The sequence below is a fragment of the Schistocerca cancellata genome, chromosome 10 (assembly GCF_023864275.1).
Source record: "Schistocerca cancellata isolate TAMUIC-IGC-003103 chromosome 10, iqSchCanc2.1, whole genome shotgun sequence".
In the NCBI taxonomy this organism is placed as follows: Eukaryota; Metazoa; Arthropoda; class Insecta; order Orthoptera; family Acrididae; genus Schistocerca; species Schistocerca cancellata.
This window is the reverse complement of record NC_064635.1, coordinates 11,677,693-11,966,050: the sequence shown is the minus strand read 5'-3', so window position 1 is coordinate 11,966,050 and position 288,358 is coordinate 11,677,693.

Sequence of the window (288,358 nt, the reverse complement as noted above, 5' to 3'; positions counted from 1 at the left end):
GTGAGTCATGGTTGCAAAGTAATGACACGAATTCCTTACAGAGGAATGGGAAAAATATGTAGAAGCCGACAGCGGGAAATGCAAGAACAACCAAGGCAATACTTACCTTAGAGGACAGGTTAAGGAAAGCTAAACCCACGTTTATAGCATTTGCAGGCTTAGCGAAAGCTTTTGAAAATGTTGATTGGAATATTGTCTGTGAAATTCTGAAGGTAACGGGGGTAAAATACAGACAGGAAAAGGCTATTTACAACTTGTACAGAAAACGTACGGCAGTAATGAAAGTCTTGGGACATGAAAGGTGTAATATCTCTTTATATTCGATGAATTATTCTGATACAATTCTACCCTTGAATGACGTTTACAAATTTTCTATCTTCATACTCGCAGAATCCATGCGAAAAGTAGTTCATCCAATAGCTATGCCATGAGCGCATAAGTATTCTTTGTAGTACTCTCTCTGGTGGTTGTTGGAAACAAAAGGAAGAGGGCTTCCGAGATTGTCTTCGTGCCGATTAGTCTGAGCTTGGTTTGGAAGAACTGTAATCTGATTATTGAGATTTATAACAGAAGATAACTGATACGAACTGCACGATTAAAAAGGAAATATATATATATATATATATATATATATATATATATAGATTGCTCCTTCATACAAAGGTGTGTATTTGACAATTGAGAATTAATGATATTTATTGATATATTGCGTAGTTGTTAATCAGAAGGGACTTCCGAAAGACTGGATACGAATCTGCATTTAATAATCCAAGAGCTCCATTACTTCTTCGGAAGTTTAAACTTCATCAAAGCCAAATATCCACTTGATCTGAGGTTTCCCGACTGATTATACAACGCTCCCAAAAATACGGCGCATGTTATTTGTACAGATTAGCAGACTGCCGCAAAGCACGAGCCTGCAGAGAAGAAGAATCACCGCCTGATTTCATTCTAACAAGTAAAGTTTCTGAATCATTTTGAGTGACTGAGCTATGACTGTTTTTCCTATCATGAAAAATTGATTGCTCGAACGACTTGAGAACTACAGAATTACGTAGATATTAGGAAAAATTACAAAGGGAAGCAATGGTTGAGATGCGAGTCGCATGGTATAGTGTTGCAGCTTATCCCCGATATTTTTCAAAAATGGTTCAAATGGCTCTGAGCACTATGGGACTTAACATCTGAGGTCATCAGTCCCCTTGAACTCAGAACTACTTAAACCTAAGTAACCTAAGGACATCACACACATCCATGCCCGAAGCAGGATTCGAACCTGCGACCGTAGCAGCAGCGCAGTTCAGGACTGAAGCGCCTAGAACCGCTCGGCCACCCAGGCCGGCAAATGTTTTTCAATCTGTATATTGAGCAAGTAGTAAAGAACACCAGAGACAAATGTGCTCCAGGTTTTAAAGTTCAGTGAGAAGGAACAAAAACATTGAAATATGTTGGTGACATTGTAAGTATGTCAGAGACAGCGAAGGACTTGGATGAGCAGTTGAATGGAACGGACAGCGTCTTGTAAAGAGGATATAAGATAGACATTGACCAGTGATTCCAACCGTTTTACACATCATTTTTAAGCGACTTTAGTGCCCAATTAAAGTTTCGTTTACTATAGGCATAAACAATGCTCGAGTTCATTTTTAAGCATCTTTAGTTCCCAACTGACGTTTCGTTTACAATAAGAATAAACAATGCTCCAGATCAGAGAGAGGTGGGAAGGAAGAGATTGATAGAGAGGGTGAGGGAGGAGGAGGAGAGAGAGAGAGAGAGAGAGAGAGAGAGAGAGAGAGAGAGACAGAGAGAGAGAGAGAATGGAGAAGAGGAAATAGACAAGGAGAGAGGGAAGATAAGAACATGGACAATGAGAGAAGGGAGGCGTAGATGGTCAGAGAGAGATGGGAGAAGGTGATAGCATGTGTATCCAGTTCACATTGATACACTATGTAATCAAAAATATTCGGACACCTGCCTGAAAATGACTTACAAGCTCGTGGCGCCCTCCATTGGTAAGGCTGGAATTCAGTATGGTGTTGGCCCACCCTTAGCCTTGATGACAGCTTCCACTCTCGCCGGCATACGTTCAATTAGGTGCTGGAAAGTTTCTCGGGGAATGGCATCCCTTTCCTTCACTGAGTGCTGCACTGGGGAGAAGCATCGATGTTGGCCGGTGAGGCCTGGCACGAAGTTCCAAAACTTCCCAGAGATGTACTATAGGCTTCAGGCCAGGTCTCTGTGCAGGCCAGTCCATTACAGGGATGTTATTGACGTGTAACCACTCCGCCACTGAACAGGTGCTCGATCGAGTTGAAAGATGCAATCGCCATCCCCGAATTCCTCTTCAACAGTGGAAAGCAAGAAGGTGCTTAAAACATCAATTTGGGCCTGTGCTGTGATACCGCCACGCAAAACAACAAGGGGTGCAAGCCCCCTCCATGAGAAACAGGACCACACCATAACACCACCGCCTCCGAATTTTACTGTTGGCATTACACACGCTCTCAGATGACGTTCACCGGGCATCCGCCATACCCACACCCTGCCATCGGATCGCCGCATTGTGTAACGTGATTCGCCACTCCACACAACGGTTTTCAATGTTCCATCGTCCAATGTTTACGCTCCTTACACCAAGCGAGGAGTCGTTTGGCATTTACCGGCATGATATGTGCATTACGATCAGCCGCTCGACCATGAAATCCACGTTTTCTCACCTCCCGCCTAAGTGTCGTAGTACTTGGAGTGGATTCTGATGCAGTTTGGATTTCTTGTGTGATGGTCTGGATAGTACACATTCCGACACGCTTCAACTGTCGGCTGTCTCTGTCACTTAACAGACGAGGTCACCCTGTATGCTTTTGTGCTGTACGTCTCCCTCCACGTTTCCACTTCACTATCACATCGGAAACAGTGGACCTTGGGATTTTTAGGAGTGTGGAAATCTCTCGTACTGACGCAAGTGACACGCAATCACCCGACCACGTTCGAAGTCGGTGAGATCCACGGAGCGCCCCATTCTGCTCCCTCACGACGTCTAACGACTATTGAGGTCACTGATTCGGAGTACCTGGCAGTAGGTAGCAGCACAATGCACCTAATATGAAAAACATATGTTTTTGGCGGGTTGCGGATTCTTTCGATCACATAGTGTATCTAGCACCTGTGAAGCATTGCCAGGTTCGCGAGTCAGTGCACGTTACTAACTGGAAACAGGAATCAAGATGTGAAGATAACTTGTAACACTACTTCTTTTGACTTCCCAACGTTGCAGAAACGTTTCACATAAAATGTCATAAGGTTAATTTCATTAATTACGAAGAATTTTGTAACTTCCGGTACGTATGAGAACACGAGGAGCTACGTTGTACAAAAAGTGATCATTATGGGTCCCTAAGTTTGCTGTCTATGAAATGTGAGGTCCAGATAGCAGCAAACTGCCGGCCGGGGTGGCCGAGGGGTTCTAGGCGCTACAGTCTGGAACCGCGCGACCGCTACGGTCGCAGGTTCGAATCCTGCCTCGGGCATGGATGTGTTTGATGTCCTTAGGTTAGTTAGGTTTAAGTAGTTCTAAGTTCTAGAGGACTGATCACCTCAGCAGTTAAGTCCGATAGCGCTCAGAGCCATTTCAACCATTTTGCAGCAAACTAAAATTCTGGCCAGGGGCCAGTCCCGGCCGTCAGAGCTCCGTCGTGCGGAATGCGTTAAAGTGGACTAGAAAATTTTAATGTGCGCGGGTGAAAATAACAGACTTGTGAATGCAGATCTCTTTTCTCTTATCCACACAGATGTGTATCCTTGAGGCACGGGAAGTATGGGGGCGGTATGTTGATATGAGGACTGTTCGAAAAGTAAGGTCCCATCGGTCTCGAAATGTAAACCACTGTCAAAATAAAAAATCTTTTGTTTGCAATAGCTAGACCATCCAGATGCTCCTCCACCTAGTCGCAGCTCCGACTTAGACATTTATCGTAGTATTGTACTAGCTTTCCAATGACCTCGTCATATAAGGCAGCCGCATGTGCATTCCGACAGTTCTGTAAGCGGGTCTGCAGTTCGTTGTCTGTGCCCCAGTACTGTCAGCGATCCTTGTGAACAGAGATGAACATCAGAGAGAGCCAAGTCCAGGCTCTATGGTGGGCGATCAAACACTTGTCATCGAAAACGCTGCAGAACCGTCCCATTCTCCCTGCAGACTGCAGTCAAGAACTGTCACGAAGAAGGAAATGCATGACAGTTATGTTGTGCGGGCTGCATGAAATCAGGCGAAAGCTCTCACAGGCAGTCCTTCATCGTAGGAAACACTGTTTTCTAGGCATCTTAACGCGCTCGTAGCTGAAAAGTGCGACTTAACACGGTCGATGTGCATACTACAGACACTGCCCAACACGACTATGCAAAGCTTCATCGAACTTTCACTGTGGTTTCCATTTCACAATTGATCGGACTTCATTTTCCGAATACCTCTTGTAAATAACTGCTCAACGGCGTTGCATACCAACATGTGGTGCCGTTGTTGCTCAAACTTCGCAAATATTTTAAGAACAGTCTTATTTCAGAACCTGCTGCCAAAGAAATAAATCTTGATGTGCTGCCAGATTTTTGATCATCTCCTCATATTGCGTATCACAAAATTGTTTAACAACAGCCTAAGTGGCCTCAAATGAAATGGAATCCATCCTGCATCACTCATTCAGTAGTGAAATGTATTACAAGAGGTGTTCCATAAAGAATGCCACATACGAAGTTACGGATGCAATGGAGTAATTTGTATATTATTGCAGAGTATGCTACCTGTGTCCAAGTATGCAAGATGATATTACTCAAGTAAGAGCTCTGGAAATGACTGGGGTTTGTTGGTGCGTACACTATTTTTCTAACACCCCCAAAGAACTAAACCACACGGTATTAAACAAAAGTATCTGGGTGGCTTCTTCACGTCGCTTTCGCGTGAAATAGCCCTACCAGGGGAACCTCTCTCCCACCAAGTCCATTGATGCATCGCACGCGTGACAGGTTGCCCCACCTTGTTGAAAGTAAACCTCTTCAGCTTTGCACTATCCATTTCCGATGTGAAAACTGTCTTATCGTATTGAGATAGCGTTCGCCATTCACTGTTAATGCGTTTCCTACGCCATCCTCGAAGAAGTACGCCCCAGTTAGGTCGTCAACCCAAACGACGCGTGGCCGAGTGGTTCTAGGCGCTACAGTCTGGAACCGCGCGACCGCGACGGTCGCAGGTTCGAATCCGGCCTCGGGCATTGATGTGTGTGATGTCTTTAAGTTATTTAGGTTTAAGTAGTTCTAGGCTCTAGGGGACTGATGACCTCAGACGTTAAGTCCCATGGTGCTCAGAGTCATTTCAACCAAATGACTCACCACACAGGGAGTTGTTGTGAACATAATGCCTTCTCCACAATTACTCGAAGCCTTTCCATGTCCCAAATTCTGCAGTTCTGCTTGGTCACGAAGCCATTTGACAGAAAGTGTACCTCACTAGCGAACACCATTTTCTTGATGAAATGACTTTTTGTCTTGTTCCACAAGCAGCCAACGGGCAAATACACTGTGCTTTTCGTGATCGTTTAGCGTCAGTTCTCATCCCGGCTGGATTCTGTAGGCCCAAAGGTCCAGATTTTATTTTAGAATTCATTGCATGTTGGCTCTGGGAATACTCAACTGTTGCGAACGTCAGCCAATATATTTCGCCGTACTCACAGCAGCATCGTCGCTGTCAAAGTTAAAATTTTCCCCGCTAATTAAATGTTCGAAGAGATTTCGTGATCGCAGCCGGTCGTCTTAAACTTCACTCCACGATATTTCAAATGGACACCTGCCAGTCAACTTCAGGTGAGCCTCAAAGACTTCTACGGCTCACCTGAAGATAACTGGCAGGTGTCCATTTGAAATATCGTGGAGTGAAGTTTAAGACGACCGGCTGCAATCACTAAATCTGTTCGAACAACATTGTCACTCATGACGGCTATTAGCACGAGGACTCCCCAGGGGTTTAATGCCCACAGTCGAACCGGTTATCTTTAGCAGCCAGTCTCATCACAGACGACTTATTCTGTGCATTACGTTGACCAAACATACCACAGAGTTTGGCAACAGGCTCTCCGCAAGATTCAAAACATTTGAAATATGACTGTGACAAAACACTGATCCATACGCGAGCCCTCCATTACTAACCACAAAGAAAACAGATGAAAATCGTGCAATATTCAGTGCCGTAAACTTACTAGAACAGAAATGGTTGGAATTTCAAAAGCTACATTCCTTATGGGATGCCCTTTATAATCGACGGTAACATCGTGTTGCTTGAGACTTTTCCGATGGAGTAGTTGTAAGTATGGTTTTCGGGCGAGGCCTCATATGTCGTTGTGAAAACTCCACAATATTTCGTTGGTGCAACTGACCGACATCTTAAGTGGAGTTTCCACAACGCCATGCGACGTCTCGCCCGAGAACCATATTTACGACAGTCGTATTAATTGATATATTTAACTTATGTTCGTAGACTGGCATTATAAGGTGTGGCCCTTCTATGTGAAGTGCATTCGTACACAGTAATTAACTAACTGCCAGGTTTGGAGGGCAAAGAAGTTACTAGAAAGACTCAAGAACACGATCATAGCCCAAATACATAAAGAGGAGGAGTAGAGAGGTGCAAAAACTGTAGAAGAACATCGCTACTAGACGGCTACAAGGTAACGTCGAAACTCTTCGTGAAGAGCGTGAAGAGCGAAGAAGAACAGGTAGGAAGTACAGTTGGAGACTATGAAAGGGGATTTAGTAAGGGAAGATAATTTTCCTATAACAATTTTCATGCTGAAACAACTGGTAAAATACGGAGTCTTAAAGGACAGAGGAACGGCCGTAGTCTTTGTTGAGGTTGCAAAGACGTAAGATTCCGTCGACAGATGCACTCTTGGAAGGATCCTAGAGGACTAGATGGCGCTACACTGGAACTCTCAGTCAAAATTCTGACAGACACAAAGGCGAGAGTAAGATTCAGAGGGGCACTGTAAGAAGTGATCAGACGGTGGAGAGCAATGAAGGAGAAAATGGGAACAACAAAGAGGCACTGGAGAGACAAAAAGAACAAAAGAACAACAGGTCCTAAATGGACTGCCTAGCGAAAATGACACGGAAGGAGAGGTCCGACAATCGAAGCAACGTAGCCAGAAGGGTCGGGCTGACGTTCGCCTACAAAAGCACAAAAATGCTGGATACCACTGGGCACTGGGAAACAGTAGAAGCCAGCGTGCAAGAGGTGGACTAATTTAAATGCCTGGGGAAATATATATAAAGAAGGAGCAGGAGCAGTGGCGGAGTAGTACAAAGAATGAAAAAGGTGTCGGCCTTCCGTATGACCTGACATTCAGTAATCGAAGATACCTGTGGATGCAAAGGTCAGACACTAAAAGACAATGATGCGTAATACGACATTATATGCTGATGAGATGATAATACTAGGAAGACATGGTGCTGCAGGTCAACTACCAAAAGAAGAGAACCACGCCGAGGAAAATACTGCAACCTGAAATAGGTGGAGACAGATGGATGCGAAGACGTATGGGAGGACATAGCAGAGCATGATGGAAATATCTGGAGAAATCACACTGAAAAGGACAAGATTTATGGTGCATATGATCCGGATGAATATGTACAGAACGAGAAAAGGAATATGGGGAACAATAGGCAGGACGAGGGGGAAGACAGGAACCAAGTGGGTTGTACACCTTAGGAAGAATGATGATCAAGATGGAAAGGACGGAAAATTGGTGAAGGAAGTACATACCTACAAATAAGCCAGAGAACAACCATTTCTAAGGATGAGGAAAAGGACGGAGTGTCACCAGTGGAGCAGAAACTAGAAGAGGATACTTAAAATCTCACAAGAAGAGTGTGAGAGAAGAGAGACAAAGGCTGAAGTAGTACTGAGAGGAGAAGATGAAAACGAAACTATAGGAGGGGCCACCTCTGGTTGTACAGTTGCTTTAGCGAAAGAAGAAGAAGAAGAACAGGAATTTCTCTGATGACGTGCAACACCTGTCGTTTTGGGAGTGCATTTTAGAGTAGGTTAGGAGAGATCGCAATCCGGTCTCTTTGCGGAATTTTCTGGCAGAAATTTCTTGACTACGGTGTCTGTCGTGTGTGGTACAGTCAGCTGCATGAAATCAGCCTCGTTTACGGCTTCGGGCGCCTATGCCTCGCTGCAGTACGAGAGCAGGGTCCGCTGCTGGAGGTAAGATGGCCTCCTAAATATTAACACACCGCCGCCCCTCCGGGGGCTATAAATAGCCTGATAGCCTCTCGCGCCCTACCCCGTTCTACCTGCTACTCCGGCAGAGTTGTGTGGGGGCTCAACTACACGTAGAGGGGGAAGCCGGCACAAGTGGACAGATGTACCAGGGAGTACCGTAAAGCTCTAATTATCATCTGGAATTTATTATGCTGTACTGATGACATTTTATCACAGCTATCGTGTCCCCCAGCACATGATGTTCAAAATTTTAGTTAAGTATGTCCTCTGGAGAGAATTGAGGGCTCGTAGTCTGGCACAGATCGTACATTTTAAGCGTACAAGTAGCCGGAAAATCCACAACGAGATGTCAGTTGTGTAAGGAAATGATTCCCCAGTGATGAGACTATTTGAATTGGAAAAGGAATTCCCAAAGTGGTCGCTTGTCCCTGAGAGACGAGTCAAGGTCTGGCAGACAGTCAATGACAGACCATGTCGTCACATAGAAGAGACTGGAGTGTTTAATCCTTGAAGAGAGACGAGCATCCGTAAAAATGACCGTGAATGACACTCATCTCAGTTATGGTACTGTGTGGAAAGCTATTCATGACAACTGCAGATTGAAAGGTCTCTGTTGGATTCCTTTCATGTTAATTTCTTAAATCTGTTGTCATTTACGGCATAAATTCCTCTTCTAATTTTACTGTGGTGTTTGACTATCTGGGAGGAGACTGAGCAGTGAAACGTGTTACTTTTACACATAAACAAGAACTATCTGTCACACTACTACACTTTAAAACACAGTTTATATGTAATTCATGTCACACAGTCTCATACGGAACCTACATCCGCTTTCTTTTATATACTGCATATGATAAGATACTGTCATCCCCCTTCTCTTCTGTGTGAGAGGATGAATTAGCAAATGTATTTGTAGTTGCATGCTGGATGGTAGCAGACAAGCCTGTCTGCCAGAGGACAGTAGGACCAATGTCGGAACAGGTAGCTACGCTTTCTAAAAGCAGAGAGGTTTCTATGCTTAGTATAATCCTGTCTGTCCCTTTTCATGTTGGTATAGGAAGCTGCCCCTCTGGCCACTTCCGTTTGTATTTGTGAGCCACCCTCAAGGAGGGACCAGGTCAGTCTGTCCGTGGCGAGCGTCTGAAGTGGTAAGATCTCCGGCTAAGCGCGTGCCTGCTAAGTCCGTAGGACAATGGATTTCTCAAGATCAGCCTAACTGAAAATTTAATCACCTTTATTTCAGGTTTAGCTCTAAAATATCTAATGTTATCTTAAATTGCAACGCAGTGTAATTCGAGTGTGAAGTTCAGAATATCTTCCAGTAGTTGCTTTGTCACTACTTTATGAGTAAAGTGGAACCGCATGTTGATCAGTAACTCTAACTAGCATCATCAATCTTCAGTGCGAATGTGCGTGAGATTATAACGTCTCGTCTTGACAATATTTTTCAATATAGCAACTTTTCTTTATGTTCAACCCACGTGGCGTGTACTTTCTGAGACCAGTACCACGTGCTTACACAATTGTTTGACCCATCAGGTTAATAGTAAGACGATAGCAACCAGTTCGAGGTTTTTCTTTTGTAAATTGCTTTTCGATCTAATTTATTTTAATTATCAAAATTGTTGTGGAGTTACACTGTTTGTGTAACCCAAGTTGACCACGTGAAGCATGTGGTGTAATCATCAAAGTAGCCCTCAGCTATTCTTTTCGGGAAGATTTCACAGAGAGTTAGTATGAATTTAGTATACCAGTGTGTGGTAATTACATGACGGACAGGATTGTGCTACGAACATAACTTCTTTGGGTGAAAATTGAATCGGTTGGTTGTGGTTAATTTCCTCTTGCATATGTTTCAACGTTCTTCGTGTGTTATTTCATGAATGCAGTGTTGTATGCAGTCTCCCAATCTTGGCTCCATATTTGATGTGTTCCGTAAGATTACAAACTCACATTATCACAGTCCTAAATAAGGCACCAGCTTAGTTATGACTCACGTTTAATATGCTGAAATTTCAATGATCAATGTTAAAATAAATTTCGAAATATAAACTGATTTATTTCTTGTTATTTAAATTCTCTTTTATATGTATATATCATCGGTTGTCATATGACTATTAGAAGATTATAATTAATGTTAGTCTGGTTGGGAATTTGGTAAGCTAGACTGGATACCTGGTGAAAGAGTTGCGCGGTAATGCAAGGTTAACTTCCCCAGACAGCTCACAGCTTTTAAACCGCTTTTATTGCCTATCTGCACAGCTTACACCATAAATTAATGCAACAACGTTACAAGATGTCTAAAGTGTCTGTAGAGTGGGTTGCAAGTTTGTTGACGTCCTTGCAAAAGCAAACACAGAGTGACCTTTCGAAAACGGCGTCGATGCTGTTGGAACAGGATGAGTTTTTTGATCCTCTGGCAACTACGGATGAATCATTGCTATGCCAGTATGATCCAGAGACAAAAATCATGGGGTGGATGGAAGCGTGCAAGTTCACTCCCCTCTAAAAGGCAAAAGTGCAAAAGCGAGCTAGGAAAGTTATTTAATTATTTATTTATTTATTTATTTTTTTGAGACTGTCACGGAGCAATCCTCACATATTAACTTGCCGAGGGTAAAAATCATCACTTGCAGCTATTACAGTAGCCTTATGGACAAGTTACGACAAGTTCAGATTCAGAAACTGCACTGTGTGATCTTCGCAGGCGTTCGTCTTCTGGCTGAGGATACACCAGCCCAGTCGTCTCAAGTTGCAGTTAACAAATCAAGGGCATATTTGTGTCCCGTTTTTTAATGTCACTGCCGATGAGTGATAAAACTTCATTGAACTGCTCTTCATTAACCCTAAAATAAGTTTTAAATTTTTCATCGTGAAGCCGTAAATCTTGCATTAATTGGTTGTATTCACTCTGTATATTGAGCAAGCAGCAAAGAAAACAAATGAAAAACTAGGAGTAGGAATTAAAGTCCAACGATAAGAAATAAAAATTTGGAGCTTTGCCAATGACATTGAAATTTTGGTAGAGGCAGCAAAGGACTTGGAAAAACAGTTCAACGGAGTAGACAATATCTTGAAAGGAGGATATAAGACGAACATCAACGAATGCAAAACGAAGATAATGGAATGTAGCCCAAATAAATGAGGTGATGCTGAGGGAATTAGATTAGGAAACGAGACACTTAAAGTAGCAGATGAGTTTTGCTATCTGTGAAGCACAATAACTGGTAATATACGTATATGAATATGGCGTCTGTTTTTTGGGACATGTCCGAAAGAACAGACACCATTGATGACCTGCAGCCGTCTAGAACGAAATTAGAATTATATTAATACCTCCAGCTGCCAACGGGCGCTGATACACATCAACGGGGACAGGTGAAAATGTGTGCCCCGACTGGGGCTCGAACCCGGGATCTCCTGCCTTCATGGCAGACGCTCTATCCATGTGAGCCATCGAGGGCACAGAGGATAGTTCTTCACATGACCACCTGTCTCAGTTCCACTGAGTGTTTGACTATCTGGGAGGAGACTGAGCAGTGAAACGTGTTACTTTTACACATAAACAAGAACGATCTGTCACACTACTACACTTCAAAGCACACTTTACATGTAATTCATATATATTATTCATGTCACACAGTCTCATACTAGTCTAGTCTCATACAGTCTAGTTAGTTCAGTATTCAGTTGTTCGTTTCGTTCACTGCTATCGCCCATTTTACATGTGTTCCAGACTGTTCTTCCACTTGGGTCTGGCTATTCAGCGTCCACGACCGGTAATCAAAAAGTATTTTATAGTTACGTAAATTACATAAAATTCACGTTGTATGTAGTAGGTACGTCTTTTCAGGTAACAAAAGGGCATGTCAGCTCACTTCCTTATATCGATGAACAGCAGAAGACATACTGAAACGTCCCCTTAGAACAATTATACATGACTGAGCTTAAACTGACAGACAATATTTTTAGCGCAACGCAATCTGACTTTCAAAAAAAAACCTACAAAAGAATGGCCCTGACTAACATTAACCTATACGTTTCACAAATCACTTACCTCACCAAAAATCTTCGTTACTCGAACTACTGCAATACAGCGAGCGCCACTACTGCCAGCTAAATAAAAGATTCAAACTGCGGAAGGCACTAACTACTGATAGGCATAGTTAGCAAATGAAAGATTTTAATAGAGAACAAACAATGTATTTACCTCAATAGTGTTCAAAAGTCATAATGTACACTCCTGGAAATTGAAATAAGAACACCGTGAATTCATTGTCCTAGGAAGGGGAAACTTTATTGACACATTCCTGGGGTCAGATACATCACATGATCACACTGACAGAACCACAGGCACATAGACACAGGCAACAGAGCATGCACAATGTCGGCACTAGTACAGTGTATATCCACCTTTCGCAGCAATGCAGGCTGCTATTCTCCCATGGAGACGATCGTAGAGATGCTGGATGTAGTCCTGTGGAACGGCTTGCCATGCCATTTCCACCTGGCGCCTAAGTTGGACCAGCGTTCGTGCTGGACGTGCAGACCGCGTGAGACGACGCTTCATCCAGTCCCAAACATGCTCAATGGGGGACAGATCCGGAGTTCTTGCTGGCCAGGGTAGTTGACTTACACCTTCTAGAGCACGTTGGGTGGCACGGGATACACGCGGACGTGCATTGTCCTGTTGGAACAGCAAGTTCCCTGGCCGGTCTAGGAATGGTAGAACGATGGGTTCGATGACGGTTTGGATGTACCGTGCACTATTCAGTGTCCCCTCGACGATCACCAGTGGTGTACGGCCAGTGTAGGAGATCGCTCTCCACACCATGATGCCGGGTGTTGGCCCTGTGTGCCTCGGTCGTATGCAGTCCTGATTGTGGCGCTCACCTGCACGGCGCCAAACACGCATACGACCCTTATTGGCACCAAGGCAGAAGCGACTCTCATCGCTGAAGACGACACGTCTCCATTCGTCCCTCCATTCACGCCTGTCGCGACACCACTGGAGGCGGGCTGCACGATGTTGGGGCGTGAGCGGAAGACGGCCTAACGGTGTGCGGGACAGTAGCCCAGCTTCATGGAGACGGTTGCGAATGGTCCTCGCCGATACCCCAGGAGCAACAGTGTCCCTAATTTGCTGGGAAGTGGCGGTGCGGTCCCCTACGGCACTGCGTAGGATCCTACGGTCTTGGCGTGCATCCGTGCGTCGCTGCGGTCCGGTCCCAGGTCGACGGGCACGCGCACCTTCCGCCGACCACTGGCGACAACATCGATGTACTGTGGAGACCTCACGCCCCACGTGTTGAGCAATTCGGCGTTACGTCCACCCGGCCTCCCGCATGCCCACTATACGCCCTCGCTCAAAGTCCGTCAACTGCACATACGGTTCGCGTCCACGCTGTCGCGGCATGCTACCAGTGTTAAAGACTGCGATGGAGCTCCATATGCCACGGCAAACTGGCTGACACTGACGGCGGCGGTGCACAAATGCTGCGCAGCTAGCGCCATTCGACGGCCAACACCGCGGTTCCTGGTGTGTCCGCTGTGCCGTGCGTGTGATCATTGCTTGTACAGCCCTCTCGCAGTGTCCGGAGCAAGTATGGTGGGTCTGACACACCGGTGTCAATGTGTTCTTTTTTCCATTTCCAGGAGTGTATATAGCAGTTCATGATATCCAGTATTACAAATTTCAAAACTCCGCCATCTCTCTCCTCACATCCACCACTGCTGGCGGCTCACCTTCAACTGCGCAACGCTACGCGCTGTTAACATCCAGCTGCCAAACACTACAATAGCCAACAACAATGTAAACCAGCCACAGACTGCACACAGCACAGCCAGTGATTTTCATAGAGAGCGCTACGTGGCGGTGGCGTTACCAATATAAGAACCTAAACAGCCTACTTACAATACTTATAACAAAGCAAGTTTTTTTTTTGTTATTCATATATTTTTTTGTTTCATCGACTTGATTTAGCAGCTAAATTTGAATAATTTGCTTAATTTTTAATGTAAGAAAATTCATATAAAACGATTTTCGTGTATCTTTCATATACAAAACATTACATTTAGGAAGGCAGTAATTATTTTTAAGTTTCGTTGTTTCCGGTTTGCATTACCTGCTAGTTTCGTTTCTTTGGAAAAAAAAGAGAGAGTGGGTTGTGGGTCATTTTGGCTCAGTAGCAAAAGCGGTGCCTCTCCATTTGAAAAGACATAGATTGCCATAAAATCGTATTTACTTGTTATCTCAAAAAGATTTGTTCAGAAGGAGCTTTCAAACCAAAAACCTTAATACTGCGAACTTAATTATTATTATTATTGCTGCAGTAATTTTTGATAATGGAACATAAAAACCTAATTTTTACTAAGCGTGTGACGCAAGTATGATGAGAGAACCACATTTTATTTTATGCTTCCATAAAGTCTACTTCGCCTACGAAATCAGAGACAACGTGAAGTATATATAGAGTGTAAACTATTATTGTTTACAACGTAACATAGCTATGTAGTGGTAGTCGAAACGAAGAATTTTATACAACACACTTGTGGTCTATTAACTTGGGAAACAGCCACCAACAGGTTTACAAGACTACATGTGCTATAGCCCATGCGCGTCGGGTGAGATTTTCATGTTCTCCAGCTCTCTACACATCGTCATAGACTGTTTCGCCATTGTTGCTTGCATTAGCTTGTTACTTCTTCACTGCCTAATTAGTACATGTTCGTCTGTTTGTTATATCTGCTCGTAACGGGCAACACATGGTCCATAATTGGCGAGCAGTCTGTACTCGGGGCCGGTTTTCCGTGCGCCACCCTATATTATTTCCCTGCGATCAGCCACACAAGGCTACGGTTGACTAAACGAGAGGTTCTGCAGAATCACATAAATTACTTCCAAAAGTGTGTAAGAATTCCGTAATGAATAAAAACTCTGTACTCCAGGAGGGAGGCAAGTGCCCCCTCTTGGTGCCCCCCATCCTTCAGTCACCTACACTACTAGTTTTCAGTTTTTCATAAGAACCATATACCAAGCACAAATGAACGGTGAACGAGTGAAAATGAACGGTCCCCAAAAAAGAATGATCAGCAGTGAACTAGATCCTAAGGATGAACGAGTTTGCCCATCTCAACTCGAGATACGCTAGGCCGGTGTGAAACGGTCCTCACGCAGGACGCGTGCGCTGCCCGGCTAGGGATGTGCGTTGCGCTGGACGCACTGGAAGAGCAGGCGGGGGCAAGCCCTGGGTGGCGCCGAGGCGCGGCCGGTGTTTCGACACTGCGAGAAGCCGGCGGAGCGACGCGGCGACGAAAGCGAAAAGCGGCGGACTCTCGCTGCGGCCAGGTTGCGAAGTCCGCCGCCACGTGGCAGCACCGGCAGGCAGGCAGACTGGAGGCTGGGCCCCGCTCTGTGCGGACTTTCCCCGGCCCGGCTGGCCGAAGTCCACCAGACCAGACCAGACCAGACAAGACAAGACAAGGCAGGGCAGGGCATGGCAGGGCAGGCCGCCCCAGGTTTCCACTCCAGGCTCCCCACGTCCGCCACTGACACAAAGCCCGTTTCGCACAAGCGAATTTTTGGCCAAAATCGACCGCTAGAAATCCCTGCGCCTCTCGTATCTGCGTCTAAATCAGCAGCCAGACACGTCGCGTGGCTGTCTGTGATGTCAACGATTTATGCATAGTGAAGAGCCAAAGAAACTGGTTCACACCTGCCTAATATTGTGTATTGTGTAGGGGCCCACGCAGAAGTGCCGCAAAACGACGTGGCATGGACTCGACTAATGTCTGAAGTAGTGCTGGACGGAACTGACACCATGAATCCTGCAGGGCCGTCCATAAATCCCCAAGAGTAGAAGGGGGCAGAGATCTCTTCTGAACAGCACGTTGCAAGGCATCCCCCCCCCCCCCCAAAAAAAAAAAAAAGGTTCAAATGGCTCTGAGCACTATGGCACTTACCTTCTGAGGTCATCAGTCCCCTATAACAGAGAACTACTACTTAAATCCAGCTAACCTAAGGACATCACACACATCCATGCCCGAGGCAGGATTCGAACCTGCAACCGTAGCTGTCACGCAGTTCCAGAGTGAACATCCTACAACCGCTCGGCCACTCCGGCCGGCTAAGGTATCCCATATATGCTTAATAATGATCATGTCTGGGGAGTTTGGTGCCCAGCGGAAGTGTTTAAACCCAGAAGAGTGTTCCTGTAGCAAATTCTGGACGCGTAGGGTGTCTCATTGTCCTACTGGACTCCATCAGGATGCACAGTGGACATGAATGGATGCAGGTGATCAGACAGAATGATTACCTACGTGGCACCTATCAGAGTCGTATCTTGACGTATCAGAGGTCATATATCACACCAACTGCACACGCCCCACACCATTACAGAGCGTCCACCAGCTTGAACAGTCCCCTGCTGACATGCAGGGTCCATGCATTCATGAGGTTGTCTCCATATCCGCACACGTCCATCCGCTCGATACAATTTCAAACCAGACTCGTCCGACCAGGCAACATGATTCCAGTCATCAACAGTCCAGTGTCGGTGTTGACAGGCCCAGGCTAGGGGCAAAGCTTTGGTCAAATGTTCAAATGTGTCGCCGGCCGGAGTGGCCGTTTGGTTCTAGGCGCTTCAGTCTACGGTCGCAGGTTCGAATCCTGCCTCGGGCATGGATGTGTGTGATGTCCTTAGGTTAGTTAGGTTTAAGTAGTTCCAAGTTCTAGGCGACTGATGACCTCAGAAGTTAAGTCCCATAGCGCTCAGAGCCATTTGGACCATTTTTTTTTCAAATGTGTCCGAATTCCTAAGGGACCAAACTGCTGAGGTCATCGGTCACTAGACTTACACACTGCTTAAACTAACGCTAAGGACGACACATGCACCCATGCCTGAGGGAGGACTCGAACCTCCGGCGGGAGGGGCCGCACGAGGTAAAGCTTTTTGTCGTGCGGTCATCAAGGGTACACGAGTGGGCCTTCGGCTCCGAAAGCCCATACGATGATGTTTCGTTCAATGGTTCGCACGCTGACACTTGGTGATGGCCCAGTGTTAAAATGTGCAGCACTCTAAGGAAGGGCCGCGCGGGATTAGCCGAGCGGTCTAGGGCGCTGCAGTTTGGACTGCGGAAGTGTTGCATTTCTGTCACGTTGAACAATTCTCTTCAGTCATCGTTGGTGCTGTTCTTGCAGGATCTTTTTCCGCCCACGGCGATGTCGAAGATTTGATGTTTTACCGGATTCCTGATATTCACGTTACACTCGTGAAATGTTTATACGGGAAAATCGGCACTTCATCGCCACCTCTGAGATGCTGTGTACCAGCGCTCGTGCGCCGACTATAACACCAGTTGAAACTCACTTAAATCTTGATAACCTGCCATTGTAGCAGCAGAAACCGATCTAACAACTCCGCCAGACACTTGTTGTCTTATGCAGGCGTTGCCCACCGCAGCGCCGCATTCTGCCTGTTTACGTATCTCTCTATTTGAATACGCACGTCTATACCAGTTTCTTTGCCGCTTCAGTGTTGATTGTGGAGTATACTAGACACTGCGCAAGCGTAGAAACAAGGAAGTGTGGCGGTGTCTTCTAACATGAGAAGTTAAACTATTCTGGCTATCGTTGTTCCCACTGCAGACATGGGTTTTGTGCTTTCCTGCCTTCATAATTTTCTTTGTGTTCTTTGCTTTGTTTTCCTGGCACACTGAAACGGTTGCACAAGGTCCTGGTAATTTTCCTACTAGTGTTCTCTCCTACAGCGGACACGAAATAACATAAGCAAAAAAATTTACGACCATTTATCTTTGACACAGAAAAAGCGTACACTACACATGGATAAGAACGTAAATAGATAAATGTCTTTCAATGAAAATTATTTGACGAGAAAAATAATTTTCGATGTTATTTTACACTTAAAAAGAAAACTAGATACAAATAAACTAAGAAGGCATTATATACTGCGATCCAGATATTCTTTGACGTGTTTGCAACTTGAATAGAAGTCATCATGTAAGTAGGCTGTTTAGGTTTTTATGTTGGCAACGCCATGTAGCGCTCCATATGAAAATCACTGACTGTGCTGTGTGCAGCCTGTTGCTGGTCTGCATTGTTGGAATTTGCTATTGTAGTGTTGGGCAGTTGGCTGTTAACAGCGCGTAGCGTTGCGCAGTTGGTTCAAATGGCTCTGAGCACTATGGGACTCAACATCTGAGGTCGTAAGTCCCCTAGAACTTCAAACTACTTAAACCTAACTAACCTAAGGATATCACACACATCCATGCCCCAGGCAGGATTCGAACCTGCGACCGTAGCGGTCACGCGGTTCCAGACTGAAGCGCCTAGAACCGCACGGCCACACCGGCCGGCTTGCGCAGTTGGAGGTGAGCCGCCAGCAGTGGTGGATGTGGGGAGAGAGATGGCAGAGTTTTGAGAACGGACGATCTGGACGTGTGTGTGCCAGAAAGAGTAAATTTGTAATACTGGATATAATGAACTGATATATGATAAATAAATTGTTTGTTCTTTATCAAAATCTTTCATTTGCTAACTATGCCTATCAGTAGTTAGTGCCTTCAGTAGTTTGAATCTTTTATTTAGCTGGCAGTATTGGCGCTCGCTGTATTGCAGTAGTTCGAGTAACGAAGATTTTTGTAAGTGATTCATGAAAGGTATAGGTTATTGTTAGTCAGGGCCATTCTTTTGTAGGGATTATTGAAAGTCAGACTGCGTTGCGCTAAAAATATTGTATGTCAGTTTAGTGTTGATCAGAATAAGTAAAGAGAGAAATGTGTGAGTACCTTCAGTTTTGCTCAGCTGTCTGAAAATCAAATAACGTAAGGGGCTTACCAGCACAGTAATTCACTAATTTTTCTAAGGGAACGTTTCAGTCTTTCAAATTTACAAACGCGCCTAACAACTTTCTGTTATCTCGCATAAGTCCTTCTTGGTGTTGAGATTATTCTTCCGTCAGTGTAGTATTCAGGATATCAATAACCAGTTACAAGAGTTGTGGGACAGTTGTGGGTCTTAGGAGAGAATGCAATACCCCTATGACGTCTTCCCCAACCGGACCACTGCATGCATTCAGGCCCAACAGGATGCAACTTCACAGTGATAAGTGGGCACACACCGCTAATTTCTTTTTAAATGTCACTCGATTTAGTAGTGACTGAAAGAGCATCACATAAGTCTCACGCCGTGAAGTTTCATTTGGCTTCCTCCTCACCTTCTGTGCGTCTCACTTTTTCTTCCAGGCAGAAATAATTTTCCGATAACCTCGTTTCGTTCCGCTGAACCGTTCACGAAATAATAATTGTGCAAGTTTAATGGTTCAAATGGCTCTGAGTACTATGGGACGTAACATCTGAGGTCATCAGTCCCCTAGAACTTAGAACTACTTAAACCTGACTAACCTAAGGACATCACACACACATCGATGCCCGAGGCAATATTCGAACCTGCGACCGTAGCGGTCGCGCGGTTCCACACTGAAGTGCCTAGAACCGCTCGGCTTGTAAGTTTAATGTGCGTCTGCCTGTGCAGCTTATCTAAACTCCGGGTTATATCTTTCAGTATTGACCATTGTTCTATAGCTCCATATTTCGAGCCATTGCGACGTCATTCTACCACCTCGCTTCACCTACGGCGCACACCTCACACTTTTTGAACGCCAGTGTGCTGTTCGCGACGGCGCATTAGCCTTGTCTGAGTTCTTCCTAGTTGTTACAAAACAGTTTTTTAGACGATGAAGACACACGCACACGCGAAACTTGTGTCACGATTGCTGTCAGAAACGACGGAACATCCTTGAACGAAAGCCCGACGAAATTTTCGTTCCTCGTTGCGCAACGCACGCCACGTAACGGGTAGTTAAAGCGTTGGCGCACGTTCGCCCGAGAACGCAGACCGCCGAAAGGTCTCCTATAAATCTTTCACGGCCGCACACTTTCGTTACTGGTAATCGGTGCGCTCGGACTGCGCTCTCGCAATGCCGCTAACGAGTCTGTACTTCTGCACTGAGAGGGGGGCGCCACCACTGTAGCATATTTAATCATCTTCGTAACAAAGAGTTGTTATCGTCCAGCGGAGAACGCCACGAAGAGCGCCGATAGGCAGACACGGCAAACCACCTAATGAAGCAAACTCGTGCAGGGGAATAATGCTCGTGAGCTGTGCATACAAAGTACTGGAACGGATGTTCAGACACAGACTTCAGTCGTGGTACGAGCGGCACAATCTATTCCCAAGAACGATTTTTGGTTTTTGGAGCAGACGTATGACGAATAAAACACTAATGAAATTAGTAACCGACATCCAGATACGCCTCAACTGCAACGGGTATGTCATTAGTGTTTCTACTGGTCTAAATGCTCGTACGGTAATATCACCTGCTGTGAAAATGCCCTGTGGCTTCACGAGCAAACTTACGCACTTACTTCTGATAGTAACAAGTCGAAATGACTATGAGGAGCCGAGGGTGGCGAACGAAGAGCTACGTCAGGGATCGATTATCTCTCCCCTACTTTTCAATTTTTTTTTCCTTTACTGAATTCCGATTCCCCCCGAAGGGAGACAGCTGGCAGCAGCTTAGTACGCTGCTCTTCAGCCTACAGAATTTTTAAAACATAAGAAGATAAGAAACAATAAAAGCAGGCGATAAAACGGTGACGTGAATTGTAATATGGTGGAAAATTGTGGAGAGTTAAAACATAAAACAAAGGGTTGGCGATGCTAGTAAAATACACAGGAAGCAGGCAGGTAAAATAGTAGACAGACAATTATAAACACGGTGACAGTCTGGTTTCTATTCGCAAGAGATATAAAATCACACCCAGCGACAGTATGATGTCCGTTCGCAACACTTCGGGAAAGACGCACAACACTTAACAATCACTGGAAACACTGCACTAAAAAGTCAGCACGAAGATGACACACCACAGCCAAGAGCAGATTGTGGGGGGCGGGGGAGGGGGGGACCTGGACAGATCAGAGGGATATAAGGGGGGAGGAGAGGAAAAACGAAAATGGGGGGACCAACGGAGGGAGAGGACTCATAGGGGGGGGGGGGGGGCAGGGCAGAAGCGAGAGGGAATGGGGAAAGACAGAGGAGGGAAATGCAAAAGGACTCGGGGGAGAGAAGGGGAGCAGGGAGAGGGTAGGCAGGGAAAAAACAGGATGGAAGGGGGGCAGAGGGAGCTCAGGAAAAGGACAGAGGAAGGCAGGCGGAGGTGAGGATCAGAGTTGATAGGAAGGATAAATGGAGGGAGAGAGGGCATCATCTGGCAGGGGGAGTTGATGTAAGCCACCTTGGGAAAGGAGATGAAGGGTGTAGAGATGGAGGGTATGGGGGACACAACAGTGAAGGCACGGCTGAGGGCGGGGGTTACAAAGGAGAGGAGCAACCAAGGGGGTGAGGGGGATCAAGGTGGCGGGAGGTGTAGAGTATGCGGATATGTTCGATGAATAGGAGCAGATGGGGGAAAAGGAATCAGGTCGTAGAGGATCTGCTTGGGGGATGGGAGGCGTATACGGAAGGCGGGGTGGAGTTCATCGCGCTTTATCTGGATGGACTCGTAGAATTTGGGGGAGGGGCGGGGCCGATATCCTGGCAGGACCGACATAACAGGGGATGGGAAGGATTAAGGATTTCTAGGTGTGGATGATGGTAGAGGGGTTCAACCCCCATGTCCGGCCAGAGAGTAGTTTGACTACTTTTCAATATACATTGACGCAAAAAAAAAGTCACAAGCAAGAATCGTACGATATAAAGGGAAGTTGTTAGACGTGTTTCTACATCTGAGGTATGATGTCTAATGAAATTTCGCATCTGTCGCATAGAACTGGCGCCAGTAGCGCCACTATGGGGATGCAAACTAGGTTTGCTTTAAATACACGCTGTTGCGGTCGCTACCTTTGAGACTGGACATGTCAAGGTGATATTAGGGGTTGCAGATAGGTGGAGTTCGATGGGAGTGTCGGTCGGCCGTGACGCGTGCTGGGTCAGTGGCGATAACGCTGTGCCCGGGTGGCGCAGTGGTTACAGTACGTGCCTGTTAAGGAGGAGATCACGGGTTCGAATCCCAGTTTGGCACACATTTTCACTCGTCGCCGCTGATTCCGCGTAATGTCCCGGGGCAGCTGACAGCAGCGATCCCCCTATAATTTACATATAACTCTCTCTCTCCCCCCACTCTCCCCCTCCCCCTCTCCCTCTCCCCCTCCCTCTCCCTCTCTCTCTCCCTCTTTCCTTTCTTCTCGCTTGTCCGCCTTCCTTTTCAGCTCGTAGTGTGAAGAACGATTAATTTCCTCCATTATTTGTTCAATGTACTCCAGTCCGAGTCTTGTCTGGAACTTCTACCCTCTACTGCTTCCTCACCTATTATGACCATCATGTCGGAGTATATGGCCCGTCAGCTCTCCTCCATTTTAGGTGCTTCATGAAGCATGTTGTTGTTCTCGCTCCAATGAAAACTTCCTCGTTCGTGCTCTCATTTCTCTCCAGCTGATTTTCATCATTCTTCTGTAGCACCGTGGTTCCGATTCAGTGAGTCTTCTCTCCTCTCTCACTACTCTCGTCCAAGCTTCACAACATTATGTTGCAGTGCTCGACACGTAGGTCTTCCAACATTTGTTTCCTCACTTCCAGGCTTACAGTGTTTGTAGTGAATAATTTTTTATGCCTTCTTATTAAAAGCGTTCTTGGCCTGTGTAATCCTGCATACTATCTCCTTGTAGCTTCTTCCATCTCTAGTCGTTTTACTTTCTAGATACTTCACTTTCACCTCCTCAGTTGATTCATCTCTCAACTTTACAGCTGCCTTCCTTTATTTGTTTCTACTACAGACTCTTGTTTTATGAGTGTTTATTGTCATATGGAATTCCTCCTCCACTATTCTGTCCATTGCGTTCAGGATTTTTTGCAGATCTCTTTCACTTTCTGCAATTACTGCTATAACATCGGCTTATCTCAGCATATCTACCTTATCTCCATGGATCCTCCGTTTACTTCTTCTTTCACCCTGTCGTTTGTGTGCTGTATGTACAGATCAAATAAGTACTTGGATAGAGAGAAACCTTGCCATAGACGCTTTTGAATGCTAGCTGATTCTTCTTTATCATTACAGCGAACTACTCTGAGTTCACGCGTGTAGCTGTTACATATATGTCTTCCCTCTCTAAAGCTGAATACTGATTGGAGAAGGATACTGAATAATACATTTCAGTTGACATTATCAAATGTCTTCTCCAGATGTCGTAACAGCACCAATATAAGACAACAAGTGTCTGGCGCAGTCGTTAGATCGGTTACTGCTGCTACAACGGCAGGTTATCGAGAATTAAGTTAGTTTGAACATTGTTGGTGCACGAGCGATGGGACACAGCATCTCAGAGGCAGCTGTGAACTGGGGATTTTCCCGTACGACCCTTTCTCGAGTGTACCGTGAATATCAGGAATGCAAGTCTCCGACATCCCTGTCGCTGGAGAAAGATCCTGCAAGAACGGGTCCAACGTCGGCTGAAGAGAAGCGTTCAACGTGACGGAAGTGTACCTTCCGCAAATTCCTGCAGGTTTCAATGCCGGGCCATCAGCAAGTGTCAGCGTGCGAACCTTTCAACGAAACATCATCGCTGGCCGCTGTCGCCGAGCGGTTCTAGGCGCTTCAGACCAGAACCGCGCTGCTGATACGGTCGCAAGTTCGAATCCTGCCTCAGGCATGGATGTGTGTGATGTCCGTACGTTAAGTTCCGTTTAAGTAGTTCTAAGTCTAGGGGACTGATGACCTCAGATGTTAAGTCCCATAGTGCTTAGAGCGATCTAAACCATTTTTTTTTTTTTTCGAAACATTATCCATATGGGCTTTCGGAGCTGAAGGCACACTCGTGTACCCTTGATGACTGCACGACAGAAAGCTTTACGCCTCGCCTGGGGCCGTGAATGACAATACTGGTCTGTAGGTGACTGGGAACATGTTGCCTGGTCGGACGAGTCTGGTTCTCAAATTGTGTCGCGCCGATGGGCGTGTACCGTCTAGAAATAGCCCCATGAATCCATGGACACTGCATGTGAATTGCTCAGGCTGGTGGAGCCGCTGTAATTGCGTTGGGAGAGGGCAGTTAGAGTTCTATGGGACACCTGATACGTCTATATATGACTCTGACAGGTGTCATGTACGTAACCATCCTCCCCTATCACCTGCATCCATTCACGTTCATTACGCATTCCGACTGACTTGGGCAACTTCAGCAGAACAATGCGACACCTCACACGTCCAGAATTGCTATAGACTGGCTGCAGGAACTCTCTTCCGAGATATAACACTTCCACTGGACACCAAACTCCCCGGACATGGTCATTATTGACCATATCTGAGATGCCTTGCAACATGCTGTTCTGAAGAGATCTGCACCCGCTCGTTCTCTTACGGATTTATGGACGGAACTGCTTCAGACATTAGTCGACTCCCTGCCACGTCGTGGTCCGGCACTTATGCGTGGTCGCGGGGGCCTTACACGATATTAGGCAGTCGTACCAGTTTCTTTGCCTCTTCACTATATATACTACTAGCCATTAAAATTGTTACGCCACGAAGATGACGTGCTACAGACGCGAAATTTAACTGACAGGAAGAAGATGCTGTGCTATGCAAATGATTAGCTTTTCGGAGCATTCACACGAGGTTGGCACCGGTGGCGACACCTGCAACGTGCTGACATGAGGAAAGTTTCCAACCGATTTCTCATACACAAACAGCAGTTGACCGGCGTTGCCTGGTGAAACGTTGTTGTGATGTCTCCTGTAAGAGGAGAAATGCATACTATCACGTTTCCGAGGTCGGACTGTAGCTCATCGCGATTGCGGTTTATCCTATCGCAACATTGCTGATCGCGTTGGTCGAGATCCATTGACTGTTAGCAGAACATAGAGGGTAATACGGAAGGCCGTTCAGGAGGGTAATACGGAACGCCGTGCTGGATCCCAACTGCCTCGTATCACTAGCAGTCGAGATGCCAGGCATCTTATCCGCATGGCTGTAACGGATCGTGCAGCCACGTCTCGATACCTGAGTCAATAGATGGGGACGTTTGCAAGACAACAACCATCTGCACGAACAGTTTGACGACCTTTGCAGCAGCATGGGCTATCAGCTCGAAGACAATGGCTGCGGTTACCCTTGACGCTGCATCACAGACAGGAGCGCCTGCGATGGTGTACTCGGCGACGAACATGGGTACACGAAAAGCAAAACGTCATTTTTTCGGATGAATCCAGGTTCTGATTACAGCATCATGATGGTCGCATCCGTGTTTGGTGACTTAGCGGTGAACGCACGTTGGATGCGTGTATTCGACATCGCCATACTGGCGTATCACCCAGTGTGATGGTAAGGGGTGCCGTTTGCTACACGTCTCGGTCACCTCTTGTTCGCATTGACGGCACTTTGAACAGTGGACGTTACATTTCAGATGTGTTACGACCCGTGGCTCTACCCTTCATTCGATCCCTGCGAAACCCTACATTTCAGCAGGATAATGCACGACCGCATGTTGCAGGTCCTGTACGGGGCCTTTCTGGATACAGAAAATGTTCGACTGCTGCCCTGGCCAGCACATTCTCCAGATCTCTCACCAACTGAAAACGTCTGGTCAATGGTGGCCGAGCAACTGGCTCGTCACAATACGCCATTCACTATTCTTGATGAACTGTGGTATCTTGTTGAAGCTCCATGGGCAGCTGTACACGTCATCCAAGTGATTGTTTGACTCGATGCCCAGGCGTATGAAGGCCGTTATTACGGCCAGAGGTGGTTGTTCTGGGTGCTGATTTCTCCGGATCTATGCACCCAAATTCCGTGAAAATGTAATTACATGTGAGTTCTAGTGTAATATATTTGTCCAATGAATACCCGATTATAATCTGCATTTCTTTTTGGTATAGCAGTTTTAATGGCCAGTAGTATATATTTCATCTTGATGTAGGAATAGACCAGCAGTGTAGTGTGCCTGACCGTCACATCGTCTTTCGTCTTTGGCCAACATGGAGTGTTGGTCGCGGTGCGCAGCGACCAGCAGGTAGCGGTGTGGCGAGGGTCCGCTCCCAGAGCCCTGCGGAGCGCCGGCCGCGGCAGGTGGACGGCTGGCAGTGGCCCACTTGGGATCCGGGTCGGGTCGGCTTGCGTCAGCCGCGGCGAGTCTCCGGGTCAAGCGCGGGTCCCGACTCGGGTGCCACAGTGGCGCAGAGCGCGCCGGAACAGCGGCCAGCCCGCGGGCAAGGACTCAGCGGCCACTGCCGGGAGGCCGCCTCTCCCTCCCTCCCTCGATCCCTCCCTCCCAACTTCCCTCCCCCCTCTGTGTCGCACCTCCTGCCAAGTCGCACGTTGCAGCCGCCGGTGTCGGCGTCGTAGGGTGACACTCACTTCACAACGCCTGAGGCGAACGTGACGTCGTTCTGACGTCACGCGCTGCATCGAACACGCCAAGAGCTGACTATCGGCTTTCGTGGTCGTTCTGTGCCCTCAGAGCACTGGCTGAATAACCTGACAGATTCCATATTGGATTTAGTCCTTTTCAGTTGAAACTCATATTTGCTTGCTCACATATACCAGTCTCTGACAGAATTACAATGTCATCGACGAACCTCAAAGTTTACATTTCTTTTCCATGGATTTTAATACCTACTCCGAAATTTTCTTTTGTTTCCTTTACTGCCTGCTCAATATACAGATTGAATAACATCTGGGAGAGGCTACAACCCTGTCTCACTCCCTTCCCAACCACTGCTTCCCTTTCATGTCCCCTCCACTCTTGTAACTGTCATCTGGTTTTTGTACAAATTGCAAATAGCCTTTCGCTCCCTGTATTTTACTCCTGCCACCTTCAGAATTTGAAAGAGAGTATTCCAGTCAACATTGTCAAAAGCTTTCTCCAAGTCTACAAATGCTAGAAACGTAGGTTTGCCTTTTCTTAATCTAGCTTCTAAGATAAGTGGTAGGGTCAGTATTGCCTCACGTGTTCCAATACTTCTACGGAATCCAAACTGATCTTCCCCAAGTTGGACTTCTACCAGTTTTTCCATTTGTCTGTAAAGAATTCGAGTTAGTATATTGCAACTGTGACTTATTGAAGTGATAGTTCGGTAATTTTCACATCTGTCAACCCCTGCTTTCTTTGGGATTGGAATTATTATATTCCTCTTTAAGTCTGAGGGTATTTCGCCTGTCTCATACATCTTGCTCACCAGATGGTTGAGTTTTGTCACGACTGGCTCTCCCAAGGCTGTCAGTAGTTCTAATGGAATGTTGTCTACTCCTGGGGCCTTGTTTCGACTCAGGTCTTTCAGTGCTCTGTCAAACTCTTCACGCAGTATTGTATCTCCCATTTCATCTTCATCTACATTCTCTTCTCTTTCTATAACATTGCCCTCAAGTACGTCGCCCTTGTATAGTCCCTCTATATACTCCTTCCACCTTTCTGCTTTCGCTTCTTTGCTTAGAACTATGTTTCCATCTGAGCTCTTGATATTCATACAAGTGGTTCTCTTTCCTCCAAAGGTCTCTTTAATTTTCCTGTAGGCAGTAGGACTTGCCAGAGCAGTTCAACGGAATGGACAGTGTCTTGAAAGGAGGATATAAGATGAACATTAAAAAAAACGAGGATAATGGAATGTAGTCGAATTAAGTCGGGTGATGCTGAGGGAATTAGATTAGGAAATGTGTCACTTATAGTAGTAAAGGAGTTTTGCTATTTGGGGAGCAAAATAACTGACGATGGTCGAAGTAGAGAGCATATCAAATGTAGACTGCCAATGGCAAGGAAAGCGTTTCTGAAAAGGAAAATTTGTCAACATCGAGTAAAGATTTAAGTGTCCGGAAGTCGTTTCTGAAAGTATTTCTATGGAGTATAGCCATGTATGGAAATGAAACGTGGACGATAAATAGTTTAGACAAGAAGAGAACAGAAGCTTTCAATATGTGGTGTTACAGAAGAATGCTGAAGATTAGATGGGTAGATCACATAACTAATGAGGAGGTATTGAATAGAATTGGAGAGAAGAGTAGTTTGTGGCACAACTTGACCAGAAGAAGGGATCGATTGGTAGGACATGTTCTGAGACATCAAGGGGTCACCAATTTAGTATTGGAGGGCAGCGTGGAGGGTAAAAAACGTAGAGGGAGACCAAGAGGTGAATACACTAAGCAGATTCAGAAGGATGTAGGCTGCAGTAGGTACTGGGAGATGAAGAAGCTTGCACTGGATAGAGGAGCATGGAGAGCTGCATCAAACCAGTCTCAGGACTGAAGACCACAACAACAACAACAACAACAACAACAACAGACCTCAGTTTGATATGCGTCCGCAACCTATAAAAGCCATCCAACAAAAGGTAAAAACAAAGGAAGACAAATGCAGATCATAAAAGGAATTTACAATTATCATTGTCTTTCAATGATACACATCGATATGTCAAATTACATCATAAAATGTGATATAAATAATTAATATTTATCTTCTTTTCACTGTTTTTTTTATATGTCGAATAGATAATGTTTATAACTGTTAGAGGCATAATTTCGTCTCGTCACACTGTAGCTAAAATTTATCTCGTGGATGTTACATTCGCCGCGCAGCTCTAAAAAGATGGTTACACAGATCAGTGCATTATTAAGATGTGCTTAATTTCAATTTGGGTCGGTGAATTCGGCCGTGAGCTAAATAAAGTTGGCCACTTCCCGCAGGGGCAGAGGTGTAAGTAGCGCCGCCACAGCCGGGTTACAGGCGGAATGTTTTCTCGTCTGTCTCTCAGTGCTGACAGCTCAGCCACTCGTATCTATAGGGCCGGTGTAGCAATCCCAGATCCGCTTCACGACAGGGTCGAGCAGGTACTGCAAAACACACACAGAATTACAGAAGTCATGTGATAGCGATATAAACACATACAGGTAGTGGTAGTGTCGCTTGCACGAGGTACAAAAGGGCAGTTCATTGGCGAAGCAGTCATTTGTCATCTGGTGATTATGACAGAGTACACACAGTACGCAAAAGAACTTGCCCCCCCCCCCCCCCCCCCTTCTAACAGCCGTGTATCGAAAGTCCCTAGAGCAACGGAAGGTTCCAAATGATTCGAAAAGAGCACAAGTAGTTGCAGTTTTCGAGAAGGGTCGTCGAGCAGATGCGCAAAACTATAGGCCAGGCTGTTCCAACCGAGCTCCAGGGAGCCGGAGCGCTCCGGAGCGCTCACTGCGGCAGCTCGGAGCCCGCGTGGAGGGGGAAAGCGAACTCACTGCCCCCTGGCCGCATGCAGCCGCAACTGACGCAATAATCCGTGTTCAATGACAGCTATGATTAGCCGCAGGAGCCCTGTACCTCTATTGGAGGATACCTTTCTATTCATTGAGAGAGATGGTCGTCCGCAGTGTCTTGTATGTCATAAAGTAATTAATTCTGCGAAGAGGTACAATATACAACGACATTATACCCGTCTTCACGCAGCGCACTACGATCAGGTAGAAGGCGTTGCACGCAGAGAACTGGTGGCCAGGCCTAAGAACGACATACCAGGAGACGTTAAGTTTAAAAACGGTTTCGTAATACGGAGGGTATCAAAACATGCAACATAGTTCGTGATCTGTAATGCGTTTATAATTTTCAGGTGAATGAGAGCGGAAAAAACACTACTGAGTCTGCAAATCGAGCAAGCTGCAGGGTGGCTCACATCATTGCGACGAGTGGCAAGCCGTTTTCGGTGGGACCACTCGTAAAATCGTGCATGGTAGCCGTTGCAGAATGTTTGTTTCCAAGGGAGGTGCAGGCAACTGAAGGGGTTTGCCTGTCGAAGCAAACAACGTCTCGTCGAATCCTAGACATGGCAGCGGATTTAGAGACACAGCTCAGGAAAAAGGCGGAGAGCTTTGTTGCATTTTCGCTAGTGCTTGACGAAAGCACCGACATATCGGACTATGCTCAGCTTGCAGTTTTTGTGCGTGGAGCTGCAAGTAACTGAAGAACTCTTGGATGTGGTACCACTCGATTACACCGCAACAGGACGTGACATTTTTGAAGCTGTTTGTGAATCAGTGGACAATATGAATTTGCCGTGGGATAAGCTCCATTCTGTAGCGACAGACGGTGCACCACAAACGATCGGGTGTCACCAAGGCTATGCTTCTCGTTTGAAAAATAAACTCAGGGACGAATTCGGGAAAGACATTTTGACTCTTCATTGTTTTATTCACCAAGAGGCACTGTGCGCTGAAACAATAGAGCTAGGTGGCGTAATGAAAGATGTCGTGAAGTGTGTGAATTTTGTGCGGCGTCACGGTATGAATCATCGCCAATTCAAAGGATTCCTGAAAGATATGGAAGCGGAGTATGGGGATATACCTTACCACAGTACAGTTCGTTGGCTGAGTCGGGGAAAATTTCTTGATGTTTTCTTTGCCATTCGTGAGGAAATAACCCTTTTTCTCGAAATGAAAGGGGAAGAAATGCGTTTTCTGAAAGATGTAAAATGGATATCAGAGCTGGCGTTCCTAGCTGACATAACTATCCATCTAAATAATGTAAATCTGTCATTGCAGGGCAAAGGGCAGCTAATAGTTGACATGCACGACCAGATCAAAGCGTTCATGCAAAAGTTACGTTTATTTGAGAGGCATATGAATAATGGACATTTAACGTTCTTCAATCGTCTTGCTTCTTTAAAACTACCTGGAGGTACTACTTTCGGCGATTACCAAGCAAAGTTAAAGCAGCTCATCACGTCGTTTGAAACACGATTCCGAGACCTCACTAGTTTGGAAATGGAACTTAAGGTGATCAGCATTCCTTTTTCAGTTTCCCTCGATGACTTGTCATCATCACTTCATTTGGAGATTATTGATTAGCAAAATTCAACTTTGTTGAAAGATAGGTGCTACAACACGTTGTATTTGTCATATGGTATCGTTCATTACAGCAAAAAACATTTCCCAAGCTTCACAACAATGCTGCTCAGATCATGGGCATGTTTGGATCTACGTATTGTTGTGAGCAGCTTTTCTCAGCAATGAAAAGAGTAAAAAGTAAGGAACGATCGTTTCTTCAGGATGCAACAATGAAGGCCATCCTCCGCATTACCGCTGTGAACACTTTGACGCCTGATATTTTCGATCTTGTAATGAAAAGTCAAGCTACAGAGGCCCAATAAATTTAGTATGCAATTTCTTATAAAACAGTTGTTTCTTATTTATTTCCTGAACATCGTATTTCCTGGTGTAGCATGTCACCACGTCTTAGGAGCTAAAAGTATGAGGTTGTCAATCTTGTAAGACGCAACTGGCACATCAAAACGCTTGCCTTGCCGCCTGCCTCAGCCTGCCGTGCCACCTGCCGGCGTGCGGGCCCACTTGAATGGTCACAGCGAGCGACACGGCTCCCTGGAGCAGGGAGCGCTCCGCGGCTCACAACGGAGCCGACGAGCTGGAACAGCCTGCTATAGGCCTATATCTCTGACGTCGATCTGTTGTATAATTTTAGAACATGTTTTATGCTCGCGTATCATGTCATTTCTAGAAAGCCAGAATCTGCTCTGTAGGAATCAAATTGGATTCCGGAAACAGCGATCGTGTGAGACCCACCTCGCTTTATTTGTTCATGAGACCCAGAAAATATTAGATACAGCATCCCAGGTAGATGCCATTTTCCTTTACCTCCGCAAGGCATTCGATACAGTTCCGCACTGCCGCCTGATAAACAAAGTAAGAGGCTACGGAATATCAGACCAGCTGTGTGGCTGGATTGAAGAGTTTTTAGCAAACAGAACACAGCATGTTGTTCTCAATGGAGAGACGTCTACAGACGTTAAAGTAACCTCTGGCGTGCCAGGGTGTTATAGGCCCATTGTTTTTCACAATATATATATATATATATATATATATATATATATATATATATATATATATGATCTAGTAGACAGTGTCGGAAGTTCCATGCGGCTTTTCGCGGATGATGCTGTAGTATACAGAGAAGTTGCAGCATTAGAAAATTGCAGCGAAATGCAGGAAGATCTGCAGCGGATAGGCACTTGGTGCAGGGAGTGGCAACTGACCCTTAACATAGACAAATGTGATGTATTCCGAATACATAGAAAGAAGGATCCTTTATTGTATGATTATATGATAGCGGAACAAACACTGGTAGCAGTTACTTCTGGGAGTATGCGTGCGGAACGATGTGAAGTGGAATGATCATATAAAATTAATTGTTGGTAAGGCGGGAGCCAGGTTCAGATTCATTGGGAGAGTCCATAGAATATGTAGTCCATCAACAAAGGAGGCGGCTTACAAATCACTCGTTCGACCTATACTTGAGTATTGCCCATCAGTGTGGGATCCGTACCAGGTCGGGTTGACAGAGGAGATAGAGAAGATCCAAAGAAGAGCGGCGCGTTTCGTCACAGGGTTATTTGGTAAGCGTCATAGTGTTGCAGAGTTGTTTATCAAACTCAAGTGCAAGAGAGGCGCTCTGCATGGCGGTGTAGCTTGCTGTCCAGGTTTCGAGAGCGTGCGTTTCTGAATGAGGTATCGAATATATTGCTTCCCCCTACTTATACCTCCCGACGAGATCACGAATGTAAAATTAGAGAGATTAGAGCGCGCACAGAGGCTTTCCGGCAGTCGTTCTTCGCGCGAACCATACGCGACTGGGACAGGAAAGGGAGGTAATGACAGTGGCACGTAAAGTGCCCACCGCCACACACACCGTTGGGTGGCTTGCGGAGTATAAATGTAGATCTAGATTGCCGCGCGATAGCAACAAGAAGACTCTGAACGCGAACTGTTACTTGGAGCTAGACGCATTCGATAGTCCATTTCGGAAATCGTTAGGCAATTCAATATTCCGAGATCAACATTGTCAACAGCGTGGCGAGAAACGGCAAATGTCAGTCATTACCTCTCACCAGGGGACAGTGGAGTGCCCGGCGGCCTTCAATTAACGACCGACAGCTGCAGCGGCGTTTGCGTTGAGTTGTCAGTGCTAACAGACACGCAATACTGAGTGAAATGAACGCAGAAATCTGTGTGGGACGTACGACGAACGTATCCTTTAGGACAATGTGGCGAAAGAACACGACATCGCCTGCAGCGCCTCTCCTGGGCTCGTGACCAAATCGGTTAGATGATGCACGGCTGGAAAACCGTCACCTGGTCGGATATGTTCCGATTTCGATTGGTAAGAGCTGATGGTAGGGTTCGTGTGTGGCGCAGACCCCTGCGGAGCCGTGGGCCCAAGTTGTCAACAACTACTGTGCACGCTGGTGGTGACTCCATAATGACGTGTGCTTTGTTTACACGGAACTGACTGGCTTCTCTGGTCCAATGGACCGATCATTGAATGGAAATGGTTATGTTCGGCTAGTTGTAGACCATTTGCGGCCATTCATGGGCGTCATCTTCCAAACAATTTCGTTATGTTTATTGATCACAATCCGCTATGTCACCTGCCCACAATGGTTCGCGATTGTTTTGGAGAACATTCTGGTCAATTCGGACCAATGATTTGACCACCCAGACCACCCGACATGAATCGCATCGAAAATTTATGAGACGCAACCGAGAGGTCAGTGGCAACAGTTTCGCAATTGTGGGCAGCTATAGGGACAGGATGGCCCAGTATTTCTGCAGGGGACTTGCAACGACTTCTTGAGTCCATGGCAAGTCCAGCTGGTGCACCACACCGGAAGAAAGGATGTCCGACGCGATATTGCGAGGTATCCATAACTTTTGTCACCTCAGTATAATACACTACTGGCCATTAAAATTGCTACACCACGAAGATGACGTACTACAGACACGAAATTTAACCGACAGGAAGAAGATGCTGTGATATGCAAATGATTAGCTTTGAGAGGATTCCACAACGTTGGCGCCGGTGGCGACACCTACAACGTGCTGACATGAGGAAAGTTTCCAACCGATTTCTCATACACAAACAGCAGTTGTCCGGCGTTGCCTGGTGAAAAGTTGTTGTGATGCCCCGTGTAAGGAGAAGAAATGCGTACCATCACGTTTCCGACTTTGATAAAGTTCAGATTGTAGCCTACCGCGATTGCGGTTTACCGTATCGCGACATTGCTGCTCGCGTTGGTCGAGGTCCAATGACTGTTAGCAAAATATGGAATCGGTGTGTTCAGGAGGGTAATACGGAACGCCGTGCTGTATCCCAACGACCTCGTATCACTAACAGTCGAGACGACAGGCATGTTATCCGCATGGCTGTAACGGATCGTGCAGCCACGTCTCGATCCCTGAGTCAACAAATGGGGACGTTTGCAAGACAACCACCATCTGCACGAACAGTTCGACGACGTTTGCAGCAGCATGGACTATCAGCTTGGAGACCATAACTGCGGTTACCCTTGACGCCGCATCACAGACAGGAGCACCTGCGATGGTGTACTCGACAGCGAACCTGGGTGCAAGAATGGCAAAACGTCATTATTTCGGATGAATCCAGGTTCTGTTTATAGCATTATGACGGTCGCATCCGTGTTTCGCGACACCGCGGTGAAAGCACATTGGAATCGTGTATTCGTCATCGCCATAGCGACGTATCACCCGGCGTGATGGTACGGGGTGCCATTGGTTACACGTCTCGGTCACCTCTTGTTCGCACTGACGACACTTTGAACAAAATGGTTCAAATGGCTCTGAGCACTATGGGACTTAACATCTGTGGTCATCAGTCCCCTAGAACTTAGAACTACTTAAACCTAACTAACCTAAGGACATCACACACAACACCCAGTCATCACAAGGCAGAGAAAATCCCTGACCCCGCCGGGATTCGAACACGGGAACCCGGGCGCGGATAGCGAGAACGCTACCGCACGACCACGAGCTGCGGACACACACTTTGAACAGTGGACGTTACATTTCAGATGTGTTACGACCCGTGGCTCTACCCTTCATTCGATCCCTGCGAAACCCTACATTTCAGCAAGATAATCCACGAGCGCAGATCCTGTACGGGCCTTTATGGATACAGAAAATGTTCGACTGCTGCCCTGGCCATCATATTCTCCAGATCTCTCACCAATTGAAAACTTCTGGTCAATGGTGACCGAGCAACTGGCTTGTCACAATACGCCAGTGACTACTCTTGATGAACTGTGGTATCGTGTTGAAGCTGCATGGGCAGCTGTACCTATACACGCCATCCGAGCTCTGTTTGACTCAAAGCCCAGGCGTATCAAGGCCGTTATTACGGCCAGAGGTGGTTGTTCTGGGTAATGATTTCTGAGGATCTATGCACCCAAATTGTGTGAAAATGTAATCACATGTCAGTTCCAGTATGATATATCTGTCCAATGAATACTTGTTTATCATCTGCATTTTTCCTTGGTGTAGCAATTTTAATGGCCAGTACTGTATTTGTTAAGGTCGCTGTCACTTAACAGTTAGCACTTTACTCTGTACAGAATGATGCTGTTGCATTAGCACGCAATCGACTATAACGTTGGTACCCTGTTCTGACTTCTGGCACAACTCACGCAGCCGACTCTGACGTCAGACTATGCCGTCGTCGTAGGCGGTCGTCAGAGACTGGGCAAGGCGGCGCCGCGCTGTGACGTAACTAGCCTTCCGACAGCGGCGGTGGACGGAACCCCTTGATGCCGTGTCTACGCCGATGTCTCTCATTCCTTACCTGTGGGTCTGTCGTGGAGTACCAACTTGGCCATGGGACATTGTTCTTCTAATGAAACCATAGTATCGATCAGATGCTGTAGTGTACATTTTGACACAACAGTAGTGCAGATTTATCAACGCGCATTTCAGAGACAGTCATCTTCAAATACTGTACATATATGCAGCAAGGAATTCGAACTTAAATTGACGCTTTTGTAATGCAACGCAATGATTTTCAGAAAAATGACATACAAAATATTTACTAAACGTTTGTGATAGTCTCTCATATTACATAATGCATTTAAATATAAGTACAATTAATGTGATTGATCACTTAATCGTTCACTCACACAGACAACACGACAACACTTCGTCCGGTAATTACCGTGCCGCTAGTTTGGGGTCGCTCTGAAGTTGGTCGCAGTATGAAGCAGAGAACAATCGAAGTGTTCCAAATGCTGCCGACTTTTAACGATCTGTACCCGGGTGCAAGCTGCCAACTTACCGCCCGTATTGTATCTAGTCTATAGGAAGCTCGTAACACACTAACTTACTTTGGTTAACAATCAATAATAAGCTCCTTGCTACACTTTCCGTGTCCAAGTTGGAACATCTAAACTCTCTTCCTCCAAAACTCTGCAGGTTTAGTAGCCTTGTCATTGCAGAGAAATAGGGCTTCCGTTGTGCGAACAAACTCAGTCCGCGCACACGTGAGCAAATGTTCGGTCTTTCTTGATGATTGGGCCTCCAGTGAAATACACTCCAGGAAATTGAAATAAGAACACCGTGAATTCATTGTCCCAGGAAGTGGAAACTTTATTGACACATTCCTGGGGTCAGATACATCACATGATCACACTGACAGAACCACAGGCACGTAGACACAGGCAACAGAGCATGCACAATGTCGGCACTAGTACAGTGTATATCCACCTTTCGCAGCAATGCAGGCTGCTATTCTCCCATGGAGACGATCGTAGAGATGCTGGATGTAGTCCTGTGGAACGGCTTGCCATGCCATTTCCACCTGGCGCCTCAGTTGGACCAGCATTCGTGCCTGACGTGCAGACCGCGTGAGACGACGCTTCATCCAGTCCCAAACATGCTCAATGGGGGACAGATCCGGAGATCTTGCTGGCCAGGGTAGTTGACTTACACCTTCTAGAGCACGTTGGGTGGCACGCGATACATGCGGACGTGCATTGTCCTGTTGGAACAGCAAGTTCCCTTGCCGGTCTAGGAATGGTAGAACGATGGGTTCGATGACGGTTTGGATGTACCGTGCACTATTCAGTGTCCCCTCGACGATCACCAGTGGTGTACGGCCAGTGTAGGAGATCGCTCCCCACACCATGATGCCGGGTGTTGGCCCTGTGTGCCTCGGTCGTATGCAGTCCTGATTGTGGCGCTCACCTGCACGGCGCCAAACACGCATACGACCATCATCGGCACCAAGGCAGAAGCGACTCTCATCGCTGAAGACGACACGTCTCCATTCGTCCCTCCATTCACGCCTGTCGCGACACCACTGGAGGCGGGCTGCACGATGTTGGGGCGTGAGCGGAAGACGGCCTAACGGTGTGCGGGACCGTAGCCCAGCTTCATGGAGACGGTTGCGAATGGTCCTCGCCGATACCCCAGGAGCAACAGTGTCCCTAATTTGCTGGGAAGTGGCGGTGCGGTCCCCTACGGCACTGCGTAGGATCCTACGGTCTTGGCGTGCATCCGTGCGTCGCTGCGGTCCGGTCCCAGGTCGACGGGCACGTGCACCTTCCGCCGACCACTGGCGACAACATCGATGTACTGTGGAGACCTCACGCCCCACGTGTTGAGCAATTCGGCGGTACGTCCACCCGGCCTCCCGCATGCCCACTATACGCCGTCGCTCAAAGTCCGTCAACTGCACATACGGTTCACGTCCACGCTGTCGCGGCATGCTACCAGTGTTAAAGACTGCGATGCAGCTCCGTATGCCACGGCAAACTGGCTGACACTGACGGCGGCGGTGCACAAATGCTGCGCAGCTAGCGCCATTCGACGGCCAACACCGCGGTTCCTGGTGTGTCCGCTGTGCCGTGCGTGTGATCATTGCTTGTACAGCCCTCTCGCAGTGTCCGGAGCAAGTATGGTGGGTCTGACACACCGGTGTCAATGTGTTCTTTTTTCCATTTCCAGGAGTGTATATGTATTTTGAGGAAATTATAAGTAAGGTTCCAGTATTACTGCTCAAAACATTTCTTCATTATTACGACAGCTGTTTCGGAAGATTTCCACTTTCAAGTAGGTCTGCGTTGCCCTGACGTATATATAAGATCTGACATAACTGAATCTGATGAGTGTTCTCGTTATAGTTCACGTGAAATTCTAAAATGTCGATTTTGTGCCATTTTATACAGCGTAGCGTATTATTTTTGTATAATATTGTAAATATTTCCTGTAATTTTTTGACAGTTCAAACCATAGATGTTTTATGTTTACGTAGTAACATGGATGTATAAAATATCACAAAATCGACTTGAAATCAGTATTTTAGAATATCACGTGAAATATAACTAGAAAAGTCACCGAAACAGTTGTAGTAATAACCAGTAAACCTCTTAAGCAGTGATATTGCAACTTCTGTCATAAATGTTCAGTCGTCTCTGCGTGTTCACATTGACGCTGATCCTTTGAGAGTAACCCCACTGAACCATCTTCAGCTTTTGTAGTACTGTCTTCCTCAATTACGTGTAATATTACGGTATATCGATAATTTTTACTTTTGGACCGTCTAACTACAACTGAGTAAAAGACAATTTTCGTGTCATACGCGTTTCACCTTTATTCTCTGCAAGGCATTTCCACTGGCCTGGAACATGTACATAATTCTCTTATTTAGTTTACATTTTGGGGCAATGTACACGAAAACTGTTTCATTCAGTTGTATTTAGACGTTCCAAAAGTAAAAACTATCAATATACTACTGAACCATGTTTACTTTGTATTTTGCGACTCCCGTTTTTAATCTTTCGCAGGCCTCCACGTACAATACCGTTATCGTTTGTTTTGTGTGACTCCCTGTTTGGGGTGGAGCTTTGTATCTTGCAGAGTGTCCAACCATAAAGAGAGCGGGGTCGGGTCTCATGTTGGCCTTCCAGCTGTAGACTATTGGACGAAGCTCTTCCTTGACTTAAGACGAGCTGGAAGTGTTTGGCGGTTATACATTAAAGGGGGGGGGGGGGGGGGTAGGACGTCAAACGGGTCGACTTGGAGCAGGAGAGACACCACAGGACATTTTAATTTCCACTGTCTATACTTTTACGAATAAGTTCATAAAACTTTGTCAGAATGAGCAGGAAGGATTCAGGTTTCACAATGATAGCAGCGGAAGTTCAAAAACATGACAAAATATTTTTTTTTACGTGTGGAAGTTCATAATTTTTTCACTTCTATTGGCTGCGTTTGTTGCTATAGGAACACATTTCTTCATAAGAGAGATTCTTCGATTAATTTTGCACAGCATATAAACCATACTTACAGGTGTGTGAAACTCTAGAAATTATTTAATGTATGAAAAAAACTTCATGTTTAGAAAAAAACTCAAATTTTATAGTTAATTATTTCAATTTTTATCACAGTTTTTAATACATTTGGAAAATTCTAGAGTTTCATACACCTGTAAGTATGGTGTGTATGCTGTGCAAAATTCAACGAAGAATCTCCCTTACTTATGAAGAAAAGTGTACCTATAGCAACAAATGCAGCGAATGATGAGTGAAAAAAAACGTGAAATGCAAATGTAAAAAAATAAATTATTTTCTTATATTTTTGAACTTCCACTACTATAAGTGTAAATATTTAATCCTTTCTGGTCATCCTGACAAAGTTTTATGAATTTATTTTTAAAAGTATAGACAGTGGAAATTAAAAATTCCTGTGCTGTCTCTCCTGCTCCAAGTCGTCCCGTTTGACGTCCTACCCCCCTTAAGCGCCATGCGTCGATTTGCTGATTTTTCCTCTGTGTTTCACTGGCACCAGAGAAAAATGACAATAACAAGCAAGATCGGTACATGCGCGGTGCGGGGTGCGGCCGAACAATATCAGTACTGGCTCTTGAGCGAGGAAGTTTGAGGACCACAGCGTTACACAATCCCCAGATATTTTTCCCATTTGTTTCTTAGCGCTGGCTCAAAAAGAGTTACCGAACTAGGTGGTGCAGTGGTTAGCACACTGGAATCGCATTCGGGAGGACGACGGTTCAAACCCCGATTCCGGCCATCCTGACACAGGTTTTCCGTGATTTCCCCAAATCAGCTCAGACGAATGCTGGGATGGTTCCTTTGAAAGGACACGGCTGACTTCCTTCCCCATCCTCCCCTAATCCGACGGGACCGATGATCCCGCTGTTTGTTCCCCTCCCCAAAGTCAGCTAGCCAACCAACCAACCAACCAACCATCTTAAGAGTCTCGCAACGAATCCCAAGTCTGAAAGAGTTACCGAACGAGGTGGTGCAGTGCTTAGCACACTGGCATCGTATTCGGAAGGACGACGGTTCAAACCCCGATTCCGGCCATCCTGACACAGGTTTTCCGTAATTTCCCCAAATCAACTCAGACGAATGCTGGGATGGTTCCTTTGAAAGGACACGGCTGACTTCCTTCCCCATCCTCCCCTAATCCGACGGGACCGATGATCCCGCTGTTTGTTCCCCTCCCCAAAGTCAGACAACCAACCAAACAACCATCTTAAGAGTCTCGCAACGAATCCCAAGTCTGAAAGAGTTACCGAACGAGGTGGTGCAGTGGTTAGCACACTGGAATCGCATTCGGGAGGACGACGGTTCAAACCCCGAATCCGGCCCTCCTGACACAGGTTGTCCGTGATTTCCCCAAATCAACTCAGACGAATGCTGGGATGGTTCCTTTCAAAGGACACGGCTGACTTCCTTCCCCATCCTCCCCTAATCCGACGGGACCGATGATCCCGCTGTTTGTTCTCCTCCCCAAAGTCAGCCAACCAACCAACCAGCCAACCAACCAACCATCTTAAGAGTCTCACAACGAATCCCAAGTCTGCTTCCGGACAGTGCGCCGGAGGACAGTTGCGGACACACTGGACGCAGCCAGGGACTCAGCGGCACATGCGCAGAAGGCCCGCCCGAGGCCGCCTGCTAATGACCCCGATGCCGCGGCTCGTCGTCAGCAAGGTTGGCAGCCGTGCGGCCGCTAATTCGGGCCGCCTCGCCGTGAAAGTGTTCAGCGGTACCGGCTGCGCCAGACCACAGCACAGCACAGCACACCGCCGCTCCACCGCGGCCCGTTACACGGCAGGCCAGACTCTCCCGTGACGTTACGCAAGGTGGCTCCGACTCGGAAGCCCGGGACTAGCTGCTCGTCAGCCGCGCTGCAGCTCCCCAGCCGGGTGTCACGTGACCGCCACTGCACAGCACTTAAGATGACACTGCACCTATGTCTAACATACATATTACCAGAATAACCGCGGCGAAGTACATGTCACAGGGTAGCAGTTTACCTCCATCTTCCATTTCGCGTATGGAGACTGGCTAAGTTTCACGGAAGCTCGAAATTTGGTGCGGACGTCAATGCGAGACGCTTTTAATAGTTTGCGAGGTGCCGGGGCTAGCAGTGTATTTAACACTAAATTCTTCTAGAATCTTCATATGGAAATGATGCTCTAAGCCCCCCTTTTTTAACTCCGACTTTTGCTGTTGCACATGGATTAAGAAGAAACGCGAACTGACTGTAATCGACCCTGAAAGTGGAGTAGAAAAGAGTTTGGGACCTGCAATAATTTAATTTGATAGAAATTAACTTGTTAAAGGAAAGTTTCATTATCGTAGTGAGAAATGAAAGGGTTGCTCTACCGATCCACAGACTGAAAGTTCTGTCCAAAATAACAATTTGCTTTATTATGACTCAACTGAAAATAATAAACAAAACACATGAAACATTTACAATACGTCAAATTGGATACTCAAATAAATGTTGTGAAGGTGAAGTTATCCGTAAACTAGCTTTTGACATTTATGACCAAGTGGTATGTGGACCCAATTCCTTGCAACTCAAATCTTAAGAGAAACACACAGCGAACCCAACATTAATTGCTGCTACAGTAGTGTGAAATCAGACAATGAACACCCAAGACAGAACCACGTTAGAAAAGACAGGAACAGGCGCGCTCTGCTGAGCTCTGATTATCACCCAGCAAAATTCCCTAATCTGCCGGTGCTGCGGACATATATTACCAAGCTGTCTTCTTAACTGCAAGGACACGATCTGGCGTACCGGAGGCGATGGCTGGTTGCTTCGACGTCCTATCGTGGTGGTGATGATGTCGCGAGTATAGCTCGAAACAAATTATCGTGGTCTGGTTGTTCCAGACTAAAGACTTCCTAGCAATGCAAATACGCCTCTGAGGGAGACAAAGAAGGCTCCCTACACAATCACTAACGGTACAGTTATTGATTTTAACAAGCGAAGTCACACAGTAACTCCGATACAGACAACTTTAGCCAAAACTACTCAAGACATACAACATAGGCCGCTTGTACGCAGAACGCTCAATTGCCAACTGTACACGGAAAGTTACGCTGAAGTCGAAACTTCAGCAACTTCGTCAAACAGTTACAATTAAATGAAAGTATATTAGATAGCCAACGGAAGGCAGGCTGTTCAGAGCAGCGAGAGCTCAGTCTTGTAATCTACTCCGACCAAAAGGTGAGAGCCGACTCTCTCAAGAGCACCCATACAAGCAGAACACAGAACATTCCCGCCCCCACGACACTGGCCGTGGTTAAACGTTCCAATCAGCAACTCGAAAACCGGCGGAAAATTCCACTCTCCTGCTGAAGCACTACTATTCCACCAATGGAGTTACTTGGTGCCAATTTCTGCGCCGATTTTGCTACTTCAGGGAGCTATCCCCTCAGAAAGCCAATCACAGTTAGGATTATGCAGAAAACGCGGGAATTTGCCCGCCAAGACTGCCTGGGAACACAAGTCATTCCCACGCCTCGCTGGTAGCCCGCCAGAAAGTGTTTTCACTAAGTTTTTGCGAAGTAACGGAATCTCTAGCCCAGCCGCTCCTTCAGGCCCCTGTGGGCGTCTCGTCGCCGCTCTTATGACAATGTCGGCGTCTGGAAAGCACCCACTCGACTCCCTCATACTTGTTGGCTTAAACCCTTTCAAGATCAGCAGAGCCCGCCTGTCACCGGACCACTCAGGTGACGAGAGACGCTGTGTGGGAAGTCCGCATCTGAAGAAATAGCAACTTTTCACCGCATATAATGAGAGAGGAAAATCGAATTACTCAGAGTAAGATAGAAATATGAGAGGGGACTCATGCCACCTCTCAACTTTCCACAATGAAACATTGTCTCAAAGTATGGTAGAAAACCCAAAGAGTTTCTGGTCATATGTAAAGTACACCAGTGGCAAAAAACATTCAATACCATCACTGCGTGTTAGCAATGGAAATGTTACCGATGATGGTGCCACTAAAGCGGACTTACTAAATACAGATTTCCGTAATTCCTTCACGAAAGAAGACGGAGTAAATATTCCAAAATTCGAAACCAGAACAGCTGTTAGCATGAGTGACATAAAAGTAGATATCTTAGGTGTTGCAAAACAATTCAAATCACTCAAGAAAGGCAAGTCTTCCGGTGCAGATGGTATAACAATCAGGTAGTGTCATAGGCCCTCTGCTGTTCCTGATTTACATAAATGATCTAGGTGATAATCTGAGGAGCCCCCTTAGATGGTTTGCAGATGACGCTGTAATTTACTGTCTAGTAAAATCATCAGACGATCAATTCCAATTAAAAAATGATCTGAAGAGAATTTCTGTATGGTGCGAAAAGTGGCAATTGGCACTAAACAAAGAAAAGTGCGTGGTCATCCACATGGGTACCAAATGAAATCCGATAAATTTTGGGTATACGATAAATCGCACCCAAAATTTATCGGATTGGGTATACGATAAATTGCACAACTGTGAATGACCTCTATAGATGTGGCAGTCAGGGCGAACAGGCTTAGATGGTGGGGTCATGTTACACGCATGGGACAAGCAAGGTTACTCAAGAGACTCATGGGTTCAGCAGTAGAGGGTAGGAGGAGTCGGGGTAGACCAAGAAGGAGGTACCTGGATTCGGTTAAGAATGATTTTGAAGTAACAGGCTTAACATCAGAAGAGGTACCAATGTTAGCACTGAATAGGGGATCATGGAGGAATTTTACAAGGAGGACTATGATCCAGACTGAACGCTGAAAGGCATAATCAGTCTTAAATGATGATGATGATGATGATAAATCGCACAAATCTAAGGGTTGTCAATTCGACTAAATACCTAGGAATTACGAGTAACTTAAATTAGAAAGACCTCATAGATAATATTGTGGGGAAGGCGAAACAAAGAGTGCGCTTTGTTGTCAGAACACTACATTACACTCTTCCATCCTCCCCTGAAATATTGCTGCCCTGTATGGGTTCCTTACCAGGTAAGATTGACGGAGGACATCGAAAAAGTGCAGAGAAGGGCAGCCCGTTTCGTGTTATGGCGCAATAGGGCTGAGAGTGTGATTGATATGATACGCGAGTTGAGGTGGCAGTCACTGAAACAAAGGCGGTCTTCTTTGCGGCGAAATCGTATCCCAGACCATAATTCCAGGTGTCAGTCCAGTGTGTGTAGCACGCAGACAGGTTGGTTGCAAGACTTCAGCTCGCCTCCTCCTAACCAACAAGTGACCATCGCTGACACCGAGGCAGAATCAGCTTTCATTGGCCGTTGCCAGCAATAATGTACAGTGACTACATTCCTGCCAAGCCGCTCTGCAATATCACAGAAGGAGCATGCAGTTTCTCGTAGCCGCATTATACGACCTCGTTCGAACTTGATTTATCATACATAGCATACCATACATACATATATATTGCGAGGTGCCGGGGCAAGCAGTGTATTTAACACTAAATTCTTCTAGAATCTACATATGTAAATGATGCTCTAAGCCCCCCCCCCCCCCTATTCTAACTCCGACTTTTGCTGTTGCACAAGGATTAAGAAGAAACGCGAACTGACTGTAAACAACCCTGCAAGTGGAGTAGAAAAGAGTTTGGCACCTGCAATAATTTAATTTGATAAATAAGTTAAATAAACAAAGGTTTCATTAACATAGTGAGGAATGATAGGGTTGCTCTACCGATTAACAGAATGAAAGTTCTGTCCAAAATAACAATATGATTTATTAAGACTAAACACAAAATAATACACAAAAACACATGAAACATTTACAATACATCAAATTGGCTCAAATTGGATACTCAAACAAACGCTGTGAATGTGAAGTTGTCCCTAAACTAGATTGTGAGGATTATGATGAAGTGGTATGTGCAGCCAATTCCTTGCAACTCAAATCTTAGAGAAAACACATAGCCAACGCAACATTAATTGCTGCTACCCAAGACAGAACAAAGTTAGAAAAAGACGAACAGGCGCACTCTGCTGAGCTCTGATTATCACCTAGGAAAATCCCTGTCTGCCGGTGCTGCGGACATACCTTACCAAACTGTCTTCTTAACTGCCAGAACACGATCTGGCGTACCGGAGGCGATGGCTGGTTGCTTCGACGTCCTCGACCGAAAGGCGAGAGCCGACTACCCCCAAGAGCACCCGTACAAAACCGAACACAGAACATTCCCGCCCCCACGACAGTGGCCGTGGTTAACCGTTCCAATCAGCAACTCGAAAACCGGCGGAAAATTCCACTCCATTGCCGGAACACTACCATTCCACCAATGGAGATTCTTGGCGCCAATTTCTGCGCCGATTTTGCTACGTCACGGAGCTATGCCCTGAGTAAGCCAATCACAGTTATGATTTTGCAGAAAGCGTGGGAATTTGCCCGCCACAACTGCCTGGGTACACAAGTCATTCCCACGCCTCGCTGGTAGCCCGCCAGAAAGTGTTTTCGCTAAGTTTCTGCGAAGTAACGGAACCTCTAGCCCAGCCGCTACTTCAGGCCACTGCGGGTGTGCCTCTTGACAATGTCGGCGTCTGGAAAGCATTCACTCGACTCTCTCACACCCGTCGGCTTACCCTTTCAAAGTCAGCAGTGCCCGCCTGTCACCGGACCACCCGGGTGACGAGAGACGCTGCGTGGGAAGTCCGCGTGTGAAGGAATAGCAACTTTCCACAGCATGCAATTAGAGAGGAGACTCGTAAGGTAGAAACATGAGAGGGGGCTCATGCCACCTCTCAATATTACAAGTATTACAGAGAGTATGTACATATTTATATTCCAGTGCTGCCCAGAATTCCGCTGCACGGACTGCCTTATCAGTGGCGATAATCAGATCGTCCATGGACACAGGTTCCGACAGTATCTGCAGTTGAGTAGATGCTGATGGTCTCTAGGTTCACCACACTCACATAGTTCGTCCCCTGAGATGTATCCCCATTTCTTCATGTTCTCCTTACACCGAGATACTCCAGTTCTCAGTCTACTGAGTACCTTCCATGTCGTGTATGGGAGATGATGACCTGTAGCAAGTTCTTCCTTCCGGTTGTCCCAATATTTCTCTGATGATAAGCTACGCCTGTGGTCTGCAAATGATGTCTGGATTGGTTGCGTTGTCCGGAGAAATCTTTGTCTCCACTCGAGTCTTGGTGTCTGATGTTCGCATCCAAACAGGGGGTGTCTCTGATCGGTCTCCTGCTTCTTTCTTTAAACTTCAGCCGCTGTTCTCCTTCGGATGTCTGGAGGTGCTACGCCCATGAGATGGTAGATTTTGTCAACAGGGGTTGCCCGCAAGCAGCCGTTTACAATTCGTCCTGTTTCATTTAGGGCAATGTTTACCTGTTTGGCATGGCTGGAGTTCTGCCATACAGGTGCTGCACATTCAGCAGCGGAGAAGCACAAAGCGAGGGCAGATGTGCGGAGGACATTACACCAGATTTTACTGCCGCCACTAGCGCCACAGTCACCCAATTGGCGCGGACTCTGAGTAGATTTCATCCTTCCGTTGTAGATACACGCCTGCCAACTTTGGTTCATGTCGCACAACTCCCTCGTGGTACTACCATTTTTTTCTGTCACTATATACGTGTTCGAAATTATTATTATTTCTTTCCAGAGAATGTGTACTAATTACGCTGATGTACACCCTCATTCGAGATATTACCAAGACTCCGACGACAGTACAAGAAAACATGACAAGAGGATGTTGTGCATACTCTAAATGGTGATTAATTATTAAGATAAATTTAAAACTGTCATCCAGAACGTTATAGAAATTACTCACAGACTACAATCTCGCTGTCAGCTTATAAATGTATGGTGCCATGAACAAAAGAGTTCAGAAATAGCGCCCTTTTTGGTCATGCGGACCAACAGTTGATTACTCTGTTCGCGTGATGCATCAGATGTTTTCTCAAGGTGGAGGTCCAACAAACACGAATACTATCATTTTGTTTGCAGTGGACTAAATCTGGATGTTGGAAATTTATGGTAAAGTCTTATGGGACCAAACTGCTGTGGTCATCGCTCCCTAAGCTTACACACTACTTAATCTAACTGAAACTAAATTACGCTAAAGACAACTCACACACACCCATGCCCGAGGGAGGACTCGAACTTCAAACGGGGGGCGAAATCTGTATGTTTCTCTTGTGAAGCATGGACTATAGTATCGATCTTTTTCGACTCTTCCTCTTATGGAGCACATTTGGTACTGTGCGGAGTGCATCACTCTTTTTTTTTTTTTTGTCTTTCAGCCTACACACTCTAACAAAACACAGCTTCATTAAGGGGAGCCGGAGGTGGTCAAATCCAAAAAATTACGATTTTTATTTTTTGATACCGAAAATTAATTGGAACATTCCTCTTTAATCTAAACTTTGAATTATTGTTCTACTCGCCCTAGAAGTGGAGTTATTACCATTTTCCCCCACGCCTGCAGAGGAAATGGGCGGCCGCTGAATGCATCTAACACCCACTCGTGACTTCCTGGCGAACTGCTTGGGATTTTCTCGGCCTGTTACGGATACAGCGCCCTATGTTACGCATACAGCGAGTGTGCAAGTGTTGGCTACACTGTTTTCTGTGACAAATGAAGCGCTAAGAGCGCGGAACATCGTCTCTTTGCTGTTTACCGTTTCGAATTAGTTCAGTGTTGCGCCTGTTGTTGGTAGTATTATACTTCTTGTGTAAAGCGTTGTTCTGGTTACGATGCCACGTTTTAGTAACCGTGTATATAAGAAGAGGAAGAACGTAGGGAAAAGAAAATTAACGCTAATACCAAGTTGCGATACTACAATTACTGAAACAGTGCGTTCTTCTGCTAAGCAACACATGGCCGGCCATAGCCCTGTGACATCTTCTAGCAAATACTACCTTGGGGATGGTGACTTCAAAGGTTTCAAGACTATAGAGGAACTGGAACCATATGGAAATGAATTTGTAGTTGAAAAGTTGTAATGCATTGGGCATGTGCAAAAGCGTATGGGTGCACGGCTTCGAAGGCTCAAACAAACTTTTGGTTCAAGTAAGCTCAGTAATGGAAAGACAATAGGAGGGAGAGGCAGGCTTAGTGATGAGGTGACTGAACGTCTACAGAGATACTATGGGTATGCTATAAGGCAAAATACTAGTAATGTTATTGACATGCGAAAAGCAGTGTGGGCATTGTTCCTTCATACTGCCTCTTCCAATGAATACCCTCAACACAGCCTGTGCCCAAAAAATTCCTGGTGCTAATATAATGCAAAAAAAGACTATGATCACAAACATGGTTTGCCAGCAGCTGTGATAAATGCAATAAAACCAATTTTTCATGACTTAGCACAGCCAGAATTGTTACACAAATGTCTACACGGAAAGACGTTGAATCCTAATGAGAGCGTAAACAATTTCATTTGGAAAGTGATTCCCAAAAGGGTGTTTCTAAGCATAAAAACACTGCACTTTGGCATTTATGATGCAATAGCAACCTACAACCAAGGGAACAGTGTGAAGTATGAAGTTCTGAGGGCATTTTGATTTACAGTTTGGGTGAACACTGTACGAGCACTAAGAAATATTGTCAGAGAAAGGATAAGAGGAGCAGAAAGAAGAGAAAGGCATATGAAGTATGATGGAACAACAGGCCAGAAAAGAAGACAGAAGAGGAAGCTTTTGGAGGATGAAGAAGAAGACCCTGATAATCCATCCCATAGTGCAGGAATGTATTGAGAAACTTTGATAGCCATTTCCCGTAAATTAGAATTTTTCGAATATAAGGAACATTCTCTCAAAATCCACTCAAGCTAGAGAGATGAAATTTTCATACATCACTCCTAGTGGTCAAACTTACATTGTTACACAGCCATTTGGTAATATGTTCAGTAGTTTCATTTCAGTTTAATTATAAAGCAATTATTTGTAAAAAAATTGGGTCATTAATAAAAAAAATAATTGGAAGGAAACTATAAAAGATACTCCAAAATCCCTCTGTGATAACTGCCATACTAAATTCAAATTTTTCTATTTGGTAGTTTATTCATAAATGTTCCTCAAACTTAGTGACTTTAACATGGGCAGCATAGGCACCTCCGGCTCCCCTTAAAGGTCATCTAATACGACGGTCAATCATTTCGCCTCGTCATCGCTGCTCTACAAAAGCGAGATCGTGTGCTCAACTTCCTCCCTGGGTCACGACTAGTTTTAGACTCCTGCACGCTTTTGTAGGAGGAACTGCGTCAGCGACAATGAAGCGAGAATAAAGCGACCGCAGCGCCACATTTCCCAGACACGTCAACGTCATACTCGCGGTACTACTGCGGGAACGGAGCGAGGTGGGGTAGAACGCTCACCTTTTAACAGCGGCGGTCGTGATTCATAAAGTATGCAACCCGCAACACTAGACTCGCGCTCCCTCCCTTTCGCATCTGCGAGGTGGTCGGAAACAGCTTGAAAAAGTTGTATGCCTGCTGCAGCGTGGGTTGCCCTCACAAATGATTGCTTAGAAAACAACTCGATACATTGCGACGTTTTCGAGTTAATCAACGTTGAAGGTGAAACTTCCTGGCAGATTAAAACTCTGTGCCGGACCGAGACTCGAACTCGGGACCTTTGCCTTTCGCGAGCAAGAGCTCTACCAACTGAGCTACCCAAGCACGACTCACGCCCAGTCCTCAAAGCTTCACTTCTGCCAGTATCTCGTCTCCTACCGTCCCAACTTTACAGAAGCTCTCCTGCGAACCTTGCAGAACTTGCACTCCTGGAAGAAAGGATACTGCGGAGACATGGCTTAGCCTCAGCCTGGTGGAGCACTTGTCCCCGAAAGGCAAAGGTGCCGAGTTCGAGTCTCGGTCCGGCACACAGTTTTAATCTGCCAGGAAGTTTCATATCAGCGCACACTCCGCTGCAGAGTGAAAATCCCATTCTGGAAACATTGAAGTTAGCCAATCAGGGTTACCATGCACGCAAATTCAAGCAGCCTTGCCTGCCAGAGACGTTGCAGCCAAACGTTTTCTTCGTTTCGTTTCGTCAAACCGAGCAAGAGTGCTATACAAATACCACTACTGCTGTGAAAATTGTGTGTGCAAGCCTGCGTCCGTCATTGCCCTAACGCACATCCTTCTATGCAAACTCGCAGAGTGTACGTCTGGTCGCGGCGGAAGTTCGAGTCCTCCCTCGGGCATGGGTGTGTGTGTATTGTTCTTAGGATAATTTAGGTTAAGTAGTGGTTAGGCTTAGGGACTGATGACCTTAGTAGTTAAGTTCCAGAAGATTTTACACACATTTGAACATTTTTTTAAACTCGCAGCAGAAGGAACACTTCTGACAAACAAACTGCCTGTTGGCATCTGTCTCGGGTTCCTCGTCCGACGATCGTCTGATGATTTTGCTGGCGTTTCGCCAGCACGAGTGGCTGGCATTGTCAACGATTTGCGCTCCACTGCTGGTGGTGAACTGGTTCCGAGGTGGCGGCCGCACTAGAGATGGGTAGTTCACGAACGAACGGGTGCAAAGGAACGGTTCACGAAGATGAACGAAAGGACTGAGGAACGAATTCTAAGGAACGATCGGTTCATAGTTCACTTCGGTCGCGGCGGTCACTTCGGCAGTCCTCGTTCCAGCCTCGGTCGCGTGCTCGTCACAGTCTCGGTCTCCCTCGGCCGCACTCGTCGTTCTTCGCATGACCACCTGTCTCAGTTCCACTGCCGACTGTCCTCGATAGTTCAGTATCCAGTTGTTCGTTTCGATTACTGCGCTCGCCTATTTTACATGTGTTCCGAACTGTTCTTGCACTTGGTTCTGGCTATTCAGCGTTCACGACCGGTAATCAAAAAGTATTTTATAGTTACGTAAATTACATAAAAATTACGTTGTATGTAATAGGTACGTCTTTTCAGGTAACAAAAGGTCATATCAGCTCATTCATTGTATTGATGAACAGCAGAAGACATACTTAAAACAAGGCAAGTTTTTTTGTTATTTATATATTTTTTGGTTTCATCGACTTGATTTAGCAGCTAACTATCAATAATGTGCTTAATTTTTAGTGTAAGAAAATTCATATAAAACGATTTTCGTGTATCTTTCATATACCAAACATTAAATTTAGAAAGGCTCTAATTATTCTTAAGTTTGGTTGTTTCCAATTTCCATCACCTGCTACTTTGGTTTCTTTGAAAAAAAAAGTGGGTTGTGGGTCATTTTGGCTCAGTAGGAAAAGCCGTGCCTCTCCATTTGAAAAGACATAGATTGCCATAAAATCGTGTTTACTTATTGTCTCCAAAACATTTGTTCAGAAGGAGCTTTCAAACCAAAAACTTTATTACTGCGAACTTAATTATTATTATTATTATTGCTGCATTAACTTTAATAGTGCAACATAAAAACTTAATTTTTACTAAGGTGTTTGACGCAAGTATGAGAAAACCACATTTTATTTTATTCTTCCATAAAGTCTCTACTTCGCCTACAAACTCAGAGACAACGTGAAGTATATATAGGGTGTAAACGATTATAGTTTACAACGTAGCATAGCTATGTAGTGGAAGTCGAAACGAAGAATTTTATACAAGAGACTTGTGGTCTATTATGTTGGGAAAGAGCCACTAACAGGTTTACAAGACTACTTGAGCTATATCCCATTCGCGTCGCGTGAGGTTTTCATGTTCTCTTCTCGAGCTCTCTACACATCGTTATCGTTTGTTTCGCAATTGTTGCTTGCATTATCTTGTTATTTCTTCACTGCCTAATTAGTACATGTTTGTCTGTTCGTTGTATCTGCTCGTAACGGGCAACACATCGTCCGTAATTGGCGAGCAGTCTGTACTCGGGGCCGGTTTTCGGTGCGCCACCCTATATTATTTCCCTGCGATCAGCCACACAGGGCTACGGTTGGCTAAACGAGGGGTTCTGCAGAATCACAGAAATTACTTCTAAAAGTGTGTAAGAATTCTGTAATGAATAAAAACTCTGTACTCCAGGGGGGAGGCAAGTGCCCCCTCTTGATGCCCTCCATCCTTCAGTCACCTACACTACTAGTTTTCAGTTTTTCATAAGAACCATACACCAAGCACAAATGAACGGTGAACGAGTAAAAATGAACAGTTCCCAAAGAAGAACGATCAGCAGTGAACTAGTTCCCAAGGATGCACGAGTTTGCCCATCTCTAGGCCGCACACTCCATATATCGTACCTGGCGCCGCGCCCCAACGTCCGAGGGCCTCCTAGCGGTCATTTGCGGTGCGGTCCTCCTCTGGTTACCTGCGGCGGCCGTTCGCTGCAGCCAGCCAGCCAGGATCTGTTCACACGGAGGCTTTATTCTTTCTTGTTGAGGCTATTCCCGTGTTTTTGTATTTCTATAGCTTTTCCGAACAGGCGAGCGTGTTAGTTCTTGGTGTACAGAAAGTAGTTCTGGCTGTAGAGAAGCACTATCACACCCGCTTGTTCAGAGAAGCTGCGAAAATACAAAAACATGGGAATAGCTTCAACAAGAAAGAAGAAAGTCTCTGGTTAGCCGGTCGGTGTGGCTGAGCGGTACTAGGTGCTTCAGACTGGAACCGCGCTGCTGCTACGGTCGCAGGTTCGAATCCTGCCTCGGGTATGGATGTGTGTGATGTCCTTAGGTTAGTTAGGTTTAAGTAGTTCCGAATCTAGTGGACTGATGACCTCAGATGTTAAGTCCCATAGCGCTTAGAGGCATTTCAACATCTGGTTAAACGGATCCTGCCTGGCTGGGAGCAGCCCCGAATCCTCCCACCGTCAGGAAAATGGTACCAAATCGTCCCAAGCCCGCAAGGGTCTGAAAGACGATGGGACCGAATCCTCCCGTTCGAAGCAGGTAGCGGTTCTAAACGTTATGAATACTCCAAGCAGGCAAAGGAAAGCAAGTTGCAGTAGAAGGCGTGAAAATTTTTCGCGTGTATTGTACGTGGGTGAGTCAAATGAAAACCTTAAATATATTTTTAAATGTTATTTATTGCGCAGAAGTGGTACAAAGCTGTATCACTTTTTAACATAATCTCCCCCACACTCAATGCAAGTCCTCCAGCGCTTACAAAGTGCATAAATGTCTTTAGAAAAAAATTCTTTTGGTACTCCGCGCAACCACTCATGCACCGCGTGGCGTACCTCTTCGTCAGAACGGAACGTCTTTCCTCCCATTTTGTCTTTGAGTTGTCCAAACATATGGAAATCACTTGGGGCAAAGTCTGGTGAGTATGGTGGATGAGGAAGACACTCAGAATGCAGGTCTGTGATTGTTGAAACTGTTGTACGGGCAGTGTGGGGCCTTGCATTGTCATGTTGCAAAAGGACACCTGCTGACAGCAATCCACGTCGCTTTGATTTGATTGCAGGCCGCACATGATTTTTAGGAGATCTGTGCATGATGCACTGGTGACAGTGGTCCCTCTAGGCATGTAATTTCGTCCCAAAAGAGAGTCAGCATAACCTTCCCTGCCGATGGTTCTGTTCGAAACTTCTTTGGTTTTGGTGATGAGGAATGACTCCATTCCTTGCTCGCTCTCGTCGTTTCCGGCTGGTGGAAGTTGTAAGTAGGTTGTTTACGCTTTCTTATTGGCAACGTTACGTAGCGCTCTGTATGAAAATCACTGGCTGTGCTGTGTGCAGTCTGTGACTAGTTTGCATTGTTGTCTGCCATTGTAGTGTTGGGCAGCGGCAGCTGGATGTGAACAGCGCGTAGCGTTGCGCAGTTGGAGGTGAGCCGCCAGCAGTGCTGGATGTGGGGAGAGAGATGGCGGAGTTTTGAAATTTGTAAGACTGGATGTCATAAACTGCTATGTATATTATGCTTTTTCAACACTATTAAGGTAAATACATTGTTTGTTCTCTATTAAAATCTTTCATTTGCTAATTATGCCTATCAGTAGTTAGTGCCTTCCGTAGTTTGAATCTTTTATTTAGCTGGCAGTAGTGGCGCTCGCTGTATTGCAGTAGCTTGAGTAACGAAGATTTTTGTGAGGTAAGTGATTTGTGAAAGGTACAGGTTAATGTTAGTCAGGACCAATCCTTTGTAGGGATTTCTGAAAGTCAGATTGCGTTGCGGTTGCGCTAAAAAAATATTGTGTCAGTTTAAGCACAGTCATGTACAATTTTTCTAAGGGGACGTTTCAAAGTGAACCCAGGTTTTGTCCCCAGTAACGATTCTTGCAAGGGAGCCATCACTTCCTCGCTCAAAGCGCCGAATTAGTTCCCCACAAGCGTCAACACGTCGTTCTCTCATTTCAGGAGTCAGCTGCTGTGGCACCAATCTTGCAGACACTTTGTGAAACTGGAGCACATCATGCACAATGTGGTGTGCTGACCCACGACTAATCTGTAAACATGCTGCAATGTCATTCAGTGTCACTCGGCGGTTTTCCTTCACTATGGCTTCAACTGCTGCAATGTTCTGTGGAGTCACAACTCGTTGTGCCTGACCTGGGCGAGGAGCATCTTCCATCGAAGTCACACCATTTGCGAACTTCCTACTCCATTCTTAGACTTGGTGCTGTGACAGACATGCATCACTGTACTGAACCTTCATTCGTCGATGACTTTCAATAGGTTTCACATCTTTACTACGCAAAAACCGAATAACAGAACGCTGTTCTTCCCTGGTGCAAGTCGCAAGTTAGCTGGCCGTCTTTATACTGATACTGCGACGATATGTGTGCATCTGCACTATGCTGCCATCTACAGGCCATTCTGCATGCTGTTTGGAGCAGGCTTGCCAACTTACAGGATAACGGCTCGAAATGTCGATTTGTTATTACAAAATTAAGGTTTTCATTTGACTCGCCGTTGTATGTTTAAATGTTTTATATTTTATCTTATTTAGATAATTATTTTTAGAAACTGTAATCATTTATAGCCTTGATTTCTTCATAATTAATTTATTAAAGTAGCAGATCATGATTTCGCAACACATATTCTATCTCAGTGTTCATTTTATGAATTATGGTTACACTTCCAGCAAATTTATACATACAATAAATTGATAAGTGTCCGATGTCTGAATATAGGGGATGGTTAATAAAACTTAATTTGAATGGTCTATAGAAGCGCAATAGATGGCAAAAAATATTGCGTCAATGTTTTAAGATTTGCAGAGTCACAAAATACGATGACTTTTTTCTCGGTGTTATTTTCTAATATCCACTTTGTCCCGTCTGTGGTTTCCACATTCAGCGTGTTGATAACATCATGAACATCTGCAGCATTCGTGGGCAGTTTTGGCATAATTTTGCGCCTAGCTTTGTAAATAGATTTACGAAAATTGTTGACGTCTGTCGTAGTTACATCTTGCGTATCTTCTCCTTTTAACTTCTGGTAAATTGTTTTTGACGGTCTCTCACAAATATCTTCTATGGCTTTTCTCTTTAGGTCAGAAATGATTTATTGCCTCTGAATTTTGTTATGAGGTATTTGTTCATGACTGTGCTCTTCTTGACACTCCACGACATCCAGCTCCTCAATAGAAAATGAAGTTTTAACAAAACTTCAGCGGCCATTAATGTCGCACGTCCATCACGCTAGACCACCTTTCAGCAGTTTTTGAAAAGAGAAGGTGTCACCTTTCAAAACCAACATTTTCCTTCCCCTTCCTATTTACTGAAACTGTAAGTTCGCCTGAGGGCATGTTCACTCTACAACGATCTGCCGCTGACTGCGACGTGTCCGCAGGCAGCTGTGGTCATTAGCGCACACTATGCTCCGTCGCATTGTGTTGTCTGTTTGGGAGGGTTCGGTCCTGTTACCTGTTTACCTACCTGGTTTCGGGAGGATTCGGGGCTGCGCCCGGCTGGCTTCCCGTGCTGCAAGGAACGACCGTCGCAGTTGGCAAGACTAGAATCGCACCGGAAATCACCGCCGAGAAGCCCTCACACGTCGGCGTGCCAGGTATACACTGTGCGATCAAAAGTATCCGGACACCCAGCTGAAAATGACTTAGCCTACAAGTTCGTGGCGCCCTCCATGGGTAATTCTGGAATTCACTATGGTGTTGGCCCACCCTTAGCCTTGATGACAGCCTCCACTCTCGCAGGCATACGTTCAAACAGGTGCTGGAAGATTTCTTGGGGAATGGCAGCCCATTCTCCACGGAGTGCCGTACTGAGGAGAGATATCGACGTCCGTCGGTGAGGCTTGGCACTAAGTCGGCGTTCCAAAACATCCCAAAGGTGTTCTATAGGATTCAGGTCAGAACACAGTGCAGGTCAATCCTTTACAGACATGTTACTGTGGTGTAAGCACTCCGCCACAGGCCGTGCGTTATGATCAGGTGCTGGTATCGTGTTGAAAGATGCAGTCGCCATCCCGAAAGGCTGTTCGACAGTGGGAAGCTAGAAGGTGCTTAGAACATAAATTTAGGCCTGTGCTGTGATAGTGGCATGCAAAACAACGAAGGGTGCAATCCCCTCCATGAAAAACACGACCACACCATAACACCACCACCTCCGAATTTTACTGTTGCCACTACACACGCTAGCCGAGCGGTCTGCGCTGTAGTCATGGACTGTGCGGCTGGTCCCAGCGAAGGTTCGAGTCCTCCCTCGGGCATGGGTATTTGTGTTTGTCCTTAGGATAATCTAAGTTAAGTAGTGTGCAAGCTTAGGAACTGATGACCTTAGCAGTTATGTTCCATAAGATTTCACACACATTTGAACACACACACACACACACACACACACACACACACACACACACACACACACACTACACACGCTGCCAGATGACGTTCATCGGGCATTCGCCATACCCACACCCTGCCATCGGATCGCCACATTGTGTACCGTGATTCGTCACTCCACACAACGCTTTTCCGTTATTTAACCACCCAATGTTTACGCTCCTTACACCAAGCCAGGCGTCGTTTGGCATTTACTGGCGTGATGTGTGGCTTATGAGCACCACGAAATCCAACTTTTCTTATCACCCGCCTAACTGTCATAGTACTTGCAGTGGATGCTGAAGCAGTTTGGAATTACTGTGTGATGGTCTGGATAGATGTCTGCCTATTACACGTTACGAACCTCTTCAATTGTCGGCGGTCTCTGTCAGCCAACAGGCGAGGTCGGCCTGTGTGCTTTTGTGCTGTACGTGTCCCTTCACGTTTCCATTTCACTATCACATTGGAAACAGTGGACCTAGGGATGTTTTGGAGTGTGGAAATCTCGCATACAGACGTATGACACAAGTGACACCCACTCAGCTGACCACGTTTCGAAGTCCGTGAGTTCCGCGGAGCGCCCCATTCTGCTCTCCCACGATGTCTGATGACTACTGAGGTCGCTGATACGGAGTACCTGGCAGCAGGTTGGTTGGTTGGTTTGGGGAAGGAGACCAGACATCGTGGTCATCGGTCTCATCAGATTAGGGAAGGATGGGGAAGGAAGTCGGCCGTGCCCTTTCAGAGGAACCATCCCGGCATTTGCCTAGAGTGATTTAGGGAAATCACGGAAAACCTAAATCTGGATAGCCGGACGCGGGATTGAACCGTCGTCCTCCCGAATGCGAGTCCAGTGTCTAACCACTGCGCCACCTCGCTCGGTCTGGCAGCAGGTGGCGGCACAATGTACCCAATAATAAAAACTTATGTTTTTCGGGGTGTCCGGATATTTTTGATCGCATAGTGTAGTCTGCGACCGCGAGATCGGCTCCAGTCCACCACCAGCAATGGAGAGTGAAGCTGTGACAATGCCAGTCACTCGTGCTGCCGGAACGTGATAAACACCTTCAGACGAACGTCGGCCGAAGAACGCGAGACACAAACCAAAAGGCAGTTCGTCAAATTGTGGCCACCAAAGCGTTAACTATTTTGTATTTGTGACAAAGACCGACAGCATAAATAAGATCTCTGAAGATGATCGAAAGATTAGCAGATGTAATTCTGCTACACAAGCTGATACAGTTAGTGTCAGCTGCTCTCATAGCGTAGAGGATGGCGCACAAGGTTGCTCAGCCTTTAGTCTGGGTTCGATCCTTACTACCGCCCCACGTCCAGTGCTCTCTTGTAAATCTGAGGTCGAAGAACGACATACTTTATTCGTCGGGCGTGCCGTTTTCTGCCGCGCGGCCTTTATCTTGTCCAGCCCCAGCCTCACTGTCGTACGAATACAAACCCTCGAACAACACTTTATTACATTGCAAAGAAACGGAACTATTAAGACCTAGAAGCCCGGAAAAGTTTTACAACATGCAGAATCTTCCGTGAGAAAGAAAACAGCCACGGATCCACTGTCAAGGAAATTGTCGATAAGCAGGAATTCTCTGGATGTTTGGCGTCTCTCTTCAAATGTCTGCCAGTTCAGTTTCTTCAGCATCTCTGTAACACTCTACCACGCGTCAGACAATTCTGTGGCGATTCGCGCTGTCTTTCTCTGTTTACGTTCAGTACCTCCCACCCCTGTGTCCTTTCAGTATTATTTGGTATGGGTCCCAGACTATGCGGGGATCATAATTAGACTGGTTTCCATATACACTACTGGCCATTAAAATTGCTACACCAAGAAGAAATGCAGATGATAAGCGGGTATTCATTGGACAAATATATTATACTAGAACTGACATGTGATTTCATTTTCACGCAATTTGGGTGCGTAGATCCTGGAAATCAGTACCCAGAAGAACCATATCTGGCCGTAATAACGGCCTTGATACGCCTGGGCATTGAGTCAAACAGATCTTGGATGGCGTGTACAGGTACAGCTGCAGCTTCAACACGATACCACAGTTCATCAAGAGTAGTGACTGGCGTATTGTGACGAGCCAGTTGCTCGGCCACCATTGACCAGACGTTTTCAATTGGTGAGAGATCTGCAGAATGTGCAGGCCAGGGCTGCAGTTGAACATTTTCTGTATCCAGAAAGGCCCGTACTGGACCTGCAACATGCGATCGTGCGTTACCGTGATGAATTGTAGGGTTTCGCAGGGATCGAATGAAGGGTAGATCCACGGGTCGTAAAACATCTTAAATGTAACGTGCACTGTTCAAAGTGCCGTCAATGCGAACAAGAGGTGACCGAGACGTGTAACCGTATTACCCTCCTGAACCCACCGATTCCATATTCTGCTAACAGTCATTGGATCTCGACCAATGCGAGCAGCAATGTCGCGGTACGATAAACCGCAATCACGATAGGCTACAATCCGAGCTTTACCAAAGTCGGAAACGTGATGGTACGCATTTCCCCTCCTTACACGAGGCATCACAACAACGTTTCACCAGGCAACGCCGGTCACCTGCTGTTTGTGTATGAGAAATTGGTTGGAAACTTTCCTCATGTCAGCACGTTGTAGGTATCGCCACCGGCGCCAACATTGTGTGAATGCTCTTTTAAAGCTAACCATTTGCATATCACAGCATCTTCTTCCTGTCGGTTAAATTTCGCGACTGTAGCACGTCATCTTCGTGGTGTAGCAATTTTAATTGCCAGTAGTGTAAGAACGTTTTTTGGCGAACACGCCAAGTGAATTCTTTACTACAGCAAATAAAATGGTCATAGACCTGGTTGCCGATTCTCCATCGAGTGTCATAAAGTTTTCCGGGTATACGTTTCTTAAGATTTTTCCCTGTAAGGCTTTGCGTTAAAGCGTTTCCAACCGCCGTTAACCTTAGGTTACGTGTGACTGTCGACATCAGTCTCTGGTTTCTGTCGCCACTGACCCCGGCAGTAATCTACGTACTTTTTATCGCGCGGCCAGAGCTTAAAAGCCAGCCGTCAACGCGGAGGCAAATGTCCGCGACAAGGAGAACCGCTTAATCAGGCGGCGGCATATCTGGCGCGTGAAATGGGCCCGCGTCACAGATACCGCACTGCCGCGGAAACGGAGCCGTTGCAGTCGCATAGCGCCGCTATACAGTACTGGTAGAAGGTAGCCACTAGCTGGTGGAACGGCTTAGAAGCGCTCTCTCTCTCTCTCTCTCTCTCTCTCTCTCTCTCTCTCTCTCTCAGTGTGTGTGTGTGTGTGTAATGGTGGTCGTCATTATTTTATTCATTTTGTGTAAGAAATACGTAGGAACAGGGAAACATCATTTTATTTTATAGTCAATTTGTGTTATTTTTTATCGATTTTGGTGTTATTTCTTCTCGAAATCGGTGCTATTTTCTGTCACATGCAGCGCTTCTGCCTTCTATTTCGGTGTCACTTTTTCCTTTGTCATGTTTTTTTTTTTTCAATTTCGGTGCTATTTTTCTCCTATCTTGGTGCTATTTTCTTCATTTTTGGTGCAATTTTTTTCCATTTTCGATGTTTTTTTTGGCAATTTCCCTGCTAACTTTTTGACGATTTTCATGTTTGTTCCTTTTTGCGAAATTTGCTGTTCCTTTTTGCCAAATTCGCTGTACCTTTTTGCCAAATTTGCTGTACCTTTTTGCCAAATTCACTGTACCTTTTTGCCAAATTCGCTGTACCTTTTTGCCAAATTCGCTTTTCCTTTTTGCCAAATTCGCTGTACCTTTTTGCCAAATTCGCTGTACCTTTTTGCCAAATTCGCTGTACCTTTTTGCCAAATTCGCTGTACCTTTGTGCCAAATTGGCTGTACCCTTTTGCCAAATTCGCTGTACCCTTTTGCCAAATTCGCTGTACCCTTTTGCCAAGTTCGCTGTACCCTTTCGCCAAATTCGCTGTACCTTTCTGCCAAATTCAGTATTACTTATTGCTAACTTCGTTGTTAGTTTTTACCGAAATTGGTGTTACTTTTATCCGAATTCGGCGTTCTTTTTTCGCCGAGTTCGGCATTACTTGTTTCCGAATTTCGTGTTATTTTGGACAAAATTTGGTGTTATTTTGGACAAAATTTGGTGTTATTTGGCACAAAATTTGGTTTTATCCTGGTCAAAATTTGGTGTATTTTTCCCCAAATTTGCTGTGTTCATTGCCAAATTCAGTTTCCGTGTAATTTTTTTTTGTTAGTTTAGTAGTTATTTTCTTTCCAGTTTCGTTGTCTTCTTTTTTTGCCATCTTCAATGATACTTTTTAACGTCACATCATAGTTTGTTATGCCGGAAATAACTATCATTTTAAGATTATACACGAAACTCAACCTTGAAAAGGAAAAGAAGGCAAAACGCAATTTCAGTGTTCAATAAATATCAGCTACGACTGAGTGTTGGTAGACTGTCACCCTCAAATTTATACTCGTAACATTTTTGTCCAGGAACATGACAAATTCCTCGATATGTCGTAAGAATCTCCGATTTCGTGTTACTTCTCCAAAAATCGTCAGTTTCGCATTAGTTTTCGCGTTATCGTTTTTGTGAAACATTCTTATCGCTAGGAATATGACGTAGAACATTCCTGCAAGGTAACGCACAGGGGTTGGAGAAACTTCTGTTTAGTTTTCATGTACTAGCCTATGACTTGTGTTTATACGTTAGTTTTAAGTTACTGCTGACAAACTGCACTTTGCGGCGCCAGACCTTGCGCTGAAATAGGTAGTCGGTAATAAAAGTTATGGTCCGGACGGTGTTTGTTTCTGGATTTACTGAGTAGCTGAAAACATGAGGACAAACGAGACCAAAGGTCCCCCACTGCTCGCTGCGAGGAGTGGTGCCGGACGCCTTTCGCTCTGCTATCGGCCGTCCGCGTCGTGAAAATTACACTTTTTCCCCTCACACTGCACTTCTTGAGAGCTTCGCATGCCGCGCTCGTAAAGACCTTAACGGTAATCGGTTTCTGCGTGGAGCCCGCGGTCGATCTGGAGACGTCGTAAAAGTGAAATTAAGTGGTGCTATAGGCGATGGTAAAGATGAGGGCAGGAGACGAGGTGCAGAGCAAAGGGGGGGGGGCTTAAGGGGGAGGGGTGGGGGTGAGGCTGAGAGGGAAACATAGTCGACGAGGTATCAGGAGCGGGGAGGCCGTAAAGTCTGCGGCAGCCGAGGTGATTTCAGACACGCGGAGGCTCTGCTGTAGTCAGGTATTGAGACGCTGTAGCGGACAAGCTGCGGCCCTGGGCGAAATTATCAAGGGGAAAAGAAATCACGTCATCTCCAAGTACAGAGGCGTTTCATTGTGCTCGCAGCAAGCTTCCAAACATGAAATACGACCCCGAATTATGAAACCTCGTAAGTTTTTATAGAAGAGTGGAAAGTTTTGTACACTGCACTTACTGTTGGTAAGCAAGATTCTTGCAGCGAGTCATTGACCCACTTGTACAGAGGAAAGAGAAATTAATTTTCAGCGTCTGCCGTATGTTGTACGTACGAGGTGTGTGAGGAAAGTAATGAGGCTGGCAACACTGCAAGCGATCTGGCAATGCTGTGTTGTTCTACCTGCGTAGTCCGGTGTTTTCATCCAGTCCAGATGCTCGGTGCGAATAACAGCTCCATAAAGCCATCAAGTGATTTCTGAAGGCGCCATGATTACAGTTATGGTTTTGGTGTATGTTAAGAAAATGGAACTCTGGAATTTAGAGGAAAGCTATACCCTCAAGTTTTGTGTTAAACTTGGGGAATCCGAAGGTGTAACCTTTGAAACGTTTAGACAGTTCAATGGGGAACATTCCTTATGAAGATCACGTGTTTTTCGCTGACACAGATCAGTTTTGGATGCCTGAGAACACGTTCAAGATGAACCTCGCCCAGGGAACCTACAACTTCAAAAGCCTACGAAAACGTGGAACACGTGGGGTGCTCTTGTTAGATTGTTCCTCGAGAACAAATTGCCAAACAAGTGTTTCACAAAGATGTCCTTGAAACGCTCAGGAAAAGAGTGAATCGCGTGAGACTATACACTGCAGACAAGTGCATGCCAAGCAAGTTTTTCACAAAGATGTCCTTGAAACGCTCAGGAAAAGGGTGAATCGAGTGAAACTATACACTGCAGACAAGTGCATGCCAAGCAATTTTTTCACAAAGATGTCCTTGAAAGGCTCAGGAAAAGAGTGAATTGCGTGAGACCGGACACTGCTGACAAGTGGATGACAAACAAGCTTTTCACAAAGATGTCCTTGAAAGTCTCAGGAAAAGAGTGAATCACATGAGATTGGACACTGCTGACAACTGGATGCCAAGCAAGTGTTTCACAAAGATGTCTGTGAAAGGCTCAGAAAAAGGGTGAATCGAGTGAGACCGGGCACTGCTGACAAGTGGATGCCAAGCAAGTGTTTCACGAAGATTTCCTTAAAAGGCTCAGGAAAAGGGTGAATCGAGTTGGACCGGGCACTGCTGACAAACAGATGCCAAGCAAGTTGTAACGGAACTGAAATGATGGTGGGCTGACAGTAATTTGGACCCCCGCGCGTCGGAAACGGGCGCGCTTGTGTGAGACTGCCAGGGAGTGCACCCTGATGCCATCTATTGGTGAAACTGGGAATTAGCGTGGCCTGTCAGACAACGCACTAAGCTCTCGGAGTCAAATGTATTCTTTTTCTTGGTAATTATAAGTTATTACTGTATAATTTAATGTTGTAAAGCGCTAGTAGTAAATTATTATGACTGGTATGGACTCCAGGGTAGTAAATATAAATATTCTTAAATACTAAATGATTTCGGTAAAAAGGTGGTAGGGGAACGCCCCCACTCTTGGTGATACAAGCGTAGCTAGGGGTAGCTGGAGACACAGGGACTGAACAATGAAATGGCCTGGGGAGTGTTGACGTGATCGGACGTGCGTAACTGTGCTCACGCAAAAGTGATTGTGCAACAGCGAAGAGGCGAATATCGTCGCCGTTTGTGGAGTAGAACGCGACGAATGGTTGTCGAAGCCACCTCTATGCCACTGGGGCTGATTGTAAGAGTTCCTGCGCCCAGAATTTATGGCGGACGTGCAGTAGCTTATACGAGTGCTACAGCTCGTAGTTCCAGCCGCCATTAAGGGCATGAGGCGTGAAGAGCTGCGTTAGCCACGTGCATCTCACCACCAGCACCGACACGTCTACCCAAGGCAAGACTGCTTGCAATTGTTAAGTCGAACTTTGTATACATGTAAAAGGAGAATACCAGTTTTCTTTTATGCAAGTGCAGAGGACAGAATATAGTAATGAGTAAAATTACGATGCATGTTGTTCATTGTAAAGTGTAGTAACCTCAAACATAGTATAGTGAAATCAGACTGAGGCCACCATCGCCTCTTTCATTTACAATTCTTTTGGTTGTAGAATACTTTAGCGTATAAGAATGTTGAAAAGAGCAATGGTCACACCAGAATGAGTCGCCTATTTACAGTTACTTAAATTTTTCTGAGCAACGTTTCAAGTAAAGTCACTTAACTGATTCTGTATCAATGGTCCAAAGAGTAATATCCAAAATCATTAAATAAGTTGAAGGATAGAATTTTGTTAACCGAAGTTGCATAACCTGTCTTGGTAGTAATTACCAAGCCACCTCACAGAAATTGAGAGAGTATTTGCTTTGTAGAATCATCTAGAATGATCAGAAATAGTAATATTCAGAATTAAGTTTAAATTCAACTCAAGCCATTTCACTTTGAAACGAGCCCAAAAAATTGATTTATTCTTTTGCTCCTTCAGAGCTGGCGACCGTAGTTATAAGTATTTTCAGGAGGATTCGACGGTAAGTCTGCTGCTCTCGTCGTGCTGATAGGATTATCCACTGCTGCTAGCAGTGGTGATTGGATACATAAGCTCACTACCAAGTTAAGTGGGTCAGGTAGGCAGTGTTACCGTGTGAACTGTAGGGCACTGTAGGCCCTGGATCGAACCCGTTCAATCATCACAGCTCTTAGGGAAATAGTCCAGTTAGGAGTGTACTATTCATTAGGTAAATACTGGCGAGTAACGGTCAAAAATGTATACGCAAGCGAATTTAGCAAGGTCCACGTAGCACCTAGTTAATGTGGTGCAATGGCAAGGGTAGGAGTGGAGTAAAAGTGAGCTGAGCTTGTGGCAGCTGTGCTGGATTCAAATATTAACTACGTGAATTCACTACTGCCTCTTACCATTGGGACTGAGCTATTTACAGTTAAAATACGTAGCAGTAAGCGCAAAGGCGTGACAGCTACAAGTCCGTATTGGTTTTATACATACGGAATTGGGAAGTGGGTCATTCCGTCAGTGGAGGGGGTTAAAACAACCGAGTCAGTGGAGAACATACCCCATTTACTGATGGAAAGATTCAGCGGTTCGGTCGCATGTGGCGACCGTGACAGGACTAACCAAGTTTGTAGAATAATGGCTGCAATAAAAGTGTTTTATATAAACTTGTAGTTTCAAGAAAATTTTAAATTTAAAATTCTGTTGTAGACAAATATACCACAATTGGTATGTTCAAGACGACAATCTGCAAAGCAGCAAAAGAAAGTCCAATAGTAGGAGTTAAACAAGTAATACTTGGTTTAATAAACATTTCTATTAGGCACGAAATACAGCAGCATAAGATGGAGTCGAATAGTAACAAGCAAGACGAAAACATTACAAGTTCAGACCCAGAATTAGGGACCATAGATACTGTTGTAGGGTTGGAAAATCTTATAGATGAATCCACACCCATAAGACAGGAGGAATGGGAAGTGAAACCAAAGGTAGTGAAAAGTGAACCCAATGTATCTGTGGATGCAAGTCACAAGGGAGAGGATATGGAATTAACAAGTTTGTTAAATAGGATGATGGCGCAAATTCAAGAAGGGAATGCTAGTTTGAAAGCAGAAATGGCTAGTCATATATCCCAATTGGATGAAAACCTATCTGGTAAAATAAAAGCCAATTTAGATATTTTGAATACGCAAAGCCAACGTATCACAGAGGTAAACAAATCCGTAAATAGCATTAGGGCTGAAATAACAAATGTTCAGAGAAAAGTCACAGAAATAGAGAAAAGATTTGATACCGAAATTCAGAGAATAGAGAAATCAGTGGAACCTTTGGTTAGTGAAAAATTAGAACCGATAATTGAAAGTAAATTACAGGTGATAGTACCAGTTCTAAAGAAAGAGATTGTTAAAGAAACGGCAGCTGATATTGAAACACTGCGCAATACCATGTTGAGTTTTGATGCATGTGTGCAGGAGCAGGAAAATACACTGCGTAATGAGATAAAATTATTAAGTCAGCAAGTTCAGAATCAGACGTTTCTTAACTGTAGTGGTATCCCATTGGTAATGCAAAAATCGGAAATACTGAGTAGGGAGGAAAAATACGATCCTCAAAAGAAACAAGGTGGATGGCATCCAATGGATTTTATAAAAAATTGTGAACGTGTCTTACCAACAGACATGTCGGATAAAGAAAAAATTAATTTAGTAAGAGACGCTTTAGCAGGTCATGCTAAACGTTGGGGATTGAATTTGGATATCGACAATTTGAAGTTTACAGACTTCAAAGAAAAGTTCCTTGAGGAATTCTGGAGCACACAACAGAGAGATAGGTTGTGGAGAGAATTCGTTGTCGCCAGAATGCCAGAACATGGGCGTGGGCTCATGAAAGAATACTGTGAAGGATGGTTCAAGCGTTTGGAGTATCTTAAAGATCGTAGATCAGAATCGGAGATAGTGTGGGAGTTGTGGAAAAAGCTACCTGACGATTCAAAGCGTTATGTAGGAGGCACTCATCGAACATTCGATGAATTTTTAGAAAAAATCGAGAATGAAGATAGGTGGCGTGAAACTAGAGAGTTTCGAGGTTTCAGAAATCAGAATGGAATAGTAAAAGGTGGTAGGAATGAACCGCAAATTAACATGATGAGAGGAAGAAGTCAAGAAGGTAACTCTCAGCGAGGGAGAGGACACTATCAGGGAAACAGGATGCATTATCAAAATCAGGAAAACTAAATACCGCGCAGGTCAAGGGCCTAACGCGCGCGGAAAGAAAGAAATGGCCCAAATACAGGGAAGATCGGAGTAGGCAGTACTATAGTAGGATAGTGCGTCGTTCGCCTGAAGAGCAGTTACATAAACGAAACTTTGCGAAGTATAATGCAGGGATACAAACAGAGGAGAGAGAGCAGGGAGGAGTTATTAAGGGAAATGAAGTAGGAAAAGAATATCGGTCGGATGTGAAGGCTCACGTGAATGAAATAAGTACAATTCGCGGTCAGAGTGACGAATTGATGAAGGAAGAGTCAGAGAAGGCGTTGTTTGTCGGTAGGGATGGCAACTGTGCAGAGAGGCAGGGGCAAGGGAGGAGTGATGTGACTTATGGTAAAAGGTTCGTACGAATAGTCGACGAATCGCATCGAGAAGTAATTAAAGAGGAAAGGGTGGATAAGAAAAAGGGGCATAGTGCAGAGACGCATGCCGATTCAGAAATTACCTCGTATGCAGAATATATACATCAGCTCAAAAGCCAGCCAGCACAATTAGAAAGATCTTCCACTCAAGTGATTAATTTGGACCCGAATATGACAGTGTTAGAGAGCCATACCGATTATGATGTGTACCTAGTGACAGCAAGAGTACATGACTGTGATGAAGATTCTTTTAAAGAAATTAGAGAAAGTGTATCTAACCAAGAGAAAGAGTGTTGTGATCCCTGTAGTACTGAAGCAAATGAGTTGAGTGAGACTGGAATTCCATTAGTAGGGGAAAATAATGAAAGTAAGAGTGGCGAATCCAACAAAGGGAAAGTATTGAAATGGATTATAATTTGCGAGAATTATTTGAACCCGAAGAAGGTCATATTTCTAAGGAGGAGGAATTATTGTCAGAATCATCAGAAAGCATCCAGGGAGAAAAAGAAATAGAGGAAGTTTCCGATTCCGCAACCGAGAGTTCAGGCATGACAGATTCGAATGAGAACGCGATGGCATTAAAGAGCCTAGACAAAGGACTATTGGAAAAAGTGGTGAAAGAATTTAGGATGAAAAGGAGAAAGAAACCTCCGGATGGAATGGTCAGTATAAAAACCGGAAAAATAATAGGGCAAGACTTGGCGGTGGAAAAGGATTTATTATGGGAAGATAAAGAAAGTATGAAAGAGGACAATAGGATGCAAACAATCCTACCTATTAATGTATGTGGGTACAATTTATATGTATTGTTGGATACGGGTGCTCAAATAAGTGCTATTTCGCACGCATTTTTTGAGATGATCAAAGAGCAACGAGGAGTAGTCATGATGCCAGTAACAGGTGTTAAAGTGATAGGGGCGACAGGGAAATGTAGCAAACCTGTTAAACATCAAGTGATGATGGAATTTAAGATAAAAAACAAGCTATTTTCTAATGCATTTTTAGTAGTTCCAGAGCTCAGTGCCGAGATCATTTTAGGCATTGACTGGTTAATAAAACAGAAAGTAATTATAGATTGTGACAAAGGGATAATAGTTTGTAAAGTTGATAGTGCGGTATTAGAAATACCATTTGAATCATCTAGAGTAATGGAAGAGAACCAGCTGAGATGGGTAGAATTTAGAGATGATCATGATTCAGGAATAGGTCAAAAATTCGATTGGTTTCTGGTGAGGCAGATAGTTGAAGATGGAAATAAGGAGACACTCCTTCGAAATGTAGTGGATAAAACGGAAGGACTATCTGATGCCCAAAGGGAGGATCTATGGCAAATTCTGAAAGAAAATCAGGAGGTAATGATAGATGGGGAAAAAACTCATAGACAAATAGCATTTGCGAGTAGAACCATGTCTAAGTACGAAAGAAACTATACAGTTTCAGAGAAGGAGGCTTTAGCTATAGTATGGGGTTTTAGGAAATTTCAACTTTTCTCATGGGGACATAAGACTGTGGTCCATACAGACCACAGAGCTTTAATAATTTTGAAGGACTGCAGATTGTTACATAACAGGTTGACCAGATGGGCGCTGTTTTTACAACAATTTGACATAGAGATCAAGTATGTTAAAGGGAAAGAACATGCAGTACCGGATGCTTTGTCGAGATTACCGGAAGGATGTGAGACACCAGAAAGTGTAAAGAATAGGGAAGATGTTTTTGAGGTGAATTACTTCAAAAAAGCGGAAGGAAGAGAAAAAATTAGGGAAATATGTCGGAATATGCGAAGATATCAAAGTGATGATGATGCACTCAAGTCGGTAAAGGTCAAGTTTGACAATCCGGACGCAACTAACATAAGGGCTTCATATAAAATACATAAAGGTGTACTGTATCTTCAAAGATTAAATAATCCAGGGAAGTGGAGAGTATGTTGGCCGGAACAACACACTGAAGTGCTGATAGATTATGTTCACTTGGCATATGGCCATTGTGGTGCACGGAAGTGTACCGATAAGTTAGATGAATGCATTACCTTTAACAACATGGCACGAAGGGTAGCACAGAGGATAAGATCTTGTGATCTATGCCAAAAGGCGAAAGTAACAAATGCAACTAATCAAGGGCCCATGCAATCAATAAAACCTGATGAAGTATTAGAAATAGTAGCAGTAGATATCTTTGGACCATTACCGAAAACCATGGGGGGTTTTGTGTACATATTTGTAGCAGTTGAACTTTTCTCAAAGTATATAAAGCTATATCCCTTGAGAAAAGCTACTGCCAGAGCTGTGTATGATAAAATGGTGTGCGATTATTTTGTGAAAGTAGGGAAGCCAAAGAGAATACTATCAGATAATGGTGTTCAGTTTTGCTCAAAAATGTGGAAGGATGGGATAACTGAGAAACAGGTAGAAGTGGTACATATCTCAGCTTATCACCCATCAAGCAATCCAGCAGAAAGATATATGCGTGAGATAGGTCGGTTATTTAGGACGTACTGCCATAGTAACCACAAGAAGTGGGGCATGTATGTGAGTGAATTCGAAGAAATCATGAATTCATTAACAAACGAGAGCACTGGATTTACTCCAGAAGAAATCCTGAAAAAGACAAGAAGTAAAAGTCTAGTAGAAGACCTACTAGAATTTCCAAATAGAGTTGAATTAGATTATGATAGTAAAAAGAACTTAGTAAAAGACAAGATGAGAAAACAAGCAGATGCGAGAATTCGTCGTCACGACGAAAAAGTAAGGAATCCCAAATTCAAAATAGGTGATTTAGTTCTTGTAAAAACACATGAAAAGTCAAGTGAAATTAATAACGAGATCAGCAAATTTAAATATATATATAATGGACCATTTAAAATAGTGTCCATACCCAATGTGAATGCTTATTATTTAGAATACCCATTAACAGGCAAACGCCTGGGAGTAAGAAACATAGTGGATCTCAAAAGGTATGAACCACGAATTCTACCAGATTGAAAATAAATATATAAATAAATATTAAAGTAAACCAATATGTAAATAGTTGTGTTTCTTATGTTCTATGTGAAAGGTAAATGCTCACTAAAATATATTGCAGTATTCTAATGAAACTTCTAGTTTAAGTAGAGACTAAACGGACTGGGAAAGACTGAGCTTCTAAGAAAGCCTTAATAGATGTGTAAATAAGTGTTGTGGAAGAGGTAGAAAAGTGAGGAGGTAAAGTGAAAAGGACGGGCTACAAAGTAATAGGCGCATAACGTGTGTTTTACTTGCCTGAAATAAAAGAAGTGTATTTAAAACTTTGTAAAAAAAAAAAAAGATGTTTAAAGTGTACTGTGTTTAGAAGTAAGAAAATTGGAAAGAATATATGTAAATCATTTATGTAATGTTTAGCAGGAAAGAGAGAAAGAATTGGTGTTTAATTTTAAATATGTAATATAAGTATCGAGGTGTATCAGTGAGAAAGGGAAAACCCTTGGTAAAAAGCTTATCGAACATTTCAGATTCATTATAGGAAAGACTTCTTATTGAATTATCACTGTAAGATACTTCAATAAGAAGTGGGGCATGTGTAACGGAACTGAAATGATGGTGGGCTGACAGTAATTTGGAGCCCGCGCGTCGGAAACAGGCGCGCTTGTGTGAGACTGCCAGGGAGTGCACCCTGATGCCATCTATTGGCGAAACTGGGAATTAGCGCGGCCTGTCAGACAACGCACTAAGCTCTCGGAGTCAAATGTAATCTTTTTCTTGGTAATTATAAGTTATTACTGTATAATTTAATGTTGTAAAGCGCTAGTAGTAAATTATTATGACTGGTATGAACTCCAGGGTAGTAAATATAAATATTCTTAAATACTAAATGATTTCGGTAAAAAGGTGGTAGGGGAACGCCCCCACTCTTGGTGATACGAGCGTAGCTAGGGGTAGCTGGAGACACAGGGACTGAACAATGAAATGGTCTGGGGAGTGTTGACGTGATCGGACGTGCGTAACTGTGCTCACGCAAAAGTGATTGTGCAACAGCGAAGAGGCGAATATCGTCGCCGTTTGTGGAGTAGAACGCGACGAATGGTTGTCGAAGCCGCCTCTATGCCACTGGGGCTGATTGTAAGAGTTCCTGCGCCCAGAATTTATGGCGGACGTGCAGTAGCTTATACGAGTGCTACAGCTCGTAGTTCCAGCCGCCATTAAGGGCATGAGGCGTGAAGAGCTGCGTTAGCCACGTGCATCTCACCACCAGCACCGACACGTCTACCCAAGGCAAGACTGCTTGCAATTGTTAAGTCGAACTTTGTATACATGTAAAAGGAGAATACCAGTTTTCTTTTATGCAAGTGCAGAGGACAGAATATAGTAATGAGTAAAATTACGACGCATGTTGTTCATTGTAAAGTGTAGTAACCTCAAACATAGTATAGTGAAATCAGACTGAGGCCACCATCGCCTCTTTCATTTACAATTCTTTTGGTTGTAGAATACTTTAGCGTATAAGAATGTTGAAAAGAGCAATGGTCACACCAGAATGAGTCGCCTATTTACAGTTACTTAAATTTTTCTGAGCAACCTTTCAAGTAAAGTCACTTAACTGATTCTGTATCAATGGTCCAAAGAGTAATATCCAAAATCATTAAATAAGTTGAAGGATAGAATTTTGTTAACCGAAGTTGCATAACCTGTCTTGGTAGTAATTACCAAGCCACCTCACAGAAATTGAGAGAGTATTTGCTTTGTAGAATCATCTAGAATGATCAGAAATAGTAATATTCAGAATTAAGTTTAAATTCAACTCAAGCCATTTCACTTTGAAACGAGCCCAAAAAATTGATTTATTCTTTTGCTCCTTCAGAGCTGGCGACCGTAGTTATAAGTATTTTCAGGAGGATTCGACGGTAAGTCTGCTGCTCTCGTCGTGCTGATAGGATTATCCACTGCTGCTAGCAGTGGTGATTGGATACATAAGCTCACTACCAAGTTAAGTGGGTCAGGTAGGCAGTGTTACCGTGTGAACTGTAGGGCACTGTAGGCCGTGGATCGAACCCGTTCAATCATCACAGCTCTTAGGGAAATAGTCCGGTTAGGAGTGTACTATTCATTAGGTAAATACTGGCGAGTAACGGTCAAAAATGTATACGCAAGTGAATTTAGCAAGGTCCACGTAGCACCTAGTTAATGTGGTGCAATGGCGAGGGTAGGAGTGGAGTAAAAGTGAGCTGAGCTTGTGGCAGCTGTGCTGGATTCAAATATTAACTACGTGAATTCACTACTGCCTCTTACCATTGGGACTGGGCTATTTACAGTTAAAATACGTAGCAGTAAGCGCAAAGGCGTGACAGCTACAAGTCCGTATTGGTTTTATACATACGGAATTGGGAAGTGGGTCATTCCGTCAGTGGAGGGGGTTAAAACAACCGAGTCAGTGGAGAACATACCCCATTTACTGATGGAAAGATTCAGCGGTTCGGTCGCAAAGTGTTTCACAAAGATGTCCTTAAATGGCTCAGGAAAAGGGTGAATCGAGTGAGACCGGACACTGCAGACAAGTGGATGCTGCATCATGACAATGACCCAAGTTCACACTGCCACTTCCACCAAGGAACTTTTGACCTGAAAAGCCATTCCTGTTCTTCCACAGCTCTCCTTATTCACATGGACAGAATCCTTGTGAGTTTTTTTCTGTTCACGAAATTGAAAAATATCTTAAAAGTATATTACTTTGAGACTCTGGACAATATTAAAAAGAATGTGACCGGAATGCTAAAGGCCCTGCTAGTTGAAGTCTCTCAGCGCTGTTACCAGGACTGAGAACGACGACTGCAGCACTGTATAATTTCTGAAGGATACCACTTTGAAGGAACCCATATTGCTGTGTGAAAAAAAGTAAAAATAAAAATTTTGGTAGATAAAAGATTAGTCGCATTACTTTCCTCACGCACCTTGTACTTTCCATACTGTTCCTGAATTTATCATACATCGTCTGACAAAAAAGAAGTGAAGAGCCCCAAAGGAAATGAGGAAATGAAATGCAATTCTTGCGTTGTGGGGGGGGGTCATGTGTTGTTATTTCAGTAATTCAAAAATCTAGTCAAATTTACAAAGAACAATTTCGAAACCATTTAGGGAAAACAGCGACTAGTTTTACAATTGTACTGAGAAAAACAGTACACATTGTACAGATCACATTTATTGGTGACCAGTTTCAGTCCGAAGGCAGACCATCTTCAGACAGGTCGCAGGTTCGAATCCTGCCTCGGGCATGGATGTGTGTAATGTCCTTAGGTTAGTTAGGTTTAAGTAGTTCTAAATTCTAGGGGACTGATGACCTCAGAATTCAAGTCCCATAGTGCTCAGAGCCATTTGCACCATTTTTTCTTCAGATGCTGACTGACGGCGTCTGGGGACTGCTGCAGTTACTGCTCTGTGGATCCTTCTCCACACATCAACTTTGGCGTGTTGTCTGAAGATGGTCGGCCTTCAGACTCTCACCGGTCAGCAGTAAATACGATTTGTGCCTTCTGGACCGTGTTTCTAATTTCAAAATTTACAGAGAACTTGGCACAGGCAGCTCACTTGTCAGTACCACGTTGCACCCCATTGGGCCTGTATGCACGCCCTGATTTGTTTTAGAAATGGTGTGATAAAGCCGTTGCGTCCTCTCCTGATGCAAACTGGCCCACAACTGTCGTAAGTACTTCTTGATAGCCTGCATACTGCTACTGGCACAGAGTTGACATCCCAGCTGGTAACACACATCTTCTTTTGTGGGCAAATCTGGAGACATTCCTGGCAATGGGAGCATATCAGCGCCACGCGGTCATACGGACCCGTGCCTTTTGTGGCCGACTGTTTCCCTGTCCAAACATAACATCACGATACTGCCGTGTGAGATGTCACAGAAGACGACTCAGGATGTCCGAGGGCTACTGTCGGACCGTGAGAGCTCCCCCAGGCACTACCGGCCGTCACCTGAAGTCATAACCGGTGACTCCAGGAACAACACCGCTGTCCCTCTCCATAGGTCTGGAAGAATTGTATGTCTCTCCAGGTCGCCAACATGCTTGCTGACGATGGTAGTCCGGGCTAGTGGAGAACCACGATTCATCGATGAACACCATCTGCAGTTCACTGTTCTCTGTCACTTCACCACTCCAAACACAGCCGTTTGCGTGTTGATGTTAACGAGAGCCATGAGTGTGGGACGGCAATTCCACAGTGTGACTGCTTCTAGTCTATAGCCAATGGTACAGGGTGACACAGAACGTTGGAGGGAGTCGATTACTGGTTGTTGGATGGCAGGCTCATACCATAGAGTCCGTTATACTGATTCTGGTATGGCAGGCACGGATGTGGAGGGGTAACGACGAAGTTGGTGCAGAATACAGCGATCCTCCCGTGTGGTCGTCAGACTTGATCGACTGGATCCTCGACGACGGGTATGCGTCCCTTCACGTCCCCCATGCAGTCCAAAATCGGTCCACAGTCACATGCGAATGCTCCACAAATCTAGACGTCGCTCGATTCTACCAGCGGGCCGAATAAAGACCGAAACCGAGACCACTTTCAAACTCTGTCAGGTGCTGATAATGCTGTCTCACACGATTACGCTGTACCTTCCTGTTCTTCACAGTGGTCACTCACTATCTGATACTGCATACATGCCTTATATACACCATGCCAGGCCTAAACACGAACAACACTAACGCACTCTGGTGGTCGTTCTGCCAATCACAGAGAATTGCAACTCAAAATTTTTTGGATAACCGCCTATGATGTGTACCTTTTTACCTACGCTGATGTTGATGGAAAATCCTACGCCATGAAGCAGCATTGCAATACACATCAATTTTTGTGGAGATATCATCAGTTACTAGTATTAAAAGACAAAATTTTTCGTTCCTTTTGGACCTGGTATCCATATCCTCATCATCGATATCAGCATGAGTATCCTAGGAAGACCAGGGCACATTTACAAGCATGGGGCACGTTTACGCAGAGCACTTACATGTTGAACCATTCTTGGTGGAGTGTTACAAACAATGGAAGATTGGTTCTACCATTTCCTGAGGACACTTACGAACTTCACAGCACCAGTTGAGTGAACGTCTTAGCGCGGAGAACGTATTTGTATTTTTGTGCAAAGTGAGTTAATTTTGTTCTTCAAATGTCGGAGCTTGAAGGCAGCAGCAGCCGACCGAGACAGACGCAGCAACAGGGAAGTAACCGATTTTGTGACTTTTACGAGTTCGTAACTAGGAGCGAATTTTATAATATCATCTGTGTGCTTTAATAGTTTAGTTTCTTTAGTTTCTGCGTGTAAATTCAATATCTAATAGCCACAGTTCTAGCGTTTTCGTTTGCTTTGGAAAGTAAACCGATTTTATGACAAAATTACATGTTCCTAATCTGGAGTGAGTTATTTGGTTTCATCTGAGTGCTTCAATAGTTAGGTTTTTCAATCTCTGCATATTAATCTAATGTATTACACACAGTTCCTGCGTTTTCCTCAGGGTCTACAGTAGATTTCCGTAGCGCGAGTCGATAGTTCATTTATGTGCATAGTTTACCACCATCTTTAGTATGAACAACGACCGCCATTGCTGTGTGCAGATGGGAGCCGAGTTGGTGACACTTCGCTCTCTGCTCCAGGCTGTGATGGCTTCGGTTACACAGCTTGAGGTTGCAGTGGATGGGCACCACTGTTGTGGGCCGGTTGTGAGGACCCAACAGACGCCCAGCACGTCCAAGTTCTCCAATCGGTCCTCGATGGTGGCCAGCCCACTGCTCGCACTGAGGTTGACCTCTCACATGTGGTCGAGTGGGAGGTCGCCCTGGGGCGAAGCAGGAGGCGAAAGACTTCCCAGGCGGCAGCACATAAGGCCTCCCCGGTTTGTCTGAACGCCTGGAACGGCGCTGTCTGTGGCTGAGACTGTCGCTGAGCCAGACGCTGTTGCCTGTACTGCTTCAGAGGAAACCTCTCAGTCTGCAAGATCCTGACAGTCACAGGGGGTGGGATTATTGGAAGTTGAGAACTCCAACTTCAGGCGCGAAATCTACATCTACATCTACATTTATACTCCGCAAGCAACCCAACGGTGTGTGGCGGAGGGCACTTTACGTGCCACTGTCATTACCTCCCTTTCCTGTTCCAGTCGCGTATGGTTCGCGGGAAGAACGACTGTCTGAAAGCCTCCGTGTGCGCTCTAATGTCTCTAATTTTACATTCATGATCTGCTCGGGAGGTATAAGTAGGGGGAAGCAATATATTCGATACCTCATCCAGAAACGCACCCTCTCGAAACCTAGCGAGCAAGCTACACCGCGATGCAGAGCACCTCTCTTGCAGAGTCTGCCACTTGAGTTTGTTAAACATCTCCGTAACGCTATCACGGTTACCAAATAACCCTGTGACGAAACGCGCCGCTCTTCTTTGGATCTTCTCTATCTCCTCCGTCAACCCGATCTGGTGCGGATCCCACACTGATGAGCAATACTCAAGTATAGGTCGAACGAGTGTTTTGTAAGCCACCTCCTTTGTTGATGGACTACATTTTCTAAGGGCTCTCCCAATGAATCTTAACCTGGCACCCGCCTTGCCAGCAATTAATTTTATATGATCATTCCACTTCAAATCGTTCCGTACGCATACTCCCAGATGTTATACAGAAGTAACTGCTACCAGTGTTTGCTCCGCTATCATATAATCATACAATAAAGGATCCTTCTTTCTATGTATTCGCAATGCATTACATTTGTCTATGGTAAAGGTCAGTTGCCACTCCCTGCACCAAGTGCCTATCCGGTGCAGATCTTCGCTGCAATTTTCTAGTGCTGTAACTTCTCTGTATACTACAGCATCATCCGCGAAAAGCCGCATGGAACTTCCGATCCAATCTACTAGGTCATTTATATATATTGTGAAAAGCAATGGTCCCATAACACTCCCCTGTGGCACGCCAGAGGTTACTTTAACGTCTGTAGACGTCTCTCCGTTGATAACAACATGCTGTGTTCTGTTTGCTAAAAACGCTTCAATCCAGCCACACAGCTGGTCTGATATTCCGTAGGCTCTTACTTTGTTTATCAGGCGACTGTGCGGAACTGTATCGAACGCCTTCCGGAAATCAAGAAAAATAGCATCTACCTGGGAGCCTGTATCTAATATTTTCTGGGTCTCATGAACAAATAAAGCGAGTTGGGTCTCACACGATCGCTGTTTCCGGAATCCATGTTGATTCCTACATAGTAGATTCTGGGTTTCCAAAAACGACATGATACTCGAGCAAAAAACATGTTCTAAAATTCTACAACAGATCGACGTCAGAGATATAGATCTATAGTTTAGCGCATCTGCTCGACGACTCTTCTTGAAGACTGGGACTACCTGTGCTCTTTTCCAATCATTTGGAACCTTCCGTTCCTCTAGAGACTTGCGGTACACGGCTGTTAGAAGGGGGGCAAGTTCTTTCGCGTACTGTGTGTGGGACCCCTTAGGAAAATGCCTGGTAAGAAGGGAAAGAAAACCAATGTGCACTCCTTGCGTTTACTGCGTGGAGTCATTCCAGACGTGCAACGCGTCCTCCTGGATGCCATAAAAGCACAGGGTGCAGCCAAGTGCAAGTGGTGGCTCACGTCGGTACCAATCATGTGTGTCACTTTAGATCAGAAGAGATTCTCTCTGGTTTCGAGCGGCTAACAGAAGCGGTAAAGGCTGCCAGTCTTGCTTTCAAGATGAAAGCAAAGCTGACCATTTGCAGCATAGTCGACAGGACCGATTGCGGACCTCCGGTACAGAGCCGAGTCGAGGGTCTGAATCAGAGGCTCAGACGGTGCTGCGATCGCGTAGGCTGCAGATTCCTCGACTTGCGCCATAGGGTGGTTGGGTTTCGGGTTCTGCTGAATATGTTCGGTGTTCACTATACGCAGGAGGTGACTAGATGGGTGGCAGGGAATATGTGGCTTCCAGTGGGCGGTTTTTTATGTTGGAGGATCTCCGGAAAACACAAAAAGGGTTTCAGTCAGAAATGGTACATTCCAAATACAGGAAAAACGCAGAAACAGGAACCATCGATATAACAATTGTAAATTGTCGTAGCTGTGCTGGGAAAGTACCAGAGCTCCAAGCGCTAATAGAAATCACTGATGCTCAAATCGTTATAGGCACTGAAGGCTGGCTATAGCCGGATATAAGCTCAGCCAAAATTTTTCCGAAGAAACTAACGGTATTCCGAAAGGATAGGCTAAACACAGTTGACAGTGACGTGTTTGTCGCTGTTGGAGGTAGTTTAAACTGTCGCGAAATTGAAGCAGATACTTACTGTGAGTTAGTATGGGCAGAGGTCATTGTTGGCAACCGGAATAAAATCATAATTGGATCCTTTTACCAGCTTCCCAATTCAAATGATACAGTTGCTGAAAGGCTTAAAGAAAACTTGAGTTTGATTTTAAACACGTAAACTACACATACGATTATAGTTGGTGGTGCTTTAATTTACCCTCGACATGTTGGCGAAAATAAATGTTTAATTCCGGAGGTACGCATAAAATCGTCCGAAAGTGTGCTAAACGCATTCTCTGGAAATTATTTCGAGCAGTTAGTTCAATGAGCCCACGCGAATAGTAAACGGTTGTGAAAACACACTTTACCTCTTAGCAACAAATAATCCTGAGATAATAACGAGCATTAAAACGGATACAGGGATTAGTGAACACGAGGTTGTTGTAGCGCGATTGAATATTGTAACCCTAAAATCCTTCAAAAATTAACGAAAAATATATCTATTCAAAAAAGCAGATAAAAATTCACTTCACGCCTTCCTGAGTGACAATCTCCACTCCTTCCAATAAATAATGTAAGCGTAGCCCAGATGTGGCTTGAATACAGAGAAATAGTATCGGCAGCAATTTAGAGATTCATACCAAAGACATTAACGAACGACGGAGATGATCCTCCTTGGTACACAAAACAGGTGAGAACACTGCTGCAGAAACAACGAAACAAACATGCCAAATTTAAGCAGACGCAAAATCCCCACGATTGGCGATCTTTTACAGAAGCTCGAAATTTAGCGCGGACTTCAATGCGAGATGCTTATAACAATTTCCACAACGAAACTTTGTCTCGAAACCTAGCAGAAAATCCAAAGAGATTCTGATCGTATGTGAAGTATGTGAGCGGCAAGAAACGATAAATGCCTTCTCTGCGTGATAGCAATGGAGATGCAATCGAAGACAGTGCTGCCAAAGCAGAGTTACTAAGCACAGCCTTCCGAAATGCCTTCACAGAAGAAGACGAAGTAAATAATCTAAAATTCGAATCAAGAACAGCTACCAACACGAGTAACGTAGAAGTAAATATCCTTGGGGTAGTAAAGCAACTTAATCACTTACTAAAAGCAAATCTTTTGATCCAGACTGTATACCAATTAGGCTCCTTTTTGGAGTATGCTGATGCATTAGCTCCATACTTAACAATCATATACAATCAATCAGTCGACGAAAGATCCGTACCCAAAGACTGGAAAGTTCCGCAGGTCACACCAATATTCAAGAAAGGTAGTAGGATTTATCCACTAAGTTACAGGCCCATATCGTTAACGTCGAAATGCAGCAGGATTTTGGAATATATATTGAGTTCGAACATCATGAAATACCTCGAAGAAAACGATATATTGAGACACAGTTTAGAAAACATCGTTCCTGTGAAACACAACTAGCTCTTTTTTCACATGAAGTGCTGAGTGCTATTGACAAGGGATTTCAGATCGATTCCGTATTCCTGGATTTCCGGAAGGCTGTTGACACTGTATCACACAAGGTGCTTGTGGAATACCGTCTCACTTATGTGACTGGTTTCGTGATTTCCTGTCAGAGAGGTTACAGTTCGTAGCAACTGACGTAAAGTCATCGAGTGCAACAGAAGTGATATCTGGCGTTCCCCAAGGAAGTGTTATAGGCCCTTTGCTGTTCCTTATCTATATAAACGATTTGGGAGACAATCTGAGCAGCCGTCTTAGGTTGTTTGCAGATGACGCTGTCGTTTATCGACTAATAAAGCCATCAGAAGATCAAAACAAACTGCAAAACCATTTACAAAAGATATCTGAATGGTGCGAAAATTGGCAGTTGACCCTAAATAACGAAAAGTGTGAGGTCATGCACATGAGTGCTAAAAGGAACTCGTTAAACTTCGGTTACACGATAAATCAGTCTAATCTAAAAGCCGTAAATTCAACTAAATACCTAGGTATTACAATTACGAACAACTTTAATTGGAAGGAACACACAGAAAATGGTGTGGGGGAGGCTAACAAAGACTGCGTTTTATTGGCAGGACACTTAGAAAATATAACAGACCTACTAAGGAGACCGCCTACACTACGCTTGTCCGTCCTCTTTTAGAATACTGCTGCGCTGTGTGGGATCCTTACCACATAGGACTGACAGAGTACATCGAAAAAGTTAAAAGGCAGCACGTTTTGTAGTATCGCGAAACAGAGGACAGAGTAGCACTGGAATCATACAGGATTTGGGCTGGACATCATTAAAAGAAAGTCGTTTTTCGTTGCGACTAACCTTCTCGCGAAATTCCAGTCACCAACTTTCTCCTCCGAATGCGAAAACATTTTGTTGACACCGACCTACATAGGGAGGAACGATCACCACGATAAAATACCGGAAATCAGAACTCGTACGGAAAGATATAGGTGCTCATTCTTTCTGCGGGCTGTACTAGATTGGAATAATAGAGAATAGTGAAGGTGTTTCGATGAACCAGGCACTTAAATGTGATTTGCAAAGTATCCATGCAGATGTAGATACCTTTCAGAGTTGAGAATAAATAAGTATATGCTCGTTGACAGGAGGTTATTCTGTTTTGCAAACTACATTTGTCTGATTTTAGAGACAGAAATTTATTACAGTAGTTTCGAAACTGAATCAAACATGGCGATGGATCATTTTACGCAGTTCTGATGGAGCACGTTTGCGCACTACTTTGCGTTGCCATCGCAACTGATACCCCAATCAAGGAAACAATTGGAAACTCGATCTACAAAAAATGGAGGCACAGGAGAATGAAAGGTACAGATTGCTAAAAAAACTATGTGAACCTAGTAAATCTCACGCAGAAGAATTAATTCTGAGAGAGCAAGGACTGATAATGGCAAAAACTTGCTAAAATCTGTAACAAGGATAAATGCGGTTAGGCCTACTTGTGATGTCATCATCACTGTTCTGCCCGAGGGCAGGCTTTCACGTGGTAACTCTCCTGAATTCAGGTACGCGTAATTTCCGCTTCCCTTTATGTTGCCTGTCAGGCACGGCCTTGCCGCATTGGATACACCGGCTCCAGTTAGATCACCGAAGTTAAGCGCTGTCGGCCGTGGCCGGCACCTGGATGGGTGACCATCCGGGCCACCATGCGCTGTTGCCATTTTTCGGGGTGCACTCAGCCTCGTGATGCCAACTGAGGAGCTACTCGACCGAATAGTAGCGGCTCCGGTCAAAGAAAACCATCATAACGACCGGGAGAGCGGTGTGCTGATCACACGCCCCTCCTATTCGCATCGTCATCTGAGGATGACACGGCGGTCGGATGGTCCCGATGGGCCAATTGTGGCCTGACGACAGAGTGCTATATTTATGTTGCCTATCATCCTGTACCTCAATCTCCTCTCACAAAGTAGTGCTTCCAAAGTGTCTCTTACCAAACACTCCCGACTGAAACGAATGTCCCAGCCAGTTCATCTACATCTACATACATATTCCACAAACCACTTCATGTTGCATGGTGGAGGGTATCTTGTACCACTATCAGTCATTCCGTCTCATCTTCCACTCTCAAACACAGCTAGGGAAAAACGATAGTCTAACCCTTAATGCGCCAATGGTATCGTTCTGCAGTCCCCACAAATGCCGGTACCCTAAATTTGTGCAATGGTGGCTTACGTAAAAAGCATCGTTTTCCCTCCAGGGATTCCCGTATCAGATGACGAAGTATCTCCGTAATAGTTGCGCGCTGATCGAATCTAGCGGTAGCAAAACTAGCAGCCCGCCTTTCTCTCACAACCAACACCTATCTAATGATGAGGATGAAAATTGTCATTGTATTTATTGCTTGAAACGATGGGTCCAGTGCCTTAGATGTAAAAGGTGGTCCCAGGACGATTTTGCCAGAGGTAACACATTATTTTCTATGGGCATAGATTGAAATATGGGTACTGGTAATGCATATGCCTTTAATTTACATTCAAACATGTGCATTATGTGATCAAAAGTATCCGGACACCTGGCTGAAAATTACTTAAAAATTCGTGGCGCCCTTCATCGGTAATGCTGGAATTCAGTATGGTGTTGGCCCACCCTTAGGCTTGATGACAGCTTCCAATCTCGAAGGCATACGTTCAATCAGGCAATGGCAGCCCATTCTTCACGGAGTGCTGCAGTGAGCAGTGGTATCGATGTCGGTCGCTGAGGCCTGGCACGAAGTCGGCGTTCCAAAACATACCAAAGGTGTTCTGTAGGATTCAGGTCAGGACTCTGTGCAGGTCAGTCCGTTACAGATCGTATGTAACCTTGGTGTAAGCACTCTGTCACAGGCCGTGTGTCATGAACAGGTGGTGGATCGTGTTGAAAGATGCAATCGCCATCCCCGAATTGCTCTTCAGCGCGCAGCATCAATATAGGCGTCTGCTGTGATAGTGCCACGCAAAACAACAAGGGGAGGAAGCCCCCTCTATGAAAAACACGACCGCACCATAACACCACCGCCTCCGAATTTTACTGTTGACACTATACACGCTACCAGATGGCGTTCACCGGCATTCGTCATACCCACATCCTACCATCGGATCGCCACATTCTGTACCGTGATTCGTCACTCCACACAACGTTTTCCCGTTATTTAACCACCCAATGTTTACGCTCCTTACACCAAGCGAGGCGTCGTTTGGCATTTACCTGCTTGATGTGTGGCTAATAAGCAGCCACTCCACCATGAAATCGAAGTTTCCTCACCTCCAGCCTAACTGTCAGAGTACTTGCAGTGGATCCTGATGAGTTTGGAATTCCTGTGTGATGGTCTGGATAGATGTCTGCCTATTACACATTACGACCCTCTTCAACTGTCGGCGGTCTCTGTTAGTCAACAGACGAGGTCGGCCTGTACCCTTTTGTGCTGTACGTGTCCCTTCGTGTTTCCACTTCACTATCACATCGGAAACAGTGGACATAGAGATGTTTTGTTGGAGTGCGGAAATCTCGCGTACAGACATATGACACAAGTGACACCCAATCACCTGACCACGTTCGAAGTCCGTGAGTTCCGCGGACCGCCCCATTCTGCTCTCTCACGATGTCTAATGACTACTGTGGTCTCTGATATGGAGTACCTGGCAGCAGGTGGCAGCACAATGCACGTAATATGAAAAACATATGTTTTTGGGGGTGTCCGGATACTTATGATCACATTGTGTATGTAGCGCATATTATACTAACAGATGGAATATCGCCAAAAGAAAAAAGTGTGTACAAGCAGTCACATTGCTGTGTTTTGCAATCTTAATTGGTGTAAACAAGTTTGTAATTTTGTTTAATGTCAACAAAATATATTTTTAAACGTTTGGTAGCGTGTTTTGTTTACTCATTATTCTGTGCTATGATGTGTGTAAACGTCTCCACATACATGCACAAACCTGCTGCAATCCCGCGGCACGTTTGTGAACTCGATTTGAGCATATATAAAATTAATTTTCACTCTCAAATGTAATGTTGAGTTAGAACTATACATACCAAGTTAGACTTCAGTAACGACGTTGTAAGACTAAACAATTTACACACTATAAATTTTAAAAATTCCGAAAATAAATCTGCATAAATATACCCCAGTCCCCACTACGCACACCCGTGTTAGTCTCTCCTCACTGTTGTATTCGTTGGACAGGGAAAGAAACAGCGTCCTTATGTCATCCTGATGAATTCCTCGCCATGCCATGTCAGTTCATGAAAACTGCTGCTTGGAGGCTTGTATACGTCTCCCCGTCTCATTCCAGACACACTCTGTGGATGTCAAATCAGGAAACTGGTGACAGAGATCACGTCCTGTTACACTGTAGAATGTATCCTTACACCGCCGTATACAAGGCACGTCGGAAGCGGCGTATCTAGGAAGCTTGCCTCTGCGAGGGACCAGCAGTCTTACGTCTCACCAGCAGGACGCTCAGAAGACGCTCATGACAGCAGCCACTCGTTTGAACATCTTAATACAATGAACAGTCCTCTAACACAACATCCATCTTAACACAACCAATTGTTTAATACACTACTGGCCGTTAAAATTGCTACACCACGAACATGACGTGCTACAGACCCGAAATTTAACCGACAGGAAGAAGATGCTGTGATATGCAAATGATCAGCTTTTCAGAGCATCTACACATGGTTGGCGCAGTTGGCGACACCTACAACATGCTGACATGAGGAAAGTTTCCAACCGATGTCTCATACACAAACAGCAGTTGACCGCCGTTGCCTGGTGAAACGAGGTTGTGATCGCTCGTCTAAGGAGGAGAAATGCGCACCATTACGTTTCCGACTTTGATAAGGGTCGGATTGTAGCCAATCGCGATTGCGGTTTATCGTATCGCGACATTGCTGCTCGCGTTGGTCGAGATCCAATGACTGTAAGCAGAATATGGAATTGGTGGCTTCAGGAGGGTAATACGGAAGGCCGTGCTGGATCCGAACGGCCTCGTATCACTAGCAGTCGAGATGACGAGCATCTTATCCGCATGGCTGTAACGGGTCGTGCAGCCACGTCTCGATCCCTGAGTCAACAGATGGGGACGTTTGCAAGACAACAACCATCTGTACGAACAGTTCGACGACGTTTGCAGCAGCATGGACTATCAGCTCGGAGACCGTGGCTGCGGTTACCCTTGACGCTGCATCACAGACTGGAGCGCCTGCGATGGTGTACTCAACGACGGACCTGGGTGCACGAATGGCAAAATGACATTTTTTTCGGATGAATCCAGGTTCTGTTTACAGCATCACGATGGTCGCATCCGTGTTTGGCGACACCTCGGTGAACGCCCATTGGAAGCGTGTATTCGTCATCGCCATACTGGAGTATCACCCCGCGTGATGGTATGGGGTGCCATTGGTTACACGTCTCGGTCACCTCTTGTTCGCACTGACGGCACTTTGAACAGTGGACGTTACATTTCAGATGTGTTACTACCCGTGGTTCTACCCTTCATTGGATCCCTGCCAAACCCTACATTTCAGCAGGGTAATGCACGACCGCATGTTGCAGGTCCTGTACGGGCCTTTCTGGATACAGAAAATGTTCGACTGCTGCCCTGGCCAGCACATTCTCCAGATCTCTCACCAATTGAAAACGTCTGGTCAATGGTGGCCGAGCAACTGGCTCGTCACAATACGCGAGTCACTACTCTTGATGAACTGTGGTATCGTGTGGAAGCTGCATGGGCAGCTGTACCTGTACACGCCATCCAACCTCTTTTTGACTCAATGCCCAGTCATATGAAGGCCGTTATTACGGACAGAGGTGGTTGTACTGGGTACTGATTTCTCAGGATCTATGCACCCAAATTGCGTGAAAATGTAATCACAAGTCAAGTCTAGTATATTTGTCCAATGAATACCCGTTTATCATCTGCATTTGTTCTTGGTGTAGCAATTTTAATGGCCAGTAGTGTACTTTATCCATGCTTCGCGAATGTAAGAGCAGTTGTTGAAAAAAATCAGCTACCGTTTGCACAAAAGAAATTTTATTTCTTTACCAGTTTCTGCCATCTAGCGCCTTTCTTCAGAAGATCAGATTTACCGCTTTGTTAGAGACCGCTAAAAACAAAGAGATATATACAGAATATTGGCGTAGTCTGCCGTTAAAGCTTCCTGCCCCATGACATGCTTTAGGCTTTGTTTTCGCCGACAGATTCCGTGCGACCACGCTACTGACGTCACTCACTGACGCTCGCTAACAATGCGATAATTCTAATATACTGAAGAGGGGCACTAGGCGCCTGAAACCATTCAAGAAAAAAAGTTTCTTTTGTGCAACGGGTTGCCGATTTTTTCAACAACAACCAATTATGTGAGCACGTTGCAGCCGTTCGTAAAACTTGGAACACTTCTTGATTAACTGATTTGAGCTGATTCACTAATCCGAGGATATTTACTTCTACGTTACTCATGTTGACAGCTGTTCTCGATTCGAATTCTGGAATATTTACTTCGTCTTCTTTTGTGAAGGCATTTCGGAAGGCTGTGTTTAGGAATTCTGCTTTGCCACACTGTCTTCCATAGTACCTCCATTGTTATCGCGCAGAAAAGGCATTGATTGTTTCTTGCAGCTAACATACTTCACGTAAGACCAGAATCTCTTTGGATTTTCTGCCAGATTTCGAGACAATGTTTCGTTGTAGAAACTGTTATAGGCATCTCGCATTGAAGTCCGCGCTAAATTTCGAGCTTCTGTAAAAGATCGCCAATCTTGGGGATTTAGCTTCTGCTTAAATTTGGCATGTTTGTTTCGTTGTCTCTAACTCGTTCAGTGTACCAAGGAGGATCAGTTCCGTCGTTTGTTAGTTCAATTGGTATAAACCTCTCAATTACTGTCGATACTATTTCTTTGAATGTAAGCCATATATGGTCTACACCTATATTATTGATTTGGAATGAATGGAAATTGTCCCTCAGGAAGGCGTCAAGTGAATTTTTATCCGCTTTTTTGAATAGGTATATTTTTCGCTTATTTTTCGAGGATTTGCGGATTACAATATTCAGTGTCGCTACGACAACCCTGTGTTCACTAATCCCTGAATCGGTTTTGATGCTTGTTATTAACTCAGGATTATTTGTTGCTAAGAGGTTAAGTGTGTTTTCACAACCGTTTACTCTTCGAGTGGCTCATGAGCTAATTGCTCGAAATAATTTTGAGAGAATGCGTTAGCAAATTTCGGATGGTATTTTATTGCGTACCTTCGAAATTAAACACTTTTTTTCGCCACCATATCGAGAGTACATTAAAGTCACCACCCGCTATTATCGTATAAGTCGGGTACGTGTCTGAAATCAAACTCAAGTTTTCTTTGAACTTCTCAGCAACTGTATCATCTGAACTGGGAGGTCGGTAAAAGGATCCAATTATTTTTTATTCCGGTTGCCAACAATGACGAAAGATCCGCACCCAAAGACTAGAAAGTTGCACAGGTCACACCAATATTCAAGAAAGGTAGTAGGAGTAATCCACTAAATTACAGGCCCATATCGTTAACGTCGATATGCAGCAGGATTTTATAACATATATTGTGTTCGAACATTATGTATTACCACGAAGGAAACTGTCTATTGACACACAGTCAACATGGGTGTAGAAAACATCGTTCCTGTGAAACATAACTAGCTCTTTCCTCACATGAAGTGTTGAGTGCTATTGACAAGGGATTTCAGATCGATTCCGTATTTCTGGATTTCCGGAAGGATTTTGACACTGTACCACACAAGCGGCTCGTAGTGAAACTGCGTGCTTATGGAATATCGTCTCAGTTATGTGACTGGATTTGCGATGTCCTGTCAGAGAGGTCACAGTTCGTAGTAACTGACAGAAAGTCATCGAGTAAAACAGAAGTGATTTGAGGCGTTCCCCAAGGTAAAGTTACAGGCCCTATGCTGTTCCTTATCTATATAAACGATTTGGGAGACAATCTGTGCAGCCGTCTTCGGTTGTTGGCAGATGACGCTGTCATTTATCGACTAATAAAGTCATCAGAAGATCAAAACAAACTGCAAAACGATTTACAAAAGGTATCTGAATGGTGCGAAAAGTGGCAGTTGACCCTAAGTAACGAAAAGTGTGAGGTCATCCACATGAGTGCTAAAAGGAACTCGTTAAACTTCGGTTACACGATAAATGGGTCTAATTTAGAAGCCGTAAATTCAACTAAATACCTAGCAATTACAATTACGAACAACTTAAATTGCAAAGAATACAAAGAAAATGTTGTGGGGAAGGCTAACCAAAGTCTGCATTTTATTGGCAGGACACTTAGAAAATGTAACAGACCTACTAAGGAAACTGCCTGCACTACGCTTGTACGTCCTCTCTTAGAATACTGCTGCGCGGTGTGGGATCCTTACCAGATAGGACTGACGGAGTACATCGAAAAAGTTCAAATAAAGGCAGCACGTTCGGATTATCGCGAAATATGGGAGAGAGTGTCACAGAAACGATACAGGATTTGGGCTGGAAATCATTGAAAGAAAGGCGTTTTTCGTTGCGACGGAATCTTCTCACGAAATTCCCATCACCAACTTTCTCCTCTGAATGCGAAAATATTTTGTTGACACCGACCTACATAGGGCAGAACGATCACCCCGATAAAATAATGGAAATCAGAGCTCGTACCGAGAGATATAGGTGTTCATTCTTTCCGCAGCTATACGAGATTGGAATAATAGAGAATTGTGAAGGTGGTTCGATGAACCCTCTGCCAGGCACATAAATGTGATTTGCAAAGTATCCATGTAGATGTAGATGTAACTACCTAACTAAAATCGATAGAAACGTGATTGAAATTGGTTTGCACATGGCTGATTTTAATACATGAGCTACATGACTGAAAAATTATGCTATATTTAAAAAAATTCCCCCGTTGCTCCAATTCTCTAAGCAGATAAATAACTACTCGTATGTTCATAACTCCGCAGACACAGTAACATTTCTTACGTTTACCTATGTAAAGAAATATTCAATTCACTTACAATTTTGTTTATTACAGAGAAAAACACTATAATTGTAACTGCCTGTGTAATGTGACAGACAGAGGCCACAGAAATTCTTGAGCACTGTGCGGTAACTCAAGACTGTTCTACTGCTACACAAATGTTCTGATAGAACGATAATGAGAAGCACTGCCCGACGATGTTATCCCGTGGTAAGGCGGCGGAGTGCCAGCGGAGGAGAAAGCCACTTTCCACTCGTCCGTGGCGTCGCAACCTCCTCTTCCCGTCTGGTTCCGTTTTATAGCCGTCGCGAGGATGGATTTCGTCATCCAGAAACGCTCACTGTCCTAGCTCAGACACAAGATTAAGGAATAAAATCAGAAAACTACTGAACTAGGCAGGATATTAAGAAGGCAAAAATAGAAATCAGTGGCGCATCAGTTTTGAAATTCATATGCGCCGGAGTAGAGTTTATTAGATTCCAGTACCAGAATTTAAAGCAGTTAGACTTGGTGTAATACATAGTTCTATTTTGGGTCCTCTTGTGTTTTTTATGCACATAAATGAACATCCACTTGCTGCCTCACAAGCAGTAAATTTAATACTTTTTTGAATACGATACAAGAATGTGAATAAAAAGTTGTACCATTTCCTTTACTGTAAATGCAGCTAACGAAATATGTGTCAGTATCAACAGGTGCTTCAGTGCAAATGGATTATTATCAGTGAATCCAGACGAGATGCACTATATACAATTCAGTACTTCTGCAGACCTCCACAATTTAAGAAATTAGTTTTCTCAAACAACGAAACACAAGAAGTAGCAAGTGTTCAGTTACTGGAGCTGCAGGCAGATGACAACCGTACTTGAAAAACCCTGTGCCCAGAGCCAATGAAGTAGCTTCATGGAGCTATGTTCAAAATGCACATGATTGCTGTTTTAGATAATTCAGAATTGAAGAAATAGTTCGTCATGCACATTTCTATTCGGTAATGCGTTACGAAATTATTTTCTGGGGAAATTGAAATCACAGTGGCAGTATTTTCAAAATACAGAAGCGTATTATAGGAAATATACGTCTGGTGTTCAATCTAGAACATCTCGCAGAAACCTCTGCAAAAAATTTGGTATGTAATGTATCGGAATACTACCCACGTAATTTCGCCTAAATCCTACTCTGGGCTGCGGACACCATTTTACGTACTAGATACAGGGTGTTTCAAAAATGACCGGTATATTTGAAACGGCAATAAAAACTAAACGAGCAGCGATAGAAATATACCGTTTGTTGCAATATGCTTGGGACAACAGTACATTTTCAGGCAGACAAACTTTCGAAATTACAGTAGTTACAATTTTCAACAACAGATGGCGCTGCGGTCTGGGAAACTCTATAGTACGATATTTTCCACATATCCACCATGCGTAGCAATAATATGGCGTAGTCTCTGAATGAAATTACCCGAAACCTTTGACAACGTGTCTGGCGGAATGGCTTCACATGCAGATGAGATGTACTGCTTCAGCTGTTCAATTGTTTCTGGATTCTGGCGGTACACCTGGTCTTTCAAGTGTCCCCACAGAAAGAAGTCACAGGGGTTCATGTCTGGCGAATAGGGAGGCCAATCCACGCCGCCTCCTGTATGTTTCGGATAGCCCAAAGCAATCACACGATCATCGAAATATTCATTCAGGAAATTAAAGACGTCGGCCGTGCGATGTGGCCGGGCACCATCTTGCATAAACCACGAGGAGTTCGCAGTGTCGTCTAAGACAGTTTGTACCGCCACAAATTCACGAAGAATGTCCAGATAGCGTGATGCAGTAGTCGTTTCGGATCTGAAAAATGGGCCAATGATTCCTTTGGAAGAAATGGCGGCCCAGACCAGTACTTTTTGAGGATGCAGGGACGATGGGACTGCAACATGGGGCTTTTCGGTTCCCCATATGCGCCAGTTCTGTTTATTGATGAAGCCGTCCAGGTAAAAATAAGCTTCGTCAGTAAACCAAATGCTGCCCACATGCATATCGCCGTCATCAATCCTGTGCACTATATCGTTAGCGAATGTCTCTCGTGCAGCAATGGTATCGGGGCTGAGGGGTTGCCGCGTTTGAATTTTGTATGGATAGAGGTGTAAACTCTGGCGCATGAGACGATACGTGGACGTTGGCGTCATTTGGACCACAGCTGCAACACGGCGAACGGAAACCCGAGGCCGCTGTCGGATCACCTGCTGCACTAGCTGCGCGTTGCCCTCTGTGGTTGCCGCACGCGGTCGCCCTACCTTTCCAGCACGTTCATCCATCACGTTCCCAGTCCGTTGAAATTTTTCAAACAGATCCTTTATTGTATCGCTTTTCGGTCCTTTGGTTACATTAAACCTCCGTTGAAAACTTCGTCTTGTTGCAACAACACTGTGTTCTAGGCGGTGGAATTCCAACACCAGAAAAATCCTCTGTTCTAAGGAATAAACCATGTTGTCTACAGCACACTTGCACGTTGTGAACAGCTCACGCTTACAGCAGAAAGACGACGTACAGAATGGCGCACCCACAGACTGCGTTGTCTTCTACATCTTTCACATCACTTGCAGCGCCATCTGTTGTTGAAAATTGTAACTACTGTAATTTCGAAAGTTTGTCCGCCTGAAAATGTACTGTTGTCCCAAGCGTATTGCAACAAACGGTGTATTTCTATCGCTGCTCGTTTAGTTTTTATTGCCGTTTCAAATCTACCGGTCATTTTTGAAACACCCTGTACATAGGTAAACTTCCATTCAGACCTGAGTTGATTTATTAGGCTGTCAGTGCTTCAGTGTAATTGTGCTGTAGTTTAGAGATATTCTCGCTTTGAAATATTACCTGTGAAGTGTCATTCAACGTGTTACCAATATTAGCAAAAAACGATAAATTCATTTTTGGAAGTATGTTCCAACAATTGGCAAGTTAATAAAATGTCACCAGCAGACAGTTGTAATGGTACCCTTGGGCATTTAAGCTAATACCTCGTATATTAGTCAATGCAAAAGACTGTATGGTGAATAAGGGAACCGTTTCAATAGCTTAGACCCTGTACAATGGATATTTTGCTTCAACAAGTATATAATTCATTTTTTAGTAATGGTAGCCTAACCTTTGTAACATGTGCATCCTTCTTAATCAGGTGTTTCACATGTATTTTAATAAAGATTTAATTAAGATCATGTACTTTCACACTTGGTTTTCACTCTAAATTATTTTATCTTTTTAACAATTGCCTATTTGCTTTATTTCCCAGAGTATTTCATGCCAGGACCTCTCTGTGTCAGTTTTTCTTGAACAACCTGTTTGATTTTACTTTTGAAGTACATAAGCCTACACCAAGCATTGTGAGAAACAAATAATAATACTAGAATGCCACTATTGCTGTTATCTATTCATTCATCCACCGTGCAAGAGATTAAACTTTGTACAATGTATTTGTCAGATACAATCATGAAAACAAGTGTGCATAATAAGAAATATTATGTGTATATGATCAGCACACGGGAATTATGATCAAGGTCCATCAAAATTTAAAATTTAGTTCATGATGTCATCTTTTAGAGGAATGAAAATACCGTAATTTGGTAAAGTTTATTTTTTTGTGAAAACGATCAAGGTGCTCAGAAAGTCTTGTGTACTTGAGAAAAAGACCAAATTCCACTCACTGCTGAGGAATAACGGTCAAGATCCATTTTCTACTTAGACCTTTTTTTCTCCTTTTATGTTTCATCTGTAACTTCGTGTTACTAGTTTTCCAACAATACTTACCAGTCACTCACAAGTTGTAAACGAAGTCTGTCACATTGTTTATTAATAAAGATAAGACCGATATAAAACTGCACCTCATTGTGCATTAGAAACCAATTCTGGACGTGTGGGGTGTCGCAATGTCCTGCTGGAATTGCCCAAGTCGGTCGGAATGCACAGTGGACATGAATGGATGCAGGTGATCAGAAAGGATGCTTACGTACGTGGCCCCTTGTCAGAGTCGTATCTAGACGTATCAGGTGTCTCATATCACTCCAACTGCACACACCCCACACTATTACAGAGCCTCCACCAGCTTGAACAATCCCATGCTGACATGCAGGGTACATGGATTCATGAGGTTGCTCCATACCGTATACGTCCATCCACTCGATACAGTTTAAACTGAGACTCGTCCGACCAGACGACATGTTTCGAGTCGTCAGTAGTCCAGTGACGGTGTTGATGGACGCAGGCGAGGCGTAAAGCCTTGTGGCGTGCAATCATCAAGGGTACACGAGTGGGCCTTCGGCTCCGAAAGCCGATATCGATGATGTTTCGTTGATGGTTCGCACGCTGACACTTCTTGATGGTCCAGCATTGAACTCTTCAGCAATTTCCGGAAGGTTTGCACTTCTGTTACGTTGAACGATTTTCTTCACTCGTCGTTTGTCCCGTTCTTGCAGTATCTTTTTCCGGCCCCAGCGATGTCAGAGATTTGACCTTGTATCAGGTTCCTGATATTCACGGTACACTGATGAAATGGTCGTGCGGGAAAATTCCCACTTCATTGCTACCTCGGAGATTCTGCGTGCAATCGCTCGCGTGGCGACTACACCACTTTCAAACCCAGTTAAACCTTGATAACTTGCCATTGTAGCAGCAGTAAGCAATCTAACAACTGCGCCAGACACTTGTTGTCTTATTTAGGCGTTTCCGACCGCAGCGCCTTATTCTGCCTGTTGACATATCTTTGTATTTGAATACGCATGCCTATACCAGTTTTTTTGGCAGTTTAGTGTAGTTCCAGCGTGCTTCTTAATTCTAAATATCACGAGCAACTCGCGGATGATTAAGACAAGGCTGCTCCCGAGGTAATGGAAGACAGCAGTTACTACGAAACGTTGGTAAATGCTGCAAGATGAACATCGCGATTCCGACACCTTCAGCAACTGCATCGGAATGATTGAAGAGTTTCTCTCCGGACTAAATAAACACTCGGTCGACGAACTGCAGTGCACCTCCCTGGTATACGGTAATGTCCTTGTAGCGAGTGTAAGAGAAGTTGGAGGTGTGGCCGTTCCAGCTGTTCTTTCCGACTGGAGAGGCCGAGTTCTTGCCTTCGAGATGTGTGGCCCGAACTGATGCGGATTCCGAGAAGGATGGAGAACCGTGTACGCGTCCGCTACCACGTGGCTTCAAGGACGATTTGAAATAATTGGCAGGGAATCAAGCTAGATTTTGCCATTTGGGCGTTTTCTATATTAAATAAACAGGGAACGCCGAAGTTATGCTCATCCCCCCCCCCAGTCGATGATCCTTTGTGTAAACATTACTTCGGTATCGTCTGCAGACCTAGAGAAATTAATTTAGTAGTACTAAGCAAGTAATTAAGGCTGACCACTTCCTGATTAATTAACTGACAGGTCAGAGTTTGGCATGAGTTTACTTGGAAATTTATTTGGAGTTCGAATCTATTGTTAGAGTTGAAGGATCAATTACTTTACTCACTCTTCCTTTATGGTTGGGACTGCACTGGACGGACGCTGTGTACGCTTCAGAAAGTCACTGCGTTAAAAACTGCTAATTATTATTTTTAATTTCCGCTATAAACACATTTATATGTTTATAGAGTGAAATTTGCACTCTACAGTGCAGTGTGCGCTGATATGAAACTTCCTGGCAGATTAAAACTGTGTGCCGGACCGAGACTCGAACTCGGGACCTTTGCGTTTCGCGGGCAAGTGCTCTACCAACTGAGCTACCCAAGCACGTCTCACGCCCCGACCTCACAGCTTTACTTCTGCCAGTACCTCGTCTCCTACCTTCCAAAGCACTTGCCCGCGAAATGCAAAGGTCCCGAGTTCGAGTCTCGGTCCGGCACCCAGTTTTAATCTGCGAGGAAGTTTCATATCAGCGCACAATCCGCTGTAGAGTGAAAATTTCATTCTAGAAACACCCCCCAGGCTGTGGCTAAGCCATGTCTCCGCAATATCCTTTCTTTCAGGAATGCTAGTTCTGCAGGTTCGCAGGAGAGCTTCTGTAAAGTTTGGAAGGTAGGAGACGAGGTACTGGCAGAAGTGGAGCTTTGAGGACTGGGCGTGAGTCGTGATTGGGTAGCTCAGTCGGTAGAGCACTTGCCCGCGAAAGACAAAGGTCCCGAGTTCGAGTCTCGGTCTGGCACACAGTTTTAATCTGCCAGGAAGTTTAAGTTCTATGTTTGTTTTTCCAAAATTAGACCTATTGCTGATCAGTTCGATACCCTATTTGTGTATTCTCCACTCCTCGTTTGGCTATGAAGATTCAGGAGAAAACCCACTGGTTTTCGCTCTGTTCAGACATTCGACAAGTGCACTGACGTGACGAAAGTCATAGCACACGTCCTAATGTCGTGTCGGACTACCTCCTGCCAAGTGTAGTCCAACAACTCGACGTGGCATGGACTTAACAAATCTTTGGAAATCTCTGCAGAAAAACTAAGCCATGATAACTCTATGGTCGTTCATAATTGTGAATGCGTTGCCGCTGCAGGATTTTGTGGACGGTATGAGCACTCGATTACGTCCCATAACTGCCCGATGGGATCCGTGTCTTGCGATCTAGGTGACCAGTCCATTCGCTCCACATGTTCTGAATTTTCTTCAACCCAAGCGCGAACAATTCTGGCCCTCTGACTTGGCCCATTGTCATCCATAAAAATTCCACCGTCGTTCGGGGACATGAAGTCCACGAATAGCTGCAATTGGTCTCAGAGTAGCCGAATACGACCACGACCCAGTCTATGGTATGTAAACACAGCCCACACCATTGTGGAGCCACCAACAGCTCGTACAGTGCCTTGTTGCCAACTTGGGTCCACAGTTTTGTGGGGTCTGATCCGCACTCGAAGCCTATCACCAGCTCTTACCAAATGAAACTGGCACTCATCTGACCAGGCAGCGATTTTCCAGTCTGGGGTCCAACCGATACGGTCATGAGCCCAGAAGAGACGCTGAAGGCGATGTCGGGCTGTTGGAAAAAGCAGTCGCGTCGGTCGTTTCCTGCCATAGCCTACCGGCGCCAAATTTCACCGCACTGTCCTGACTAATACGTTCATTGAACGTCCCACATTGATCTCTGCGTTTATTTCATGTAGTATTGATTGTCTGTCAGTGTAATATTTCTGGCTTTAAAACCACCATATACGTCTACAAGAAGCTCTTCTTCCAGCAGTTGAGAAGGCAGCAGTGGCAAGATGACGTAATGTGGTGTGAGCTAGCGATGACAGGTGGTAGTGTGTCAGGTACGGATACCGTGAGGAAGACCGCCGGAGTTGTGTTCCTTCTCTGTGATTGGCTGCTGCGTACGGGAACTTGCGCGCCAGAATGACAATCTTCTGTTATTAATAATAGACATACTAAACACCTTACGTACTTGAATTTCAAAACAAAGCATCTCTCAACATTCCATTATTTTACAAGTATTAATTAGCGGTGGAAAGATAAACAACTGCTAAACGAAAAGGTAGACGAAGCATGTCGGTGCTCTTCGGATAACACCTAACTTGGATGGCGAGCGATGTGGTTCGGCAGTGTCGAAGGCCGGACACGTTTTCTGCCACGGTATCAGTTGAGACTTAATTAGAAATGTCTAGTTTGTAAATCAGCGCTGGTTGGGCAGTCTCGGAGGACAGACATGTTCTTTGACGCGGTCGGTGTCCGTAAAGACATTTATTAGCAATGTATGGTTATTTGGACATGTAATTGAGAACAATGTGATAGTAATTACCGATATGCGCAGTTCATTATTTTGTTGAAGAAAGGAAATTTTTGTGACTCTTCGAATGTACAGGGTGACACACGGGAGACGGACGGTTTTTAATGAAATAATCCTCAGCCAACTTTAAAATTAATGCATGTTTATTTACACAAAATCAAAGCTCATTATTTGCCATTTTAGTTAACAAAGTTATTTGTGAAAAATAATGTCCTCAAGGTGATGTCCATCATTTCGAATGCAGGACTCAAGTCTCTTCTCAAAATCCTCCATCACACGGAATAAAATCTCTGCAGGGATGGCAGCAATTTCTTGAATGATTGCATTCTTCAACTAGTCCAAATTTCGTGGTTAGTGGATATGGACACAGTTCTTAAGGTACCCCCACAGAAAAGAGTCACATACTGGCAAGTCGGGAGACCTGGGATGCCAAGGAGCATTGCCAACACGTGAGATAATCCGGCCGGGAAACATGCGTCCAAGAACTGTCATAGAAGTGTTTGCAGTGTGCGATGTTGCCCCATCCTGCTGGAACCAAACGCATTTTAAAGGGATTCGTCGTCTTCTTAGTTATGGTTTCAAGAATGTTTCAAGCATGCGAACGTAACGAACCGAATTAACAGGTACTGTGGCCCCGTTCTCCTAAAAAAAAAAAAAAGAAAAGGAAAATAAGGTCCAATAATGCCAACAGAGCCAAGAGCACACCAGACTGTTACTTTTTGCCGGCCGGAGTGGCCGTGTGGTTCTAGGCGCAACAGTCTGGAACCGAGCGACCGCTACGGTCGCAGGTTCGAATCCTGCCTCGGGCACGGATGGGTGTGATGTTAGGTTTAATTAGTTCTAAGTCCTAGGCGACTGATGACCTCACAAGTTAAGTCGCATAGTGCTCAGAGCCATTTGAACCATTTTTTGTTACTTTTTCTGAGTGTAGAGGACGCTGTTGGATGAGGTGTGGATGCTCTGGAGCCCAGTAACGTAGGTTTTGCTTATTCACCGTCACGTTTAAATGAAAATGAGATTCATCGCTCATCAATAAAATTCCATTTTCATTCGATCCCAAAATCACTTGCATTCTGTAAGCGAAGTCTGCTCGTACAGCAAAATCAGTTTCCTGAAGTTGTTGGACAATGAGCATTTTGTAGGGATGGGATTTTTAATTCTTTATGCAGAATTCGTCTAACCGATTCGCGATTGATTCGCAACTCAGTAGCATGACGTCTAGCTGACTGTCCTGGGCTTCTGACTGCCGCTTGCCTTAACCTTTCAACATTTTCTGGTGTCGTTACTCTGCGTCTCGGGCCAGGATGCTTCTTATCCAGTATGTTTCCAGTTGATCTGAAGTTTTCCACCCATCTGAGGATTGTGTTACGGTTCGGAACAGCTCCATGTCGACCGACATTAAACCGCGCACGAAACAATCGCTGTGTAGAAATAGTAGACTCACCACTCTTCACGAAACTGTCATAGACAAACACTCGACGTTGCAAGTCCCACTGCTCCACAGTGACTGAGTAAATGAAATGGCGTCTTTTGTGGATCAGAACTATCCCCACCAGGGCCACCTCCCACCACCGCGCTCTCAGTACTACGCAGTTCAAAACCCTCCGTGTCCCGTGTGTCACCCTGTAATTGTGCAGCTTCTCGTGTTCTGCCAATAAAAAAGCTAGTGCCATCCCATATAAACAAATTAATTGGATATTAAATTATTCACACAATATCGATTCCTCGCTAGCAGTTCGTTTTAGCCTCAAAATAACAGATTCACGAACTACGTGCTGTTTTCTCCGCAGGGGACAACTACTACAGAAGACTACAAGTTGACGGGCATATATTAGAAGTTCTGCATTTCAGTCAGGGCAAGTGGATGCAAATAGGCACTTCGCGTGTACTGCACTCTTAGTACAAGTGAAATCAGTGACACATCATTTGTGGTAACACAGAGGAGGTACGAAGGAGAGAAGCTTTCGAGGGAAAGAGTTTGTCAGATGCACGTAAATATCATTCCCTCTCTCCCCCACTCGCCTTTTCAACTTGCCGTATTAGCACTGACAGCTGTAAATAAACGCCGCTGCTCTCGCTCGCTCAGTGAAAGCTATCATTGTCCATTATGAGAGGTAATTCCTGAAATTTGTTACTCTGGGCACACTATTGACGCTTTGGATGTCGTAATACTGAATTCCTTAACGATTTCCGGATGGTAGGGGCTATGCCTCTAGCTCCAACTAATATTCCGCTTTCAAAGTCTGTTAATTCCCGCCGTGCGGCCGTAATCATGTCGGAAACATTTTCACATGAGGGATGTGAGTACAAATGGTAACTCCACCAGCGCACTGCCCTTTTACACCTCGTGCACAAGAGAGTACCGCCATCTGAATAAGTGCACAGTGGTACACTATGACTTTTGTCTCCTCGGTGTAGTGTTTTAGTAGCACTGATTATTATTATTACTGCTGTTGTTGTGGTCTTCAGTCCTGAGACTGGTTTGGTGTAGTTCTCCATGCTACTCTATCCTGTGCAAGCTTCTTCATCTCCCAGTACCTACTGCAGCCTACATCCTTCTGAATCTGCTTAGTGTATTCATCTCTTGGTCTCCCTCTACGATTGTTACCCTCCACGCTGCCCTCCAATACTAAATTGGTGATCCCTTGATGTCTCAGAACATGTCTCACCAACCGATGCCTACTTCTAGTCAAGTTGTGCCACAAACTCCTCCCCAATTCTATTCAATACATCCTCATTAACTATGTAATCTACCCATTTAAATTTCAGCATTCTTCTGTAGCACCACATTTCGAAAGTTTCTATTCTCTTCTTGTCCAAACTATTTATCGTCCATGTTTCACTTCCATACATGGCTACACTCCATACAAATACTATCAGAAACGACTTCCTGCCACTTAAATCTATACTCGATGTTAACAATTTTCTCTTCTTCAGAAACGCTCCCCAAATACACTCCTGGAAATTGAAATAAGAACACCGTGAATTCATTGTCCCAGGAAGGGGAAACTTTATTGACACATTCCTGGGGTCAGATACATCACATGATCACACTGACAGAACCACAGGCACATAGACACAGGCAACAGAGCATGCACAATGTCGGCACTAGTACAGTGTATATCCACCTTTCGCAGCAATGCAGGCTGCTATTCTCCCATGGAGACGATCGTAGAGATGCTGGATGTAGTCCTGTGGAACGGCTTGCCATGCCATTTCCACCTGGCGCCTCAGTTGGACCAGCGTTCGTGCTGGACGTGCAGACAACGTGAGACGACGCTTCATCCAGTCCCAAACATGCTCAATGGCGGACAGATCCGGAGATCTTGCTGGCCAGGGTAGTTGACTTACACCTTCTAGAGCACGTTGGGTGGCACAGGATACATGCGGACGTGCATTGTCCTGTTGGAAAAGCAAGTTCCCTTGCCGGTCTAGGAATGGTAGAACGATGGGTTCGATGACGGTTTGGATGTACCGTGCACTATTCAGTGTCCCCTCGGCCAGTGCAGGAGATCGCTCCCCACACCATGATGCCGGGTGTTGGCCCTGTGTGCCTCGGTCGTATGCAGTCCTGATTGTGGCGCTCACCTGCACGGCGCCAAACACGCATACGACCATCATTGGCACCAAGACAGAAGCGACTCTCATCGCTGAAGACGACACGTCTCCATTCGTCCCTCCATTCACGCCTGTCGCGACACCACTGGAGGCGGGCTGCACGATGTTGGGGCGTGAGCGGAAGACGGCCTAACGGTGTGCGGGACCGTAGCCCAGCTTCATGGAGACGGTTGCGAATGGTCCTCGCCGATACCCCAGGATCAACAGTGTCCCTAATTTGCTGGGAAGTGGCGGTGCGGTCCCCTACGGCACTGCGTAGGATCCTACGGTCTTGGCGTGCATTCGTGCGTCGCTGCGGTCCGGTCCCAGGTCGACGGGCACGTGCACCTTCCGCCGACCACTGGCGACAACATCGATGTACTGTGGAGACCTCACGCCCCACGTGTTGAACAATTCGGCGGTACGTCCACCCGGCCTCCCGCATGCCCACTATACGCCCTCGCTCAAAGTCCGTCAACTGCACATACGGTTCACGTCCACGCTGTCGCGGCATGCTACCAGTGTTAAAGACTGCGATGGAGCTCGGTATGCCACGGCAAACTGGCTGACACTGACGGCGGCGGTGCACAAATGCTGCGCAGCTAGCGCCATTCGACGGCCAACACCGCGGTTCCTGGTGTGTCCGCTGTGCCGTGCGTGTGATCATTGCTTGTACAGCCCTCTCGCAGTGTCCGGAGCAAGTATGGTGGGTCTGACACACCGGTGTCAATGTGTTCTTTTTTCCATTTCCAGGAGTGTAGCAAAACTCCTTTACTACTTTAAGTTCAAAAATAGTTCAAATGGCTCTAAGCACTATGGGACTTAACTTCTGAGGTTCCAAAATGGTTCAAATGGCTCTGAGCACTATGGGACTTAACTTCTGAGGTCATCAGTCCCTTAGAACTTAAAACTACTTAAATCTACCTAACCTAAGGACATCACGCACATCGATGCCAGAGGCGGGATTCGAACCAGCGCCTAGAACCGCTCGGCCACCTCGGCCAGCCTACTTTAAATGTCTCATTTCTTAATCTAATTCCCTCAGAATCACCCGACTTAATTCGACTACATCCCATTATCCTTGTTTTGCTTCTGTTGATGTTCATCTTATATCTTCCTTTCAAGACACTGTCCATTCCGTTCAACTGCTGTTCCAAGACCCTTGCACACAGAATTACAATGTCATCGGCAAACCTCAAAGTTTTTATTTCTTCTCCATGGATTTTAAGACCTACTCCGAATTTTTCTTTTGTTTACTTTACTGCTTGCTCAATATGGAGATTGAATAACGTTGGGGAGAGGCTACAACCCTGTATCACTCCCTTCCCAACCACTGCTTTCCTTTCACGCCCCTCGTCTCTTATAACTGCCATCTGGTTTCTGTACAACCGTGCAGTTCCAGGCGATTCAGTCTGGAACCGCGCGACCGCTACAGTCGCAGGTTCGTATCCTGCCTTGGGCATGGATGTGTGTGATGTCGTTAGGTTAGTTAGGTTTAAGTAGTTCCAAGTTCTAGGGGACTGATGACCTCAGACGTTAAGTCCCACAGTGCTGAGAGTTATTTGAACGTTTTCTAACTCTACAAATGCTAGAAACATAGGTTCGCCTTTACTTAATCTATCTTCTAGGATAAGTCGTAGGGTCATTCTACCAGTTTTTCCATTCGTCTGTAAAGAATCCGCCTTAGTATTTTGCAGCTGTGACTTATTAAACTGATAGTTCGGTAATTTTCACATCTGTCAACACCTGCTTTCTTTGGGATAGGAATTATTATATTCTTCTTGAAGTCTGAGGGTATTTCGCCTGCCTCATACATCTTGCTCACCAGATGGTAGAGTTTTGTCAGGACTGGCTCTCCCAAGGCCGTCAGTAGTTCTAATGGAATGTTGTCTACTCCCGGGGCCTTGTTTCGACTCAGGTCTTTCAGTGCTCAGTCAAACTCTTCACGTAGTATCATATCTCCCATTTCATCTTCATCTACATCTTCTCCCATTTCCATAATATTGCCCTCAAGTACATGGCCCTTATATAGACCCTCTATATACTCCTTCCACCTTTCTGCTTTCCCTTCCTTGCTTAGAACTGGGTTTCCATCGGAGCTCTTGATATTCATACAAGTGGTTCTCTTTTCTCCAAAGGTCTCTCTAATATTCCTGTAGGCAGTAGCTATCTTAGCCCTAGTGAGATAAGCCTCTACATCCTTACATTTGTCCTCTAGCCATCCCTGCTTAGCAATTTTGCACTTCCTGACGATCTCATTCTTGAGACGTCTGTATTCCTTTGTGCCTGCTTCATTTACTGCATTTTTGTCTTTTCCCCTTTCATCAATTAAATTCAATATTTCTTCTGTTACACAAGGTTTTCTACTTGCCCTCGTCCTTTTAGCTACTTGATCCTCTGCTGCCTTCACTACTTCATCCGTCAAAGCTACCCATTCTTCTTCTACTGTATTTCTTCCCCCCATTCCTGTCAATTGGTCCCTTATGCTCTCCCTGGAACTCTGTACAACCTCTGGTTTAGTCAGTTTTTACAGGTCCCATCTCCTTAAATTCCCACTGATTGTTGTATAGCCTAAAAAAAGGAACGGCAGAGTGGAAGTGAACGGCTGCGAGAAAGAACCGGTCAACAGTGAGCTAGTTCGCAAACATTAGCGCGCCTGCCCGTATCTCGAGTTTGCGCCGTGGTTCCGCCGCTGTAGCCGGCACGTGCGTCAAATGGCCAGAGAGAGAGAGAGAGAGAGAGAGAGCAGCCTGTCTGAGAGACACGTGGCCCATCCGCTCCGCTGGGCGAGCGTCCAAGGAATGTCGGGCGGCGGTCAGCGGCCGGTGAGCACAGCTGCACTTCCTCGCAGCTCGGCGCAGTCGAACCCGTCTCATAACAGGCGACGCGACGCGCCGACGTCATCAAGCGTGGCCCCACTGACACAGACACCGACGCCTGTCTCAACCTCGCCTGGCACGAGTGCTACCCTCCCCCCCCTCTCTCTCTCTCTCTCTCTCTCTCTCTCTCTCTCCCTCTCTCCCCCCCCCCCCCTCTATGTCGCACACACACAGCGGCCAAGCCGAGGGCGTAGCGGAAACACGACAGCGAACACTTTAGTCACTTTAGTCGTCGACATTCGTCGCTCCTCTCCTCCCAGCACAGTCATACAAAAAGAAACTTATGCGTGTGGGTTTTATTTTGTCAAGTTGCACAATGGATTGAACCCAACAAGTACGCTTTGGCTCCTGAAAGAAACCATTTCCACCTCACACTACTACAGAAGTCAGATAGACGCTCCTAAAGTACCAACAATAACTGCTTGAAAAACATTCAGCAACGAATATCTTCTGGAGTCGTCCACTGTAAGGAAATGACACAAACATATTCTATATTCTTACATAACTAGTGGAATACTTGGGTACTGGAGTATTGCTAGTTGGTGTAAGAAAAACATGAAACGAACGAAAAATATTCCTTATTCCAAAAAAATTCTTAGAAATCAAGTGAAACTTTTTCTTATAAAATAACAAATTTCCGGGTTCTTTTCGGAACAGTAGATTGCCTCTTATGATAGGAATGGTATTATTTTACAAAGTATGGAAAGATTCTCCTCACCCTTTTCTTTAAGAATATTACTTACTCGGCAGAATGGCTGAGAGCCGCGCCTACACAACTTGAATAACTTTTCTAGGTACGGTCAAGGCTATCGAGTGAGAAAGGTAATGGAGTGTACTGTGATGGAGGACAGATGGGGCTCGCATATGCTGTAGCGCACAATACCGTAAGCTGCGACGACTGCTGCCTGCATCGCTCACTGCTGACAAATAACACAACTATCTCTTTCTATCTAGATTGACCTTCGCCAACCAAACTCTCCCTATGCCTTGATGAAGTCAAGGACTCCTATCCGCCCCTAGGCTAACTATTGGCGTGGTACACTGGTCAGATAACCAGTCCACCACAATGACAATATTCGCTCGCAGGCATTTAACTAGTACTCTGTCCGTGTTCATACCAGACAATAAGTGCGGCAGCCAACACAGTGTGTGGTGTCCTTAGGTTAGTTAGGTTTAAGTAGTTCTGAGTTCTAGGGGACTGATGACCTCAGAAGTTAAGTCCCTTAGTGCTCCGAGCCATTTGAACCAACACAGTGAACAACGCTTAATCATGACTGACTCAATATAGAGTGTCACTGCGATTTGCTCACGACAGAGGTGGTCTCCCAGTGAAGTACTGAGGAGAGGCTTTGTTCCTCGCTCTTTGCGTACATGTACGAGCGCACTCGCTCTCGTTACATGTTCCTGCTCCGAGAGCAACAACGAAACGGATCCTTTTTCTGGAAAAGTTGCAAGGGTATATCCTTCACTGTCTTCCCTCACTCCTCTGGCTCTTTGTGTCAGAAATATTCCGCCAATCAGCGTTGCTCTTTTAAACAGGAGAATGACGTTTCGTTTAAGTTGACCAATCCGGAAATATGTAGCATCTCTGTTAGTCGTATACTGTCCTCCTGTGAGAACTCCGTAACTAAGTCGGTCGGTGAAAAAATGTGTCTTCTGGGTGCTCCCACACAATGTATGGGAGTATGGTCGTTATCCTTTCGCTCTGGCAAAAGCTATCCTCTCTCTGGGTGGTCGCTCCAGCCAAAGTAGGTATGTTCATTAACCCCTCTGAAGAGATGGGCCTCCCAACAGACTGGTTGCCTCTTTAGAACGAAAATTCCTGTGGCCGTCATGTGTATGCCAGCAGTAGCGATGTGTAGCTCCATCCCTGCTACTACACAATTCTCCACCAGCTATTCTGAAAAGAAATGGTTACCAGTAAAGAACAGTGTTACGCCCCAGGAAAGTATCTCCAGTGGAAACTAAATATCAGTCCAAGTTCTAACTTGGCAGCTCCCGGACGCTGAATCGCCCGTGTCAGTGACCAGGTGTCTGACAGCTACAGAGAAATGCTGAGCGAGTTACTGGATGGTCGTCTGTGTACTGTTTCGCCCCAGGGTAGTATTCCCGGCGGACACAAAAAATTCGTCCAATTTCCCAGAATCCGGACCAGTAGACTGCCGGCTGTGGAGAAATCGTGAGCAAGTTGCATCAGACACACAGTCTGTCGCAGTATGGAGAACCACCTAGCGGCCATGAATGCATGCGAAGCATGGAATCCAAGAGATACCGTCATACTTGCGACAAAGCAGGGAGTCGTAAGGAGGCCTAGGTACAACCAACAATATGTATGTAGGTGCGGAGACAGCAGGAAAGAGCTTGTGAAAGGTGAATTTGCGAAAGGCTGAAGGCAGTAGGAGGGCGACAGCAAAGTGAAACCAGCATATATGACGTCATAACCATCCGCAACACCGCATACAGCCCTGGAAGCGCCAACATAAATACCCTCCCCCCTTCTTAACAAACCGCTGTGTGTCCATCTTTTCAGAGATTTTTGCGGGAATCGGCTGTTCGCTACAGGATGTCAAATCAAATACCTTTCAGCTGTCTACTTTCCAAACTTATCTCATTTAGCTACCAGTGTCGGCGATGTACTATGCCATCTTCCGGCCTCTGACCAATGTAGAATATTCCTACCCTTTGGTCAGGGGCCTGAAGATGGCATAGTAAAGAGCAGCAACTGGTAGCCAAATGAGATAAGTTTGGAAATTAGACGGCTGAAAGGTGTTTGATTTGAAATCCTTCATAACAAATGTCACACTGCTGATTGCCGACTGCCCAGTGCGTAATCTCAGACCTTGTGTCAGTTGGAGCTATCCAGTGTGAGGGGAGGCTATGGAGGTGGACACCCAGCTGTCTTTGGTCATCCATGGAACCATGAGTCTGGCTGGAAGGACGCAGCTGCTGCCAGCTGCACTGCCAACTTCCGAGGCCTCTCCGATGGGGTGCAGAGACCGCCTACTCACTCCAAGCCTTCTGGAGGCTTGACCTGCGTGTCCTGGACATTGCCCACCATCCGGCTTCGAGAGGGAGGGCTACAGCAGCTGCTCACCTGGTTCCTGAGGCTGACACCAGTGCTGCCTGCTCCTGTCTCCTAGACAGGCGCTGAGTCAGCGAATACTATTGGTGGGTCTGGGGACATGACTCGTGAGTGCAAATCTTCCTCGTCAGGGAGGAAACTTTGGAGATTAATACCTAGAACTGGAGGTAGCAAGCGTCCAGGGATCGACAAATGCCCCTTAATGTAACCACTGCCACCCGACACTTCCCTGTACTGCCAGAACTGTAAGTCAACCGCAATCCTGTGTTACTACCCAATGAATGTGTTATTGCCAATGGCGATGTCCTAGCTCTCTGGAGCGTAGCTAGGTCTTTACCACCACATCCTGCACAGCTCTCTCCTGACGATTGTACGTGTCTGGTCCCAGACTCCTATAAAATGTTCTGTCTGAACCTACTCTGATCTAGCCCAGTGTGATGGCCAACACACTATCTTATTTTCGGATGCATACACTACCTCATCAAAACCATCCAGATACCTATTAGTGGACATTAATACGGAGTGTCCTCACACTTCGTCTTTATGAGGGCTTGGGCTCCACTCTGAACACTTTGAGTGATGTGTCTGAATTCTTTGGAGGAATGGCCCCCTACTCCTTCTCGTGACCTGAAACATCTGACGGACAGGGAAAATCGAGCACTGTGGAGGCTAGTTGTAAACAATCGCATGACGTAACCGGGGAAGTCACACATTTATTGTGCGGTTGTTCCTTCGCGTTTCCACTTCACAATCACACCGCCATCATTCGACTTGGGCTGCTTCATAAATATTGAAATATTTCTGACGGACTTGTTGCTCAGGTTATTTATTTATTTATTTATCGTATGGCAACAACAGCAAACACTGACAAGTACATAAACTTTAATTTTACATGTATGTCTAGTTAAGTATTTACATATACTTTAGTTTTACTTTTTGGCACTAATTTCATACACATTTTTAAATTGTGAAAATTACTAACTTAATATTACCTACTACTTTGACTGATATAATTGAAAGTTAAAAAATGTAGATAGATTTAAATGGTTCAAGTGGCTCTGAGCACTATGGGACGTAACATCTGAGGTCATCAGTCCCCTAGAACTTAGAACTACTTACACCTAACTAACCTAAGGACATCGCACACATCCATACCCGAGGCAGGATTCGAACCTGCGACCGCAGCAGCAGCGCGGTTCCAGACTGAAGCACCTAGAACCGCTCTGCCACCGGGGCCGGCCGTAGATACATTTAATCATAGTTCAATCTCTAATGATTGACACCAACTAACAGCAGAGAGAGTGACATTAATAAAGTCTCTATATGGTCCAGGATACTTCCTCTGAGGACAGTCTCTAACAATATGGTGAACAGTTTTGCCAGCCCGTGTAGCCGAGCGGTTCTAGGCGCTTCAGTCATGAACCGCGCTGCTGCTACTGTCGCAGGTTCGAATCCTGCTTCGGGCATGGATGTGTGCGATTTCCTTAGGTTAGTTAGGTTTAAGTATTTCTAAGTCTATGGGACTGATGACCTCAGATGTTAAGTCCCATACTGCTCAGAGCCATTTGAACCATTTTTGTTGTTGAACAGTTTGTTCTTGACACCCACAATCACAGACTGGACAGTCTCGGAGTCCACACTTGTGCATCGTGTCGTGGCACCTGGCGTGGCCAGTTCTTATTCTGTCCAGCCTTGCCCACTCACTTCTCTGCAGGTGAAATCCTGGTAGGCTGGCAGTCTGTTCTTGGATACCTCGATGTGCTGTTCTTGCAGCGTTCCACCTCTTTCGCCACTCTTCTTTAATGTCGAACTTCTTATCATTCCTTCCATTGCGCCACAGTAGTTTGCGAGATTTTAAGCGGACTGGGGGAGGGTTGCTTAGGGCTGTATGAATTGGGAGGTCTTGTGGGTTGTCGGGGTGGTGTAGTTTTCTCCATTCTCGTTTGATTGCTCTTGGTGTCGTAATTCAGGTGGTGGGATGTGGTGTGCAGCCAGGGGATTGGGGTGGATTTTAATGTGCCCTTAATAATCCTCATTCACTCGTTCAGGAGTACGTCCAGCTTCCTCGTGCGGGCACTATGTTGCCACATTTGAGCACAGTATTTGGCAACTGAGTACACCAGCGTTAATACTGTGGTACATAGTCATTTCGTCCGCATCCCATGTTATACCAGCTAGTTTCTTTACGATGTTGTTTTGGGTCTTTAGTTTTTGGCTTGTTTTTTTTTCCAAATGTTTTTTGTACGTAAGAGACCGATCTAGTGTTGCTCAGGTGATGTCCAATAACTACTCCACAGCTCTCCTGACCAACCTATTCTGTTGTCAACTGCTTCTTTACCGACAACACAATATTGCCCGCCTCCTATTACACTAGCGGACAACACAGTACTGTCCGCCTCCTATTACACTAGCTACTACGTCTCTCTTGACATCTAGAAGTCTATACCGCATTACCTAGGGGTGGTTGGGGGAAGGGGATAGTTTTCATCAGATAATGTAGTCCTCAGAAACAAGCGATTGCAGAGGAATTGGAATCATTGTTAATGATATACCTTCTTAGCTATGTCCGAAAGGTGGTCACCATATCTGAGCGTTCTCTCTAATGTCACACCAACGTATCTTGGCTCATCATCGTATTTGACTGTGCCAAGACAATAAAACTGTGGCTGATCTTTACTGTTGCTAGACGATTAGAGAGATGCAAAAGACGTACTTCTGCTTTAGAAACGTTGAGTCTAAGTCGCCTCGTCTTAAAATTTTCGTAGAGTTTAGTAAAGCTGTCCGCTAACTATCCTTCACATTCAGAAAAATCCTCACTCTGAAATGAAATTGCGAGATCGTCTGCATTTTGCATCTTCCGGCAGGTCAAGTTTGCTTTGTAGAGACTGAATAACACCGGAGCAAGAACAGACCCTTGAGGCAACTCATCATTTAGTACATGTCATGTGTTCTGCTTTTCACTGTCCTGTACTTTAGACCGCCGATTTGCTAAACATGTTACTTAATAGGTTACCAGGAGTTTTACTAGGTATTGTTTTCAGAAATTTCTCGACGTCTTCTTGTCATATTTAATAGAAACTGGTTCAGCGGTATAGCTGAGAAAACTTAAAAAAATTACCATCACATTTATAATATTAGTATGGATTACATTCATTACGACAAGCATGCTGTAAGAAGTTTTACAACTAATGTCGAATCCAACACTTAGAAGTAAATATGACGTAATCAAAGGACTGTTGAATGGATTTGTGGAATCTGTGCGTCTAGCCAGCCGGTGTGGCCGTGCGGTTGTAGGCGCTTCAGTCTGGAGCCGCGTGACCGCTACGGTCACAGGTTCGAATCCTGCCTCGGGCATGGATGAGTGTGATGTCATTAGGTTAGTTTGGTTCAAGTAGTTCTAAATTCTAGGCGACTGATGACCACAGATGTTAAGTCCCATAGTGCTCAGAGCCATTTGAACCATTTTTGAGTCTGTGCGTCTGGAGACGTCCCATCAGACTTCCGGAAAAATATACTTAATACCATTCCGATGACAGGAAGGACAGCTACGTGCGTGCACTACCTCACCATCAGCTCAACAGTTGACTTACACAAAAAATGCTGGCAACAGCAATGGACAGAAGAATGGAAGAGAAAAATGAACACCTGTTAAACTGCGACCAGTTCGGCTTTACGAAGGGTAAAGGCGCCACAGAGGCAGTTCTGACGTAGCAGGAGATAATGAAAGAAAGACCTAGGAAAAAATCAAGACAGTTCACAGGATTGGTCGATCTAGGAAAAGCGTTCGACTACGTCAAACTGCGCAAGTCGTTCTTATCGTCAGTAAATAGGTGTAAGCTATACGGAAAGACGGGTGGTAAATAACAGATACAAGAATCAAGAGGTAAAAATAAGAATGGGCGACGAAACACGAAGTGCTGGGGTTACGCGGGCTGTAAGACAGGGATGCCGTCTCTCACCCCTTTTGTACAGGCTCTACATCGAAGAAGCAGTGATGTAAACAAAAAAAAAAAAAAAGATTATGAAGTGCAAGTAAAAGTTGGAGTGAAATAACAGCAATAAGGCTTGCCGATGATAAGGGAATTTGCAGTAAAATGAGGGACATTTTCAGTACCTCTTGAATGGAATGAACAGTCGAGTGAGTACAGAATATGGAGTGAGAATAAACCGTATAACCACGAAAGTAATAAGGAGTAGGAGAAATGAGATTAGTGATACATTCTACATCAAAACTGGTGATCACGAAATAGTCCAGGTAAAGAAAAGCCTTCTGCCTAGAAAGCAAAGTCACACAAGATGGACGAGACAAGACATAAGAAGTAGACCAGCACAGGGAAAGACGTCATTCTTGGACAAAACAAGTGTACTAGTGTGAAAGCTAGGTCTTGAAACTTCCCCTTTGAAAATGAAGAATGACAGTGCTGGAAAAACTCTTACGTTATTTAATACAGAAACAGCTGAGCAGAACTGAACGTACTCAGACATTACTCTCTTTACTTCTTCTGATCAACACTGAACTGACACACAATATTTTTAGCGCAACGCAATCTGACTTTCAATAATCCCTACAAAAGAATAGGCCTGACTAACAATAACCTATACCTTCCATGAATCACTTACCTCCCAAAAATCGTCGTTACTCGAACTACTGCAATACAGTGAGCGCCAGTACTGCCAGCTGAATAAAAGATTCTAACTACTGAAGGCACTAACTACTGATAGGCATAGTTAGCAAATGAAAGATTTTGATGGAGAACAAACAATATATATTCGACAGGCGTTTGATAGGACGTGGAGGACGCATAAATTGGCCAGCCCGTTCTCCTGATCTTACACCTCTGGACTTCTTTCTGTGGGGTACGTTAAAGGAGAATGTGTACCGTGATGTGCCTACAACCCCAGAGGATATGAAACAACGTATTGTGGCAGCCTGCGGCGACATTGCACCAGATGTACTGCGGCGTGTACGACATTCATTACGCCAGAGATTGCAATTGTGTGCAGCAAATGATGGCCACCACATTGAACATCTATTGGCCTGACATGTCTGGATACACTCTATTCCACTCCGTAATTGAAAACAAAAACCACGTGTGTACGTGTACCTCACCCCTCATGGTAATGTACATGTGCGTCAGTGAAAAAGATCAATAAAAAGGTGTTAGCATGTGGACGTAATGTGCTGTTCCAGTCTCTTCTGTACCTAAGGTCCATCACCGTTCCCTTTGGATCCCTACGTAATTCGGTGCTCTCCGATACACACGATCGAACAGCGTCAACTTTAGGTTACAATATCTCCGGATGTAATTAACATTTTACAATGCAACAAACGGCACTGATTACGTATTTGTTTATATGTTCAGATGTGCTAACAAAACTAACGGGGTTCCATTTAAACAAACGTAGGTTTGTGTTAAAAACATACTTCCGTGCATTTTTTTTTTGTTTGTATTAACCAATTACACTAGCCCCTCTCCTCACGTTCGGTCTGTGGAATCGATTCGTCAGTATTTGATATGGTTTACGAAATATATCCAGCGGTAATGTTAGGTGACTCACCCTATATATATATATATATATATATATATATATATATATATATATATGACATCCAGTTAAACAAATTTCCTTTTTCTGATGGACACACGTCCAGATGATCCGCTCAAAACTCTTGCGTCTCTCTCCCCACATCCACCACTGCTGGCGGCTCACCTCCAACTGCCCAACGCTTCGCGCTGTTCACATCCAGCGGCCCAACACTACACAAACGAATAATCCAACAATGAGTTCGACCAGCCACAGAGTGCACACAGCGCAGTCAGCGATTTTCATACACAGCACTATGTGGCGTCACGAACATAAAAATCTAAACAGCCTACTTACAGTCTTTGTTTGAGGAATAAATGATGACCATGTACGTAGGAGCACAGCATTGTATGTTAGTGAATCACGGACTATGGAAGAACCAGAATAGAGGAGAATCGATGCATTTGAGGTGTAGTGCTACAGGAGAACGTTGAAAATGTGTGGGGGGGCACATAAGATAAGGAACGAGGAGACTATCCGCAGAATCCCCTAGAAAATGAACATAAGGAAAACACTGACAAGAAGAAGAGGCAAGATTATACGGCAGATGTTCAGACATCAGAGAATAAGTTGAGTAGTACTAGAGGGAAGCTTCAGGGGAAGACAGGCAGAGACTGGAATAGATTCAACAAATAACTGAGAACCCCCCAGGGGGTCCACAACTCTTTTGTGGATACATGCGTAGCGAGCACGGGACCCCGAGCTAATGTGGCCCTCCTTCCTTTCTGGGCTTCATACCTTCCTTTTCCGCATCCTTCCCTATCCCCCCCCCCCTCGCCCCCCCCTCCCCTCACCTCTGGCTCTTTCCTTCCCTTTCTCCCCCTCTGGGAGTATGGTTTGTGCCTACGTCCGGAGACGGACGCTCGTAAATGTAACACATTCTTCGCCTTCTCTGCTTGTGTGTCTTCATCTTTCCTTTGTCCTTCTCTTTTCCGTACCTCTTCTTCTTACCCTTTTCTTCGCTGTGGCGTTTGAGACCTCTCTTCTTTCCTTTCCCTTTCTTTGTTTTTCCCTTTCTCTTTCTTCCTCCCTGTGCGTGTCTGAAGGCCGACCCACGCATATTCGTGCGTAGCCGGTGACGGGCTAACGCGTAATTCCCCGCCCTGGGTAGACAGGTAGGACACGTACGTACCCCCTGGTAATGGCCAGGCCCAGGGAGGGGTGATTACCCGAGCTGATACCTTCCGACAGTGCCGACTGGTCCCTCCGTCCGTTTGTCGGGAGGTGTGACCTGAGGTGTGAACAATCACCTAAGGCGGGAGTGCCCTCAGAGAGGGCGCCCACAAGGGAGGAGCGCGCCATCGGAGACGCCGGTAATCGTGGGGGATACTTCCGCAATGGTTTCCTCACCTTCCACTATGTCTGCTCACTAAGTTCACTGAGTCTCAGCCACAGACAGTTCTTCCATCATTGCCACAGTTCCTTGTTGTTTCTCGGTCTGATGAAGGTCACGACTTCTCCACGGTCAACCCTTTCATTATTCAGAAAGGTGTCGACGCAATTGCAGGTCCTGTAAAGTCTTGTTCCAGATTACGGAATGGCACCCTGTTGTTAGAAACAGTCAGTGCCCTCCAGGCACAAAAATTGCTGCATACTTCACTTCTCCACACCTTCCCTGTCCGGGTAGAACCGCACAGTACTTTATATTCCTCGCGTGGAGTCGTCTATACACGCTACCTGGATGGATTGTCTGACGACGAAATTCAACACTACCTGTCTGACCAGGGCGTAACGGCTGTTCATAGAGTTATGAAAAGGGTTGACACAAACATCATTCCAACCCGCACTGTCTTCTTGACATTTGACAAAGTTCAACTGCCATCCAAAATCAAAGCAGGCTATGAGATAATTTCCGTTCGCCCTTACGTCCCAAACCCTACGCGTTGCTATCGGTGTCAGCGGTTCAATCACACCAGCCAGTCCTGTTCCAACCCGGCCAAATGTGTTACGTGTGGCAAGGATGCCCATGAGGGTGCTTGTCCACCCCCATCCCCTCGCTGCATCAACTGTACGGGTGAGACTGCCCCATTTTTGAAGACGAAAATCTCATCCAGGAAATCAGAGTGAAGGAAAAGGTGTCGACCTTTTCTGCTCGAAAATTATTCGCCAGTCGACAGCCCACCGTGCCTCAGACAGGAAAATACAGCACTGTCCTTGCTTCTCCTCGGCCAACAAAGGAGGCGGCCACGCAGACTTGCGACCTCACCTTTAGTGCCACAGTCGTCAGATCGGCTAGCGCAAAGATCGCCCGTTCAACCTCACCACTTTCGCCTGCCCACTCTACGGCTCACCCTTCATCGGGTTCTGCTAAGTCTCGAGCATACTCGTGAAGATTTTTTACATACCCCAACTTCACAACCATCGGTTCCTCCTTCATCTAAACATCATATTTCCAAGAAGGCTAATAAGAAACTCAGTTCATCTCCTTCTCCGCCAAGGCGTGTCTCATCTACAGCACCACCTGGCGGAAATCGCCCTCGGCCGTCTTCTGTGTCGCCGAGGCGCACTGCTGGCGGCCGATCAACCGGCCGATCGCTGGTGGCAGGAGCTGCTCCTGAACAACCTATGGATCAGGATCTTCTGCCTTCAGCTGAATGCCATTCCATGCTGTCGGTCGCAAGCTCTGAGCAGTCGTTGAGTTGACGGCAACCTTGGTCACATTCCTCCATTTTCTGTTCACCCTATGTCCATTATCCACTGGAATATCCGCGGCATTCGAGCCAATCGGGAGAATTGTCGATCCTCTTACGATCCTACTCGCCGGTCATCTTCTGTCTTCAGGAAACAAAGCTGCATGCCCATGACCGCTTTGTTCTCCCCCATTTTCAGTCAGTCCGATTTGATCTCCCCTCTGTTGAAGGCACTCCAGCCCATGGAGGACTCATGATTCTTCTCCATTATACTCTACATTATCACCCAATCCACTTAAACACTTCCTTCCAAGCTGTCGCTGTCCGTCTTTCCCTTTCTGGATATACCTTTTCTCTTTGTACTGCATACATTCCATCGTCCACACCAATGGCACGAGCTGATCTCCTTCATCTTCTTGGTCAGCTTCCACCCCCCTATTTGCTGGTTAGGGATTTCAATGCCCACCACCCGCTTTGGGGATCTCCACATCCTTGTCTACGTGGCTCACTATTGCTAGACGTCTTCCACCAAGCGGATCTAGTTTGCCTCAACACTGGGGTCCCTACATTTTTGTCTGCCTCTACGACAAATTTCTCTCATTTGGACCTTTCGGTCGGTACTGTTCCGCTAGCTCGGCGTTTCGAATGGTTCACCCTTGATGATACGCACTCGAGTGATCACTTTCCATGTGTCCTTAGACTGCAGCCTCAACTGCCCTATATGCGCCCGCGACGCTGGAAGTTTGCCCAAGCCGATTGGACACTTTTTTCGTCTCTAGCGACATTCGATGACCGTCACTTTCCTAGCGTCGACGATGAGGTCACACATATTACCGACGTTATTCTTACAGCTGCGGAACGTTCAATACCACGCACCTCCGAATTGCCCCGGCGCCCCCCAGTTCCTTGGTGGAACGAGGCATGCCGTGACGCATTACGTGAGCGGCGACGTGCTCTTCGCGTTTTCCGCCACCATCCTACTTTGGCCAACTGTATCCGCTATAAGCAGTTCCGTGCGCGATGCCGTCGCGTCATCCGCGATAGCAAGAAGGCAAGCTGGAAATTCTTTATTAGCTCATTTCACACCTTCACTCCCTCCTCGGAAGTTTGGAGTCGGATTCGACGGTTATCAGGCGCGCCTAGTTTCTCCCCGGTCTCTGGGCTCACTGTCGCGCATGATACATTAGTGGACCCCGTCGCAATTTCTAACTCATTGGGTCAACACTTTGCTGAGATTTCGAGCTCTTCAAATTACCCGCCAGCGTTTCTCCCGAAGAAACGTGCAGCGGAAATGCGACCTCTTGCTTTCTCCTCTCAAAATCGCGAAAGCTACAATACTGTTTTCTCCATGTGGGAACTCCAACATGCACTCTCTTCTTCTCGCTCCTCCGCCCCAGGACCGGATGGTATCCACATCCAAATGTTGCTGCATTTATCATACCATAGTCTGCTTTACCTCCTTCGCCTCTATAATCGAATTTGGACCGACAGTACTTTTCCCAGACGATGGTGGTAAACTATCGTCGTTCCTGTTCCGAAACCTGGAAAGCACAAACATCTCCCCTCTAGCTATCGCCCCATTTCTCTCACGAGTAGTGTATGTAAGGTTTTGGAGCGTAATGGTGAATTGCCGTTTAGCTTGGTGGCTGGAGTCCCGCAGTCTTTTAACACATGCCCAATGCGGTTTCCGAAAGCATCGTTCTGCAGTTGACCATCTTGTTTCTCTCTCCACTTATTTCATGAACAATTTCCTCCGGAAACGCCAAACAGTAGCAATATGTTTTGATCTGGAGAGAGCATACGATACCTGTTGGAGGACAGGCATCCTCCGCACACTGTTCTCTTGGGGATTTCGAGGTCGGCTGCCCCTTTTTCTTCGCGAATTTATGGCAGAGCGCACATTTAGAGAGCGGGTGAACACTACTCTCTCCCGTACTTTCTACCAAGAAAACGGGGTACCCCAGGGCTCCGTGCTAAGTGTTGTACTGTTTGCTATTGCCATAAATCCAATTTTGGATTGTCTCCTTCCTGATGTCTCGGGCTCCCTCTTTGTGGACGATTTTGCGATCTACTACAGCTCTCAACGGACCAGCCTTCTTGAACGACGTCTTCAAGGATGTCTCGATCGTCTCTACTCTTGGAGCACCGAAACCGGCTTCCGTTTTTCTTCCAGTAAGACCGTTTGTGTTAATTTTTGGCGACGTAAGGAGTTTCTTCCACCCTCCTTACATCTAGGATCTGTCAACCTTCCGTTTTCGGACGTCGCTAAATTCTTAGGTTTTATGTTTGACAGACAACTGTGCTGGTATGCAGGCCGCCCCTCCTCCCTACTACCACCGGGAGTCCGCTTCCGTCAACTGCTCCATTCTCTTTCCTTCCGCTTTCCTAAAACCTTCTTGACAACTTGGGGTACAGCACCGCCTTGGCTCCGTCCCCGGATCTGCCTGCTCCGTGACCTTTGTCAATTTCCCAAGGATGGTACCCCTTCACTTGTTTATCGTCGGGCATTTGCTGCTCTTATGTGCACAAATGAAGGAAGCCACATTTATTTACACTGATGGCTCGAAAACATCGTTAGGTGTAGGGAGTGCCTATATTGTTGGCGACACCCCAAATCAATTTCGGCTTCCCGACCAGTGTTCGGTTTATACTGCGGAGCTTTACGCTGTTCTCCAGGCTGTCCACTACATCCGCCGCCACCAGCGGATGCAGTATGTTATCTGCTCAGATTCTCTCAGCTCTCTCCTCAGTCTCCAAGCTCTTTACCCTGTGCACCCTCTGGTCCACCGGATTCAGGACTGTCTGCGCTTGCTCCACCTGGGGGGCGTCTCGGTGGCGGCCAAGGCTGCAGTCTCTCTTCTTCGGCCAGCTATTCAATCAATTCCCTTCGCCGATCTACGGAGCGTTTTATGTCGTCGTGTCGTTCTTTTATGGCACGCACATTGGTCGACACTTCCCCATAATAAATTGCGGGACGTGAAAGCTCTTCCCTGTGCTTGGACCTCTTCCTCCCGAACGCGTCGTCAGGAGGAGGTAATTTTAACTAGACTCCGGATAGGGCACTGTCTTTTTAGCCATCGACATCTTTTAAGCGGCGATCCTCCCCCACTCTGTCCCCACTGTTCTCAGCTGTGGACGGTAAGACACCTTTTACTCGAGTGCCCCTATTTTACTCCGTTACGCGCCCGTCTACAGATGTCGCCTGATATATCGTCGATTTTAGCAGGTGACACGCGCTCGGCCGATCGCGTTCTCGAGTTTATTAGTGGCAGTGAAATGACGTCAGTGATTTGAAGCTTTTGTTTGGGGGACAACCAACCCCTTTCTGTAGTGGATTTTTAAGCCTTCCTTCGGCTTTTAGTTTCTCCAATTTTTTGAGTTTCGTTCCCATTGCTGCTGGTTTCCATTTTCGGTTTTTACTGTTTCCTAAGTCAGTGACCGGGCGCTAATGACCATAGCAGTTTTGCGCCCTAAAACCAAAACAAAACAAAACAAAAAAATAACTCAGAAGACTAAGGAGGGAAGAAGAACTTGAAGCCAAAATTTAGAAGTAGCTAAAGCAAAAATTTGTTCATGAAAAGTAGATGGGTCAAGTATGTTCCATTAATACAAATTCCTTGATTTTCTTTCCAGTTCAACAATATGAAAACTTCTTCCAGATATGGTATAAATCTGTTGATTTTTCAAGCTCCTTACGTGAACCCTATTTCAGTTGTATGCCTTTGACTGACCAGATGAACCCTAGCAGAAGCCCTTGTACATATTCTTCAGCTTAATCACCTAACATGAATCAGTACCCTACAGATATAATGCACTTAATACGTGCAAGCAGATGATGCAATTTGAGTCCCTTAGTGTTACGCCACGGTTTTTATTCTTCTTCAGCTTTGCATTAGCAAGTATCTAGTTTTTGTAGTTCCTTGGCGTACGTAAAAGTCAGTAAACAGACCTGTTCTTATCGAGGGACATTTGAATCAGGAGTGCATTCGTCCGTGTACGAAAGCTGCAGCGGTCGTGGGCGGTCGAGATGACACCTGTCTCCCGTAGCGTGGAGGAATGTTCCGGGATTACGCTGTCGATGCATCACGCGATTTCTTCTACGTTTATGCAGTGAGCTGCTTCGAGCGCTTTGCTGGAGGGAAGCAGCGTGTTGCAAAAAAAATATCCGTGCGGTTCGTGCTTCCACTGAGGGGACTCGGCAAGGCGTGTTACGCGCCGCCATGACCCACTGGCCTCATTCCACACTTGCAGGCGTACCGGAGGCCGCTTGGGGCAATCCAGTGCGACGTAATCGCAGAGTCTGACATCCCACGAAAACACACACACACAGTTTTCCAACTGCGTGGTTTTTTATTCTTAGCTCGTCATTCGTTGGACTAGTTTGAAGGTAGCCTCCAACTCATTCCACATTTTGCCAATCTTTTCACGCCTGTACGTCTACAGGTGTCCCAGGAGAGATGGTCAGTATTCAGAGATGTGGCAGGAACATTCATTCGAAGCAGGATATTCTAGTAAACATGAGCTTTAAAATGCATACCTTAACAGCTATGAGCACTTGTTATACTTTGCTACTGTGAATTACATCACTTCTACAGAACGAGTACTCACAGCACTTACGGTATGCATTTTAGTGCTTATATTCAGTAGACTTCTTTTTCTTAGAATTATCGTTCCTGTCATGCCGCTGAATGTTCACCATTTCTACTGGGACATCCGATGTATCCACATATCGTGAATTATTTACAGAAGAGTACAGAAACTGGTAGAAAGCGATCTAGGGGACGATCAGCTTGTGTTCTGGAGTAATTTAGGAACACGCGAAACAATAGTAACGCTAGTCGTCTTACAACATAGGCTAAGGAAAGGCAAATCAATGTTTACTGCAATTTTAGACTTAGAGAAAGCTTTTGACTAGAGTACACTCTTTGAAATTCTGATGGTATCAGGAATAAAATGTAGCGAGCGAAGCGTTAGAACAGGTTCTACAGAAACCAAACTACAGTTAAAACAGTTGCGGGCATGAAAGGGAAATCGTAGTTGAGAAGGAAGTTAGACTGGGCTGTAACCTACCCCCGATGCTATTCAATTTGTAAACCGAGCAAAGCAGTAAAGAAAAGGAAGGATACATTTCGAAAGGGAATTAATGTTTAGCGAGAAGAGTTTCGGGTTTGAGATTTGCCGACGACGTTGTCATTCTGCCAGAGGTTACAAAGGACTTGGAGGACCAGTTCAACGGAAAGTGTCCTGCAAAAACATTATAACTATCAACAAAAGTAAAACAAGGATAGTGGAATGTAGTCAAATTAAACCATGTGATGTTGAGGGAATTAGATTAGGAAATGAGACACTTACAGTAGTAAATCAGTTTTGATATTTGGGCACCAAAATAACTGATGATGGTGGAAATAGAGGGAATATAAAACGGAGACTGGCTACGGCAACGACATCAGTACACTTGTTCGCCCTCTGCTTGAATATTGTTCACCAATGTGGGATCCGTACCAGATAGGGTTGATAGAAGAGATAGAGAAGATCCAATGGAGAGCAGCGCGCTTCGATACAGGATCGTTTAGTAATCGCGAAAGCGTTACGGAGATGATAGGTAAACTCCAGTGGAAGACTCTGCAGGAGAGACGCTCAGTAGCTCGGTACAGGCTTTTGGTGAAGTTTCGAGAACATACCTTATTTGAGAAGTCAAACAGTGTATTGCTCCCTCCTACGTATATCTCGCGAAGAGACCATGAGGATAAAATCAGAGAGATTAGAGCCCACACAGCGGGCGTCACTTTTGCATACCGACAATCTTTCTTTCCACGAACAATACGAGACTGGAATAGAAGGGAGAACCGATAGAGGTACTCAAAGTACCCTCCGCCACACACCGTCAGGTGGCTTGCGGAGTATGAATGTAGATATAGATTTCTCAAAAAGAGGAAGTTCTTGCGATGGAATGTAAAAGTAAGTGTTAGGATGTATTATTCGAAGATTATTGTGGTGTGTGTAGCCTTGGACGGAAGTGAAACGTGGACGATAGGTAGTTGAGACAAGAAGACAATAGAAGCTTTTGGAATGTGGTGCTACAGAAGGTTGATGAAGGTTAGATGGGTAGATCACATAACTAATGAGAAGGTACTGAATAGAACTGAGAAGATAAGAAATATGTGGTACAAGTTGACTAAAAGAAAGGACCGTTGATAGGACACAGTCTGAGGCATCAAGGAATTGTTAATATGGCAATGGAGGGAAGTGTATGGGTAGAAATTGTAGAGGGAAACCCAGGGATAGATAGAGTAAGGAAGGAACTTCAAATGGATGTAGGTTGCAGTAGTTATGAGGCTTGCACAGAATGGAGTAGCCTGGGGAGCCACATCAAACCAGTATGTGGACTGAAGATTACTTGAACAGGGTATAAAAAAAACTAGTTATACTAAATTCTACAGCTTTTGCAGGAGATAAATAAAATTTCCTGCATGTGACAAAAATGTCACCGCTAGTGGTCGTTGAAGGGTTTGATGCTCGACTTCCCTTAGGCCAAAGTCCGGACAAAATTGCTATGTTTGGCAGTAGGAATATTCTAAGGCAATTCGTGTGTTCCACCATCAACAGAGATTTATCATAGAAGTGTGTCATGGTATTGTTCACGACCAACTGATTGGGCCGTTTCTCCCGTCTAACATGATCGCTGGTGGAAATTATCTTATCATTCTCTGTGAAGTACTGCCGGAAATGTTGCAGAATGTCCCACTCGCAGTCGGGCTAAGATTGCGGTTTTAGCATAACACTTTGTCCTGGATACCAGGGAATGTTTAGATACTGTTTTCCCTAATATTTATGGTATTGGAAGGGGTAGGGTCGGTACTGTGACCACGACGTCATCCCGACCTCAGTCCTACAGACCTCTTTTTGTCGCGGTAAATGGACAGTTTGGTATACGAGACAACCGTTCACACTCCAGAAGGGCTGGTTTCCCTCTTGGCTGGTTGCTACAGCCATTGCTTGGTGAAACACTTCATTGTTTTGTGAGAGTTAACGAATATCAAAATATGTGACATAAATAGTCTATCTTCCGATTACATTGATTCGTTGTTGTTGTTGTTGTTGTTGTTGTTAGGGTCTTCAGTCCAGAGACTGGTTTGATGCAGCTCTCCATGCTACTCTATCCTGTGCAAGCTTCTTCATCTCCCAGTTCATACTGCAACATACATTCTTCTGAATCTGCTTAGTGTATTCATCTCTTGGTCTCCCTCTACGATTTTTACTCTCCACGGTGCCCTCCAATACTAAATTGGTGATCCCTTGATGCCTCAGAACATGTCCTACCAATCGATCCCTTCTTCTAGTCAAGTTGTGCCACAAGCTCCTCTTCTCCCCAATCCTATTCAATACCTCCTCATTAGTTATATGATTTACCCATCTAATCTTCTGCATTCTTCTGTAGCACCACATTTAGAAAGCTTCTATTCTCTTCTTGTCCAAACTATTTATCGTCCACATTTCACTTCCATACATGACTACACTCCATACAAATACTTTCAGATGATGATGATGATGATGATGATGTTTGGTTTGTGGGGCGCTCAACTGCGTGGTTATCAGCGCCCGTACAATTTCCCAACCTTTGCACAGTCCAATTTCGCCACTTTCCTAGATGATGATGAAATGATGAGGACAACACAAACACCCAGTCATCTCGAGGCAGGTGAAAATCCCTGACCCCGCCGGGATTCGAACCCGAATACTTTCAGAAACGACTTCCTGACACTTATATCCATACTCGATGTTAACAAATTTCTCGTCTTCAGAAACGCTTTCCTTGCCATTTTACATTTTGTATCCTCTCTACTTCGACCATCATCAGTCATTTTGCTCCCCAAATAGCAAAACTCGTTTACTACTTTAAGCGTCTCATTTCCTAATCTAATTCCCTCAGCATCACCCGATTTATTTCGCCTACATTCCACTGTCCTCGTTTTGCTTTTGTTGATGTTCATCTTATATCCGCCTTTCAAGACACTGTCCAATCCGTTCAGCTGCTCTTCCAAGTCCTTTGCTGTCTCTGACAGAATTACAAAGTCATCGGCGAACTTCAAAGTTTTTATTTCTTTCCATGGATTTTAATACCTACTCCGAGTTTTTCTTTTGTTTCCTTTACTGCTTGCTCAATATACAGATTGAATAACATCGGGGATAGGCAACAACCCTCTCTCACTCCCTCCCCAACCACTGGTTCCCTTTCATGCCCCTCGACTCTATATAACAGCAGTCTGGTTTCTGTACAAATTGTAAATAGCCTCTAGCTACCTGTATTTTACCCCTGCCACCTTCACAATTTGAAAGAGAGTATTCCAGTCAACATTGTCAAAAGCTTTCTCTAAGTCTACAAATGATAGAAACGTAGGTTTGCCATTCTTGATTTTTTACACCGTCAAGGAAACACAGAACTTGCTATTTGACATAAATTTCAAGTAGATACCCTTAGTCATTCCTCAGAAAAAGAGGCCATAACAGACAGGCGGACAACAAAGTGAAGCTTTAAGTGTTCGGTTTCCACCGCCCAAGGTACGGAATCTTAAAAGAAGGTGTAAAATGGAGAGGAGGAATGGTGTGCCTGGACAAAACCCCGAGCCCCATTTCTGCGCTGAACATTTCCTCCTCCAAGTCAGCTTCCAACAGTCGTCGTAGAGTTTCGTTCGTCATTCGCCTTGTTGAGAATTGCAGGTTTCACTTTGAGTGGTCGGTAATTGGCACTGCTTCGGCGGAGGAGTCTGCAGCGTAGGTCGCTTCTTGAGGCTCGTCCTCTATGACGTGCTATAACTAAGCCGATCACGTCTCTGCGCGCCAGACGGGGATTACAAGTCCCAGACGCAGTCACCACTGCAAGCGTCTGCCTCAGGCCTTTCACACTGACAAAGGAACTGAGCGAGGGGTCAGACGCTGCGGTGGGGCGGTACGGCTGTTACACGTTTCACGAACGGCGACCCCACATCCTTTTGAGAACACCGTTAATACTTGAAACACCAGTTGCCAGCGAGACCTTCCTCCCAGTTGTGAAGTAACCTTCTCCATAAGAAGTTTTTCATAGTAAACTGTGGAGTCCACGTTAAGGAATGTGATTTTGTAAGGGGCAGTCAATTGGGGAACGAGACAAATGGGAAAAATGCGCTCCCAGGGTTACGTACAAGCTTAATTACGTATATAGACTGTTCATGCAGCCCGGGAGCAGAGAATCTCGGACATTTTTACCTGTTACTGGTACTAATTCTGGCAAGATACCGATCCAGGGATATTCAAGACTTTCGAGAATCTTTTAAATTTGAAAGTCTGATAAAAATAAAAGAAGAAAAATTTTTTCGTGTGACATATTATTTATTTATTTTCGTTACAGCCACCTATGGGCTACGTTTACACAACTTCCCTCACTTTCTAAACTTCTCTTCCTTCCTCTTTCGCCAATACTCCTTCATCCGTTGGCTCACTCGTGCATGTTCTTCTGCCGAGAATACACTGTTCTTCCTCGTGTTCTCCTCGAACAAATCCTTCACCTATGCAACCTTTTTCCTAAAGACCTGCCTGTTCAGAAGTTCTTCTGCCTTGGTCCCGCATGTTTCTAGAAACCAGTGCACTTCTTTCACCCATGGATGTCGTGTCTTCCTGTTATGGAAGAGAAGATCTAAACATTCTGCGTGGTGTCTGTTTGTTCTATATCGTGTCTCCCTACCACTTTCGCGCAACGACGCTCTGAGCGTGTTTTTTAGGGAATTGACTAGTTTGAACCTGGAACCTGTTGCTGGTAAGGAGACGCCAGATCACACATGACATGTAGAGTTCAGAAGAGCTCAGTGAGACTAGCGATGATATAATCAAATACTTAATGCTTTCAGCGTCAGCTCCACAGCACACCCTGTAAAAGAATCTTAATACTAACTAAATTTAGTGGAAAAGGTTCAAGGATTTCCTATTTTTTGGTAGCTGGTAAAATAACGTCGAAAAAGCAATTAAGTTTACCATTGGAATTTTTATTCTACTCACAAAACATTGTTTATAAATTGCACTATTGATAAAAGGAAATGTTTTAATACAGGATGGTAGAAAACCAACTGCGTTCAACAAAAATGTGAATGAATATTCCCTGAATGGGTTGCCAAGTTCTACAATGGATCGAAGGATGACCTATGCCATATCACATCTATAATCTAGGTTTAAATTAAGTTTCAGAAAAGAGAAAACTATCAAAATGGTCTACAGTGACCCTCAATTATCTTTAATTACTTATCTAACTTGTCGTAAATTACAGTGGCTGATGTGGCTTCTCAATAACTATATAACAGAAAAATCATCGCGTTTCAGATTTTTACTTCAAGTGGCAAATGTGAACACCATGAGCTTTAATTGACGATCGACACTAGTATTACGTTAAAAGAGGATGTAACAGATGAGACTTCTGGAGTTCTGAGTGAAGCCTTATGCACTGAAAAATGCGGCATCGCATGCGTTCATTACCTTGTCGGTGTTCGTCAGTGGGCGGCGGGCAGCACAGCTCTGTCCAGCTCGCCCTCTCGGAAGCAACTCCCTCCTAACTTCTCCTTGCTACAATTTACCGAAGTTGGTTTAAAAAAAACAATCTGGCTGTGTTTTCATCTGACCAATCAGGGTCTCAATGTTAACCTTAAGCTCCGCCTACAAAAATTCTGTCTATCCAATGAGAAACGTTACACTTTTCGTGGTGGGTCAATGTTTTTAAAGTTTGCAACGTAACAGAGACGCGAAAAATTCTCACGCTAAAACTTGCAGCTCGTGTGGTCCTTTTAGCGTTATCGTAAAATCTACACTGTTCTTCTGGAGGGCTCTATCTTTTAACATGGGTTGGGGGGTGGTCCTAACGTAAGAGAGACGCGAAAAAGGTCTCACGCTAAAACTTGCGGGTGGTGTAGCCCTAGCGGTTAGCTGGCGGCGTGGGTGTCCGTCCCTTATCGTAGGGCCTTCCAGCTGAACACGGTTCTGCTCTCGGCTTCTGTTCTCGTTTCTCCCCTCGGAACTGCGTCTGTCTCACGGTGGGAAGGTATGACATGCATTTAGGAATTCTTGTGTTAGTCTGTGGTATTCCATTTGCTCACTCGTTACTCGTATTACTTTGGTTAATTTAATGTCACGATTTATTCGGAGCTATGTGACATACTACTGGATTTGCTTATCATGTCAGGGTTTTCATGGAAGGTGTTGGATTTGCCTGACACCTTACAAAGAATCTTGTTGGTTAGCCTCCTGATTCCATTCTTTCAATATGTCAATAGAAAGACAGTCATCGTTTCTTCATCGTGGTGGTGGTATTTTCAAATCGTTGATAAAGTTCTTGATTTGATCATAGGCGGAACGTAACTTAATTTGATATTTTCCTGGGCCCAAGAATCTTTCTAAGGAATTTCCTTTCTTTCTTTTCCAAGTCTGAAAGTCCCTTCCTGGCTATTGTCTCAGATGCATATAAACATTCAGGTTTGACGACTGTACTGTAGTGTCGGAATTTGGCCCGGTATGAGAGTGATTTAGATTTGTATGTGTTCTGACACAATCTGAATGCTATTTCCATTTTTCTTGCCCGTTCTTCAGTTGCTGCCCTTCGATTGTTGTTTGGAGTCAAAATCTCTCCTAGGTACTTGAATTTCTGTACTCTTCTGATGTCGCCATACTTGGTCCTCATTGTCCAGACTGGACCAGTGGCATTTATGTTCATATATTGTGTCTTCTCAAAAGACATTTGCAATCCTGCTTTCACTGCTGTTTCCTCGAGGACGTAATTAAAAATTAAAAATTTTGTGGTATTTTTTCTTTTACTTGCAGTGTGAAACCTTACTCTTGCCAAATATCGTGAATCTAGGTCAACAGGAAGCACCATATTGGTTTTGACGGGTGAGTCTACGAGTATCAAAATATGTGACATAAAAGGCCGTATCTTTTGATTGCATTGACGTAGAAGCTCAACTTCTTTGCACCGCGTGGATATCGTAGACCTTAGCACACGACACTAATTTCACCTTGATACGTCCACCCGTTCCTGAGGAAAAGGCATCTTAACAGACAGACAGACAACAAATCACAAAAAAAAAAAATCCTGTGATGTTGAAACTGTTCCGTTATTATTTAAGTCACATACGGAAATATCAGACGTTGCTTCTCTACATTAGTAGTACTCTGGTTCAGAACAAAAGAAACAGAAATTAATTACACTTCCTACAAACCATAAAGAAATCAGTACTGAATTATCAGACTGCGAGTTTCCAAATATTCTCTAAGAACTCCCAACAAGTATTGTGCAATGCTGCTGTAAGCAACGAACAACTTACCTCGTAATCAAAATATCCACGGGTGTGCTGCCGGTCTATAGTGTCCAACGGGCACAATATTTCGGCGATCATACATGTCGCCATCATCAGGTGAACTGACGGACTGAGCTCCTGTGAACGTGCCGGCACGGACATCCGTACGCTATGGCTGCTCAGAGGGAACTGGGTTCGGTCGCGGCGGCGGCCGATTTAAATACCCTCCGCCCGCGGCGCGCTCCCACCGCTTTTTCTCTGCAACGGGAAGACGTATCAACTTGAAATTTGTGTCACATACTAACGGGTATGGTACCGTGTATGTATTATAAACATTAGCTTCTGAGACAATGCAGTAGAAAGATGTCACGCATTTTGATACACACCAAAACCTATAGGGTATTGAATTTTATGTTAACCGGGGACCTAGAAACGACGGAGAGGCTCCGTCCCCGCCGCAGCCACAGTGGTCCGCAACCCCACGACGACTACCCCAGTCCACTTCACCCCTCCGCCGCCCCACACCGAACCCAGGGTTATTGTGCGGTTCGGCCCCCGGTGGACCCTCCAAGGTACGTCTCACACCAGACGAGTGTGACCCTTATGTTTGCGTGGTAGAGTAATGGTGGTGTACGCGTACGTGGAGAACTTGTTTGCTCAGCAATCGCCGACATAGTGTAGCTGAGGCGGAATAAGGGGGACCAGCCCGCATTTGCCCGCAACTGCCTAAAAACCATCCACAGACTGGCCGGTTCAGCGGACCTCGTACTGGGAACCAGGCGCTCCTTCCCATTCAGGAAGTCTGTGCGTTAGACCGCACGACTAACCGGGCAGGCCACATATAGGGTACTTCCCGTTGCTCTAGAACAGGGCTTCGCAACATACTTGAGCAGCAAGGCGCGAGCACGGAGCAGCGCGAGCACGCTACCCCCACTACCGGACCAGAGTGGAGAGTGGGGAAAGTCACGTGGGGCACACAACAGCTGCCGCCAGTCAATGTAAATCCGCGGCCACCTGCAGGGATATCACTCACGAATTATTACTGCGACAAATGAAACAAATAAAGGAGAATGTACACATGCCACATAATTTTATTAGCTTAGTGTATGCCTCTACATTCGCATTAATTTGTGAACTGTTACACAATAAAAGGTGTCACTGAAGTGTGGGATTCTCTGTTATCTTGTACTTTTTGCCCTTTACAATTGCGTCTATGTTCGGAGTAATTGTTCTTGTGCATTTTAGGCGTAGCGTGCAGTTTAAATTTCGATCAGACAATGCGTTTATCAGGCGCGGCTTGTTACATTTCATTGCAGAGAACAGTTGTTCACAAACATACGTGGAACCGAACATTGATATTATTGCAGCCGCCAGTTTGTGCAAACGAAGAAATCTATCCTGACGGAAGTGTCTGTAGAATTCCAAAATGTTTTTCTTGTTCTGAAATTTGTCTCTGTATTCTCTGTCAAACTGCAGGTCAATAATTTCTTGCTGCAGCTCAGGGCGAATCTCTTAAATGTTCGCTGAATATGGAGAGAACAGATCAAAATCACTGTCTAGTGCTGTCTTGAAAGCGCTGATCAGCTAAACTATGTGAATAACGTTCACAGTCTTTGTGAACATCTTGCATGGATGATAATTTAGGAAAATGAGCTAGGTTTCCTGTTTCCAGCTGACTCACCCAAAGTGTCAATTTCATTTTAAAAGCTCGTATTCGATCTATGAAATGAGTAATTAGCAGATCTTTACCTTGTAGTAAAATGTTCAAAGCATTCAAATGGCTAGTTAAATCTGCTAAGAACGCGAGATCACATTCAAACGGGCGCGCGCATTTCCCCTCCCTCCCTACTCCGCGACCTTGCACCTGCTCGCGAGCACGTGCCTGAGCAGACGAGAGTACTCGCGCTCAAAACCGGCCAGTTGTCAAGCCCTGGTCTAGAACCATGAAATTTAGGAAGGAGTAAGGTTTCACACTGCACCCAAAGGAAAAAAAATTCCGAAAATTGTTAACTTCTAATTATATGAGACGAAAAATGTTTCTTTTCTCATTTGTTCTCCGACTTCAGACTTGAAATTAAAACGTTCTGGAAAGTCTTGGAATCCCTGAAACCCATATGATCTCTTCCGAATATCACTGTGGATCAGGTTTGATTCGCAGGTTGGATGAACTGTCTATATACTTAGATAAGGTTGTACCGAAACGTCTGTGCGTGAGTCCTACTTTTTTCTGGCTAATTTTTTTTTCTTTTTATCTGTCTCGTTTTGATTTGAGTGCCCGTAATATACCCTGTGTACTCGTTAGCTGAGACTATTTAATTACACCCTATTGTATGACAGTTTGATACTTATCTCTTATTTACGTTCGGAATGAGTTTTCACTCTGCAGTGATGTGTACTGTGATTTGAAGCGTCCTCGCAGGTTACAGCTGCGTACCGGATCAAGACTCGAACTTTGGACCTTTGCGTTTCGCAGGCAAGTGGTCTACCAGCTGCGCTACCCGAGTACGAAGGGTGATCTGCCCTCGTAGACTTACTTCCGCCTGTACGTCACCTGTTTCTTCCTGACTCTGCAAGTCTCAGAGGTATGTTGCGGGACTAGCACTCCTGGAACAACATACATTGCGGAGACGTGGCCTAATCCAAGGCCTGGGGAAACGTTTACAGAATGAATTTTTACTCTGTAGAAGAATCTGCGCTGTTATGAAACTTTCTGGAGGGTTTAAACTGTGTGTCGGACGTGGGCTCGAACCTGAAACGTTTGCCTAGACGAGGAGATTTGAACACACGAGGACGGCTGGCGAGTCGTCATCGGATAGCTGAGTCTCGGGGCACTGGCCCGCGAAAGACAGAGGTCCCAGCTTCGAGTCCTGCGGCATCCAGTTTTACTCTGCCTTGACGTTTCACCGTGGATATTACTCTCTGACGCGTTAACACACGTCCTAACATCCACTCACTTCTTCCTGTCACTATTCTGCACATTTTCCTTTCCTCTCCGATTCTGCAACACACCTCATCATTTGCTATTTGTCAATCCATCTGTTTTTTGACATTCTTACGTATCTCCGTATCATAAATGCTTCGATTCTCATCCTTTCCGGTGTTACACAGGGCATGTAAATTAATTAATTCATGCTGGTTGGCATCGAGGAACTCATTCTGTTCGAGAAACCTGATTGTGTTTGAGCTCGTAATAGGCTGTAAGATTGTACAGTCCGTCAAGAGACTTCCGATTAATCTCTGGTCAAGTCTGGTGGTTAGCAATTGTACGCCACCACTCGCTTGTCGTTCAACAGCAAAGTACCACCAGTGAATATTTCTTTCACCACCAAAATCTTAACCGGCCACCTCCTAAACTGATTGTTGTTGTTGTGGTCTTCAGTTCTGATACTGGTTTGATGCAGCTTTCCATGCTACTCTATCCTGTGCAAGCTGCTTCATCTCCCAGTACCTACTGCAGCCTACATCCTTCTGAATCTGCTTAGTGTATTCATCTCTTGGTCTCCCTCTACGATTTTTACCCTCCACGCTTCCCTCCAATACTAAACTGCTGGTCCCTTGATGCCTGAGAACATGTCCTACCAACCTATCCCTTCTTCTAGTCAAGTTGCGCCACAAACTCCTCTTCTACCCAATCCTATTCAATACCTCCTCGTTAGTTATGTGATCTACCCATCTAAACTTCAGCATTCTTCTGTAGCACCACATTTCGAAAGCTTCTATTCCCTTCTTGTCCAAACTATTTATCGTCCATCTTTCACTTCCATACATGGCTGCACTCCATACAAATACTTTCAGAAACGACTTCCTGACAATTAAATCTATACTCGATGTTAACAAATTTCTCTTCTTCGGAAACGCTTTCCTTGCCATTGCCAGACTACATTTTATATCCTCTCTACTTGGACCATCATCAGTTATTTTGCTCCCCAAATAGCAAAAGTCCTTTACTACTTTAAGTGTCTCATTTCCTAATCTAATACCTTCAACATCACCCAACTTAATTCGACTACATTCCATTATACTCGTTTTGCTTTTGTTGATGTTCATCTTATATCCTCCCTTCAAGACACCATCCATTCCGTTCAACTGCTCTTCCAAGTCCTTTGCTGTCTCTGACAGAATTACAATGTCATCGGCGAACCTCAAAGCTTTTATTTCTTCTCCATGGATTTTAATACCTACTCCGATTTTTTCTTTTGTTTCCTTTATTGCTTGCTCAATATACAGATTGAATAACATCGGGGAGAGGCTACAATCCTATCTCACTCACTTCCCAACCGCTCCTTCCCTTTCATGCTCCTCGACTCTTATAACTGCCATCTGGTTTCTGTACAAATTGTAAATAGCCTTTCTCTCCCTGTATTTTACCCCTGCCACCTTCAGAATTTCGAAGAGAGTATTCCAGTCAACATTGTCAAAAGCTTTCTCTAAGTCTACAAATGCTAGAAACGTAGGTTTGCCTTTTCTTAATCTAGCTTCTAAGATAAGTCCTAAAGTGATTAATTAAAAATTGAAGCTAAATCAAAAAACCGGTGGATGAATTTTTAGAGGAAATTGCGTTGTCTGTCAAATCTATTCCCCCTTGTTACGACTGCAACGCTGGTGTTCCTCGACTCAGCAGGTGATGGCAGTTCGTCTTCCTTTTCTCCCTTGGCGAGCCTCCCCGCCTAACTGTCCGCTAATCGCGGAGCGTAACAGCTCCGGCCAGGAGCGCACAGTGGGCGGCGAAGAAAGTGGAACACCAGACAGCCGCAGCGGGGCTCAGGCAGGACACACAGCCAGGTTTTCAGCAAGGCTACGCTGGGCTGGGGAAGGCTAGCCTAGGCTAGGCTAGGCTAGGCTAGGCTAGGCTAGGCTAGGCTAGGCTAGGCTAGGCTAGGCTAGGCTAGGCTAGGCTAGGCTAGGCTAGGCTAGGCTAGGCTAGGCTAGGCTAGGCTAGGCTAGGCTAGGCTAGGCTAGGCTAGGCTAGCCTAGGCTAGCCTAGGCTAGGCTAGGCTAGGCTAGGCTAGGCTAGGCTAGGCTAGGCTAGGCTAGGCTAGGCTAGGCTAGGCTAGGCTACAAGCTCCAGCAGTGCTGCGTGTTGGGCAACAGTTAGACGTGGAGCGGTCACCACACCTCGCTCTTCACTCACTCACTCAATCTGCCAACTGTCATGGGTTCCTGTCCAACGTCCACATCTACGTACTCTGCGAGGCACAGTACACTGCATGGCGCACTGATGTTGTTCTGGTCTTCAGTACAAAGATTGGTTTGATGCCACTGTCCATGCTACTCTGTCTCGCGCAATCCTCTTTATCTCCGAGTTACTACTGTAACCTACATCCTACTGAAGCTGCTTACTGTATTCACCTCTTGGCATTCCTCCACGATTTTTACCCTCCACGCTGCCCTCCAGTACTAGATTGGTGATCCCTTGATGTCTCAGAACGTGCCCCATCAACCGATCATTCCTTCTAGTCAGGTTGTGGCACAAGTTTCTTTCCTCCCCAGTTCTATTCAGTACCTCCTCATTAGTCTTCAGCTTTCTTGTGTTGCATCACGTTCGAGAAACGTGTCTCAGATGTTTATCGTCCATGTTTCACTTCCGTACATGGCAACACCTCAGACAGATCCTTCAGAAAAGACATCCTGACACACAAATCTATATTCTATGTCATTAAATTTCTCTTCTTCAGAAGCACTTTCCTTAAATTGTCAGTCTTCGTTTTATATCCTCTCGACTTCGGCCATCATTAGTTACTTTGCTCCGCAAATAGCAGATCTCATCTACTGATTTAAGTTTGTTGTTTCTTAATCTAACAGTCTCAACATCATGTTATTTTATTCGACTACATTCTATTGTCTTGTTTCTGATGATGTTCATCTGATATCCTTGCTTCAAGACACTGTCCATTCCGTTCAACGCCCTTCCAAGTCCTTTGCTGTCTCTGAGATCAGAAAACCTCAAAGTTTTCATTTCTTGTCGCGGAACTTTAATTCCTTCTCCAATTTTTTCTTTGATTTCCTTTACTGCTTGCTCAATGCACAGATTGGATAACATGGGGGATAGGCCACAACCGTGTAAAATCCCTTCTCGACCACTACTTCCCTTTCATGCCCCTTGACTCCTTTAACTGCCGTCTGGTTTCTGTAAAAGTTGTATACAGGGTGTTACAAAAAGGTACGGCCAAACTTTCAGGAAACATTCCTCACACACAAAGAAAGAAAATATGTTGTGTGGAAATCTTTCCGGAAACGCTTACTTTCCGTGTTAGAGCTCATTTTATTACTTCTCTTCAAATCACATTAATCATGGGCTGGAAACACACAGCAACAGAACGTACCAGCGTGACTTCAAACACTTCGTTAAAGGAAATGTTCCAAATGTCCTCCGTTAACGAGGATACATGCATCCTCCCTCCGTCGCATGGAATCCCTGATGCGCTGATGCAGCCCTGGAGAATGGCGTATTATATCACAGCCATCCACAATTCGAGCACGAAGAGTCTGGGGTTGCGTAGGCAAGAGCTTTCAAATGCCCCCGTAAATGAATGTCAAGAGGGTTGAAGTCAGGAGAGCGTGGAGACCATGGAATTGGTCCGCCTCTACCAATCCATCGGTCACCGAATCTGTTGTTGAGAACCGTACGAACACTTCGACTGAAATGTGCAGGAGCTCCATCGTGCATGAAACACATGTTGTGTCGTACTTGAAAGGCACATATTCTAGCAGCACAGGTAGAGTATCCCGTATGAAATCATGATTACGTGTTCCATTGAGCGTAGGTGGAAGAACATGGGGCCCAATCAAGACATCACCAACAATGCCTGCCCAACCGTTCATAGAAAATCTGTGTTGATGACGTGATTGCACAACTGCGTGCGGATTCTCGTCAGCCCACACATGTTGATTGTGAAAATTTACAATTTGATCACGTTGGAATGAAGCCTCATCCGTAAAGAGAACATTTGCACTGAAATGAGGATTGATACATTGTTGGATGAACCATTCGCAGAAGTGTACCCGTGGAGGCAAATCAGCTGCTGATAGTGTCTGCACACGCTGTACATGGTAACGGAAACAACTGGTTCTCCCGTAGCACTCTCCATACAGTGACGTGGTCAACGTTACCTTGTACAGGGGCAACTTCTCTGACGCTGACGTTAGGGTTATCGTCAACTGCACGAAGAATTGCCTCGTCCATTGCAGGTGTCCTCGTCGTTCTAGGTCTTCCCCAGTCGCGAGACATAGGCTGGAATGTTCCGTGCTCCGTAAGACGCCGATCAATTGCTTCGAACGTCTTCCTGCCGGGACACCTTCGTTCTGCAAATCTGTCTCGATACAAACGTACCGCGCCACGGCTATTGCCCCTTGCTAATCCATACATCAAACTCCGCATTTGTAAACATTGCACTGACTGCAAAACCACGTTCGTGATGAAAACTAACCTGTTGATGCTACGTACTGATGTGCTTGATGCTAGTACTGTAGAGCAATGAGTCGCATGTCAACACAAGCACCGAAGTCAACATTACCTTCCTTCAATTGGGCCAGCTGGCGCTCAATCGAGGAAGTATAGTACATATTGACGAAACTAAAATGAGCTCTAACATGGAAATTAAGCGTTTCCGGACACATGTCCACATAACATCTTTTCTTTATTTGTGTGTGAGGATATGTTTCCTGAAAGTTTGGCCGTACCTTTTTGTAACACCCTGTATAAACTCTCGGTCCCTGTGATGTATCCCTGACAGCTTCAAAATTTCAAAAAGACTATTCCAATTAACACTGTCAAAAGCCTCTTCTAAGTCTACAAATGCAATAATTGTAGGTTGGGCTTCCCTTAACCTGAAGTCAAAAAAATTCTGCATGACTGTGGACTCCGACCATGAGAAATTTCTCTCCTAAGAAAGGTTGTAGGGTCAAAAGTGCCTCGCGTGTTCCTACATTTCTTCGCAAACCAAACTGATCTTCCGCGAGGTCGGACTTCTACTAGTTTTTCCATTCTTCTGTAAAGAATTCGTGTTAATATTCTGCAACCATGACTTATTACACTGAAAGTTCGGTAACGTAATATACACACCTGTCAGCATCTGATTTCTTTGTAACTGGAATCGTTATATTCTTCTTGAAGTCTGAGGGTGTTTCGCAGGTCTCATACACCTTACATACCAAATGGAAGAGTTTTCTCACAGCTGTTTCTCCGAAGGTTATCAGTAGTTCTGACGGAATGTCGTCTAATCCCGGCATCTCGTTACGACTTATGTCTTTCAGTGCTGTGTGAAATTCTTGCCGCAGTATCATACCTCCCATCTCATCTTCGTCTAGGCAGCTGAGAATAAAATTGGTAAAAAGACAAAGCCTAGTAGAAATCCTTGGACAACAGACGAGATATCGAGTTTAGTTAATGAAAGGAGAAAATATAAAAACTGAATAACTGAAGCACGCGAAAGGGAATAAAGTCTTCTAGGAAATCCGATTGACAAGAAGTACAGAACGGCTGGTCAGGTTCGGCTAGAGAATAAATGTATATACTCTCACTTATCGAAATTGTCCCGAACCCTAAAAGTGGAAATAGTTATGGGATATGTCCACGCTTCCCCTTTATGATGGTTTGATCTCTCAAAAAAAAAAAAAAAAAAAATGGCTCTGAGCACTATGGGACTCAACATCTTAGGTCATAAGTCCCCTAGAACTTAGAACTACTTAAACCTAACTAACCTAAGGACATCACACACACCCATGCCCGAGGCAGGATTCGAACCTGCGACCGCAGCCGTCTCGCGGTTCCGGACTGCAGCGCCAGTACCGCTAGACCACCGCGGCCGGCTGATCTCTCCTAAGGACAATTTCAGTGAGGCGTCTGAATGTTTGTGGAGTAATGGAGGGCCATTCTTCCTGAAGATCCGAAACCAGGCAAGGGTGTCAGCTGGACGTTGCGGTGTGGAACAGAGTCTACGTTCTGACTCACCCCAAAAGTTTGCCGTAGTCTGAGCTGGGGACTCTGAGCAGGCCAGTTCATTTCAGAAATGTTACAACATTGGTTCAAATTTGGCCCTATGTCTATTCAACGTAGGCCATACTGCATTAATGCATGTGGTAAATGCCCATCACATCAAAATCGACGAGGAAATGCGCCGATTCTGTGACGGTACAGACGGCAGCGGCGATGCGCTCAGCGAAGAAAAGCGCTTTGAGAACGAAAACGAGGGTTTATCGGGTCAAAGTAGCAGGAAGCGGCCAAGCGGCCATCCACTAGCTGGGGTGATAGTTACTGTGGACCAGGCATCGATGACGTACCGAAAGTTTCAATCTCCATCACTGTTTTTTTATATGATGAATACTTGTCAAACTTTAAACGAGTTTTTCCCCAAATAACGTTTTTCGGCATGGTTGTCGTCGCCCACGCTACAATTTTCATCCCTTGAAGCAAACTGAATTCTCTTCAGCTCATGGGAGCCGATTTTTTTATATTGACGTTTACTATTTTATCGGCCAAAAAACAGGAGTCCCAAAATGGGAATTCTTTCAAATATCTATAATTTCGCAATTTTTTTGCAAATCCCTACCAAGAAATAAAATTATATTTGTAAGTATCAGGATGATATGTGAACTTCATTTTTCAGATAATCACTAACCGGAACCGGAGTTACAGCGACAACAATCGATCTACCTCCTTTCAGAGATGGAAAAAATCTCAATTATTTTCAATAAAAAAAATGTCAATAAAAACTTCAATGTATGCTTTATTCTTTGCAGCAAACCTCATTTGTCTACTACATTCCACTTGCGGAGAAAAAAATCGTGAATTTGAGCAATACTTTCGTCCGTCACTCTCTCGTTTCCCCTTAAGTACAATAAGGGTACCAGAGGTTAACGAGTAAAAACACCCCTGTTCTATAGATACCACACCACGAAGTCTTCCGAGCTAGACCTTCGCCACTACGTATGATGGCAGGTAACGTTCTCCAGGCATTCGCCAAACCCAAACCCTTACATCGGTTAGCAACAGAGTATAGCGTCGTTCATCACTAAAAGTCACTCATTTCCAGTCATCGACCGTCCAGCGGCGTCACTTTTTACACTATCGCTCAGCACCTGCTACAGAAATGTGTGGTGAATGAATAGATGCTCGACAGTTGTTCCCAAGGCACAGTGATTGCACTAACTGGACTGCCAGTGCCACTTTGCAGCTCAGGACTATTCCTTTCATGCGTCTGTTTTGCAGACTGTCTCCGCAATGCTCCATGGTGCCTGTCCATCAGTACTTTAGGACTGTCAGATCTTGGCTTCACTGTGACTGTTCCTTCTCATTTCCAATTCATAGTCACATCACCAATGCACTTGGGCAGCTTTGTAAGGTTTCGAATGTCCGTGACGGATTTGTTACTCAAGTTACGTCCAATGACTGCTGCATGGTTCAAATCACTATGGGACTTAACATGTGAGGTCATTAGTCCCCTAGACGTAGAACTACTTAAACCTAACTAACCTAAGGACATCACACACATCCGTGCCCGAGGCAGCATTCGAACCTGCTACCGTAGCAGCAGCGCGGTTCCGGACTGAACTCCACGAAGCCATACACTCAAGCTGTCTACAAGGCACTGTGCAAGCTGGTGTTGCCTCCATAAAGGTGTGGGCTGTGTTTACATGGGACTGGTCCAAGTGAACCGATGATTGGTTCAAGTGGCTCTGAGCACTATGGCACTCAACATCTTAGGTCATAAGTCTCCTAGAACTTAGAACTACTTAAACCTAACTAACCTAAGGACATCACACACACATCCATGCCTGAGGCAGCATTCGAACCTGCGACCGTAGCAGCAGCGCGGTTCCGGACTGTAGCGCCTAGAACCGCTCGGCCACTCCGGCCGGCGAACCGATGATTGACTGGAAATGGTCGTGTTCAGGTAGTTCGAGACGATTTGCAGCCATTCTTGTTCCCAAATAACGAAGAAATTGTCTGCGCACCACCGTTGTTCGCAGTTGCTTTGAGGAGCATTGAGCACAATTCGAGCGAATTATCTGGTCACCCGTCCAACATTTATGGGACATAATCGACAGGTCAGTTCATGTACAAATCCTGCACTGACAACACTTTCGCAATTATAGACGACTAGAGAGGCGCATGGTTCCATATTTCTGCACAGGACTCCCAACGACTTGTTGACACCTTGCCACGTCGAGGTGCTGGACTATGCCGGGCAAAGGGAAGACCGACTAGGTATCCCATGACTTTTGTCACCTCGTTGTATGAAGAGATGCTCGACCACTGTAGCCTCTTGCTTTTAACTGCCTCCGCACAGTCATTGTGCTACCTGGCTGGACTCCTGATCCCACTTTGGTACTGAAGAGTAACTGCTTCCGCTGGTTGCAAGTTATTTTCTTTTTTAACGAATACTCGACTGTCCCTGTCCATCAGATCATGCGGTTTGGCTGTTCTCAGGCTAGCTGTGGCCGTTCCTTCGCATTTCGACTTCACAGTCGTATCGCCAACAGTCTATTTTGGCAGCCTGACAAGACTTGGAATGTCCGTGACGGAGTTGTCACTCTGTTGATATCCAACGACCAGTCCACGTTCAAACTCCCCTGACCGACCCGTTGTGCTGTTCCTGCTCCTCCACTGGGAACACAACAACCCCACCCGGCTTCTCTTATGCTGGCGGGTCCGCATCTCGTGACATCTACCGGTCCATTCCGCTTAACATAGAGGTGTCCTGTACTGCTGAGCAGATACTGTACGTCTGAACAGCCGACCTCCCTAATGTGAGTGGAGTGGGCGGCTGTATAGAGAGATGTCTGCAGATGAGCTCGGGAACTCCGGGAGCTCTGGTCACTGCGAGGAGGAGGTGGAGGAGTCGGTCGGTGGGGGGGGGGGGGGAGAGGAGAAAGAGGAGGGGGGTGAGGCTAGGAAGAGAGGGGGGTCAGGGGGGACTTCCGCGTGCCTCGTTCCGCACCACCTCGCCGTCTCTGCGCTGCGGCCCACATACTCGGTGGCGACCCGCTACCGCCACCTGCTGTCAGACACTCACATGCACTCCCGAGGACCTTTGCCTGCGTCGCGCTGACCTCCGCCTCCGCCTCCCCCTCCCGCCTCCTGGACCAGGCCCACACACACACATACTGCACTCGCCTTCTGCTGCCTCGAGGGTCGAACCCCGTCCCGGCATCCACGTTTTCGACTTCTGCCTTCTCTCCAAACGTCTTCTACACTACTGGCCATTAAAATTGCTACACCACGAAGATGACGTGCTACAGACGTGAAATTTGACCGACAGGAAGAAGATGCTGTAATATGCAAATGATTAGCTTTTCAGAGCATTCACACAACATTGGCGCCAGTGGCGACGCCTACAACGTGCTGACATGAGGGAAGTTTCCAAGCGATTTCTCGTACACAAACAGTTAATGGGCGCTGCCTCATGAAACGTTGTTGTGATGCCTCCTATAAAGAGGATAAATGCGTACTATCACTTTTCCGACTATGGTAAAGGTCAGATTGTAGCCTATCGCGATTGCGGTTTATCGTATCGCGACATTGCTGATCGCGTTGGTCGAGATCCAATGACTATTGGCAGAATATGGAGTCGGTGGGTTCGGGAGGGTAATACGGAACGCCGTGCTGGATCCCAACGGCCTCGTATCACTAGCAGTCGAGATGACAGGCATCTTATCCGCATGGCTTTAACGGATCGTGCAGCCACGTCTCGATCCCTGAGTCAACAGATGGAACGTTTGCAAGACAACAACCATCTGCACGAACAGTTCGACGACGTTTGCAGCAGCACGGACTATCAGCTCGGAGACCGTGGCTGCGGTTACACTTGACGCTGCATCACAGACAGGAGCGCCTGCGATGGTCTACTCAACGACGAACCTGGGTGCACGAATGGCAAAACGTAATTTTTTCGGATGAATCCAGGTTCTGTTTACAGCACCATGATGGTCGCATCCGGGTTTGGCGACGTCGGGGTGAACTCACATTGGAAGCGTGTATTCGTCATCGCCATACTGGTGTACCACCCGGCGTGGTGGTATGGGCTGGCATTGGTTACACGTCTCGGTCACCTCTTGTTCGCATTGACGGCACTTTGAACAGTGGATGTTACATTTCATATGTGTTACGACCCGTAGCTCTACCCTACGTTCGATCCCTACGAAACCCTACATTTCAGCAGGATAATGCACGACCGCATGTTGCAGGTCCTGTACGGGCATTTCTGGATACAGAAAATGTTCGACTGCTGCCCTGGTCAGCACATTCTCCAGATCAGTCACCAATTGAACGTCTGGTCAATGGTGTCCGAGCAACTGGGTCGTCACAATACGCCAGTCACTACTCTTGATGAACTGTGGTTTGAAGCTGCATGGGCAGCTGTATCTGTACACGCCATCCAAGCTCTGTTTGACTCAATGCCCAGACGTATCAAGGCTGTTACTACTGCCAGAGGTGTTTTGTCCTGGGTGCTGATTTCTCAGGATCTATGCACCCAAATTGCGTGAAAATGTAATCGCATGTCAGTTCTAGTATAATACATTTGTCCTATGAATACCCGTTTATCATCTGCATTTGTTTTTGGTGTAGCAATTTTAATGGCCAGTAGTGTATATTTAAACCCAAGTCTTCAAATATCAAGGAACCTGTTCAATATGTTCGGACATTCGTTAAGAGTTTGCAGTGGGGCGCCGTGTCAAACGCTTTTCTGAGATATATGAATACAGCCTCTTCCTGTCGTCCATCATTCATGGTTCGCAGCATATCGTCTGAGGAAAGGACAAGGTGAGTTTCGCACTAGCGATGCTCTCCGAATCCCTGCTGATTTGTGAACAAAAGCATCTCCGACTCAAGCAATTTTTTTTTTTTTTTTTTTTGCTTTCTAAGCAATAGACCGATGTTAACGATATTGGTTCAAATGGCTCTAAGCACTATGGGACTGAACATCTGAGGTCATCAGTCCCCTAGAACTTAGAACTACTTAAACCTAACTAACCTAAGGACATCACAGACATCCATGCCGGAGGCAGGATTCGAACCTGAGACCGTAGTAGCATTGTGGTTCCAGACTGAAGTGCCTAGAACCGCTCGGCCTCAGCGACCGGCTAAGGACATTGGCCTGTAATTTTGCGGGTTCGTCCTTTCAACAATCTTATATACAGGAGTCACCTGCACGTTTTTAATGTCTCTTGGGAGTTTGCGGTGGGAGAGAGATTCGCGTAAAATACAAGGCAGCTAAGCGGCCAGTACCGTAGAGTACTCTTCGTAAAACTGTATTTGGTTTTCATCCGGAGCTGGCGACGAATTTCTTTTCAGGTCTTTCATTTGCTTCTTAAATGCGGAATTTAGAAGTTCAGCTTACCTTTTGGTGTCTTCTGCTGCCACACCAGACTCATCAGCGAATGACTCGATAGAAGCCTTAGCTGCGTGGAGTAGCCGCGTGGTTCGAGGAGTCTTGCCACGGTTCGCGCGGCTCCGCTCGCAGGAGGTTGGAGGTCTTCCTCGCGCAGGGGTGTGTGTGTTGTCCTTAGCGTAAGTTAGTTTAAGTAGTGAGTAAGTCTAGAGGCCGATGACCTCAGTATTTTGGTCCCTCAGGAATTGACATACATTCGAACATTTGATAGAAGCCTTCGGCCGCCTAGCGACTTTACGTAGAACCAGAGTTTTCCCGGTTTCCGGGAATGATGTTTAGCAAATATATTAAGCTGATAGTTGTATGCTTCGCGCATCGATCTTTTTACAGTAGCGCCTTACGTCCCGACAAGTACTTATCTTTACAGGCGAGAAGGTACCACTTCCGTTGCGTCGACACAGGGCCATGTGTAGCAGTTAGCACTGCTTGGTTGTTGTTACTTGTTACTAATCACAGTGTGAGAGATAACAGTGGGAATGTCCTACATTTTCCTGGATACAGGTTCCGCATTTTCTGCAAAGCACTGTTTTTTCTTATTCAAAAATGGCCCTGAGCACTATGCGACTTAACTTCTGAGGTCATCAGTCGCCTAGAACTTCGAACTAATTAAACCTAACTAACCTAAGGACATCACACACATCCATGCCCGATGCAGGATTCGAACCTGCGACCGTAGCGGTCGCTCGGTTCCAGACTGAAGCGCCTAGAACCGCACGGCCACTCCGGCCGGCTTTTTTCTTGTTACCCAAATATGTTCTGGTACCTCTGTGCCGTCATCAGTGGAGTTTGTGTATTGAAAACGTGGTTTTACGTTATATGGTTTTGCAGGACCATGTGTATGGTGTTCTGCACTGACAGCTTGCCATGTTTAGTTGCGACTGATTCTTCTTTTGCGTTCTCAGGGCACTGCGCAAAGATATTAAATGTACTTTGTGTAATTTCATTTTTACAAGCATCTTTTCATCTCACAAACCTCACAACAGCAACATAGTGATCACTGCGTTTTGCGAAGTGAAAAGGTGCTTGTAAAAACGAAATTACACAAAGTACATTTCATATGTGTGCGCAGTGCCCTGAGAACGCAAAAGAAGAAGGATCAGTCACAACAAAAGATGACAAGCTATCAGTGCAGGACACCACGAAGTTAGTCCCGCGAAGCCATATAATGTAAAATCACGTTTCCATTAAATAAGATCCACCAATGATATCACAGACATGTCGAAACATGTTTGGGTAACAGGGAAAAACAGTATTTTGTATAAAAAGGCGGATCATAAAGCGAATAAATTAAATTACGAACAGGGAAAGAAAGACAGGAGCTGCAGATCAAAAATATGAACAATTTAACGTTGGTGGAGTGCAGAGGGATACTGGTTTAACGTTTGTAATAAGTTACTTAAGACTGTGACAAATCACAATAAAAAATTCCAGTTACTGAAAACTAGCCGGCCGGAGTGGCCGAGCGGTTCTAGGTGCTACAGTCTGGAACCGTGCGACCGCTACGTCGCAGGTTCGAATCCTGCTTCGGGCATGGATGTGTGTGATGTCCTTAGGTTAGTTAGGTTTAAGTAGTTCTAAGTTCTAGGGGACTGATGACCTCAGAAGTTAAGTCCCATAGTGCTCAGAGCAATTTGAACCATTTTGAACTGAAAACTAAAGTTGACAGCGATAACTGTTAGCGCATCGGAATGTGTGTGTCCGCCCAGAAGAGGCGCCGACACACATACCTGCCGCAGTTCCACCACGTCCCCCCCTCCTCCTCATCCTCCTCCCACCCCCATCGCTTACTGAGCCTATCCGCTGCTTTACTTAACATAGAACCAGAATCTCTCTGGATTTTCCGCCACATGTCTAGAGGCAGTTCCGTTGTGGAAACGATTAAATGCATCTCGTATTGAAATCCGCACCAACTTTCGAGCCTCAGTAAAACTTCCCCAATCTTGGAGATTTTGTGTTCGTCTAAATTATACGTGCCTTTTTCGGTGCTCCTGCAGCAGCTTTGTGTCATGTTTTGTGTACCGTGGGGGATCAGTTCCGTCTCTTATTAATTTATTTGGTATGAATCTCTCGAGTGCTGTTGATACTATTTCTTTGAACTTAAGCCACATATGGTCTTCACTTACATAGTTTGCCAGGATTGGAGACTGTCTCTTAGAAAGGCGTCAGCCGAATTTTGAGTTGCTTTTATAAATAGATATATTTCACGTTTAGTTTTGGTGAATTTCTTTGTTACGGAATTGAGCCTCGCTACGACTGTGTGTTCACTAATCCCTGGATCCGTCGTGATGCTCAGGATTATTTGTGACTAAGAGGTCAAGTGTGTTTTCGTAACCATTTACATTTTGTATGGCCTCGTGAACTAATTCTTCAAAATAATTTTAAAAAAAGCATTTAGAACAATTACGGAAGTTGTTTTCTATCTACAACGTGGTCTGAAAATGTATTTTTGTCAAAATACGGAAGGTAGATTGAAGTCACTGCCAACTATAATTGTATGAGTAGGGTACCTATTTGCGATGAGACTCGAGTTTTCTTTGAAATGTTCAGCAACTGTTTCATCTGAGACCGGGGGGTCGGTAAATGGAGCCAGTTATTAATTTATTCCGGTTGTCGAATATAACCTCTGCCCATACTGAGTCACAGGAACTATTTGCTTCCATGTCGGTTGTGAGCTGGAACACACATCACATTATTTTTACTTAAGTTGCGCTTCTTGTTTCTGTTATAGTGCAGATCATTACAATTACGGCTTTTCCCTCCAAAACCTAGGATGCTTTCTCTGTGATCCTGTAAATACCAGAGCTAAACAATCTTGAACAGCTACTTATGTTACATGTATAGCATTCTGTATTACTTCATTTCCCTATTTCTAAAATTTTAAAATTGTACGTCGACTTTAGATGACATGTCAATCATAGATGTTCTTATTTGTATTTAGTGACCGTATTTTCAGTCATGTTTTGAACATTGTCCCGCTACACTTTATTAACTAATGTTTCGCCGCAAGGGATATCGCATTTTAGACAGTAAATTAATATGGAGTATATCGTTCATCTTTTCAAACATTCACATACCCATTTCTTCTTTCCTTGTTGTCTTTTGGGTATGCAGTTGTAGTAATTAAAGTAGGCACAAATGCAGTGATCAAAAAGAAATGATTAGCGTACATTCGCATTCTCCTTACATCGTTCCTTTCTTGTTGCTGCCATGGCGGTGGACTGTTTCCATCGCAATCAGTAAGCGTGAAAGGAAGCTGCCGTACAGACAGAGGGATCTATATTTATACTTCGCAAAACTGATTAAATACTGACGTAATCGTCGGTATTGCTTTCGTTTCCCAAAAGTTGTAAATATTTCGATTTCGGAAAAGAAGCTCTGTATTTGGCCAAGATGTCGAAGAAGAAGGTCCCTTACGTACTGGTTGTATCGAGTAAGATGTGGAGACGGTGGTTTGAAAGCGGACAGAAGAAGTACGAGGAAGGGCGTCCCTTAGCTGAGGGATCGCTACTCAAGCTACCTGGCGAAGGGGCAAGTGTGGCAAATGTCCGGCATCCCTCGACGCCTGCTTCGTCCAGTGTCAGCGGAGTACACACTGAGTGACGGGCTTGGTCACACACCTCACAGAACGACTCCCCCACACCGGCAGTCAGCCGTTACAAAACCCAGCGTGCCGTAACGAACACCTCTCTCTCTCTCTCTCTCTCTCTCTCTCTCTCTCTCTCTGCTCTGACCGGGACGCTTTTTTCCAAAGTGTGTGCCGGAAGAAATGTGGCAGACCCGTGACTGGGCGCCAGTCGAACGTTACGTCAGCGTCCCATTCAGTCGTTGGTTGGTAACTTTTCGTACGAGTTAGGGTTCTGCACCCAGCAGCACAGTAGATACATCGGTGTGTGGCCACTACGAGCGGAACGAACTTCACCCGACCGCAATGCAATAGCCACTGTCGTATGGTCCCGGCACTTAGAGGGATAGTATGGTGTTGCATTGCATACACAACACGATAACGTCTGGTTCGCATAGCTGGTAATCTGTACTGCAGTAGTTACATTTGTGACGTGTTAAGGCCGGTGGCTGTAACCTATCACCGAAGTCCAAAATCGTTCAAATGGCCCTGAGCACTATGGGACTTAACATGTGAAGTCATCAGGCCCCTAGAACTTAGAGCTAATTAAACCTAACTAACCTAAGGACATCACATACATCCATGTCCGAGGCAGGATTCGAACCTGCGACCGTAGCGGTCGCGCGGTGCCAGACTGTAGCGCCTAGAGCGCTCTGCCACAGCGGCCGGCTATCACCGAGGTCTACGTGATGTTATAGATGATTGATAAGTCATACAGTAAACAGTTTTTTTAATACGTGTGTTAAAATTATTAGTTATAAAACTGAAAGAAAAGTTCACTAGTTCGCTGCAGCCGTATTACCTCCGTGAAGTCATGTTTCAGCAAGACAACGCCCACACAGCGATGTATCTGACGTGCCACCGCTCACCAGCTTCTTCCATTTGAGGTGCCATCTCTCGTGTTTACCCACTTCTCCACGGTTAACCTGAAGCCATCACTGTAACAGTGCAGTTTTTCGCTCTCGCCTCAAAGTCTGCATCTCCGTCTACACTTTGGCAAGACACCTTCCAGTGTCTGGAGGAGGGTACTTCAGCCATCAATACCTTTACCCCGTTCCTTCTTACAGTCACAAATCAAGTGTTGTAAGAACGACTGTCTATAAACTTCCACGTGAGCCTTATTTCCTCTGACTTTCTGACCGCGGTCATTTCGCAAGACGTATGTAGGGGAAAATAATGCGTTATGTGCTTCATTTTGAGACTTATCTTCTCCGTGATACACACCGCCTGTCTTTTAGCGTCTACCACTGGAGTTCCTTTGAGCGTCTTTGTAACGTATCTAACGCACAGTTAATGAACCCGTCACGAAACGCTCTACTCCTCTGCCAACCTTGCAGGTAGACCGAGTATTTTGTAAGACACCCCTTTGGTGGGGGACATACCCATCACTAAGACTGTTCCGGTAAGTCTCCCAAAGCCCTGCAAACTGCGTCCAGTGAAATTTGAGCCCAGAAAAGGAGCACTGATCCTCCTGTCCGAATTCCGCAACTTTCGCGTCAGGCAGAAGGGCTCTTGGGTGGTGTGCTGACGAAGAGGACTGTAGTGGAAACGCTCGAACGAGAATTGTGATGTCAGAATTGTTACATTTCAATTTCATCCATATTTTTCAGCTGCAAACGTGACTGAATTCAATACAGTGGAAGTACGAATCAAAAAACGCCTTCAGTCACGAATCTTCGTCTTCTTTTAAACACGTGATGCGTTTCGGACCCTGCGGGTCCATCATCAGGTGTAAATTGTCTTAACACATGAGTTATTTTTGCTGTCCAGTGAGGTGAAATGCATATTCCTGTCATGGAAGGGTTTGATGTTTCCTTATGAATTGCGTAAGTCAAATGCGAAAAATACGTGCTAAACAGTGGGGAAAAATTAACATTGTAAACTTACCACATAATCGAAGAGAAGCGTTTTTAAGTTGCCGGAAAAGGTAACGCCTTTGTTACGGGGGAGCCAGCCCAGCATTCGTACACCAGTTCGGAGAGTGACCGCGGTCCGTGGAGGGCGCTCTGATCGCGCATCAGCCACGCGTGTGCTGGGGCAGTCGACTCGTGGCAGTTGGCCGCAGTGGATGACCGACCGACCTCTCGGGAAATACCTAGGAGTATATACAGTGCGTGTGATCATGTTTTTTGGGATCTGTCTCTCTCAGCGGTGTAAATAAGTATGCCTCGTGGTCAACAGCTATGTGCAGCATGCAGAGGTGGTGATTTTGTATGGTGCAGGATACGAATTGTGCGTTTACTGCATCGATATGGTGTGTGGTGACGTAGCCCGATTGGAGTCGGTTTCACGCTGGAAAATTCCTCGATAGTAGTAGAGCAGAGTAATTGAGGAAGTGTCCTTGTCGATAGTTTCCATATTTCATGATCTGTAGACCAGTTTTGCACATGAAACTTCCTGACAGATTAAAACTGTATGCCCGACCGAGACTCGAACTCGGGACTTTGCCTTTCGCGGGCAAGTGCCCTACCATCTGAGCTACCGAAGCACGACTCACGCCCGGTTCGCAGGAGAGCTTCTGTAAAGTTTGGAAGGTAGGAGATGGGTACTGGCAGAAGTAAAGCTGTGAGTACCGGGCGTGAGTCGTGCTTCGGTAGCTCAGATGGTAGAGCACTTGCCCGCGAAAGGCAAAGGTCCCGAGTTCGAGTCTCGGTCGGGCACACAGTTTTAATCTGCCAGGAAGTTTCATATCAGCGCACACTCCGCCGCAGAGTGAAAATCTCATTCTGCAGTTTTGCACAGTTTAACTGTCGGTGCCATATTACTGCTGTACGTTTCTTTTCGATCTGTGCAAACCAGTTTTGCCGCTGAAAGTATCGTATTTTGTCCGTCTGCAGAAAATGCCGGACAGTGCTCCCACACCGGAGGCAGCAACAGCAGTTTGGCGGGTAAATTCAGTAAGACCTAATCAGAATACTCCACTCACACGAAGTCCCATAACGCCAGAGTGTCACAGGACATCCATTGTGCTTGGCATAGCAGTCTCAACAGACTCGTTCGAACGAGACAGGGCAAGGTATCTACGTAAAGTTCTCTGACGTCTCAGAGTCACGTGACGTCTTCTTTGTTCAAACGTGGCAGTATACATCGCAAAATTGAAGCACTCCACTTTGCAGCGGACTTCCTGAAAGTGTATTTAGAGATATATTCAATTGGGACTGGAGACCTGGAAACGACAGAGGCTTCGTCGCCGCCGTAGTCCTCAGTGCTTCACAACCCCACAATAGGCTACAGCAGTCCACTCACCCCACCGCCGCCACACACTGAACCGAGGGTTATTGTACGGTTCGGCCGCCAGTGGACCCACCGGGAACGTCTCACACCAGACGAGTGTAGCCCCAATGTTTGCGTAGTAGAGTAATTATGGTGTACGCGTACGTGGAGAATGTTTTGGGCAACAATCACACACATAGCGTAACTGAGGCAGAATAAGGAGAGCCAGCCCGCATTCGCCGAGGCAAATGGAAAACCGCCTTAAAAACCATCCACAGGCTGGCCGGTTAACCGGACCTCGACCCCAATCCGCCGGCGGCCGGCACGCCTTCCAGCCCGGAAACCAGTTCGTTAGACCGCACGGCTAACCGGGCCGGGCAGTTGGGTTTTACTAACTCCGGAAGCAGCCCATGCTCAAAGACAAGGAAAAGCTGCGGTACACTACTGGCCATTAAAATTGCTACACCACGAAGATGACGTGCTACAGACGCGAAATTCAGCCGACAGGAAGAAGATGCTGTGATATGCAAATGATTAGCCTTTCAGAGCATTCACACAAGGTTGGCGCCGGTGGCGACATCTACAACGAGCTGACATGAGGAAAGTTGCCAACCGATTTCTCATACACAAACAGCAGTTGACCGACGTCGCCTGGTGAAATGTTGTTGTGATGCCTCGTGTAAGGAGAAGAAATGCGTACCATCACGTTTCCGACTTTGATAAAGGTCGGATTGTAGCCTATCGCGACATCCAATAACTGTTAGCATAATATGGAATCGGTGGGTTCAGGAGGGTAATACGGAACGCCGTGCTGGATCCCAACGGTCTCGAATCACTAGCAGTAGAGATGACAGGCATCTTATCCACATGGCTGTAACGGATCGTGCAGACACGTCTCGATCCCTGAGTCAAGAGATGGGGACGTTTGCAAGGGAAAAACCATCTGCACGAAAAGTTCGACGACGTTTGCAGCAGCACGGACTATCAGCTCGGAGACCGTGGCTGCTGTTACCCTTGACACTGCATCACAGACAGGAGCGCCTGCGATGGTGTACTCAACGACGAACCTAGGTGCACGAATGGCAAAACGTCATTTTTTCGGATGAATGCAGGTTCTGTTTACAGTGTCATGATGGTCGCATCCGTGTTTGGCGACATCGCGGTGAACGCACATTGGAAGCGTGTATTCGTCATCGCCATACTGGCGTATCACCTGGCGTGATGGTATGGAGTGCCATTGGTTACACGTCACGGTCACCTCTTGTTCGCATGGACTGTACTTTGAACAGTGAACGTTACGTTTCAGATGTGTTACGAACCGTGGCTCTACCCTTCATTCGATCCCTGCGAAACGCTACGTTTCAGCAGGGTAATGCACGACCGCATGTTGCAGATCCTGTACGTGCCTACAGAAAATGTTCGACTGCTGCTCTGGCCAGCACATTCTCCAGATCTCTCACCAATTGAAAACGACTGCTCAATGGTGGCCGAGCAACTGACCCGTTACAATACGCCAATCACTACTCTTGGTGAACTGTGGTATCTTGTTGAAGCTGCATGGGCAGCTGTACCTGTACACGCCATCCAAGCTCTGTTTGATTCAGTGCCCAGGCGTATCGAGGTTGTTATGACGGCCAGAGGTGGTTGTTCTGGATACTGATTTCTCAGGATCTATGCATCCAAATTGCGTGAAAATGTAACCACATGTCAGATCTAGTATAATATATTTGTCCAATGAATACCCGTTTATCATCTGCATTTCTTCTTGGTGTTGCAATTTTAATGGTAAGTTGTGCATTTCGCATAAAGCCCCGTGTAGTGTCTCTGGGAGGCTTCACATGTATTCCACGATGTGGCGATATACACCACAAAATTGAGGCAAACTCCACTGCACGTCGCTTTTTTACAGAGTATGTTTAGAGACATAGTCAATTGTATTTAATGAATCTTGAAGCAGCTTGTGCTCAAATACGAGGAAAGGATGTGGTATTTCCTACAAAAGCGTGCGAAGTATCTCGGGCATGGTTCCGCAAGTGTGCCGAGATCTTTTTTTAGAGTCCGTGCTCCAGTGTCTTAGTGGTATTCCTCTCGGAATAAAACATGTAGTTACGTAGCAAATTGTTTCAATATCCTTGCATCACTTGCACTCTCTCTCTCTCTCTCTCTCTCTCTCTCTCTCTCTCTTTCTCTCTCTCTCTCTCTCTCTCTCTCTGACCGAGCGAGGTGGCGCAGTGGCTAGCACACTGGACTCGCATTCGGCAGGGCGACGGATCAATCCCGCGTTCGGCCATCCTGATTTAGGTTTTCCATGATTTCCCTAAATCGTTCCAGGCAAATGCCGGGGTGGTTCCTTTGAGAGGGCACGACTGACTTCCTTCCCCGTCCTTCCCTAACCACATGAGACCGATGACCTCGCTGTTTGGTCTCCGCCCCAAAAACAACCCATCTCTCTCTCTCTCTCTCTCTCTCTCTCTCTCTCTCTCTCTGTTTTTGCAGTGGTACATTTGTACATTTGGTTCCTGTGACATCTTCAAGTTACGTATGTGACAATATTGCGCACATTGCTTGAATACCAGATGTAATAACTCTAGGAGCAGTTCATGTTCAACGACAAAGGCTATCCGTGCGCTCGAGGAGGGGTAAGAGGTAGGCAGCGGGTATTTTCAACGCGGCAGGAGTTGCTTATCGCGGTCACCGTTTTCCGGCGCTGTGAGCCCGGCACGTGGCCTCCTCCACAGCAGGCGCGGAGATTCTGGGGCAGGGAGCGCGCGCGCGCGCGCCTGAGTGGGTGGACATCTTTCTTGCCTCTCGCATTTTGGAAGACCGACTGGACTTTTCCCGAATGATCTACAGTCACAGCACACGCATTTGTCAGCATGAGTTGCGAAAGTGTAATTTAGCCCCATCCTGCTGCATCGTCATTATTTGATGAAGTGTATTCATCTTCTTCACACATTCGCAAAATATCGTTGCTTTTCAAGAATCGCGCAGGTGGCTATGAACACAGCCCTCAGCTGCATGATTACAGCTAATATGCCCGTTAAAATACTCTTTCTCCAGCACATGACATCTCATCCATTGAGTACATAGTGCACAGTAAACGATTAAGCTAAGCACAGACTGAGCTGATTACACCCCCCCCCCCACCTATTTTTTCCTCGCGCTGACATCTTGGATCACGTGATTGGAGGGGACGGGGGAGGCACAGCAGTGCCCTCTGGTGGTGGTGCTGTGAACTACACTCATGCTCATAAATTGAGGATAATTGCAGAATGGGGTGCTCCACAACGTAGCACTACACAAAACTGGCGCTAATAGCATAGGCACATAGGGAACACACATGACACAGATCTGTAACTCCACGGTATTGGTGATAAGTTGAGAAAACCATCCCGAAACACATGTGCTACAAAACGCCACTGTTTCCTGCGCATGTACCCCGACATCAGTATGGGATATGATCACCATGCACACGTACACAGGCCGCACAACACGTTGGCATACTCTGGATCAGGTGGTCGAGCAGCTCCTGGGGTATAGCCTCCCATTCTTGCACCAGTGCCTGTCAGAGCTCCTGAAGTGTCCTAGCGATTTGAAGACGTGCAGCGATATGTCGACTGGGAGCATCCCAGACGTGCTCGATGCGGTAGGTCTGGAGAACGGGCAGGCCACTCCATTCGCCTGATATCTTCTGTTTCAAGGTACTCCTCCACGATAGCAGCTGGGTGGGGCCATGCATTATCATCCATCAGGAGGAAGGTGGGACCCATTGCATCCCTGAAAAGGCGGACATACTGGTGCAAAATGACGTCCCGATACACCTGACCTGTAACGCTTCCACTTTCAAAGACATGCAGGGGTGTACGTGCACCAATCATAATCCCACCCCATACCATCAAACCACGACCTCCATACAGATCCCTTTCAAGGACATTAAGGGATTGGAATCTGGTTCCTTGCTGATGCCAGATGAAAACCCGGCAAGAATCACTGTTCAGACCATACATGGACTCGTCCAGTATGGTCCCGAGAAGGCTACCTGCAGTACTTCGTGGCCGTGTGCGGGCACTGATGGTGAGATATCGGTCTTCTAGCGGTGTTGTACACTGTGTACGTCCCGTACTGTAGCGCCTGGACACGATTCCTGTCTTCTGGAATCGTTGCCCTAATTTTGAGATCACACTGTGTGGGGCGTGGAGGGCCCGTGCTCCGACCTGCTGTGTTTCACCAGCCTCCAGTCGCCCTCATAACGTCATCAATACGTGGTCTTTGAGCCATTTTCAACACACAGTCACAATTAGCACGTCTCAAAACGTCTCCACACTTACTCGCTGCACCGTACTCTGACATGCACCAACACACCTCTGGACTGCTGCCAGCGCCACCGTGCGGCGACCGCAGTTCAAATGCACCGCATGGTTATACCCCGCGGTGATTTAAACCCGAAAACAGCCCACCAGAGCGTTGTTTCACCATGTATCAGCATTATCCTTAATTTATGAGCACGAGTGTAGGTCAGTTGCACTCCAGACCTCACGGTGGGGACACTGGGTGGAGCTACGGTGGGGAGGGGAATTACGTTAGTGCAGGTAGCCCATTGACCCATTTTCCCGCCAAAATCTGAGCTTCCCGCCATGACGTCAGTGCGAAATTGCCACGTCTATGACCGCCATATTGGATCCGCCATGCATGTATGTGCATTGGAACTTAACATCGTAATCAGAATAACACGGGCACTGCAATATCGTAAACGAGAGATGTGCGTTCGACCAGTGAGTCGTGAGCAGGAAGTGTTAAATAGCGGACGCGCAGGCGTCTTGTGTCAAGTTCTTGTGTGACGCACTGTAGCAGTGCAACACCTGTAAATCAAGTGTTCAGGATGTTCTCCAGAAAGTTTTGAAGAACAGAGAAGTGTGTGCAATGCTTCCCCCGCACCCTTTGACTCCCGAACAGGAGCAACGACGGATATACGCCTGCCTCGATTTGACTGAAATGTACATCGGAACCAGTACTTTTCTATATAAAAAAAAATCATCACCGGAAACGAGACTTACCGATACGAACGTACTATAGCGACAAAGTTCAGAAATTCGCATGTAGGGTCAACGCTTTGCCGACGCAAGTGACATTGTAGCCAGCGTGACGCGCAAGTAAAAGAATATACCAAAGAAGCATCTTTCTGACTTTTTCACGTGGTTCTACGAACGTTCTGTGCGGTATACGCGAGCATGGAAGACCATGTAGAACCCCTGAACCGTGAAAGCCACAATCTTAGCTTTCCTCTAATTTTAGCCAGTCTCGAAACTTTTTGGACTAGCGGTGAGGGTAAACGACTGTAGCCACGAAAAATTCAATCTAAAGCATGTTACGTGTTATTCTGTGAAAAAAAAAACATCGTGTCTATCAGATTCAGCATCAACCGGACACGATGATATCACCTACAGCCGTCCTTATGGCCTTATTTATTGTGTAGCTACCAGTTTCGGCGCCTCATTGCGGCATATTCAGGCCTCAGTTGATGCTAAAGGGGTTATCAGGTCATCATGAACCATATATATACGCTGCATCAGTGGCCAACATAACTGGTTTACGCAGGCTATCCACCGTGAAGCGAGCACACAAGCCATCAACTGCCAATGACTCGGTTGGCTGTAGGCGTTTCATTTCCTTACAGCAGTGAACGGCCGTGGTCCCCAAGACCTCAAGCCAAAAGGATGGACTTACAAAAATAGTCGAAATGATGAAGCGTATTGCTGACCCACTACTGCCCAATGTTACACCATCAAACACATTTAACCACAAGTGTTTTCCCCCAGGCCTGGAAATAAGTGTTCACAAAGGATAGATTAAATACAGTTGGTGGTGGTGTATTTATTTCTGTCAGAAGTAGTTTATCTACTAGTGAAATTGAAGTAGCGCAGGGTAGCCGCGCGGTCTTAGCGCCTTGTCACGGTCCGGGCGGCTCCCCCCGTCGGAGTTTCGAGTCCTCAGTCGGGCATGAGTGGTCCTTAGCGTAAGTTAGATTAAGTAGTGCGTAAGCTTAGGGACCGATGAGCTCAGCAGTTTGGTCCCATAAGGCCTTAGCAAAAATTTCCAATTTTCCGAATTGAAGTAGATAGTCCCTGTGAAATACTATGGGCAGAGGTTATACTTGACAATCGGACTGAACTATTAATTGGATCGTTTTACCGACCCCCAGACTCAGAAGTTATAGTTGCTGAAAAGTTCAAAGAAAACGTGAGTCTCATTTCAAACAGGTACCCCACTCACACAATTATAGTCGGTGGTGACTTTAATCTACCCTCGATATGCTGGAAAATTTATACGTTTAAAGCCGGCGGCTGGCATAAAACGTCATTCGAAATTGTACTGAATGCTTTCTCAGAAAATTATTTTGTACAATTAGTCCATGAGCCCACTCGAAGCGTAAATGGTTGCGAAAGCGTACTAGATCTCTTAGCAACAAATAACCCTGGACAAATAGGGAGTATCATGACGAATACAGTGATTAGCGACCACAAGGCAGTTGCTGCTAGGCTGAATACCGTAACACCCACCACCATCGAAAAGAAATGCAAAGTAAATTTATTTAAAAAAAGCTAATAAAAATGCTCTTAACGCCTTTTTAAGAGACAGTCCCACCCCTACCGATCCGATCATGGAAACGTAGAAAAGATGTCGAATCATTTCAAAGAGATAGTATCGACGGCAGTTGAGTGATATATACTACATAAATTAATAAGTGATGGTACTGATCCCCAGTTGCACACAAAACGGGTCAGATCGCTGTTACAGAAGCAACGAAACAAGCATACCAAATTTAAAAGAACGCTAAATCCCCAATATTGGCAAATCAGGTTCGAAAGATAGCGCTTACTTCAGTATGAGATGCTTTTCATAGTTTCTACAACGAAACTCTTGGTTTTCTGACAGATTTCGAGACAAAGAGATTCTGGTCATACATAAAGCACACCAGTGGCAAGATGCAATCAATACCTTTACTGCGCGATAACAACGGTGAAGTCACTGATGACAGTGCTACTAACGCAGAGTTATTAAACACGGTTTTCCGAAAATCCTTCACGAAGAAAATATTCCTGTATTCCAATCAAGAACAACTGCGAAGATCAGAAACCTAGAAGTAGATATCCTCAGTGTATCAAAGCAGCTTAAATCACTTAATAAAATCAAGGCCTCCGGTCCAGATCGTATACCTGTCAATTTCCTCTCAGAGTATGCTGATACAATAGCTCCATATTTAGCTATTATATACAACCGTCCGCTTGCATAAAGATCCGTACCTAAAGACTGGAAACTTGGTCAAGTCACACCAATACCCAAAAATAGAAATAGGAGTAATCGGCTGAATTACACGCCCATATCACTGACGTCGATTTGCGGCAGGGTTTTGGAACATATACTGTGATCGATCGTTATGAATTACCTCGAAGAAAACGATTTATTGGCACATAGTCAACACGGACTCAGAAAATATCGTTCATATGAAACACAACTAGCTCTTTACACTCATCAAGTAATGAGTGCTTTCGACTGGGGATGTCAAATTGATTCCATATTTTTAGATTTACAGAAGGTTTTCGACACCGTTCCTCACAAGCGTCTTCTAACGAAACTACGTGCCTATGGAATATCGCCTCAGCTGTGCGATTCGATTCGTGATTTCCTGTCAGGAAGGTCACAGTTCGTAGTAATAGACGGAAAGTCATCGAGTAAAACAGAAGTAATATCCGTCGTCCCCCAAGGAAGTGTTACAGGCTTTGCGGTGGTCTAGTGGTTCTAGGCGCGCAGTCCGGAACCGCGGGACTGCTACGGTCGCAGATTCGAATCCTGCCTCGGGCATGGATGTGTGTGATGTCCTTAAGTTAGTTAGGTTTAATTAGTTCTAAGTTCTAGGCGACTGATGACCTCAGAAGTTAAGTCGCATAGTGCTCAGAGCCATTTGAAAGCCATTTGTTATAGGCTTTCTATTGTTCCAGATCTATAGATCTACACTCCTGGAAATTGAAATAAGAACACCGTGAATTCATTGTCCCAGGAAGGGGAAACTTTATTGACACATTCCTGGGGTCAGATACATCACATGATCACACTGACAGAACCACAGGCACATAGACACAGGCAACAGAGCATGCACAATGTCGGCACTAGTACAGTGTATATCCACCTTTCGCAGCAATGCAGGCTGCTATTCTCCCATGGAGACGATCGTAGAGATGCTGGATGTAGTCCTGTGGAACGGCTTGCCATGCCATTTCCACCTGGCGCCTCAGTTGGACCAGCGTTCGTGCTGGACGTGCAGACCGCGTGAGACGACGCTTCATCCAGTCCCAAATATGCTCAATGGGGGACGGATCCGGAGATCTTGCTGGCCAGGGTAGTTGACTTACACCTTCTAGAGCACGTTGGGTGGCACGGGATACATGCGGACGTGCATTGTCTTGTTGGAACAGTCTCCATTCACGCCTGTCGCGACACCACTGGAGGCGGGCTGCACGATGTTGGGGCGTGAGCGGAAGACGGTCTAACGGTGTGCGGGACCGTAGCCCAGCTTCATGGAGACGGTTGCGAATGGTCCTCGCCGATACCCCAGGAGCAACAGTGTCCCTAATTTGCTGGGAAGTGGCGGTGCGGTCCCCTACGGCCCTGCGTAGGATCCTACGGTCTTGGCGTGCATCCGTGCGTCGCTGCGGTCCGGTCCCAGGTCGACGGGCACGTGCACCTTCCGCCGACCACTGGCGACAACATCGATGTACTGTGGAGACCTCACGCCCCACGTGTTGAGCAATTCGGCGGTACGTCCACCCGGCCTCCCGCATGCCCACTATACGCCCTCGCTCAAAGTCCGTCAACTGCACATACGGTTCACGTCCACGCTGTCGCGGCATGCTACCAGTGTTAAAGACTGCGATGGAGCTTCGTATGCCACGGCAAACTGGCTGACACTGACGGCGGCGGTGCACAAATGCTGCTCAGCTAGCGCCATTCGACGGCCAACACCGCGGTTCCTGGTGTGTCCGCTGTGCCGTGCGTGTGATCATTGCTTGTACAGCCCTCTCGCAGTGTCCCGAGCAAGTATGGTGGGTCTGACACACCGGTGTCAATGTGTTCTTTTTTCCATTTCCAGGAGTGTATATTAATGACATAGGAGTCACCCTATCCTGTGCAAGTTTCTTCATCTCCCAGTACTTACTGCAACCTACATACTTCTGAATCTTGTAAAGTAATCAGATGACCAAAATTAATTTCAAAATGATTTAGATAAGATATCTGTGTGGTGCTAAAAGTGGCAATTAACCCTGAATGGAGAAAAGTGAGAAGTTATTTACATGAGTACTAAAGGAAATTTGCCAAATTTCGATTACGCGGTAAGCCACACAGATCAGAAGGCTGTAAATTTAACTAAATATTTAGGGATTACAATTACAAATAACAAAAATTGGATCGATCACATAGATAAAATTGTGGGTAGAGCAAACCAAAGACTGCGATTCATTGGCAGAACACTTAGGAGGTGCGACAGGTCTATTAAAGAGACAACTTACACCACGCTTGTCCGCCCTATTCTGGAATATTGCTGTGCGGTATGGGATCCGCATCAGGTAGGAGTGACGGATGACATCGAAAAAGTTCAAGGAACGGCAGCTCGTTTTGTATTACAGCGAAAAATAGGAGATAGTGCCACAGACATGATATGTGAATTGGAGTGGCAATCATTAAAACAAAGGCGTTTTCCGTTGCTACGGGATCTTCTCATGAAATTTGAATCGCCGGTTTTCTGCTCCGAATGCGAAAATATTCTGTTGGCACCCACCTACATAGAAAGAAATGTTCATGACGATAAAATAAGAGAAATCAGGGCTCGCACAGAAAAATTTAAGCGCTCGTTTTTCCCGCGCGCCGTTCAAGGGTAGAACGATAGACAGACAGCACCAAGGTGGTTCATTGAACCCTCTGCCAGACACTTCATTGTGAATAGCAGAGTAATCACGTAGATGTAGATGCACATGGACTAGTTAAGTCACTACCTATTACGGACACTGCCACAGCCCCCTCTGGTTACGGATCTATTAGCATTCTTTCTCCACTGTCCAGGACCTCAGAATGTACAGACTGTTTCAGAAGTGATGGTCAATAATTCACACATGGAAAGTGCAAGTAAAAAGTAGGTAAAAAGCTAAAATAAACGTGAGTCCGCTAATCGACCATTGCCGAGGTATCACATTAATTGGAGTTGGGAAGTTACTTTAAACACCCCTGGACACCGCGGTATTTACGTTGGTATCTACATCTACATCTACATCTACATCCATACTCTGCAAGCCACCTGACGGTGTGTGGCGGAGGGTACCTTCAGTACCTCTATCGGTTCTCCCTTCTATTCCAGTTTCGTATTGTTCGTGGAAAGAAGGATTGTCGGTATGCCTCTGTGTGGGCTCTAATCTCTCTGATTTTATCCTCATGGTCTCTTCGCGAGATATACGTAGGAGGGAGCAATATACTGCTTGACTCTTCGGTGAAGGTATGTTCTCGAAACTTTGACAAAAGCCCGTACCGAGCTACTGAGCGTCTCTCCTGCAGAGTCTTCCACTGGAGTTTATCTATCATCTCCGTAACGCTTTCGCGATTACTAAATGATCCTGTAACGAAGCGCGCTGCTCTCCGTTGGATCTTTTCTATGTCTTGTATCAACCCTATCTGGTACGGATCCCACACTGCTGAGCAGTATTCAAGCAGTGGGCGAACAAGCGTACTGTAACCTACTTCCTTTGTTTTCGGATTGCATTTCCTTAGGATTCTTCCAATGAATCTCAGTCTGGCATCTGCTTTACCGACGATCAACATTATATGATCATTCCATTTTAAATCACTCCTAATGCGTACTCCAAGATAATTTATGATATTAACTGCTTCCAGTTGCTGACCTGCTATTTTGTAGCTAAATGATAAAGGCTCTATCTTTCTGTGTATTCGCAGCACATTACACTTGTCTACATTGAGATTCAATTGCCATTCCCTGCACCATGCGTCAATTCGCTGCAGATCCTCCTGCATTTCACTACAACTTTCCATTGTTACAACCTCTCGATACACCACAGCATCATCTGCAAAAAGCCTCAGTGAACTTCCGATGTCATCCACCATGTCATTTATGTATATTGTGAATAGCAACGGTTCTATGACACTCCCCTGCGGCACACCTGAAATCACTCTTACTTCGGAAGACTTCTCTCCATTGAGAATAACATGCTGCGTCCTGTTATCTAGAAACTCCTCAATCCAATCACACAATTGGTCTGATAGTCCATATGCTCTTACTTTGTTCATTAAACGACTGTGGGGAACTGTATCGAACGCCTTGCGGAAGTCAAGAAACACGGCATCTACCTGTGAACCCGTGTCTATGGCCCTCTGAGTCTCGTGGACGAATAGCGCGAGCTGGGTTTCACATGACCGTCTTTTTCGAAACCCATGCTGATTCCTACAGAGTAGATTTCTAGTCTCCAGAAAAGTCATTATACTCGAACATAATACGTGTTCCAAAATTCTGCAACTGATCGACGTTAGAGATATAGGTCTATAGTTCTGCACATCTGTTCGACGTCCCTTCTTGAAAACACGAAATCTATGGAACACTATTAATAGCACCCGACAATTAAAGCTTCCTAAAAGCAAATACACACGGAAGAAGAAGTGACAAGTAAGAAAAATACAGTTAATACTTAAATTGAGGTAGCTCACTGCACAGCAGACGTGAAGCAGACGGCAGTTACGACGACAGTTTTTGGAAAGTTTGGATCGGCCATCCCTTAGGCATGCTCAAGTGCTTCCCCTTACCCCTCCGTGCACTGTGCCGTACCGGTATCACCATCAGTTACGAACGTGAAGGCGCCGTGGACAGAGGTTACGCCAATGAAGAGTGCGCCGACATGCACTTCATATATGGCGAAGCGAATGACAGTTCGCTTGAGTCTGCGAGACTGTATGAAGAAGCTTTTCGTCTCCGCAGGCAGCCCGACAGCAGTACATTTAGCCGGTTACATCAGCGCCTTAGAGAAACCGGGAGTTTGGCACACCACGTACTAGAAGGCCGACCCAGATACATGACACGCGATGTTGAGGAAAGAGTATTACGCATTTTACACAAACGTCCGAGTACTTCAACAAAGTGAATTGCTGCCCAAGAGCGTGTCCTGGGTCACAGCAGTGTGCGGCGGATTTTACATCGGCAAGTACTCTACCCATATCTCCTCCAGCGAGTGCAAGCCCACAACAATGCAGACTTCCCTTGAAAGGTCTCTGTTGCATTCCTTTCATGTTTAATTTCTTAAATCTGTTGCCATTTATGGAATAAATTCCTCTTCTAAATGTACTGTGGCGTTTCTGACTATCTGGGAGGAGACTGAGCAGTGGAACGTGTTACTTTTACACATAAACAAGAACGATCTGTCACACTACTACACTTTAAAGCACAGTTTATATGTAATTCTTATATGTAATTCATGTCACACAGTCTCATACGGAACCTACATCCGCTTTCTTTTATATACTGTATATGATAAGATACTGTCATCCCCCTTCCCTTTTGTGTGAGAGGATGAATGAGCATATGTATTTCTAGTTGCATGCTTGAGGGTAACAGACAAGGCTGTCTGCTAGAGAACAGTAGGACCAACGTCGGAACAGGTAGCTATGCTTCCTAAAAGCAAAGAGGTTTCTATCCTTAGTATGGTCCTGTCCGTCTGTTGTCATGTTGGTATAGGAAGCTGCCCCTCTGGCCACTTCCGTTGGTCTTTGTGAGCCTCCCTGAGGAAGCACGCTCGGCAGTAGGGAGTTGCTGTGTGGCCGTGGCGAGCGTCTGAAGTGGTAAGATCTCCGGCTAAGCGCGTGTCTGTTAAGTCCGTAGGACAATGGATTTCTTAAGTTCAGCCTAACTGAAAATTTAATCACCTTGATTTCAGGTTTAGCTCTAAAATATCTAATGCTATCTTAAAGTGCAGCGGAGTGTAATTCTCGTGTTAAATTCAGATTATTTTGCGGTAGTTGCTTTGTTACTACTTTGTGAGTAAAGTGGAACCACGTGTTGATCAGTAACTCTAACTAAGTTCATCAATCTTAAATGCGAATGTTTGTGTGATTATAACGTCTCGTCTTGACAATATTTTGCAATATAGCAACTTTTCTTTATGTTCAACCCACGTGGAGTGTACTTTGTGAGACCAGTACCACGTGCTTACATAACTGTTTGACCCATCAGGTTAATAGTAAGACGTTAGTAACCAGTTCAAGGTTTTTCTTTTGTCAATTGCTTTTCGATCTAATTTATTTTAATTATCAAAATTATTGTGGAGTTGTACGCTTTGTGTAAACCAAGTTGACCACGTGAAGCATGTGGTGTAATCATCAAAGTAGCCCTCAGCTATTCTTTTTGCGAAGTCTTCACAAAGAGTTAATATGAATTTAGTATACCAGTGTGTGGTAATTACATGACGGACAGGATTGTGGTATGAACGTAATTTCTTTGGGTAAAAACTGAATCTGTTGGTTGTGGTTAATTTCTTCTTGCTTATGTTTCAATGTTCTTCGTGTGTTATTTTATGAATGGAGTGTTGTATGCAGTTTTCCAAATCTTGGCTCCATATTTTATGTGTTCCGTAAGATTACAATCTCACATTCTTTTCAATCGTAAATAAGGCACCAGCTCAGTTATAACTCACGTATAATATGCTGAAATTTCAATGAACAATCTTAAAATAAATTTCCTAATATAAACTAATTTCTTTCTTTTTATTTAAATTCTCCTTTTTATATATATATTTTACCGGTTTTGTATGACTATTAAAAGATTATCATTAATGTTAGTCGGCTTGGTAAACCTAGACTAAATATCTGATGAAACAGTTGCCCAGTAATCCACGGTTAACGTCCCCAGACAGATCACGGCTTTTAACCCACTTTCATTGTCTATTAGCACCGATTTCAGCTAAGAAAATTAAAGTAACAATATTACACTTCAGCATACCAAATTAGAGTTACAACATTACACCCTCCTAGAGAGAATTTCTGCCAATGGGTGCAACAACAGTGTACCCTGAATCCGCTGTTGGAAAGCAGTATTCTGTTCACGGATGAGGTTGGATTTTTCCGTGACTGTATTTTTAACTGCCACAACTGTCGTATTTGGGCTGATGTCAATCCTAATGCAACACTCGTGTCAAAACATCAGCAGCGTTATTCGCTGAACGCCTTGCATTTTTGTAAGGCTTGAAGAACCAGTGGAAGTCTCTCAGTTTAAAAGGAATTTCTAGGGAGAAATGGCTGGATCCTGTGTGAACATCTCAGTACACAGATTATTTGATGACGAATGAAGATCTGTAGCTATGGCATACTTATTGTAGTGTCACTATCTGACTTGGGCAAAACTTGAATAATGTGTAAGGAGCTGCAGTGTACCCTTATGTCAAACAATTGCTGGGCAGTAAGCGTAGCGTAATTTACTTGGGCATTCTGCCCCTTGCACCGAATCTGCCTTATTTTGTTTGGCTATGCATACGACGTAGTGGTCTAGGGCGCCGGCACGGTAGCTCAGCGTGTTCGGTCAGAGGGTTAAACTGCCCTCTGTAATAAAAAAACTGAGTTAGTATATCAACGATGAACTTCAATAAGTGTCACAGGACGTCCGCCCCGAACAAATAGAACGATCAATATCGAACAAATAGAACGATCAATATCGAACAAAATGAGATTTTAAAAAAAAGGGTAGCGTCTTTGATTCATAATCAAAACGTCTTCGATCCCGGGTTCGAGCCCCGCCACTGCCTAAATTTTGATAAATAATCAGCATTGGCGGCCGAAGACTTCCGGCATAAGAAGTCAGCCTCATTCTGCCAACGGCCTTGTCAAAGAGGGCGGAGGAGCGGATAGAGGTTCAGGACACTCTCTTGTCCTAGGGGTGGGAAATTGCCCCTAAAGGCGGAAGAATCAGCAATGATCAACGACATGAGGATGCAGAAGGCAATGGAAACCACTGCATTAAAGACACGTAACGTGTATCCACAGGACATGTGGCCTGTATTTGAAGAAGTGTCAATATGATCTCTCCATTGGCAATAGATTCCGGAATAGTCCCCCATTCGGATCTCTGGGAGGGGACTGCCAAGGGGGAGGTTACCATGAGAAAAAGATTGAATAATCTACGAAAGGATAATGTTCTACGATGTTCTACGAGTCGGGGCGTGGAATGTCAGAAGCTTGAACGTGGTAGGGAAACTAGAAAATCTGAAAATGGAAATGCAAAGGCTCAATCTAGATATAGTAGGGGTCAGTGAAGTGAAGTGGAAGGAAGACAAGGATTTCTGGTCAGATGAGAATCGGGTAATATCAACAGCAGCAGAAAATGGTATCACAGGAGTAGGATTCGTTATGAATAGGAAGGTAGGGCAGAGGGTGTGTTACTGTGAACAGTTCAGTGACCGGGTTGTTCTAATCAGAATCGACAGCAGACCAACACCGACAACGATAGTTCAGGTATACATGCCGACGTCGCAAGCTGAAGATGAACAGATAGAGAAAGTGTATGAGGATATTGAAAGGGTAATGCAGTATGTAAAGGGGGACGAAAATCTGATAGTCATGGGCGACTGGAATGCAGTTGTAGGGGAAGGAGTAGAAGAAAAGGTTACAGGAGAATATGGGCTTGGGACAAGGAATGAAAGAGGAGAAAGACTAATTGAGTTCTGTAACAAGTTTCAGCTAGTAATAGCGAATACCCTGTTCAAGAATCACAAGAGGACGAGGTATCCTTGGAAAAGGCCGGGAGATACGGGAAGAGATTCCGAAATCAGATACTGGATTGTAAGGCGTACCCAGGAGCAGATATAGACTCAGATCACAATATAGTAGTGATGAAGAGTAGGCTGAAGGTCAAGACATTAGTCAGGAAGAATCAATACGCAAAGAAGTGGGATACGGAAGTACTAAGGAATGACGAGATACGTTTGAAGTTCTCTAACGCTATAGACACAGCAATAAGGAATAGCGCAGTAGGCAGTACAGTTGAAGAGGAATGGACATCTCTAAAAAGGGCCATCACAGAAGTTGGGAAGGAAAACATAGGTACAAAGAAGGTAGCTGCGAAGAAACCATGGGTAACAGAAGAAATACTTCAGTTGATTGATGAAAGGAGGAAGTACAAACATGTTCCGGAGGAATGAAATAAATAGGAAGTGCAGGGAAGCTAAGACGAAATGGCTGCAGGAAAAATGTGGAGACATCGAAAAAGAAATGATTGTCGGAAGGACAGACTCAGCATACAGGAAAGTCAAAACAACCTTTGGTGACATTAAAAGCAACGGTGGTAACATTAAGAGTGCAACGGGAATTCCACTGTTAAATGCAGAGGAGAGAACAGATAGGTGGAAAGAGTACATTGAAAGCCTCTATGAGGGTGAAGATTTGTCTGATGTGATATAAGAAGAAACAGGAGTCGATTTGGAAGAGATAGGGGATCCAGTATTAGAATCGGAATTTAAAAGAGCTTTGGAGGACTTACGGTCAAATAAGGCAGAAGGGATAGATAACATTCCATCAGAATTTCTAAAATCATTGGAGGAAGTGGCAACAAAACGACTATTCCCGTTGATGTGTGGAATACATGAGTCTGGCGACATACCACCTGACTTTCGGAAAAGCATCATCCACACAATTCCGAAGACGGCAAGAGCTGACAAGTGCGAGAATTATCGCACAATCAGCTTAACAGCTCATGCATCGAAGCTGCTTCCAAGAATAATATACAGAAGAATGAAAAAGAAAATTGAGAATGCGCTAGGTGAAGATCAGTTTGGCTTCAGGAAAAGTAAAGGAACGAGAGAGGCAATTCTGACGTTACGGCTAATAATGAAAGCAAGGCTAAAGAAAAATCAAGACACTTTCATACGATTTGTCGACCAGGAAAAAGCGTTCGACAATATAAAATGGTGCAAACTGTTCGAGATTCTGAAAAATGTAGGGGTAAGCTATAGGGAGAGACGGGTCATATACAATATGTACAACAACCAAGAGGGAATAATAAGAGTGGACGATCAAGAACGAAGTGCTCGTATTAAGAAGGGTGTAAGACAAGGCTGTAGCCTTTCGCCCCTACTCTTCAATCTGTACATCGAGGAAGCAATGATGGAAATAAAAGAAAGGTTCAGGAGTGGAATTAAAATACGAGGTGAAAGGATATCAATGATACGATTCGCTGATGACATTGCTATCCTGAGTGAAAGTGAAGAAGAATTAAATGATCTGCTGAACGGAATGAATAGTCTAATGAGTACACAGTACGGTTTGAGAGTAAATCGGAGAAAGACGAAGGTAATGAGAAGTAGTAGAAATGAGAACAGCGAGAAACTTAAAACATCAGGATTGATGGTCACGAAGTCAATGAAGTTAAGGAATTCTGCTACCTAGGCAGTAAAATAACCAATGACGGACGGAGCAAGGAGGACATCAAAAGCAGACTCGCTATGGCAAAAAAGGCATTTCTGGCCAAGAGAAGTCTACTAATATCAAATACCGGCCTTAATTTGAGGAAGAAATTTCTGAGGATGTACGTCTGGAGTGCAGCATTGTATGGTAGTGAACCATGGACTGTGGGAAAACCGGAACACAAGAGAATCGAAGCATTCTAGATGTGGTGCTATAGACGAATGTTGAAAATTAGGTAGACTGATAAGGTAACGAATGAGGAGGTTCTACGCAGAATCGGAGAGGAAAGGAATATGTGGAAAACACTGATAAGAAGAAGGGACAGGATGATAGGACATCTGCTAAGACATGAGGGAATGACTTCCATGATACTAGAGGGAGCTGTAGATGGCAAAAACTGTAGAGGAAGACAGAGATTGGAATACGTCAAGCAAATAATTGAGGACATAGGTTGCAAGTGCTACCCTGAGATGAAGAGGTTAACACAGGAAAGGAATTCGTGGCGGGCCCCATCAAACCAGAAAAAAAAACGACGTAACAGTTGCGGAACCCTAAGCAATGTAGGGAGTTCAAGTGACTCACGATTAATCACAAGAAATAAGTGTGGTAAAGTGAATAGCTATGGTGCACTCTGTCTGTTTTATTGTAATGTTCTTATGGCTCAGTCGTAAAAATGACTGGACCACACTTTCTACCACGGAGACTTACCGGACATGCGGTACGTGATGTCCCAGTAAACCAACGCCTGGACATGTGCCTCATGCATGACGTTGTTCCAGCACATTTTCATGTGCGAGTGCGCCGGCTACGAATTCGGACGCATGGTCAACAGTGGATAGGTAAAAGAGGAACTGTGCCATGGCCTCCAAGGTCCCCGTATTCAAATCCCATGTATTTCTGTTTGTGGGATCGTGTCAAAAGCCTGGTCTACTCTACCGAGGTCAACTCTCTCCAGGAATTACGCTTGCGGATCGAAGCAGGCCTCCAGCATTTACAGAATTCCCCAGCACTGCCAGAGAGAATTCGCAACTCATTTCAGAGACGTGTTCAATGTTGCATTCAGACGCACGGACAACGTTTCGAACACCTACTTTAACGTTCAGAGACGTCGTGTGTTAATAGACACTGATGAACCGCAATAGAAAATGTGTTGTATCTCGACAACAGTTGATTTGTGGACCCAGGTTCAAATGTGTGTGGAATCTTATGGGACTTAAGTGCCAAGGTAATCAGTCCCTAAGCTTACACACTACTTAACCTAAATTATCTTAAGGACAAACACACACACCCATGTCCGAGGGAGGACTCGAACCTCCGCCGGAACCAGCCGCACAGTGAACCCATGTTTACTCGCCCCTCTAAGCTACGTTTGGCCTGTACTGTCGATGTGTGAATTATTGACTATCACTTCTGAAACACTCTGTGTAGTCCTCGACCTACTAACAAACTACCCAACTACAAAAAGAAACTTACTGGACAAACACGCTACAGTCTGGAACCGCGCGACTGCTACGGTCGCAGGTTCGATCCTGCCTGGGACATGGATGTGTGTGATGTCCTTAGGTTAGTTAGGTTTAAGTAGTTCTAAGTTCTAGGCGACCGATGATCTCCAAAGTTAAGTCCCATAGTGCTGAGAGCCGTTTGAACCATTTGAATACTAATCAAGTTTCCGTAAACATCACAACACAGCATTTGCCTTAATAAAGGTAACAGATCTACATCTCTGCATCTACATCCATACTCCGCAAGCCACCTGACGGTGTGTGGCGGAGGGTACCTCGAGTACCTCTATCGGTTCTTCCTTCTATTCCGGTCTCGTATTGTTCGTGGAAAGAAAGATTGTCGGTATGCCTCTGTGTGGGCTCTAATCTCTCTGATTTTATCCTCGTGGTCTGTTTGCGAGATATACGTAGGAGGGAGCAATATACTGCTTGACTCCTCGGTGAAGGTATGTTCTCGGAACTTCAACAAAAGCCCATCCTAAGCTTCTGAGCGTATCTCTTGCAGAGTCTTCCACTGGAGTTTATCTATCATCTCCGTCACTTTTTCTCGATTACTAAATGATCCTGTAACGAAGCGCGCTGCTCTCCGTTGGATCTCCTCTATCTCTTCTATCAACCCTATCTGGTACGGATCCCACACCGGTGAGCAGTATTCAAGCAGTGGGCGAACAAGTGTACTGTAACCTACTTCCTTTGTTTTCGGACTGCATTTCCTTAGGATTCTTCCAATGAATCTCAGTCAGGCATCTGCTTTACCGGCGATTAATTTTATATGGTCATTCCATTTTAAATCACTCCTGATGCCTACTCCAAGATAATTTATGGAATTACCAGCTTGCAGTTGCTGACCTGCTATATTGTAGCTAAATGATAAAGGATCTTTCTTTCTATGTATTCGTAGCACATTACACTTGTCTACATTGAGATTCATTTGCCATTCCCTGCACCACGCGTCAATTCGTTGCAGATCCTCCTGCATTTCACTACAGTTTTCCATTGTTACAACCTGTCAATGTACTACAGTATCATCCACAAAACACCTCAGTGAAGTTCCGATGTTATCCACAAGGTCATTTATATATATTGTGAATAGCAACGGTCCTACGACACTCCCCTGCGGCACACCTGAAATCACTCTTACTTCGGAAGACTCCTCTCCACTGAGAATGGCATGCTGCGTTCTGTTATCTAGGAACGCTTCAATCCAATCACACAATTGGTCTGATAGTCCATATGCTCTTACTTTGTTCATTAAACGACTGTGGGGAACTGTATCGAAGGTCTTGCGGAAGTCAATAAATGCGTCATCTACCTGTGAACCCGTGTCTATGACCCTTTGAGTCTCGTGGACGAATAGCGCGAGCTGGGTCTCACACGATCGTCTTTTTCGAAACCCATGCTGATTCCTACAGAGTAGGTTTCTAGTTTCCAGAAAAGTCTTTATACTCGAACATAATACGTGTTCCAAAATGACCTGGAGGTTGCCATGGATGCACAAGACACAACTGTAAACTTCAGCAAAGTTTTTGACACTGTCGACTTCGACATTTTGCTTACAAAACTTAGCAGAGTACACGGACGGGCCCCACTCTCGCGTCCCCTAATTTCCAGTTCTGCAGTCTGTACAGTTTTTATCAGATGGTTTGTCGGCCGGAGACACGTACACATATCTTGGCGCGGCGAGACTTGTTTACAGTGCGAACGACTTCACGCAGACACGGCCTTCCCCCGCGTTCGGCCTGTGGGGAGCGCTGGCTCGCCAACCGCATCCGCCTCGGAGGCCTGTTTGGGATCCCACCTGCTGGGCGTTGGCCGCCGTGGTTTCCCCCCGCGATACAGTATACGGCTGGATTCTCCAGGCCGCTGGAGAAGTGCCTGTCGGCGCTTGTCTCCAGCAGGGACACTGCGCCAAGGCCGTCCACTGCCGCTTGATTCTCCCACCTCACACATCACACATATCACGCGCCACGCATCACCTCAGCTGCCTCTGGGCAGTATCGCTTCTGGAATAGCTGTCGCAGCACTCAGCATACAGTCTGACGACAGAATAATAAACGTAGGTTAATTCTTACAAAGAAGAAGACAGCAACCAGCCACTATTAAGGGGCTCCGGAACGCCCTATACTTGCAATGTTAAAATAACGCTTATAAATTACATCTTTCCTCACAAAGTATTTGAGGTAGGAAGTTTAACTTTTTACAGATTATTCATTGGAATATGGGCTACAACTTAACACAGGGATTTTACAAAATTTTAGTTCAGTTATTAAAGATGATTTTTTTTCAATTGTAATGAAAATTCACAACATTTTTTTGCAATTTTTTATTTATATATTCAAAAATATACAGTTTTTTGGAAAAAGGCTGTGTTAAATTATGCAGAAGGTACTGTGTAACATTTACTGAAAGTTTGAAACAAATATGTTTGGAACATCCTTAGAAAACATGTAATTAGTATGAGAAAATAAAAGTTGTGGGAATCGAGCGACAAAGATTGGATTAACTTTTTAGTGCATTCCAGGTCCATAGGATTGATTATCTTCATCCTCTGCAAACTCCTCCTTCAGCTTCCTCTTGTTCCTTCTCCTGTTTACTCTTGCTTGTATTTCTAGACTCTTTACAGCCCTGTCTGCAGCCCGAAGGCGTTCCTTGTCTAAAGCAAGCATCGCTCGTACCATGTTAGAACCTATCTTCATTCCCATATTTCTAAATACCTTGCACCTTACAATGTTGCCATCATTGAAAGTCGCAACAGCATCATACACACCAAAGTGAAGTGTTTCTATTCCAACAAATACAGTCTTGGGGATTCTCGACCATATAATACTATTTACACTTTCATTGGGGTTTTGAATTTTTCCGTGAATACACTTTTTCAACAGTTCAGTTATTGTTATTATTATTATTATTATTAATTATTATTAATAATTGGTTAATAATAACACCATATGACAGCAGTTTAACAGCGCCATAGTGGGTCACGCCCATGTAGAACACATTTCAAAAAAAATTTAAAAATAGTTGTAGTCTTCGAAATTGAATAATTATATATCTATTAAAAGGTAATAGTCTGCAGATTCAGAAAACGCAAAAAAGTAAAAATTGAACTTTTCATGATTTTGAGCCTTTCCGGAGCCCCTTAATACTGCTATTTATTGAGCTAAATATCGCCGTAACCGGTTTCGAACTGGCAAGGCAATCTTTGTGATAATTTCACATGTGGCAATTTTTTTTTTGGTGTGTGTGTGTGTGTGTGTGTGTGTGTGTGTGTGTGTGTGTGTGTGTGTGTGGTGCTTTGCACAATATGGTGATGTACAAATTACTTAAGTGCTCGATATATTTTGGAATATTTGAAAAATACAATCCTGCAACTTCGCAACAAAATCTCGCGGAATTTTCGACGGCACCAACACACCAAGAATATTTCGCCACAGTGGGAGAATAATAATCGAAAACTGACGATTATCTGAAGTGTATCCTGTAGATCGTGAGAACAGTCGCCTCATGATGAGCTCATAGGATAGCCTTACGCACACATACAGATGGCGACAGTGTCGCGTACACAAGGTACAGAAGGACAGTGCGTTGACGGAGCTGTCTTGTGTACTTAGAAGATCCTTGTGAAAAAGTTTCTGACGTGATTTTTAGCTGCACGACGGGAATTAAGAGATTCTGAAAGCGAAATAGCCGTTCTGAGGCATCAAGGGATCACAAATTTAGTAAATGGATCAATATAAAAAAATTATACAGGGTTATTACAAATGATTGAAGCGATTTCACAGCTCTACAATAACTTCATTATTTGAGACATTTTCACAATGATTTGCACACACATACAAAAACTCAAAAAGCTTTTTTAGGCATTCACAAATGTTCGATATGTGCCCCTTTAGTGATTCGGCAGACATAAAGCTGATAATTAAGTTCCTCCCACACTCGGCGCAGCATGTCCCCATCAATGAGTTCGAAAGCATCGTTGATGCGAGCTCGCAGTTCTGGCACATTTCTTGGTAGAGGAGGTTTAAACGCAAAATCTTTCATATAACCGCACAGAAAGAAATCGCATGGGGTTAAGTCGGGAGAGCGTGGAGGCCATGACATGAATTGCTGATCATGATCTCCACCACGACCGATCCATCGGTTTTCCAATCTCCTGTTTAAAAAATGCCGAACATCATGATGGAAGTGCGGTGGAGCACCATCCTGTTGAAAGATGAAGTCGGCGCAATCGGTCTCCAGTTGTGGCATGAGCCAGTTTTCCAGCATGTCCAGATACACGTGTCCTGTAACGTTTTTTTCGCAGAAGAAAAAGGGGCCGTAAACTTTAAACCCTGAGATTACACAAAACACATTAACTTTTGGTGAATTGCGAATTTGCTGCACGAATGCGTGAGGATTTTCTACCGCCCAGTTTCGCACATTGTGTCTGTTCACTTCACCATTAAGGAAAAATGTTGCTTCATCACTGAAAACAAGTTTCGCACTGAACGCATCCTCTTCCATGAGCTGTTGCAACCGCGCCGAAAATTCAAAGCATTTGACTTTTTCATCGGGTGTCAGGGCTTGTAGCAATTGTAAACGGTAAGGCTTCTGCTTTAGCCTTTTCCGTAAGATTTTCCAAACCGTCGGCTGTGGTACGTTTAGCTCATGCTTGCTTTATTCGTCGACTTCCGCGGGCTACGCGTGAAACTTGCCCGCACGCCTTCAACCGTTTCTTCGCTCACTGCAGGCCGACCCGTTGATTTCCCCTTACAGAGGCATCCAGAAGCTTTAAACTGCGCATACCGTCGCCGAATGGAGTTAGCAGTTGGTGGATCTTTGTTGAACTTCGTCCTGAAGTGTCGTTGCACTGTTATGACTGACTGATGTGAGTGCATTTCGAACACGACATACGCTTTCTCGGCTCCTGTCGCCATATTGTCTCACTGCGCTCTCGAGCGCTCTGGCGGCAGAAATCTGAAGTGCGGCTTCAGCCGAACAAAAGTTTATGAGTTTTTCTACGTATCTGTAGTGTGTCGTGACCATATGTCAATGAATGGAGCTACAGTGAATTTATGAAATCGCTTCAACCATTTGTAATAGCCCTGTATTATTAGAAAACATAGTGTATTGGTGATCAGATATATGCAAAATATGAACCGTTCTGCACACACCTGTCGCACTACTGAAACACCGTGTCTACATGAGCTGCAACTTCCCGAATGGATTCATACATTCTCTCATACCAGTGATGCGCCCTCTTTCAAACTCGCTGGTCTGACAGTACGGTTCGCTCGTGCATCTGCTAGGTAGGCATCCCGCATGCCTGCTCATCTGACACTGATACATTACCATCGGTTTATAGTGATAATGAGAGTCGCATGGACATTTTACCGGTAGGTGGTGTTGAAGTTAGACTCATGGGACATTTCTTTCCGGAAATCGTTCGGTAGGTGGCGCAGTGGTTAGACACTGCACTCGCATTCGGAAGGACGACGGTTCAATCCCGCGTCCGGCCATCCTGATTTAGGTTTTCTGTGATTTCCCTAAATCACTCCAGGCAAATGCCGGGATGGTTCCTCTGAAAGGGCACGGCCGACTTCCTTCCCCATCCTTCCCTACTCCGATGAGACCGATGACCACGCTGTCTGGTCTCTTTCCCCAACCAACCAACCAAATCGTTCGGTAATTCAGTTTTCCGAGACCCACCCGTCAATAGTGTGCCTAGAGTATAAAATTTGACGCATTACCTCTCACCACCCATGCCCTCCACTTAACGATCGGGAGCAGCGGTGTCTGCGTCGAGTCGCCAGTGCTAACAGACAAACAGCACTGCGTGGAATAACCGCAAAAATCATTTTTGGACGTACGACGAACATATCCTATGGACAATGGCGAAATTAGGGGTAAATGGGCTATGGCAGCAGACGACCGACGGAAGTGCCTTTGTTAGCTACACGGCATCGCCTGCGGCGCCTCTCCTGGAATCGCGACCACGTCGGTTGGACCCTAGACGACTGTAGAACCGTGGCCTGGTCAGACGAGTCGCGATTTCAGTTGGCTTAGCCGGGATGGTAGTTCAGCGTGTTCGGGCATAGGGCTAGTTGCCCCCTGCAATAGAAAACTGAGTAAACGAGTCAACGATCAACTTAAACGGATGTCATGTGACGTCCGCCCAGACCAAACGCAACGAACAGTGCCCAACATAATGGAGAGCGGAAAAGAAAATGAATAAAAATCATCACCATTGGCGGCCGAAGACTTACGCCACAAGAGGTTGCGAGGTGCCGGGGTGGAGAAGAGTTTGTACATCTTCAGTTCAGACGAATTTTGCCTGAGAACTGGACATGCACTAGACCCCCTCCTTATCTACCAGCTAATTAATTACGCGCACAACGGTAACGGAAGAAAATGATGGTGGCCCCTGCTAGTTGGTAAAATAAGGAGTGCACACACATGATAATTTAATAAAAATCGTAACCTACTAAGAAAAAAGGAGAACTTTATCACAATAAACAACAGAAAATGGGATTCTGCCTACATCTACGAAATGATATGCAGATTAAATATTGCAATGAGAGTTATTATATATCAGAACATAAATGCACATGTTTGTTGACACACACAGTGGATTAAAGGATAGGGTATACTGAAATATTATGAGAATAAGAGTTGGCTCGAGAACAAGGGGCTCCTACTCTCTGTGATGCAACAGGTTGACGATAATATCTGGAGGTCCTAATGAATCGAATAGTAATCTCCCGACAACATAGCAGTATCGTGTGAGAGCTCAAATGGGATCACATGGAGAAACAAGTAAGGTGGACTTGTAGCAAAGCGAGCGCGCGTGCTGCTGAGGGATTCAGTATAAAACTGACAAGCTCCTACAGTGCCGGAGCCGCAAAACACTGTAGCAGTACTGAAGTCTGCAGCACGCCGCCGGTGGGCAGCGTCCTGATGACGCAGGCGCCGACTTCTGCCGTGCAGCAGCTCTGTGTCAACCCCTGGCCGCGAAGCCAGCATTGCTCAACTCCCTGCTCTACTCGAAAACTGCGAATCAGCATTCAGTTCTGATTCCAAAATTTCTCCACACTGTCTCGGAACATCATTCGTGCCAATAGCGACTCTTCCCTCCAATTTCGAGCAGGGCTTTATGCGGCCAACTAGCCTCAGGTTAAGTTGATTACTCATGCCTCTGCTATTCAGCTGAGGGCACTGAACTTGCCGTTTGACCGGCTACGAAAACAACCTGCCTAGACCACCGGCCATCCGGTGCCAGACAGTCGGACCCACCAGGGCACAGACCACAAGTATTCTGAGAATCAAGAGGGCAATGCAGTCAGTCGGTGCCAGGAATCTTCGTTCCGGACGCGCCGTAACGGTAAGCACATAAACTGTGGCGACACTCATACCTCTCGCAGGTCGTTTCGCCCTGCATACAGTAGGCGAAACTCGAACCGACGTCAGTCGTTCCGCCAGGCGCTTAAGCCCATTGTACGAACCCCTCAGAATTCAGGGAAGTGCAGCACACAACCGGAAATGTTGTGTGCTGCGTCCTCCGATGCTCGCCTCACACAGGCCACCCAGGGAAGTAAAACAACATGCTTAGGAATCAAGTGAAAAGTATTTTTGAGTTCTCACAACAAATACTGTCATTACAGTAACCTTATTCGGTCTGTTACTACCCTGCAATGACATAGAACATTAATGAAATTGATGAAAATGAGAGGAGACATGCAAAAGAGTGCATGGAACCTCTCAAGGTCACCACCGAAGAGGGCGGAGGAGTGGACAGAGGTTCAGGACACTCTCTTGTCCTGGGGCTGGGGAAACTGCCCCTAAAGGCGGAAGAATCAGCAATGGTCAACGACATGAGGATGCAGAAGGCAATGGAAACCACTGCATTAAAGACGCGTAACGTGTGTGCACAGGATATGTGGCCTGTATTTGAAGAAGTGTCATGATGATCCCTCCTTTGGCAAAAGATTCCGCAGTAGTCCCCCATTCGGATCTCCGGGAGGGGACTGTTAAGGAGGAGGTGACGTCGAGAAAAAGATTGAACAACAAACGAAAGGCTAACGTTCTACGTGTTGCGGCGTGGAATGTCAGAAGTTTGAACGTGGTAGGGAAACTAGAAACTCTGAAAAGGGAAATTCAAAAGCTCGATCTAGTTATAGTGGGGATCGGTAAAGTGAAATGGAAATGAGACAAGGATTTCTGGTCAGATGAGTGTAAGGTCAATCAATAGCAGAAGAAAATGTTATAACAGGAGTAGGATTCGTTATGAATAGGATGGTAGCGCACAATGTGTGTTACCGTGAACATTTCAGTGATACGGTTGTTTTTATCGCTCAGATGTCAGTGCCAATGTCGCAAGTCGAATATGAAGAGACACAGAAAGTATATGACAATGTTGAAGGTGTAATTCAGTACATAAAGTGAGATGAAAATCTAATATTCATGGGGGACTGGAATGCGATTGTGGGAGGAGGAGTAGATGAGACGGTACGGGAGAAGATGGACTTGGTACTAGGGTTGAGCGAGGAGGAAGACTAATTGAGTTGTGAAATAAATTTCAGATGATAATAGTGCATACTCTGTTCAAGAATCACAAGAGCAGGAGGTATACTTGGAAAAGGCAGAGAGATAGGGGAAGATTTCAGCTAGATTACATCATGTTCAGGCAGAGATTTCGAAATCAGATATTGGATTGTAAGGCGTACCCAGGAACAGATATAGAATCAGACCAGAATTTAGTAGCGATGAAGAGTAGGCTGAAGTTTAAGACATTAGTCAGGAAGAATCAATACGCAAAGAAGTGGGATACGGAAGTGCTAAGGAATGACGAGATGCGTTTGGATTCTCTAAAGCTATAGATACCGCGATCATGAATTGCTCTGTAGAGACTTCATTTGAAGAGGAATGGGTATCTGTAAAAAGGGCACTCACAGAGGTAACTGCAAAGAAACCGTGGTAGCAGAAGAGATACTTTAGTGGATCACTGAAAGACGGAAGTACAAAAAGATCATTGAAATTAGGGAATACAGAAGTACAATTCGCTGAGAAATGAAATAAACAGGAAGTGCAAGGAAGCTAAGACGAAATGGTTCCCTGAAAAATATGAAGAAATCAAAGAAGAACTGTTTGTCGGAAAGACTTACTAGACACACAGAAAAGTGAAAACAGCCTTGGGTGAAATTAAAAGCAAGGGTGGTAGCGTTACGAGTGCAACGGGAATTCCAGTATCAAATCCACAGGAGAGAGCGAATAGTTGGAAAGAGTACACTGAAGGCCTCTGTGGGAACAGATTTGTCTGAGGTGATAGAAAAAGAGACAGGAGTAGATATAGAAGAGACAGGCGGAACCAGTATTAGAATTTAAAAGAGCTTTGAAGACTTATGATCAGATAAGGGATAGATAACATTCGTCAGAATTCCTAAAATCATTGGGGGAAGTAGCAACACGACGACTATTCACGTTGGTGTGTAGAATATGCGAGTCAGGTGATATACCATCTGATTTTCGAAAAATCATCATCCACACAATTCCGAAGACAGCAAGAGCTAACAAGTGCGAAAATTATCGCACAATCAACTTAACAACTCATGCTTCCAAGTTGCTGAGAAGAGTACTACACAAAAGAATGGAAAAGAAGATTAAGGATGTGTTAGATGACGATCATTTTGGCTTTAGGAAGATACAGACACGAGAGGGGCAGTTCTGATGTCGCGGTTGATAATGAAAGCAAGACTGAAGAAAAATCAAGACACGTTCATGGGATCTGTCGACCTAGGAAAAGAGTTCGACAATGTAAAATGGTACAAGATGTTCGAAATTCTGAGGAAAATGGTGATAAGTTACAGGGAGAGACGGGTAATACAAAACCTGTACAAGAAACAAGAAGGAATAATAAGAGTGAAGAGCGGAAACCGAAGTGTTCGAATTAAGGGTATAAGACAGGGATGTAGTCTTTCGCCCCTACTGTTCAATTATACATTCAAGAATCAATGATGGAAATAAAAGAACTGTTGAAGAGTGAAATCAAAATTCAGGGTGAAAGGATATTAATAACAAGATCCGTTGATGACATTGCTATCCTTTGTCAAGTGAAGAAGAATTAGTGGAATTGCTTAATTTAATCAACAGTCCACCGAGTGCAGATTATGGACTGAGAGCAAATCGAAGAAAGAGGAGAGCAATGAGAAGAAGCAGAGATGAGAACTGCGACAAACTTAATATCAGGATCGATGGTCACGAAATAGATGAACTTAAGGAAATCTGCCACCTAGGAAGCAAAATAAAATATGACGGACGGAGCAAGGAGAACATGAAAAGGAGACTGGCAGTGGCAAAAAGGGCATTCCTGGCCAAGAGAAGTCTACAAGTATCAAACATAGTTCTTAATATGAGGAAGAAATTTCTGAGAATGTACGTTTGGAGCACAGAATTGTACGTCCGCCTCCGGTAGGTGAGTTGTCAGCGCGACAGAATGTCAATCCTGAGGGCCCGGGTTCGATTCGCGGCTGGGTCGGAGATTTTCTGCGTTTAGGGACTGGGTGTTGTGTTGTCCTAATCATCATCATTTCATTCCCATCGACGCGCAAGTCCAATAGAAAGACCTGCACCCGGCGAACGGTCTTCCCGACGGGAGGCTCTAGTCACACGACATTTATGTACAACATTGTATGACTGAGAAACATGGATTGTGGTGAAACCAGAAAAGAAGAGAATCGAACCAATTGAGTTGTGATGCTACAGAGGAAAAGTTGAAAATTAGGTGGACGGGTAAGATAAAGAGTGAAGAGGTTCGCAGGTGAATCTGTGATGCCAGTCGGAGTGGCCGAGCGGTTCTAGGCGCTTCAGTCTGAAACCGCGCGACCGCTACGGTCGCAGGTTCGAATCCTGCCTTGGGCATTGATAGCCTTAGGTTAGTTAGGTTTGAGTAGTTGTAAGTTCTAGGGGACTGATGACCTGAGATGTTGAGTCGGTTAGTGCTCAGAACCATTTGAACCATTTTTGAACCTGCGATGAAAGGATTGTATCGGAAACACTGACAAGAAGAAGGGACACGATGATAGGACACCTGTAAAAACATCAGGGAATGACTTCCATGTTACTAAGGGGGCTGTAGAGGGTAAAAATTGTAGGTGAAGATAGAGACTGGAATGCATCCAGCACATAACTGGAGACATAGTTTGCATATGGTACTCTGAGATGAGGAGGTTGGCACAGGAGAGGAATCCTTTAGAAATCTTGGCGGGCCGCATCAAACCAGTTAGAAGACTAATGACTCAGAAGAGCTGATGGTAGGATTCGAGTGTGGCGGAAACCCGCCGAAGCAATGAAGCCAGGTTGTCAACAAGGCACTTTACAAGCTGTTGACGGCTCCATAATGGAATTAGCTGTGTTCACGCCGTATGGACTGGATGCTCTGCTCCAACTGTACGATCGCTGAGTGGGAATGGTTATGTTCGGCTACCTGGAGACCATTTGCAGCCACTCATGGACTTCATGTTCCCAAACAACAGTGGAATTGATGTGGATGACAATACGCCATGTCACCGGCCACAGTTTTTCGCTATTGGTTTGAAGAACAATGCGGACGGTTGGAGCTAGCTAATGATGCGGCCGGACGGCCATAGAGCCATTGTAGCTCAGTATTCCCGGAGGGGACTTCCAGCGTCGTATGGGCTCCATGCCGCATGGAGTTGCCGGACTATGCTGGACAGAGGGGGTCCGACAAGATATTAGGAAATATCCCATGACTTTTGCCACCTCAGTGCAGTCTGGATAGTTTGCCACTATTCGTTAGGCTGCATCAAGACAGGTACACCGTTTCTAACTGCAACACTTTGTACGCTGTTAAACGATTAACGTAAGATTATGCCGCTCTTTGAATAGATTATTTCAGCTTTTTAAGCATGATATTTCGTCAAAAGCCTATGAAATACTGAAAAGTATAGTTTTCGTGCCCCTGGATCCGTGAGATAGGCAACCTGCAAATGCGTTCGGGTGACCGTTTCAGCGGTTCAGTTATACACGTGTCTTCTATTAATCCCACTTGGCAAGGGTACTAGATTTGACGAAAAATATTGTAGAATCGGGCGAACAAGTGTTCGTATGCCTGCTCTTCCGTACATGAATTGCATTTCCTTAAGATGACGCAATCAATCTCAGGCTGGCATAAGTTTTTCCTGCAGTTTGCTTCATGAGGTCATTCCGCTTTATCTTTTCCCGGACGGATATTTGTAGGTGTTTCGGGGTTATTACTGTTTGCAGTGACTTTTTCGCAATAGCTTAATCCAACAGCGCAGGACATTTTCGCCTCTTTTTTTTAAGCCGTGTATGTTATATTTACCTACCACTAGCGTGAATTGACAGTCTCTGCGTCAGTCATCGATGCTCCACAGATATTTCTTCTGTCCTCTGTCGCTGCAACCTTCCCGTAGCCATCAACATTATCCGTGACGTCATTTACTGAATACTGGGTGCTTATAATTAAAGTGCTGCTACTCGACAGAGGTCCAGTGTCGGCTGTAATTATCGTATGGCAGCGAAATTTGGTAGATAAGCAAATGCGTTAGTGTGATATTGATTGATACAGAAACGGTGCGCTATTAATGAAACTGTTTCAAGTGAAGGGCAGCAATTACAGTACCGGTACTGCATTGAGAGAATATCGCCAGCTGAAAAGTCTGAGGAAGAGTCCGGTGTCATCAAATATGATGAGGTCGATGATGATGACGATGGTGATGACGATGATGATGATATTCAAAAATAGGTTGGGCCTGCTGTGGCACCTGGAAGAGGAAGAAGTCTTATCCCGGTGGAAGTTACTGACGAGATTGCTGTTGCTCCAACGGACAATGCAGCTCGTGACCTGGCTAGTGTGTTAGTGTTCGTCCAATGTCGCGGGAATGGTCCTCCTCATGTTCAACAGCGCAGAAGAGTGTGTGGTCTATTTTACACTGCTACCACTACAAGATCCAGACGGTGTAGCAACTGAAACCTCATAATCGGCAGCAACGTTCCGACTTTGCTCTTCGGTTTATTACTCGGATCTAAGTTCACCAAAGAAGACAAAGTAGATATTCCTGAATTCCAATCAAGAACAACTGCCAAGAGAAACATACAAGCAGATATCCTCGTTGTAACGAAGCAGCTTACAACACTTAATAAAGGCAAGGCCTCCGGTCCGTGTTGTATACCAGTCAGGTTCCTCTCAGAGTATGCTGATAAAATAGCTCCATATTTAGCAGTTATACACAACCACTCGCTCACAGAAAGATCCGTATCTAAAGACTGGAAAATTGCTCAAGTCACACTAGTACCCATAAAGGGAAGTAGGAGTAATCCGCTGTCTTTTTATTCTTAACTTGTAATTTAATTGTTTGTACTTGTGAATAATATAATGTCGTAGCGGTTACACCAACAGCGGTAACCGGCGCCCCTGTGAGCTTCTCTCGGGGAGTATGGCGCCCTAGCTCGTAAGAGTTGCATGGGGGCTTAATAAAATGTAATATGAATACTTTTTAATTTTCTGTCTGTCCGATTACGCATGCCTCGTAAACGGCTGGCCCTGACAACTAATTGTTACGCTATCTGACTGCATAGAATGACAACAAGAATGAAATGAAAATTTTCGTTAACACAATTAATTAATTAAGTCCCCAGCAACTATAAAACCTACGAAACCAACCAAGCACAGGTGTAGCTGTTCTGTATGTGGTAGTATGACTCAACGCACATCTGGCACAGTTCTTCTTCAACAAGACAAGAATTTTTTAAATAGCAATTATACTGACGTGACAAAAGAAAATTACAAATACTACAATTGCGTAAGGAAAGCAGAATTACACTCTAATACAAGAACACAAGCCAGATGCTTTGTTGACTGAACCTGTAATGGCACATTATTCAGGACACACAATAATAAGAAAATAAAGAACAGTAGTTAGTTACCTTAATTTATATTGACGAAAAGCACTCAGATCATTACAATATCTCCATTGGATCAACATCTGCTATCTCTCCCATCAAACCACTGCATAAAACATGGAACAACACTCTGCACTATCTCATCTCAACTTCCGCTACAAGCAGTGTCCACCACAACCGCTCGGCAAGAACTCTCGACAAGAACTGCCTGCCACTACGTCTCATAAAGCACTGCCAGTGGAGGCGGCGGAGCAATACTCTCTCTGGCGCGGTTTTTGGCGCTGTGGCTCAGTGTAGCCACCTTTCATATGCCCTTCCTCCACGGGCTAGAATTTGATGGTATTTTTGCCAGCATTGGTGGTGAAAATACCACCAAATACGTCAAAAAAAATACAGACAAAAATAAAAGATAATATTAATACGTAAATATCATATAACTAGATAAAATTTTGGCTTTGCACTGACCTTTCAATAGCCTAATATATAAAATACACTAAGCAATACAATTTCTTTCATACATGTGACTTTACATAATAGTTTACAGAAATATCATGTGGTTAAACAATTCAATCGATAACGTCAGCAATGACGAATATGAGCAGGTAATAGTCTTATAACTTTCACAAACAGTAATACACAAAAAATCAGTTAATACAAATATTCACAACAAGTAGTTCACAGTTCCAGCAGTAGCACCCAGCACTGTTGAATAGGTGCTGACAGCAACAAGTGACATCATTTCAGTAGAAGCAGTTCATCAGTGGCACCCAGCATTGTGGAACAGGTGCAAACAGCAACAGGTGACATCATCTCAGTAGAATCAGTCCATCAGTGGCACCCAGCAATGTTGAGCAGGTGCAGACACCAAGAAGTGACTTCATTTCAGTAGAAGCAGTCCATCAGTGGCACCCAGGAATGTTGAGTAGGTGCAGACACCATCAAGTGACATTATGTCAGTAGAAGCAGTTCCATCAGTGGCACCCAGCATTGTGGAGTAGATGCAGACCCCAACAAATGACATTAAACAACTATCACTGATTACACTGTTCCTAAGCACAAATTAAACATGTCCTAGTGGCACCAATCATGTAGAAACAGTACAAGTAACAGTCCATAATTTCATCCCTACTCAGACAGTTCAAGCATGAACAATAGTTTGAATACACTTACAAATGCTTTTACAATGCTTTTACACTAAACATACAAATCATAACAAACACACAAATGATATCAGATAATTGTTATATTACTATTACAAATACACAAACATCAGTTAATATTTTTGGGTGTCAGTGCAAGCCACTACAAACAAATAAAATAATATTTAGGAGATAGGTGGGTAGGATTAGGAAAGGAAAACACACAAAACACACTCACTCATCTTTCATCCACATTAAGTACTACTGTGTAATTGTATAGTGTTAACTGTCTGAATCCACTTCTGTCGAATTTCATGTTCATCATGTGTATCAAGTAGTAGTGACAGCAATGTATAACAGTCAAAATAGTTAAGTCAACGTCATAGTCATCATGTCAAGACCAATGTTTGCCAAGCCAGATCAAAATGTACTGTTACTGAACAACTGTCAGTGTGCCAAGATATGCAACTTCCTCTCTCCAAAAAAAAAAAAAAAGTACATACTGCTTAGTGATTTAACAAAGTGTGTGTAGACAATCTTCCTTCCATTTTAGTGTTCTAGTCTGCTATCTTCATCCTCCTTGTTCCATATAGACCAACAACAAAAAAAAAATATGCACCTCACTTACTTTACCTTTTATCCACAAAGCTCCAATCAACTTCATATAATCTCAATACCTCAATAATACCTCTTCAATACGTCGACATATAAACCTTAGCACCAATATCATTTCACTTCCATAACAACTCTTTCCTCAAGTCAGTCTCCTCGAATAAGTACAGATAAAATCCTAATACAAACCTCCTCATCCCATACAATCCGAAGACACACTGTCAACACACAACCTCTGTGTAATCCATCTGACCAAAATCTTCTACTCATTATGAATTATAAACAAAGAATGCATACATGACCTCTAACAGACTTAGTTCGAATAACTCTCAGTAATTAAGTACGATTACGGAGTGTGAATGATCCTAATATTTCACAGTGTGTACACCACTTCAAGAATTATGGCAAATGGAAGCAAACATGTGGAGTATTTCTTGTGTCAAGTGTCACTTCCTATTTCAATTGCTCACGAAAAATGCAGTGTAACAACTGTGTTGGTATGTCATGTCGTTAGCTTCCTTCCTATTGGCATACATTTATACAGCTTTCATAAAACCTCCAGCTCATGTGACTTCTATGAAGTTTCTTGTACTAATGTCGGTCGTCGAATTATAGCAGTTCATTTTCTTATCTTAAAAATATAAGGCACTGAGCGTAAGCAAAGCAAGCAATAGCGAGTAAATATACCAGTAGTGAACAGAATGTCAACAAGTGGATGCAGCACAATTTCTATAACGAGGCTTCGCCAAGCGAACAATCTGTAACTAGTACCATAGTGTAACCTAAACTCTATGTTCGTACACTGTACATCAGCATTGCTATATAAGAGTAGTTGTGACAACAAACAGAAATGTATAAATATGCAATCCATACGCATAGCAGCAAACATATCTTACGTAATAAACAGGTCATCAGCATCGTATAACCGTAAGCAAATAAATGTTCATATGTAAGCTAATAAATAAACATGAAGGCGCAAGCAGATAAATCACAAAGTATAACTTACATACCTAACCACATCAGCACAATTAATCAGGTGACAATTATATTTTAAATAAATAAGCACAGCAGTCACATAATTAAAAATATGACATCAGTGAAAAAGCAGTGCAGCCAAGCGATGCATAGTATACACAAGTTACAATCCAGTACATTAATAAAAATTGCCAAAATCAGTTAACGTACGCAAGCACGTCGCTTCTTCACAAGTAATTTCATAGAACATGTAATTAGCACAAAGTACGAATCAAGTAATCGCGAGCAGCAAATTACGTCTAAAGTACGTACCTAAGTGGAAATATGTTACCTGAAAAATAAACTCAATTAATAGTTACCCTTTTAGTTTATTACTTTCTTCTTCGGAATGACATGTTTCCTGAAATTTTCTCGATAGCAAGTCGTCTTAACGTCGGACACGCACAGAATTTACCTGAAGTTCTTAAATACCTTATAGAACCGTATCCTGAAAAATACTGAATGTTAATAACAGAATTTATCAAGTCACTATAGCTTTATACTGATTTTATTCGGAGAAATTAGACTGTGTATTTATTTACGGCTGTCAGTGCATTCGCACTGCGCGCTCGATCAGCTGTAGGCGCGTGACGTAGGAAGTGATTGTTTGCGGTCAACGACTGCCCTGTGCAGCGCGCAGACTTGACTGTTGCTTTGAGTATGTGCCGCCGCCAAAACACAGCGCGGTATCCTTGTACTCTCCGCATGTTTACATGTAGCTGTTAGTTTCTCACAAGTATGTCATTCTACAAAAACTTTTCGAAGGTATATCATTCCACAAAAATTTTAACGTTAGATATATGATGTATTCCCTTAGAGCGTCGTGATTTAAGAGTTTCTACTTCGACAGTGTTATCATGAATAATTTTGCGAATTCTATATGGACCGTTATAAAGCAGAAAAAATTTCCGACACAAGCCTTTTCCTTTGTGAGACAAACGATGAGCCTTAATTAACACTTTCTGACCAACTGACAAGATTTTTAAACGACCAGGACGCTTTGCTGATTTCACTCTTCTAGCAGCCGCAGATGCAATATTTCGTAGAGCCAGGTTGACAATTTCAGAATTCCGATTTGTCGGTGCTTTGTTTTTTAATATCAGTATAGGCGGTAAAGAAGTTGAGTCGTTAGGAAGTTCATTCAGAATGTTTTGAAAAATATGAAGATACTGATCCCACGTTCTGTGATTCTGATGACAATAAAGACGACACAATTAATTGATTTCCTTCATCCATCTCTCTGAAGCGTTAGATTGAGGGTGAAAAAGTGAAATGAAAATTGGTTTAATTTTACGACGCCGTAGAGTACGAAGCCAAATTTTAGAACGAAACTGTGATCCATTATCTGATATAACCTTATCAACATGACCCACTTCTTTAAGAAAATGGTTAATGAAAGCATTAGATACTGAACGAGCTGTTGCTTTGCGTAACGGTGTAAAACACACATATTTTGATGTCAACTCCACTGCTACGAAAATGTACGCAAAACCATTAGTAGATCGAACCACAGGACCGAACAAATCAACTGCAGCCATGTCCTTTAATTTTGCTGGAATGATAGGAAACAACGGTGCTCTGTGAGAAACTGTCGGCGGTTTAGCCTTTTGACATAAATTGCATTTGGCAAGAACAAATCGAATACGTTTTTCCATATTATTGAAGTAGCAATTTTCTCGTAATTTATGAAAGCATTTTCTGGGACCAAAGTGTGCATAACTGAAATGCGTATACCAAATCAGCTTATTAACCCACTAATCAGGAATACAAACTAACCAAACAGAGTTGTCGACCGATTTTCGTTTAAAAAGAACTTTCCAGATAGATCGCAAAAACGAGGTGTGGCCAAATCGTCCAATCTAACAAAGCGTCGAAGAAAATTACAGACACCAAGGAAACTACGAACATCACGTTTTGTGGTAGGAACAGCATAATTACGAATAGCGTCTAATTTTTCTGGATCAGGAAGAATACCTTCTGTAGAAATAATGTGACCGAGAAATTTCACCTGAGAACGACCAAATTCAGATTTTTCTAAGTTCACCATAATGCCAACTCTTGCAAAGATACGTAACAATGAATCCAAAATTTTGTTGTGCTCACTCCAAGAACGTTTAGCAATAAGAATATCGTCAACATATGAAGTAATATTGTCACGAAGATAAACAGGTAAAATTTCGTTTAAACTACAAATGAATGCTGCAGAAGATACAGTAAGTCCAAACGGTAATTTACGAAATCACTTTTGGGTAAAATAGTCATATCTGGTTATTTTTTACTACTGTCTAGATAGATTGATAGTCGAAGAATTGTTTTGACAGATGCAAAGAATAGTAAAAGAGTAGGCAGCGGTACAGAAAACTAAAAGAGAAATAGCACCACTACAGCTCGGGGCCCTATGCTCGCTACGGCACATATTCACTTAAGAGTAGTGAATCCCCTGAGGACGTTAATAGCTGCACATAAATTTCAGTTTGTGACTTAGTGGCAAATTTGGTGGAAGTGCGTACATAAATTGATCTAACCATGAACATGGATGTATGTCATTCTTAGAATTGCGGAAGATCTTAAATTTCCGAACAGTCAAAAAGTGTTTATAGTCAAAGTTTTCGCCTCGTGGCGACAAAGACCTACCGCGTCTGTCCCAGTCCCAAGGTCGATTATTGTCAAGTTCGCGCGCCTGGCGATCTCTTGTTGCATCCCGTAAATGAAACAAATTATTTTCTTCAAACCCCTCTGCTATCTGTGATTCTGAATTTCTTCTACGGTCTTTACCTACAATTTCGCCTTCAATTTGTTTCACTTGCTTTCGTAATGCCTCAACTTCCCTTTTCACGCGTTCATTAAATTTTCCCTGATTTTCAACATGCTTATTTATGTTCTGGTACTCTTCGGTCTCTGAAAATGGCAATGGAGCTGTGTCATCTGAATCTCTGTCCCCATTTAAACTAAGATTTGTCAATTTATCTGAAATCTCCTCCACTCTTTCCGATAAGTCACCAATTTGTTCTTTCTGTTTATTTACGTCTTCCGTAAGTGTCGCGACTCGCGTTTCAGTATTAACGCATTTAGTAGTTAACTGTTCATACTGTTGTGTTAGGTTATTTAATCTGTCATTTGGTACGGATTCCTCGATTCTCTCAAATATTTCCTCCTTGTCTTTTGCACGTTGTAAATTTAACTCTGAAAATTTCTGTACTATCACGCGATCTCTTTCCTCCTGTTCTCTATCCTGTTCCCTTTGTCTAATCTCTACTGCAATTAATCTATTATTGTGAGAATTCAAAATCGGTTGTACTTCTTCTCTGATTTCTTTCTTTAATTCATCTTTCATATTTTTGAAACATGTCCCTATTCGTGAATCTAACCGTGTTTCCAAAGTTCCCATCTCTGTTTTTAGTTCAGATCCAAACCGTGTTTCCATTGTTCCCATCTGTGATCCAAGTGAGTCTAACCGTGTTTCCATTGTTTCCCTATCTGTTTTAAATTCAGATCGCAAAGTTCCCATCTGTGAGTCTAACCGTTTTGCCACTGTTTTTAATTCAGATCCCAAATTTAATATTGCACTCATCAACTGCTCTGTGTTAAGTTGTTCGAAATTCTTTTCGCCCCTAACATTTCCCACAAAACTAACTTCCTTCTGCATAGCTGTAAGGCTATCTCTGTTCGATACTCCTTCAGAATCCTCTATCGTTAACCTCATATTCTGTGAATTTTCTGGTTGAGAAAAATTTTGAAATGGTTCCGGACTATTTTCTCGACTGATTAAATTGTTTTCCACTTCATTATTCATGATACTGTTTTCCTCTGTTGGCGAGTTCGCCATGTTAACAATTTCGTCATTCTCACTATCCATCATTTTTGCCTTTTTCATCGATCGCGTAATCATTTACAAAACATACAAAATTCGTCACTGTACGAAAATTTATACACAATGACACTTTATCACCAACAATATCAATCACACGAAATGCTTCCTTCAAACACGATTAACGAACAATAGAAGAATGACAATTACCAATCTACACATGCAAAATAGACTACAATTACTGAACTACAGATTACTACAACAATACTACTGTCTACTATTTTTGCAATCAGAAGAATTCCAAGGGACGATCCTGGCAGGGTCGCCACGTGCATGGGGGCTTAATAAAATGTAATATGAATACTTTTTAATTTTCTGTCTGTCCGATTACGCATGCCTCGTAAACGGCTGGCCCTGACAACTAATTGTTACGCTATCTGACTGCATAGAATGACAACAAGAATGAAATGAAAATTTTCGTTAACACAATTAATTAATTAAGTCCCCAGCAACTATAAAACCTACGAAACCAACCAAGCACAGGTGTAGCTGTTCTGTATGTGGTAGTATGACTCAACGCACATCTGGCACAGTTCTTCTTCAACAAGACAAGAATTTTTTAAATAGCAATTATACTGACGTGACAAAAGAAAATTACAAATACTACAATTGCGTAAGGAAAGCAGAATTACACTCTAATACAAGAACACAAGCCAGATGCTTTGTTGACTGAACCTGTAATGGCACATTATTCAGGACACACAATAATAAGAAAATAAAGAACAGTAGTTAGTTACCTTAATTTATATTGACGAAAAGCACTCAGATCATTACAATATCTCCATTGGATCAACATCTGCTATCTCTCCCATCAAACCACTGCATAAAACATGGAACAACACTCTGCACTATCTCATCTCAACTTCCGCTACAAGCAGTGTCCACCACAACCGCTCGGCAAGAACTCTCGACAAGAACTGCCTGCCACTACGTCTCATAAAGCACTGCCAGTGGAGGCGGCGGAGCAATACTCTCTCTGGCGCGGTTTTTGGCGCTGTGGCTCAGTGTAGCCACCTTTCAGAGTGTTTGTTTACTTGTATTATTCACATGTATCTTTGTGAATAAAGACGGCTGAAATAGGCCTATATCACTAACGTCGACTTGTAGTAGGGTTTTGGAACATATAATGTATTCGAACATTATGAAGTACCTCGAAGAAAACGATTTATCGATACACAGTCAGCAAGGTTTCAGAAAATATCGTTCTTGTGAAACACAACTACCTCTTTATACTCATGAAGTAATAAGTGCTGTCGACAGGGGATGTCAAATTAACTCCATATTTTTAGATTTTCAGAAGGCTTTCGACACCGTTCCTCACAAGCGTCTTCCAACCAAATTGTGTGCCTATGGAATATCGCCTCAGTTGTGCGACTGGATTCGTGATGTCCTGTCAGAAAGGTCACAGTTCGTAGTAATAGACGGAAAGTCATCGAGTAAAACAGAAGTACTATCCGGCGTTCCCCAAGGAAGTTTTATAGGCCCTCTATTGTTCCTGATCTTTATTAACGACATAGGAGACAATCTGAGTAGCCGTCTTAGATTGTTTGCAGATGGTGCTGTCATTTACCGTCTTGTAAAGTCATCAGATGATCAAAACGAGTTGCAAAATGATTTAGATAAGATATCTGTATGGTGCGAAAAGTGGCAATTGACCCTGAATAAGGCAAAGTGTGAAGTTATTCACATTAGTACTAAAAGAAATCGGTTAAATTTCGATTACGCGATAAGTCACACGAATGTGAAGGCTGTAAATTCAAGTAAATACTTAGGGATTACAAGTACAAATGACCTAAATTGGAACGATCAGATATATAATATTGTGGGTAGAGCAGTCCAAAGACTGCGATTCATTGGCAGAACACTTGGAAGCTGCAACGGGTCTACGTAACAAACGGTTTACACCACGCTTGTTCGCTTTATTCTGGAGTATTGCTGTGCGGTGTGGGATCCGCATCAGGTGGGACTGACGGATGACATCGAAAGAGTTCAAAGAAGGGCAGCTCGTTTTGTATTACAGCGAAATAGTACATAATGCCACAGACATGATATGTGAATTGGAGTGGCAATCATTAAAACAAAGGCGTTTTTCGTTGCGACGGGATCTTCTCATGAAATTTGAATCACCAGTGTTCTCCTCCGATTGCGAAAACATTCTGTTGGCACCCACCTACACTCCTGGAAATTGAAATAAGAACACCGTGAATTCATTGTCCCAGGAAGGGGAAACTTTATTGACACATTCCTGGGGTCAGATACATCACATGATCACACTGACAGAACCACAGGCACATAGACACAGGCAACAGAGCATGCACAATGTCGGCACTAGTACAGTGTATATCCACCTTTCGCAGCAATGCAGGCTGCTATTCTCCCATGGAGACGATCGTAGAGATGCTGGATGTAGTCCTGTGGAACGGCTTGCCATGCCATTTCCACCTGGCGCCTCAGTTGGACCAGCGTTCGTGCTGGACGTGCAGACCGCGTGAGACGACGCTTCATCCAGTCCCAAACATGCTCAATGGGGGACAGATCCGGAGATCTTGCTGGCCAGGGTAGTTGACTTACACCTTCTAGAGCACGTTGGGTGGCACGGGATACATGCGGACGTGCATTGTCCTGTTGGAACAGCAAGTTCCCTTGCCGGTCTAGGAATGGTAGAACGATGGGTTCGATGACGGTTTGGAGGTACCGTGCACTATTCAGTGTCCCCTCGACGATCACCAGTGGTGTACGACCAGTGTAGGAGATCGCTCCCCACACCATGATGCCGGGTGTTGGCCCTGTGTGCCTCGGTCGTATGCAGTCCTGATTGTGGCGTTCACCTGCACGGCGCCAAACACGCATACGACCATCATTGGCACCAAGGCAGAAGCGACTCTCATCGCTGAAGACGACACGTCTCCATTCGTCCCTCCATTCACGCCTGTCGCGACACCACTGGAGGCGGGCTGCACGATGTTGGGGCGTGAGCGGAAGACGGCCTAACGGTGTGCGGGACCGTAGCCCAGCTTCATGGATACGGTTGCGAATGGTCCTCGCCGATACCCCAGGAGCAACAGTGTCCCTAATTTGATTGGAAGTGGCGGTGCGGTCCCCTACGGCACTGCGTAGGATCCTACGGTCTTGGCGTGCATCCGTGCGTCGCTGCGGTCCGGTCCCAGGTCGACGGGCACGTGCACCTTCCGCCGACCACTGGCGACAACATCGATGTACTGTGGAGACCTCACGCCCCACGTGTTGAGCAATTCGGCGGTACGTCCACCCGGCCTCCCGCATGCCCACTATACGCCCTCGCTCAAAGTCCGTCAACTGCACATACGGTTCACGTCCACGCTGTCGCGGCATGCTACCAGTGTTAAAGACTGCGATGGAGCTCCGTATGCCACGGCAAACTGGCTGACACTGACGGCGGCGGTGCACAAATGCTGCGCAGCTAGCGCCATTCGACGGCCAACACCGCGGTTCCTGGTGTGTCCGCTGTGCCGTGCGTGTGATCATTGCTTGTACAGCCCTCTCGCAGTGTCCGGAGCAAGTATGGTGGCTCTGACACACCGGTGTCAATGTGTTCTTTTTTCCATTTCCAGGAGTGTACATAGGGAGAAATGATCATCACGATAAAATAAGAGAAATCAGGGCTTGCACAGAAAAATTTAAGTGCTCGTTTTTCCCGCCCGCCGTTCGAGAGTGGAACGGTAGAGAGACAGCTCGAAGATGGTTCATTGAACCCTCTGCTAGGCACTTTATTGTGAACAGGAGAGTAATCACGTAGATGTAGGTATAGACGTAAGTTGATGACACGTGGCCGGGCAATATTCTGTGGAGCGACGAGGCACATTTTACACTACAGGGCGCAGTAAATATACAGAGCTGTCGAATTTTTTATACTGTTAAACCGCGTGCTGTGTACGAAGAGACATTCCACTGCGGCTGTGTGGTATGGATTCACAAGCACCCTTTACTGTCAGTACGTTCTTTTTTTGGAGAGGAGACACCCAGAGGACATATCAGGCGTAGAGTGACGTCCACACGATACAGAGACCTCGTTGTAGATCACAGCATGTGGTCCCTGCTTTTGCGGAGCACAACTATGTGGAAAGTACTGTTTCCGTGCAAGATCGGGCAACGCCTCATGTCGCTCGCTCAGTGAAAGATCGGCTCAATGCAACTTTAAAAAATGGTTCAAATGGCTCTGAGCACTATGGGACTTTACATCTGAGGTCATCAGTCCCCTATAATTTAGAACTACTTAAACCTAACTAACCTTATGACATCACACACATCCATGCCCGAGGCAGGATTCGAACCTGCGACCGTAGCGATCACGCCGTTCCAGACTGTAGCGTCTAGAACCGCTCGGCCACCCCGGCCGGCAATGCAACTTTCGACGAACGTATTGTCTCCAGAGGTTTACCAGATGCGTGGTGTGTAAGATCACCTGATCTGAATCCATGTGATTTTTGGGTCTGGTGATACATAAAAGAACGCGTTTACGAAGGACACGTTCTGTCTCAACCTGATCGGAAAGCCAGAACACAGGGACACGTTGCCCCTAATCCACCGGACCTGCTGCGAGCAACTGTTGATCACGACTTTTGACGGATGTAGCATTTCGTTGACGTCTACGGTTCTCATACTGAACAGTGTAAACGGCGGTTAATAATAAAATCAACATTATTCCTTTCTCACTTGTCTCACTTTTTTCCGCCCACGTACCATTTCTAGTTCACTAAACATGGATACATTTATATACGTCTTGCTCTCACTCACATCACTGGATTCGTACCTGGCGGCCAAAATTAGTACTATGTTCTTCCCAGCCTATATCAATTTCGCGTTAACGCATTAGCATGTCTAACAAGCTTCGTGCCATTAGACAATCACATCCCACGCTGTTCGTCTGTGAGTTGCAAGACTTTAATTACACTACTGGTCATTAAAATTGCTACACCACGAATAAATGCAAATGATAAACGGGTATTCATTGGGCAAATATATTATACTAGGACTGACGTGTGATTACATTTCCACGCAGTTTGGGTGCACAGATCCTGAGAAATAAGTACCAACAACAACCAGATCTGGCCGTAATAACGGCCTTGATACGCCCGGGCATTGAGTCAAACAGAGCTTGGATGGCGTGTACAGGTACAGCTGCCCATCCAGCTTCAACACGATACCACAGTTCATCAGGAATAGTGACTGGCGTATTGTGACGAGCCAGTTGCTCGGCCACCATTAACCAGACGTTTTCAGTTGGTGACAAATCTGGAGAATGTGCTGGCCAGGGCAGCAGTCGAACATTTTCCGTATCCGGAAAGGACCGTACAGGACCTGCAACATGCGGTCAAGCATTATCTTGCTGAAATGTAGGGTTTTGCAGGGATCGAATGAAGGGTAGAGCCACGGGTCGTAACACATCTGAAATGTAACGTCCACTGTTCAGAGTGCCGTCAATGCAAACAATAGGTGACCGAGACGTGTAACCAATGGCACCCCATACCATCACGTCGGGTGATACGCCAGTATGGCGATGACGAATACACGCTTCCAATGTGCGTTCACCGCGATGTCACCAAACACGGATGCGACCATCATGATGCTGTAAACAGAACCTGGATTCATCGGAAAAAATTGCGTTGTCCCATTCGTGCACCCAGGTTCGTTGTTAAGTACACCATTGCAGGCACTCCTGGCTGTGATGCAGCGTCAAGGGTAACCGCAGCCATGGTCTCCGAGCTGATAGTCCGTGCTGCTGCAAACGTCGTCCAACTGTTCGTGCAGATGGTTGTCGTCTTGCAAACGTCCCCATCTGTTGACTCAGGGATCGAAACATGGCTGTACGATCCGCTACAGCCATGCGGATAAGATGCCTGTCATCTCGACTGCTAGTGATACGAGGCCGTTCGGATCCAGCACGGCGTTCCGTATTACCCTCCTGAACCGACCGATTCGATATTCTGCTAACAGTCATTGTATCTCGACCAACGCGAGCAGCAATGTCGCGATACGATAAACCGCAATCGCGATAGGCTACAATCCGACCTTTATCAAAGTCGGAAACGTGATGGTACGCATTTCTCCTCCTTACACGAGGCATCACAACAACGTTTCACCAGGCAACGTCGGTCAACTGCTGTTTGTGTATGAGAAATCGTTAGTAAACTTTCGTCATGTCAGCACGTTGTAGGTGTCGCCAACCTTGTGTGAATGCTCTGAAAAGCTAATCATTTACATATCACAGCATTTTCTTCCTGTTGGTTACATTTCGTGTCTGTAGCACGTCATCTTCGTGGTGTAGCAATTTTTTGGCCAGTAGTGTATAAGCGCCCAGTATTGACCGCAAACAATAACTAACAGTCCTATCGCAGTTTCTTGGGCACTACTGAAATTTCCATTGTATCTGTCAGTTTGATTCCGTTAAGAGCTACGTGTTGAGTTCTGCAAGAAAGAACTGAATCCAGCAACCAGTTTGGTCTGGTACACGGTAAACTCGAACTTCTTTCACTCTGGACGACGGTGAGGAACTGTGTGACACGCCTTCCGGAAGTCATGGGACGCGGCATCCATCTACCTGCCTGGCCGCCTTTGTCTGTGGCTCCCTGAGTTCCGTGCTCCGAATTCATCTTAATGTCTGAGCGTGAAACATGTTGCATAATTTTACATCAGACTGAAGTCAGCGATATGAGCCTACAATTATGAGGTACGGAGGACTGGTTCAGAAAAATTCATTCGAGAGTTGTAAGCGAAAATTCCGAGACAATGTAGGTCATACCTGCTCTTCTCGTGTGTCATCTAAACAGGTGGCCACCATTCTGAGACGATTAGATTGAAGTCAGATACTTTATTTAGCGAGTATGTTATTCATTAATAACGCGTAAAATTTGTGTGATAATTTTGTGTGTGTTTAAAAGACGAGACAGAGACGATAATTAGGTAAGCTTGGTCCTTCTGCACGTATGTGTTTCCTGGTGTTTTAAATTACTTTGTAGCTCTGTCAATTTGTAATTATTAATTCTGTGGCTGATTTACATTTCCTCAAGATTTTCTCCTCATGAACCACAGCCTGGTAAGTAGCGTCGAGTTACTCAAAGTGGCACCCCTTATCTCCTGTGCTGATAACAGCTTTCGACAAGTCACTGAACTGAATCTCTTTTGTCGTGTTCCACTTGCCAGAGCATCCGGTGGGTAGTGTAACTGTAAAAGCACGGTATGCCGACGTAGATGTAACTCCCAGAGGAAACTCCCTTTTTTGTGATAATTTTATTCGATTGTGCTACTTGTGCTGGAAACAACAGTTACTCACCGAGCGAGGTGGCGCAGTGGTTGGCACACTGGACTCGCATTCGGGAGGACGACGGTTCCAATCCGCGTCCGGCCATCCTGATTTAGGTTTTCCGTGAGTTCCCTAAATCGTTTCAGACGAATGCCCGGGTGGTTCCTTTGAAAGCGCACGACCTACTTCCTTCCCCAATCCGATGGGACCGATGACCTCGCTGTCTGGTCCCCTCTCCCAAATCAGCCAAGCGCCCCTCCGTTCCCCCCCCCCCCCAATCTCCTATGCTGATAACAGCTACTGTCAAATCTGATGAAAGGTATAATATAGGAAAAGGTGTTAAGTTCTGTTATTTAGGCATCGTAATTATAGAAATCGACAGATGTCGGACGGAAATAAGAGAATGTATTGCAACAGAAAATGTTGTGTTCTGTGAAGGAGGACAACTATTCGCGAACGAAACGTTTACTATAAAAGAGAAAAAAAATTGTTATCTTAAGACGTTTACTTGGAGTGAGTCCCTGTATGGCTTTCAAAGTTAGACACTGCTGGAGACAGACAGAAAGAGCCTAAGGGCGATGGGAACGCTGCTTCGGAGAAGGCAGGTGAGGACCAGTGGGACAAAAAGAGAAACCAACGAAGATGTTTTCGAGGAAGCTAGCGAACGACACAAGTATTCGAAACATAATAACCAAATTATTTTCACATTTATGTAGAGACGAGACATGTTACTAAAGGAAAATGCTGAGGAAGAAAACCAAGGGGTGGGCAAGGAATGAATTGGTAGCAGTAGTAATGGAGATAGCAGAACAGAATGTCAAACAGTATTCAGGAGTTACAGTATTCAGGAGTTGATTGACCGATGGTAGTTTAAAAGCAAACACGTGTAAATTGTGTTACGCTACAAAGCAAACCACTGAATCACCGCAACTGCCCCTGAAAAATGTACTGTATTACACTGAATTTTTCGATTAACACGACGAATCCCAAGTCTTTCTTTTGATTTCTTTCCAACCGCTTCGTGGTCCTGGTAATACTTTCAGTATTATGGAAATTCAATTTTTTTTCTTTTTCTTGCGCATCAACGGGAATACTACTGATAAATTTAATTTTTAAAAAGGCGATTTAGCTGTTGAGGTTTGTTTAGTTCGACAATTTTGAAACACACCCATGGGCGTCCGTTTTGTCGCTGAACAAGATGTAATCCGCTGTGCTTTGCTTTTCGATGCACGCCGGAAATTCTGCACTAATTGCTACTCCAATTGGTTAATTCTCTTCGCGTAGGCCGCTTCGAGCAGTAATTGAATGTCAGAAGGCCCTTCCTGTACTGTCAATCATCAACTATTGCTCCGAGCAGGTATGAATGTTTATCAACCAACAATTTCCGCAATCATTCAGTATGCTTATGTGATGACTTGGGTCGTTCTCAGCCACGATAGATTTTTACAATCAAGAGGGACACATCTTAAAAGCACTTCGTTGTAATTGTATACCGTAATGTGGCAGGGTGACCTAATTGTCCCTTTTCGTTATTAACCTCTTTTCTGAGTCCTATAACTAATCTTTCTCTACTATATATTACTTATGAGGTATGTTTTATCTGCCTCTTTAAATAGGTGTATTTTAGTCATCTTTTTCATCAGCTTGGGCAATAATTTATTATTATCTTTAGTATTATTATTGTTATCAGGAGAAAGAAAACTGGCGTTCTACGGATCGGAGCGTGGAATGTCAGATCCCTTAATCGGGCAGGTAGGTTAGAAAATTTAAAAAGGGAAATGGATAGGTTAAAGTTAGATATAGTGGGAATTAGTGAAGTTCGGTGGCAGGAGGAACAAGACGTTTGGTCAGGTGAATACAGGGTTATAAATACAGAATCAAATAGGGGTAATGCAGGAGTAGGTCTAATAATGAATAAAAAAATAGGAGTACTGGTAAGCTACTACAAACAGAATAGTGAACGCATTATTGTGGCCAAGATAGACACGAAGCCCACGCCTGCTACAGTAGTACAAGTTTATAGGCCAACTAGCTCTGCAGATGACGAAGAAATTGATGAAATGGATGAGGATATAAAAGAAATTATTCAGATAGTGAAGGGAGACGAAAATTTAATAGTCATGGGTGACTGGAATTCGACAGTAGGAAAACGGAGAGAAGGAAACGTAGTAGGTGAATATGGATTGGGGCTAAGAAATGAAAGAGGAAGCCGTCTGATAGAATTTTGCGCAGAGCATAACATAAACATACAGGGTGATTCAAAAATGACCGGTATATTTGAAACGGCAATAAAAACTAAACGAGCAGCGATAGAAATACACCGTTTGTTGCAATATGCTTGGGACAACAATACATTTTCAGGCAGACAAACTTTCGAAATTACAGTAGTTACAATTTTCAACAACAGATGGCCCTGCGGTCTGGGAAACTCTATAGTACGATATTTTCCACATATCCACCATGCGTAGCAATAATATGGCGTAGTCTCTGAATGAAATTACCCGAAACCTTTGACAACGTGTCTGGCGGAATGGCTTCACATGCAGATGAGATGTACTGCTTCAGCTGTTCAATTGTTTCTGGATTCTGGCGGTACACCTGGTCTTTCAAGTGTCCCCACAGAAAGAAGTCACAGGGGTTCATGTCTGGCGAATAGGGAGGCCAATCCACGCCGCCTCCTGTATGTTTCGGATAGCCCAAAGCAATCACACGATCATCGAAATATTCATTCAGGAAATTAAAGACGTCGGCCGTGCGATGTGGCCGGGCACCATCTTGCATAAACCACGAGGTGTTCGCAGTGTCGTCTAAGGCAGTTTGTACCTCCACAAATTCACGAAGAATGTCCAGATAGCGTGATGCAGTAATCGTTTCGGATCTGAAAAATGGGCTAATGATTCCTTTGGAAGAAATGGCGGCCCAGACCAGTACTGTTTGAGGATGCAGGGACGATGGGACTGCAACATGGGGCTTTTCGGTTCCCCATATGCGCCAGTTCTGTTTATTGACGAAGCAGTCCAAGTAAAGATAAGCTTCGTCAGTAAACCAAATGCTGCCCACATGCATATCGCCGTCATCAATCCTGTGCACTATATCGTTAGCGAATGTCTCTCGTGCAGCAATGGTAGCGGCGCTGAGGGGTTGCCGCGTTTGAATTTTGTATGGATAGAGGTGTAAACTCTGGCGCACGAGACGATACGTGGACGTTGGCGTCATTTGGACCGCAGCTGCAACACGGCGAACGGAAACCCGAGGCCGCTGTCGGATCACCTGCTGCACTAGCTGCGCGTTGCCCTCTGTGGTTGCCGTACGCGGTCGCCCTACCTTTCCAGCACGTTCGTCCGTCACGTTCCCAGTCCGTTGAAATTTTTCAAACAGATCCTTTATTTTATCGCTTTTCAGTCCTTTGGTTACATTAAACCTCCGTTGAAAACTTCGTCTTGTTGCAACAACACTGTGTTCTAGGCGGTGGAATTCCAACACCAGAAAAATCCTCTGTTCTAAGGAATAAACCATGTAGTCTACAGCACACTTGCACGTTGTGAACAGCACACGCTTACAGCAGAAAGACGACGTACAGAATGGCGCACCCACAGACTGCGTTGTCTTCTATATCTTTCACATCACTTACACCGCCATCTGTTGTTGAAAATTGTAACTACTGTAATTTCGAAAGTTTGTCCGCCTGAAAATGTACTGTTGTCCCAAGCATATGGCAACAAACGGTGTATTTCTATCGCAGCTCGTTTAGATTTTATTGCCGTTTCAAATATACCGGTCATTTTTGAAACACCCTGTAGATAACACTTGGTTTAAGAATCATGAAAGAAGGTTGTATACATGGAAGAACCCTGGATATACTAAAAGGTATGAGATACATTATATAATAGTAAGACAGAGATTAAGGAAACAGGTTTTAAATTGTAAGACATTTCCAGCGGCAGATGTGGACTCTGACCACAATCTATTAGTTATGAACTGTAGATTAGAAACTGAAGAAACTGCAAAAAGGTGGGAATGTAAGGAGATGGGATCTGGATAAACTGACTAAACCAGAGGTTGTACAGAGTTTCAGGGACAGCATATGGGAACAGTTGACAGGCATGGGGGGAAAGAAATACAGTAGAAGAAGAATGGGTAGCTTTGAGGGATGAAATAGTGAGGGCAGCAGAGGATCAAGTAGGTAAAAAGACGAGGGGCTAGTAGAAATCACTGGGTAACAGAAGATATATTGAATTTAATTGATGAAAGGAGAAAATATAAAAATGCAGTAAATGAAGAAGGCAAAAAGGAATACAAACGTCTCAAAAATGAGATTGACAGGAAGTGCAAAATGGCTAAGCAGGGATGGCTAGAGGACAAATGTAAGGATGTAGAGGCTTATCTCACTTGTGGTAAGGTAGATACTGCGTATAGGAAAATTAAAGAGACCTTTGGAGAAAAGAGAACGACTTGTATGAATATCAAGAGCTCAGATGGAAACCCAGTTCTAAGCAAAGAAGGGAAAGCAGAAAGGTGGAAGGCGTATGTAGAGGTTCTATACAAGGGCAATGTACTTGAGGACAATATTATGGAAATGGAAGAGGATGTAGATGAAGATGAAATGGGCGATGTGATATTGCGTGAAGAGTTTGACAGAGCACTGAAAGACCTGAGTCGAAACAAGGCCCCCGGAGTAGACAACATTCCATTAGAACTACTGACAGCCTTGGGAGAGCCAGTCCTGACAAAACTCTACCATCTGGTGAACAAGATGTAGAGACAGGCGAAATACCCTCAGACTTCAGGAAGAATATAATAATTCCAATCCCAAAGAAATCAGGTGTTGACAGATGTGAAAATTACCGGACTATCAGTTTAATAAGTCACGGCTGCAAAATACTAACGCGAATTCTTTACAGACGAATGGAAAAACAGATAGAAGCCGACCTCGGGAAGATCAGTTTGGATTCCGTAGAAATGTTGGAACACGTGAGGCAATACTGACCTTACGACTTATCTTAGAAGAAAGATTAAGGAAAGGCAAACCAACGTTTCTAGCATTTGTAGACTTAGAGAAAGCTTTTGACAATGTTGATTGGAATAATGTCTTTCAAATTCGGAAGGTGGCAGGGGTAAAATACAGGGAGCGAAAGGCTATTTACAAAATGTACGGAAAGCAGATGGTAGTTATAAGAGACGAGGGGTATGAAAGGGAAGCAGTGGTTGGGAAGGGAGTGAGACAGGGTTGTAGCCTATCCCCGATGTTATTCAATCTGTATATTGAGCAAGCAATAAAGGAAACAAAAGAAAAGTTTGGAGTAGGAATTAAAATCCATGGAGAAGAAATAAAAACTTTGAGATTCGCCGATGACATTGTAATTCTGTCAGAGACAGCAAAGAGGACTTGGAAGAGGAGTTGAACGAAATGGACAGTGTCTTGAAAGGAGGGTATAAGATGAACATCAACAAAAGCAAAACTAGGATAATGGAATGTAGTCGAATTACGTCGGGTGATGCTGAGGGAATTATATTAGGAAATGAGACACTTAAATTAGTAAATGAGTTTTGCTATTTGGGGAGCAAAATAACTGATGATGCTCGAAGTAGAGATGATATAAAATGTAGACTGGCAATGGCAAGGAAAGCGTTTCTGAAGAAGAGAAATTTGTTAACATCGAGTGTAGATTTAAGTGTCAGGAAGTCGTTTCTGAGAGTATTTGTATGGAGCGTAGCCATGTATGGAAGTGAAACGTGGACGATAAATAGTTTAGACTAGAAGAGAATAGAAGCGTTCGAAATGTGGTGCTACAGAAGAATGCTGAAGATTAGATGGGTAGATCACGTAACTAATGAGGAGGTATTGAATAGAATTGGGGAGAAGAGGAGCTTGTGGCACAACGTGACTAGAAGAAGGGATCGGTTGGTAGGACATGTTCTGAGGCATCAAGGGATCACCAATTTAGTAATGGAGGGCAGCGTGGAGGGTAAAAATCGTAGAGGGAGGCCAAGATAGGAATACACTAAACAGATTCAGGGGGATGTAAGTTGCAGTAGTTACTCGAAGACGAAGAGGCTTGCTCAGGATGCGGTAGCATGGAGAGCTGCATCAAACAAGTCTCAGGACTGAAGACCACAACAACAACAGTATTATTATAATTATAATTATTTTTCACGTATGGACCCATTAGGACCACGCGAGGTATAATCAATCACTGTTGTTTTTGATGGTTGGCCTTGCTTCGTGGCAAAATTTGTTTCATCCTTTCAGAATGAAGTCTCTTTCTTTCATCAAGCCACTGCATTCCCGTCCGTTCTCTAATTTCCTTCTGACCAACTTTGCAGTCACATATCTTTTGTCGGGATGTTTTTTTTATCTGTAACGATTGTCTGAACTATACTGGCAACTTTAAGATACTCCTTAATCGCTGCGATCTATTTAATTGGATCAGTTTTGGCCTTACTTCTGTTTTCGTAGAATTGTACTGCTCGTTTTTCAACCTAGTGCGTACTGTGCTTTTAATGTGCCGATAAAAGTAAAGTCTTCGTTTTCTCATGTCACCATATATGTCTGTGTATTCTTCTATTTCCTTATTTCTTCTCACCCTGTAAGTTTCTGCATTAGTAATTTTGTGGCATAATATTTTTCTAATAGTCTTTCTTCCCTTCTTTTGAATTTCTTCAATATCCCCTATTTAAAATTAAAGTTCCTGCTCCATAAAGACGTTCATGTTTGATTACGGCTCTGTAATGCCTAAGTTTACTGAATTTAGAAAGTAATTTTGTGTTAATCTGAATGCAGATACCATTTTTGACAGCTTTTTCCAGGCGATTTTCTTGTATGATTTCACCTCAACTATTTAAGTTGAGAAACCATTCTGTTTTTCCATATTTCGTGTTCAAAAACTTTGGTACTTCTTCGTTGCAAGTTATATATTCTGATTTTTCGAATGATAATTGTAGTCCTACTATTCCCGCAACTTCTTTAAAAATTTCAGTTTGTTTTTGAGCTGTGGTAATATTCCTAGTTAAAACTGCCAGATCATCGTCAAAGGTGAGGCAATCTACGCTAATATTATTTCTACCTAACTGCATTGATTGATCTAGATTTTGACTCGAGTTTTACCCTCGCCATTCCTATTTACCATTTCCAAAACACAGTTAAGCCGTAATGGGGAGAGTCGATCTCCCTGTGTAACACCAATCTTTATATCAAATGGTTCAGAAATTTCTCCCATGAATTTAATTTTAGAGCTATTGTCGGTTAACGTTTCCTTAATCATTGTTAGAGTTTCATTTCTAGCCCTTGTTCCTTTAAAATTTGGAAAAGAGATTCACGACCAACTGAGTTTTCGGAGTTTTTAAAATCCACAGATGCACTTACCATATTGTTATCAGAAATTTTTTGGTGCCGAAGGATTAGTTTTAAATTAAGAATTTGTTCTGGCACCAGTTCTAGGTTCTAATTGTTCCTGCACTCGATGAAGTAAACATTGTGAGTGAATTTTGTTTGTGACGGGGAGAAGAGAGATTCCTCGATAATTATTAACATCGGTCCTATCCCCTTCTTTGTGCAATGGATGCATAAGGGCCAGCTGATCTTAGTAGTTCTGCAACTATACCGTCTTCGCCGGATGATTGATTGTTTGTGAGTCTCTTAATTTGTTTAGTTATTTCGGTTTCGTCAGGTTCTGTAGAGTTAGGGTTGTTGTTATTAGTTTGCTGTGGTTGGAATTTATTCGCTGGTTGTGGACAGTTCAATAGTTTTTTTCAAAATAATTAACAAGTACCTCACAATTTTCTTGATTGTTAAGAGCCAAACATCCATTTTCATTTTTGAAGCAAAGACTTTGATGTTGGTAATTGTTTAGTTTTGTTTTGGATGTTTTATAGAAGGTTCTTGTATTGTTATTTTCGAAGTGTTTTTCGATTTCTAAAAGTCTGACATTTTCGTAGTTTCTCCGTCTTGCATGAACCGCATCTTGTCGAAATCAGGGTCACTTTGGATAATGGGGATGCCATCATCTTCCAAAGCCTTCACGTACCATTCGGTAGTCACCGTGCCATCAAAGAATATCACACCAATTATTCCTTGACTGGACAATGCACACCCACCTGTTGAGGGTGAAGAGAGACTTCCCGATCGCGACTTGCGGATCCTCAGTGTCCCAAAAGCGTCAATTTTGCCTATGGAGGGAGACATCCAAATGAAAGGGGGCTTCGTCGCTAAACCAAACCATGTATGCGCATACTGATTCCCATCATGCCCCGCGGCCAACGTCCTAATGCAAATCGTTGAGAAGTTATGACAATTTTATTTCATATAGAACTAATTGTCATCCTGTGTATGGATTTCAGCTTCAGTCTTGTGTTGTGTACCCTGCTACATGTCTGAGAAATATCGCTTCCAAAACAGAGCTTCTTAGCGTAATCTTGTTGTGGTAGCCCGCGTTGCCTCACGAGTTCTCGAGTCGACAGCGGACCACCCGGACTGGAGCGGCGCGAACCAGGAGCCAGAACAGACGAGACGGAGGCACAGACAAAGATGTCCAGACAGGCAACCTCCGTAAGTGCCTGTTGACGCGGTCAGCGGTTTGGGTCGTTGGGGGGGAGGGGGGGGGGGGTTACAGCAGTTCCGTCAGACGACGGGGGATGGCGCTGGGGTGCGAAACTGCCCGGGCAGCGGGCAGCAGGTAACTTCACACGAGGCCGTGGCAGTGGAAATCCCCACCACCACTTCCCCTTAAATGCTGGCACAGGGTAACATCCAGTTTTTGTGAGACATTTAGCCAGTGCGGAAGGTTACGTTATCGCTACCGAGTGTTTTCTGGAAGTGTTTTTGGGAATCTGTGATGCGTCATGTCAGGAAGAAATTGAGCGTACAAGGGGTGCGGATCCAAGCGGAAAGACACGGCGATGAAATTCTTTTCTTTCCCTGTGAAAGATGAGAAAAGGTACCTTTAAACAAATTGTACTACTTTCGCTGTTGTTACCTTGAGAATGAGTATCTGCCCTGACAGATTAAAACTGTGTGCCGTACCGAGGCTCTACACTGCTAGGAAGTTTCGTATCAGCTGCAGAGTGAGAATGCATTCTGTCTTGCACTACTCCAACAGATACACAGCCTTTACAATCTTAATACTAAATCGGTAGAAACAGAACCCTTATAGCATCACTTTCTCGTCTATACCTGCCCGTCTGTCCGACCCTTAAAACAAGTTTTTCTTGAGAATGGGTAGAGATGATAAGTGGAACTGTCACATAATAAGGTATAAGGTCCCTGGGTTTTGTAAAAAAAATTGAGTTTCTGCGTCTACGCAAGCAAAAGATACGGCGATTTATACAAGAGAAATTTTTACGTCAGAGATCACTCGTCAGCTACTTCCCGTTGACGTAGAATCATAAAATTTGGTATGAAGCAAGGTTTCATAGTACAAGCAAAAGAAAAAATCCCAAAATCGTGAAATTACGAAAAAAAATATTTGTTTTGCCATTTCTTGTCTGTCTGTCAGTCTTCAGACTCCGTTTTCTAAAAATGGCGATAAGATACCGAGTCGAAAATTTATGTACCGTGCGAAGGCGGTGCATAATATTTGAACATCTAAGTCAGTGCAATCAAAAGATACGGCTATTTACGACACAAATTCTGTTACTCGCGAACTCGCTCTGGAAATTCTAAAACATACTTCCAGTTGACCTAGAATCGTGTTACTCTGTGACGGAGGGGACGGCTCACTAGGTCCAGCCGGTGTGTTGTACGCCGCGTGGGAGGCGGGCAGCAGGCATTGCCTCACAGAGCGACCAGGGGAAAGGGAGGGAGGGAGGGAGGAGAACCGCTTTGTGCCGGCCTTGGTGGCGGCGCGCGTGCGCCCACACGTCACAGCCGCCTGCTGTCCACCTGCCCGGTCTCTTGACCCTGGCCACTCTGCAGGTACTCTGCAGTCCGTCAGCAGAGCCGCTTCCGGGCCGGGAGTACACCCTGCTGCATGTCTCACAAGTATCGTTTCCGAAAATACACTGTGTCACTAGAGTTAGTGACACTTTCACAGAGAGGGAATGTGTTGAGATTTTCTCGGAGACGAGGCCAGTGTAGGTAATAGACAGAAGTAGGATACGCCGGACTGTCCGCCGCTGCCTGTGACGTATTCCGGAGAAGGACATAGCCCATTTCCTGCACAAAGTTCTCCGTCCCCTCTCCAGTTCTTCGTGAGCGCGGCTTTCTCCCAGAGTTCAGCGCTCCAGTTCATCTCTGACTGGCAAGAAGTCGTCCGTGTTTTAGTGCTGAGATAATGGAGTTCACCGAGGCCACCAAAGGGTAGTTTTAACTGATTTACAATGGGGTCAGCATATAGTGGACTATACAAATAATCAGAAGTGAGTTACTAGCGTTGTCTAAACTTCAAAAATAAGGTATGCAATGGAAGACTGTCCAGGAAAAAATAACGAAGTTCTAGGGTTCAAATGGTTCAAATGGCACTGAGCACTATGGGACTTAACATCTATGGTCATCAGTCACCTAGAACTTAGAACTACTTAAACCTAACTAACCTAAGGACAGCACACAACACCCAGCCATCACGAGGCAGAGAGAATCCCTGACCCCGCCGGGAATCGAACCCGGGCGTGGGAAGCGAGAACGCTACCGCACGACCACGAGATGCGGGCGAAGTTCTAGGGGAAAGCAGCTATATAGCCTATACGTCGGTTCTTGCAGAGATGACAACACCAACCAGCCACTTTTAACACTGCCATTTATTTATTTAAGATCGTGCAAAAATTTAACAGGACATTGACAACGCTCCATGGAACAATTTGAGTTATGGAATCTGGGGTCGGAGAAGCCTGCTTAAGGAGATACGGAAGTAAACTTGTCTACCGCTTTGCCTAGCACTACTGTTTTCCAGCTTATTTACAACCAATATACGTACAAGTTTACACGTACTGTCCTGTTTATTTACGTGTACATTCTTTATTTCCTGCAAGTAAACAAGGAGAACGACACTGATTACTGGAAAGTTATAACGCAGCTTTTATTTACTTCTCCATAAGGTGGCTCTGTTGTATCGTATTTACATTGTCCCACGACAGAATCTGCTGTGAATCAACGGCAGACCCGTTGATTACTCACTGATATTCAGAGACGTACAGTACAATATAATGCACCAGTATCTGTACAGTATTTCCTGCTCGCTGTATTGGAAGGGGAGGTCCTATTCCATGGCCTCCGAGATCACCTGACCTGTATTCCCTTGATTATTTCCTATGGGAGCATCTAAACTGACTTGTGTATGAGACCCCAGTGGATGCGGAGATGGAATTAGTAGCCATACTTGTGGCTATGTGTGAAGTGATTCGAAACACACCAGGGATATTTTTCGGGGTGCGTCAGAATCTTTCTCCCTGATGTCATGCTTGGATTGAGGTTGACGGCCGTCGGTTTCAGCACATTTTGTAAGATACAGCACAAATGGTACGTTTATTCTGTCAATGATGGTATTTGCTGTTAACTAATATAAATAAAAAGCACACAGTAATGTGATTTTATTCCTGTTAGCTCCTTAAGCTGGCTTCTCCGAACCCAGGTTCCCTACCTCAAATTGTTCAATGGAGCATCCTCTATGTCCTGTTAAATTTTTGCACGGTCTTACGGAAACACCGCGTATGTATGTATCCACATATCACATCTTTTCCTAACCCGGAGCATCGATTTCAACCAAACAAAGTTTCTGTGAAGTAACGGAATCTCTAGCCCCAGCCGCTCCTTCACGCCCCTGTGGGCGTGTCACACCCGCTGTTATGACAATGTCGGCGTCTGGAAAGCATCCACTCGACTCCCTCACACCCGTCGCCGTAACCCTTTGAAGATCAGCAAAACCCGCCTGTCACCGGGTGACCAGAGACGCTGCATGGGAAGTCCGCATGCAATTACAGGGGAAAATACTCATATCTTATGGGTTCTCAATACTAACCTTGTAATGACCATATTCAGCCATACTTCCCCAAATCGAATTACTCAGAGTAAGATATAAATATGAGGGTGGGGGGGCAAGTCACTGTGTGCATCGTAAAGGCATGCCACCTCTCGTGTTACTTTATAATTTTTTAATAATATGCAGTTGTAATTCTGTCAGAGACAGCAAAGGACTTAGAAGAGCAGTTGAACGGAATGGATAGTGTCTTGAAAGGAGGATATAAGATGAACATCAACAACAGCAAAACGAGGATAATGGAATGTAGTCGAATTAAGTCGGGTGATGCTGAGGGAATTAGATTAGGAAATGAGACACTTAAAGTAGTAAGGGAGTTTTGCTACTTGGGGAGCAAAATAACTGATGATGCTCGAAGTAGAGATGATATAAAATGTAGACTGGCAATGGCAAGAAAAGCGTTTCTGAAGAAGAGAAATTTGTTAACATCGAGTATAGATTCAAGTGTCAGGGAGTCGTTTCTGAAAGTATTTGTATGGAGCGTAGCCATGTATGGAAGTGAAACATGGACGATAACTAGTTTGGACAAGAAGAGAATAGAAGCTTTCGAAATGTGGTGCTACAGAAGAATGCTGAAGATTAGATGGTGGTGGTGGTGGTGGTGGTGGTGGTGGTGGTTAGTGTTTAACGTCCCGTCGACAACGAGGTCATTAGAGACGGAGCGCAAGCTCGGGTTAGGGAAGGACTGGGAAAGAAATCGGCCGTGCCCTTTCAAAGGAACCATCCCGGCATTTGCCTGAAACGATTTAGGGAAATCACGGAAAACCTAAATCAGGATGGCTGCGGACGGGAGTGAACCGTCGTCCTCCCGAATGCGAGTCCAGTGTGCTAACCACTGCGCCACCTCGCTCGGTGAAGATTAGATGGGTAGATCACATAACTAATGAGGAGGTACTGAATAGGATTGGGGAGAAGAGAAGTTTGTGGCACAACTTGACTAGAAGAAGGGATCGGTTGGTAGGACATGTGCTGAGGCATCAAGTGATCACAAATTTAGCTTTGGAGGGCAGCGCGGAGGGTAAAAATCATAGAGGGAGACCAAGAGATGGATACACTAAACAGATTCAGAAGGATGTAGGCTGCAGTAGGTACTGGGAGATGAAGAAGCTTGCACAGGATAGAGTAGCATGGAGAGCTGCATCAAACCAGTCTCAGGACTGAAGACCACAACAACAACAACATGCAGTTATTAATTTTCCTTCTGTAAGAGACTTTTTTTCTGCTGTAGTCCTTAAACGCCCTTTAAAGCGCCAATGGTGGTGGTGGTTGGAAAGAAATATTTACCTTATATTGCTCAGGCGTTAAAGACGGCAGTGTCATCGGAAATTCTGTCACGCTACAGTAGACTGTAACATATGCTGTATGTGTTGGATACGTTTCCAATCTCCGTCTTCTGCTACAGATTTTTACCCCCTACAGCTCCATGTGGTACCACAGAATGTATTCCCTGACGTCTTAACGCGTGTCCAAGACCACCTCATTTGTTGTCTCATCAGATCAGTTCATTTTCGACAACCTATAGCACCTATCTCAACCGCTTCTATTCTCTTCTCTTCCGGTTTCCCCACAGTTCATGTCTTATTGCCGTACAATGCTGTCCTCCAAAAGTGTACTCTCAGAAATTTGTTCCTCAGATTGACGCTTATGTGTAATACTAACAGACTTCTTCCAGCCAGCAATGTCCTCCTCGCCTGTGTTACTCTGCCTTCTATGAATTCCGTGCTTCATCCGCATTTACATCTGCATGGATACTCTGCAAATCCTATTTAAGTGCCTGGCAGAGGGTTCATTGAACAGCCTACACAACAATTCTCCATTATTCCAATCTCATACAGCGCGAGGAAAAAACGAACACCTATATCTTTCCGTACGAGCTCTGATTTCCCTTACTTTATTATGTTGACCGTTTTTCCCTACGTAGGTCGGCGACAACAAAATATTTTCGCATTCGGAGAAGGAAGTTGGTGCTTGAAATTTCGTGAGAAGATTCCAATGCAACGAAGAACACCTTTGTTTTAATGATGCCCACCCCAAATCATGTATCATTTCAGTGACACTCTCTCCCATATTTCGCGATAATACAAAACGTGCTCCCTTTCTTTGAGCTTTTTCGATGTACTCAGTCATTCCTATCTGGTAAGGATCCCACACCGCGCAGCAGTATTCTAAAAGAGGACGGACAAGCGTAGTGTAGGCAGTCTCCTTAGTAGGTCTGTTACATTTTCGAAGCGTCCTGCCAATAAAACGCAGTTTTGGTTTGCCTTCCCCACAATATTTCCTATGAGTTCTTCCCAATTTAAGTTCTTCGTAATTGTAATTCCCAGGTATTTAGTTGAATTTACGGCCGTTTGATTAGACCGATTTAACGAGTAACCGAAGTTTAACAGACTCCTTTTAGCTCTCACGTGGATGACCTCTCACTTTTCGTTATGTAGGGTCAATTGCCAATTTTCGCACCATACAGATATCTTTCCTAAATCGTTCTGCAATTTGTTTTGCATCGTTTGTTATGTGTTATTTTTCTAACAACTCAGGAGAACTCCTTCACTTAGCCAACTTCTTGGCACCCAATTTATCGCTAATCTCTTTTCTGCTACATCTAATTGTTTTCTCCTTTATTTGGTTTACTTTCAGTTCATACTCTGCGTTCTTTACACTGCTCATTGCATTTAACAAGTCATGCAATTCTTCTTGCCGGCCTGGGTGGCCGAGCGGTTCTAGGCGCTACAGTCTGGAACCGCGCGACCGCTACGGTCGCAGTTTCGAATTCTGCCTCGGGCATGGATGTGTGTGATGTCTTTCGGAAGTAGTTTTAAGTTCTAGGGGACTGATGACCTTAGAAGTTAAGTCTCATAGTGCTCAGAGCCATCTAAATTTTTTTGTAATTCTTCCTCACTGTAACTGAAGATTATCAGCGAATTTTGCCAGTTTCACGCTGAATTTCAGTCCCACTGCTGAAACTCTATTTTATTTCCGCCGTTACTTCTTCAATGTAGAGGTGGTTGAACAGTAGACAAGAAACACTGGATTCTTGCCTTACGCCCTGTTTCAGCTGAGCACGTCACTCTAGATCTTTCATTCTTATTGTTCTTTCTTTCTTTCATATTGTAAACTATCTGCCATTCTCCACCGGCTGTAGTCTCTACCTGTTGCTGTGGAAGTTCCATCCATGGTGAAATATTTACCTCGTCAAACGCTTTGTCTAGGTGTTCAGACCCAATGAAAGTATCTGATTTTTCAAACCTGGCCCCATTATGAACCTTTGGGGCTTCTCATTTCCTATAGCAAAACTGATGATCATGAGTCATATCCTACATTTGCATTTCCACTCTTCTGTACATTAATATTTTCACGAATTTCCTGCGCCTGAGCTGCTACACTTGTCGCATGTATCTGGCTTTCTTATCTTTGAGAAAGTGTGCCTCATATTCTCCCGCAAGCCCGATGTTGTATCTCCATACCTATAAATTCTACATAAAAACTTGAATAAAATGATTTTATGAATTCCGAAGGAATGTTATTTGGGCCTTTTGGCTTATTTCATCGCAAGCCCTCCTGAGCTCTTCCAGTCTCTGACTCTAATACTAAATCCCCAAAGTCTTCTGTCTTACGTAACAATATAATTATAATATCGATAGTTCCTTATTACTCTACATAAAGTCTGAGTTATGTAATTCGGACTGGAAAGAGGCGTCCTCCAGAGTTCTCCGTGGTTTCCCTGTTCGTCTGCAGCCGTGTCCTGTCTGCTAGTATTCGTCGTGTGTGTCCTCGATTGACGTACAGCGTGTTTTTCTTACACACGTCTGCTCACTTGGCTCTTACTCTCGTTTCATTAGTATGCAAATGACGTCAGACGAAGCAACATTACCAGGAAAGCTCAAAGACGATTTATCTGCAATGTTCACAATTCTCTTATTTGAAAAGCTAACACTCACTATTAAAAACATCGCCATTGACATCGGAATGTATTTCCACATTACATTCAATACGATGTTGTTTACATTTTCTCGTTAGTGACGCTGTGGCTGCTTTCGCAGCGATTGAGTCGTTTCGCAACTGGTGACTGCCTGTTTACTGGAATTAAACTCTCTTTTTACGAGCTACACACAGCTTGTTTCGCTAGCGAACGTTATTAAGATGAAATTGTTCTTCCAAAATTCGTCATTTGTTATTGTTAACACAGTGGCAGCTTATCCGTTGGACAAGTAGTTTATAGAGACAGTGAGCGTTTATAGAAGCAGTGTAGTGGGAAAAAAATGAAATTTCACTGAAAAGTATCCATTGTATGAGTTTGTTTACGGTTTTGATAAAGACTTGCGTCAGGTAGCGTGTTTCGAATCGTTGTGTTGAGCTTTCGGTAATGAGTCACGCCCAGGAAAGACTGTTTACAGCTGGCTTGCAGAGTTTCGTCTAGATGGGTGGTCCCGACAGAGGTGAATTTTGTGAAAGTCCACCAAAATTTTTGTTGTTCCAGGAAACATTTACACATTACGCATCATCATTGAAGAGGATCGGCATGTTGTAGAGTCTCAATCAAACAATATTTCAAATGTTTGGTACGCCAGAGACGCAGCGAGAGTAATTTAAATCTCTGCCATCGGATATACTTTTGCTCTCTGCCTTATACTGACAGAACCATTGGACAAGACGCTAATATATAGTACGTGCAATTCTTCCACTCTGATCATGCTCCAGTCACGTCACGTCGTTTAAAGTCGGTTCGGAGCCTCTTTCCAACGCGACAGAAGACAGTATATAATGCAATAAAAATTGTTCTCGCAGTCGTGTAGCTGTAAATGTACAATAGTACTTGCGTACGTCAGAGACTTCGTCACATTGTCCGCTGAAAGTAGCAAGAACGCGTCCTCAGTATTACCACTCACAAAAGGAGGAAGAAACACAATCAATCTTCACTGTTTTGGAGGGTATACGACGTCGTTTCAGTTCTTTCAAAATAGATTCAAATTTACAAATAAGGTGGTATTACGTCACCAGTTACCAGTATAACTTTGCACCCACGTTGTGTGAAAAAAGAAATAAATCAGTTTATATTTGGAAATTTATTTTAACATTGATCATCGAAATTTCAACATATTAAATTTGATTCATAACTAAACTGGTGCCTTATTTAGGATTGTGGAAAATGTGAGTTTGTAATCTTACGGAACACATCAAATATGGAGCCAAGATTGGGAGACTGCATACAACACTGCATTCATAAAATAACACACGAAGAACGTTGAAACATATGCAAGAGGAAATTAACCACAACCAACCGATTCAATTTTCACCCAAAGAAGTTACGTTCGTAGCACAATCCTGTCCGTCATGTAATTACCACACACTGGTATACTAAATTCATACTAACTCTCTGTGAAATCTTCCCAAAAAGAATAGCTGAGGGCTACTTTCATGATTACACCACATGCTTCACGTGGTCAACTTGGTTTACACAAAGCGTATAACTCCACAATAATTTTGATAATTAAAATAAATTAGATCGAAAAGCAATTTAAAAAAGAAAAACCTCGAACTGGTTACTATCGTCTTACTATTAACCTGATGGGTCAAACAATTGTATAAGCACGTGGTACTGGTTTCACAAAGTACACCCCACATGGGTTGAACATAAAGAAAAGTTGCTATATTGAAAAATATTGTCAAGACGAGACGTTATAATCTCACGCACATTCGCATTGAAGATTGATGATGCTAGTTAGAGTTACTGATCAACACGTGGTTCCACTTTACTCACAAAGTAGTGACAAAGCAACTACTGGAAAATATTCTGAACTTCACACTCCAAATACACTGCGTTGCAATTTAAGATAACATTAGATATTTTAGAGCTAAACCTGAAATAAAGGTGATTAAATTTTCAGTTAGGCTGAACTTAAGAAATCCATTGTCCTACGGACTTAGCAGACACGCGCTTAGCCGGAGATCTTACCACTTCAGACGCTCGCCACGGACAGTCTGACTGGTCCCTTCCTGAGGGTGGCTCACAAATACAAACGGAAGTGGCCAGTGGGGCAGCTTCCTATACCAACATGACAAGGGACGGACAGGACCATACTAAGGATAGAAACCTCTTTGCTTTTAGAAAGCGTAGCTACCTGTTCCGACGTTGGTCCTACTGTTCTCTAGCAGACTGGCTTGCCTGCTACCCTCAAGCATGCAACTAGAAATACATTTGCTCATTCATCCTCTCACACAGAAGGGAAGGGGGACGACAGTATCTTATCACATACAGTATATAAAAGAAAGCGGATGTAGGTTCCGTATGAGACTGTGTGACATGAATTGCATATAAACTGTGTTTTAAAGTGTAGTAGTGTGACAGATCGTTCTTGTTTATGTGTAAAAGTAACACGTTCCACTACTCAGTCTCCTCCCAGATAGTCAGAAACGCCACAGTAAATTTAGAAGAGGAATTTATGCCGTAAATGACAACAGATTTAAGAAATGAAACATGAAAGGAATCCAACAGAGACCTTTCAAGGTGCCACAAGGCCGCTGTATCTGCTCCGTAGACAAACTGACCCACGGCCGTTGCATCTGGTCTTTGGTAGCCTGGATGCAGGGCTGACTTCTCAGCTGGCCGCACACATGTACCATTGGCCACAGACCTGGCCATCACGCTGGCAACAGCAGTACCCCAACATCAGTCCATAAACATTTGCCGGGTGTAGAGAAGCGTTGTCCTGTTGAAAAATACCACCACGGTAGTGTCGCATGACAGGTAATGGAGTACAGTGGGGCTATTCCGCACGTTTCAACTGTAAGCCCTATAAAGTATGACTTCAAACTTTTAAAAATCTCTCAATGTGGTACAATTATGGTTAGTAATTTGTGAATACATTTCAGTATTTAAAAGGTCTAAATTCCTTTAGATGTACAAAGTATTAACAAAATCTGAAGAAGGCAGAAAGTACAGTATACAAAAATAGTGCGGCTATTCCACCCAGTCATGAAGGTATTCCGCCCAGTGTATTGCAGTGACAAAAGCAAAAGCATTTAATACAAGTAAACATTTTTCCTTCTTTTGCACCCCCATACACTGAAACACTGTAGCACATTCCTGGCACTTTATCCAGAGGAGTTGCCTGTAACAGTTGTTACTGTTCGTTTGATATCTTCCTCGGACCTTGAAGCACTTAGCTTTTTCCTTTTGCATGTACGGACCATCTTAAAAGAAACCACGAAGACGCGTTCACTAGATTTTCGCCGTAAAATATCAATTACAATAATAATTTCACTGAGCGGAAATAGAGCCACGTGTACGGGGCGAAATTGCCCCATTTGCAGACATTTCGAAAGATGTGCCAAATGAGAACTTTGTGGAAAACGTGTAAGTAGGCTGTTTAGGTTTTTATGTTGGTAACGCCACGTAGCGCTCTGTATGAAAAATCACTGACTCTGCTGTGTGCAGTCTGTGGCTGGTTTGCATTGTTGGAATATTTGCGATTGTAGTGTTGGGCAGTTGGATGTGAACAGTGCGTAGTGTGGCGCAGTTGGAGGTGAGCCGCCAGCAGTGGTGGATGTGGGGAGAGAGATGGCAGAATTTTGAGAGCGGACGATCTGGACCTGTGTCCGTCAGAAAAAGTAAATTTGTAATACTGGATGTCATGAACTGAGATATATATAATGACTTTTGAACACTATTAAAGTAAATACATTGTTTGTTCTCCATCAAAATCTTTCATTTGCTAACTATGCGTATCAGTAGTTAGTGCCTTCAGTAGAATCTTTTATTTACCTGGCAGTATTGGCGCCCGCATCTAGTGGTCGTGCGGTAGCGTTCTCGCTTCCCACACCCGGGTTCCCGGGTTCGATTCCCGGCGGGGTCAGGGATTTTCTCTGCCTCGTGATGGCTGGGTGTTGTGTGCTGTCCTTAGGTTAGTTAGGTTTAAGTAGTTCTAAGTTCTAGGGGACTTATGACCACAGCAGTTGAGTCCCATAGTGCTCAGAGCCATTTGAACCATTTGCAGTATTGGCGCTCTCTGTATTGCAGTAGTTTGAGTAACGAAGATTTTTGTGAGGTAAGTGATTCATGTAAGGTACAGGTTATTGATGGCCCTCCATTGTTTTGTAGGGATTATTTAAAGTTAGATTGCGTTGCGCTAAAAAAAAAAAATTGTGTGTCAGTTTAGTGTTGATCAGAATAAGTAAAGAGAGAAATGTCTGAGTAAGTTCTGTTTTGCTCAGCTGTTTGAAAATCAAATACCATAGAGGTTTACCAGCAGAGTCATTCATAATTTTCCAAAGGGGATGTTTCAAACGCCAAGAATATTTGTTGATACGCACACAAATTAATCTGTGTCCTTCTGAGAATAACCAGAACATTTTTAAATTTCACATTATTGTGCATGGTACAGCTTACTCTGTTAGGTTGTATTCTTTAACTATGGCATCACACTTTTCTTACCTCTAAAGTTTGTTCTTCTGTCCTGTCAATAATGTAACACAAAGCACCATTACACCATTGCTGTAACCACATGCTTCACACAAAGATATTGACACACACTAAAAACAAGATGATCTTGACTGTGTGAGGAACTGGTGCACTGTTACAGTATTTCTTATTTCAGGCGGATTGGCCCCCTGAGCGGAATAGCCCCTCTGTCTCCTGAATGAGGACGGAGGATGTCTCTGACGTACACTGTGTGATCAAAAGTATCCGGACACCTGGCTGAAAATGACTTAGAAGTTCGTGGCACCCTCTATCGGTAATGCTGGAATTCAGCATTGTGTTGCCGCACTATTAGCCTTGTTGACAGCTTCTACTCTCGCAGACATACGTTCAGTCAGGTGCTGGAAGGTTTCTTGGGGAATGGCGGCCCATTCTTCACGGACTGCTGCACTGAGGACAGGTATCGATGACGGTCGGTGAGGCCTGGCACGAAGTCGGCGTTCCAAAACATCCCAAAGGTGTTCTGTAGGATTCAGGTCAGGACTCTGCGCAGGCCAGTCGATTACAGGTATGTTATTGTCGTGTAACCGCTACAGGCCTTGCGTTATGAAGAGGTGCTCGATCGTGCTGAAAGATGCAATCGCCATTCCCGAATTGCTCTTCAGCAGCGGGAAGCAAGAAGGTGCTTAAAACATCAATGTAGGACTGTGCTGTGATAGTGTCACGCAAAAAAATAAGGGGTGCAAGCCCCCTCCATGAAAAGCACGACCACACCATAACGCCACCACCTCCGAATTTTGCTGTTGGCACTACACACACTGGCAGATGACGTTCACCGGGGATTCTCTGTACCCACTACCTGCCATCGGATCGCTACGTTGTGTACCGTGACTCCTCACTTTACACTAGGTTTTTCCACTGTTCAATCGTCCAATGTTTACGCTCCTTACACTAAGCGAGGTGTCACTTGGCATTTACCGGCGTGATGTGTGACTTATGAGCAGCCGCTCGACTATGAAGAAGTTTTTTCATCTCCCGCCTAACTGTCATAGTAGTTGCAGAGGATCCTGATGCAGTTTGTAATTCCTGTGTGATGGTCTGGATAGATGTCTGCCATAACGATCATCTTGAAATGTCGGCGGTCTCTGTCAGTCAACAGACGAAGTCGGCCTGTACGCTTTTGTGCTGTACGTGTCCCTTCACTTCACTATCACATGGGAAACAGTCGAGCTAGGGACGTTTAGGAGTATGGAAACCTCGCGTGCAGACTTATGACACAAGTGACACCCAATCACCTGACCATGTTCAAAGTCAGTGAGTTCCGCGGAGCGCCCCATTCTGCTCTCTTACAATATCTAAATGACTACTGAGGTCGCTTATATCAAGTATCTGTCAGTAGGTGGTAGCACAATGCACCTAAAGAGAAGTCCGCCCCGGTAGCTGAGACTGTCAATCCTAAGGGCCCGGGTTCGATTCTCGGCTGGGTCGGAAATTTTCTCCGCTCAGGGACTGGGTGTTGTGTTGTCCTAATCATCATCATTTCATCCCCATCGACGCGCAGGTCGCCGAAGTGGCGTCAAATCGAAAGACCTGCACCAGGCGAACGGTCTACCCGACGGGAGGCCCGACGGGAGGCCCTAGCCACACGACATTTCCAATACCTAAAATGAAAAACATATATTTTAGGCTGTGTCCGGATTCTCTTGATCACATAGTCTACGATTGGACCGACATATTTGCTCAATCAATAGCGTTCAGTGCGTGTGTGGATCGTGCGTGAGGTTACCGAGGTTACCGAGACAGTCCGTGCTCTTGCGGTAACGCTGTGTCCCGGATGGCGGAACGGTTACCACACCTGCCTAGTAAGCAGGAGATCCCGGGTTCGAACCCCGGGCTCGGTACACATTTTCACTCGTCGCCACTGATTCCGCGTCATGCACCACTGCAGCTGACAACAGTGACCGCCCTTCCATTTACACACTAACAAGGAGTTCCTGTGGCAGGGCGTTAAATTCCTCTGACGGCGCTTTTGCCAGTCGGTGGATGATCGTTGGTGCATATGGACGTACTCTATTGCGTCTCCCCACGCATCTCACACATGTTGTATAGGATTTAAGTCTGGGGAATGGGCAGGCCAGTCCATTCGCCGAATGTTTTCTAATTTCAAGAGCTCCTCTATCAGTGCTATTTGATGCGGTCGCGCGTTGTCAGCCATAAAAACGGAGTCAGCACGTACAGTACCGAAAACCGTCATGTCCGACCATGTTTCTGGGTCCATTACCTGTTCCCACCTCCCGCCATATGAGAGTGCTCCAGAACTCTCGCCGGCCGCTGTGGTCGAGCGGTTCAAAGCTCTTCAGCGCGGAACCGCGCTGCTGCTACGGTCGCAGGTTCGAATCCTGCCTCGGGCATGGATGTGTGCGATGTCCGCTCCAGTGTGTCCACGATTTTTGCTGCCGTCCCTTCACAAAGTAAGTGTTTCGTGCGTGATCAGCTCCTGCTGAATGAAAACTTAAGGCAGTTCCTATTGCGAGGGCCATCGTACGCTGGAGGCGAGTTCCTGGACTAGAATGAATAGTCTCATGTATCTGAAACTCTCAGATACATTCCCAGACCTTTATTCGTGGTCCTGTCTGTTTATTATTGTAAACGTCTTTATAATATATTTTCCGCAATATTTATTTCTTCTGTAATGTTTATTTAACCATAACAATTACTTTCTCTTATAGAACCTAATCTGTAGATAAGTTTAATATGTAACTGATAAGTACTTTTTACGAAATGCCATAACAAATTTGTAAAACTGGCAGATTCCATATGCTGTGATACATTCACAACATGGATCATCGGAACAGCAAATAAATAAATAAGATAAACAACACGAGCAAGTTGCGCATGCTTAACACAAGGCTGCTCCAAAGGTAATGGAGGACAACAACTGCTGGGAAATGGCGGTAACTGCCGCACTATGAACCTCGCGATGTAGACACCGTTTAGTAATTGCAACGGAATGGGGTGGAGAGCTGCTCTTTCGCCTGTTTAAAGACTCCGTCGACAAAATACAGTTCAACTCCATGGTATACGAAAAGGTCGTTGTAGCCAGCCTAAGAGAAGTTGGATGTGTAGCTGTTCCCATTGCTCTAGCAGACTGGACCGGCCGAGATCTTGCCTCCAGGTTGGGTGGTCCGAACTGGCGCGGGTTCCCAGAACGCGGGAGACTTTTTACGTCTCTGCCACCGTGTAGCCTCAAACGATGATTCCAAATAATGCCACGTAACCAAGCTAGATTTCGCCATCTGTAGCGTTGTTGTTGTTGTGGTCTTCTCTCCTGAGACTAGTTTGATGCAGCTCTCCATGCTACTCTATCCTGTGCAAGCTTCTTCATCTCCCAGTACCTACTGCAACCTACATCCTTCTGAATCTGCTTGGCGTATTCACCTCTTGGTCTCCCTCTACGATTTTTACCCTCCGCGCTGCCCTCCAATACTAAGTTGGTGATCCCTTGATGCCTCAGAACATGTCCTACCAACCGATCCCTTCTTCTAGGCAAGTTGTGCCACAAACTTATCTTCTCCCCAATCCTCTTCAATACCTCCTCATTAATTATGTGATCTACCCATCTAATCTTCAGCACTCTTCTGTAGCACCACATTTCAAAAGCTTCTATTCTCTTCGTGTCTAAACTACGTATTTATCGTTCATGTTTCACTTCCATACATGGCTACACTCCATACAAATACTTTCAGAAATGACTTCCTGACCCTTAAATCTATACTCGATGTTAACAAATTTCTCTTCTTCAGAAACGCTTTCCTTGCCATTGCCAGTCTACATTTTATATCCTCTCTACTTCTACCATCATCAGTTATTTTGCTCCCCAAATATCAAAACTCCTTTACTACTTGAAGTGTCTCATTTCCTAATCTAATTCCCTCAGCATCACCCTACTTAATTCGACTACATTCCATTATCCCCGTTGTGCTTTTGTTGATGTTAATCTCATATCCTCCCTTCAAGACACCATCCATTCCGTTCAACTGCTCTTCCAAGTCCTTTGCTGTCTCTGTAACGTTATCAACATTAAAAAAAGGGGAATGTCAGAAATATACTGCGCCTCGAACCGATCACCGCCTTCGAAGACAATACCTCCGTTGCGTCTGCTGACCTGGGAAAATTATTGAGTTGGCGCACAAGCTCGTACCATTTTTCAGTAAGTTTGATAAACGCAACAGATACTCGTAACAGGGATTTTTGGCATCAATAATATATCCTCCTTCGCTATTTACAACACTCTGCCAACGCTGAGGCAACATTTCGATTCCGCGACTACAGAAATCACGTGGTTTTGAGGCGAAAAACTTGTTGATCTGTGTTCGGAGTGTACTTTCACCTGGAAAGGAAGTTCCTTCAAGGCTGTTGGACAGAGAGCGTGAAAGATGAAAATTTGAGGGCGCAAGATCGGGTGAATAACGTGGGTGGGGAATGGCATTCCAACACAACTCCTGTAAAGTATTTTTTGCCAATGTAGCAGAATGCAGTCGGGCTTATCGTGTAGTAGCATGATTTCACGTAGTCTTCCTGGTCGTTGTGCGGCGGCGCGGTTCTTTCCGTCCCTTTACGACGGACCTGCACCTACCTGTGAACATTGTCTCAACAGATCATCAGTAGAAAAAGCCGAGTGAAACCTACTGTACTTCGACGTGAACAAGGCTGCAATTTAAGTCACTAATCTATGTTTCGGGAGAAACACGAAATGAAAGTTTGGAAATTTTGTCCTCAATTAATATATTCTGAAACTTAGGTGAACAAGTATCACTGCCAAGCCCAGTCACTCACAATCCCTTTCACTCACGTTAGCAAGTTATGGTGTTGCATTTCCCGAAAACGAAATAGCTACAAAAATACTGATCGTTTTAGATCGATAGTGCTCGCCAAATATTAAGTCTGTCGGTACCAAATGCAGTCACAGTTTTTAGCCACCGACCTGCTCAATACGCCACGCGGAATATAGGTCTTTTCTCGTCACAAGATTCACTTAAAAATTCCGAAATTTCTACACACACATCGGAATAATTATGCCGTCATTTTCCAACACTTTTGATGTATGAAACACTGCTAGATCCGGCAACTTACCGTTTCCATCGGAACTACTACTACACACGTCCGAACTGTTTCATGGCTAGGCTCCTACTCTTCTCTAGAATACTCCAAGTCCTCTCTACCAGCAGAGAAAGGAGCGCGAAGAATATTGTTTTACCATTGGTGAGTTTACTCAACAGCCAAAAACAAAACAACAGTCTCCCGCGTCAATGCGCGCTTTTCATGCATAACCAACCGCAAAATAGTAAACCTCACGACTGCACTTTTTACCGACGTAATTATCTAGTATGCTGAAGTTTTGCTTATGCATAAAGTTATTTACTGTTGTTATTTATACCTCAATTAACTTTCCCTTTACCATAAACTTACTTTACAAATCTATTCTACAAAAATCCCCTTTGTCCATATCCATACTTCTTTGAAATGTTCCCACACTATATCCTACTACATAACTCGTTAAACAATTATCTCCATATTAACCTTAAACCACACTCACGCATCATTCATACTGCTAAAACACATTTACAACATTTTACGTACATAAAAAGACAGATAACACTTTATGAAAATACTAGAACAGTTCATGAAAAACATTCAATTACTTTAGTGCACTCTAGTGGGCACAATAGAAACTAAAATCACAGTCCCCCCTATCCAGTACTGTCCTCTATCGGCTGATACATAAACTACGTGCGCGTCCAGTCTCGCGTCACCATCTGCCACTGTCCAGCTCTGAGCCACATCTCCCACTTAACCTCCTCCAAGGCAGGATCGGTATACGGCGCTGCGCCTCAGTTGTTCTTGAATTGGGTTACCAAGACGTCTCGGTTGTTGACAACAGATGTCAGTAGCGGTGCTCACACCTCGCGGAATCAATTCACGGTACACCACACCGCCGCTGTTGCAGCAGATGCACAACTTACCTTTTGCGGCTGTGTGTAGGTCTTCGTACGGGCAGTTGCTGCTTTGTTTGGACCCAGCCGTTCTTTCCTCTTCCTTATGTAAGCATGAAGACATGATTTGTCGTCACCAGTCACGTTAGAGGATACGAATGGCCGGTGTCATTCACGTGCCAGCTGATGCCGAGCAAGCAGAGATGCACATATGGGCACCCACTGATATTTGTGATTTCGGCTTAGAGCGTGTAGAACCCATACATTCGATGTTTGAACCTCCCCCATTGCATGCAAATGTCACACGATGGTGGAATGATGACAGTTCATCACATCTGTCAGCTCTCGAGTACCGTGGATCGTCGTGGATTAATGCCTTTAAACGATCTTCATCTACATCTACATCTACATCCATACTCCGCAATCCACCTGACGATGTGGCGGAGGGTACTTTGAGTACCTCTATTGGTTCTCCCTTCTATTCCAGTCTCGTATTGTTCGTGGAATGAAGGATTGTCGGTATGCCTCTGTGTGGGCTCTAATCTCTCTGATTTTATCCTCGTGATCTCTTCGCGAGATATACGTAGGAGGGAGCAATATACTGCTTGACTCCTCGGTGAAGGTATATTCTCGAGCTTCAACAAAAGCTCATTGCGAGCTACTGAGCGTCTCTCCCGCAGAGTCTTCCACTGGGGTTTATCTATCATCTCCGAAACGCTTTCGCGATTACTAAATGATCCTGTAACGAAGCGCGCTGCTCTCCGTTGGATCCTCTCTCTCTCTTCTATCAACCCCATCTGGTACGGTTCCCACACTGCTGAGCATTATTCAAGCAGTGGGCGAACAAGCGTACTGTAACTTATTCCTTTGTTTTCGGATTGCATTTCCTTTGGAATCTTCCAATGAATCTCAGTCTGCCATCTGCTTTACCGACGATCAAGTTTACATGATCATTGCATTTTAAATCACTCCTAATGCGTACTCCCAGATAATTCATGGAATTAACTGCTTCGGTTGCTGACCTGCTATATTGTAGCTAAATGATAAGGGATCTTTCTTTCAATGTATTCGCAGCACATTACACTTGTCTAAATTGAGATTCAGTTGCCATTCCGTGCACCATGCGTCAATTCGCTGCAGATCCTCCTGCATTTCAGTACAATTTCCCATTGTTACAACCTCTCGATGTACCACAGCATCATCCGCAAAAAGCCTCAGTGAACTTCCGATGTTATCCACAAGGTCATTTATGTATATTGGGAATAGCAACGGTCCCGTGACACTCCCCTGTGGCACACCTGAAATCACTCTTACTGCGGAAGACTTCTCTCCACTGATAATGACATGCTGCGTTCTGCTATCTAGGAACTCTTCAATCCAATCACACAACTGGTCTGATAGTCCATATACTCTTACTTCGTTCATTAAACGACTGTAGGGAACTGTATCGAACGCCCTGCGGAAGTCAAGAAACATGGCATCTACCTGGGAACCCGTGTCTATGGCCCTCTGAGTCACGTGGACGAATAGCGCGAGCTGGGTTTCACATGATTGTCCTTTTCGAAACCCCTGCTGATTCCTACAGAGTAGATTTCTAGTCTCCAGAAAAGTCATTATACTGGAACATAATGCGTGTTCCAAAATTCTACAACTGATAGACGTTAGAGATATAGGTCTATAGCTCATCAAACCCCGAGTGGTCAGCGCAATGGAATGTCATACCTAACTGCCCGGGTTCTATTCCCGGCTGGGTCGGAGATTTTCTCCGCTCAGGGACGGGTTGTTGTGTTGTCCTTATCATAATCATTTCATCCCCATCGACGCGCAAGTCGCCGAAGCGGCATCAACTCGAAAGACTTGCACCAGGCGACGGCAGGCCCTAGCCACACGGCATTTATTTTTATCAAACCCCGAAGGCCTTCCTGAACGTGGAGAGTCACTAGTGTCGAAACGACCCTCCTTAAAATTAGAAAACCATTTTATTTCCGTGCTCTGTCCAACGACATTATCCCCACGAACATCGCAGATGTTTCTGGCTCCCTCCACTGATGCCATCCGTCTATTGTACTCAAACAGAAGAATACGTCGGAAACGTTCTGATTTCTTCACTTGCCACTCTATTTTCTAGAGTGCACAACTCCACTGACTACCACAAAATGGCAAACGGTAACTCAAATAGCAACGGTGGACGCAAAAAAAAGTCGATAAATGAACCCATAGCACCCAGGATACCAACGTGCAAAAGAAAACACGCTTCACCAGACAATTGTTTGCTATTTAACAATGATATTGCCGACCGGGGTGGCCGAGCGGTTCTAGGCGCTACAGTCTGGAACCGTGCGATCGCTACGGTCGCAGGTACGAATCCTGCCTCGGGCATGGATGTGTGTGATGTCCTTAGGTTAGTTAGGTTTAAGTAGTTCTAAGTTCTAGGGGACTGATGACCTTAGAAGTCAAGTCCCATAGTGCTCAGAGCCAGTTGAACAATGACAATCGCCAACAGTCGTGCAATTGAGATGTTATTTTATTTCGACTATCAGTTTCGGCATTCCATCATGCCATCTTCAGGCTCCATATGCATCTTTCAAAAATAAACGATATCGGGCCGTATGTTCCTGCATGTCATAAATTCTAAACCGCCTTCGAAGACTTGACTGCAACGATCGAAGGAAGGTGTTGGGATCCGGTTTAGAATTCACGACATTCAGGAACATAATGCCCCAGTATGCCAACATCGTTATTTTTTATTTTAATTTACTTTATTTGTTGAAAGATGGATATGGGGCCTGAAGATGACATAATGAAATGCCGAAACTGATAGCCAAAGTAAAATGACATCTCGATTGCACGACTGTTGACGAATTTCGTTGTTAAATACTCAACCGGCCGCTGTCCCATGTCCACAATGGATCAACAAAGACTGAATTGTTTTGTAATATTAATTGAGTTATTAACATGGACGATTTGTTCATTAATTACCTGTCCGGTCTGTGCCTGGGGAGTTCGAATGTGTGATCAGAACTGAAGGATTAATGTCATTACTCTCTTTTCCTTTGTGACGGTCTGGACAGACGCTGTGGCTTCGTCACTTTGTGTTTCGTGTTAGACTAAGTCACTGTGTTACACAGCGGCTATCAGAGTCTTACTTTGGGCTGCGTCCATGGCGTACTCGAGTACTTCGTGGACGGCGTTTGAGGGCGCGAAGGCTGGTAACGCAGCGGTCGCCTCGTCGCGAGCTGGCGCGCTGCGTTTCGCCGCGTCAGCGCGGCGGATTCCTCAGGAGGCCGGGCCGGCCGTGACGCAACGGCTGTGTCCGCAACAGCCGGGGAAAGCAGGCAGGCAGGCAAGCGAGCGAGCCGGTCAGGCGTCGCGGGCAGAGGCACGCCGCTCCGGGATAAAGCGGTCCACCGAGCGCCTTGCGGGACCCGTCTTCAACGTAGCTTTCCTCCCACATCGGCTCCCCCTTCCCCCCTCCCCCCCTCGTGCTTTGACTGGTGGAAGCCCTCGATGTCCGCAATGGCTCAGACCGAAACACGATCCGCGGCCCGCATGCTGCCTGTGACGGAATTTGGTGCGGCACGCGAAGCGATTTAATCTGGCTCGCTCATGGACGCAAGTGTTCTAAAGTAGCGCCGATTCTTCCAGATCGTTTAACCGAAAATTTTAGCTGGTAACTCACACTGCAAATATTTTTTTTAAAAAAATATGCCGAAAATTGCCAGATTTTTATCTCACCAAACGGTTGTACGCCCCAACGGAAGCTGTAGGGAACTGCGCAGGCGCAACAGGGTGCGCACATGTCCTTGGTTGACGGAGCATCAGACAACAGATAAAACGACTTGGCGCGGTCTAATTTGTGAAGCGAATTTCACATTTAATCTTCGTACATCCATAGTTGAAATGGAGGGCAGTGGGACGTCAGCTGGTATAAATTTATATTAAAAAATGGAGAAATTCCTCCAGCTGTATTTAAGGCGTCGATTTTATTTTGGCAACTAGTTTCAACGTTGTCACAACTTCATCTTCAGGTCCATACACTTGTTGACGTCAACTGGGTGCGGCTGATACTAGAAGTCAGTGGTGAGGTACGGACGTGCCACTGTAAGCCTCGTGTAGGCCTGTAGGGGTTTCATGTCCTGCTCTACCCCCCACCCCCCCTTCCTCTCCCCTCTTTTCCTGGCTTCGCATTTTCTTTAATTTTCTGAGATTTTTCCTGTTAAATTAATGCGAATACTAAAAGTGTCTATAAAATAACAGGGCTCATCTCTCAGAGTAAGCGCACATGCGCGAAATATGAAGGAATAATATCTGTGAGAGTCCTCGTGTATTTAGACAAACCAGTGTGGCCATCTCCTTCGTTTGTGTGAGAGCTATTATGAATTATTCTTCCAATATTCGCGTCGTTTCTTTCTTATTTTCACAAGAAGTTCAGCAAGAAACTCAAAATAGTGGTGTTCATTAATAATTTGACCTTCTGGAACACAGTGGACATAGACAATTCCGTGAATATCGAATAAAAAAAGACAATCATCACCGCTTTCATTTCCTCATTCAAGCTTTTTTCGCTCTCTTGAAGTTCATCCCTTCCAGTGCATTGATTGCTGCTTAGTTTGTGGATCATAGCTGAAAAACCGAGATTCGTTACATTTTATCACTACTTCTAAGAAATTAGTATCATTTTCAGTGACATTGAATGTGTCAGTAAGACATTTTCATGAGCTTATTTTTGTTCAATCGTGAGAATTTTCGGCACCAGTTGCGCACTTTTCTCGTGTTAAATTTTCTATGTAAAATTTGCCTTACGTATTCTTTGTAAAGTCCTACAGTTTCAGCAATCAACGGTCGGACAGAATCAGAAAAAAATAATGAAACTGAAGTTTTCTCACGTATTCTCGAAATATTAAAATCATTTCAAAATAATAAAACTGGTAAAAAAATAAACTTCACTTTGAATTCTAGTTCTTACTTTTCACTTCACTCTGTAAACAAATACGTCTGTAGCTGAAGCTGCAATGCGGGTTTTTAGCTTACACTCTTAATTCGACTTTCTCCTACTTCTATTTTGATCAGACGAACTCGTCTTAAATCGAAATCTCATTTACTCGAGCTTCTCATTAGGTCTTTAAAAATCTAACCGTCTTAGTTTATTTTTTTAGGACACTATTTGATCTGTACTTTTAACCGAGAAATCGATTCGTTCGTATATTTCCATCTTATAACTTGTCATTTCAAATCATAGCCAATAACACACAATTTTAGAGTCAAGAATTACACTTCGGCTTATTCATTGAAGCATTTTGTGTTGTCCTGACATCAAGTATCAAATCTACTTAATTTATTACCTATTATAACAATAACTCCGTCACGGGTACTTCAATGTTTTACGTCATGTAAACTGGCTATTTTGCACATGAAAATAAGTAAGAATGTGTGTGTGAATTCCTAAGGGACCAAACTGGTGAGGTCATCGCTCCCTAAACTTATACAGTACTCAAACTAACTTATGCTATGAACAACACACACACACCCGTTCCCGAGGGAGGTCTCGAACCTTCATCGGGAGGGGCCGCGCAATCCTGAAAATAAGACAGTTACTATAAAACAAATGGTTAACGAGCTTATGTCATATATATAATTACTATATACATGAAAGCACTTAACAAACACCGAGCGGGGTGGCGCAGTGGTTAGACACTAGACTCGCATTCGGGAGGACGACGGTTCAATCCCGCGTCCGGCCATCCTGATTTAGGTTTTCCGTGATTTCCCTAAATCACTCCAGGCAAATGCCGGGATGGTTCCTCTGAAAGGGCACGGCCAACTTTCTTCCCAATCCTTCCCTAATCCGATGAGACCGATGACCACGCTGTCTGGTCTCCTTCCCCAAACCAACCAACCAACTTAACAAACATTAAAAGTCCGCCCCCCGTAGCTGAATGGTCAGTGCGACAGAATGTCAATTCTAAGGGCCCGGATTTGATACCCGGCTGGGTCGGAGATTTTCTCCGCTCAGGGACTGGGTGTTGTGTTGTTCTAATCATCATCATTTCGCCCCCATCGACGCGCAAGTCGCCGAAGTGGCGTCAAATCGAAAGACCTGCACCAGGCGAACGGTCTACCCGATGGGAGGCCCTAGTCACACGACATTTATTCATTTCACAAACATTAAACAAGTATGTATTTAAATAATTGTGAGAGGCGAATTTTGTAGAAGAATTTCATACCTACGAATTTATCGAAGAATAATGAATAACTTATCACGCACAATATGAAAAAATTTTGAAGTATATTCAACACTGTAAGATTAAAATTTAACAAAGAGAGATATTTAGTGATCGCGGAAAAATTATAAATGGCATGGAGGCTGTGACCGCGTGGCTCACAACACCTCGCCTCATTATTGACAGACTCTTTGATTCACTCTTGTTTTAGGTGGGCTCAGCGTGTGTTCGGTGTAATACGTATTACTCAGGTTTCAGTGCTTTGATGACATATTGTTGTTACAAGCACCTGAATTCAAGTGAGGCAGAATTGTTTGCATTTGTATCTTCAGTCACGCAACAAGGCCCCAGGTCCGAAAATCATTCCCTCAACGAGCCAAGTATATTTTGAATGCATGACGTACCATTCTGTATATATTATTAGTGTACTGAAAAAGCAGTAAATGTTGTTAAAATGTTCCAGGAAGTGTCCCGTCAGGTGATCCCTTCTTTTACTGAGGTTCTGCCAAAAATATCTTTTTTACCCCATACGGTTCAGTAGCTCCTCGTCAGTTATTCAGTCGACCCATCTGATCTTCAGCACTCCTCTGCAACATAACATTCGAAAAGATTCTAGTCTGTTCTTGTGTGAACTGATAATCTCCCACGTTTTACTTCATGCCGGGCTACAATCCAGATAAATGCTTAAGGAATATATTTCCTAACACTTAAGTTTATATGAAATGTTACATTTTCAGAGATGCATTTCTAACTATTGCCAGTCTGCAGTTTACATCCTCTCTACTGCGACCACCATCAGTTACTTTTCTGTCCAAATAGTAAACCTCTTCGACTAGTGTCCCATTTCGTAATCTAGTTCCCTTAGCATCGCCTGATTTAATTCGACTACTTTCCGTTACCCTTCTTTTAATTTCTTCACGTACGGGTCTACAGCCTCAATGTGCCGTCCAAATGATGGAACCACTTTAACCACTGTTGGCTGTCGGTTTTATTCCTTTAATACACCATGGATATAAATTACATTACTATCCATTTATCAGACGTCTGCAGTGTAACACCAAAAGCACAGTAACTGGGTATAACATATTAGTGGATAACATTACTCTTGAGGATTACAGTTGTTGTTTAAATTACTTACCTGATTTTGGTGACGTGTGTGTCACATTAAAAAGGATTTGTTCGTGTTATGTGAGGACAGACACGTTCCCACACAGCCATAAGTCGAATGTTACAGATACGATCTTGCACATACCAATCAGCTTACAAGAACAACTTTCACAACACGTCGTGTAGGCAAAAACCTTACTAACAGGTAGCTTATTAGCCTTTGCACATTCGTTTAACAGTATGCCGTGTACTTTTCCGCATTCTTACGTACACATAACTGTCACAACTCACGGGAAACGTTCATCAAACAAAGCGCATGCTAAGACCTGTCATTTTGCAGAGACGATGGGTGTTATCGCCGGAGGAAGCTGTAGTCATATGATCGCCGTCATGCGCTCATGTTGTTCATTCTTATTAAACTTCCTACATGATGGCCTTTGACACTACATATAGCCATTATAAGCATAATCAGACTTACTTTATTGCTGCAATGATGCTACATGATCTGATTGCATCTTTTCGAAAATTGGTCTCAGTTTTATATGCCATTGCTGAAAATAGCCTCTATACTTGTTATTATACAAATTATAAAGTGGCTCAGCATTGCTGTCCCTCGCTACTACACTAAAAGCTGGTCAGTAACGTAATTTATATGCTTGGAACATTAAATGAACAAAACTAACAGCCTAGGGTGGCTAAAATGGTTCCATGATGTACACTACCCTTCTTTTACTTTTGTTGATGTTCTTCCCGTTGCCTGTACCTGATCCTACAAGTCCTTTGCCGTCTCTGGCAGATTTACAGTGTCATCGGAAAAACTAAAAGTATTTTATTTCTTCTCGCTGAATTTTCATTCTCCTCCCAAATTTCTTCTCGGCCAGCGATTATTAGAACTGCATTATGTTATACATATGCACTTCGAATTATCCGAAGTCACCTGTGTCTCCATCGTTTTCCATATTTTTGAGAATGTGATGTATTCTGGAATAGTATCCCACCTGATCAACAATAACATTCTCAGTAAATCACAATTTGGATTTAAAAAGAGTTGTTCAGCTGAGAACGACACTTACACGTTCGCTGGCCAGATTTTGCAAGCGTTAAATAATAAAATAGCACTGGCTGGTATTTTCTGCAACCTATCTGAAGCATTTGATTGTGTGAATCACAATTTTCTCGTAGACAAATTGAATTTTTTGGGACAGATGATGTAGCCAACCGATGGATAAAGTCATATCTAACCAAAAGAATGCAGAAACTTATACTTAGTTGTTCAAGCACTGTAGCCCGTAAACGTTATTCTGACTGAGGTGGAATCACGAAGGGGTTCCCCAAGCCTCAGTCTTAGGTCCGCTTTTAATCTTGCCTCTAATATGCAACAAGCAGAATTAGTTATTTTTGCAGATGGCGCTAGTATCGTATTCAATCAAAACGTAATTACAGGAACAGAAGACATGGTAAACAACCTTCTTAAAAGTATAATTGACTGGTTTCCTGCGAATGGTTTTACCTCAGTTTAAAAAGGCGTAACATACTCAGTTCTGCACATCTAGAGGTGCTACATCAGTATGACACATGGTGAAGAAATAATAAATAGTGCGCAAACTTGAAATTTCTTAGGTATCCGCATTCATGAGAATTTAAACTGGAAAAAGCACATTTTGGAATTCGGAAATAACTTAGTTTAGCCATACTTGAAATCACTGCAAATCTTGAGGAGAGACAAATCCGTAAGCTGACGTATTTTGCGTTTTTTCATTCAATAATGTTACATGGAATAATGTTCTGGGGTAACTCATCTTAAAGAAAGAGAGTCATAATCGCTCAAACACGTGCTGTAAGAATAATATGTGACGCTCGTTCACGATTATCTAGTAGACATGCGTTTAAGGACTCGGGCATTCTGACTACTGCTTCACAGTATAGAGGGCGTTTCCTAAGAGCGTGGAAAAACGCAACGGGACATAGAGAGTGTTCCATTGCACAATTTGAGGTAGGGAACCTAGGTTCAGAGAAGCCTGCTTAAGGAGATATGGAGGTAAACTTGTCTACCGCTCTGTATAATATTCCTGTTTCCAGTTTATTTACAACTAACATGACTGCAAATTTACAAGTACTGTGCTGTTTATTTACATTGAAAGGGTACAGTACCACCCAACATTGAAAATAGGTACAACATTCTTCGTTATTCTTGTCAGAACAACATATTTTTTGTAATAATAACTCAGTTTCACTTAATACACCGAAGCCAGATACCAGTGTAGGAAAGAATGACAATTTATTTATTTAATTGATCACATGTGCACTCTCACAAAATAAATCCCTACATCCAATTTGGTGAGATCTGCGAAATGAATGAATGTATGGTCGTCTGCTAACCGCCGATAGTGAATGTTCAATATATGATCATCTTTGAGACGGTCCTTTGGTCACCTTTGGTGGAACCAAAGAGATGAAATTTACCTGAGCTTTGAGCATCTTAAATATGGCTGACCAATGGGTAGCATGGTCTTCCCCCACCTCCATGGAGGTGCGAGATGACCTGAAGAACGGCCATGTTTCAGCACTCTGGCGCTGGATCTTGTGTTGGTCAGACCAGTCTTAGGTGTGCTCCGTAAAGACAAAAGAGTGGATAGATTGGTATGCATATGGAATACTTAAGAGTAGTTTGGAATAATAATTTATTTCAGGAAATTTTGTGAGGAGGATTAAATGTCAGGCAGGTAATATTAAGGGGATCGTAGTAATCTTCGGAAGTGACCAACGGTTACAATGAAACAACGTGTAGCAATGAGTTGAAATACTTCCGAGTGCTTAAGTTAAGCTGAATTACTGGCGTGTGTACTATAAGTTGGAAATATTTAAGAAATGGCGTGTGCAGGACTTGAAATTAGAGACGAGTACTTCCACGTGGTGAGTACTGTGTGAGTCTAAATCTGTGTGTGAGACAAAGGAAAAGGGAAGTACTCGTCCATGGTATCAGTTGAGGACTCGCGTGTGTGACGAATATGTTCTTAATATTACTTTGCGTGTTATGTTTCCGTGTGACACTTGATTCAAACTATAATACTCTGAGAGTGAAGCAAGTTGAGTCAGCCGTCTATCCACCAACGCCACTTGGCTTGCATTGCACAGGAAGACGTGCATATATCCTCCAGAGTTCGTAGTAGGAAAGAAAAGTTACGAAGTGGGGCAGTGTCGTGTGAAACTGGGATGAATTCTAATTGAAGTGGGAAAACTGAACTTGATGTGATTCTAACGTTGTGACTATTCCTTGTGTTGTATTCCATGTTGACAGTGTGGTGTATTTCATGTAATTTAAGTATGTGTGGTTTGCATGGGAGAGTAGCAAGATAGGTTCAGAGGCAGTGGGTTATGCATGTTCCTTTTGTACCGCTCGGTCTGGAGTAAATTTTCGTGATGATGGGTGTGAGAGTCGAAGTGTGAGATATAGCAAAAGATCCACCATCCTATCCAGAATGTGCACTGTAGTGTTAGATAATTACGAGACCATAAGATAGAGAATCACCAATGTAAGGCCATGCCCACTGGGCGGAGTTTCTCATGTGCACTTGTTGTGTAAAATGTAATGGTGTGTTTAGGTTATAGAATTTATCGGAATAGAAAAGATAGTGAAAAGAAAAAGATTGGTGGCCTTTTCCTTCGAATAGTATGTTGTCATGATATCCAGAATTTATAATGTGTGCGCCATTCATATTCAGTGCGATGACCACGTGTTGATCAAAGCCGTTGGGTAAGAAAGAAAATGTGGTATTGCCAGTGCGTAGTGAACAGTCAGAGTTGTCTAAATTACTAATAGTCAGATGTGCGTTATCCGTTTCCGTTGCGTAATATTCATACAGGAGAATAATTTGTAACTTAATTGTGAGTAGTAGAGCTCATGTTACTCGATAAAAAAGAATGAATCCACTCGCTTGGCAGACCACTCATCTTGCAGGCCTGACTGCTTGATGCCACAGTATGAGCAAGGCATGTGGGTGCCTCTCAACATGTACATTATTTATTTCATGCAAGGAAACAAGGAGGGCGAGCCTGTTCACTAGGAAATCTACCTGACCGCCCCAGTGGTCAACTGTACTTTAGATTCATGCAAAGAATTATACCCGACTTGTTGGAGAACATATACCGCTGACTGTTCGAGAGAGGATGTGGATACAACAGACTGAGCACCCCCTCACTTCAGTGTGGATGTCCGCAACCATCTCAGCGTTGTATTTCCTGGTCTCTGGATTGGAAGCGGAGGTCCTGTTCCATGACCTGCGAGGTCACCTGACCTGAATCCCCTCTTACGGGGACAGCTGAAGTCACAGGTGTACGAGACCACAGTGGATAGCGAGATGGAATTAGTTGCCAGAACTGTAGCTGCCTGTGATGTGATCCTAAACACACCAGGGGTATTTCTCAGGGTGCGTCAGAATTTTGTTCGCCGATATCATGGTTGCATTGAGGTTGATGGCCACCGGTTTCAGCACATTTAGTAAGATACAGTACAAATAGTACGTTCATTGTGTCATTGATGGTATTTGTGGTTAAGTAATGTAGATAAAAATGTACAAATTAATATGACTTTATTTCTGTTATCGCCTTAAACTGGCTTCTCCCACACCTGGTTCTCCACCTCAAATTGTCCCGCGCCCTTACGGACGCACCCTGTCCCTCATGAAGAATATTGTAAATAATCCTCAGCGTTTCAAAAGGGACATTGATGTACATAATTACAATACCAGAAGGGAAAAATGACATTCATTACTCCACATTATGGTTTTCTCTAGCACAAAGAGGTGTGGATGACCCTGTAACAAATGTTTTTGATAACTTACCCAGTTCGACAGGCAGGGAACTGAAATTTGAAAACGAACTACGAGGTGTGGCTAGAAAAAAACCGGACTAGTACTGGTGAAACAATAAAACGAATGCAATAAGGCTGAAAGTCGCGTGGCCTGTCACGTGACTCTCGCTCCGCCTGCTGCTCGAGTTTCATCTGCCTCCTGCACTCAGTCTGCCCGTGGCGTCTGTTTTGAGTAGTTGACGTTTTGTCTGTGCGTCGGAAAATGTTGAGTGTACAGAAAGAACAGCGTGTTAACATCAAATTTTGTTTCAAACTAGGAAAATCTGCAAGTGAAACGTTTGTAATGAATCGTGGTTTTTTACTTACGATCCCGAAACTAAACGCCAATCGATGCATTGGAAAACTCCTGGTTCTCCACGACAAAAAAAAGCACGAATGTCAAAATCGAAATTCAAGGCAATGATGATTGTTTTTTTTTTTGACATCAAAGGGATTGTGCACATTGATTGGGTACCAGAGGGACAAACAGTGAATCAGCATTACTGCATTAGCGTCCTGGCTACCCTACGTGAGCGAGTACGGAGGAAACGGAACGATTTGTGCAGAAAAAAAGTCATGGATCCTTCACCGAGACAATGCCCCAGCTCACAGTGCGTTGTCAGTGAAGACGTTTTTGGCAAAACACAACATTCCCATCTTAGATCATCCACCCTACTCACCTGATTTGGCCCCCTGTGACTTTTTTCTTTTCCTTAAAGTCAAGTCAGCTTTGAAAGGAACTAGATTTGAGACTGTTGAAGCAGTAAAAGAAAAAGCGACGGAAGTAATGTATGGACTTACCGAAAATGATCTGCAGCATTGCTATGAACACTGGAAAATTCGTATGGAGCGGTGTAGAGACCTAGGAGGAGAGTACATTGAAAGAGATAACATGAAATTGTAAATAATTGTAAATAAATGTTTTTTCCAGCATCAGTCCGGTTTTTTTCTAGCCACACCTCGTAAATAGGTTTCTCCTTCTAATCTGTAGAAGGATTTCTGTTAGTGTAATGTCTAAAAGCTGGTGGGTAGGAATTACTGACTCAAATCTTTAGATATTTACGAGAAATAAAAGAATTTTACAAACATTCAACATGTAGTCACATTTGAAAATTAAGTTGCGATGCGTATGTAAAATGACACGTTTCACATCGTCACAATTTATCATGCAATATGATCCATGGAACATGAAACTAACAACATGGAAGCGCCAAAGAAATAGGCGTGCTTATTCAAATACAGAGATATTTAACAGGCAGAGAACGGCGCTGCGGTCGGCAATGCCTACATAAGACAACAAGTGTCTGCCGCAGTTGTTAGATCGGTTACTGCTCCTACAATACCAGGCTATCAACATTCAAGTGAGTTTGAACGTGGTGTCATAATCAGCGCAAGAGCGGTAGGACACAGCATCTCAGAGGTAGCGATGAAGTGGGGATAACCCGTTCGACCATTTCACGAGTGTTCCGCGAGTATAGGTATCCCGTAAAACATCAAATCTCTGACATCGCTGCGCCTGGAAAAACGTCCTGCAAGGACAGGAGCAACGACGACTGAAGAGAATCGTTCAGCGTGACAGAAGTGAAACCCTTCCACGAATTTCCGCTGTTTTCAGTGCTGGGCCATCAACAAGTGTCAGCGTGCGAACCATTCAACGAAACACCAACGATATGAGCTTCCGGAGCCGAAAGCCCACTCGTCTACCCTGGATGACAGCACGACACAGCGCTTTACGCCTTGCCTGGGTCCGTCAACACCGACATTGGGCCGTTGATGACTGGAAACATGTTCCTCGGTCGGAAGGGTCTCGTTTCAAATTGTGTCGAGCGAATGGATGTGGGCGGTTATGGAGGCAACCCCATGCATCCACGTCATGATCCGTGGAACGTCATGATCCACGTCCTGCATGTCAGCAGGAGACTGTTCAAGCTGGTGGAGGCTCTGTAATGGTGTGGGACGTGTGCAGTTGGTGTGACGTGGAATCCCTGATAGGCCTAGATACGACTCTGATAGGTCACACGTACGTAAGCATCCTGTCTGATCACTTGCATCCATTCACGTCCATTGTACATTCCGACGGACTTGGGCAATTCCAGCAGGACAACGCGACCCCCCGCACCTGCAGAATGGCTCCAGGAACAGTCATCTGAGTTTAAACACTTGCGCTGGCCACCAGACTCCTCAGACACGAACATTAATGGGCGTATCTGGGGTGCCTTGCAACGTGCGCCTCAGGAGAGATCTCCAGTCCCTCGTACTCTTACGGATGTATGGACAGTCCTGCAGAATTCATGGTGTCAGTTCCCTCCAGTGGTACTTCAGGGTTCATGCCACGTCGTGTTCATCAACATCTATGTGATTACTCTGCTGTTCACAATAAAGTGCCTGGCAGAGGGTTCAATGAACCACCTTCAATCTGCCTCTCTACCGTTCCACTCTCGAACGGTACGCGGGAAAAACGAGCGCTTAAATTTTTCTCATTTTGTCGTGATGATCATTTCTCCCTATGTATGTGGGTGCCAGCAGAATGTTTTCGCAATCGGAGGAGAATACTGGTGATTGAAATTTCATGAGAAGATCCCGTCGCAATGGAAAACGCCATTTTTTTTAAATGATTGCCACTCCAATTCACGTATAATGTCTGCGACACTATCTCCCCTATTTCGCAATAATACAAAACGAGGCTTCCCTTCTTTGTACTTTTTCGATGTCATCCGTCAGTCCCACCTGATGCGGATCCCACACCGCACAGCAATACTCCAGAACAGGGCGGACAAGCTTAGTCCAAGCAGTCTCTTCAGTAGACCTCTTGCACCTTCTAAGCGTTCTACCAATTAATCGCAGTCTTTGGTTTGCTCTACCCACAACGTTATCTGTGTAATCCTTCCAATTTAGGTTGTTTGTAATTGTAATCCCTAAGTATGGAGAAGAAATAAAAACCCTGAGGTTCGCCGATGACATTGTAATTCTGTCAGAGACAGCAAAGGACTTGGAAGAGCAGTTGAACGGAGTGGACAGTGTCTTGAAAGGAGGATATAAGATGAACATCAACAAAAGCAAAACGAGGATAATGGAATGTAGTCGAATTAAGTCGGGTGATGCTGCGGGAATTAGATTAGGAAATGAGACATTTAAAGTAGTAAAGGAGTTTTGCTATTTAGGGAGCAAAATAACTGATAATGGTCGAACTAGAGAGGATATAAAATGTAGACTGGCAATGGCAAGGAAAGCGTTTCTGAAGAAGAGAAATTTGTTAACATTGAGTATAGATTTAAGTGTCAGGAAGTCGTTTCTGAAAGTATTTGTATGGAGTGTAGCCATGTATGGAAGTGAAACGTGGACGATAAGTAGTTTGCACAAGAAGAAAAAAGAAGCTTTCGAAATGTCGTGCTACAGAACAATGCTAAAGATTAGATGGGTAGATCACATAACTAATCAGGCATTGAATAGAATTGGGGAGAAGAAGAGTTTGTGGCACAACGTGACAAGAAGAAGGGACCGGTTGGTAGGACATGTTCTGAGACATCAAAGGATCACAAATTTAGCATTGGAGGGCAGCGTGGATGGTAAAAATTCTAGAGGGAGACCAAGAGATGAATACACTAAGCAGATTCAAAAGGATGTAGGACGCAGTAAGTACTGGGAGATGAAGAAGCTTGCACAGCACAGGGTAGAATGGAGAGCTGCATCAAACCAGTCTCAGGACTGAAGACCACCACAGCAGACATAAAGTATTTAGCTGAATTTACAGCCTTCAGATTTGTGTGAATTATCTCGTAATCGAACTTTAGCTGATTTCTTTTAGTACTCATTTGAATAACTTCACACTTTTCCTTATTCAGGTTGAATTGCCACTTATCGCACCATACAGATATCTTATCTAAATCATTTTGCAAGTCGTTTTGATCATCTGATGACTTTACAAGACGGTAAATGACAGTATCATCTGAAACAATCCAAGACGGCTACTCAGATTGTCTATGTCGTTAATATAGATCGGGAACAGTAGAGGGCCTATAAAACTTCCTTGGGGAACACCGGATATTACTTCTGTTTTGCTCGATGACTTTCCGTCTATTACTACGAACTGTGACCTTTCTGACAGGAAATCACGAATCCAGTCGCACAACTGAGGCACGCAGTTTGGTTAGAAGACGCTTGTGAGGAACGGAGTCGAAAGCATTCTGTAAATCTAAAATTATGGAATCAATTTGCGGCACTTCTGTGTGATTGCGGAGGACCTACACGATGTTAGGCAGGTGTGCCAGTTTCTTTGCCTCTTAAGTGTGACTAGTGCCGTTTCCAGGTGTAACCTCCCCCTCACTTATCGACCTTAATGACAGTGAAAAATTAAACCGCATGTACCTAATGGAAAATTGGGCAAAGCAATCGTCACCGAAGTTAATCTGTCGGTAAAGAGGGAGGAAAGGGTTACATCTATGTTGTGTACATAGTTCAGCGTAGTCAGCGCGTACACAACTTTCCCACTAGAGCGCTCCCAGCTAAGCACAACAGCGCAGGCGCAGCGCTCGTCTGTCTCCGCACTACGAGGTGGTGCTGCCTTAGAGATGGACCAAATTCTGCTTCTGCCGATTCGCGTATTAATATGTAACGCAGCCAATGAGATTGCTGCTAACGTAGAACCTTTTCTCCTCACGGATCACACTCGCGCAGTGATACCTGAATGTGTGAGTTTTTACAATGACTGTACAGACCTCAGATTAGTCAGTCTGCATTTGTCTGTACCAATCTGCATTAGTCTCTGCCAGTCTATAGTCAAGTTTCAGTCTGCACCTAAGAAGATTATCATATTCCTGTACATAGCCATGAAGATAAATGTATAGACACATTGTCAACTATCAGAGATCCGTGAGAATAAGATTAACGTACCAAGACCAAAAGGAACTTCAGATAGTCAATTGTAAATAGCATCCAGAATCAAGTTAAGTAATTTTATGCTTGTTATTGTTTTAATAAATGTGTGTGAAAATTAATCAAGTTCTGTTTACAGTTGGTCACGGTCAATCTGCTACTCTAAGCGTGCAAGTGGCTTTTCTATCGTCTGACCTAACGGCAGAAGATAAACACGCCACAATAAGACCACGAGACATATTGCTGACACTCGCCTACTTCGTTAGAGTGACAAGTCAAATAATCTGATGGTGTGTGTACCGAAGGTCTTACAGTGTGCACAGTACAATCTAAATGAAAGGAAAATTGCAAATGAAACTGGTGGAATTTAATTTTGAAAAAGGGTAAAGTTAATAAAGAAAGTAAATGTGAGGTCGTTACGATAATAATTAACTGGCGTTAATTATATATTTGAGATTTAGGGAAAGTTACAGTCGCCAGTCCTATGGACAACTACTACAATAACTGAAAAAGAAAGATTATTGCACATATAATTAGCACTAAAAGCGTGGCAACTGGAGGTTGACACGTGTTGTGTGAAAACTAAATGTTTGTCAGAAGTAATAAATTTCGCTACACTCTGATTTAATTTAGCAAAAGAATTAATAAAACCGGAAAACTGAAAGTTAATTTAGTGAGTGAAATTATTAGTGAACTTTGTTTCTGAAGCACTACGAAATTCACTAAAATAAGGTTAGTCTTGGGCTACGTCAATAATCATTTCAAAAGCTGCTTGAATCTACACAATTTAGAAATAAGAGATCTAACTTTGAACTTGATTTAAATGATTCTGAACAATTAACAATAGTAAAATTTAGTACGTACCAAGCTGAACTGCAGTCACAGGTTAGCTAAAATATGGTAACGAAACTCGCACTCTTAATTTCTGCTTGTGCAATCTAAATATTGTAGCCAGCTGTGAATACCTTCACTGAACTTTGAAATTAAAGCAGTGAAATGGAATGATATTACTTTAATGCTGGCGTTTGAATTTGAGTGACACTCGGGTTCATTTCGGAAAGGGAAGGGACCATGCTTGGTAATGCGATTGGGACAATGAGCAACAAAGGTCCATGCTAATAAGTTGCTGTATTTTAGTGATGCAAATGGAACAGTTTGAAAAGCTGAGGTCTGCCATACAGTTCTAAAACTTTACGTGCTTCCAGTCTTCCTTGTTGGTTGATTGAAGGTTTGAAGCCATCGATCGAGGAGGTGGCGACAATCACTCATTGTCGGCCGTAGCTGTTGCAGAAGCTGGACGTTGGCGCGCCTTTTTCTCGACGCGGTCACCAGGCGAAATGGGCTCTTGATGTGCGCCAGATAATGCTTCCCGTCCGCGACGCCGTGCCAGAAACTATCATAGCAAGTCGAGCGCAATTACATGCTGCCAAACCCCCGGAAGCGCGGCAACTCGCGGGAGCGTCATTCAACACACCTGCTCCACTGCACAACCCCAGCCAGACTCCGCTTTGCCTGCGCTCCACGCGGCCGAGTTCGCACTACCAAAGATCCTAACCACTTTTGTTCTCCACAGGATCTATGGATGTAATCGTTCGATAGCATAGTTTTCCCTAGGCAAGACCCAGCATAAAAATACAAATAATATTTACAAACAATCCAATTATACATTGACAGAAAGTGGTTCAAATGGCTCTGAGCACTATGGGACTTAACATCTGAGGTCATCAGTCCCCTAGAACTTAGAACTACTTAAACCTAACTAACCTAAGGACATCACACACATCCATGCCCGAGGCAGAATTCAAACCTGCGACCGTAGGAGTCGCGCGGTTCCAGACTACAGCGCCTAGAACCGCATGGCCACCGCGGCCGGCATACATCGACCTAAATATATATACAGGGTGTTACAAAAATGCATGCCCAAACTTTCTGGGAACATTCCTCACACACAAATAAAGAAAAAATGTTATGTGGACATATGTCCGCAAACGCTTAATTTCCATGTTAGAGTTAATTTTAGTTTCGTCAGTATGTACTGTACTTCCTCGATTCATCTCCAGTTGGCCCAATTGAAGGTAGGTAATGTTGACTTCGATGCTTGTGTTGACATGCGACTCATTGATCTACAGTACTAGCATCAAGCACATCAGTACGTAGCACCAACAGGTTAGTGTTCATCACAGACGTGGTTTTGCAGTCAGTGCAATGTTTACAAATGCGGAGTTGGCAGATGCCCATTTGATGTATGGATTAGCACGGGGCAATAGGCGTGGCGCGGTACGTTTGTATCGAGACAGATTTCCAGAACGAAGGTGTCCCGACAGGTAGACGTTCGAAGCAATTGATCGGCGTCTTAGGGAGCACGGAACATTCCAGCTTATGACTCGCGACTGGGGAAGACCTAGAACGACGAGGACACTTGCAATGGACGAGGCAATTCTTCGTGCAGTTGACGATAACTCTTAATGTCAGCGTCAGAGAAGTTGCTGCTGTATAAGGTAACGTTGACCACGTCACTGTGTGGATAGTGCTACGGGAGAACCAGTTGTTTCCGTACCATGTACAGCGTGTGCAGGCACTATCAGCAGCTGATTGGCCTCCACGGGTACACTTCTGCGAATGGTTCATCCAAAAATGTGTCAATCCTCATTTCAGTGCAAATGTTCTCTTTACGGATGAGGCTTCATTCCAACGTGATCAAATTGTAAATTTTCACAATCAACATGTTTGGGCTGACGAGCATCCGCACGCAATTGTGCAATCACGCCATCAACACAGATTTTCTGTGAACGTTTGGGCAGGCATTCTTGGTGATGCCTTGATAGGGCCCCATGTTCTTCCACCTACGCTCAATGGAGCACGTTATCATGATTTCATACGGGATACTCTACCTCTGCTGCTAGAACATGTGCCTTTACAAGTACGACACAACATGTGGTTCATGCACGATAGAGCTCCTGCACATTTCAGTCCAAGTGTTCGTATGCTTCTCAACAACAGATTCGGTGACCGATGGATTGCTAGAGGCGGACCAATTCCGTGGCCTCCACGCTCTCCTGACCTCAACCCTCTTGAGTTTCATTTATGGGGGCATTTGAAAGCTCTCGTCTACGCAACCCCGGTACCAAATGTAGAGACTCTTCGTGCTCGTATTGCGGACGGCTGTGATGCAATACGCCATTCTCCAGGGCTGCATCAGCGTATCAGGGATTCCATGCGACGGAGGGTGGATGCATGTATCCTCGCTAACGGAGGACATTTTGAACGTTTCCTGTAACAAAGTGTTTGAAGTCACGCTGGTACGTTCTGTTGCTGTGTGTTTCCATTCCACGATTAATGTGATTTGAAGAGAAGTAATAAAATGAGCTCTAACATGGAAAGTAAGCGTTTCCGGACACATGTCCACATAACATATTTCCTTTCTTTGTGTGTGAGGAATGTTTCCTGAAAGTTTGGCCGTACCTTTTTGTAACACCCTGTATGTATAGTAAAACAATTACAATATATAAAGACACAGAAATGTCATATGTTCAGGTAACACAATAAGGAAAAAATTTGTAGTACAATACATGGATACAGGAGGATGTGCATTTCCGGCGTTACACAGAGAAGTCCTGTGTCACTCCATTCTGAGGCACACCTCCACCGAAACAGGGGCAGAGAAAACTGAAGTTGGTCGAGGAGTCTCGAGACTGCGAGTAGAGTGTACGGATTGTGGGCGTGTCAGGCGCGGTGCAGGGATTGCGCGAAAGTGAAAGGCCGCGGCCGGCAGCGGTCGCGCAATGCCGCCTGCCCGAGTGTTCGTGGCACGCCGTGCCGCGGTCCCCTGAACTTGCCGCCAGCTTTCTCCCTCCTGTCCCGGCCGCTGCTCTCGCAGTTCCTCTCGTGGCGGCCTCCCCCCCCCCCCCCCCCTCCCCACCCTTGGAGCCCGGCACTGTGCGGCGTGCCACTGCGCCATTGACACACATTTTTACTTTCACGCCGCAGTCGTCCGCCGTTCCCAGCCATACTGCTCTCCTCTCGGTGTGCGGACATTTGCTACGGCGGACATTTGCCCATGGAGGTAGAGTAAGGGGCGATGGCACTGCAGACTTACGCTGTACGTTGTTTTGAAGCCAGTACGCTGGGCCTGCCTCCATCTTGGATCCCCCAAAACATTAGCAGACGAGTGTTAACAATTGCGTCTTGTTCGTTAACTCTGTCGTGTGCACGCGATATTTGTTTTATATAGTAAATGTTACACTATTTTAGTGAACAACACTGCATAAGGAACGCAACTTCAAACGTTTTTCTGGTCTCAAATGCGTATTCGATACAGTAATATGACACGAAAATATGACGCTTCTGGCCTCAGTACTGTAATTCATTTTCGTTTATACACTTCGAATAACCGAGAAGAGAAGTATGTGCTATGAAAAGCGTCCTTTCGTAATTTATTTCTATTCGCTTTCCTTGTGTTTGTGTCGATCACTGATAAAGCCAGAACTCCAAAAGCAATGATTGATAGTTTAGAGACACCAATTTGTATTCGTTGCGTTTTCAAGTCAAATGTAAATTTTAATTGTTCAAGTTTGCAAGAAACTTACCTTATTTCCTTTGGTTTCCCGTAGATGTGTGCAGAGATGATATAAACAAGCCAGCTGTCGTGTCAACAAAGTGAAAGATTCGTTAAATTACGAAGGAAAAGTACTGAATTTAAGATTGTCAGGCCCATTGTAGTTCACACATCTGATTTGTTTTTAAATTGTACCTACCAAATGACATTCAGTGTGGCAAATAACAGCAATTTATAGGATAACACGACAACACAGTCACTAATGTAATGGTCTAATCCTGGACTGAAATAGGGAATTTTGCTTTATCAAATATAATTTAACCACTGTAACAAGTGTTCCACACATTTTACTGAAGATTTAATTAACTATATGTCAAATGTAAATTTTAATTGTTCAAGTTTGCAAGAAACTTACCTTATTTCCTTTGGTGTCCCGTAGATGTGTGCAGAGATGATATAAACAAGCCAGCTGTCGTGTCAACAAAGTGAAAGATTCGTTAAATTACGAAGGAAAAGTACTGAATTTAAGATTGTCAGGCCCATTGTAGTTCACACATCTGATTTGTTTTTAAATTGTACCTACCAAATGACATTCAGTGTGGCAAATAACAGCAATTTATAGGATAACACGACAACACAGTCACTAATGTAATGGTCTAATCCTGGACTGAAATAGGGAATTTTGCTTTATCAAATATAATTTAACCACTGTAACAAGTGTTCCACACATTTTACTGAAGATTTAATTAACTATATGTAGTTACATTACTTTTATATAAAATTATTGAATTTTAAAACATTAGTCTCCATTTCCAGGATATTTCTTGTGAGGACTTTTCAGTTACTTGGGGATAACCAAACAATGAAAACCAAGTGTATTGCTTACCTCCAGAGAGCTCTTCGCGTTCGATTGATAGGAAATCTGAAGTCAAATCACAGAAATAAAACCATATTGTAAAACTTTACAATGCATCAGAATTTCAAGTATATATAAGAAAATAACGCTTAAATAAGTCCACTTACGAATGAAATGTGATTTGTTTAAACTTTAGACTACAATCAGAACGATTAGTACATCCGTAAGCGACGCAAGTCGGTATTTTTTTCATCAGAACACTTCAACACTACACGGTATCAAACCACCAGAAGCGAATGTTGTGGAGTAGCTAACATGGCGGATCTTCAGTTGCGTCGGCTTCAAGTTTATGACGTCATGACAACTCCTCTTATTTTTACCTCCATGCATTTGCCACGATTTCACCTGCTCCTAAGGGTTGGCTCCCTTGTCTCCCCCCCCCCCTCCTCCTCCTCCTCATCGCTTACTGAGCCTTTCCGCTGGTTTACTTAACATAGGACCAGAATCTCTTTGGATTTTCTGCCACATTTTTAGAGAGAGACTTTTGTTGTGGAAACGATTAAATGCATCTCGCATTGAAATCCGCACCAAATTTCGAGCCTCAGTAAAACTTCGCCAATCTTAGAGTTTTTGCGTTCGTCTAAATTATACGTGCCTTTTTCGGTGCTCCTGCAGCAGCTTTCTGTCGTGCTTTGTGTACCATGGGGGATCAGTTTCGTCTCTTATTAATAATTTCTTTGGTATGAATCTCTCGAGTGCTGTCGATACTATTTCTTTGAACTTAAGCCACATATGGTCTTCACTTACATACTTTGGAAGGATTGGAGACTGTCTCTTAGAAAGAAGTCAACCGAATTTTTAGTTCCATATATATATATTTCGCGATCAGTTTTGGTGGATTTCTTTGTTACGGAATTGAGCCTCGCTCGACTGTGTGTTCACTAATCCCTGGATCCCTCGAGATGCTCAGGATTATTTGTGGGTAAGAGGTCATGTGTGTTTTCGTAACCATTTGCAATTTGAATGGCCTCGTGAACTAATTGTGCCAAATCATTAAAAAAAACATTTATAACAATTACGGAAGTTGTTTTCTATCTACAATAGGGTCTGAAAAAGTATTTTTGTCAACATACGGAAGGTAGATTGAAGTCACTGCCCACTATAATTGTATGAGTAGGGTACCTATTTGTGATGAGACTCGAGTTTTCTTTGAACTGTTCAGCAACTGTTTCATCTGACCCCGCGGGTCGGTAAAGGGAGCCAGTTATTAATTTATTCCGGTTGTTGAATATACCCTCTGCCCATACCAAGTCACAGGAACTATCTGCTTCAATGTCGCTTGTGAGCTGAAACACACATTACATTATTTTTCCTTAAGCTGTGCTCCTTGTTTCTATTCTAGTGCAGATCATTACAATTACGGCTTTTCCCTCCAAAACCTAGGTTTCTTTTTCTGTGACTCTGTAAATACCAGATCTAAACAATGTAGAACAGCAACGTGTGTTACAAGCATAGCATTCTGTATTACTTCATTTCCTTATTTCTAACATTTTAAAATTGTACGTCCACTTTAGATGACATGTCAATCTAGATGTTTTTATCTCTATTTAGTGAACGTATTTCAGTCATGTTTTCAACATTGTCCCGCTACACTTTATTAATTAATGTTTCGTGGCAAGGGATATCGGATTTTAGAGAGTAAATTAATATGGAGTATTTCGCTCTTCTTTTCAAACGTTCAGATTCCAATTTCTTCTTTGTTCTTTCCTGATTGTCTTTTGGGCATGCAGTTGTAGTAATTAAAGTAGGCATAAATGCAGTGATCAAAAAGAAATGATTAGCTTGCATTCGCATCGTTCCTTTCATGTTGCTCCCCTGCCGATGGACTTTATCTATCGCAATCAGTAAGCGTGAAAGGAAGCTACCCTACAGACAGAGGGATCTACAGGGCTATTACAAATGATTGAAGCGATTTCATAAATTCACTGTAGCTCCATTCATTGACATATCGTCACGACACACTAGAGATACATAGAAAAACTCATAAAGTTTTGTTCGGCTGAAGCCGCACTTCAGGTTTCTGCCGCCAGAGCGCTCGAGAGTGCAGTGAGACAAAATGGCGACAGGAGCCGAGAAAGCGTATGTCGTGCTTGAAATGCACTCACATCAGTCAGTCATAACAGTGCAACGACACTTCAGGACGAAGTTCAACAAAGATCCACCAACTGCTAACTCCATTCGGCGATGGTTTAAAGCTTCTGGATGCCTCTGTAAGGGGAAATCAATGGGTCGGCCTGCAGTGAGCGAAGAAACGGTTGAACGCGTGCGGACAAGTTTCACGCGTAGCCCGCGGAAGTCGACGAATAAAGCAAGCAAGGAGCTAAACGTACCACAGCCGACGGTTTGGAAAATCTTACGGAAAAGGCTAAAGCAGAAGCATTTCTTAAACAGGAGATTGGAAAACCGATGGATCGGTCGTGGTGGAGATCATGATCAACAGTTCATGTCATGGCCTCCACGCTCTCCCGACTTAACCCCATGCGATTTCTTTCTGTGGGGTTATGAGAAAGATTCAGTGTTTAAACCTCCTCTACCAAGAAATGTGCCAGAACTGCGAGCTCGCATCAACGATGCTTTCGAACTCATTGATGGGGACATGCTGCGCCGAGTGTGGGAGGAACTTGATTATCGGCTTGATGTCTGCCGAATCACTAAAGGGGGACATATCGAACATTTGTGAATGCCTAAAAAACCTTTTTGAGTTTTTGTATGTGTGTGCAAAGCATTGTGAAAATATCTCAAATAATAAAGTTATTGTAGAGCTGTGAAATCGCTTCAATCATTTGTAATAACCCTGTATATTTATATTTGGCAGAACTGATTACATACTGACATAATCGTCGGAATTGCTTTCGTTTCCCAAAAGATATAAATATTTCGATTTCGGAAAAGAAACTCTCTGTTTCGCTAAGATGTCGAAGAAGAAGGTCCCTTACGTACTGGTTGTATCGAGTAAGATGGGGAGATGGCGGTTTGAAAGCGGACAGAAGCAGTACGAGGAAGGGCGTCCCTTAGCTGAGGGATCGCTACTCAAGCTACCTGACGAAGGGGCAAGTGTGGCAAGTGTCCAGCATCTTGCAGACGTCAGCAGACTCGTAACACATCTGCGAGGTACGAAAAAAACACTCTCAGTTGACTTGGCGCGTCAAATCTTGGTACAGTTTCGGGGCTTTGGACGAAATCTTCCATCCCCGGGAACAACTATCGTGGCTCTTGTAGTGGTGACCGTGTATAAACCACAGACCGAAGAGAGACTGAGCACCACACATGACGATTAAGCCACGCTGCTGGAAACGGTATCCGTACCGGTAGGTTCGAACAACACGCAAGTGTTTACGGAGAAGCTACAAGAAATCAAATGGGAATCCGTGGAGGGACGGCCACGTTCTTTCCGAGAAACGATATTGAGAAAATTTAGAGAACCGGCATTTGAAGCTGACTGTCGAACGATTCTACTGCCACCAACATACCGGGTAATCAAAAAGTCAGTATAAATTTGAAAACTTAATAAACAACGGAATACTGTAGATAGAGACGTAAAAATTGGCTCACATGCTTGGAATGACATGGGGTTTTATTAGAACCAAAAATAAAACAAAGTACTGCTAGACGCGTGAAAGATCTCTTGCGCGCGTCGTTTGGTGGTGATCGTGTGCTCAGCCGCCACTTTCGTCATGCTTGGCCCCGCAGGTCCCCAGATCTCAGTACGTGCGATTATTGGCTTTGAGGTTACCTGAAGTCGCAAGTGTATCGTGATCGACCGACATCTCTAGGGATGCTGAAAGACAACATCCGACGCCAATGCCTCAACATAACTCCGGACGTGCTTTACAGTGCTGTTCACAACATTACTCCTCGACTACAGCTATTGTTGAGGAATGATGGCGGACATATTGAGCATTTCCTGTAAAGATCATCATCTTTGCTTTGTCTTACTTTGTTATGCTAATTATTGCTACTCTGATCAGATGAAGCGCCATCTGTCGCACATTTTTTGAACTTTTGTATTTTTTTGGTTCTAATAAAACCCCATGTCATTCCAAGCATGTGTGTCAATTTGTACCTCTCTATATACATTATTCCGTGATTTATTCAGTTTTCAAATTTATACTGACCTTTTAATCGCCCGGTACATTGCGCGTAAGAACCACGAAGATACGAGAAATTAGGGATCATACGGAGGCATAGAGACAGTCGTCTAGCCCTCGCTCTATTTACGACTGGGACGGGAAAGGCTCAAAGCCTCTGAGCACTATGGGACTCAACTGCTGTGGTCATCAGTCCCCTAGAACTTAGAACTACTTAAACCTAACTAACCTAAGGACATCACACACACCCATGCCCCAGGCAGGATTCGACCCTGCGGCCGCTGTGGTCGCGCGGTTCCAGACTGTAGCCCCTAGAACCGGTCGGTCACCTCTGCCGGTCAATCACGTTTCTGCAATTATTTCGGTTAATGAGCACTGCGGTATTCGAGTGCTGTGTTGTAACCTACAGTAGCTCTCTCCTGCAGCAAGAAATCGCAGTGTCATGGTGGGCCTGCCTTCTGCACGTACAGCTTTTCTTAAGTGAGTCTTCTGTTTTGTAACATGAGAAGCTACTTTACTGAGCAGATACTCTCAACCATTCGTTAGTAATTTATGTAAGACTTGATGTCTCCACTTTCTGCTCTTGTAACAAATTTTTCTGAATGTTTTTAGTATCTCGACTTCATACGCGGGTGGCTTGTCCCAAGTACGCTTCCTTTCTTTGCGCCGCTTTTTCTTGCAAATGCGGACACAGTGCAACTGTTCTACAAGCAACTGCAGCGCATAATAACAAGTTGTTGTCCGAATATGTGACGAATATTTGATCATATTGTAAAGCTGATGCATTAAGTTCTTCCGAAAGCGGTTCTGATATTCAAGACAACAAAAGCGGGTTAAAAGCTGTGAGCTATCTGGGGTAGTTAACCTTACATTACTTCAAAAATGGTTCAAATGGCTCTGAGCACTATGGGACTTAACATCTGTGGTCATCAGTCCCCTAGAACTTAGAACTACTTAAACCTAACTAACCTAAGGACATCACACACATCCATGACCGAGGCAGGATTCGAATCTGCGACCGTAGCAGTCACGCGGCTCCGGACTGAGCGCCTAGGACCGCGAGACCACCGCGACCGGCCTTACATTACTGAGCAACTGTTTCACCAGGTATCCAGTCTAGCTTACCAAATTGCCAACCAGACTAACATTAATTATAATCTTTTAATAGTCATCTTACGACAACCGGTGATATATATATAAAAAGAGAATTTAAATAAAAAGAAATAAATCAGTTTATATTTGGACATTTATTTTAACATTCATCATTGTTCCGTTAAAATTTCAGCATATTAAACTTGATTCATAACTAAACTAGTGCCTTATTTTGGATTGTGAAAATGTGAGTTTGTCATCTTACGGAACACATCAAATATGGAGCCAAGATTGGGAGACTGCATACAACACTGCATTCATAAAATAACACACGAAGAACGTTGAAACATAAGTAAGACGAAATTAATCACAACCAACCGATTCAATTTTCACCCAAAGAAGTTACGGTCGTAGCGCAATCCTGTCTGTCATGAAATTACCACACACTGGTATACTAAATTCATACTAACTCTCTATGAAATCTTCCCGAAGATAATAGCTGAGGGCTACTTTGATGATTACACCACATGCTTCACGGGATCAACATTGTTTACACAAAGAGTGTAACTCCGCTATAATTTTGATAATTAAAATTAATTATATCGAAACGCAATTTACGAAAGAAAATCCTCGTACTGGTTACTATCGTCTTACTTTTAACCTAATGGGTCAAACACTCTATAAGCACGTGGTACTGGTCTCACGAAGTACACCCCACGTGGGTTGAACATAAAGAAAAGTTGCTATATTGAAAAATATTGTCAAGACAGACGTTATAATCTCACACACATTCCCATTTAAGAATGATGATCTTAGTTAGAGTTACGGATCCTCAACACGTGGTTCCACTTTACTCACAAAGTAGTGACAAAGCTACTACTGGAAGATATTCTGAACTTCACTCTCGAATTACACTGCATTGCAATTTAAAATAACATGATATATTTTAGATCTAAACCTGAAATAAATGTGATTAAATTTTCAGTTAGGCTGAACTTAAGAAATCCATTTTCCTACGGACTTAGCAGAGGCGCTTAGCCAGAGATCTTACCACTTCAGACGCTCTCTGTGGACAGACTGCCGTGGGCCCCTACTGAGGGTGCTTCACAGATACAAACGGAAGTGACCAGAGAGGCAGCTTCCTATACCAACATGACAAGGGACGGACAGGACCATACCAAGAATAGAAACCTCTTTCCTTTTATGAAGCGTAGCTACCTGTTCCGATGTTGGACCTACAGTTCTCTAGCAGACAGGCTTGCCTGCTACCATCATTCACGCAACTAGAAATATATTTGCTCATTCATCCTTTCACACAGAAGGGAAGGGGGATGACAGTATCTTACCATATACAGTATATAAAAAAAGCGCATGTAGGTTCTGTATGAGACTGTGTGACATGAATTACATGTAAACTGTGTTTTAAAGTGTAGTAGTGTGACAGATCGTTCTTGATTATGTGTAAAAGTAACACATTCCACTGCTCAGTCTCCTCCCAGATAGAGTCAGAAACACCACAGTAAAATTAGAACTAGAATATATGCCGTAAATCGCAACAGTTTTAAGAAATTGAAACGTATAAGATCAGCTGACACAAGTAATACAAAAATTACATATTTCAGAGGACCCTCGCGCTTCAACACGGGAAGAGGGACTAAGAAATACGGAACAACCACAAAATAATAACACAGGACACTTCGGAAATTATGAAAGAAATTGGCAAGGGACACCGAATTTTGAGATGGAACCGCCGAAACGACGTAACAATGACCGACATGTGACTCGCCGACATGATGATTTTGACTATAAGCTGTTCATTACTACACGTAAATTCAAAACATTTAAGAATTCTGGCAACGACATTAATCCACAAGCATGGTCCATCAATTCTCTCATTGTTTTCGTCCCAATTGGTCATTAGAACACAGATTAGAATTTATGTGTGGCTACTTGGAGAATGAACCAGCAGTAAGAATGCGATCGGTCATTCACGATTGTCACAGTGTAGGAGAATTTTATCATGCCTTCCTCTCAGCATATTGGTCTCAAGCTACACAAGACCGAGTAAAACATAGCATCATAATGATGAAACATTTCGAACAATCTAAATTTTCCAGTCTTGTCAAATATTTTGAAGACATGTTGCACAAGAATCAGTACCTGTCAAACCGATACAACCCCTCAAAACTCATCCGCATTTGCTTAATCAAATTACCTGAACATTTACGACATATTATTTTGGCAGGACGTTGCAAAGACGACACTGAAGCTTTTCAGGGACTGTTACAAGAACTGGAAATTGACACTGACAATCGCGGAACGCGAAAACAGGAGTGCAACAATTACAGGTCACATCTGTCACAATTCCGCGATGACAGAAATAATACACGACAAGGCTATTCTTATAACGTAAATCGTGACCAAAACAGACACCACCTGTATGACAACCGTTGGCAGAGTAGTAATAATTACTGGGAAAGATCACCTCTCCGCAGTAATGACTATCACAGAGACAATCAGAGAAACAGACAATATGGGAACCAAAACAATTTGTAACATTTTTGGTGGGGAGCATGGGGACTATGTAATTAGGCTGTTTAGGTTGATATTTTGGTAACGCCATCGCCACCTAGCGCTCTGTAGGAAAATCACTGGCTGTGCTGCGCGCAGTCTGTGGGTAGTTTGCATTGTTGTCTGCCATTGTAATGTTAGGCAGCTGTATGTGAACAGCGCGTAGTGTTGCGCAGTTGGAGGTGAGCCGCCAGCAGTAGTGGACGTGGGGAGAGAAATGGCAGAGTTTTGAAATTTGTAAAAATGGATGTCATGAACTGCTATGTATATTATGACTTTTGAACACTATTAAGGTAAATACATCGTTTGTTCTCTATCAAAATCTTTCATTTGCTAACTATGCCTGTCAGTAGTTAGTGCCTTCAGTAGTTTGAATCTTTTATTTAGCTGGCAGTAGTGGCGCTCGCTGTATTGCAGTAGTTCGAGTAACGAAGATTTTTGTGAGGTAAGTGATTTGTGAAACGTATAGGTTAATGTTAGTCAGGGCCATTCTTTTGTAGGGATTATTGAAAGTCAGATTGCGTTGCGCTAAAAATATTGTGTGTCAGTTTAAGCACAGTCCTGTATAAATTGTTCAAAGGGGACGTTTCAAAATTAACATGAAAGGACCAACAGAGACCTTTCAATATTTCTATATCAAAGAAATACGATAGTGTAGTACCGCGGAACCGGTGGAGCGTGGCACTCGCGTACTCGGAACCGCTCGCTCTGGCGGTTAACCGGAGCCGGCGGTCAGCTGTGAGCGTCCGTCCTTGCCAGGCAGCCGGCCGGCCCACTTGCTGCGGTCCCGTGCGGAAAGGTGAGGGGTGAGCTCCAGCTCCAGCTCCAGCTCCAGCTGCCAGCTGTTGCAGTCTGCTGGAGAAAGTGGCCTCGCCGCGCCGTGCCGCCACCACCGAGGCCGACGAAAGCCCAGCCCTGCCCAGGCGCGCCCTGCGGGAGGAAGGAAGGACGGAAGCAAGAGCACCGTTGTAAGGTGTCAGGCAAATCCAACACCTTCCATGAAAACCCTGACATGATAGCAAATCCGGCAGTATGTCACATAGCTCCGAATAAATCCTGACATTAAATGAACCAAAGTAATACGATCGACGAGTGAGCAAATGGAATTCCACAGACTAACACAAGAACGCCTAAATGCATGTCATGCCTCCCCACCGTGAAACAGACGCAGTTCCGAGGGAAGAAACGAGAACAGAAGCCGAGAGCAGAGTCGTGTAGGCTAGGAAGCCCTACGATAAGGGACCGACACCCACGTCGCCAGCCGACCGCCAAACCCCCCCCCCCCCCCCCAGCCCACGTTAAAAGCTAGAGCCCTCCAGAAGAACAGTATAGATCTTACGATAACACTAAAAGGGCCACACCAGCTGCAACTTTTAGCGTGAGACTATACGCGTCTCTGTTACGTAGCAAACATTAAAAACATTGCCCCACCACGAAAAGTATAATGTTTCTCATTGGATAGACAGAAGTTTTGTAGGTGGAGCTTAAGTTTAACATTGAGACCCTCATTGGTCAGTTGAAAACACAGTCAGATAGCTTTTCTTAAACCAACTTCGGTAAATTGTATTAAGGAGAAGTTAGAGAGAGTTGCTTATGAGATGGAGAGATGCATGGAGCTGCGCCGCCCACCGCCCCCTGACACTGCCTAAACACCGATAAGGTAATGAACGCACGCGATGCCGCATAACAGTGCATAAGGCTTCACTCAGAACTGCAGAAGCCCTCATCTGTTACACCCCCTTTTTACGTAATACTAGTGTCGATCGTCAATTAAACTTCGTGGTATTCACATTTCCTATTAGAAGTTAAAATCTGAAACGCGATGATTTTTCTGTTATACACTCCAGGAAATGGAAAAAAGAACACATTGACACCGGTGTGTCAGACCCACCATACTTGCTCCGGACACTGCGAGAGGCCTGTACAAGCAATGATCACACGCACGGCACAGCGGACACACCAGGAACCGCGGTGTTGGCCGTCGAATGGCGCTAGCTGCGCAGCATTTGTGCACCGCCGCCGTCAGTGTCAGCCAGTTTGCCGTGGCATACGGAGCTCCGTCGCAGTCTTTAACACTGGTAGCATGCCGCGACAGCGTGGACGTGAACCGTATGTGCAGTTGACGGACTTTGAGCGAGGGCGTATAGTGGGCATGCGGGAGGCCGGGTGGACGTACCGCCGAATTGCTCAACACGTGGGGCGTGAGGTATCCACAGTACATCGATGTTGTCGCCAGTGGTCGGCGGAAGGTGCACGTGCCCGTCGACCTGGGACCGGACCGCAGCGACGCACGGATGCACGCCAAGACCGTAGGATCCTACGCAGTGCCGTAGGGGACCGCACCGCCACTTCCCAGCAAATTAGGGACACTGTTGCTCCTGGGGTATTGGCGAGGACCATTCGCAACCGTCTCCATGAAGCTGGGCTACGGTCCCGCACACCGTTAGGCCGTCTTCCGCTCACGCCCCAACATCGTGCAGCCCGCCTCCAGTGGTGTCGCGACAGGCGTGAATGGAGGGACGAATGGAGACGTGTCGTCTTCAGCGATGAGAGTCGCTTCTGCCTTGGTGCCAATGATGGTCGTATGCGTGTTTGGCGCCGTGCAGGTGAGCGCCACAATCAGGACTGCATACGACCGAGGCACACAGGGCCAACACCCGGCATCATAGTGTGGGGAGCGATCTCCTACACTGGCCGTACACCACTGGTGATCGTCGAGGGGACACTGAATAGTGCACGGTACATCCAAACCGTCATCGATCCCATCGTTCTACCATTCCTAGACCGGCAAGGGAACTTGCTGTTCCAACAGGACAATGCATGTCCGCATGTATCCCGTGCCACCCAACGTGCTCTAGAAGGTGTAAGTCAACTACCCTGGCCAGCAAGATCTCCGGATCTGTCCCCCATTGAGCATGTTTGGGACTGGATGAAGCGTCGTCTCACGCGGTCTGCACGTCCAGCACGAACGCTGGTCCAACTGAGGTGCCAGGTGGAAATGGCATGGCAAGCCGTTGCACAGGACTACATCCAGCATCTCTACGATCGTCTCCATGTGAGAATAGCAGCCTGCATTGCTGCGAAAGGTGGATATACACTGTACTAGTGCCGACATTGTGCATGCTCTGTTGCCTGTGTCTATGTGCCTGTGGTTCTGTCAGTGTGATCATGTGATGTATCTGACCCCAGGAATGTGTCAATAAAGTTTCCCCTTCCTGGGACAATGAATTCACGGTGTTCTTATTTCAATTTCCATGAGTGTATAATTATTGAGAAGCCACATCAGCCACTGTAATTTACGACAAGTTAAATAAGCAATTAAAGATAATTGAGGGTCACTGTAGACCATTTTGATAGTTTTCTCTTTTATGAAACTTAACTTAAATCTAGATTATAGATGTGATATGGCATAGGTCATCCTTCGATTCATTGTAGAACTTGGAAACCCATTCAGGGAATATTCGTTCACATTTTTGTTGAACGTACTTGGTTTTTATCATCCTGTATAAAAATATTTCCTTTCATCAATAGCGCAATTTATAAACAATGTTTTGTGAGTAGATAACTAAAAATAGGAAATCCTTGAACTCCTTCCACTAAATTTAATTAGTATTAAGATTCTTTTACAGAGAGTGCTGTGGAGCTGACGCTGAAACCAGTAAGTATTTGATTATATCATCGCTAGTCTCACTGAACTCTTCTGAACTCTACATGTCATGTGTGGTCTGGCGTCTTCTTACCAGCAACAGGTCCCAGGTTCAAACTAATCAATTCCCTAAAAAACACGCTCAGAGCGTCGTTGCGCGAAAGTGGTAGGGAGACACGACTTAGAACAGACAGACACCATGTAGAATGTTAGACGGTTTAACGTCCCGTAGACATGGAGGTCATTACAGACGGAGAAGAAGCTCGGGTTGCTTCAAAGCTGGGGAAGGGAATCGGCCGTGCCATTCCAAAGATACCGACCCGAACATTTATCAGGAGCGATTTAGGAAAATTGCAGAAAACGCTCGAGCGCCAGACGGGGATTCGGCCCGTCGTCCTCCCAGATTGGAGTCCAGTGTGCTAGCCACTGCGTCACCTCTTTGGGTACCACTGCACCACGCGATGTTCCCTCTCGTTATGCACAGTTCTGACACCTCCAAGTGATACGGTAACTCTCTTCTGTTGTACGAGTGATATTCAGTAGCTAATGCAAGATACACTACTGGCCATTAAAATTGCTACACCAAGAAGAAATGTAGATGATAAACGGGTATTCATTGGACAAATATATTATACTAGAACTAACATGTCATTACGTTTTCACGCTATTTGGGTGCATAGATTCTGAGAAATCAGTACCCAGAACAACTACCTCTGGCCATAATGACGGCCTTGATACGCCTGGGCATTGACTCAAACAGAGCTTGGATGGCCTGTACAGATACAGCTGACCATGCAGCTTCAACACGATACCACAGTTCATCAGGAGTAGTGACTGGCGTATTGTGACGATCGAGTTGTGCGGGCACCATTGATCAGACGTTTTCAATTGGTGAGAGATCTGGAGAATGTGCTGGCCAGCGCAGCAGCCGTACATTTCCTGTATCCAGAAAGGCCCGTACAGGACCAGCTACATGCGGTCGTGCATTATCCTGCTGAAATGTAGGGATTCGCAGGGATCGAATGAAGGGTAGAGCCACGGGTCGTAACACATCCGAAATGTGCCGTCAATGCGAACAATAGGTGACCGAGACGTGTAACCAATGGCACCCCATACCATCACGCCGGGTGATACGCCAGTATGGCGATGACGAATACACGCTTCCAAAGTGTGTTCGCCGCGATGTCGCCAAACACGGATTTGACCATCATGATGCTGTAGACAGAACCTCGATTCATCCAAAAAAATGATGTTTTGCCATTCGTTGAGTACACCATTGCAGGCGCTCCTGTCTGTGATGCAGCGTCAAGGGTAACCGCAGGCATGGTCTCCGAGCTGGTAGTCCATGCTGCTGCAAACGTCGTCGAACTGTTCGTGGAGATGGTTGTTGTCTTGCAAACGTCCCCATCTGTTGACTCAGGGATAGCGACGTGGCTGCACGATCGGTTACAGCCATGCGGATAACGCCTGTCATCTCGACTAGTAGTGATACGAGGCCATTGGGATTTAGCACAGCGTTCCGTATTGCCCTCCTGAACCCACCGTTTCCATATTCTGCCGACAGTCATTGGATCTCGACCAACGCGAGCACGAATGTCGAGATATGATAAACCGCAATCGCGATAGGCTACAATCCGACCTTTATCAAAGTCGGAAACGTGATGGGACGCATTTGTCCTTCTTACACGAGGCATCACAACAACGTTTCACGAGGCAACGCCGGTCTACTGCTGTTTGTGTGTGAGAAATCGGTTGGAAACTTTCCTCATGTAAGCACGTTGCAGGTGTCGCCACCGGCGCCAACCTTGTGTGAATGCTCTGAAAAGCTAATCATTGGCATATCACAGCATCTTCTTCCTGTCGGTTAAACTTCGCGTCTGTAGCACATAATCTTCGTGCTGTAGCAATTTCAATGGCCAGTAGTGTATGTTTTTACTCGGCCAATTTCTGTTGGAAAAATTGCGGAATTTGTTGTGGGACATTGTGGAATATTCCTATAGTTTCATGAAGTTCCGATCGGCGGCGTCGTAAAAGTAGCCTTCAAAATGGGGTACCGAGCGCGGTGGCGCAGTGGTCAGCACACTGGTCTCGCGATCGGGAGGACGACGGATCAAACCCGCGTCCGGCCATCCTGATTTAGCTTTTGTATGTCCATCCTTTTAGCAGGAGGTCTCTGGGACGACGGCCGTTTACTATCGTGACAAATAAATAAAAACACCTGCAGCCGTCCTTATGATTTTATTTTATTTTGCCGGCCGCGGTGGTCGTGCAGTTCTAGGCGCTCCAGTCCGGAGCCGCGCTGCTGCTACGGTCGCAGGTTCGAATCCTGCCTCGGGCATGGATGTGTGTGATGTCCTTAGGTTAGTTAGGTTTAATTAGCTCTAAGTTCTAGGGGCAGTTGAGTCCCATAGTGCTCACAGCCATTTTATTTTATTTTGTCGCTATCAGTTTCAACGCTTCAGTGCGTCATCTTCAGGCTGTTTTTGATGCGATCCAGGTTGATATGATCCCCATGCATAACCCATCAGTTGCCAGCATTACTGGATACGCAGATAATGTGTCAGCACTCCAACTACCAACTGCCAACAACTCGTGAACTAGAGGGTTATTGACGTGCTTAGTTTGTTAAGCTCTTTCTCCTGAATAAATCATCCAATTTTTTTCTGAAACTGTAATCATTGTTTATCTTTACGTGGTCATCGCATCTACTGATCTCCGTCCATTCAGCACACTTCCTTCTTGCGAGTCTTTTTTTTATTTTATATTTTTTGTCTTAGTGTGTTTTTGCAGTACAAACAGAGAGTGTGACCTTTTTAATACTGAAAATCCGCTTTCATGCCTAACATTAGTTCACAATCGATGAAAACATATTTGCAGAGTTTTCACGAACGCACAGCCCCAGTCGAGTGGCTCTGTCCACTTGTTCTTCACTCTCGACAGCAAATTGTCTTATTTTTTTACCTTCTCTTTTTGAAAGACATCGTTACTAGCACTATCTGAATAAGCACGATAATATTTGCCCGATAGCACGAACTGGCGACCACTTCTGCTGATAATGCGGCATGCGTAAGTTCTTCAGAACAGCGGGCGGTCGCTACGGCAATGAAATTTTGGGTCGATTGGCCAGGCTGAGAAGCTGAAGAATGAACCAGACTTCCGTTCTCTAAGGTGTCGACGAAGAGCACGTAGATAGCTTATCCTACGGCAAAGTCAGTTCTTTTTTTACATGATGCAAGCATCACATGGACCATTCAAGCGTCCACAGGGAAAACAGTAAATGACCTTTTCGTTAACGTTATTAAAGGATTTTGCAGGAATAGAGTAGCTTTGAACTTAAAAAAAAATACACGAACCATCCAGTTTCGGACTCTGAAGACTACCCCAACTACACTCCTGGAAATTGAAATAAGAACACCGTGAATTCATTGTCCCAGGAAGGGGAAACTTTATTGACACATTCCTGGGGTCAGATACATCACATGATCACACTGACAGAACCACAGGCACATAGACACAGGCAACAGAGCATGCACAATGTCGGCACTAGTACAGTGTATATCCACCTTTCGCAGCAATGCAGGCTGCTATTCTCCCATGGAGACGATCGTAGAGATGCTGGATGTAGTCCTGTGGAACGGCTTGCCATGCCATTTCCACCTGGCGCCTCAGTTGGACCAGCGTTCGTGCTGGACGTGCAGACCGCGTGAGACGATGCTTCATCCAGTCCCAAACATGCTCAATGGGGGACAGATCCCGAGATCTTGCTGGCCAGGGTAGTTGACTTACACCTTCTAGAGCACGTTGGGTGGCACGGGATACATGCGGACGTGCATTGTCCTGTTGGAACAGCAAGTTCCCTTGCCGGTCTAGGAATGGTAGAACGATGGGTTCGATGACGGTTTGGATGTACCGTGCACTATTCAGTGTCCCCTCGACGATCACCAGTGGTGTACGGCCAGTGTAGGAGATCGCTCCCCACACCATGATGCCGGGTGTTGGCCCTGTGTGCCTCGGTCGTATGCAGTCCTGATTGTGGCGCTCACCTGCACGGCGCCAAACACGCATACGACCATCATTGGCACCAAGGCAGAAGCGACTCTCATCGCTGAAGACGACACGTCTCCATTCGTCCCTCCATTCACGCCTGTCGCGACACCACTGGAGGCGGGCTGCACGATGTTGGGGCGTGAGCGGAAGACGGCCTAACGGTGTGTGGGACCGTAGCCCAGCTTCATGGAGACGGTTGCGAATGGTCCTCGCCGATACCCCAGGAGCAACAGTGTCCCTAATTTGCTGGGAAGTGGCGGTGCGGTCCCCTGCGGCACTGCGTAGGATCCTACGGTTTTGGCGTGCATCCGTGCGTCGCTGCGGTCCGGTCCCAGGTCGACGGGCACGTGCACCTTCCGCCGACCACTGGCGACAACATCGATGTACTGTGGAGACCTCACGCCCCACGTGTTGAGCAATTCGGCGGTACGTCCACCCGGCCTCCCGCATGCCCACTATACGCCCTCGCTCAAAGTCCGTCAACTGCACATACGGTTCACGTCCACGCTGTCGCGGCATGCTACCAGTGTTAAAGACTGCGATGGAGCTCCGTATGCCACGGCAAACTGGCTGACACTGACGGCGGCGGTGCACAAATGCTGCGCAGCTAGCGCCATTCGACGGCCAACACCGCGGTTCCTGGTGTGTCCGCTGTGCCGTGCGTGTGATCATTGCTTGTACAGGCCTCTCGCAGTGTCCGGAGCAAGTATGGTGGGTCTGACACACCGGTGTCAATGTGTTCTTTTTTCCATTTCCAGGAGTGTATTATTAGTGTAGTTCAACAACAAAAATAATACACGTGGTTAAAAAAATTCCGAGTTCTTCGGTATGCACATCGATGAAACCTTAAATTGGAAAACAATATAACACATCTACTTAAAGTTTGGATTCATATACATTTGCCCCAAGATTAACTGTCAGATTAAGAGAGACAGTAGTCAGTCATGTAAGAACGAAGTCATCCGCGATGGCGCAATTTGTAAGTAGACTGTTTAGGTTTTTATGTTGGTAGCGCCACGTAGCGCTGTGTATGAAAATCGCTGGCTGTGCTGTGTGCAGTCTGTGGCTGGTTGGACTCATTGTTGGAATATTCTCTATTGTAGTGTTGGGCAGTTGGATGTGAACAGCGCGTAGCATTGGGCAGTTGGAGGTGAGCCGCCAGCAGTGGTGGATGTGGGGAGAGAGATGCCAGAGTTTTGAGCGGGCGATCTGGACGTGTCCGTCAGAAAAAGGAAATTTGTTTAATTGGATGTCACAAAATTATATATGATGACTTTTGAACACTATTAAGGTAAATACATTGTTTGTTCTCTATCAAAGTCTTTCATTTGCTAACTATGCCCATCCGTAGCTAGTGCCTGCAGTAGTCAGAATCTTTTATTTAGCTGTCAGTATTCGCGCTCGCTGTATTGCAGTAGTTTGAGTAACGAAGATTTTTGTGAGGTAAGTGATTCATGAAAGCTGTAGGATATTGTTAGTCAGGGCCATTCTTTTGTAGGGATTACTGTAAGTTAGATTGCGTTGCGCTAAAAATATTGTGTGTCAGTTTAGTGATGATCACAATAAGTAACGAGAGAACTGAGTATGTTCAGTTTTACTCAGCTGTCTTTGTATCAGATAACGTAGAAGTTTACTAGCAAAGTCATTCATAATTTTTCTAAGGGGACGTTTCAACTTGTATAAAATAATCTTCGACTTTTTGTTGCGTCAATTCATTATAAAATCACGAGGTTTTATCCTGAACTGACGCGGCAAGAAGTCCCAGGATTTTCTGTGCAACAGAAGTCTGCCAGGTGACATACTTTGATTTTATGTCCTACAGGATAACACAGTATCTGATCAAAAGTGTACGGAAACGCCTATCTAATACGGAATTGGCCACCAGATGTCACGAGACGCTGTCGCCACAGTATAAAAGAAGGCAGGGTGTATCGTGTAACGAGGCTTCCACGTGAGGGCTGACGGCGGCACGTCCACAGATCGGTGCGTAAGTGCAGGTGTGCCGCAGGGGTCCGTACTCGGCCCCCTGCTGTACTCCCTGTACAGTGCCAACGCTCCGAAAGTGGCAGGAGTTGATCTGGCGCTGTACGCGGATGATACAGCCCTTTGCAAAAACTGACATAATGTCTGATGGGATAGCAGCAATCAGTGATTGCATAATGTTACTTATAATCCGTCTTGATAGCAAATTTTTTTTTATTCATATGACCGGTTTCGGTTCATCCAGAACCATCTTCAGATCTGATATTTCAGTTACAGGAGTAACCCGTCCAAATCCAGCAGCATGTGAAAGTTACTGGATTTGGACAAGTTACTCCTGTCGCTGAAATATCAGATCTGAAGATGGTTATGGATGAACCGAAACCGGTCATATGAATAAAAAAAAATTGCAATCAAGACGGATTATAAGTAACATGATACAGCCTTGTTGCGCCGATTTTCGGCACAATTGTGTTCCGGCCGCGAGTGTTAAGGTCGATATTGGCCTCGCCAGAGGTACTGGGGGCGCCGAGCTGGCGGCGAGTGCCCCTCTGGCGACGAGGAGAGGAGGATGAGGCAGTGCGGAGCGAGGAGCAAAGAACGGCAGCGTGTTGGGGATCCGGATGGTCCGAATTGTGCATTTAATAATTTTGGCACTCTGTGGATGTGGACTGATGGTGAGGCCGAGACGCTTGGGAATCCAACCCTGCTGTAGAACGATAAGCCGTGGGCTCTGCAGCTGTATGGAAGCAATTTACGGCGAGCTGTGGCCGAAGTCGTTTGTGGGTGTTTTGCCACGGCAGATAAACGAGAGAGCGTGGGCCCAACCTGAACACTCTGTGCTGTAGCATGTTCGCCCACAATGAGGGTGTGATGATATTGGAGAAGAAAGCACTGGAATACGGTACGTGTATTAAACTTCAGTGGCTTCTGCGGTGTTAGTTTACTTCAGTATGTGGAGATTGACCAGTAACTGTCACTTTTCAAAGGAATTGACGAGTGTGTAAAAGTGTGGCCAATGCCGGATGGGCATTGTTATAAAGTTATTATATTTCTTATTTCTGAACATAATTTTGTTATCAAGATTACTCACTGGATAGATTTTAAATTCAGTAGTGCGCTGTAGTTCAGCAGGTTATAAATACTGGAATCTACCATATCTACTAACGTGAGTATTGTATAGGTTTTTATATCTGTGTGTTAAATGAAAGTTAATTTCGAAGTTTGGAAGGTACCTTTCTACCATTACGATTCTGTAAGTTTTTATTTGGAAGTCATGTTGTTTGTCACTGTTATTGGTTGAGAATTTATTATGGAACAGTTATTCCAAAAAATGATTCAAATGGCTCTGAGCACTATGGGACAGCAGCTGAGGTCATCAGTCCCTAAGAACTTAGAACTACTTAAACCTAACTAACCTAAGGACATCATACACACATCCATGCCCGAGGCAGGATTCGAACCTGAGACCATAGCGGTAGCGTGGTTCCAGAGTGAAGCGCCTAGAACCGCTCGGCCACGTCGGCCGGCAACAGTTATTTAATCAGTCTTTTATTAAGTGTTTTAAGACTTTTTGTTGTTGGTGAACTATTACTAATAAATTAAGTAAATTAGTAATGTTTTGTAAGCAGTTATTGAAGGCACCCTTCTCCATTAGCCAATCAACTATGGCCAATTGAGAACGGGCATTGATTAGGGAACTAGACACTACTTGCTAAGTTGTGACAACGCTAATCCTGTTGTTTGTTCTTATTGTTGAAGTGTCTAGTCGCCCCTAAATTAAATAATTCTGCACACTGTTCACTCGCAGCATGAACGCCCAAGTGCTGAGAAGCCGCCTCCAACGAGGGAACGACGCCTTGGGCTCACGGGCAACAAAGTGGCGGCTGATATTCAACGCCACGAAGAGCCAGGCGTCTTCACACGAAGACTCCTGCCGCCAGTCGAAATCCTGTGGGGGGGGGGGGGGGGGAAAGCTATCCCGTCGAGCGGGACGGCGAAATACCTGGGGGTGACCCTACACCGCAGGCTCACCTGGAAGCATCACATTCGTGACGTCAGAGGGAGAGCAATAGAACGCCTTCGCGCTCTGTGTCCGCTGCTAAATCCGCAGTCGTCGTTGCCACCGCAACACACGGCATCACGCTATACCTAACATTGGTTCGCCCACTGTTGGAGTATGCTGCCGTGGTCTGGGGGAAAGCTGCAGATGTTCACATTCTGACTCTGCAGCGGATACAGAATTGCACCATGAAGACGGCCACGCATTTTCCGAGGCGCTATTGGACGCGCCATCTCCACGAGGTCACCGGGATCCTGCCGCTCCGAGATAGGATCGGCACCACCACCAGGAGGTTCTACGAGAAGGCGGGCCACTCCCACAACTGGCTCATACGAGGATCGGGCCAACAACCACATCACAGGCCAACCACGCGTTGGCCTGACATGCTGACGGATTAGGTTTTATTAATCCCCCAGCAGAGTGTGTTTACTTCGCCACCAGGTTTTCACCAGCAAGGACGAATCAAGAAGGTAGGTAATGTCTCCCCTACAGGAACAGAAGGAATGGCAATTCTGTCCAAACTGCACCATCTAGAGCCAAGGACCGGCTCGTCATACAGCGTCAGCGTGTGTTGTCATTAGTGAGACAGTAGCACCAGAATGGGTCGGTGACTAGAGTTCACTTTCTTCGAATGTGGACCAGTCATCGGATGTCACCTGAGTAGCATATCCGCCAGGGACATTTCAACCCTTCTAGATCTGCCCAAGCCGACTGTTGGTGACGAGATTGTGAAGTGGATACACAAAGGAGCAACTACAGCTAAACGCCGCATTCGAATGGACTGCAGCAATTTCTGTTGTAGGTAAAGAAACAGCAGGGACGCGTTAGGGACGTCTGTGGAACAGTAGAGTGAACATCCGTCATGCCACGAAGGAAAATCGCGTCCACCGACTGGGTTCGTGTCATCAGCTTATGCGCAGAAGAATTGTCAACCAGGGAAGTCACTCGACGTGTGTACTGGAGTCAGAGTGATGCGACATGGAATTGATTCTAGTTGAGAGGTAATGTTGGAAAGTTACATCGCACGTGCCCTCCACAGTTGACAGGTGCACAGGATGATCGATATTTACAACTTTTGGATCAAAGGAAGACTGGTCAGAGACCTGAATTCTGTGTTCGAAGAGGCTACAGGACGTCACGTATCGCATCAAACTGTTAGGAGCCGACTGCGTGATGCGAAACTCCATTCCTGACGACCACAGCGAGCACCACGTCGTGCACCGTAGTACCATGGTACCGGTTACAGGTGGGCAATAAAGAGTGCAGAATGGACAGCACTGGTGTCACGTGTTGTTTATAGACGAAATTCGGATCTGTTTCTCCCTGACAGTCGCTGACAGCATTTTTTGCAGACAGTTCGTTAATATCGAATGCCACCAATGGTGTGTCCTAAATATGGAATTAGTTGGTAGTTGAGTGGTGTTCTGGAGTGGCATTACATGGGACCACCATATGTCTCTGGACGCTGTTGGGACAATCGCATTGCTCTACAATAGAAGGAGGGGCTTCTGCAAGCTGTGGGACCATATCGCCTGTATTTTAATGACGGTTTCATCTTGACTGATGATAACTCGCGAGCTCATACTGCTCTTCTCGTGAACATGTTCCTTTAGCGTCGTGCGATCTTCAGAATTGAGTTGTCTGCCTGTTCTCAGGACATGTACCCCATCGAACATGTGTGTGATCAATAGAGACTAGGTGGTTTTGGATGTCATCAACGACCATGTAGCGGCACCACCGTTTAGGATAGGGAAAGTTAGTTTTGTGCAATATTCAGAGCACAAGTTACAGCCAGGTGTGGGCCGGGTTGCAGTGAGTTACGCATACCAACAGTTGCGAAGTAGAATAGAGGCCACAGGGCCGTCAAATTGCTGAAAGAGTATACGTAGCAGTTTTGCATGTCGCAAATCACAGACAGAAGGGGCCCACTGGCCAACCTAGCGTGTTATGAGTACGTGACGCGAAGTGGCACATATGGCATAACAGAGGCACACAGCCCTGTATAAATAGGGGCGGGATTCTAACGAGATTCATTCAAGTGTGGCAGCTCTCCTGGATGGCGGGGCGTGTCACACCACCAGCTACACGGAGCGGCGGGTGGGGCGCCAGCATTCCTGTCTATGGCGGGTCGCTGGTTTGACCCTCTGAGGCCAATGCGTGGTCTGTAGCCAGGCAGCGGTGGGCCACTCCATGGCTTGCTATGGTAGGCAGTCGTCCTGGCTTCCAACACACGCCGGATGCATCCTGAGGCGAGGGCCGCAGATTCGGACTCCAGATCGCAGTTGCTTGTTCTCGCCATGATCTCGGCCACATTGGTGAGAACCACACAGCTGGTCGCCTGCAGCTCACACCGAGTGGTGCTCATTTGGCAGGGACGCAGACCGCTGACCCGACTGCCGGCATCCTGACAATGCCACACTCCACTGCTGTACGAGGCCTGCATGGGTTGCTGAAGCAGCCATTCCGCGCCAAGCCGTTTTGCAGACAGCAAAGTGGTGTCCTCAGCATTGTGGGACCCAGTGACACAGACCGAGGTGAACGTGGCACTGTAGTTGGAAACAATAAATGACTTGGAAAGCTCAGACGAGTCTTAATATGGTGCTTTCTACCTCTTCCTTCTGCATTCGGTGGCAGAGGTCCCCACTAAAACCACATACTGGTCATTGAAGAGTGGAACAGTTTGAACAAGGGCTACCTTGATTATGTCGGTGATGAAATGCCATGACGTGTTCAAGCGTACATCCGAGCAAGGGGGTGTTCCACCACATACTGATATTGATCAGAAGGGCTGTGAAAGACCCTCCACGGGGAACAAACGATTTTACCATTACACAAATGCTTTTAATATAGGCACAATGCAATACAGAGTGCTTGTTTTAACTCGAGACAAGTAGATATGTCGAAAACGACACAACACACGAAAAAGGTGTTCTAGGTGAGCAGTTAATATCAGGAAGGAGACACCTGTCTCTGCTACAACTGGCCGCCTCCTAACGGCACCTCTAGCGTCGGTGGCGTGAACTTCGTATTTTTAAATGCAAACCCAGCATTTTTATTCCATATTGGGGTTCTGCGACAAAAAACATACATACAGTTTACGTAAACCACGTTTTTCCATTCGTGGTACATGGCGCTACGAATATCAAGTGTGCTTGTTTCTTCAATTAAAAACGGACCCATTTGATTCTACATTTCATATACCATGTAAATGTAAATCTTTGTGTTCTAACGGTTGGTATTTATGTTCCGAAATTTACTTTAGTGTTGCAGATTTGATTCTACAGTACAGTATGGTTAGTCGTTTCAGTCCGTGGTTAGAAACTTCGCTTAGCGTGATCCAGGAACGACTTGGCTGTAAGAGTTTTCTGTTCCATCCGGGATACTTGATATCCATGAGTCCCCTTCGCCGCTCACCGTTGGGGTGCTTGATTTCGTTGGGTGTCCACGGCTGGTGCTCCTGTCACTTTCGCTTCATGGACATTTTGCCTCATTACAGTGGTTTTGGTTTGTATTCCGCCGGTAGCCGTCTACAGGCCAGCGCGACAGATATTGTGGTTGGATGTATACACACCGACATCAGTCACCACGAAATCAAGCGTACCCATGGTTTTGTGACTCACCACATTCCAACCCGTACGGGAAAGGAAACTAAGTTACCAAACACGTAGCTTATTTTCCATAAATGTCAATGTCTAGCCACATTATTGTACTGCACAATTTCATCTGCAGCACAAAAATTAACTTCGAACTTAGAGAGGCACAATTATGGAACTACATGAAAAAAAAGGTAAATTAGTTACAAACTACGTCGTGCACACACTTTATGGTTGTGACGCGTTCGATATGCCTGCCATCATTAGCGAAGATGTGGAGCAGACGAATAGCGAAATTCTGTTTGACCCGCTGAAGTGTGGGAACATTAATGCTGTCGATGACCTCGTGAATGGCTGTTTTCGGCTCAGCAATGGTTTTGGGCTTATTGCTGTACACTTTGTCTTTAATACAGCCCCACAAAAATAAGTCGCATGTGTTCAGATCCGGAGAATATGGGGGCCAATGGAGGTCCATGCCAGTGGCGTCTGGATACCCCAGAGCCAGAATGCGGTCCCCAAAGTACTGCTCCAGGACGTCAAACACTCTCCTGCTTCGATGGGGTCGAGCTCCATCTTGCATTAACCACAGCTTGTCACAAACAGCGTCACTTTGGATAACAGGGATAAAATCATATTCCAAAACATTCACGTACCATTCGGTCATCACCGTGCCATTAAGGAACATTGCACCGATCACTCCTTGACTGGACACTGCACACCACACAGTCACACATCGCGGCTGGAGACACTTCTCGATCGCGAAATGCGGATTCTCAGCCCCCCCCACCCCAAATGCACCAATTTGGCTCATTGACCAATCCATCCAAATGAAAGTGGGCTTCGTCGCTAAACTAAACCATGCATGCGCATACTAATTCCCATCATGCCCCGCGGCCAACTGTGCAGTTTGAACGTTCTGACGCAAACTGTTCAGTAACTACGACGATTCATATAGTTCAGTAGTCGTCACACTGTAAATATCAACCGTCAGAACAGAAAGGTTTACATTTACATCGTAAATGAAATGTAAAATGCAGCAGTTCTTAATTGCAATAATAGATACACTCGTTATTTGTCGAACTATTAGGAATTGGAAGAAATGATTTGAGTAAACTGTACGTATTTTTTGGCGTAGATTCCGAATATGCAGGGAAATAGGGTGGGGGTGGGGGGAGGGTTCCCTTTTGAATACACAAAGTTGTCCCCGCTCGGACAGGAGGGGTGGTTAGTAGGACGTGGTCAGCTCTAGCACAAAAAGAGGTTCCCTTTATTAATATTAATTTTTCACCTTGAACATTTTTTTCGTACGATTTGTCGTTTTCGAGATATTTATCTATCTCAACTGAAAACAGACACCCGTTATACGCGTGCCTCATAGCCGATTTTTGTTTCTGTATCATGAATTTCGAAAGAAAGCGGTGGTGCAAAAATTATATTGATGTGCGTACTACAGCATCATCCAGGGACAGCTCCATTGTGGTTCCGACGATATGCGCTTGGTTATTCATATGTACTGAGAGCGGCACTGATCCTTCGACACACCTTTTGGATGTCCCTGTACCACTTTAGCCTGAGAAAAGTTTAACTTTTTGTTTTCAGTGTGGCGTACAGTAACAGCAGCAGTGTGACATTCAGATTCCGTTATCTCTTAATGAGAACGCAGAGTTCATGTCGATGAACTCGGGTTTCGTAATCAATTTCTCAACTCATATGCTCTGCTGACGTAAAGCGATGCTGTAAGATAGCGATCTCAGAAGAGTGGCTTTTGAAAAGCTGCAGATTACGCGATAGAGGCAAATTTCCACTTGATCAGCCTACACCTGGGGACATTAATAAGCAATAACAGTTCTCTCTTTCACGATGCAGCACGGCTTGGTATTTCGTTCGGGGATATATGCGTGATGACAGAGACAGTTCATGAGATGATCTTCTAGCAAGTGCGTCAGCGAATTTACTGTTTTACACAGTCAAGCTGTTTTATACCGCCTTGAGTAATGTAGAGTCTAAAGTTCGCATTGTTGATCTGTGTACAGAACACTAACATGAATTATTTAGAGAAGAATGAAATGACTGACACAGTTTGAGACTCCTAGAAATTCAGTGACACTCGCTATAATTCTAACTATACGATTAACTGAGAGATACGATGTTGAGTCAAATGAAACCCTTAAATTTGTAATAAGTTGGTAAGCATGCTACAAACAGCGTGCAGAATGGCCTGTAGGTGGCAGCATAGTGCAGATGCACACATACCGTAGCAGTATCAGTATAAAGATGGCCGCCCCACTTGGGACTTGCACCAGGGAAGAACAGCGTTCTGTTATTCGGCTTTTGCGTAGTGGAGGTGTGAAACCCATTGAAATTCATCGACGAATGAAGGTTCAGTACGGTGATGCACGTCTGTCACAGCAGCTGGTCTACGAATGGAGTAGGAAGTTCGCAAATGGTGTGACTTCAGTGGAAGATGCTCCTCGTCCAGGTCAGGCACAACGAGTTGTGACTCCACAGAACATTGCAGCAGTTGAAGCCATAGTGAAGGAAAACCGCCGAGTGACACTGAATGACATTGCAGCATGTTTACACATTAGTCATGTGGCAGCACACCACACTGTGCATGATGTGCTCCAGTTTCACAAAGTGCCTGCAAGATGTTTGCCACGGCAGCTGACTCCTGAAATGAGAGAACGACGTGTTGATGCTTCTGAAGAACTTCTTCGGTGCTTTGAACGAGAAGGTGATGGCTTCCTTGCAAGAATCGTTATTGCGGACGAAACATGGGTTCACTTCCACCAACCGGAAACGAAGAGAGCAAGCAAGGAATGGCGCCATTCCTCATCACCAAAACCAAAGAAGTTTCGAACAGAATCATCAGCAGGTAAGGTTATGCTGACTCTCTTTTGGGACGAAAAAAAGGTCATTTTGGAGCATTACAAGCCTAGAGGGACCATTGTCATCAATGCATCATACACAGATCTCCTAAAAAAATCATCTGCGGCCTGCATCAAATCAAAGCGACGTGGATTGCTGTCAGCAGGTGTCCTTTTGCAACATGACAATACAAGGCCCCACACTGCCCGTACTACAGTTGCAACAATGACAGACCTGCATTTTGAGTGTCTTCCTCAACCACCATACTCACCAGACCTTGCCCCAAGCGATTTCCATATGCTTGGACCACTGAAAGACGCAATGGGAGGAAAGAAGTTCCGTTCAGATGAAGAGGTACTCCACGCGGTGCGTGAGTGGTTGCGCGGACTACCAGAAGAATTTATTTCTAAAGGAATTTATGCACTTTATAAGTGCTGGAAGATTTGCATTGAGCGTGGGGGATATTATGTTGAAAAGTGATACAGCTTTGTACCACTTCTGCACAATAAATAATATTTAAAAAGATATTTAAGTTTTTCATTTAACTCAGCCTTCTACAATAGAACAAACACAAATGTACGTGCATAGCATCTTTCCACGTATCCTGGAACGTATCCTGAAATGCTGAAGTTATCTGAGGTAAAATGCACTGAGCCAAATGTTACCTACAACTTGTACGGGAACCAGACTGCTCTTACAAGATTCGAAATGCGTGGAAGAGAAGCTGGAGTGGAGAAGGGACTGCAATAGAGTTGAAGCCTGTTCCCTATTTCACTAAATTTGTACGTAGAAAACGTAGTAGCAGAAACTAAGGGTATGATCGGTGGTAATGAGAGACCCCTCCACACTCAGCCATGATTGCTCCAGGTGCGCGAGATTTGAGGGTAGTTTCCCTGTATGCAGTACAAATAACCGACACGGCACCTCTTGAACCACCTCGGTGACGGAAGCTCTCACCTACGGGCACCAACAATTTTCCCACGTTCGCCTTGACTTTGGTGCAACAAAACGCACTGACAAGTGAGTAGAACACGGTTCTGAGCAGGGACGACACTTCCAATGTATTGGGCATACTGAACAGGTGGCGTTCGTGGTCACATACAACAGCGCAAGCTGCAAGCTTACGTTCACGCATATATTTCTCGGAGTGTTTCCATATTTTTTTCCAACTTCTGTGCATCAACATCCACATTAAGCGCTCCACAACGAGCGATGAGTGTTGGAGGTTAGGGGTGTACCATTGTCACACGCCTTGCTACCCCGTTGGTGAGCACACCAACATGACACGGCTCCCAAGGTCACCTCACGCTAACACAGTCGAGGATTTATGGTAAATGGCTCTGAGCACTATGGGACATAACATCTTAGGTCATAAGTCCCCTAGAACTTAGAACTACTTAAACCTAACTAACCTAAGGACATCACACAACACCCAGCCATTACGAGGCAGAGAAAATCCCTGACCCCGCCGGGAATCGAACCCGGGAACCCGAGGGTGGGAAGCGAGAACGCTACCGCACGACCACGAGATGCGGGCATTTATGGTAAGCGGGACGCTGTGGCCAAGCGGTTCTAGGCGCTTCAGTCTGAAACCGCGCTGCTGCTTACAGAGGTTTTCGAGAAGGTCGCCTGCCATTCAGATCCACAGCTCTAAACGACGTTGATCTGTCGAAACATGGACCTACAACCCGTGTTTTACTTGTATATCATCAGGTTTTGCCCTCTCGGATTTTTTTGGGATCAGTCGTTGATTGCTTTCTGATGGTTATATCGCCTTTTTGGGTGGTTCTTCGGTGCCAACCGCTTCGTGCATTCTTCTCCATCGTCCCCCTTTTGTTCCTGAAGCCGGGGCCAGACACCCAAAAGTTGTTGTGAGATGCTGAACACCTTCGCAATGACGGACTAAGTGTGGTCTCCTGTCAGTGCTGCTGAGACAGCTTGTCTCAAATCTATTGAATATTCTTTAATTTTAGGCACTGCTGCAAATAAATGAAAATATTAGAATTAGGTATGGTTCATGTAGTGGTTTATGTTGCACTCCTCCCACTCCACAAAATACTTATGGAACCCTTGGAGTCGTCCCGAGTGCCCGAGCGGTTCTAGGCGCTTCAGTCTGGAACCCCGCGACCGCTACGGTCGCAGGTTCGAATCCTGCCTCGGGCATGGATGTGTGTGATGTCCTTAGGTTAGTTAGGTTTAAGTACTTCTAAGTTCTAGGGGACTGATGACTTCAGAAGTTAAGTCCCATAGTGCTCAGAGCCATTTGAACCATTTTTGTTGCACTCTTCCCATTCCACAAAATACTTATGGAACTCTTGGAAACACCGTTTAGGGCTAAAGTCGATGCTCACCTGTACTTAGCAATCAATACATGTAACCGTGGCGAGATCAAAGACTTCTATCTGAACAACCTGTCTGTTTTGATTTCGCGTATAGGTAAAGACGCCACGGACCTGCTAGTTCGACTACAAAATGCAACTGAGCGATGCCGTACCTTCACGAGACACACGGCTTAACGCTGATCGACTTTTTACCGTGAAGACTGCCTAGCCTGTGCGGCACAGCGATTTACGATCGTCTCGCAACGCTCCACAGCAGCCGTACGTCCGTGGAAGAGGTGATTCCTCAGCTGTCAGAGCGGCGACTGGAACGATACGCGCCGGCGAGTCCAGTCACCGGTCTCCGATGCGAAATGAGCCTCTGTCACGTTTTCTTCGCCTACCTCAGACGTCTGCCGCGCTGCCTCGATCTCCAGGCCGCCCGCTTTTTCCAGTTCCAGGCGGCCGCGGAGCGTGTCGGCTCCAGCGAAGTAAACACGCTCCTCGCAACACTGTGTGGCAGACGAGATGCTCGTGTCTGAAGACGAAAAACGTTCTGGGGAGCAAACTCTGCTGTAGCAACTGCTGACGCCATTCTCTCCCACGCAGTTATTCCGTAAGCCATTCATGACCGGAGCGGAGATTGTACAGTGCAGCAGAATCTTTAAAGAAGTGTCCCGTAATCTAGCCTACGATCAAGGTAAAGAGTACTACATGTCAGCGTCCTCATCGATTGTTGTGAATAATCATTTTTCTTTTAATGTGGCTGAAAATAAAATAAGGGCATGGCAGGGGGCGTCGAATCGTGCAACTTCTTCCAGATAATCACGCTGTATCTTTCAGTCCGAAGACTGCTTTCGTACAGTTCTCCATGCCACTCGATCCTGTGTAAGCCTCATCATCTTCAAGTAACTCCTGCAACCTACATCCACCTCAACCAGCCCACTGTATTCATTCAAAGATCCCTTTCTACAACTTTTGTTCCTCCACACTTCCGTTCATCACTAAACTGTTAAATCCTTCATGTCTCTTCTTTTAGACACGTTGGGCCATGCGTCTCTTTTTCCCCTGTATGACTCATTACTTCATTAGTTACTCGACCTAGAGTGGTGTCCAAAAATACAGCAACGAACCTTTGTTTTCCCGAGTTAGGTCCAATTCACCGTATAACCATACAAACTGCCAACACATGTGCCTCCAACCACCTTCTGCACGGCAAATGACATTCCGGTCGACGGACAGCTACGTCAGCGATGACGTCAGGTCACCTATGAAACGGGGTAGTGTTTTACCGGTAGTCCCACATCCACAATAACTGTGTATACACTCACAGGTGGCAGGGGTAAAATACAGGGAGCGAAAGGCTATTTACAATTTGTACAGAAACCAGATAGCAGTTATAAGAGTCGAGGGGCATGAAAGGGAAGCAGTGGTTGGGAAGGGAGTGAGACAGGGTTGTAGACTCTCCCCGATGCTATTCAATCTGTATATTGAGCAAGCAGTAAAGGAAACGAAAGAAAAATTCGGAGTAGGTATTAAAATCCATGGAGAAGAAATTAAAACTTTGAAGTTCGCCGATGACACTGTAATTGGGTCAGAGACAGCAAAGGACTTGGAAGAGCAGTTGAATGGAGTGGACAGTGTCTTGAAAGGAGGATATAACATGAACATCAACAAAAGCAAAACGAGGATAATGGAATGTAGTCGGATTAAGTCGGGTGATGCTGAGGGAATTAGATTAGGAAATGAGACACTTAAAGTAGTAAAAGAGTTTTGCTATTTGGGGAGCAAAATAACTGATGATGGTCGAAATAGAGAGGATATAAAATGTAGACTGGCAATTGCAAGGAAAGCGTTTCTGAAGAAAAGGAATTTGTTAACATCGAGTATAGATTTAAGTGTCAGGAAGTCGTTTCTGAAAGTATTTGTATGGAGTGTAGCCATGTATGGAAGTGAAACATGGACGATAAATAGTTTGGACAAGAAGAGAATAGAAGCTTTCGAAATGTGGTGCTACAGAAGAATGCTGAAGGTTAGATGGGTAGATCACGTAACTGATGAGGAGGTACTGAATAGAATTGGGGAGAAGAGAAGTTTGTGGCACAACTTGAGTAGAAGAAGGGATCGGTTGGTAGGACATGTTCTGAGGCATCAAGGGATCACCAATTTAGTATTTCAGGGCAGCGTGGATGGTAAAAATCGTAGAGGGAGACCAAGAGATGAATACACTAAGCAGATTGAGAAGGATGTAGGTTGCAGTAGGTACTCGGAGATGAAGCTTGCACAGGATAGAGTAACATGGAAAGCTGCATCAAACCAGTCTCGGGACTGAAGAGCAGAACAACAACAACACTCACAGGCAGTGCACACACAGAAGCAGCCTACAGACACTCTACTGTGGAGGGCCATAGGAAGATTGGAAATAGAAGAGTCGCAACTGATGAGACACGATGGCTTAACGTGACTCGTTCTATTGTTTCCGAGATATGACACCAATTAATAGAAGCCGAAACAGTACCCCGAAGACCAGGGATGGCAGACCACGTGTGATATCAGAAAGAGAGGACCGTTATTTGGATGTAAGGCCACGAGGGCACCGCTTTAGCGCTGCACAACTGGAATGTGAGCTCGCGGCGTCCACTGGACGTGTTGTATCGTGGGAAGTGGTGTACAGAAGGCTTCAGCAAAGTGGTGTTTGTCGTTGGAGACGTGCTGTCCGTTAACCTCTGGCGTGTCTTCACAGAAGGGAACGTCCAGAGTGCAGTCGTCGACATGTCACCTGGGCGGTCGAACAGTGGGCCAATTTTCTTTTCACAGATGATTCCCAGTTTCTTCTGGGAAGTGAATCTCGATGGATGCGCATCTGGAGGGAGTGTGGAATACGATTTCTGCGCCCAAACATTATAGAAAGAGACCGATATCGTGGAGGATCCCTAGTAGGGAGTATGTCGACCACATGGACGCCTCTTCATGCCATTGTATGGGTGAATCGGCAAGGTCTAACTGCTGCCAGGTGTCGTGTTGAAATGTTGGAAGGCTTTTGAGACTGTACCACACAAGCGGCTCGTAGTGAAATTGCACGCTTATGGAATATGGTCTCAGTTATGTGACTGGATTTGTGATTTCCTGTCAGAGAGGTCATAGTTCGTAGTAACTGACGGAAAGTCATCGAGTAAAACAGAAGTGATTTCTGGCGTTCCACGAAGTAGTGTTATAGGCCCTTTGCTGTTCCTTATCTATATAAACGATTTCGGAGACAATCTGAGCAGCCGTCGTCGCTTGTTTGCAGATGACGCTGTCGTTTATCGACTAATAAAGTCATCAGAAGATGGAAACAAACTCCAAAACTATTTAGAAGAAATATCGGAATGGTGCGGAAAGTGGCAGTTGACCCTAAATAACGAAAAGTGTGAAGTCATCCGTGTAAGTGCTAAAAGCAACTTGTTAAACTTCTGTTACACGATAAATAAGTCTAATCTAAAACCCGTCAATTCAACTAAATCCCTAGATATTACAATTACGTACAACTTAAATTGGAGGGAACACATAGAAAATGTTGTGGGAAAGACAAACTAAAAATGCGTTTTAGTAGCAGGACACTTAGAGAATGTAACAGACTACTAAGGAGACTGCCTACAGTACGCTTGTCCGTCCTCTTTTAGAATATTGCTTCGCGGTGTGGGATCCTTACCAGATGGGACTGACGGAGTACATCAAAAAAGTTCAAGGAAAGGCAGTACGTTTTGTATTATCGCGAAATATGGCAGAGTGTGTCACAGAAATGATACAGGATTTGGGCTGGACATCATTCAAAGAAAGGCGTTTTTCATCGCGACGGAATCTTCTCACGAAATTCCAATCACCAACTTTCTCCTCCGAAAGCTAAAATACTTTGTTGACACCGACCTACATAGGGAGGAACGATCACCATGATAAAATAAGGGATATCAGAGCTGGTAGGGAAAGATACAGGTGTTCATTCTTTCCGCGCGCTATACGAGATTGGAATAATAGAGAATTGTGAGGATGGTTCGATGAACCCTCTGCCAGGCACTTAAATGTGATTTGCAGACTATCCATGTAGATGTAGATGTAGACCTCATGTGCGGTTGTTGTGTGGTGGTACGGTCCCAGGCTTAGTAGTAGTAGTAATAGTAGTAGTAGCAGCAGCAACAGCAGCAGCTTTATCTATCTGTTGATCTCTTTTGACAAGGATATACGACATGTGAAAGTATTTACATGTTTAGACTATTTTAAAATAAGCTAACTCGTATACACATACATTTGCAGACTTCTAGTTACAGACAATTGTCACATTTACTCCTGGTATACAATACTTTGTTTTACAAATAACTTATTTAATAGTGTAATGGCACACTTCACTCGTATCTCACTATCAGGCACTACACACACTATACACACATAGTTTCATAACACCACACACACACACACACACACACACACACACACACACACACACTAGTGATCTCTTGGCCACTTTCTGTACCACAACTTCCCATTTGCTGTTCTGAAAACGTAAGTAAGCGTCCGTCTATAATGAGTGAGATATTGAGCTCACAAAAAGGAAGAGGTGGTACTATTATGCAATGCCTAGCTTGGGGGTAAGTTTCTCTAGAAAAGGAAAAAAGAAGGAAAAAAACGTAGTGTCGAGGTTTTATGTGGAATGTTGGATGTCTGATAATAATTACTCTTATTTATTTGTACAACTTTTTTTTTACCAAACCCATACTCTGTTTTATCTAAGTAATCCTTCAGTGTATTAAATGTATTGCATAACAGGTACTTCTTAACTGCCTTTTTAAATAAATGTATTTTTGCAATTTCTTTTACCTCTTTCGCTAATTTATTGTACAGTTTTATTCCTTGGTAGCAAATGCTGTTTTGAGTTTGAAACGTCCCCTTAGAAAAATTATACATGACTGTGCTTCAAGTGACACACAATATTTTTAGCGCAACGGAATCTGACTTTCAATAATCCCTACAAAAGAATGGCCCTGACTAACATTAACCTATACCTTTCACAAATCACTTACCTCACCAAAAATCTTCGTTACTCAAGCTACTGCAATACAGCGAGCGCCACTACTGCCATCTAAATAAAAGATTCAAACTACTGGAGGCACTAACTACTGACAGGCATAGTTAGCAAATGAAAGCTTTTGATAGAGAACAAACAATGTATTTACGTTAATAGTGTTCAAAAGTCATTATATATATATATATATATATATATATATATATATCAGTTCATGATACTGTCTCTGTCCAGATAATCCGCTATTAAAACTCCGCCATTTCTCTACGCACATCCACCACTGCTGGCGGCTCACCTCCAACTGCGCAACGCTACGCGCTGTTAACAGCCAACTGCCCAACACTACAATAGCAAATTACAAGAAGGCCACCCAGCCACAGACTGCACACAGCACAGCCAGTGATTTTCATACAGAGCGCTACGTGGCGGTAGCGTTACCAATATAAGAACGTAAACAGCCTGCTTACAAATTTTATGTTTATTTTTTCTTGGCAAATGTAAGTTGAGTCTAACTCTTATTCCATGGCAATGGACAGAACTGTTTGTGCAGTAATTACCAATGTTATTTTTGACATGTACAACTGACTAGTAAATGTATTCACACGGTACAGTTAAAATGCAGAGTGTTTTGAACAGATCTTTACAGTGAGCTCGACTACCATTTTTGGTTATGATTCTTATGGCTCTTTCCTGGTCCAAAAGTAAAAATTATCAACATACCGTAATATTGCAAGCAACCGAGGGATACAGGATTGCAAAAGTTGAAGACGGTTTCTTGTCATATTCAGGTCTCGACACACTTCAGGGATGATTTATACTCGAAGTTTCTGGTATTTCTCATTATCGCTCCTTCTGTTAATGCAGTACATCTAATTGCTGCCTTAAAAGTGGCGAATAAACTACGTCAGTTGCCTCGCGGTCTTCTCCAATATTGCGAGGGCACACAAAACAAAACAAAACACAGAAAACGAAGCACAGGGTTTCCAGTAAATTATTTGTCGAAGAATGTTCACTTTTACGTAGTTGCAACCGCGCCGGGTAGCCGCATGGCCTTGGGTGCCTTGCCACGGTTCGCGCGATTCCCCCCGTCGGAGGTTGCAGTCCTCCCTCGGGCATGGGTGAGTGTGATGTCCTTAGCGTAAGTTATCTTACGTTAGATTCAGTAGTGTGTAAGCCTAGGGACCGATGACCTTCGCAGTTTGGTACCATAGGAAGTTACCACAAATTTCCAAAAATTTACACAGTTGCACAAAATCAGGCCATATCTAATTTGATCGCTAAACAGTTATGTCAGTCGTCTTTAGCACCGCTGGAGGCTTACCGGACACGGTCGCCGACAAGGTCACAGCACGTCCTGTGGCGGATCGAGACACATCACGTACGGCTGACGGAGACATACGTGGATGGACGTAGTACTGTTTCAGGCGTGTTCTCAGCCCATACAATGGTTTCTGCTTGCTTGCAGACAAGAATACGTAGACTGTTACTCGAACCTTACACTGATGAGCCGAAACATTTATGACCACTGTCCACCGCGACGTTAGATGTCGCCTGTTGAAGTTGCGGGCACGTGACTCTGTAACAACAGTATGTAATCGGAGCAGACACGGACGGAGTCCACTCTAGCGGAAGATGTCAGCTGCAAATGAGATAAGCGATTTTGACAAAGGGTAGGTTGTTATTACGCAGGGCCTGTGAACGAGTACCACGAAATAGGCGAAACTGGTCGAATGTTCACGTGCTGCTGTCGTGAGTATCTACAGTAACAGGTAGCAGGACAGTGAAACTATCACCAGGCGGTGAATGGTTGGACGCCCACGACTCTTCACAGAACGTGAGGTTCGAGAGCTTGTCTGCTCTCTAAAGGAGGATAGAATGTGGTTTGTCACATTGTAACGCTACCGCCCGCTCGGACGTACGTTAGCTCTATAAAGCCTGTACTGTAATAAGTTCACGGGCTTCACCTTATAAACAAGGATTTTAGTACATAAGTTGACCGCGTGTACCTAATGGAAGCAAGATCGGACCTATACTCAGTTACTAACTACAGTGATGCAGTCAATAAATGTAAAGTACAATTACGCGTTCGCATGGACAAGAAGTACACACAGTAGATACTACCAATGATTAATAATTCGGTCGCCAGCCTAATTAGGCGTTGAGTGAGTTTTTCCTTGTACAAGTGGGTGTAAGTACAAGCATAATAACGCGCAGTAATGTTGCGTTTTATGGCAAAGTTTGGAACCAGAAAAATCCACTGAACTAAAGTTTTCTCCTTTTGTACTAATTTGGACAAGCTATATATACAGAACACCACACTGCAATGATTACTACGAACTGCATTTTGTATATTGATCAGACTGAAATCGGGCATAGATTACCCTAGAATTAGCAATTTTGAAAGCACACATACAATGTCACTATTAAAATTGGAAAAAACACTAATACACTTAGGTTTAATATTGAACTTAACTTTGCTGTTCAAATCTGATCAGTACCCTTCAAGATTTGAAAGAACAGACAAGAAAAAAGGGGGGGCCCTGAAACTGTTATGGTCGTTATACTGAAACTATTAAGTACTGAAGGTAAATTAACACTCAAAATTATCGATCTGTGGATAACTACTCTTTTCTTTTATTTCTGAATTAATTAGTTATCATTCTTTCTGTCTCAAATTAATTAACTAACATTGCGAGCTCAATTCAAACTTTATCTTTCAATTTAATCAAACTGTTGTTCTTTACTAACATTTACGTTAACATACCTACATTTAAACTTCTTTATAACATAGATTGGTCTGCAGATAATTTAATACTAACTGTAAACTTTCAATTCGGGATACTCGGGTTGCACAATATGTGGTAAGGACCCTATCTAGGTCAGTGATAAGGATAAGTAACGGCTAAGGCAATTCTGGTAAAAGTCACGTTATTATTGAACAGTTAGAAACAGTTTCGACACTGGTCCACACAGACACACTTCTAAAGATGAAATAAATGTTTGACCTGTGCACGTCGGTGCGGCGGTTGGCGGGCAGCGAGATAGCGGGCAGCACAGCACACATACAAGCACAGCTAAGGCTCTCACTGCATCGGCACTTTCCTTCTTCTTAGCGTCGTAATCTTTCCAATTTTGTGCCTAAGAATATAGCCACGCCATGTAGTCGTCGGAATCGGCACATCCGAGGCTCAATGGAATCCACTTTTCCTGGACAGCCTCCTCGGTACAGTACATGTTCCTCTGACCGATGCCCAACTCCGACTGTAATACTGAGCCCGTTGTACCGAACCGCGCCAGTGTGCGTTTTCCCGCGCTCGCCTACCTCCACCTTTTCCCGCTCCCCTACAGGTAGGGTATTCACCAAAGGTTTTCTACTACACATATCCTAATGCATTACCTACGTATGGACCAAGTGTATAAATTACAATTTTCACATCTTACAAAAGTTTTAACATTAAGTACACATCCTTTTGATTATCACATTGGTTGAAATCTAACATAAATAATAACATTCATTTTCAAAAGTTGCTTACAGTTTCTTTAACATGACACGAAAAGAAAAAGAAATTCAAAACATTGCTTACATTAATTTATCTAAATTCATAAAGAAAAAAATTATTATATGTACAAGTTGTCGTTACAACATCTCTGTCGAAAGACCACACTGCTGGTGCGCGCACAGCTGTTTCGGAGCACACTGTTCATCGTACATTGTTGAACGTGGAGCTCCGCAGCAGACCAGCCCTTGGTGTTCACACGTTGACCCGCCAAACTCGTCAATTACAACTGCAGAGGGCACAAGACCATCGAGATCAGACCGCAGATTAATGGAGAAGTGTCGGCTTTTCGGGTGAATCACATTTTTGCTGCACTAGGTCGCTGTTCGTCTCCACAAACGCCGTCGTCAAGGAGAACGGCGGCTCGACGTGTGTAACGCGCAACAGACGCAGGCTGGTGGGACCAGTATTATGCTTAGGGAGACATTCCACTGCACTTGCATGGGACCTGTGACAGTAACCGAAGACACGCTGGCAGTTGCAAGCCATCTGCATCCCTTTATGTTTGATCTCTTGCCCGACGGCGACGTGATCTTTCGTGTGTCGGAGACAGAACCGCGCTACATTGGTTTGAGGAGCGTTATAGTTGACTCACGTTGATGTCTCGGCCCCCAAATTTGCCTGATGCATATCCTACAGAACCCATATGGGTCGCGATCGGCAGCCTCCAAAGCGGTACGCAAATCAGCGGCCTGTTTTTTACTCGAATTACATGACCTGTGCGTAGATATCCAGTGCCACATACCTCCACAACAACTATCTGCACGAACAGTTCGGCCACTGCTTGAATACTGCTCAGCAGTGTGGGATCCGTACCAGATAGGGTTGATACAAGACATAGAGAAGATCCAACGGAGAGCAGCGTGCTTCGTTACAGGATCATTTAGTAATCGCGAAAGCGTTACGGAGATGTTAAACAAACTCCAGTGGAAGACTCTGCAGGAGAGACGCTCAGTAGCTCGGTACGGGCTTTTGTCAAAGTTTCGAGAACATACCTTCACCGAAGAGTCAAGCAGTATATTGCTCCCTCCTACGCTTTGTACAGAAACCAGATGGCAGTTATAAGAGTCGAGGGGCATGAAAGGGAAGCAGTGGTTGGGAAAGGAGTAAGACAGGGTTGTAGACTCTCCCCGATGTTATTCAATCTGTATATTGAGCAAGCAGTAAAGGAAACAAAGGAAAAATTCGGAGTAGGTATTAAAATTCATAGAGAAGAAGTAAAAACTTTGAGGTTCGCCGATGACATTGTAATTCTGTCAGAGACAGCAAAGGACTTGGAAGAGCAGTTGAACGGAATGGACAGTGTCTTGAAAGGAGGATATAAGATGAACATCAACAAAAGCAAAACGAGGATAATGGAATGTAGTCGAATTAAGTCGGGTGATGCTGAGGGAATTAGATTAGGAAATGAGACACTTAAAGTAGTAAAGGAGTTTTGCTATTTGGGTAGAAAAATGACTGATGATGGTCGAAATAGAGAGGATATAAAATGTAGACTAGCAATTGCAAGGAAAGCGTTTCTGAAGAAGAGGAATTTGTTAACATCGAGTATAGATTTAAGTGTCAGCAAGTCGTTTCTGAAAGTATTTGTATGGAGTATAGCCATGTATGGAAGTGAAACATGGACGATAACTAGTTTGGACAAGAAGAGAATAGAAGCTTTCGAAATGTGGTGCTACAGAAGAATGCTGAAGACAAGGTGGGTAGATCACGTAACTAATGAGGAGGTATTGAATAGGATTGGGGAGAAGAGAAATTTGTGGCACAACTTGACTAGAAGAAGGGATCGGTTGGTAGGACATGTTTTGAGGCATCAAGGGATCACAAATTTAGCATTGGAGGGCAGTGTGGAGGGTAAAAATCGTAGAGGGAGACCAAGAGATGAATACACTAAGCAGATTCAGAAGGATGTAGGTTGCAGTAGATACTGGGAGATGAAGAAGCTTGCACAGGGTAGAGTAGCATGGAGAGCTGCATCAAACCAGTCTCAGGACTGAAGACCACAACAACAACAACCTACGTATATCTCACGAAGAGACCATGAGGATAAAATCAGAGAGATTAGAGCCCACACAGAGGCATACCGACAATCCTTCTTTCCACGAACAATACGAGACTGGAATAGAAGGGAGAACCGATAGAGATACTGAAGGTACCCTCCGCCACACACCGTCAGGTGGCTTGCGGAGTATGGATGTAGATGTAGATAGATGTAGAACAGTTGAACGTCGTTTGCAGCATCATCGACTATCAGCTCGGAGACCATGGCTGCGGTTATCCTTGACGCTGCATCACAGACAGGAGCACCTCCGATGGAGTGCTCAACGGGCAACTGGCTCGTGACAATAAGCCAGTCACTACTCTCGATGAACTGTGGTATCGTGTTGAAACTGCACGGGCAGCTGTACCTGTACACGCCATCCAAGCTCTGTCCGACTCAATGCCCAGGCGTATCAAGGCCGTTATTACGGCCAGAGGTGGTTGCTCTGGGTACTGATTTGTCAAGATCTATGCACCCAAATTGCGTGAAAATGTAATCACATGTCAGGTCCAGTATAATATATTCGTCCAATGAATGCCCGTTTATCATCTGCATTTCTTCTTGGTGCAGCAATTTTAATGGCCAGTAGTGTAGTCTCGCTCGGCAGGTGAAGTGAGCGGCCGCCTCCCCCCCCCCCCCCCCCCTACACAGGCTTGCTGGGCCTGCCGGCTGCAGACAGCAGGTAGTCGGCGTGACGCGCTACCGGCGGAGCCGCGATGACGTCTGTGGCGAGGCGCCGCTAATGAAGCCGTAGCCGGCGCACGGCCGCCTGTCACGCGCCAGCCCGCCCGCTTATCAGATGCACGGCACGGCACGCCACGCCAGGCCGTCCGTCTGCCCCGGTAAACGGAGCCTCACTGGCCTCACGAGCTGACTTGAGTCCGCCGCTGGTGTGTGTAACCCACCCCGAAACGTCGCCAAACGAGAGGTCCGGAAGTGAGGCAGCACGACGTCAGTTTGGGGGCCACGACTTTGCTTCACACAGCGGCCTCGTTATGAGCGCTGTACGAAGTTTCTTAGGGAAACCGAAATTTTCTTATTTATTTCAAGTTTCTGCTACCAGTCACTTTTTATTTTATGCTTAATCTAGCATAATGCAATGCGTTTCGAACATTTTCCGTTCATCTTCAGGCGTTTATACATCATCATTAGCATTAGCATTAGCATCAGCATTAGAAAATTGTAGCGAAATGCAGGAAGATCTGCAGCGGATAGGCACTTGTTGCAGGGAGTGGCCACTGGCCCTTAACATAGACAAGTGTAACGTATTGCGAATACATAGAAAGAAGGATCCTTTATTGTATGATTATATGATAGCGGAACAAACACTGGTAGCAGTTACTTCTGTAAAATATCTGGGAGTATGCGTGCGGAACGATTTGAAGTGGAATGATCATATAAAATTAATTGTTGGTAAGGCGGGTACCAGGTTGAGATTCATTGGGAGAGTCCTTAGAAAATGTAGTCCATCAACAAAGGAGGTGACTTACAAAACACTCGTTCGACCTACACTTGAGTATTGGGCATCAGTGTGAGATCCGTACCAGATCGGGTTGACGGAGGAGATAGAGAAGATCCAAAGAAGAGCGGCGCGTTTCGTCACAGGGTTATTTGGTAACCGTGATAGCGTTACGGAGATGTTTAACAGACTCAAGTGCCAGACTCTGCAAGAGAGGCGCTCTGCATCGCGGTGTAACTTGCTGTCCAGGTTTCGAGAGGGTGCGTTTCTGGATGAGGTATCGAATATATTGCTTCCCCCTACTTATACCTCCCGAGGAGATCACGAATGTAAAATTAGAGAGATTAGAGCGTGCACGGACACTTTCAGACAGTCGTTCTTCCCGCGAACCATACGCGACTGGAACAGGAAAGTGGCACGTAAAGTGCCCTCCGCCACCCACCGTTGGGTGGCTTGCGGAGTATAAATGTAGATGTACATGTAGACATCATCAGTTATCTGCTATATTACCAGGTCCTTTGCCTCTCCATTTTCTGGGATCCATTCCTTCCTTCTTAAGGCTGCTGTATGTTGTACTGTCCATCATGTCATCCAGTATCTGGAATCTCTTCCTTACTCGCTTCCTTTTCCCTTCTACATAACCTTCTAAAACTGTTTTTATCAGTCCGTCATTCTTTCTTAATATATGCCCAATCCAATTTCTTTTTCTTCTCTTTATTACATCTAGTAACTGTCTTTTCTCTCCCACTCTTCTCAGTACCTCTTCATTTTTTACTCTGTCCATACATACATACATATAGAGAAATGTTACTTAAAAATAAACAGTCTTACACTAGATTAATCTAGAACTCTTTGTCCATTGTTTTTTCCTGTAGCTGCTGGTGTGGCATTTGGGGGGGAAGGAGGGGGGTAGTGTATGGCTACAAATCGAAATCAGTGATGTCTTCTGGTGGTTTTCTTCCTTGTGGTTGACTATGTATATCACAGCCCGTATAGCATGCAGATAGATTTGCATCAGTTATGTGTTACGAAAATAGTGTGAAAGGCTTTTATATGACAGAGCATCCAACAACTCTGTCAATCAAAGTCAAGCTGAATAACTGTTTCCATAGAGGCAAGAGGTGGACCAACACATTATTGATTGGCCCAATTTATGAAGATCTTTCTCTCGAATAAATCATCCAATGTTTCTTGAAATTGTAATCATTAACTGTCGTGCATGTATTACATGACATCTAACAATATCAATTACATTCTGATAATTCCTTCGTAACACATCCTCTTTTTCTATGAGGGTATTATCACGTATATCAGAGACAACACCTCATGAAAGAGCCAGGTCACATAATATCCCGGAAGAAGTTGAACTACAAGGCAAATGGGAAAACAGATGCTGGAGGACTGCAAAAATGACAGGAATGTTTTTGTTTGTGAGATCGGAACAGGTAACAGGCTAGTCCTTGATAGGAAGATTGAGAGGTGGCATGAGCCCCCTCTCATATTTCTATCTTACTCTGAGTAATTCGATTTTCCTCTCTAATTGCATGCGGTGAAAAGTTGATATTCCTTCACACTCGGACTTCCCACACAGCGTGTCTCGTCACCCAGGTGGTCCGGTAACAGGCGGGTTCTGCTGATCTTGAGAGGGTTAAGCCGACGGGTGTGAGGGAGTCGAGTGGATGCTTTCCAGGCGCCAACTTTGTCATAAGAGCGGCGCCGACACGCCCACAGGCGTCTGACGGAGTGGCTGGGCTAGAGATTCCGTTACTTCGCAGAAACTTAGTGAAAACACATTCTGGTGGGCTACCAGCAAGGCGTGGGAATGTGTTCCCAGGCAGTCTTGGCGGGCAAATTCTCGCGTTTTCTGCAAAATCATAACTGTGATTGGCTTGCTCAGGGGATAGCTACTTGATGTAGCAAAATCGGCGCAGAAATTGGCGCCAAGTATCTCCATTGATGGAACAGTAGTGCGTCGGCAATAGAGTGGAATTTTCTGCCGGTTTTAGAGTTGCTGATTGGAACGTTTAACCACAGCCACTGTCGTGGGGGCGGGAATGTTCTGTGTTCGGCTTGTATGGGTGCTCTTGAGAGGGTCGTCTCTCGCCTTTCGCTCAGAGTAGGTTACAAGACTGAGCTCTCGCTGCTCTGGACAGCCTGGCTTCCGTTCGCTGTCTAATATACTTTCATTTAATTGTAACTGTTTGACAGAGTTGCTGAAGTTTCGACTTCAACATAACTTTCCGAGTACAGTTGGCAGTTGAGCGTTCTGCGTACAAGCAGCTATGTTGTCAGTCTTGAGCAGTTTTGGTTAAAGTTGACTGTATCGGAGTTACTGTGTGACTTCGCTTGTTAAAATCAATCACTGTACCGTCAGTGATTGTGTAGCGAGTCTTCTTCGTCTCCCTCAGAGGCGCATTTGTATTGATAGGAAGTCTTTAGTCTGGAAAAACCACACCAGAATAATTTGTTTCGGGTTTTGTTTTATTATCAGGCACAAGAACAAACAACGCAGATGATCTTCCGACCCGTGAACATGCCACATATACACTCCTGAAAATGGAAAAAAGAACACATTGACACCCACCATACTTGCTCCGGACACTGCGAGAGGGCTGTACAAGCAATGATCACACGCACGGCACAGCGGACACACCAGGAACCGCGGTGTTGGCCGTCGAATGGCGCTAGCTGCGCAGCATTTGTGCACCGCCGCCGTCAGTGTCAGCCAGTTTGCCGTGGCATACGGAGCTCCATCGCAGTCTTTAACACTGGTAGCATGCCGCGACAGCGTGGACGTGAACCGTATGTGCAGTTGACGGTCTTTGAGCGAGGGCGTATAGTGGGCATGCGGGAGGCCGGGTGGACGTACCGCCGAATTGCTCAACACGTGGGGCGTGAGGTCTCCACAGTACATCGATGTTGTCGCCAGTGGTCGGCGGAAGGTGCACGTGCCCGTCGACCTGGGACCGGACCGCAGCGACGCACGGATGCACGCCAAGACCGTAGGATCCTACGCAGTGCCGTAGGGGACCGCACCGCCACTTCCCAGCAAATTAGGGACACTGTTGCTCCTGGGGTATCGGCGAGGACCATTCGCAACCGTCTCCATGAAGCTGAGCTACGGTCCCGCACACCGTTAGGCCGTCTTCCGCTCACGCCCCAACATCGTGCAGCCCGCCTCCAGTGGTGTCGCGACAGGCGTGAATGGAGGGACGAATGGAGACGTGTCGTCTTCAGCGATGAGAGTCGCTTCTGCCTTGGTGCCAATGATGGTCGTATGCGTGTTTGGCGCCGTGCAGGTGAGCGCCACAATCAGGACTGCATACGACCGAGGCACACAGGGCCAACACCCGGCATCATGGTGTGGGGAGCGATCTCCTACACTGGCCGTACACCACTATCTACCCTTGGAATGGTCTCCTCCGTGGCAGAATATTTTTCACCGCTACTGCTAAATTGTGCTCACACGAAGAAAATGGACACGGTATTAAATAGGACCATAGAATGATATCTGGGACAGTAGAAGAAATTAAGACATACTTGGTTCACAATACGGCGGTCCTCCGTAGCGGGGGTCAGACATGGTTAACTGGAACCTTGACGACGACTATGTCTGCCCTCACGATTCCACGCAGTCCAACATCGGGCCACTGTCACATCCCAATGCCCCACAAATCTCGATGTAACACCATTCGACCAGCCGGCCAAATGGAGACACACAAGGAGGCCCTTATGAAATCTGTCAGGTGCTGATAACTTTGTCTCAGACGAGTGCGCAGCATCTACGGGTCAGGCACTGCGATCGCTCAACATATGACGCTGTTCAAGCCCCTTATATAGCCCACCAGCACTAAACACGAATAACACTAACGCAGTCTAGTAGTCGTTCTACCTGTTACGGAGAATTGA